Source organism: Triturus cristatus, chromosome 8, assembly GCF_964204655.1.
Source record: "Triturus cristatus chromosome 8, aTriCri1.1, whole genome shotgun sequence".
Lineage (NCBI taxonomy): Eukaryota > Metazoa > Chordata > Amphibia > Caudata > Salamandridae > Triturus > Triturus cristatus.
Genome location: NC_140591.1, coordinates 1,363,830,107 through 1,364,118,464, shown reverse-complemented (window position 1 = coordinate 1,364,118,464; position 288,358 = coordinate 1,363,830,107).

The following is a 288,358-nucleotide window of genomic DNA, read 5'->3' as shown; positions in this document are numbered from 1 at the left end:
GTAGAGGTTTTAGGCTGTAGTAAATTGCAAAGTTAAAAGATGTGAAGTATGTCTGCCTTGCATGATCTCACCCCAGGTGCAAGGACAGTTGCTCGTTAGTAGAGAAGCTCTTTGTTCATGAATTGACTTATGTAGTAAAAGCCAGACATTGGAGTGCATTGGAATGTGCCAATCGTAACTCCTAGTGCGGACGGTGTCTGGGACTCAAGGCCAAGCGATGGACGATGGAACTGGACAGCGCTCTGTGGAAAATTACTGAAAGACGACCCCGCTGAAGAGGAGGTGCGAAAGGGCGTGTTCTGGGACTTGGGGTTCTGTATTAGGGAAAGCGCCCCGAGGGTGGACGCAGAGCAGAGCAGCCCAGAGCAGAGAAAGGCTAGGCGAAGAGCTAGAGGGGGCAAGCTCTCTAAGTGAAGACTTCTTAGGAAGTTTCACTCTGACACCTTTGGATTGAGGGTCTCAAGGGATTGCTAAGTAGGGATGTCATCTAGTACAGAGTAGGGACAGAGATGGTATGGTCCAGTGTCCCTAATATCGACATTGGCTTGGTAGTTTTCTACCTCATGCTTTTAGAAGTTGTGCTTTTAGTTATTTTTAGCCGTATGCGGATTCTTCGTAGAGTAGCATTTGTGTTAGTGCCTATGTATTTGTTGTGCCTCGTATTGAGGAGTTTGTATCTTCAAATCTTTATGCTGATAATAAAAGCCAGAGAGCCAAGAGATTAAGTCTCGAGTCCTTGATTATGACAAATTGCGGACAGCACTTTCTGATAGTTGTGTTTATTCCCTCCACGCTATTGGGCAAGTAAAAAGTTCCATCCGACCAGAGTGGGTTCTAGTAAATAATTGTCCGATACTAAAATGGGCCGGAGCAAGTGACTGCATTGCTATTCAGTGCGCCAAACTTTCATGCGCACTGAAGTTTTCCCCAACCTGAGCTACGTTGCCGGATTGGAGAGGGCAGGCACAGGCTCCCAGTCTAACTGGGAGTGCAAATTCTCGGGGCTCAGGCCAATCCTCACAGTTCTTTCAGCCGCATGAAAGCAGCGTCAGGATAGGCCGCAGTGGACACCGGGAGCCTGTGCATGCATTGGAGAGGGGCCTTATGCGGCAGGAGAATATTTTTTTTTATTTTTTATTTGTCTCGTCATCCGTCTGTCCCCACCCCGCCACGCCACTCTAATGACACACCGGCCGCTACTGAGGATGGCCCACTTTGATAGAGGACTTGAAGGTAAAGCGTCGGGGTGCTGGAGAGCATACAGTATGCAAAGAAGATTGACAGCAGTTCATCTGATAAGGTACTGTTGTTGAGCAGGCAAAGATGTCACTGAGGCAAAGAAATGATTGGATGGGAACCTGGCGCTGCTCACATAGAAGCCAACAGGTCACCTCGGGAATAACAAGCAAGGATAGCCTTAAACAATTTAATTATGGTGATCAATACAAGAGGAGGAAACCAAGTGTAGATCAGATTTTTTCCCTGCTCCATGTGACTAATGAGTCTACAGGTATCTGCCTGAGACAGCGAGAGGGCCGGCATTCTAACCACAGTAAGGTGTGTGGGTGACATGAAGTAGAGCAACTTATCTAGAAGATTCTCTTGTTCGATGTGCACTGAATGACAAGTCACAGCAAGCATCTTCTGATTGGGAGGAACATGGCATCCATCACACCACAGATGCTCCTGAGATGCGTGTCACACCCCTGGTGACACGGCACAAACGGGCGCAGGTTGTGAAGGAGGAATGCACCGGTCTGATACCCTGGTTGCTCCTTGAACACAGTTCTATTTTATCAAATCTGCCTCTTCATAATTGTTGTCCCTTCATTTTGTATGTCGCATCTTTTTATAATGAGAAGAGCTCCCGCTGATATTTGACAATATAATGCGCCTTGGTATCGTTGTATGACATTACCAACTGTTCCTTTACCACTCACGCATACCACTACCACACATTTATATTCAGTCTCATCTGAAATTCCATTAGCAGGCAGTCCACTACCATGCATACTTTTACCACACTTACTGTTACAGAAAAATCCAGTCACAGAATAACATTGCCACCTACTGTTAAAAAATGATAAGGTAAATCTAATATGGTATTGTAAACGATATATATATATTTTTTATTACATTTATGTTGATTATGGGTCTACTATATGCGGGGACCCTACAACCCCCCCCTTTCTAAATACCCTTAAAAATATACTACTTACCACATACTTACCAATGCAAACATATGCTTTGTAAAGACTTGCGTGGTAAAAGTAATTCTGATGTAAAAAATCAATGTGTTGTAATTGCATTTCATGGTAAAAACTTTGTGGTAAAGGCTGTCCCCCCTTGTCATCCGAATGAGGCTTATTCTCAGTTAATGGCGCATGGGCATTGCAGTTTACAGATATATGGCCCATTGGGTAATTCACTGATACATAAAAATTGGAGTTTGGGAGTTCATAACGTATTGATGCGCTCACTGCTACACATTGGCAGTTCGCGCTCAGGCTGGACTGTTCCGAATAGTGCAGGATCAAGGCTGATTTGCATATGGATGGGTCTACTCTGAGGTGACATTGTGGGCAATAAAACAACGGACAGCTGCGGCCCAGAGTAAAGTAATTGCCCGTGGCTGAGATTCATTCACGCATCTCACACATCACTTTTTTTTTGCATTCGGTGAGGCATGTTAAGTGTGAAATGTGTGCCCAGATGTGGGCCCCGTGCTCACAGTGCCACTGAAACCAAGGCGTGACCGACTGAAGAACCCACCAAGGGCACAATTGGCCTTGGGTTGCTTGTGTTCCCCTTCAGAGAGGACCTGGCTTGGCTGTGCGGGCTGGACTGTTCCTGCTGGAGCAGGATCAAGGCTGATTTGGAAATGGCTGTTTCTAATATGAGCTGACATTGTGGGCAAAAGAACAATGAACTGGGATGCAGCCCAGAGTAGTTACCAGTGGATAAAATTAATTTATGCACTCCACCCATCACTTTTTTATTTACTTCAGTCTGACACTCTAAGAGCGACGGGTATGTACAGATGTGGGACCCATGCTCACTTTGGCACTGGAACAAAACTGCTCATGACTGAAGAGGCCTAACCAAGGTGAAACCGGTCTTGGGTTGCTTGTGATCCGGTTCAGAGAGGACCTGACTTGGCAGTTCAGGCTGGACTGGTCCTATTGGAAGAGGATTCAGGTTGATTTACATATGGCTGGGGACAGTCTGAGGAGGCATTGTGGGCAAAATAACGATAGACTGGTATGTGGCCCAGAGTAATTTCCAGTGACTGAGATTAATTCAAGCATTCCACTCATTTTTTGTTACTTCACTGCTATGCCGTAACTGTGACAGGTATGCCCAGACATAGGTCCCGCGCTCACTGTGCCACTGGAACCTAGCTACACCCGACTGAAGAGCCCTAACTAGTGCAAAACTAGTCTTGGGTTGCTTATCTTTTGATTCAGAGAGTACCTGGGTTTGCAGTCCGGGTTGGACTGTGCCTATTGGCGCAGATACAAAGCCGATTTTCATATGGCTGCATTGTGGGTAAAAGAACGATGGACTGGGATGTGACCCAGAGTATCAGTGGAGGAGATTTCTTCAAGCATCTCCCATCACTCTTTTGTTAACTTCCGTGCATCTGACATTTACATGGTCATTGACATTCAGAACACTTCATGGCATGGGCCATAGCCATGTTATCTGTGTTTTCATTTCTGAAAGAAACCTTTGGATAATTTAGGGGCATATTATCAAGGACGGCGTTAAAATTATCGGCGCTTTAGCGGCAGAAAACTGCAGCTAAAGCGGCGATAATGGGCTTGATAATATGCCCTTGAGAATTCCAATAGAAGTCCATGTTCTGGTGTGAACCTGGGCTTCTATGGGAATTCTCTGCAGCATATTATCAAGCCCATTATCACCGCTTTAGTGGCAGTTTTCTGCCGCTAAACCGGCGATAATTTTAACGCCGTCCTTGATAATATGCCCCTTAATTCGTTCTGGAAGGAATGCGCCTTGCAATCTGTGAATAGAATTCCAAAACATCTTCAGCCTCGGTTCGGTCCTTCTCCATTCTTTTTGTTTTACCCATTAAATATTTCTTTATACAATCCCTTTTTCGGCTAAGTCAGTAGCATCCTTTATTGCTTGTCTTCTGAGACTTCATTTTGGGATTTGGTGCGTTTGTTGATTAGACTCCCCGACTTAAGCCCTATATATTAACATCCTTTAATTCATCATCTGCCTCAATCGAACATTGCTATTGTGTTTATTTTCTGCTGCATTTCATTCGAATATTTCTTCTTGCTTGACTGCTTTCCTGTGGATGGAATCCTAGATCTCACTTCCTGCTCTTCCGCCATCACTTGTGGCCACAGAGGGGCATTATACACACCCCCTGCGCTCGCCGACATTCATTGGAAATAGCTCTCACTCGTTACTCCTGGAGGTGAAACAATGTGGCGTCATCCTGTCCTCTGCTATATGTGCATTTCAAGTACAGTGATGTACCGAGGTATAAAGGAATCTGCAAATAATTACTGCACCATAGTCAATTATAGGTCCACGAGTGAAAAACTGTGTTTTTGTATAAAATGAGACATATTTGCACTAAGAGCTGGCACAGCAATCAAGACCTCTCCGTGGGAGGCTGGGAGTATATTTATTTATCCCATTACCCATGCCATTTTCAAGTACTCCAAGGTATATCTTCTGAGCCTAGATCTGGCAGTGAAGTGGTCCTTCAAGGAGGTCCTATGAGTTTATATGCCACGTATACTATATTCATTAATTCCCTGATATATATTAGTCCCAACTGCAACCACAACCCTTTGTAACTTCTATCCCCTAGGATTTACTGTGCTCGCTCATTAAGTAAGACAGTTTGGCCGGCCTTTATTCCAGACCCGCAGGATTCTGCTTCCCTCATTCCCAAGCCCTCCTCTCCAGGCATCTGTGTGTATTCACACCTGTCAGAATTCGCTGGAATGAGAGTTGTCTTCCTCATTTATTTCTGGAAGGAAGATTACATCATTTTATTTTTATTTCTTTTAATTGAGTTATAGCGTGCTTGTGAACCCAGAGTGTTGATGGCCCATCATACCACCCTTTTGTCTTTTTAATGTACACTACAGGCAATAGTTTGATGCAAGGCGCGATCAATGATTCAGTGATGATTTACACACATTTATTGTTGTATCACTAACCAAAATGTCACAATATTGTGGCAAACCGTAATATAATATTTTTTGTGTGCCTACTTGATATTCAGACCGACAGTGCATGATTCTTTTTCAAACATAGGCATATGTAGAGTTCTCGTAATAACATGCTTATTTTATGTGGTTGGTGTTTGTTGCATCTTGTGTTGGTACATAGATTTTTTGTAACCGTGATTCTGCATGAAGTGCGGTTGCTGTAGGTCAGGGGTCTCCAAACTTAATCTGTGAAAATGATTGTGAGCTACTAAAGGCCAAGCAACTCGCCTATTGTTACCAGGCAACCTCACGGCCAGCTCCGTTGACTTTAAGCCTAATGTCCATAGGGCCAGATACTATGGTTTGAACAAAATACTTTGACTAGGGGCATTATGACAGGACTGTCGAGTGTCAGTGAATGTGCGGTCCTTGTAGTGTATGAACTTGTGTGCACATGAATGGGATAAATCTTTATTGGTGACTAAGAGCCTATGTCATATGTACGTCTGGCACTGGAATACCTTTTGCCATGTGTGGCACTGTTACATGTATAATACAACATATACCAATTTTTTTAAATGGAAGAAATTTAAAGTGCAGAAAATGTTCCGCAAAAATGTTCATGATATGGAACACTTCTTTGCATTTTAAATTTCTCCCACTTAAAATAATGGCAGTATTTTTCAGTTATAAATATGGCACCATGTCTACCAGCCACTGGAAGCAAGATGCCTTCTGTGTGTGAATGCGGAAAGGTAAATATGCCAACAAGGGGTTTTGTTTTAGAGTGATCTATTATTTATAAATTTCAATGATTTGAATCAATAAACATGTTAAGATGAAATAACACCACTGTGAAATCAATCCACTGATCTGAACATCATAAATATATAATAACAACAACACACACGGGGGTTCTTTTTGTGATTTAAACACAATGATTTTTATAATTTCATCCAAAGTAAAAAGAGTACAAAAGAGACATAAATTAGAGCAATATATCATGAAAACAGGGGACGAGATTAAGTCCTCATTTCATCTGAATAAACACATCTATTCCTGATTAGTTTGAACAGAGATAAAACTCTTTTTGAGCATATAATCTACTGTACATAACAGAAAAACTGGAATTAGATGGTAAAGTCGACGTTTCGGTCTTGGGTGGTGTCAATCCGTCAGACCATCTTCAGGACAATAATTGCATAAAAGAAGACTCTTAGAGGTCTCAATAGCGTTCTCACGTAACTTTGATTAAAATCGTGAAGATATTTACACATGAAGTACTTGGCACCTGCAACTGCCAGTTCGTACTAATACGGGAGTCAATCCTGCCGTAGTTTTATTGTTTTCTGACGTTAGTCTTCAGAATACAGATGGGGGTCCGCCTGAATCGAAACAGCCTAATTTTGCACTACGCTGTCATGTGCTTTTAAAGGCTGGCTGTGGCTGCAATTCGACACAGCTGAGAGTTTTCTGACGTTAGTCTTCAGAATACAGATGGGGGTCCGCCTGAATCGAAACAGCCTGTGTGTGAAAGCAACACTTTGAAATGAGAGAAAATTCAACTGAAGAGTTAATTTTATGTTGATATGGATTCCAAAAAGCTCATCATTTAAATTGAATTCCATTTCCAAGTGTCACATTTATAAACACCAGTCATCTTGCTCCCAGTGGCCTGTGGACAAGATGCCATATTTATAACAGATAACTACAACCATTTATTTAAATGGACGGAATTAAAAGTGAATGAACATGCTTCATAAAACATTAAGATATAATTGGCTTAATTGAAAGTGGAGAAAAACATTAAGACTTAATTTTTCTTCAAAATATTTTTCTTCACTTAAAATTTCTCCCATTTAATAAAGAAGACTATATTTTTCAGTTATAAATATGGCATGGTGTCTGCTGGCTAATGGGAGCAAGAGGCCTGCTGTTTGTAAATGTGACACTTTAAAATGGGAGAAAATTAAAATGAAGAGTTAACTTAATCATTAAGAGAACTTTTCATTTTAATTTTTTACCATTTAAAAGCATTCAGAAACATCATTGTGCTCTCACACGCCAATATTGAGTCGACAAGGACTTATTTCAGAGTTAAATACCTCAGTGCTTCAGTTCTTCGCCTCTATGCCCTGGCCCATACATCTGGCCCCAGCCCTGCTATCTACACCATGAAGAAAATAATGTAAAATGAACACAGCCTCCCCTTAACTTTGAAAGAAAAATGTGACCCTCTGCTTTAATAAAATATTAAATTAAGGCTTTGAGCTACGCTGAAGGTGTCAATGAGCTACTGGTAGCTTGTGATCGACTAGTTAGAGACAGCTGCTGTAGGTGATGCTGTGGAATAGATGCCTGTGAGTGTTCTATATAGAAGGGAGAGAGTGTTGCTTGGCCAAGGATGCTGTAAAATAGAGTTGCTTATGTAAATAAGATCCTTTATGCTGTGTTATTTACAGATTTTTCACTCATGGCCCGGAAGGGCGAGTTTTATGATGCCTGCCCAGGGGAGGTCCCGGGGCCTGGTTAGCAGGCTCCAGTGCACTGTCAGAGTCGAAAACCAGTATCTAGCTGTTCAATTGTGGGCAAACAGTGCAGGGACATCTGCAAAAAGCCCTGTAATCTTACATGTATGATGACGGTTGTTGGAGAATCAAAAGTGCATGCAAGCCTGTTTGGAGAGAAGCCGACAGGTGAAAAGGACAAAGACAACCTATGCGCCTGCTAGGGACAAGAATACGCCAGCTAGAGTATAAAGCAAGGGCAGCTATCTACCTGAGAATGAGAAGAAACAACTGGGGTGCACAGACAAGCCTCCCTGTGGGAAATGTCAAGTAATCTGCTATGGTGACTAGCAGAAGCCAGCTGAGTGGCAAGAAATGTATGCATGGGAGTAAGAAGAATCTTACCTCAAAGTGAGAAGAGTTTACTGAATGCCCAGTGCTTAATTTGAGCAGGTGCTTTCCGGTGCTCAGCACCGGCACCTAATCCTCAGCACCAGAGCTTATATCACCAATTAAGGACACACTCATTTGGAAGAAACACGATTTTCCCCAGAATCACAGCATGTTGAGTCACGCCGAGACTCAAACCCAGTTCCCCAGCTCTGAAATTGGCAGCTCAAGCCATTAGGCTAAGCTCTCTCCAGAATAATAAGTGCCGGGGCTTTGGCTAGGAGGCAGTTTGCACCAGCACATTTCTCCTGTTAGCGCTGCCTCCTGAGGAGAGCCTTGGCACTTTTTATTTTACAAATTAACCACCGCGAATGCCTACAAATGAGGAGCATACTGTGGGCTAGAGGAGCCTGCTAAGGGCAGCCAGGTGTTCAATGTGGTGACAACATGAGTCACTGTATGATCAGGAGCCATCAGAGGTTGTTGTGATGACAGGAGTATGAGGGCAAGTGTGTGTGTAGTATTGGTGTCTGTTACTGGGCTTGGGAAATGAATAGTTAAATAGGCACCTTCTGTCGTTCCTTGGACCATGTTAAAAAATTATTCTTGATGTTTAGTCACTAAATCATCACTGTTTGGAAACATTGCAAAGGCTAAAGGCATTTTAAGTTTTCCCATTACCTTCTTGATCAGCATTGTTTTTGGGTGTTCAGACACACACCAGAGGCATTCCGGTATGGTATATGTTCCAGTGTTTGCCATTCTAGCAAGTTTTTAGCATATTATTTCTATATGTGAGTGGCTTCAATTAGCACAAGACACTGGTTGAAGGTGGTAGATGGTGCATGTCTAACCGATCAATGGATTCAATTACATTTCCAGCAAATTGGCAGTGGAATTCTTTTTTATGAGTACGGGGGTACAATCCTGCGGAGTTGATAACTCCTTGGTTATGGTCTGAGTGGATGGGGTGCAACACTTACTGAGGGCCTGGGCTTTTTTGTCTTTGCCGAGTACAGAGCACACATCGAGAAGGGACAGACAATTCATGAGGTTCATTCTAATTGGGTGGGATGTAGGGACATTGCAAGACATGTTGGTCGGGGATAATTACATATTTCTTTTAAAATGGAAATAAAATACTGCAGTTATGGAAATGACTGTATGGTAGAAGATCAACCTCAACTGAAAAAACTTTGAGAGAAGTGAGTAAATACTCTTGACACAGCTTTCACTGACAAAAGGTAGAGTAGGATCTTGGTGCACACACAAAGACGCCAGGAATGTGAGATTTAAAAATACCTATTTTAATGATCTGAAAAGACTTGCATGTTCCATGGGTGGCTGAATCTGATCCGAGGATCTGCTGACATACACTGCCCCAAATGCAATCAACCTGAGGCAGATTCTTTCAGCAGGGTGTGGTTTTGTACAGAAGCACAGGCGCACTGGAGAGAAGTGACGAGACAGCGAGAGAGTCTACCAAGTGGTGAGGGGTTACTCACCCTTGATGTCTTGGGTGAAAACCTGAGGCTTATACTTAAGAGAGATGGGAATAAATGTATAGATCTGGCCTTAGGTACATAACTATGCACTAGAGATCTACCCACACTCTCACCCCATTTGATAAATGGCAACTCAGTGTGAGCCAATGGGCTAGATGCAATAGTATTACATTACGTGTGGAGGAGAAGAAGAATCACAGTAGTTGACCAATAGCTCCACTCTGGGTCAAAATTATTTTTGCTTGTGATAACCCTGGGAAGGGACAAGAGGAAGAACTGTCCAGCGAGAATGAGGGTTAGGCCTACACAACTGTTTTCCCTATGTTACACAGAACTATGTAATGTCTAAAAGATGAAGATGTATTCTTAAGTTGTGTACTACACTGACCCTCTATCAATGGAATCAGTGAAGATTTTTTGGTTACTTGTTGTTCTTACTATATTATTACATACATTATTTAAGGATGTATGTCACTACATCGCATACTAATACCACGCGTGCCATTACAACGCGGGTATTACTACGCGATGTCAATGACAACTAAATGCCATTACATCGCAAACTTTTACCACGACTATGCCTTTACCACGCATGCCATTACAACGCAAAGGCATGCGTGGTAAAGCTATACTCGTGGTTAACGTTTTCAAGGTAAGTGACTCTGCACTATCCCTGCACAACCCTCCACCGACCCCCAGCCCTCTCCCTACAATTACACTACACTATCCTGCACAACCCCCGACACTACCCTAAAACACTACACAAACACTACAACACTACCCTAAACCCTGAAACACTACACTACACAAACACTAAAACACTACCCCAAACCCTAAAACACTACACTACACAATCACTACACTACCCTAAAACCTAAAACACTACTCATACACTACAACACTACCTTAAATCCTAAAACACTACACTACACAAACACTACAACACTACCCTAAACCCTAAAATACTACACTACACAAACACTACAACACTACCCTAAACCCTAAAACACTCCACTACAAAAAAACACTACAACACTACCCTAAACCCTACAACACTACACTACACAAACACTACAACACTACCCTAAAACACTAAACAAACACTACAACACTACCCTAAACCCTAAAACACTACACAAACAAACACTACAACACTACCCTAAACCCTAAAACACTACACAAACAAACACTACAACACTACCCTGAACACTAAAACACTACACACACTACAACACTACCCTAAATATTACACTACACAAACACTACAACATTACACTAAACCCTACAGCACTACACTACAAAAACACTACAACACTACCCAAACACCACTACACTACCCTAAACCCTAAAACACTACAACACTACCCTAAACCACTACCTACACTACTCCCACCCCAAGCACAATCACCCTTACCTCTCTTTCATTGTGGTTCCTATCCAGCGTCGCCGTCTCTGGTTCCTGCTTCACGTCGTGGGGCATTACATCGCATGCGTTGTAACAGCGCATGCGATGTAAAAACACGCGTAGTAATGGCTACGCGTTGTTACATCGCATGCATTGTTACGCTTGCGATGTAATGGCATTGCGGGGAAACAGCCGCGTTGTAATGGCGTTTTCCCTTATTTAACATTCTGGTTTGAGTTTTAGGATCGATTCCTCCCAGTATGGTCTTGCACATGCAGACAGATGTTGATGCTTCCTTACTAACTAAATAAATGATCGAATACGATATTAAGTACAATCTATCAGTATAGATAAACAAACTTAATAAACACATTTTATAAGGTAGATTTAAACATTATTAAAAATTGTTTTGTAAAGTGTAATATTTGTGTATTGATCAAGGGCACAAGAACGTCTGCTCAAGCCTGTTCTTGACTTCATTGGAGTGATGGCTAGTATTTTGGATGGGTTGTGAGGTGGAATATTAGAATTCCAGTGACATTTACTCAGCAGTGACAGTAAGAATTTCATAAATTAGTGTAACGCTGTCAACTAGATCAAACCAGGAAAGTCATGATATATTTCAAATACAGCAGCCTGCATAGCATGTCTCAAAGGTACTTTACATACAGGCATTGTCCCAGATATTTACAAGGAATCCCTTGACTGAAATATGGGAAACTGTCCAATAAATGTGAAACGATTAGCAATATGAGACCACTCAAGTGGTACTGGTCTTTCACTTGACAATGTTAAGAAAAATATAGTTTGTTTGCACCTATATTGTATTCATTTATTTATTTTTTAAAGTGTCACATGGAATCAATTACACACTTCAAGTACTACGCACCCATCTGCAAGGAGGATTAGCTGAGAAGAACAAGGCCCATCTGAAAGTGGCAACGCTGTCCTGGTGGGGTCTTCCCATGATTCAACCCCAGTCATGGACAGCATTAACATTTTTCAGAGGAAAAGAAATGTTGCATTTTCGATCATTCACCTGTGAGTAGGCGGTAAAAAATTTGATATAACAGGAATTTCCGTCTGGAAATTCTAAAAGAAGGACAACATTTTTACCAAAAAAGGAATGCAAACAACACAAGGAAACACATTTTTAAACAGAGGCATTGAAACGCAACCAATAACTTTTAAGAAACATTAGTATAGGGAGTTCAGCAGATACCCCCTACCAGAATGTATGGTATAAAGCAACATGTTCATAGTCTCCGCTACAAAATTTGCAACAGGAGTCCTATAATGTCCCTTATGTGGTCACAGCAGAGGTATGCGTGGATTTTGGGGACAGTGAGAGTGTGAGGTGGGCTGAGGAGCTGATGGGAAACCCTATACCCCCATGGGGCTACTTTATGCCCCTGCCCTGAATAGCTCATTTGCTAAATATGGCATCAAATTACATGCCCTCCTTCCTTGTCATTCAAGCCCAAGTGTCTTTATAGTCACATCCAGGGCGCCCTTCAAATTATTACCAGCTCCTGTCTGCCTCTACCCCAGCCATTCCTGGCTTTAGAATACCCTGACAGTACATAAGGGGACGGTCAGCAAGGACCGTAGTATGCTGGGCGGGTTGCCAAATTCCCTCTCTTGCGCCCTGTCCTTTAGTTTCATAAATATGCCATGTGAATTAAATCCTACTGTGTGCATTTACAGGGGATGCGTGTGTGTGATGCTGAAACTGACCCGCGGATCTGTGTCAGTAAAACACTCCCTTTAGATTTCTATTTTGAAGCATTTTAGGGGGTTTACATTGCACGTGTACATTCACCGAGCTCATCTTTTTGTCACGTCATTCCCCACATGCCCTGCCCCATCAGCACTTCACATGGATTGCTTTCTCTCTACACCCTGCCTCGACAAGAATAACTGGGACACGTATTTATTAATTGAAAACTGCTAAACACAAATTATGCTCTCAATGTGTAACCTTGTTACGTTTTTCTTCATTTACAGGATGGGGGCATGATTATACGATTAGTTTAATAATCTAAACAGTAGTTGTTATGAATCCACCACATTGTGTAACTGTGTATAGTTTGAAATCATACCCGAGCATCAGTGGCAGGAATCAATTCAGGAAGGACTCCAAAACCTGTCTCTTCGACTAAACTGCAGCCCCCCCCCCCCCCCCCCCCACACACCAACACCTTGAGACACTTATGGGTGAATAGCCAATACAAGAACATGATTGATTGATCAATACGTCAGTCCTTGGGACAGCGCGAGTGCTGCCCTGTCCAACCCTAAATACTTATGCAAGTTTCAGGCATGTGCCGCATGGTCGGCCATACCCGTGTGGGCTCCTTGCACCCGTATCTGTGCAGAAAGTGAGTTTCAGGGGGCGAACCTTAAAATGTTTCATTTCTACCCTTAACAAGGACATTGCGGTTTAGAATAGGGCCTCCAGAGGGCATCGTTCACAAAAGTGTTTTGTTTCACGTGGTTTCCCACAAAATTATACTGTCACCTATGTACCTGTTTCAGCCAAACGCAATTGCGCATTTTAGACCTGGCAGGCGGCTTCCGCCTGTTCCAGGCGCCTATGGCTGCTTGAAACGAGCTTTCGGCAGGCACTGGCCAATACCAGAATATCCCGCCACTGCCCATCTGCACGTCACGGCATGTATTACGAGTATCATGTCGTGGGGTGTGTTCTGTGGACTTGGAGCCGTTTACAATGACTGCTGTGTAGGAATTGGTTAATCAAAGCACATGGTTTAATGTTTTATTAGGGGTGGGCCCTGCCTGAGGAAGCAGCGAAGCGATGTACAGGGATAAGCAAAGGCCGATGTTTGCAAGTAATGGACACTAATAACGGAGCACGGTTATTGGACCATTACTGGAGGAAATATCATATGTTCATGAGCGTTTTACTATATATGTCTCTATATGGAGCTATTCCTTGAAGGAAAAAAGAGGATTCTGGTAGGTTTATTTTAAGGAGTTGCACCTATCCGATCTGAAGTTGTATGTCAGAATGTTGTCTGCAAAAATATCGTCTGACAAAACTATTATGTCCAAAATACGGTTTACAAAGATAGAGTTTCAGTGAGTGTTTATTTTCTATTATTACATTCAATCAGGTGATGTTTTTGTGAAAAAAATGAAGACAGTATATTTCTGTCAGACAATATTTTGTTTAGGATATTTTGGTAAACAGCTGATGTGATATTAGCAGTGTACCTGCTGAAACACTTACCTATCTGGCGTCGCTCGTCAGGTAACCAACAGTGCAGGGGTTGCGGGGCCCCGGTGGAATCTATGGAGCATGTTGCATGCCTCTGTCCCGCTCTCCTGACTCAGCGTAGACTATAATTGAGGCCAGAATGGAACAGACAGGGAGTTCGGACCTGCTGGCAGGCAATTATTGCGGCTTTGAACCCAGAGAACACAGTTTTAAACATAAGTTTTACTATTTTTATTTATCATGTATATCGTAAATTTAACCAGCAAATTGCAGGCCCGGTAACAATTCTTAAGAGTGTCACAGGTGTCTAAAACAAAACTGTAGACCTACAAGATTTCATTCTGGTCCCCCCTGTGCTCTCGATGCCTGCAATATCAGGGTATGCGATTCCGAGGATTTTTTTTATTGATACTGCCATTTGACGGCTGTTTTAATGAAATGTTTACACTCTCTGGGTCCCCTTATAATTCTGGGCCTTCTTCTTAGATTCTGACAGTAACACTCATTTATTTGCTATATCATCAAGATTTTTGCTGCTACCTAGTTTTAAAATTCGAATTTTTATATAATTCTTGGCCATTTTAATTATCTTTTTTGTATATGTTTGGTGTGTATGTCCTGCTTTTATGATTATATTTTTAATCAAATAAAGTTATCCACTACGGTGTCTGTTGATATTAGCAGTGTATGCGAGGTAAGGTTTTATTAGAGCTAAGATCACTGAACTTTTTTGCAGAGTGTGGTGTAAATGAGAGGTGGCTGTTAGTATAAAATCCAATGGATTTGGCAAAGATGGAAGGAGAAGTATTCTAGTGCTCTGTCTGTGAGCTAAATTTATATCTAGGAGAGTTTTTTGCTGTTTTTGACAAAGGCAAATTCACTTGAAATAGGCAATAGTTGTGAGTCTGAAGCTTGTTCCAAGACAGAAATATTGTTTGTAGATAGAGTTGAGTGTTACCAACATGTTGATGCTTTGTTTTGCGATGAAGGGCCCAGGGGTGCCATGTATGAACTAGAAATAATACAGAATTTAGATGCTCCTGAAGGACTCTGTGTGACCATGATGGGTGATATGAAGAATTCCCTCAGGGCATAAAAACATCTGTTGAATAGGAATGGTGCCGACAACTCAGAGACCTTGACATCTGTCATTTTTTCAACAGTTAAAACATTTCTTCTTGTGGAGAACGTCTTTTTCCCACTCTTTGAGATACATTTACTACTTTGTGTCTTTTACCATAGTGTTTTTGCATGCCTTTTCTAGATAGCACATTAGGTGTAAGTAGATCAAAATAGCCACAATGTGAGCAGTACAATGGAACTAGCAGTGTCCCCACCCAGCGCCGCAATGCCACAAAGTTTACTCATGCTTCTGCAATTGTGGATGCAGAACATTCCCTAGACTGCCACATTTCAATGATTTCTTACTGCCATACAATTTTATGAAGTCTGAGTCTGTGAATAAGGCGGTGTGATTTACTCTCTCAAATTGCTGTTTTTGTGCAACTGGGTGGAAATTGCTCTACTCAAGCTCACACAAAGGAGAGGTCGGTTATTTTTGTTTTTCTCTATTAGTTTTTAGCAAAGGCAGAACAATTGCTTACTTGAAATTGTCTGGGATTGAATACAGGAGGAGTGATGATAGAAAAGTTGAATGTGGACTGGATAGTTTGGTTGATTGTAGGAGGGGAATCGGTTCTGTAGGGGAAGGTGTAAATTATTACTTATAGTGGGGAAAGGCGGCTGGAGTTGAAGAGTGTGGCGTGGTAGCTATGAGGACTGGACCAACAACATTTCTGTATACCTAAAAAAGAAAGCAGAAAAGACACTGAGACTGAGCATTGGTTTTGGGTTGGACTTTGAGTTAATAGTGTGGGACAGCTGTGGATGGTAAGGGTGGAGTGAGAAAACAAGGTCACTTTTGTACTCAGATTTAGTAGGGTCAAGAACCGCTGCTAAAGCATGAAAAACGTCAGGTTTGTCTGTAGGTGCTTAGGAATACTAGATTTCCTCCTCTTTAGGAAGTGTGTCCATATTTTCATTTTGAGGGCATTGGTGTTACTGAAGACCAAAATATGGAGAAAGTGTGTGAATGTGCAAATGGAGTGATAGAAGTTTAGTACATTTCGGAGCATGCTCTTAAGTAATACAAGGAGGTGCTGTGGAGAAGTGAAGAAAGATCATGTGGTTGAGGTGTCATGGAAAGAGTTAGAAATGATCTTGCATTTAGCAACAGAAATGGTGGTGGTAGGGAACGAGCTGATAGGTAAGGACGTTATCTTCTGTGTGCATCAAAAAGTGGATGAAGGGATGATGTTCATTGTGGGTTGGAGGAGGACAATGATTAATTTAGTATGACATTTTGGGAATTGCCATGATAGTTGGTTGGGTGCTGCCCACTTTGATGTTGCAATTTCTTGTCTACCGTGAGGTCTAGAGTAGATTGGCAGGACTGACACCAGTTATATATACTTGTATAACTTTGTAGTTGGAGAGTGGCTGCTTCGCTTGTATATTTCCAAGGAATGTGATGCAGGTGATGGCAGAGGTTGCTCAGGTCATCCGTGCCAAGTTACTCAGATCATTCGTATTAACTGGAGGACCCCTGGCCCAAACACTGTAACCTATGTGGAGCATCAGTACAGGACTTTATACATCTAATATGCATTTGCCCGGTGTTAGGATGCCGCCGCCGGGATTTGCTTAGGAGGAACTTCAATGAAAGAGGTATCCGCACCTGCAGATCAGCAATACTAAAAAGTCTGGACTCAAAGGACCCACAATTAATTTGTCAACTAATTACATTTTTTTCCTATTTTGAGAATTTAACAAAAGAATAATATAGGTTACAACCATAATTCAGCAATTCCAGCTTGTTTTAAAACATTTTTTTTAAAAAGTCACATATCTTGTAAATTGAAATAAAATTTTAAATGTGGTACTAATTGTTTATATTTATTCTATTATAGCATGTGAAGGAAATATGTTTTGGAATATTGTAATGGTTTTAATTAACTATACAATAAAGAATTTCTTGACTAGTCTTGACATTCGTATTAAGATTCTTATTTTTTTGAGGGCGGCAAGAATTTTGTTCGTTTTGCAGCAAAGAGATGGGTGCATTGGGAAAGAAGGTGGCATTGATGTTGAGGATGCAATTGAGGACTTTGGAAGGAATACTTTTACTGATGGCTAAGAAGGGTATATCACTTCTTCAGTGTATAGCTTCGATGGATGTCAGGATATTAGTGAAGTCGGTGAGCATCAGCATGAAAGAAACTTCCTGTGGGAAAGCATCAGGAAAGAGGATTCTATGACAATCGCATGTTCAGGGCTTTCGGTCTCATTGTATGAAACTTGGCAATATAAGTTCTCTATAGTTGCAATTTTTGTTTCTTGGTATAGCTAAATAAAAGCTAGATACCATGGTAAACAGCAACGAGTGTGGTGAGATGGTGTGGATTTGACTGTTCTGAGATTTTAAATTGTGGATAATGAAGGGGGGCGAGGTGGAAAGGCTCTTAAGGTTGTAAGTGGAGTGAGTGATGATAACGTCATCAAGAGAGCTCCCCTTGAAGTCTGTTTTCTGCAGTGTTGAGTGGAAACAAGTATGTTTGTCAGGCCAGGGGTGGCATCTTCCATGTTTTCGGTTCTACAGTCGTCTGCAAAGATAAGGTCTCTCAAAAATATGATGTTGAGGTAAGAGGGGATTAAAGGGTGTAAGTGATATTGATAATGTTATCGTAGTCCCTTTTTAAATTTTCGACCACTCACAATTCTTCTCCAGAACAAACATAGCTACCCATCATTTCCTGGTTAAATGTGGAAATATTTGAAACGACATTCTTCTTAGCCTGTTTGTGGCAATCCTAGCTATTACCTTGCGTATTCAGGAATATGTTAACAACATTACAAAGTTGAATATTCCTCCTTTCTAATTTGATTTTCTTTGGTTTTTCTATCATTCCCAGGGGATTCTCATGGACTTTTGGTGATAAGAATACAACTGTTACATTCTGCTCTGGCTTTTACAATAACCCAAACCTCTTCTGACTCTTTGACTGTAGGAAGAGTGAGATGAATTAGGTATGGACACATTCCCAGGTACTGACTCTAACTAAATAAGTAAAACAATCAGGATTGACATGGCTTTTAGGATTCACAATTTAAGAAACCCCAAACTCTAAAGAAAGTATCTTGTATTCTCCCATTGGGCACCACAGACTTGTGCCCAGGAAGGGCCGTGGCCAGGAGTATCTCATGCTCTAGGAGTGGTAGGCCTGCAGTTTTGCCAGACTTGAATTCAAAGCCAGATTACTAATACACTTCATATTTTAAGAGAAAAGAAGCCGTTTGAGCCACGGAAATAACAGTCCTACCTGGATTTGGGAACGAGCAGAGATCTGAAAATGTCCCAGTTGCTGGTTAAGATATAAGAGCTTCTTTGAAAAACTGATTTATGCCGTGTGGAACCCGGGGTGATTAAGCTAGAGGCACTTCAAAGGGAAATCCAAATGTGAATGAAATGAAGGTAGAGAATTTTTAATAATTAATTTTTTTGTTTACCCTGAAAGAACCCCCTTAAAGTTACTGCTGCTTGTTCGAAATATAAGACCAGGACTCAGTACATTTGTGTGTGATTATCAGCTCCACTCCAGTGCACAGTCTGAGCCTCAACAAAATGTTTTCCATCTCAATCACTAAAAATATTTTAAAGGACACGCTGGGCCAAATTCACAAAGGTAAAATGAGACGAAAGTCTAACTTTACCACTTTTGGTATTCACAAAGGACATTTAAGAGTTGTAAATACCTTTTGTGAATACCAAAAGTCGTAAAAGTAGACTTACGTTTTAGTTTACTTTTGTGAATCGGGCCCGTTGCTTTTAACATGAAGAGGCTCATTACTGACACCTTTTCTCCTAAAAGAAAAAAGGCAACTACCTCAGGAGAACACATTACTTCATCTGTCTAAGCATGCATGCATTAAACCATCAGCATCGCTATTTTGCAGACATTTCAAGATCACAGACTCTGATTTGCTAATCGTTTCCTGTGAGTAGTTGTGTCGTACTCACAGTGTCATTTATTCCGACATTTCTATCAGTAGACATAATGTCTCAAAAAAGCTTTGTGAATAAGGCCACTCGGCGTGGCAGCGGTGAGCTGTTACTTTGGCATTTCTGACTCCAGCAGGTCATTACCCTTGCACAATACTTACAATGTACGTAACTCTGAAGGCAAGTTTGCTACCCTGTTAAGAAAATATTATTTTTTTCACTGAAAGCGTAATAGTCTGTGATGGTGAGTTTCATGTAGCAAACATTCGGTAAAGTCAAATTATTATGTAATGGCGTAACAATATGCTCGGCTCAGTGTGCCAAAGTATTCAGTCACAAAGCAAAATACCACAGCGTCAAATGTATTCAGTTTCAAAATTCCCGTCTGAGTCTCACCACACAGGTCAGACGTACAGAGCTATTCTCGTGAAACATATCTACCACAGTCCTGCTTTTGAGAGTGGCTTTCGGATGACGTTGGCAGGCGGCCAGAGGCTCCACACGGCAAGGGAAATGAAGCCATGTGTGTCCGATGATAGGCCCCTGGCACGCGGATGAAAGCTTTCCCAGCAGCGTGACTCACGCGCACGGCGTGCGTGGGCCTCCCACGGCAGACATTTGTTCCATGCGAGTGCTGGTAAGTGGCTTGCACAGCGCTAATGCTAACATGTAGGAGTCAGGCAGAGCTCAAAAACCCCTATCACGATTAGCATTAACATCACACAGCCCACGGGTGACCTCCGCTGCTCTGCGGGGCGGCAGGAGGTCGCTGCGGGTGGGGCTTCCTCCCATTAGGGACAGCACCTAACAGAGGAAGAGAGAAGAAATGTGTTCAGCACTGTGTCATAGTTCACAGAAACCTCAGCATGCGCATCAGATTCAAGACTGCCTTTCTTGTGGAAAGTTCGATGCCACATTTGTGACAGCAGAATAACAGCACACATTTAAAAACAATTTTAATTACTGTGGTTAAATAAAATATGAAGAGACATAGTAGGAAGTGAAGAATCCAAGGTTTTAAAAACCTTGATAAAATCCCCCCCGTTAACCCTCTCTTGCCCCAAAACAATCTTCAAGACAATTAACAGAAGACCAGAAAATAGCACAATATTAGATTCCTTGGTTGCAATACGGTATTTATTTTGTTTAGTAATATATAACTTTTTTCAAAGTGCTACACATTAAAAAAAAAAAACCAAAAAAACAACACTGTAAATGAATGTTGAAATCAGTCACACTACAGTGCCGGGAAAGCAGTAGGCACAGGATCCGACCCATACCTCACTGACAACGCGGAACAAGCCAAAGGGTCGCTTGTGATCCCACCAAGAGGGGACCTCGCTTTGCAGTTCTGGATGGCGAGCTCCTATGAGGAGCAGGCTCAGTGCTGATTTGTATAAGGAGGATCCCTATCTAGAAAGACACAGTGAGCAAAATATGATGGTCTGGAATGCTACCCAGAGCAACCGCCAGTGTTTTTTTTTAGACTAATTGCAAGCATTCCTCTCATCGCCTTTTGTGCGTTTGAAGCACTAGGCTCTTGATCATATAATTTAAAACGAAATAAGACTCTTTTACTGCAGTTTAATTCAATTCAATTCAATTCAGTTTAATGTAAACATCAGTTTTATGTCAGATCTCCAATTTGTAGACAAAATTAAATTTAACACACCCGCTTTACGTATGACGGGTTGATGACATCTAGATCTGGCTGTATGGGCGCAGTGCTAGTGGCTGAAAGAATACATCTCAAAACATCACCCTGGGCCGATGATCTTAGTAGAGTACTAGGATGTAGCCTTGTAGCGGGGCGGTCTCGAGGCATAGGTGAAAGGGTGGCCTCTGATGTGCTACTTGCTTTAGCCTACAGTTGTCTACTCTTCCTGCTTCAATATTTCTCAAGTGCCCAGAAAGTCATTTTATCTTATCACAAGGTAGCTCCTGAACCAGAGCAATGGTGGATTTTAAGTGTAGCATCACAATAATGTGTTCGAGTTTTAACTATTCTTTAATCTTTTAGTAATTGATATTATTGCCAGACCTCATGCCCCTGACCTCGTAGTCCCACTCTAATGCTAAGTTACGTTGGTTTATCATGGGTTTTCAGTACTTTGCAAGTTAGTATATAATTAGTCAGTCAAATCGCGTTTTTATTTATTTGGATAACCTCCTTTACCCAATATGAAGAACATTAACATTATTAAAATAAAAATACAGTGTTAAAAATGGCATAAGTAAGCTTTTGCACTTGACACAAAAAAGCCAAAGTTTCCATTTTCCACAGAGAATATTTTATAATTATAAAATATATTAATTTTGTGCAATCAGCTACAGGAGAGCTTCATATTCATTTGCAATACAACTGATTTTTTTTAACTTTTAAGATGACATGAACGCGCAAAACATTGTACAGATGCATAAAGTATGAGATATGACCCATTATTTCAAATGTAAATGCTAGAGCTCAGGAAACCTCGTCTGAAAGCCCAGATTACCCACCATTTGACCAAATTGTGTGATCCTCGGCAAATAAACAATTTAACTGCAACGTACCTGCACTTTGCTTTTTGCACTCAATGGCTTCTTTCAAGTGTCACAAAACAAGAAATAAAACTGCCAGCCACATTCAACACATTGGGCCAGGCAGCGCTTAATTTGCAAAAAAATAAGTGCCAGGGCCCTCGTCAGGAGGCAACTGCAGCTTGCGACACCTATTGCCCCTTCCAGCGCTGCCAGTGACAGTCCCAACACAACTACAAACCATCACACTCCTACAAGTGTGACAAATCATACTATTCTATGCATCTAATGCAATAAGAATGGTTTGGGTTGCAGGTATTAGTTTTTCTTTACTGTATATTGACGGAGTAAACAACTGTTGTCCTCATTCCTAAATTAGTTATACAGCGCCACCATGTGACAGACTGTCATAAATCCCGGTGTTGACAATAAAGTGCCAGGGCTGAACACCTAAAACCACTGACTCAAATTAAGCACTGGGCCAGGTCTTTCTTAGAACCCAAATCGACAGACTGTACCTAGGCATCCTTTACCAACAGCCAGTCACGTGACTCAGCTGCTTAAGCAAATGCTGCTCACATGATCTCAAGTCCAAAAACCAAGTTATGCATTTAATACAATTTAATTGGATAATTATGCCACTTTCTGAATAGAACACTTAGAAATCGTAAAGCTCCGGTTTAAGTGCTACATAAAAAGCAAGTTACTATTTTTATTCTGCCTACCTCAGATATTAACCAAATACTCATAGATCAGGCGCTATTTGTTCTTCGTTCGGCTTGATTTTAACTTGAATAATTTCCCGATACCCAACTCTCGATGTGTTCATTCTAATTCTTAATTTTAACCACTGTATACAAACCTGTTCCCCGACCAGGTATCTGCTCTATATCCTGCCCATTTTTCATGGCAAAAGTGGTAATACTTTTATGAAGTCACTTTGATTGGCATGTGGAAGCAGCTACATTTCTGGAGCTTGGAAACAAGATACATCTGGTGCCTTACTAAAGAGATTCCGCACAACTCGTTTCAACTTCGCCGGTGAAATGCTATTAAGATATTAAAAACTCACCCTAATAGGCAACGATACGACATGGCCATTTTTTGCTAATGGGACACCGGCATTTATGACAATGAATTAAATAAGACTTATTGTAAGATTTAATTGATTTTACTTGGGGGATTTGTAAAGCACCTTAGAGTGGCCCTAGTGATTTGGAAATATATATGGGATCTTCATTATAGTACATTTGCAAAAACCAAGTGGTGGAAAACCAGTCGATGGAGAATGACTATAGACATCTTTCGTGCAATGTTACCACAAATGATGCCAAATACCTGAAGAGCAAGGGTCCTAAAAGCCTTGTTGAAGAAGGCAGTGGTGGGCTTAGCCGTCTGGCTGGCAATTGATAGGAACATAACAAGTTAGTTCCACTGCATAACGGGAAAAGAATGCACATGACAAATAAATGGTACAACTTTGATCCATTCAGAATCCCCTCCCCATGATTTACATTCAAGTAACGAAGGCTCGCCCTCCACGCTCACCTACAGAGATTTCAGACTTCATCCTAGATTCATCTCTCTGAACAGCGACAGGATGGGGGGAACCAAAAGCAGCCGTGGTAAAAATACTTAAATCAGCCCCGGTCCCTTCGTCTCCTAGGTTAATCTGTCTCTTTCCATGCATCCATCCATTCTTTCTCTCTCTTCTCTTTCTGATCGCTCTCTACCTTCCCCATCCCTCCCTCTCTCTTGTGAAGCCTCACTATGCCTGCTGCAATTAACCTGAGGGAGCTGGAGAAGGTGGCAGAGGCACCAGGAGAGGCCCTGGGCTTTCAAATCCGGCTTCCGATGGCTCTAGGCCACCGGGGAGATGCCCAGTCAAAATAAAAGGCTGCCTGGCCCTGTGTCCGAGGGAACTGAAGCACACAGTCAATTTGCAAACACCAATGAAGACTTCTGTAGCATGACTCATAAATTCTGTTCTGCGAATGAGCGTACCCTCTGTGATCTAGTTTCAAGGGCAGAGAGGGAAAATACCTTCAGCACGAGTGAATGAGTGGGACCAGTTCAGGGCCTGTGAAAAGACCAGAAGGGGTCTCAGCAAGGGCTGAAAGTCCTGGGCAGAAAGCTGTGGTTAGGAAATTCCAGTGGCAGTGCCGCGATACAGTCAAGTTTCTGATTCTGAAGTGTTGGTTCTCAACAAAAATGCAAAGCATGGATTCATGGGAAAACCCCAAATCTCACATATGCCTTTTAATTATAGTAGACTGCAGTAGTGAGAGGGCCCTGGAGCACGATTTAGATACATTTTCCTGCTGAGCATCCACAGCCAGTAGAAGAATCTTCTCTCTCACCAGAGTTTGTTAAATGAGTGCATGCGATTGGTGGACACCAACAAGGCCCATAACGTCAGTAGTGGAACATTAGCCCCGCAGACCCTGCAGTGCGGGAGGAGGGGGTGCGAGCTCCAGGGGGCCCCTTCTGGCACTGTGCATGGGTGGCAGACCCCTGGCCTGACTGGGTCCGGGGGCCCCCCTCCATGTATTTTGCAGGAGGGCCCCTCAAGTTTCGTTACACCACTGCATATCACGTATACTTTTAAAAAAAAGAACTGAGTCATAAGGGGAATGTTTAATGAAAGATCAAGGTGACTGCATTGGGCATTTTCAATGATCTACCCATTAAATGTCTACAGCAGGCTCTCTGGTTTCTTGATATGCAAGTGGTAATTTTATATGATGATGCTCAGGAGGATGCTCTGGCCATTGGGCACATGACTGTGGTGAAAGCTGCATGGCACATGAGCATACGACTAAAGGCTTGGATCATAGACTGTGTCAGTTTACCCCACAAAGCACAAGACATGTGCAGTAAGATAGGAGATTATGTGGAATTCAAATACTGACTGACAACATGGGCTACAGATCATTCACATGCATACAGGCCCCCGCCAACAGCTCTTCGCAAATGTTGGTTAAAGTAGCACAGAACATGTCACAGCTGTGCCTTCTGGACACCAACAACATCCAACCCTCAAGCACTCAGACGAAGAAACTGATTGACGACATATTATAAAAACAAAAGACTACCACTGATCTGTGGGGCAAGCAATGATGCATCACATAATCTGTTTTACCAGCTATGCAAACTGATATACCCAGTCTATGCATCCAGATGCAAAAATGCAAGGTAGTTGAACACAATAAACGCAGAGAGTATTTTTTACTTAGACTGGAATAGGGGATTTCAAGCCCCCTTGCTGTGGCACATCACTCACACAAACAAATGCAAGCATTAATTAACCCACAACTACTGTATCAACAACATATGATTCATAGCTGTGTGTGACTTCTATTGTATTGTAATTGCATTTATAACCCTGACGAGGCGTCAAAGTTCTTTTTCGGCGAGTAGCACACTACTCCGGAACCCATAAAGGATTAGTGGTGAATTAGTATAGTGAAATATGAAAGTAATTTGAGTGGTGGATATGTTAGTCAGTTATTTGGATTGATTGAGAAGGATAGCAGAGGGACAGAAGAGGGAAAAAGGCTTGCATTTATAAAGCACTTCCTACCCCTGATGAGGTGTTGAAGTTCTTTTTTGGCGAATAGCATGCTACTCCGGAACCCATAAAGGATTAGTGGTGAATTAGTATAGTTAAATATGAAATTAATTTGAGAGGTGGACATGTTAGTCTGTTATTTTTATTGAAAAGGATAGTGGAGGGATAGAAGAGGAAAGGTTTTAGACATTTTGTTTTTGGAGGTCATAGCAGTAGGAGGCTTGGGATGAGTAAAAGGGGTGTGGAGGGGTAAGAGACAGAGGGAAGGGTTTAGAAAGTGTTGTTTGGGGTGGATTGGAATAGTAAATGAGGTATGAGATGGTGCAAGAAGGGGTAGAGTAGGGAAGAGTTTAGAAGGGGTCACCTTGGCATCAAGAAAGATGGAGCATAGCTCTCCAAGTTAGTGTTTCCTCTCTGCTCTGATGATCTGAAAGAGGGAGAGAAGCAGTAAAATGCGCTGCGGCGACAGTGCCAGGAGGACAGGTGATTCAATATTAGAGTGGGGGAATTGGTATGAATTAAAGTGAGGGTAGTGCGGGTGGCAGCCTGTGAAGTTTGGCCATTCTTTTGAAGTGGATCTGGTTTTGATTGCCATTCATACACAGCCAATTTTCCTGCATCCGGCAGTGAACGAGGGAGAGCAATACAGGTACCTGGAATGGCGCCGGACTTGCCATCTAGCTTGAGGTGGGGTTGCATGACGTCCGCGTACACGTGGTCGCCTACATCATAAGATTCAGGAATCTTTGTGAGAGGGAACGTGTAGCTGTCAAGTAGTTTTGCTTGCCAAGATTTGTTTCTTTTCATGCTCTCTGAAATTGTTGCCTTATGTTACATCTGACAGTTGTTGTGTTGTAAAAGGTTGGATTATAAACAATAAATTACTTCCTGTCACTCAATATGCATAACATACACTGTACGCGTACAAGCACTTGCTACTGTGTTTAGAACTTTCGGTACAACGAAGGACGGAAGTTTTTACAAAGAAAGCATATAAATAGTCATTTCTCTGTCATAAGACCGGAAGTGGTGGCAAGAGATACACTTCCGTTTTCGCTGAACTTCCTCAACTGACGCTGTCAGATAGTTGTTATTGTTGCTTTCCGACCTGAACTTGCAAACCTCAGCAAACCTCAAGTGCAGAGAATGCAAGAGGAGAGGTCAGAGAAATCAGGAGCTCCCATCTTACTCCAGGCCCATAAAGCAGAAATATATTTATAATGCTGGACTGCAGCTAAGGCACAATATTTGAGATGGTGAACATGTGTATGAGTGCCAGGCAATCAGGACATGCAGAGAATGGGTTAATTCCATCACACATGACGCAATGAAGGTTTACTGAGTTAAGCTGTTAAAGTCTGTGTGCAAACTGCGGGTCACAGGTCCAAAGACCAACCACATTCATTCAGCATTTCATCCTTCTAATCATGATAACATCTGTAGCACTAATTTGTTAATGATATGTTTTTACGGTGCGAAGACATGACTGTGGGTTCAGCTGCTGTATATTATGTTATGTATTACGCTGCAAGGTTGGCTCTCTGAGTTTTACGCTCATGACATATCCAGTGATCTGTAGGTCACGAGATGGTGTCACGGCACGTGTTACATGATTAGACACGACGGAAGTAAGGTCCCACACTACAGAAGAAATAGGTTATTACTACTGTTATCCAATAATAATTAACACTCCTTTTCTGGGTGTTATAACCAAACATAACATAACATAACAAGTGTATTTGTAAAGCGCACGTTCACCACTACGGGTATCTTGGCGCTGAATAACAGATGTTTGTTGTTACCGAACTCAATGGTACTCATTTTATCAACCTCAGATGGATGAAAGGCTGAGTGGACCCGCCGGGATTTGAACCTGTGACCATGAGGTTGAACACAGGCGCCTGCAGTAGATACATTAGTCCATTGAGCCACCAGACCCAGCCAAAGGAACACTTCTTGCATTTCACACAAAATAACTAGTTCCTATAAGAAGCTCCTTACAAGCTGAACACTTGTGTTTGATTAGAACTGGTAGAGCTTGGTTCCATGCTTTCATGCTTGCATGCTTCAGCCTTCATGCTTCCATGATTGCATGCTTCATGCTTCCATGCTTGCATGCTTCCATGCTTGCATGCTTCACCTGCACTTCATGCAGACGACCTTAGTGCCACGGACAGACTGGGCTGGTGAGGGCCAGCTGCTTAGACTGAATCTGGGGAGAGAACAACATATCCGATTTGTTAGTTCATTCCATGTCTACTGCACCTGATATTTATTCACCCCTGAAGAGGGCATCTTTCCTCTGGGACCCTAACTAGCGCCTAAACTGTGTGAAAAAGGCGTGAAATGAAGGAAGGGGTGCACTTGCACAGTGGATAATATGTGTAATGTGTATCTGTTATCAGAGGGTGGCAGCAGCCTGTGGAGGCACAGGCCTTCACTGGCTGTAAGAATGTGCTGTGCTTTGGTGCATGTCACAAAATGTAACTGTCAGGAAGTAGTGGACAGCATGGGGACAACAATGGTAGGAAACAAAATGCAATAAGTGCAGCACACATACTGAACAAGACACCCATAAGATTCTACAGCTTAATTTACAAACAAACTGCCTAATGATTTTCTTAGCATTAGTTAAAAGCAAAGGAGAAACTTGGGGCTAAGCTATTTGAAAACTATTGCTTAGTCTCCCACAATTTGAACAATTCCGTAGTGTGCTTGAAAGCAGCTTTGGCAAGTCTAAGAAGTTGAGAATCTCAGACTACTTAATTTATATATTTATTTGAGAGTGTATTAGTGCACTGCTTGTAACCTTTTAGTTAATTTCAGAGCACAAGATGAGGGTTGAAACAATGTTCGAGCAGAAGAAAGATACTTTGGAAGAGAAAAACCTGTTCAATCAGGAAGAGCAGAAACCTGTGATATTCTGTGGTGCGGCTCTTCCTAGTGTGGGAAAGCCATTATCGTAGCAAGAAAGTTCAATTTCTCCCATTCAGATCTTCTCAGTCTTGGTTCCATCTATTCAGAGGATGCTGTCCTTCATCCATTCAGTGGAGCACATGGTCCAGCATAAGATGATGCTGGTGGTGTTGTTAGTATTGTTGACTACCTTTAAATGGATCGACGACTGCGCCAACACTCTCGCCCCGATCAAGAAACCCTCTAACAGACGCACCAACAGAAAGGCCACCTGGTTCACCACCGACCTCCAGTCATCCAAGCTAGCCTGCCCCAAGCTCGAGAAGAAGTGGCACCACGAACAGACACCGGACAGCAGTGCAGCCTACAAGAGCGCCATCCGCAGACACCACCAACTCGTCAGAACCACCAAAAGGACCATCGACAACAATGCACACAACAGCAAAGAGCTCTTCAGCATCGTGAAGGAACTCTCCAACCCCAGCGCCAACTCCAACGACATCCCGCCATTGCAAGACCTCTGCGACTCCCTAGCCACCTTCTTCGACAGCAAGATCGCAGACATCTACGACAGCTTCGACCACCAGGCCCTCCCGACAGATACCGACAACCCAAAGTCACCGCCCCCAGCCACACCGACCCCCTGCTCTCCTGGACCCACGTCAACGACCTCCAGTCATCCAAGCAGGCCTGCCGCAAGCTCGAGAAGAAGTGGCACCACGAACAGACGCCGGACAGCAGTGCAGCCTACAAGAGCGCCATCCGCAGACACCACCAACTCGTCAGAACCACCAAAAGGACCATCAACAACAATGCACACAACAGCAAAGAGCTCTTCAGCATCGTGAAGGAACTCTCCAACCCCAGCGCCAACTCCAACTCCAACGACATCCCGCCATCGCAAGACCTCTGCGACTCCCTAGCCACCTTCTTCCACAGCAAGATCGCAGACATCTACGACAGCTTCGACCACCAGGCCCTCCCGACAGATACCGACAACCCAAAGTCACCGCCCCCAGCCACACGACCCCCTGCTCTCCTGGACCCACGTCAACGACGAAGACACCATCAAAATCATGAACATCCACTCTGGCTCACCATCAGACCCCTGCCCGCACCACATCTTCAACAAAGCAAGCTCCACCATCGCACCTCATCTCCGCAAGATCATCAACAACTCCTTCGAGACCACCACCTTCCCGGAGAGCTGAAAGCACGCCGAGATCAACGTCCTACTCAAGAAACCCAAGGCGGACCCCAAGGACCTCAAGAACTTCCGGCCCATCTCCCTACTCCCGTTCCCGGTGAAAGTTATCGAGAAAATCATCAACAGGCAACTGACCTCCTTCCTCGAAGAGAACAACATCCTGGACCCATCCCAATCCGGATTCCGCAGCAACCACAGCACCGAAACAGCCCTCATCGCCGCCACCGACGACATCAGAGCCCTGCTGGACAATGGAGAAACTGAGGCCCTCATCCTCCCAGACCTCTCGGCCGCCTTCGACACCGTCTGCCACCACACCCTACGCATACGCCTCCACAATGCAGGGATCCGCGACAAAGCCCTGGACTGGACTGCCTCCTTCCTCACCGGCAGAACCTAGAATGTCCGCCTCCCTCCATTCCGATCTAAAGACACCAAGATCATCTGCGGTGTACCCCAAGGATCCTCCCTCAGTCCGACACTCTTCAACATCTACATGGCACCGCTCGCCAAGATCGTCCAATCGCATGACCTCAACATCATCTCATACGCCGACGACACTCAACTCATCCTCTCCCTCACCAAGGCCCACACGACCGCCAAAAATCAACCTCCACGAAGGGATGAAGGCCATCGCCGAGTGGATGAAGAACAGCCGCTTGAAACTGAACTCAGAAAGACGGGAGGTCCTCATCATCGGATCCACCCCCTCCGCCTGGGACGACTCATGATGGCCAGCCGCACTGGGAGCTGCACCGACGCCCACCGACCACGTACGCAACCTGGGAGTCATCCTGGACTCGTCACTGTCCATGACCCAGCAAGTCAACGCCGTCTCCTCCTCCTGCTTCAAGACCCTCTGCATGCTTTGCAAGATCTACAGATGGATCCCAACCCGAAACAAGAAGGACGTCAGCAGCAGGCTGGACTATGGCAACGCCCTCTACACAGGAACCACAGCAAAGCTCCAGAAACGACTACAACGCATACAGAATGCCTCTGCACGCCTCATCCTCGACATCCCCCTTCACAGCCACATCACAGCCCACCTGAAAGGCCTGCACTGGCTCCCTGTCAACAAGAGGATCACCTTCAAACATCTCACCCATGATTACAAAGCACTCCACAACGCTGGACCAGCGTACCTCAATGAACTACTCACCTACTACACCCCGAACCGCCAGCTTCGCTCCGCTGACCTCGCCCTTCGCCACCATCCCCCGCATCCGACGAGTGACCGCCGGTGGCAGACCTTTTTCCCACCTCGCCGCCAAGACTTGGAACACCCTCCCCCTCCGCCTACGACAGACCCAGGACCTGCTGACCTTCAGGAGACTTCTCAAGACCTGGCTGTTCGAGCAGTAGCAGCACCCCCCCACCCCCAGCGCCTTGAGATCCTCACGAGTGAGTAGTGCACTTTACAAATGGATTGATTGATTGATTGACTTTCTCCCATTCAGATCTTCTCAGTCTTGGTTCCATCTATTCAGAGGATGCTGTCTATCATCCATCCAGTGGAGCACATGGTCCCAGCATAAGATGATGCTGGTGGTGTTGTTAGTATTGTTGACTACCTTTAAATGGATATGCAAGTCATATGCAAACATTTGGAAGTTTACCCAATACTGCGCAAGGGCCTGTACCAGTGAGGTTACACAGATGATGAACAAGAGCAAAGAGAGGCATGATCAGTAGAAAACACAGAAGGGTTCTGGAAATGAGGTGAATTTGACCGGTCTGATCATGAATTTTTGACTGCATTTGCGGAAGAATGATTCAACCGAAGACCAGCTAGTTCCAATCAATATTTCAGCCTGTTCAACGATATTGTGTGGTCAATAGAGGCACATGCCATGAACAGTTCAAGGTGTGCAAGAGTTGTTTTCTTGTATTTGTCCAGTGCGTTGAGGCAGTTATCCCGTATATCGGATAGGGCTGCTTCCATGTTACATGAGAATGCAAAGTGTTGACGGTCGTAGAGAAGATAGTTTAGTTCCACATACTCTTCGAGCTGTATCATCCTCCTCTTTTCCAGGACCTTAGTGAGAAAAGGAAGGTTGAACCTGGACCTGTAATTTCGAAGGATCTTGCGGTCTGCCTTTTTCTTCAGAAGAGAGGTATGATAGTATGCTTTAGAGGGGGAGGCACAACTGATGTTTGCAATAAAGCATTTTAAATGCTTGTTGTATCAAAGTCAAAGGAAGGGAAGAGGCACTCAGCGGACCGTGGCTCCATGGGTGAATTGGATGCTTTTATTTTGACAGGCAGGCTTAGCATCTCATAGGTCTCTGAAGATTCGAAGGGGGTGAATGAGAATAGTAGTAGGGACGGTTGTAGGTTCTGGTGGGCTGGATAAAATGTACTGAACTTATTTTGAAAATGGAATGCCAGGTCCAGGAGTTCCTACAGTAATTTGGGAATGCTGCTGTGTGAGGTAGACTACTGAGGCAATGAGAGAGAAAATGGGGTTGTTGGACACAAGATACTATGTATTCAAACAGTGAATCGGTTGTTTCTGCCATGATAGTGCTGTTCAGGTTAGAGGCATGGCTTAGGGCAATTCCTCTTCCTCACTTACCCTATCAGATCTATTAAATGGTTTTGTAGTCTGAGGAGAGGAGATCATCAAGAGAAGTAGAGAAGCTGACTCACATGAGATGTTGTCTGCATCAAGGGAGAGGGAGTGTTATTGAGGTAAGTTTTTATAAAAGGGCTGGGATCATCAGTTGTATTATTGTCAGCTGCACTGCTAGGAGGTGGCAGGCCTTCCCCTTGAGTTTAGGTGGTTTGAGCGGCTTGAGGGAAAGCAATAGGACAGGGTGGGCGTCACCTGGGGGTGGCAGCTGTTTATGGGATGAGGGGACTTTCACTGTGGTTAGTATTCATTTTTTTAGTTTTTTAGTTTCTGAAAAATGTCATTGAAAGTCAGCAGATAGTGACCATTGCTCAGAATCATCATGATTGTGGAAGTAGATAGTGACATTTCTGAGTTTAATGACGAGATCGTGTCTGCAGCCCCCTTGGATATTTATAGTCTATCTCATGGTGAGATCTAATTGGAATGCATTATTCCTTGCTTAAAGGTTATCTTTGAAGATTTTATGCTTTCATTTTCAAGCCTGTAAGGAAGCACTTTATCACCATTTCAGGGTTTCCTTGCAAGAGGACATATTTCAGTCATGTTCTAGTGCTTTTAGAAACAGAAGTTGATGGGTATTTAATAGCTCTCTGGACCAGTGCATAAATGCTATGGTTGAGACCTACAGTGTTTGTGTATGGGACTATCATGTTTTCTGGGTGGATTTGAGCCAGTGTGCACTAACCTGTGCCAATAATGTAGTGCTTTTGAACAAAGTTAATCTGCATGTGCACTAGTGTTTCTTTATTGGGTAGTCATGGTGGCCTGGATGACTTGCACTGTTGTGTGTTACAAGTGAGAGTGTGGGTGCTGCAGCAGTGACTCTGTGGGTACTGCAACACTTACAGTGAACCCGGCAACCCGCATTTCATTCAACTATTCAGTTCTTTATGAGGTAAATGTGCGTAGTGCTTTAAATTGGGGAACAAGAAGTGCAGGGACTCACCGAAATGAGTTAGCGGTGGGTTGAAGGAGCAAATCCTGGTATTAGCAAGTGAGCGTTTAATAGATATGGCATAGTGGCAGAGCATTTACTGAAATTTCCAGAGTTACTACGCCTGCATGACAATTTCTGCTCCCTATGCATGCATGTGCACTTGTCTTCTTACCTGTAAAATGATCAATACAGTATTGTTTTTTCTTCTGCCCAAGGGCTCTCACGACGGGCAACCCTCACAAACCCCTGTTTGCCACACCTCTCCATCTTCAGCATAGGAAATACTTGTCTGCTACCCATGCCAAGGCCGTATTTCCCCAATCCTACCAAAATAGCTCAATGTCAGCCTTTAGAGACTCATTTGCATTCGTGTTTCCTTCAAAAGCCCCATTATGCAAAGTGAAACTGAGGACTTGATGGGCTATTCCCTCCTAAAAAGGGGCGACTTGTATACTGAGAAATGCACAGAGGATATTCATTCTTCTCTCTGCAGTTCTCCTCAGATGGTTGCACTCCCAGCTAAGTTGTCTCACGTGTGAGGAGTAACTCGTGTAGACCTCATTTGGTAACTCACGTAGACCTCATTTTCGTTTTCTTGCATTCTGGTCCTTTTAGTCTTATATTTTTCATGGTTACAACAAGCTTCAAGTACCACAATACATTGGTAAATCCTGGACTGGATCCAGGTTTTCAACCTTTCACACTGCCCATACACCAGTGCTGAGATGTGCACAGAGCACCAACACTATTCTTCATTTGTCTTGTGCACTGATCTGAAAGTATCAAGACATCTACAGTTGTTATAAAGCATAACATCCTGACTCACAACATGCTTTTGTAAAACATTATTGAGACATCCACAGTGCAAATCTACTCAGATATTCTACCTTCTATCACAGTGCTGAGGCATCCACAACACTCTTGCAATGTGCATTTAGTCTGGCCTGCAGTAGGCAATTGTAAAACTGGGCGAAGTCACTCACAGAGCTCCCACAGTGCACCATTACCCAGACTTTCAAAGCATCCTAGTTTCACAATACTGAAGCTTCTACAGCGCTGATGAAAATGCACCCCTCTCATCCAGTGGCGTAAGGAAACAGGAAGGGGCCACCCCTGCAAAGTACATGGAGAGGGCCCCCTCCGACCACACTAAGGAGCTCTCAGACCAGGGTACTGTGTTGAGGGGACTCTCTGCACCGCAGGGGCTGAAGGGGCCTTTGTTACGACACTGCTGCCATCATTCTATAGCAAGCGCAAGTCCGCCAAGCCATGGCGGACCTACTGTTACTTATATTGTTTACAAAGACAGATCCTCCATTGCAAATAATATGATTAATGCCCCCTGCGTACCGGGAGGTTTTTCTCAGTGCATGTGTGCTAGACTGGGATTTGTTTTGCCGGAGATCTCCACAGTTGCCACGGTGGACCCTGGCAGATCAGACATTGGTGAGAGTGGTGTTAGGGGAGCTGCCCTAAGTAGGGTGACCTCACTGACACCATTTCTACTGCCACTGAGATGTCTTTATGGGAGCTCTCTTTAAGTAGAGCTGTCAACGTCTCTATCAGGTGAAACACATTCCCACAACTCTGAATGAGGCAGGAGTACCAGGAGGTGGTGCATGGGACATTGCCATTTTTTGTGCAGTTTTTCCATATTGCCTTCCTGTCAATATGACTCTGAATAGCCTAAAATATTCACCCAGATGCTGAACGTTTAAAAAACTGGATGAAGTGTTGAATCAGCTAACCAGATATGCTTGGCTATGGAAGGTTACACTTGCGCACCAACATGTTTCTACTCTGCGGCACTTCTGTATCAAATATATGCCCTTCTTCAGCTTCATCAACATTACCATGTACGATTCAAAAGGAAACAAGAATGCATCGCAACGCAGGAAGGCAAATCATGAGGGCGATGACTAGGCTAGCAGGTGCCCATTTCGATCCTTGGTAGTCTTGTGATCTGGAGCAGTATAACGTGACCCTTGAAAGTCATGTGGGTACGGGTGGCACCGATTGGGCGACAGCTTTTTCATTGAGCTTCACGTAAACAAGAAAACATCATTTGTGTTGTGGATAATTATTCTTATCACAATATATGAAACAAGCACCTCTTGAAATAAGGACATTTTACAATGCCTCTAAAAAATAAGGACAGATGGATGTGGAAATAGGGCTGAGGAAACTGCATTTTAATTCTACTTTGTGGAGCATACTCTGTGCAGGGTACCCCACCATTTGCCAGCATCTCCATATTTCCTCCTGAAAAGACACCAATAAAATTTTCCAATGCACCATGGTTTGGTTCTGTGCCCATAAGCAGATGCCAACCTGCGACCAGTGGCAGAACATGACAAAACGCAGCCCGCTTTCAAACATTTGGTAAGAGGTCTTTATAAATTCAGTCAGTCAGGCCATGTCTCTGCTCAGTCTGTGCATCAAAAGGGGAGCATTGAAAAGAGTACCCCAGGAGCCTACATTGTTCCCATGACATTACTAAGGGCATTATTTCTCTTAAACAGGGAATCATGTATGTATATTACCTTATGAAAATGGTGTGCAGCTCTCTCAGGGCAACTTCAAAAGCTATAGAGCTGTATCTGCTTATGGACGTTTTGTCTGCATCCCCACATGGCCAATGCAGTCTAAAGTGTTACAACTAAGAGGGTAGAAGTGGCAAGGTGCAATTGCTCTCTGACTTGTAGCAGCGACCTCTTAACTCTTGATTTTGGACATGTGGGAGAATCCCGACATTGATTAGTCAGGGGGTGTCGAACACAGGCTCAGGAGGGCCACATTCATGCAATATTTTCAGGATTGCCCCTGATTATTTAAAAATATCACATTTACATTCCCTAAATATACATTTATGATCTGGATATCCTGAAAATCCATCAAGGATCTGGCCTTTTGGGCCTATGTTGGACGCTCCAGTACCTTCTCTTTTTTATGCCTTTTGTGGCTTGTTGTGTTTGATGACTAAATCTTTGGCTTTTCATGTGGTTATTGATATACCTTACTTTTCTGCTCACAAAGGCTTGTACCATTCTTGGTTTGTGAGTGGAAGGTGTGCTTTCACAGCTGATTTCTCCTGATGCAATTATCATTTTCTCTCAGTTGCTCACTAAGTCCACTTTCTAGAAAAACATATCCAGTTTATTTAACTGGGAAGTAGGCACACCAGGAACGTTGTATTTGCTCAGACTATGACTGGAAAGTCAATTTCTAATAGTTCCAGTAAAGGTTACCAAAACACCAATTGATGAAGGCTGTGGCATTTCCCTTCGGAAGCTGTGGTTGTGTATTACAACTTTGTGCAGCACTGAGCGGTGTTATAAACTCCCTGCTGAAGGGGTTTGCTCACTTCTATATAAAGAATGTTTTCAGCTCAGCCTGTGCTGCAAACACGTCGGCGCGCGAGCTGCTGACTAACATTAGTCATGTTTGCATCTGGTTCCGCCCACCTCCAGCATCAGACACCTCGTGCTTCTTCCCGGCTCTGCTCCCTACGCCGGCCTCGCCATCCCTCTCTGGGTCTGTTTATTGGCTGTCTGCTCCTGCTCCTAAGACGAGGTTGCAGAAGAAAAACATACGTTTCGTTTCATAAACACAGAAATTTATTTTGCTTTCACTAGTAATCTGTCGAGCTTTGTTTCCCTGTAGATACCGTATATTACTGATTAAATGTTTCTATTGTTTTGTGATATCCACAGTCTTTAAATAATTCATGTTTGTGAGATTGGTTTTAGGGAGCACAACCCCATAATGGTGGGGCCAGCGTTATGACACGTGAAGATTTACCTAGTATACAGGTGCTGGGAATAGGGTTGTGGGGGGGGGGGACGGGAGGGGGTTGCAGCACCCCCCAAAATAAACATGCTATAATTCAGAAGGACAAGGAGGATTAAAAATGCCTTTAAATTTTGTTTTAGCTTTTTACATTTTCTGTTTCTTCCTTTTTCTTCATCTCTCATGTTAGGACTCAGTTGGGTTCCAATTCACACCCAGATCATCAGAAGGTGGGCTTGGAGAAGACGCAAGTGCTCTTTCTTCTCCTTGACGGAGATCGTGATGCTGATGTGTCCAGTGGAAGAGCAGTCTAACAACATCCTCAGCAACAAGGGCTACCATTTTCTATGGGATTAGGTTTCGAATAAATGCTTCAGGAAGCTTGAGGTTTTTATTACATGTAACTAAAATATAAATATGGGGCACACAATTTAGGGTATCTGATTTGGGGAGGTACTGATGAGGGGAGTGCATTTTTGGATCACAGGCTTTGGCTTCAAAGAACCCAAGCATGTGGCAAATGCTGTGGAAAACTCCAGCATTGAACACATGCCAGGGGTGGAGGATTGGGCCACAGGCTTCAGGATGCCCCCGTTTTGGGACAGGCTACCGGAGTTGATGTTTGTGGTGGTAATATGATATAATATGACTGAACACTCCCTTCCCTGGTAAATATAATGAGAGCCACCTAAGATTTCTTCATCTCGTGCCTTAGTGTCTTTAGGGTCACCATTAAGTCTAACCCGACCTTTGCCACTGGGGATGCAGAGGTCTATGTAACCACCTTTATTCAGGGAGCTATGCTTATGAGCATCTTCAGGCATGTACTTCGGAGAGTCCATATTTGGAAAACAGACTTCAAATGGTTGAAGTGTAGCACAGATTACATGGACAGCCTTCAGTGGGCCTATGTTTAGAGTTCAGTCTTCAGGGACATATACGCAAGTAAACTTTACATTTGAGAAAAGATTTTTTTCAGCCCTCCACGGATCATGGACACAAAGGTTGTCAAATTCACGGCACAGGAATCAGAGAGAGCTATTATGGGTCATGGGCTTCAGCGAGGTACATTTTGGGGCAAATGCAAGAGTAGGAAGATTGAGGGACAGACTGTGACCAAGAGGGTACAAGACTCTACCTTAATCATATAGATTTCAGGGAGGTGAGAAATCTGGCCCAGACCTAAGGGAGAAATAACTGAGCATGGGGGTCGTAGTTTTTATGGAGTCCATGGCTCAGACATCTTAGATGTATTTTGGGGTACGGTACTGCTCAAATCCACATTTGGGGTGCATTCATAGAGGAGCACAATTTTGAGCATAGGCTTACAAGCATGTTTGTTCCCGGTCTCATGTGCTTTTGTAATTCATCCCAGAATGCAACACTCTGAGTCTTTCCTATGGGATTTTCCAGATATCATTTTATTTTTTAAAACATGTGACTTAGGTCAGTGGTTTCTAACTTGCAGTTCCTGGACACCTGGGTGTCCACGACACCTATTCAGGGATCCACTACTGTCTAGAAAATTGAATAATATTAGCAGATTAATAATGTATTTAAAGAAGGAAAATTGAAGATGTTAAAATATAGTGTAAAGTTGAAAGACTTTGAAATTGCAGGTTAAAAATTAAGTTGGTATCACTGGCTTGATTTGTTAAAGCAGCTCAAATATAGCAAACAGAATATAGTATGGATGATAGGTGTCTGCAATTGATGCACCAACAAACAATCCAGCTTGAACTACGTGTGATATGTCAGAATTTAACATATAACTTCGTTTTTAGGAATTACAAAACAAATCTAGAAAGTTCGATTTTTCTATATTTGTATGTGAATTTAAATATTTCACCATTTATGTAATTGTTGGATGTACTCTGAAATATCCTAGTTATGTATTTTTGTTTTGATGTTCAAGTCATAGACATTGCTTTGCTTATGCTGGGGTTCCTGGCTTCCAGTGGTAACTCAGTGGGGGGGGGGGATATCCTGAATTCCAGTATTAATCATTCTGTGGGATTCCACAGAAGTCAAAAGGTTAAGAACCACTGACTTAGGGAATTAATTAATACAATTCACGAGGAAGATTCTCTTTTGCTGGAATCTTCAGCACCCATTAAAAATTGGAGATTTCTATGAATTAGTGTTTCGAATTGTACACAGCGCAGTCTCATTCTAGTAATGGCAACATATTGGTTTCATCTTGTGGTTTTGTAGCAGTTAAAAAAACAGGAGGTGTTGTCACCAGTGCGGGTTGAAAGTGTTGGTCAATGTATTTAACGTGGTTAGAGGATAGTCTGTGATCTAGGCACATCTCCCCTGGAAGCACATTAACAAACTGAGCGGCTTTGCTTTACAGTTCTTAGCTCAGGAACACTTACAAGACAATGTTGGAATCAAAGACTTATAAGTAGTTGACGACTGTCCTGTGTGTTAATTGTGATTTGCGCTGTCTGGGTACACATGCTTGACACAGTAGTATGTGGGCAGGAAATGCTGTGTGTACAGCTATCAGCTTTAATGGGTAAGGTTTCCTAGAAATACATCAGTAGTGTGTATACCATGCAAGACTTTTTTCATGTAGGAGGTTTAGATTAACTATATCACCTGCCAAATGTATATGGGTGTTAATCACTGTGTTGACAGCGACTGCGCAACACCCCTCTGGTTCCCTGCAACATTTAAGTGGGAAGCCCAGAATACCTGTGAAGGTTAGAGGGACTCTACGCCTGCCACCTCCTATTTGTAAACCAAGTCTAGTGGTACTTGGACTATGACATGCACAGTGTCTCCTCTCAGAACACCTAGAAGATATGGCTATTTAGTTTTAGATTGGTAAATGAAATCTTTCCAGTTTTCTACAATTTCATGATCTTGTTCTCAGTGTCAGTTCAAATAAACCCTTCCCACTTCTATCCCTCCACTATCCTTTTCAATCCAAATAACATACTGACATGTACACCGCTCAAATTAATTTCAGATTTCACTAAATAATTCACCACTAAACCTTTTTGGTGTCTGGAGTAGCGTGCTTCTCAGGGGTAGTAAGCACTACATAAATGCAATTACAATTACAAATCTTTGCTGTATCATCCCTGTTAGAGCAAATTTGAAGTGTGAGCTACAGAATATAGATCTTGGCCTTGTACGCCGGGGCATTCGAGCAAGGCCCTTACCCAGGATGTAAATCTGGATTTGTGTTGGGTTAGGAAATTATATATAATTGAGACAGAGTGTTGGGCTATTAAACATACTTTCACAAATATTGTAAACGTAGATATAGACATGAGAATACAGTCAATGGATCCCAAAGTAGATTCTGTATTTATTGTCAGTTTAGAGCCTTTGTCCCCCCTCAGTGAGTTAAATGGTCGCAGTTGACGTCACAGTGATCTGAAAGCTACAACTTTGAATTCTAGCAAGTCCAGCTCAGCCTTCCATTCTTCTGAGGCTGGGGAATTGCGTGCCATTAAATTGGTTAATTGTAACACAAGGTTTTTAAAGTGCTTACAAATGGTGTAAGTGCGAGGTGAAGAGCTGTTTAAACAAAAAGTTGTTACCAGAGTTCTCTTACGTAGTAAGAAAAACAGTATCTAAATATACACATATTTTATTATTTTCTTAATAAAAAAAAACTAAATTAATAAAGGAAAGCAGCTTCACTTTCGAGTTCTTCATAGTAACACTTCTAAAGGTAATGTAATGTTAGAATCCAAAAAAACACTTTTAAAGTATTTTCTATTTCCTTGGAGGCTAAGTGGATGTGCAGCAATGTTAGCTAAATATAAACCAGCCTACATTGTCTAACGTCTCCACTTTTTAATGCAGGGATTACAAACATAGGACAGGATGCTTTACGCAGGGGCAGAAATACTACATAACATAAGCAGTGCTTAATTTGAGCTGGTGGTTGCAGGTGGAGCCCACCGGTGCTCCCTTCTGGGTACAAGAGCTTATTTTTCCTCATCAGACTTTGACCCAGAGCGAGAGAGAGAAATACACAACAGGGTGAAGGAAGGAGGAATAGAAAGATGGTAAAACTGTAAAAAAAAAAAGAAGGGAGAGAGCAGGGGTGAAGAATAACCTATACGAGTGAGACAAAGAGGGAAGGAGTGTCTCATAGAGGATTAAAGGGTGGAATCAGACTATGCAGCCTTAGTATTCAGCACCCAGACCTTCAATTGTGCAGGCCGCAGGCTTCTCAGCAAAATCATGGGCCCTGGCATTTATTCTTCTATAAATTAAGCACTGTACATAAAAATAGTAGTGAGAGGGTGTTTATGCAATGTTAATGTTGAATAGTGGGACATTCTACAAGATAATACAGTGCATTTAAGGCAAGCTAACACAATTTCCTACCGGGAGTAGATCAGTGGGAGCAGCGAAGCCAGTCATAATGCAGTGGCATAACGAAACTTGAGGGGACCCCCCTGCAAAGTACTTGCAGGTGGCCTCCCCATGCTCCGAACCCAGTCTGAAGCTCTCTGGTCAGGGACCACCCAGTGCTGGCGGGGGCCCCCGGAGTTCAGCCCCACACACTGCGGGGGCTTTTGTTACACCACTGTCATGATGGTTTCTTTGTGTGCTATAACTACTGTTAAAGGACTGCTCATAGACCATACTGTAGCTGATAGATCCCCGTCTTTCTGGTGTACCACCCCCGCCTACCTGCAACTCACTCCCAGCATAAGCGAAGAGTCCATACAAAAGAGTTCCACTGTGATGCAGCACAGCTCCAGCTTTGTCTCTACAGAAGCAGCTGTTGGACGCAAACACAGCTGTCCCGGCTCCACAACTCCCTTTGCTTTGGGGGAATGCAAGACCGATAGTCGAAAAGCAGTTTATTCCTTCTACGTTTCTGTAGTTGATTGGCTTCCCCTTGCAGTGAAGGAAGGGGTGGAGCCAAGAAAGCCCTGTTTCTGGCAACATCTTTTGTGGAGAGGAAGCTGAAGCTGTGTGATGGAGCAGAGGAACCATTTTTCCCTAAACCGTCTGATGCAGGGCTCAGAGCGTTAAAGTTTCCAAGGTCCATGCCATAGTACCACATCAACACCAGGATTTTTCTTTGCATTTTGTGATTTAAAGTCTTACTTGCTTCCTTAAAAAGAACTATAGATCATAGAACACAAAGAAAGAAAAAGCACTGATGAGGAAAAGCATGGAACCGGGAAACTTGAGAGCTTTTGGCGTTCCTGGTGAAGGCCACATCTCTTACTTATGCACTGCCTGTTTTGGGTGAGGGTGGTGATGGCAATACTGCCCATGCAAGCGGGCAATTATGACTATTTATGACTCCCTGTATACAAATTAAGGGGTGTTCCTTATGCTTGGGACCTTAATTGGTGATGGGGAGAGATGTAAATAACAGCAGTTATTTCCTACTGGTGTAAACAATAACTCTTACAAGGGATGAATATGTATAACAAATTGTGAGGGAGGCAAGGCAGGATCAGCAGACAGCATAAGGGAGACTTAACAATGGTTTTAGAGATTGTTTGAACTTCAGAGCAAGATAACCTATTCATTTAAAAGTGGGTATGTGTGAAAATTGTGAAATACATTCCAATACTGGCACTACTCTCTCTTTCAGGGTGACCCTGAGTCATATGTATCCTCCCTTTTATGGCATGACAATGTAAACTCTTGTCCGTTGCTCCAATGTGCTTGAATGGTACTGTTAGACACAAATATTCCAAATTTGGAAAATGAACTGCAAACGCATGTAGCCAAAAGTTATATAGTAAGTATACGTTTCATTTTCAAGGTGAGTACGTTGGAGGACCTTCCAGTCCATTCAGGTGTTTCAAAGGGGATTAGTTACAATGTATGCCAGGGGGGTTGGGCCCCCCTTGCCTTGATCAGTGATACATGTATGCAACCGGGTCTTTTTTTGTGCCCCCAAGGCGCTATCCATTGAAGCCATGATGCATGTGATACCTTAAGCCAGGTCTGGCATTTTAGGTCTAGCATTAGCCAAGACCTTTTGATTTTGCTAAAAGTATATGTATAATATACATACTTATAGGGGCTTTCAGTCAGCCCTACTCATCCATTGGTCTGTTAAAGTGTCATTCACATTTGTCTTCCACACACTAAGTCATGTGGCAGTTGGTTGGCAAACTTCATTCATTGGCTAACTTCACTATGAGTGATGGCATTCTGACTTTTTACAAGGAGCATATTATTTTGGGTAATTAAGATTTTTCCAAAGGATTTAGAAGCAAAGTGTTATGCATTAAATAAGTCCTGGCTGTATAACCAACAGCCTTCGGTATGCGGGGACACGTAAGCTCCTATTTACCACCTTAACAGCAGCTGTTTGTCGTGTCGTTTACAGCCCGTACACGTTTTATTGAGCATAAAAAATCTTAGACCCACTCCTACAAAGTTAAGGAGAACCCAGGCATAGATGACTAACTATGGAATGTGCCTAGTCCCAATTTGTGCCATCAGTTTTTATTATTTTGGATGTGGAGAAAATAATCAACATAGTTTGAGTAGGGTCACTAATTGGTCTAGTTGTATGTATCAATCACAGAGGCTCAACAATCTAGCACACCCAATGCCATTTTAACAGTCTACAAGGCAACAGGGGTAAAATAACTTGCTATTTATTAAGGGGGACCTAAGCTGTTATATGGGCTTTTGACAGTCTGTTGGACCTGTAATCTGATAAAGTTGCAATTGAAGTTGCTCTGTTTTTTTTGCTTGCATGAAGATTTGACTACACTTACACCAAAGTCAATGTCCGACCAAGTTGTGTTTTTTAATGTATTATCTTTTTAAGGTATCACTCTTTCCTCTGTTTTATTAATTTTAAATGGATGCACGAATATACTGTGTAATTTTATATTAATTGATTTATAGAGTTTTATATAGTGCGAACATGACCCAAGAGGATAGCAGAGCACTTTACAAATGGTCAGGGAGAGGGAACAAGTAGGGCAAAACAACAACATGCATGCAACTGGGACCAGCAGTCCACAAAATATTCCAAGCAAGCACATATACAAGCAAACACAGACTCCCATTTCCCCATATATAATAGAAGGTGTGCTTTGGTATTGTTTGTCTTTGTTGACAGATATGTTTAAATAAACACATTTATTATTATGTCAACAGCAAAACTATGTTCTATAATTGAATGAGCTGTTCAACCTTTCAGTTAATCCCTATTTACATGTTATAAAGTGCCAAACAACTACATTTGTCAAGAACTCAAAAGCCTCATTTGATTGTGTGGTCCTTATTGTTGAACTTCCTGCTTTATAGCCCTAAAATAATGAATAATTAGCTGCCAGGCATCCTTTTTTGTATTCGACATATCCACATGTTCCCGGAGCTGTCACTTTTCTCAGGTCTACACTTGATTAGCTCAGCCAGACTATGGCTCTCATCTACAACACACTTTTGCTATCACAGATCCTGCAAATCAAATAATCACAGGGTGTGTAAAAGAGTGTTTTTCAATTAACCAAACCCTTCTGTGAGTCAGAAAAGTCTTTCCGGATCACAAAAGGATTTCTGTGGCTCATTATGAATACCAATTGGGGGAGTCATGGAGGGGTCTTCCCTTCCTTATTGTGAGTTGCAATTGTAACTGATAAGCAAATGGGAAGCAGTCCTGCCAAGTTTCTCAGGTCCACGCGTGACCAGCTGCTGGAGTCCAGGTTCTTCCGAGCATTCTGGGACTTGTAGTCTTCTTTACCCCAGTAGAAAGCCAGGATTTCAAGTTCCAGAATGTAAACAAAATGTAAAGACTACAGCAGCTAGCCACATATCGACGTTAACACTTGACAACTATGGGGATCCTGTCTCCGTGGTGTAAAGTCCACTTTGGGAACAACCTTGGGGGGTGCAGGCAGACAGTGGACCAGGAGACCGCGGCATGCCCCCATGTCTCCCCTGTAAGACATTAAAAAAAATGTAGTATCTATCCCTTTAAGTGGCATAGGCTACCTAAAAACATATTGACACCCAGGGAATATGAATCAGGGAGAGAGGTTTGCTGTCCTTTTCAGGCCTCCATCCTTGCTTCCACAGCCTTTTGGAGACGAACACAAACTGCAACTTGCAACCTGTCTTGTTAATAATATGCATGAGGCTGGAGTTTTTGTGCTTCTCCTTAAATATCCATTTTGTAAATCGAGTGATTAGTACATTAGTCACATAGCAGAAGGCCTGGTGAGTCACAAAATGTAGGTGTACAATTTGCACCCACTATTTCACACCAGTCATATGATACATCAGGACCTTGTAGTCCAGTTTATTCCATTATAAACTCAGGACTTTATGTTGCAGAATGCAAGAAAAGTAGTTGACTGGATAGATACTCGTATATGGATAACATGAGAATTCTGTGTCCCTGCCTTTCTTACCTCTTCTAAGACCGAGTCTCATTGAGAGCTCTGCTTTTTGTGTTGCCTCAGAATCAAACATTAGACAGGAGTTTATCCAACCTAGGTTTTTCATGTGCATGCTTATACCTATATCCATAATTGTGTAACATAAACTGCAGAGGCGGCCACCATAAACAAAAGGTGGTAGGGCAGGTGGGGTCGTGTGGGGGTGTTAGAAAACACATATGCTCACTTAGGAAGTGGAGTACATGTAGCACTCCTCCTCCCCCTGCCATGCCTAGGCCCTGCCCCTCTCAACACCGCTGGCTAAGAGCTGGCAAATGCAAAATAAAACAATGCACTGAGCCAGGCAGTGGGGCGACGCTCCTCCGCCATTGCGGAGGAGCCACCACTGATAAACTGAACACATGGCCTGTACTGAACCATTACATTTGCTTCCAAATCTGTAATGACTTCACCTCCCAATTATTAACTGAGGTTTTTGTGCTGTTGGCTAAAAATCCTGGAAGAACTGAAGGTGTTGCACATCTCACTGGGCCTCCTGAGCTAATGCTATGTTTTAGGAGTCCTTCTTGTGTCCTTTTAAAAATAGCATTGGCAAATCCAACAGGTCTCACCTGTGAGCCTGTGAGTGCTACTGGCTTTGTAGCCATGCTGTACAGCAGCACAAAAGTTTTGCAGTGTTGCTAAAACAAATTGAAAAAGTGCTGTGACGCATCTGGGGCCAATGCACTTTTTTTTCTGTGCATTAACTCTGAAAGCATCACAGCCCTTTTTTATTACAAATTTTAGCCATTCTGCACAGCAACCATGCTACTATGTGACATGGCTACAAATCATTGCCAAAGTCGGAAATGCCAATGCTGTACAGCATGAACAAATGCAATGGCACAGCCAATAGTCTCAAAGGCCGAACTTTTAGCTTTGCCAATGCTTTTTAAGTCTTGGCACAACACCCCTGTGATTCTGAGCAAATTGGTTAATCTCCCCATGCATGAAAAAGAAAACAGGCAAATGAAATTTGGCAAACAATAAGATCATATAAAGAAAGCAATTGCTCCCATGTCCATGTCTTAGTGAAAATACATTTGGCAGCAGATAACACCTATTGTCACAAGAAGCATCCATTTCAAAGGAGAAAAGGGCTTCTTTGAAATGCGATTTGAATAGTAACACATAGCTACAAATGGCAAGAGGTTGAACAAGGACACCAGGGAAGAAACAAAATACAAAGCAGTACTTCAATTAAAGGTGGATCAGCAGAAGGACAGCAATCAAGCTGAAGCAATCAGTAGTAGGTCCATGCTCCAGCCAAAAGAAGAGGAAGTGAAGCCAGCACTTGCTGGCCCATTACAAGGCAGCAAATAAGAATGAGAATGAAGCCAACAAATGTTAAGCAATAGACGGGCTCCGAGTCCCTAGTTGCATACAATATCTCCCGCAAGCAGAGTGCATGCAGTGCATATGCTGTCGCAGGCAAGACCTAAAAATTAATGACCTCGACCTTCTAGGGGTGAGAGAAATTACAATTTGTTTCCTACACCATGTGTGTGATTTCCACAAAAATTATGTGAAGTGCACTTGCCAGGATCCCATGCAAAAACTGCATGCTGGGGAAAGGATGTAGTGTTGCGGCCAGAGCTGCGGACCTTGGAACTAGGGAACCAGGTTCAAGTCTGGGTGTTGGCACTATATCCTGTGATTCTGGGCAAATAACTTAATCTTCTCGCGCCTCAGAGAAAAAAATAATGTGTCCTTGTGTAAGGTAACTGGTACTCTTGTAAAGCGATCCAAAACTTTTGGGTCAAATTTGAGCTATATAAAACTGCAAAAAAAGGTATGTATAGAAGTCAGGCTGTATATCGGTGGAAGTGTCTTGTCGAAGACAGACTGTCTTGTGGTTGTGGCACACTATTCCCCAAAGACATTCCCTACTCACACCAGTATTTCACAGGTGAAAATGATATGAAACAGCGTTAACCAAGGAAAAAACTAATTGAGAGTTAAGCAACACCCAACAATCATGACTTATCTCCAAACCCAAGGCAGCTTGCTAACTGTTTTTGTTGTTAAGTTGTGCATTCTAGCATCACAATGTATGTATAGGGCAATGATGTGACTCTCAATTTGTTTTTTTAACCTGCTAAATGTAAAGTGCTGTGACATCAGCTTGCAGAGGCATTTAGAGTCCTAAAGTACGACACTCATGCGCCCATTGTCTTTGCTGTATCTTGTTTTTTAACCTCAATGTGGTGTCAACGTTGGACTTTTTTAAACCAGCCTTTACCGCCTTAGAAACTTGTATTGTCTGTATTCTTTTATCACTTTTATACTTATTCCTTCCTTTTTAAAGTTTTAATGATAATATCTTTTGATGAAATAAGTTTTTAACCCCTGATTATACTGTACTACGCAAGCTTTTGTTTTCAGGGGACTCCCATGCAGTTTGATTTGGAGGAGTTGAGATATGACTTGCCTAGGCTTATCCCCTGGAAAAATTCTAAAATACACTTTATTATCGCCAAATTTGTCAAACTGCACAGTTATGTATTGGGACACTTTCTAGCCTACTCTTTTTTATGCAAACTAATTTTACTGTTAGGCATTATCTATGGTTCACTTCGAGAGGAAATTTTTCGACTAAGTACTTTTATGGTCCTTGGGACCGAAATAAAGTTATGGAATGGGATGGTAAAGTGCTCTGACATCAGCTTGCCCCATGCTATATAAATCCCTACTAATACATCCTCATAGTAATTTCATCATTTGACAGCATTACTTCTTCTCTGCTCAAAAAGTTTTTGGACTTTAAATACTCCCCCCCCCCCTCCCACCCTCCCTCTCTCACAGCCATGCGTGACCAGCTCATCCAGTGCACAGCTTTCTTTACATGTGGTATTGAAACACAGGAGGACTACAAGTACCATAATTCAAGGGGGAAATGGAGCGGATAAACAACACACGCATAGCGTCGGCAAACTTGAGAGCATACATACTCTCCCTGCGTAGAGTCTGTGAGTTTCTGTAGTCCGGAAGGAGCAGATGGGCTCCCCCTCCCTCCGACCTTAAGTTCACTACCCGTCTCTTCCTGCCGGAGGAACCCATTAAATATATTTTTTACGTAAATTATAAAACAGGCGGAAAAGCTCAAGTACCTGCTGACGTTAAAGATGCTGAAGCGAAGGGCGTCCGGGAGCCCCTCCGCGTACGCGGGGCACGCAGCCGGTTCGATGCGAGTCGAGCAGCCTCGGGGTTCAGGGAAGCCCCGAGGCTCCTGACCGCCACCGCGGTGGGGTGCACCCTCTAGCGATGCCGAGTTCCGCTGCTGTCGGGCGCAAGTGGAGTAGAAGCGAGCTTCAGACATCCAAAGACCTTTTTATAAGTCAGATGAAGGTGACTCATATACCAAAAAACGGCTGCTAGACTTTCAGTAATTCCCCTGCCCTATTTTTTTTTCTCGGAAGAGCCCCGGGCCTCTGAACAAAAAAATCCAGGAAAACGTAAAAAATCCCAAGCAAAGATTTGCTTTTCGATTTGGGGTTTCTTTTCCCCTAGTCTGCCAGCTCACCCGCCTACTCTCCTCACGGCTGTACTTTTTCACAGACTCGCAGCGCAGGCACCTCGATCCACGTCTTGTAAACAGAGCACGATGGTGCGCGCGAAGAGTCAACACGAAACTCCTCCGTATATAGAATTGCGGATGCTGCAGTTGGATCAATACGAGGCAAGACTCAGCCTATAGTATGTGATGGACAACCCCATGTCACCCCAGAGTGGTCAGAATTCCGAATGGAAAATATTACTTTCACCTTCATGCACAAACTTAAGAAGATGCAAGGGTACACGTGGTGATGATACACTGAGCCTATCACCGAGAGAAGTCCAAAAATGGCGCCAACTGTTCTGGTGTTTAGTTTTCTACTTTGCTTCACTGCAGGATATATACAAGTTCATGTCTGATTTTTGCTTTGGCAATTTACCCCATGTTCTACCAATTTCTGTGACACAAATCATTGTGTGGTGCAAGTAAAGTCGTGCGCAACAACAGTAACAAGACTTTTTTCACACATTATTCTGAATTGCATGCTGTGCTGTGAGTCACTGTTTTATATCTGTATCACTCTACCAGGGCCGCAAGAGACACTTAAGGACGTGAGCATATCGTGTGTATTAGCCAGTGCTTCATGTGTAAATAAACTCGTCCCAGCGCCCTTCTCAGGAGCACATGCAGCACACACCACCCAAAGCCCCTGCCAGCTCTGCCGATGCCATTAGCAACACAGCTACTAAGCATCACACACAATTTAGGCTATTCCAGGCCACCCGCACCTATAACAATAGGCTGTGTGGCTTATATTTTAATGTCTGTTGGAGTGGTTCTTAACCTGTGGTCTGGGGACACCTGGGGGTCCGCACCTGCTTAGAAAATTTAATAATATTAACAGCATAATAAAGCATATAGACATAAAGAAGCAAAATGTAAAATTGAACATTTTAAAATGTTCTCTATATGTTTAGGAATTTGAAATTAGAAACTAAAAATTAAGCCGGTTATCCCTAGATTGATTCGTGGAAACCGGGGAAATGCAGCAAACGGAACCTGGTGCCTGATTAGGATGACGGTCGGACTTACATCCAACTGCCATCCTGGTGGGAAACGGGAACGCCCGACAAGCTGTCGGCGATTCCGCACCCTAAATCACGATGTGACTGCCTTCAAGGCGGTCGCAAAGTGTATACTTTGTATTTGCAGCGGGTGCTGCGGGCTGCAGCACACGCCGCAGTACAAAATATGCATCCATGCATATCCCTGCTCTATGTGGCAGGCACCAGTGCCTGCCAAATGGTGCAGGAATATGTTGGGGGGCACCATAGGTACCCCTGGAGGCCATGTCGGAGGGCCAGGGAGGAAGGGAGGCCCGCTACAGGCCCCCCAACCTCTTTCCAGCTGCCAGTTCATGGCGGGTAAACCGCCAGAAAACGGCTGGCGGGAAGGGACATTGTAATCCCGACAGTGGTGCCTGGCAGACACTGCCACTGTTGAGGGATACAAGTCCCTCCAATGGACCTGTCGGATCCGTTGTGGTCAGTCTCTCTGACTGCCAAACATCCGCCCGCCATCCTAATGTGGCGGGCAGTAATCAGTATTATGATGGCTGTGGGACCGCCACCGACGAGCTGTCGGTGGCAGGCCCACCGTCATCGTAATCCGGCCCATAGTATGGATATTGAGTGTCATCAATTGAATTTAGAAAAACTCCAACCTTCTCATTACATTTGAAGTATAGCTTTTTATCTGTATGTGTGTGGATCATAGAAATGTTAGTAAAAACATCTGGGTCAATACACATTCCTTGGCAAACCGTTCTGTGAGATTAGTTATGTTTGAAAACAAACTTGTCTTTAGTGTAATGGATCTGTAATTGGACTAAGCTGCAGGAAGTGTCAGAACATATTCCTTCATTCATTACTCCATTGAGTGTTTTTAGTTAAATTCAGCTGCCTTTGGGATTTGCCTCTGCAGCTGCGATTTTCCATCAGATAAGGAAGAATTAGCAGGAGGTAATAGACAATGTCATGTTTTGTTCCAGGATGATATGCTATTTTATGGTGGTAATGTGGATGGACATGGTGTGATTCTCAAATTGGATGCAGAAGAGACTGGAAGAGAAGGGTTTGGCAGTGAAAAATGATAAATGCCACTTCTGTGTGAGTTGTATGGAGTATCTGTGTCCTACAATCTCAGGTGAAGGGATTAATTCTAACCTTGGTTAGGAGTGGTGAAAGTGCCAGTACCTAAGTATTGCAATTAATTATTCTGTTTTCTAGCTCTTTGTGGATAGTATTCACAATATGTCAATGGACTTGCAAATATATTATGTCAACTTCTAGTATTGGTGAAGAAAGGTGTTTTTGAGAGGTCAGGAGGCATTTGAGATGGTCAGTAGAGAGACTAGGAAATGCACTGTGCTAAGTCAGCTTAATTTCACTAAAACATGAATGTCACCACAAATGCCACCTTGGCGGTTCTTGGAGCAGTCCTTTTAAAGGTGATGGGTGAGAAGGAGGTATTGGTTGGTGAGAAGGAGGTATTGGTTACCTTTACCTCTATGGCCCTCAAGTGAGTAGCAATTATTATTTTGTCAGTGTGAGAGAAGCTCTAGAATGCTCAGGGCTGTGGCACATTTTTTTTAAGGCGTTTCATATTTTTAGTCGGACAGATTACAAACCTTTAGCACAAGTTTTCTCTTGTAAGGAGTTAGTGAGAGCCACCTTGAGAATTTTGATTTGCGTTGAAGGCTGTTCGGAAAGAAGAGTCCTTTACATGGTAATAGACATGTACCCCTGCCCTGAGTGCCCAACTGTACTGCTGTCTGTATCCCTAATGTAGATTAATTTTGTCATAGGTTGAACTCGGATGATGCTTGTGAGCCATGACATAGGCCTGTCTCACGGACTGCAGTCTTGTTGGACTGAGAGGGGTGCCCAAAGCACTGCCCTCATGTTAAATGGTAGCGGCAGTTTCAGTCGATAACCCTTCAAGTATTGCCCGGCGGTAATCGCCTCTCATACCACTCGATAATTTACCAATGAAAGAGGCAGGCGCCGGAGACTGGAAGGCAGGAAGCAAAGTTTTATTCCGTCGGAGCAGAACACATCAGATCAGACAGCAAGGTATCGTCACGAGGTGCTCTAACTGCATCTCTGAGGCCTGGCCTCTTATACACAGGTTTATGACTTTATTGCAGGTTTATTGTACATGGCACATTCTTGAGATTACTTTGATGTATAAAAGAATGTCTTCGGAATCCCCACTTCGAACTTGTTCCCACACATATCTACAGTGGAAGTCCCCACCCCATCTACAGTAGGAGATGGCTATCACGCAGCTGGACATTCCACCAATTCCCGGGGATGTGTGCAACCGGCCGGGTCTCAGGGGGTAGGGGCTTTGATCCACTGTAATCCCTTTGATGTGGGGTGTTTCCTTTACAGTAGGGGCAATAAACTGCATCCGCAGGGCTAGGTGATGGCCTGGGATCGGTTCGGACAATGGGCGCAGAGGAAGGGGGTTATCAAAGAGAGGCATGACCATGTATGGGATGTCGGTCAGGCGTGGGATGTGGTTCCATGACAGGGTCGCGCAGAAGGAGAGGGTTTATGGCCCGTGTATGAGAGAGCGGGGGTGGCCGGCGCGCGGGGGATGCTTGCAGCGCCAGGGGAACGCGCTGGCGATCGACAATGAGCGGGGGAGAGAGTGGGGTGCCTAAAATGGCGGCCGTGCGTTCGCTGTGTGTGGCGCTGAGGAGAGGCAAGATGGCGCAGATAATGTTCAGTTTACAAGCTAAATTTCCACACTCATAGTGGTGGAAAGCTACTGCCTTCACGAGTTATGCAGCACAAACCCGGTGGTGGCAGCATAGCATGTAGTGATCACTAGTAGTTAACCTGAGTCACTGGACTGAGGCCTACAGGCCTACAGTTAGTGTAGGAGAGTAGGATCTGCTTCACATGGGTACCCCCACTTTTTGCTGGTGTTTCACTGTTTTTTTTACCTTAGTCTGGCTGTGGCCCTGCTAATCAGGACCCCAGCCTAGCTGCTTCCTCTCTAAAATGGTTTCCATGTACATTAGGTACATCTCTAATTGGATTCTGGAGTGCCTTATAAGTCCCTAGTATATGGTATACTATGTACCTAGGGCATAGGTACTTCAGAGGCCTACCAGGGTCTGCAGCATGTATTATGCCACCCCTGGGAAGCACTCCAAAATGACACCACAGGTTTGCTACTACAGCCTGGGTAAGGTGGTGCCTGCACCCCTTACCGTGGTCTAGGCTACCTATATCACTACCATTGCACACACATTTAAAACCTATAAGTCACTCCTATGGCAGGCCTTAACAATCCTGAAGGCAGAGTGCTTGGTTTTTATGTGAGAGGGTGCCCCTGCATGAGCAGAGCCCCTCTGCAGCGTTCGGAGTACCTCCTCTGATGCTTGTCGTGTTTGGTGTCTCAAACTTTGGAATACTACCACCCTTCTGGAGGGAGAGACATGTACACACTGGTCTAACCGGTAAAGACTTTCTAAAGCCCTGGCATCACAAAATGGATGCCACTGCCACAGGGAAGGGTCTGGCCTCCTGCTGCTAACCGAAACTCTGGCAGGGGAGGCCGGGACAATAGGTTTCCTGTCACAGGGAGGTGTAACCACCTCCCCAGACAGGCAGATGTGTATTGGGGCTGGGCGGGAGCACTCTCTGGTGCTTTGAAGTCCTGCACTGGGGGCACACTTGATGTCCCTGTGCATAGTCCAGTTCAAACCGGTTGCAGGGGCTACCGGCCCCTGCTCTGGCGCGAAACTGGACAAAGAAAATGGGTGTAACCACCCCTCTTTCCAAACCCTCCCATAGGTGGGTCCCCAGAGTATGTCCAACCCCCTATCTGTCAGGGCTCACCTTCAGCTTCTCGCTGGTTGCCATTGTCTTGCACAGGAACAGAAGCTGCTAGCTTCCCGACTCCCACTACTAATCACTCAGCCCCAAGGAATGTCTTTGGCTCTAACTGATCAGCAAGGGGGAAGGGGGAATTGGATAAAATAACAAACGAGAGAAGAGACTGGTTCTGGACCTTCTGGTTTTCCTATCTGGAATTCTTCTTCAGCTATCTCTCTGCTACTGAAGATTCCTGAGGTAACTAAGCACACAACATATATTATTATTATTCCTCCTCTCCTCTATTCTGTCTCTTTTCCTCTCTTCTCTAATGATGTTTCCTACCTACCCAGTATCCTGAACTCTGTGCCTCTCTTCTTGTTCAACTCTGCCTTTTTCTTCTTTCTTGTTATTGATGTCTCTAATTATCTGTAAAACATATATTCGTTTATTATACCTATTTATCTTGAAATCTTAATATCTTCTAACTTTCTCTTTTGACCTACCATCAATCTTTCTTCTCGTGGTTTCTCTTCTTTCTTGTCTTGCTTCTAGCTATACTATTAACTGTTGTCTTCTAGATGATTCTTTGTGCCTTAACTTCTCCAGTTCCTTCCTGTCCTATGGCTTCTGCGAATTGTTATGGCTCAGGTAAGTCTTACTCCTTACTTTCTAGTTGACAGTTCTTATTGTCTTTAATATTTTCTCCCTTAGTAACCTCTTCAGTAAATACTACAATATACTTCAATATTCTTCTTTTCTTTTCAGGACTCGGTATGCTTATCTCTGGTGTTCCTGGTAAGTCTTTACTTATTGCGTCACCCAACACTACTTATCATCTCTATGTGGCCTTAGATAATCTATCTATAATTCACTTAGCTTTCTGCTGTCTTCTCTTCAGGTGCTGCAGAAGTCGTATCTTGTTTCCTGGAGCGACGAGGAAAACTCAAAACTCTACTCTCAGTAAGTTGCCTCTACGGACTCTGCGGCTTTTTTGTTCTCTTCGGTAAGTATCGACACAACTCTCTTGCATCCCTCTGGAAAACTTCTTAGGCAAGGTATTCTCTTCAGAACTGGGAACTCTCTCGAACACGTCTTCTCTGAGGAAAAATCTTGGTGAAGTGCGCACTACCTCAGGCGCGCGCACGTCACATCGTCTCCCTCTAGATCTGCCAGCAACTAGACCGCCGACCCCAGCGTCTGCGCGGCCATCTTGGAAATGCGGGCATGCCACAAACTCGACCATTGAAACCCATTCAAGACTGAAGCGCCCATAGAACTCAATTCCTTGCGCTTCGCTTTGGAACTCACATGAGGGATCCTGACAGTACCCCCCACCAAGGATGGTCCTTCCACTCTGGGTTTGGTTGGATTGCGCTGATAAAAAAGTCTTATTAGCCTAGGAGCATGAACATCTGAATCTGATTCCCAAGACCGCTCCTCTGGACCGTAGCCTTTCCAATCTACCAAATAGTACAGTTTACCTCTGACTAATTTTGAGTCCAGAATTTCTTTCACCTCAAATTCTACTCCTGTATCTAGCTGAACTGGTTTTGGAATTGGTTCTTTTCTTAAATCAGAAACTGCCTTCTTCAAAAGGGAAACGTGAAACACTGGGTGAATTTTGAATTGCGAGGGTAAGGTCAATTTATAGGTCACTGGACCAATCTGCTCTGCAATTGGGTAAGGGCCGATAAATCGTGGCTGAAATTTTTGGTTCCCTTTTAACCTTAAATTTTTTGTATTCAACCAGACTTTATCTCCAATTCCTAGTGGAGGGGGTTTCTTTCTTTTCTTATCTGCGTATTTCTTATACTTTTCCTTAGCCTGCACTAGATTCTTTGATGCTTCTTCATGCACTGACTTTAAATGAGCTACCAAATCCTTGGCTGCTGGGACTGTGAGCTCCACATCTTGTACTGCGGAATTTGGATGTCTGCCATAGTTTAAGTAGAACGGGTAAAATCCAGTGGACACATTCTTCGCGTTATTATGAGCGAATTCTGCTGTCCACAAGTAGTCCGGCCATTCTCCCTCCTGTTTCAGCAAGAACAATCGTAAATATTGTTCCAATTCCTGGTTCACCCTTTCCGTTTGTCCATCCGTCTCCGGATGGAAACTGGTGGAAAAACGAGTTTCTACTCCTAACCCTTTCATAAAAGCCTTCCAGAAATGTGAAACAAATTGGGTTCCCCGGTCTGATATTACGATCTTGGGTATTCCATGTAATCTGACAATCTGTGTACTAAAATGTTTTGCTAACTGTTTTGCTGTAGGGATTCCCTTTAAGGCCAAGAAGTGTGTCATTTTCGTGTATGCATCTACTATTACTAGTATTGTATTTGTCCCTTGACAGGATGGTAAGTCTGTAATTAAGTCTAGGGTGATTGTATGCCAAGGATGAGGAGGAATGGGAAGGGGTTGCAACAGCCCTTGTGGAGCGTGCCGTTCTGATTTTCCCTGAGCGCATATCTCACAAGTCTTTACATATTGTTCTATGTCTTTACTCATCTGTGGCCACCAATATTTTCTTTTAATTAGATCGGCTGTCTTGAACTCTCCCTTGTGGCCAGCCAACAGATGATCATGGCATTCCTGCAAGGCTTGCTTCTGCAATGCTGTAGTCGGCAAGTACAATGCACCTTCTTTAAATGGTAATTCATCGCAAACTTCTCTTCCAGGTTCTACTTGCGCCCATCTCTGCATTTCTTCTGGGGTTAGAGCTTGGATTACCTTTTCCTTAAAGTTCAATATATCAGTGGCGCCTATAATCTTGGTTTCAGGTATGATCACTTGAGCGCTTAGTGGGCTTTTTTCTTCTCCGGTTCCCAACCTAGACAAAGCATCCGCCTTTCCATTCTGTGCCCCCGGCCGATAGGTTATCACAAAATCGTAATCGGCAAAGTACAGAGACCAACGGAGTTGGCGAGGTGTCAAGGTTCTGGCTGACTTCAGGAATTTTAAGTTCCGATGGTCCGTGTAGACTGTTACCACGTGGTGGGCCTCCATTAGATAATGTCTCCACTCCTTGAAGGCGTCTTTTATCGCCAGCAACTCTTTTTCCGTAATCGTATAATTGATTTCTGCTGGTGTCAACTTCCTGGACCGATAAGCCACCGGGTGTAACTGGCCCGTTTCCTTATTCCTTTGAGATAGAACACACCAATCACAAGGTCCGAAGCATCTGTCTCGACATAAAAGGGCTCCATCGGATCGGCATGAAGGAGGATTGGCGCAGTGGTGAACTTTATCTTCAAATCTTTAAAGGCTTGCTCTGCTTCCTCCGACCATTCGAATCGTGTTCCTTTCTTCAGTAGTCGCGTCAAAGGTAGTATTCGTCGGGAAAATTCTCCAATAAATCTCCGATAGAAATTTGCGAACCCAATAAACGCTTGGACTTCTTTCACACAAGTGGGCGACTTCCATTCTTGTACGGCCTGAATCTTTCGTTTGTCCATATGAATGCCTGCTGGCGAGATTACAAAGCCCAAGAACTCTACCTGTGGAACTCCAAAAGCACATTTCTCCAACTTGACAAATAACTTGTTCTCTCGCAGTTTCTGCAAAACTCCTCGAACCTGTGTTTGATGCTCCTGCGTATTCGTTGAGTAGATTAGTATATCGTCAATATACACAATTACACATTGATCAATGAATTCACTGAGCACATCATTTATGAAGTGTTGGAACGCTGCAGGCGCATTACACAACCCATAGGGCATCACCTGGTATTCAAATAGCCCCAAGCGTGTTCTGAAGGCCGTCTTCCACTCGTCTCCCTCTCTAACTCGAATAAGGTGATAAGCTCCCCTTAAATCCAACTTCGTGAACATCTGTGCTCCTTTGATCTGGTCCAACAGGACGGAGATAAGGGGAAGAGGATACCTGTTCTTCTTTGTTATTCGATTTATGGCTCTATAATCAATGCACGTTCTCAACTCGCCCTGCTCCTTCTTAGGCACAAAAAATAGTGGCGAGGACACCGGCGATTGGGAAGGACGTATAAATCCATTGGCCAGATACTTCTCGATATACTCCTTTAGGTGATGATTCTCTTGTTCCGTCAAGGCGTACACTCGACTGCAAGGCAAATTTGCCCCTGGCTCCAAGTCTATTTTGCAGTCGTAAACACGATGAGGCGGCAGTTGCTCTGCTTCCTGTTCGTTGAAAACGTCCTGGAAATCTTTATATTCTTGTGGAATTGTTTGAGTATTTATTACGCACACAGAGACTTCCGCTGAACATAAGGCATGAGCCGGGTTCTGTTTACTTGTTGCCTCGTAGGCCCCAAAACAGTTCTCTCTACAATATGCCGAGTTCATTTCAATTGTTCTGTTGCTCCAATTGATTGAAGGATTGTGCTCTGTGAGCCAAGGAAGCCCCAATATAAGTTGAAATTGGGGGGCATCAATTAAGTTAAAGTGCATAGCTTCTCTATGCCCATCTTCTTGAATCAGCTCTATCAACTCTGTGTGACTCGTGATTGGCCCTGAGGATAGATTGGTACCATCGATTGCTCGAACTGGTTCACTTTTAGCCTTGGCAATTGCTTGCAGCCCAATCTTAGTCGCGAATTTCTGATCGCAGAAATTACCCGTGGCTCCTGAGTCCACCATCACAGTCACCCCTTTCATTATTTTTTCACGAAAACGGATTGTCAAAGATAAAATCAAATGAGGCAAAGATGACTGTAATGTATTCGCCAGCCGATGTTCCTGAGGAGTTGATTTCTGATTCGCATCCACCTGCACAACTCCTTCTACAGGTGGTGCTGCGAGTTTTCCTTCGGCTTAAATGAACCCTTTGGCTTTTTTGGACAATTTCGCACAAAATGTCGACTAGATCCACAATACATGCATAAGTTGTTGGCTCGTCTCTTCTCCTTCTCCTCCTTTGTGAGCGGTCCTCGAATAGTTCCTATTTGCATAGGTTCAGATCCTGAGGTTCCTTCCGTACTTCTTCCTGTTTCAGCCTTAGCTCGGTCGAATTGCGGAACTGTACTTCTGTACTCTCGTCTTCTCTCCCCTCTTCTCTCTCCCTGCCGGAAATCCAGTTCTAGCACTAGGTCTATCAGGGCGGAAATTTCAGTTGGACGATTCGGTATATGAGCCAAGCCATCTTTTAATTCATCTCGCAGCCCTCGATAAAATATTGCTGTCCTCTTGTTCTCCGGGCAATCAGTCTCCATTACAAGTTTGTTGAATTGAGCTAGATAAGCCACAGGGGGCCATATGTAGGTAGCCCAATACCGGTCGGTAACGGCCGATTTTCGGTAAAAATCACGTTACCGACCGGTATTCAGGCTTTCTGTATGTAGGGGGGACATTTCAGGATTCGGTAATTTACCGAATCGGTAAAAATACCGAATCGGTAATTTTACCGATTCGGTAAATACCGAATCCTGAAATGGGATGTAGGGGGAGTGTGTGGGTGTCGTGTGGATTCGTTATTTACCACCAACTGAAAGTTGGTGGTAAATGACGAATGTCTTAGTTAATGCATTATTTGGCCCTTAGATGTGTGCAATGTGGCAGACACACATGCCCTTAGGGCATGTATGTGTGCCACATGTGCACACATGCAGGAATCAGGGGTGCAACAGGGTGTCACAGTGACACCCTGCCACCCTTGATTGTGCACCCTCCATTACCGAATCGGTATTTACCGATTCGGTAATGGTAACTGGCTTCCCATTGATTCCTATGGGCCTCCTGGCCCATAGGAATCAATGGGATACAAGTTACCATTACCGAATCGGTAAATACCGATTCTAAAATACCGACACTTACCGAATCGGTATTTTTTTACCTACATTACATTTACTGATTCATAAATACCGAATCGGTAAAATTCGGTATTTAAGAATCGGTAAATGTAATTTACCTACATATGGCCCTAAGTCTCTATTTCCCTGCTTTAATTCCAAGAGCTCGTTATCTGCTGCTTGAGAGATCCATCTTCGGTCAAAGATTCTCAAAAATTCATTCTTGAACTCATCAAAATTCTGCAATAATGGATCATCTCGTGAGACTATCGGCATCGACCATGCTGCTGCATCTCCACTTAAATATGACAAAATGAAGGCTACTTTCGACTGCGCATCAGGAAAGATAGAAGGGCGACACAAGAAATGTAGTGAACATTGTGTAATAAACACCTGCGCTTTTTGTGGGTCCCCACTAAATCTCTCTGGCGCTGCCAACGGTATTACTGGTGACACGGGAATGTTTTACTTGCGTTGTTAGCTTATTTGTCTCTCCCATTGAAGTGGTGGGACCCTCCCTTCCAGTTGAATACGGCTGTCTTATCCTCTGTGCTAATTCTGCCGTCTCTTTCCTAGAATTCATGACCTCCTGCCTTAGACTTTGATTCTCTTCCTTAACTCCTACCAATTCCTTTTGTATCGCCTCTAGGACTGACCCTAAGGTCTGTAAATTTATTCCCTCAACCATTTCTTTTCTGTTCGGGTGCAAGATTAATACGTGGGCACTTCACTCTGTCAGGGCTCACCTTCAGCTTCTCGCTGGTTGCCGTTGTCTTGCACAGGAACAGAAGCTGCTAGCTTCCCGACTCCCACTACTAATCACTCAGCCCCAAGGAATGTCTTTGGCTCTAACTGATCAGCAAGGGGGAAGGGGGAATTGGATAAAATAACAAACGAGAGAAGAGACTGGATCTGGACCTTCTGGTTTTCCTATCTGGAATTCATCTTCAGCTATCTCTCTGCTACTGAAGATTCCTGAGGTAACTAAGCACACAACATATATTATTATTATTCCTCCTCTACTCTATTCTGTCTCTTTTCCTCTCTTCTCTAATGATGTTTCCTACCTACCCAGTATCCTGAACTCTGTGCCTCTCTTCTTGTTCAACTCTGCCTTTTTCTTCTTTCTTGTTATTGATGTCTCTAATTATCTGTAAAACATATATTCGTTTATTATACCTATTTATCTTGAAATCTTAATATCTTCTAACTTTCTCTTTTGACCTACCATCAATCTTTCTTCTCGTGGTTTCTCTTCTTTCTTGTCTTGCTTCTAGCTATACTATTAACTGTTGTCTTCTAGATGATTCTTTGTGCCTTAACTTCTCCAGTTCCTTCCTCTCCTATGGCTTCTGCGAATTGTTATGGCTCAGGTAAGTCTTACTCCTTACTTTCTAGTTGACTGTTCTTATTGTCTTTAATATTTTCTCCCTTCGTAACCTCTTCAGTAAATACTACAATATACTTCAATATTCTTCTTTTCTTTTCAGGACTCGGTATGCTTATCTCTGGTGTTCCTGGTAAGTCTTTACTTATTGCGTCACCCAACACTACTTATCATCTCTATGTGGCCTTAGATAATCTATCTATAATTCACTTAGCTTTCTGCTGTCTTCTCTTCAGGTGCTGCAGAAGTCGTATCTTGTTTCCTGGAGCGACGAGGAAAACTCAAAACTCTACTCTCAGTAAGTTGCCTCTACGGACTCTGCGGCTTTTTTGTTCTCTTCGGTAAGTATCGACACAACTCTCTTGCGTCCCTCTGGAAAACTTCTTAGGCAAGGTATTCTCTTCAGAACTGGGAACTCTCTCGAACACGTCTTCTCTGAGGAAAAATCTTGGTGAAGTGCGCACTACCTCAGGCGCGCGCGCGTCACATCGTCTCCCTCTAGATCTGCCAGCAACTAGACCGCCGACCCCAGCGTCTGCGCGGCCATCTTGGAAATGCGGGCATGCCACAAACTCGACCATTGAAACCCATTCAAGACTGAAGCGCCCATAGAACTCAATTCCTTGCGCTTCGCTTTGGAACTCACATTAGGGATCCTGACACTATCTTAGTATAAGTATAGGAACCCAGTCCTTGAGACTTTAGATTACCCTGGACGAAACCTATATCCTGGACCTTTGACTTTCCATATCGACTTGAAGACTGAAGAAATCTCCCTTGGGGTCAAGGAGTGACTCCCCTGCTTGGCAGGCACCAAAGAAGCAACTGTCCGGTCTGCAACTCTGAAGCTCCCGCCGGACACCGAAGTTTTTGCATCACCAGACGTGGATTTCCAGACTTCCCCGAGGCTACCCTGAGTCCACAGCAAAGCTGAGGCCCGTGGCTATCGTGGGTGACGTGGAACCGTGACCCCTGGACACCGTGAACTGTTGCCGTTACATCATCTTCCTGGTCTTCCTCTAAATTGTGCTTTGGGCTCCGAGTAGCCCCAGCCTCGAGCACCGACTGCACCGAAGATCTCTGGCCTCCACTCCACGAGTGACCTGTGGGACAGTTTCCAGTGCGACTGCTCGAGGCTCCTTCGCGATCGCTAGCCCGTTGTCTAGTGGGTCACCACCAAGGTGACTCCTTTTCTGCTTGGGCTTCCCTGGTTGCTCCAGACGTGCCCTGACTTACCCTCGCTGGGTGAGTTCCCCAGACCTTGCTGGTCTGCACCAACGTCTTTCTTCTATTTCCACTTGACTTGCCGTTGCCAAGGCTTGTTGGGTCCATTCTGGTCGCCGACACCGCAGCACTCGACAGACTTCGTGGGACAGCTCGAATCCAGCTCCTGGACCTCGTGGCTGAAGAGTCAAGACACCCGTCAACTTACCTGAAACGTCCGACATCTGTGGGCATTGGACTAACGTGCCCCTGGTCACTGGTAAGTGACACAGACTCTGTCCCCTCTGCTTTCAGGTTCCTTCCATCTTCGATCCAGGCTCGGATCTCTTCGGACACTTCTTTGCTTCACGGCAGCAGCACTTCTTTGCCAGCTTCCATTGAAAACGACGCTGCGACCTGACATCAAAAGACACCTATGCACCCGGCTTCCCTGGGTAAGGTAACTCGAGTACTCCGGTGCTTCCATGGGTGTTGGCCCTAGACACCTCTAAGTCCAAAAGGGTTTGCTTGTAGTCGTCCTCTAAGTGTCCTTAAATTGTAATTTTCCAACCGCGACATTCCCCATAGAAGTTAACGGCGATTCGCGCCTGTGTTTTAACACTGCACACGTCCCCCGTGGGTCCCCTACGTCACTACCTTGGGTGGTTCCTCGGGGCCCAAGCACTTCTAAAGGCTCTAGGCCTTGTGTCTAGCTCAGTCGTGGTTCTTATACCACTTTATTGGTATATGGTTTGGTATGTCCCTAGGGCCCAAACGTGTATTTGTGCTTTTACTGTTGAATACTGACTTGTAACTTAAGCACTTCGAACTCTAGCCTCATAAAGAGACTAGAGGGGTGTGTTTTATCTTAAATACATATATTTTGAATATATACCTGGTGTGATTGTCCTTTCATTTGGTCATTCAAGAGATTATAGACTGGTAAAACAAGCTGCTTTATATTCCTTCAAGACTTAGCCTGAAAGCTGCTCTCCATAGCTACCACTAGGATAGCTTTCAATAAAGGTTGTCTTTAACCTATCACCATAAGGGGATGTTTGGACTGGTACAAGGTGCCCACTTTAATTAGTGGACAGCATATACCAGGCCAACATCTCACAGTTAGCCTGCTGTGTGCTTAACTTAACCCTGTTCTACATCATGTTGATGTGAAAGTGCGTGTGTGATGGAAACGTGCTGAGTGTGTGTGCTCTCAAGAAGTACATTACACGAGGGGTGAAGTGTGGTACAGTGCGCAAATGGTAAATGTGTGCATGCTGGCAGTGTTTGTTTCTAAAATAACACGCTCTGGTACAATGCAGAAAGACTGCAGTTCTGAAAAGTGTGCGCAGACTGAATGCATTTGCTGCATGTCTTTTTGCTTGTAGTGGCATAATACAAGAGGATAACAGTCCTGTGCAGTAAGTGTGCTGCGGATGTATGCTGAGTGCAAGTGTTCCTGCACTGGTACATTACATAGAGAACCTTGGGATACTGATGACCATCCAGTGCAAGTTATGGCTTTAACCTTTTTGTTAACACGGCTCAATCAACTGACACAAACTTCTGAGAACATCACAAATTGCAAATCTGGACTGCTAATACTCCTAAAAGCTTAACTAATAGAATGAGTACATCATCAGCTTCTCAAGTAGACGCACGCCTAGTAAATGCAGCTCTGAACGGGCTCCACTAGATAAATTTGCAGGAGAACCATATTGATTTCAGACATTTTTAGGTTAGTGTAACTTACATTTTGTAGCTTAAGCTAAAGGTTTCTTAACGTTGCCTCTCAAGTGGTGTTTTTCTAATCTTATCGCACAAAAATTCCCCTTGTCATGGGCTAAACCTCTTATTTTATATCAGAATCTTTGGCTTAATAACTACAAACAGTTTTTCCAACAATTTCAATCAGTGTTTGGCAGAAGGCAGTATAAACAAGTGCCGTACATAGGATTATTAAAACTTCAACATGGAGACCAGTATCTAATTATTTATGTGTCATTTCTAACAACTATATTGTAGAAGCTCTACAGATAGATGAAGCTACAGCCGTGGCATCATTGCAACGATTAAAGGAAGAAATGAAGGATGCTTTTTCTTATGTCATGAACCACCCTGTTACAATAGCCACATTGTTTGACTTAACTTTACATCATAAGAAAGAAACATGTAAAAGGTCTTGAACATCAGAACTGAGGAGGTTTATGTAGGGATCTGATAATCCTCAACCTAAACACCTCCTGAAGAAGTGTGACAGAAACTAGTTAGTTTGATGCACAGATGGCATCTGGGCATGAACCTCACTAAAGTTACAGTAAGAGAAGTGTACTGGTGGACAAATATGGATGTGCTGGTGAAGATGCAAGTTAATCAGTGTTTCCAATGTGCTTCCAGTAATGGGGTCAGGGTGATGCGAGAGGCCCCTTTATGCCCAGTTCCTGTAATAAAGACTCCCTAGTGCAATTTGGGACCAAACATCATGAGTTTGGTTTGAGCTGTTACCTGAGAGTTAATAGGTTTTCTTGGTGCCAGTGGTATATTTCTCTAAATGAGTGATTACGAAGCGACAGTCATTGATTATTCTTGGAAGAATTTGCTAGAGAGGGGATGCTACATACAATTGGGACTTTTAATGGGGTGCAATTTGTGTCTGAGGCATTGATGGAGTTTTTGATGAGTGTGGGCACGAGTCATTGTTGGACTTGGCCAAAACATTTTGCCTTCACCTCTCCTGTTTTCTGAACCCGTTAATGTTAGCTTTTAGGACTCTGCACTTTAACACTGTTAACCATTGCCAAATTGCTTGTGCTCACTCCCAAAGACATGGTACCATTGGCATACACAAGATTGGCATCTTTAATTTCCTTATAAGTCCCTGGTAACATGCTATAACATATACCCTGGGCCAGTAAATTAAATGCTACTGTGGGCCTGCAGTACCTATTGTGCTACCCACTTAAGTAGCTCTTTAAAACATACCCCAGGCTTGCCATTGGAGCCGGTGAGCAGTTTTACACTGCCAATTAAATTTGGTAAAATAAACCTGTTGGCAGGTGTAAAAATCAATTTTTAATACATATACATTACATCACCCCTACACAGCCCATAAGACAGGGTGCATTGTATTTAGAAAGTGGGACATTTACTTTTAAGTTTTACATGTCCTGGTAGTGAAAATATCACAAATTCTTTTTTCACTGCAGTGAGGCCTACCTCTCCAATAGGATATCAATGGGTTACCTTATTACATTTAAAAAGTAATAACTACTTTTGTTTGGGAGCAGGTAGAAATGTCATGTGAGATGTCTAAGGAATTGTAATTTAAATTCCTCCTTAATGGTTAAGACAGATTTTAAGTCACAATTCTGAAAATGTCACTTTTAGAAAGTTGGAAGTTTCTTGTCCTAACCGTTTGATACCTGTAGCCTGTGTTTCGAGTCACGTCATTAGGTGCAGTTTGCAGTTGGCCTTTGTTTATTCCTCCCAGACAGCCGCATTGTAGTGGGATTGGATGTTGGAAGGATGGGCCATCCTAGCAGGATGAGGAGGCGGTGCTGTGCACAGCTCCATTTGCACTTCAAAGACACTGTATCCGTTCACACACAAAGAACTTCATACTAGCCAGTTGTGACCACGGACAGCCTGGGACCAGGGAAGGGAGGCAGGAAATCCCAGACACTTCTGCGGAGGGAGGGGGAGGACTCCAGAAGGTTCTTCCAACTCAAACCTAGCACCAGGTATAACAAGCATTTGCAATGCAATAGGTCTCGCATTTGCAAGAGTTTAAGCTATTGGCATTGTAAATGACAATGCCTTTTATTTATCTGTTTTGATAATTAACACATAAATAAAAGGCATTGTCATTTACAATGCCAATAGCTCAAACTCTAGTAAATGCGAGACCTATTGCATTTCAAAGAAGCAGCTGCAATTGTGCCTGGCTGCTTGGAAAGTGAAAGCACGCATGGCGCGCCAAATGTTGCTGGAAAGCATGTTGTGCTTTTAATAGGAGAAACTCATTAAAGAAAATAGTGCTTACAGACTAAAGAAGACATACAGTGTAACAACAGAAGTGAAAGGGCCAGTCCTCATGGGAGGTTACAAATGAAGACAAGGCTGTACTAAGGAGGGACTAACAGGCCTATTAACGAACCAGAGGCCTGCATTTACGAAGGACAATGACACAAACAATGACAAATATGGGCGGAGAGTGGGTGGGGCTTCAAGTACATACTTCAATACAGCATGGCTTGCAGAGCAGCGCATGCGCTGCCCAGGCTCGACCTAAAAACTAGGACCATCAGACCCACTCTTCAGTTCTCTTCTGGAGCTGCAGATGTACTCTGTCAACTGAGCTGCTGCCCATGGCCTGCTGCGTACTTCAGAGAACTGTCCTGGTGCACTAAGAGGACTGCCCTGCTTTCTGAAGACTGCCTTGTGTCCTCAGAGAACTGCCTTGCTTATTGATGCCTGCTTTCCTGCTTGAACCCAAGACTTCAAGATTGACTCCATGGTCTAGTTGGCACACTTCCCAATCAGAGCCCCAGGGACAGAAAAGACTGCAACCATCTTGAACCCATACCTGAACCCATTCTGAATGAGTCCTGGCCCTTCAAGTGGTGAGCCTCCAGCCATGGACTTTTTGAAGTGGTATTAAAGGTGCCCAGATAGCCCAAATCCAAAACATGGGACTTAAAAAATTGTCTGCCTAAAAGTGCTCTGAGAACTGAGAGGAGACCAGGATCTACCTGCTCACCGAGCCGCCCAATGTGCACCGCCAGTAGGCCTGACTTAACAGCAGCTGGCACTATGTTCTGTTCGCAGCTGAAAATCCTGTTGAGTTGCTCCTCGCAGAAAGGGTATCCCTCATTGGCTACAACCATCGTCCCACTGGAGATTTTTGACTTCCATGAAAGAGACTAAGTCCAAACATAGAAGTTTTCACCACAATCTCGTCCAGCAACTCCCAGACAATGATGCCTCCTCCTTGGACACTGCTGGCTGCCTTGACCCGCTGAACATTACATTTTCGCATATTTTCCTTCAAAAATACTACTAATTCCATAGGTTAGCGTAGACCGGACCCACTCCAGTTCTGCAGCCTTCACTGAGTTAGGCACTAAGCACGTTGTCGAGACCCTCTCTCCTTTTATAATTCTAGATCTCTTGGTCTCCTGTGATTCACTCATTAAAAAACCTTGATTAAATCATATTCTGTCCTTTTGGCATTTTTTCCTATACAGTTCTTCTCTCACTAATTGAGCATGAAAATGTAAACTATTGTTAATTAGCATTATTTCAGGACCACTTCATGTATTTTGAACCTTGCACTGTCTTTACCTTATAGATACTACATGCTCACAACTCTGTCCTGATGAAGATCTCTAATTATTGAGATCAAAATGCTGTTGATCCTTCTTACAACCATACTCCTTTATTTCTTGTAAAAAAAATTGTACGCAGTTTTTGGTCTTGTTGTCTATGCGATGTTTACATTTTCCTTCACTCACCACATCACGTTCCTTTTCATTATTTTGGGACCACTGGATCAATAATCCGCCTGTAATGATAAAGTGAATATTGTTAAAGAGATGAACCGCCTTACAATGTTCACATGTGTCCCATTCTATACTTGTCTAAAAAAGTGCCTTATGCCATAGGATATTTGATTGAATTGTCTTTTTTCCTGAGATGATCTATCACTACCAGGACCGATTGGCCTTGTATGAACCATTGTTTTTTACAGAACTATCTAATACCCCAGATTTGATCATTGGGGTCCCCTTGTTATGTAATATGCATAAAATACTTTACACAGGGTCTCTAAGTTAAACCTGGCTGCTTTTGTGCTAGGCTACCAGAGGGTTAAGCACAGGTTAACCTATTGACTTTTTGTGACTCAATGACAAGCATTGTGGCTGCTGCTTGAGTAAGATTTCATCCCCTTCATCTAACAACCCTAATTTCTCACAGCCCCAAAGAACAGAGTCATATTCTCCCCAAGTTATTGGCATAGTGGAGAGGCATAGTTTAGTCCTGTGTACAGATTCCACTGAATGAGAAAGTTTCTGTGTAAACTGCTCTCCAAGAAATGGTTTGGGCTCATCGCACTGCGCCTAGTGCATTGACTGGTATGTTTCCATTTATGTATTTGAGGGGAGGTTTCTGGGGTCGAAATTGTCACCTCTTTGGTTGAGAGCTGAGGAGAAGTTTTTGAATGTCTTGTGAACTATATTAATGAAATGAATTGTCTTCACCAGTGGAGCTATAAAAGAGATGTGAGGATAAGTGGTAAGTGGTGTTTAAAGGAAAGATTGTGGAATTGTGTCAAAGTTGTAAATTCTAAGAAAGTCAAATGTGGCCTGAAATGCCAAATTGCATTCTCTGAACTATTGCTGATGTGGAAGTGAGGTGGAATGTGGTTGTTCATGAGAAATGTGGAGCATGTCCAAGGTGTGTAAAAAAAATAAAAAAATAAAATAGCTGGAGCCTTTAAGAGGGACACTAATGTGAACTTGACAGTGGAAGGAGGAGTACGGATGGAGCAACTTTAGCAGAGCAAAGAAAGTTCCTCTGAGAGCATACACTACTTTTTGTATCTAGATTTAGGTTGCATGTACATCAGTTCAACTCGTCACTGTTGTTTTGTCCTCATTAATCTTTACCTTCCATCTCCTTTTGCTTTTTTCTTGTGAATATAAGTTGCACATTTAATTTTTCTTTTAAATATCCCATGAAATGTTAGGTCCTGTTGTTGTTGTGTGTGGATGCCTGTGCTATGTGTTCATCTGTCACTTTTCATGTCTTCAGAACTGAGCTTCTTGTATGTTACCAGAATAGTTTTAGAACTGGAGTTGGTGGACATTCTTCACTTTATATGTGTGAGTCAGTTGCCTCGTGGATGCCAGTGTAACAAGACTCTTGGTGACGTTACTGCACCTTATCTTTTGTTATTAAAAAACCCTATCCATAATAAAGGAGTTTGGATCATCAGTCTTAAGGCTATTACTATGCCACTTATAGGGATCTAACCCAAACTTTGCTGAGTTTATAAAAACTCTGCATACCCATGTAAAATAGTGCAGTAAAAGGTGTATGTGGCGGAGAATACTATGGAAGCTTTCCCACTATGAGGTTTCTTAGGAGTATATTAAGGCTCATGTAAATGAATTAGGGAGCAATTGAGTACATGGGTGAATGAATGGTTAATTGCTTTGTGGCGGTTGCGGCGTACAGTCAGAGGGGAAGAAGTAGGCAGGAGTACCTGTAGGAGGGAGCACAGAACTTTTCATGGTAAAAACCTATGACTACTGCACAACATGTTACCCGACTCACCGAATCCAAATAAGCATTGGCAAAGAATGTATGTCTCGCTTTTAAATTGCGAGAGCTAAGCTATTAGTTTTGTCAGAGCTTGTTTATAACGCATAGTGAAATATAAAAATAAAAAAATCTAAATGGCTGGCATTGCATCACATGTAGACACACTGTGGGGCCCGTGTGCCATAATTTGGCTTTATATTAGTTTTCTAAATGAAACAACATTTGTAATATAGTCCCTGTGTGTAATATTGACACAAAGATTTTGGCGAAAAGCTTGGCTATGCGCTTCCAACCTTTGATGACCTGTCTGGTGCTTCCAGATCAATCCGGCTTTATACCGGAACGGTCTACATCACACAATCTGTGAACGCTTTTTGCTATGTACCATATTTTGAACCCAGATTTGCCGGCTGCTGCAGTAATGCTAGATGCAGCTAAGGCATTTGATTCTATTGAATGGGGTTACATGTTTTATGTGCTGAAGCGAATGGGATTTCCACCAATCTTTATGCGGTGGGTGCAGCTTTTATACACTGAACCATCGGCAAGGGTTAGAGTGGGGGGTCTCGTGTCCGCGCCCCTATCCATCAAAAGAGGCACTTGTCAGGGTTGCCCCCTGTCGTCACTTTTATTCGCTCTCACACTTGAACCCCTCGCTTGCGCTATTCGTCAACGCCATAGGAACTCGGCCCTTAATTTTAATCATCGTACTGTCGGCATATCTTTATATGCTGACGATATGGTGCTATTCATACGTGAGCCACATAAAAACTTAAACCCCATCCTACGGGAATATATACGATTTGGTTTGTTGTCCGGACTAACAATAAATTGGGAAAAATCTGTCATCGTTCCTTTGACGATGATTACCACTCCTCCGCAAATGGAATACCCACTGATCTGGTCAACGGATCCTGTAAAATATTTGGGGGTATGGGTACATCGTGATCCAGAGATAGTAATCAGGGACAACTATGGCACAGCCTGTGCGGATTTAGAATCTCAGGTCGATAGGTGGTCCTCGCTGCCTCTCTCCTTGGCTGATCGCATAGCCATTATCAAAATGATTGTATTACCGCGCTTTCTCTACCTCTTTAATAATATTCCGATTACATTACCACAACAGCTCTTTCGCAACCTGCGTGCCCAACTGCTACGGCTAATATGGAATGGAAAACAAGCCAGGGCCAGCTGGCACACACTTACTCTGGACTATGCACAGGGGGGTTTCTGTGCCCCTGACTTCTATATATACTATTTATGCGCGCAGGCGCAATATGCTTACTATTGGCATAACCCGCATGCCTTCACGCCCCACGTGTCGGTCGAAGACGGGGAAGCTCACCCTATACCACTGAACGGAATTCTCACACACACGCGCAGGGGCACACCTCGAGCTGAAATAAACACAGTTGATGCCACCATAGCAGCCTGGCAAGCCATCGGTAAATTAACAGATAAATTACCATTGTACGCTCCAGCGCTCCCACTCGCACACCATGCTTCCCTCTCAGTGATGCAGGAAACTGGAGTTATTCGATCCTTGAAAATGGTGGGCATTCAATGTATGCAGGATGTCTTCATAGGAGGTAGGTTTCTTACGGCTGAAGACCTCCACTATATTGCTAATCAATCACTGCTGTTCCAATTCACTGTTCATCGATTGAAGCTAGCGCTCAAAGGACACTATAGCTCCTTTCCGGAGGAGCCACCCACATTACAACCACTACAACTGTTACTAGTGGCCCCTTCCAAACGTAAGTTGGTGACTAAACTGTATAAGGCAGTGCGCTCTGAGCTGGTAAGGAAGGGGGATGCCAGCTTAGATAAGTGGAATAGCAAACAGGATCCCCCACTGGACCTGAAGGCTTGGGAACATATATGTGCATTAACGGGTAAGCTGACGCCAAACGGCAATCTCAGAATCATTCATTTTAAATTTGTACACCAGGTTTACCATACACCCCTGAAACTGTACAAGATTGGTCTGCGGGAAAACAGTGATGGTAAACGGTGTAGCCAACCTGATGCAGATTTCTGGCACCTGGCGTGGCACTGTGCTGCGGTCGCAAAGTTCTGGGTGGAGGTTACACAGAGTTTGCAAAATATATCTGGGCAACAATTGCAATGTATACCTGTGGTGTGCTTATTGAGTTATGTACCTCATGTTAAAGGCACGATGGGTAAATTCTTAAGGATCGCGTTATTGTTGGCAAAGCGGCGGTTGGCAATGACTTGGGGAAGCTCATTGATCCCACAATGTGAACGCTGGCTAACAGATATGGTCTATTGTAAAGAGACTCTCAAGCTGTATGCAGAAGAATTGCCATCCTCCTCTAAGCCTAAAGACATTTGGGAACCGCTGCGACGCTATCTAATGATGACCTCTCAGCAAGACTCATCGGTCATTTCTTCCAGTAATATTGATGTATAATATGCTCTTTCTATGCAATATCAGATATGCAATGTATACTAGCTCATCTACTGACTATCTGTGCAATGATATACCTGATCACTTCTAGTTGGTTGTGTTGTTTGTTGTGGTCGATAATATACCGCCACATGGTAGATTTCTGCACGAACTCTGTTCGAAACTCAATAAACAGAAATTTAAAAAAAAAGTTTCATTTAACTGACAAAGTACCGAATACTGTTGTGCACCAGTAAATTAAATTACTAAAAAGTAGGCATGAGAGTGCAAAAATAAAACAACGATTGGCCCAGTAGCAGTGTGCAGCTGCTGGACCATCGTAAAACAAATATCTTTTAAGACTAAAATAAAATCAGTATTGGCAGGGTCTTGAGGGATGAAAACTAATTGAGCAGTGGGGAATGGTGGCAAAGCGTTGGAGAAACTTGTGTTGGGGGTACAAAAAGCAATGTTGGGGTGGGGAGGGCTTGTAGAGCAAGGGAAGAACTGCTGAGGGATGAAAACAAACAAAGGGTGAGAGAAGGTCATGGTGGAAATGGGGATAATACACACACACAGGAAGCAATGGCAAAGAGCTGAGGAATGTGGGCCAAAAAGCAACAGAGGAGTGGGGACGGGTGGCGTAAAGAATGGAACTTGGGTGTGGGTGAAAAGCAAAGAAAAAGTGTGGAGGGATGAAAGATCAAAGGAAGAACCGGTGACGGATGAAAACCAGAGAAGAGCGGTTAAAGTGGAAGAGCAGCAGAGGAAGTTCGGGTGGGGAAGCAACATGCACAACAGAAAGGGATACAAAATGTAACGAAATAGGCACACAAGAGATTGAGAAAAAAAATACACGCCCTCTAATGGAATGATGTAAGTAGTTCCATCATTGTAAGCAGTCGAAGTGTACAACTGTTCTAATCAGACACCCTATGCTCCAGGAAAGGGACAAAACCAAGAAGACCATTCACTATGAAGTAAATTAAAGAAATTGACCAGAAAGTCAACTGATGATAAGCAATGGGATGACACAAAGTCCACTGTAATGGTATTGTACACAATAGATCTTTTAACAATAGATATGGCTTACTGTAGGTAAGACCTAAAAACAACTATGCTTTCTTACCTGTTCGTTTTTGAAGATTGAGAGATCAGACAATTGCAGTTTAGAGTTCTGAAAAGGGACTAGGCAAAATAAGTCTTGGTAAAGTATTGTCACCCCTTTCTCCTTTCGCCCCTTCAGAGCATTGTAATATCTGTAAGTTAAAAAGTGTATGATGCACAGAAAATTCGCACTCCTTAGTTTATTCATCAGAAAACTCCATCTCCTTCAAGCACTATTGTTGATCTCATTGAAAATATGAACAATTAAAGACCAAGCTGTCAGGATGTTAGGGCACCTAGTCTGGCATTGTTGGCATCTTACGCCAGTGGCCTAGCTGACGTGGGCCAATGGCTGGCTTGATTTTTAACAATTTTAAGTTTTTGCTTGGTACAGCTATATCAAATCAGTGATTTATCTATACATATTTGGATGTGGGGGACATAATTCTACGGTTCATTCAAATGAGTATATATCAGGTCAGCTGCTTTGTTAGCCATATGTATATAATAAATCAGAGATTGCCCTCAACAGCTCCTTTAACATATAGCAAATTGTTTCCATATTGTCTCAAACTTCTCAACTCTGTTCCTAATAATACTGGTCGTCTAATTTCTGATTGCATGCATATTGAATATTTGTACCCACTCCTGCTAAGAGGAGCTGTGAGATCAGTTAGACCACAATGGAGGTTAGAAAATACACATTATCTTTGTTTACATCTCCCAGTAAAAATTACAACTGGACCACAAAGTAGTTGAATGCATGTGATGTATTTGAATCTACTAAGATTTCCTTTCCACAATGATTTCATGACTTTACTGGACCACAGAATATGGAGTATGATACAAAGTTGTTAGGACCTATCCCAGCAATTTCATAATGTTGCAGGGATAGCTTTCAGTCCTTCAGTGGTGATATAATAATGAAAACATTTTTTGTATGATTTCTCTGTACTGAGAGCATATTAAGGAGGTTATTGCCTAGCCTAAATGTTGTTCTAAGATTCTTCATGGATTTGTATGCTAAATTGTGTTTACCATCTGTTGACTTTACTATTGTATTGTATTGTAATTGTATTTATATAGCGCTTACTACCTCTGACGAGGTGTCAAAGTGCTTTTTCGGCGAGTAGCACACTACACCGGAACCCATAATGGATTAGTGGTGAATTAGTATAGTGAAATATGGAAGTGATTTGAGTGATGGATATGTTAGTTAGTTATTTGTATTGAGAAGGATAGTGGAGGGATAGAAAAAGGAAAAAGGTTTGCATTTATATAGCGCTTCCTACCCTTGATGGGGTGTTGAAGTGCTTTTTTGGCGAATAGCACGTATGTGTCTATAAAGTCACTCTCTAGAGCGGCATTATCTGAAGGGCAACAGTCTCTTTCTTGGCTTCACGCCGAAAACCCATAATCAGTATCACCAGTCATGGGCTGTGCACAGGGGTTTGAGGGAGCCATCTCCTTGAGACTACAGGCTGAAGAGACATATGGAGGGTCTCCATCTGAAGGCACACCAAATTGTGTCATTAAGGAGCAGAAGATCTGCAGTTTAGAGAAGGCCCTAACAAACACTACCCTTTTTGTCAAAATTAAGAATCACAAGGGGAACCTTGGGATAAACATTTAAAATGCCAGATGGGGCAGCTCCTTGGATGGTGTTGGACTTGCCTCCTTATACGTATTCTCCAGAACCCAAATTGAGAGCCAATTACCCAAGAAACTGAACATTCCTAAGGATTGTACTAATGTTGTGCAATATATGACTGAAAATGTAAATTACTCACATTGTGGATGGAAACGAAAACTAGTTAGTCCTCCAAAACCATCATTAAGTCTACACCCTTTATTATTATTTGTGGAAGAATCATAACCCTCTGCCTGGTACTCAGTGAGAATGATGGTAGTTGGTTATAATGTTGCACAGAAACCCGCCTTTCCAAGTTAATTATTAACTCTCACTTAGCACCACTTTCCAAACCCCCCAGCCACTCATTGGATGTATCTTACCCTTGACATAATCCTGAATTTCCGTGAGTAACCTAAAGCTACGCATGGAAGAAAACTTTGTGAATCTGGTCCATATGTTTTACTATTATCTCTGTTTCCACGTCCAAATCTCTTTTCATTTTGCCACCTTCGGTGCATCAATAATTTTACAGTAGCCTTACACAACAGGTCACCACAGTTAAGCACCTTTCTGGATCCCTCTTCCTGCTTGGAGTAGGGAGGTTACCAACGATGCATTCTTCCACTTTTCAGCTCAAAGATTCTAAATCCCATTCTCCCTCTTCACAAAGTTTTGTTTGCCCGATCAAGGCTTGAAACTGCATCTGAACATTTAGTTGCACCCCAGACTCCACACGCTTAAACATGTTATCAGAATTCCACCAGCTTTTAGCAGGGGTTGAGGCCTGCTGCCATTTACAGTACAAGGAAAGGTATGCTATCAACAACCCCCTTATCTTCCTTGTAACCTTGGCTTTCCCATCCTAACTTTTAGGACTTAGTACATATGTATGTCCTAAAATCAAAAGAAAAGCATTGTCTGATCGAAATATTATGTCATAAGTATAGGTTACCTCCCATTGGGTGTATATTTTCTAAAATTAACTGCAGTAAGGTGATGTTTTTGTAAATGATACTCGGGCCGGACTGGGAAACCAAAGCAGCCCTGGCTATGTTTTGGATTACTCCCCCGGGGCTTTCGTTACTGGGGGCTGATATTCCAGCCCCGCTGCAAAACTGGCCCCGAGTAACAACACTGGTCCCCGCTGCTGCAAAAGCACCCCCTCCCCCACCCTTCCAGCCTCCTGGGGAAATGCACGATGCCCGCTACAGCCAGTCTGGCCCTGATGATACTTAAAGCACGATATTTCCTTTAGTCACCTTTTTGGTGGTGATATTGTGGTACATACCCTTAGCACAGTGAGCATTAATGTATTCGATTGTTACCTAAAATGTTGCACTGGAGCAAAAAAAGGTAGTGCAAGTACAGTTTGCAGGACATTTGCTGCTTGCGCAACAGAAAATCGGTTTAAGACCAGGTCCTCCAAACTTGAATTTTAAATAGGGACAACAAATGGGGTTAAATGCAATCACACTATCTGTTCGGTGCTTACTTTAAAAGAACTGGCACACTTACATGCTATCCACTTTTCAATTGTGAGAGGACATGGCCTGAAAAAAACCAGTTTATTAACTGCTTTGATTATGGTACTAAAGCAGCAATTTCGCTGCAAAAAGAGTTTGGTTAGTGTTTTCAACAGGTGTTAATAATGAGCTTATGATTCAATGCTTTTCCCTAATTACACACGTAAAATGTAATCTGTGTCAGCGGTTCTTGTCCTTTGACTTCTGTCGACCCCCACTAAATCATTACTGGAATCCGGGGACCCCCACTGAGTCAATACTGGAAGCCGGGGAATTCCAGCCTAAGCAATTTTCATAGTTTGAACCTCAAAACAATACACACAAATACAGAATCATCTATACACCAATCAGACACACAAACAATGAAATATTTATTTAATTCACAAATAAAACTAGATAATTCAAATTTTGGTTAGAGCTTTTTAAATCTAAAAGACAATGTGATATATTAGTCTTTAACATATCACTTATTATCTTTTCCTCCTGATACATGTTCTCTATTTATCAGGGCTTTAATTGAAGTCTCCCATCATCCACATTATATTCTGTTGCTTTACTTGCAATGTTTCCACGAATCAAGCTAAGGATACAAACTTACATTTTAGCTTCTCCAAATGCCTCGATTTTTATAGAACATTTTTAAATAGTCAGTTATGCATTTTGCTTCTTCATTTGTATGTACTTTATTAACCTGCTAATATCATTTAATATTCTAAACCAGGGTCTCCGAACTTTGCTACAGTGGGAGCTACGTCTGATCATCGAAAACCATCATGAGCTACTACTTATGTAGGGAATTGATAAATGTACATAGAGTCCAAATAAGATAAACGCTGGCCCTAGAGACCCCCATTTCTACTGCAGGGAGCATACAGTATTAATGGCAAAGGAGCTGTACCGTAAACGGTTTACATTTGAGGTCCCTGTGGATCAGTTTTGTCCCTTTGGTTTTGAGGCAGATAAAGAGAGAAAAAAATAGAGAGGGAGGACATAAGAGTAAAAGGAGAGGAGAGAGAAGAGAAAGAGACAGGAAAGAATGACAGAAAGAGGGAAAAGGCAAGTGAGAAAGGAAGGAAAATAACAAAGAAGCAGAGAAAAATTGGGAAGAAATCTAACAAAGTAAACAAGTAATTATGAGGAAAAATAAAAAATTGTGACAGGAGCAAAGGAAAAGCAATGAAAAAAATGTAAGAAGAAAATGAGAGGAAGAACACATAGAAACAGTGAAAGGAATGAATAAAAGGAGCGGAAAAAAGAATGTTGGAGAAATTGACATTAGTGGAGGAAGAAAGGCGAACGCGGAATAAAAAGTACAAAAACTAAATACCAGAAAAACAGAAAACAGAAAAAATAACAGGTGGAAAGATGAAGACAGAGAAAGAAGATACAACTGAAAGAAAGGATGGAAAGAAGAAGAGAACAAAACAGAGAAAGAAAAAGGAGAAAGGCAGTAGCAGTGTAAAAATGACAAGAAGAAAAATGAAAAAAAGAAACTGAAGAAAGAATGCACGGCAAAGGAGGAGGAGTATATTCTCAAGCCCGCTTGCAGGCAGCTATGTGTGAGCTACTCAGTGGCAGCCTGCGAGCTACTGGTAGCTTGCAATCGACTTGTTGGAGACCTCTGTTCTAAATAGTTGTGGATAGTGGCCTCACTCCACTGCTATTTCAGCAGTGCAAAAAAGAAAATTATAATACCATGACATTATTATCATTATCCTTTTCTATGCGGGAGTCGGGCGGGGCCGGCTCCATGACGGCAGAGCAGGGGAGGAGTGGTTTGCACTCCTCTAAGTGCACATGACGGTTTGGCCGACCCTCTTAGGCTAGCCAGACCGTCTTGCACACTTGGCATGTTCCTCATTGGGCTGTGTTACACAGCCCTGTGGAGAACATGCAGAGCCTCCCCAGGATGCTCAGACCATTCACACCTCTGCTCCTGCAGTGCCGTGATTGGCAAGGAGAGTCCTGCAAACAGAAGAGAGGCGTGCGGCGGCGGGTGAGGCGTGCATCGGCATGGCGGACAAGGTAAGTTCATTTTTGTAATCGCCCACCACCCTGGTTCCGAGTGAGCCACCACTGGTTATGGACCCCCTGATTAGTTGTTGTGGACCCTCAGGGGTACATAGACAGCAGGTTAAGAAGTTCTGTTTTCTTCATTCCCCACTACAGATGGAGATAATATTGTGCCTAATCGGATCTCCTCTGTCCCGTGTAACTTTTAAGTAATAGGGCATTAGGATTGTCTCTCTGACTCCTTGAGAGTGGTGATTTACGTCTTTGAGCCGACAGAAAACAGTTTTATCACTGTCTGATTCCCAATTCTGTTTAGTATTGAATTCTACATAAAAGATGGACTTTCAATAATCTCTCCAACACAAAGCATGAATTTGAAACCATCCACCTTCTTGCAAAGGGCAGAGAGTCTGCGAAGGGCATGGTTTCCAGAACACCGTGGGCGGGGGGTTTCGACTCGAGGTGCCCTGCTGCTCGCTCAGGGTGACTTTGGCATTTCACTATGAATGGTTATAATACTCCTGTTCACTCTACATCGGGGCTGGTGAAACTACCCGTTTTTTACTGGAAATTCTGCACTTTTACAAAGCTCTCTAAGTAAATTTAATAAAGTTAAAAATAACTGTAGCGAACAGAAAACAATACATTGTTTTAGATCGAAAGCCCATGTATCTCGCGAACGCAACCTAATTATATGTTCATGTTTATGAAGGTAAACAGTATTTTTGTGTTTTCTCATTTATCACTTCGGATGCAATAGTTTGTGTGGGATTTTTGCAGAGTGCTGTTTGACTTTTTAGAAGACGCTCAGGGTGCAGAGGTACTTAAGGGAGTAGAAAACCAGCAGCTGTTGCAAGGAATGGGTAAGGAACAAAATATATTAGTGCAGCAGGATAAGGTGAAAATCAATATCCAGCCTTCTTCAGGCGCCACCCAGGAGAAACGGCTTAAGAAAATTAATGTTTGAAAAGTTCCATAGGTTAGGGCCCAGCATCCCCATGGAATGGTTACAATGTTTCTGCTGAGAAAGGGTGTTGCGGAATTGGATTCAGAGATACAAACCAAAGGTTTCTAGTATGGATGTAGTTTGGGACCAAATTTTGTAGGCATGCTGTGTCTTTGTTCCAGCATGCCTTGTGGCTAAGAAAAAGAGCCTTGAATGTATTCCTGCAGGCGGGCATGCTAAGTCTATCTAATGTTTGTAGGGGCCCTGCTACATTTTGGTGTCTCCATTTTTGTGTCTCAGAAGTCTTTGTATAGGAATCTTTGGGAGGCCTGTGTAAATCACAATGTAGTGGTCTTAGGGTTCATGATGAGTCAACATATTTTCAGTGATTAGGAGATTAGCAGTGGTGGGAGGAGTTTCCAAAGCAAGAAAATGTGCACACTAGTGCCTTTAATTCAGAGGTCGAAGTGAGTGGGATCAGAGGGGCATGCACTGTCCATACTTTTTTGATTTATGAAAAACCGTTCCCCTACATTTTGTAGAAAGACAACCATCCTGGGACAGTTAATTCCAATTGTTTAAATGTTTCTGCTGAATCATCATTCAGTGAGTCTCCTGTGCTGTGAAAAAGAAGCCAGACAGAGAGCTAAGCAAGCCTTACTGCCAGGGTGCCTGCATGCCTAAAAGAAATGCAAATGTCCACAATGAGTTAATTCTACAAATGTAAAAGGGTAATATGCAAATATAAAGGATGTTTGGGAGCCGTAACTGACTTTAATTGATCAAGTCACTCGAAGCTTTGTGATGACAAAGATTTAGGGCCTTATTAGAAGTTTGGCAGTCCGACTGCCCGAACACCGCAGCGTCAAGGAGCCCACAGCACCAGCAATCTACCGACAGCCATATTACATGTTTACCGCAGTGTGGCTGCGGAGATTTTGCAGCTGTGGTGACTACTTTTCGAGATGTATCGATGCCTGTGTGAGCATTTTGACTGCATATGTGTTGACTGCACACATGCATGATATATGTGGAAAAATACCACCTACCCATTCCTGTAGTCTGCCCATGTGTGGGCAGGCCCGACAATGGGTATATGGTATAAAAAGGACTCACTTGTACATCACCAAAAACAGGGTCGTAATCCTTGGGGTGAAGATGCAGCTATTAAGGGGGGACATGGAGAAAGGGACCCAAGTCGAGCTCTGATAAACAGAATAAGGAAGGGGTGAGTACACCCGCAAATCCTTCGTTACTGCCGATTTGAAGCTGGCAGTCTCACCGCCATGGTCTTCTCATGGAAAAGCCAACTCGTAATACGGCCGGCAGTGAAATTCCCCTGTACCACCCTACGCCAGTTGCTTTACCCCTACCGCGACCCTGGCTGTCTGCGGTGTGCTGGTCGTGTCAGCCGCGGTCTTTGCAATAACAATCCACCACATCTCATAATTTGGCAGTCGGACCACGAAGCTGACAGTGTTTGTCCACAACCGCAGGTACGGCGGTTTATGGACCACCAAACTCGTAATAAGGCCCATATTCTTTTGGAGTGGTAGTGCAAAGAGTTAGCAACTGATGTGTGAAGTGTGTGCTTTTAATTGTAATTGTATTTATATGGCACTTACTACACCTGATGAGGTGTTGAAGAGACAGTTATGTAAAAAACATTGCATTAGGTGCAGACTGCATATTACTAAAATCTGTATTTTGTAAGCACCATTTTATCCTTAACCTTTTTGGACATTTTGCAGCAGTCTATCTTATACTGTGTGTAGTGCAAGTTGAAAATAAGGGCTTACATATTCACACTGCTTTCTGTCACAGTCTTAGACCTCGTAGCACTAAAAATACACAAGTCACTATTCTCCACTGCAACAACCAAGGTTTAATTCTGTGGCTCTCTGGTTACACACAGACCTCTGCAGTGCATTAACTAATAGAGGTTTGAACATTTACTATAGTACATTTCCCACTGAGTAGCATCTTTTTTATTTATTTTTCATTTAAGCTGCACTGTAGCTACCTGACAGTGAAAGACCATAACAATTTACAGAATATTGTTTTTTAGCCACACATTTGACCCAGCCCCCAAGTTCACAGACCATGCCCCATTGCATGTAGCATCAGAGTTCCCATACTTTTGTAATGCACTTTGACCACAGCCTTAATTACAGCATCAATTTGAGGTTCAAATGAAAGATTCAAGTGAAAAATAACACTCAAATGCTTAGCTTTCTGAATGGTGGAAGGAGTGGGTCGTGAATTAAATATTTTGCATCCAGTGTTAGACGTGATACAGGGAATTAGTTATGTTTAATTGGCTCTCTGAATAGTTTTTTTTTTGCCAGATGTAGATTGTATGTCATTAGTGTATGCCTGGAAGTATCAGTAGTAGTGATTTCTATTGACATCTACTTAAACCATATCGAAAGTATATTAAAAACGTTACTCAGCAGTAATGTTAGGCTCCCAGCAAATCTAAAATGAATTGAGCACATCACCACATAATTACAAATACCCCCATAAGCCTAGGGGGATGAAATGCATTTACAATATATATCAATTTGGACAACTCCATTAACCAGTCAATCAGTTTTGTAAAGCGCTAATCCTCACCCCTGAGGGTATCCGGGCACTGAGGTATTGCTGGTATCAGTTGAAGAGCCAGGTCATGAGTTCTCTTCTGAATTCTGCCAGGGAGGGTGATGTCCGTAGTTGGAGGGACAGATCGTTCCAGGCCTTCGTGGTGAGGTAGAAGAAGGCGCAACCTCCTCTGTGGCAAATCGGGTGGTGCGAGTGAGGGCCTGAGAGGTAGATCGCAGGTGTTTAGCAGGTAGGTGGAAGTTCACACGATGTTTGATGTATGCTGGTCCCTGGTCATGTAGGGCTCTTTAGGCTGTGTAAGAAGTTTGAACTGGCATCTCTTCTGGACGGGGAGCCAGTGAAGGTTCTTAAAGTGGGGGTAATGTGGGTACATTTAGGGGGGGTTGAGGATGAGTCTAGCTGCTGCGTTCTGTATGGTCTGGAGTTTCTTGACGAGTTCAGTGGTAATGCCAGAGTAGAGAGCGTTCAAGTAGTGGAGCTGGCTGTTGACGAGGGCCTGGATGATGGTTTTCCTGGTGTGGACTGGGATCCAGCTTAAGATTTTTTGGACCATGAGGAGGGATATTATCTTTGGCCCAGCAGCAATGCTCCTTCATGAATCAGTTTGGGAAGTTGGTCCAGGTCCTCCAGAGTTCTTGGAAGGCAAAAGGTTTCTAAGTCCCACATTTCAGGAAATGTTAGGAAGAGTACACTTTGACATCAGCCAAACGTCCAAGACCTTGGTGACATCGCTTGAAGGGGTCAAGACTTACAAACAACACAAAAGAGATCTTTGGGTCTGTGGAATATGGAAAAGTGCTAAGGGAATGTCCTTTTTAAAGGACGGTTTTCCTCACCCACCCGAAGGTGGCATGCTTCATCATTGGGTAACCTCCTCGCAACTTGGGTATAATGCGTGCTACAACCCCCTCTCTGAAAGGGAGGAGGGCAGAGATGTTTCTTTTTGATAGAGAGAGGTATACTAAACCTTTATGTGAGCAGGGTGTGATGAGGAGTGAACAAAGAAAAGAACAAGTGGCCCAGGATTAAAACCAGGCTATGACAGGATCAGATTCAACCTATCCTAGAATTGGTTGACATGTTTCAGCCTTATACCCTCCAAAGAGGTGTGGCGGCTTTCTTCAGGACCTTGTGAATAGTGTAATAAAGTATGTGTAACAAAGACACCATGGTCCAAAATAAACAAAAACCTTCCTGGGTGCAATCCGCACCTCCAACCATCAAGCGAGACAGGACATAATGCCACCTTGAGTTTGCGCAAGGTAAAGCTGAGGTTTGTTACCTGACATATACGGGTAAATACCAACCAATGAGCTCCTGATTGAGTGGTCTCTCCACTCCAACCACTGGTTCTGAATACCTACCATAATGTTTTTTTTTTCGCACCACACCCTGCTCACATAAAGGTTTAGTATACCTCTTTCTCTCAAAGAAAACAGCCATAGGCTCCTCCCTCTCAGAGAGGGGGTTGTAGCCCACATTATAACCAGGTTTATAATGCGAAGAGGTTACCCTATGATGAAGCATACCACCTTCGGGTGAGTGAGGGAAACTGTCCTTTAAAAGGGCCATCCCCTTTGCACTCTTCCATATTTTGTAGACCCAGGGGTCTCTTTTGTGTTGTTGGATTCTAAGTATGGAAGTCAACCCCTGCAAGTCTCTAATTCTCCTCTGACCCTCATTTGTGTTCGGGGGTCAAGACTCACTCCAGCAGAGGCCAGCAGCAGAGTCCACGGCAGCTACAGTTGGGACTGGTCAGCAGGGCATTTTCAGAAAAGGCCTCTTGTAGCTTGTTGTGTCACTGTAGCTTGAACAGATGAACAGTCTTTTGACTATTGGAGTCTACATCTTTCTTCTGGGTGCAAGAGGGAGACCAGGTCCAGTTAGGCTCTTGTCAGGTCACAGGCAGGCCTGTATCCATTCCAGAAGTATGGCCAGGGAAAATATCAACCCCTCCTCTGTGGTCGATCTAAACCAGCTCTCGGGGCAGCTCCTCTTCCAGTGGAATTGATGCCTGCCTGACTGGGGGATTAAAGAAGGTCCCTACCCAGGTGTCAGCTAACATGTCCCTGCGACAGGGTAGGCCTATTTGAAGTTAATCAATTTCCTGGGCACAGCCTAGATGGTCATCCTGCCAGAGGCCTTTGACTTAGCTCTGTTAGCAAGTTCATATCTCATCAAGGGGCTAGTCATCTCCTGGGTGACTCAAGTAGCTCATACAAATGGGACTCCAGAGGCTTTAAGAAGGGAAAAGGTAACTCTAAAAGTACAGTTTTCCAAAATATTTGTCAAAAATCCAACTTCACTGGTGAAATGGGCTTGTTATAAATATTTTTAAAAGTCCAAGACTTAAACTTGTAGGTGTTTCTAAGCTGGTTATAAATTTAATACAATTAATATTGTATCCCAATGCCCTCCTGTGGAACAGCCAACCATGCTAAATGAAAATAGGTTTTGGGGCATTTTCACTGTTGGGACATGTTTAACATTAAACTTTTACATGTCCTACTTTTAAATACCATGCACCCTGCCTTAGTGGCAGCATAGCCTATACACGGGTTCCTTATTAATATTTAAAAGGGACATTCAGGACTGTAAAAAGGGTTCTTTTGACAGGTTGAATTTGCAGTTTTCTTTAAATCTCTTTTAATAAGCTTGATAACAAAGAGACAACATTAACACCAGGCAATACACAGGATTAAGCTGGCAAGAGTACAGTGTATACAGGGTTGGTCGACATCCCTAAGGTACATAATACACAACACAGCACTTAGTCACCCAATACAAGGAAATAAGCACTTGGTTAACCATGAGTGAGAGGGGGAAACGCCTGCTGACTCATAAATGTCAGCACTAGCTAATCAAGAGCGGGCAGACCTGCAGTCATGTTTGCACTGTGACTGCAGTGGGTGGCACAATGGGTGCTGATGCCCACAATAAACTCACTGGCCCTGGGTATGCACTTGTATCATATACTGCGGGCTCATAGGTAAGTTAAATATATCCATCAGGGGTATGCCAATTTCATCATGTTGAAAGGTGGGGCACCGGCCCTTTACTACAGGTTAACATTCTCAGAGTTCGGCAGGCAGCCACAATAGTTAGGACAAAAATCTGTTGGTACACCCTGCAATAGATGGTCATTTCTGACAAAGGTTACCTTTGTGTATATGCTTGGCTTGATAGGCTAAAAATGACAATGCAACCATGCCGTCAGGTGTACTGCATTGAGGGCAAAAGCCCATTTGAGAGAACGGAAGAATTTGTGACTTATTCTCCCAGTCTATAAAAACAAATGCCTGGAAAGTGGTTGAGTTGTAAAGAAGATTCATCCTGGTTACATTATAAGAAGAGGAATTAAAAATGGCCAGACCTTTGGGTCTACAATACACAGGAGCATTTTGTGTTAGTACAAAATAGTCAATGTTATTAGAGTTTTGTTATAGATATCTTGGAAACAACAGATGTCTCACATAGTCAGACGAGACAGTCCCTCATCATTTTAGAGTAATTTTGCCTTTCCTGCCATATTTCAAGATAACAAAGAAAACTTAATCGATCTCTCAATATTAGCACCCACTTGTTAACTAAATTTTGAGAAGAACAAGGAATGTGGATCATGTATGGATGCAAATACATTTGCTAGCCAGGCCAAGTCTGGGTCTGTTTCTGGTTGCTGCACATGTGTGCAGCCCTCCACTATGTCACCCGCGCTCACCTGATCCAATATATTCAGGAACTATTACCCCAAATGACTCTGAAGGTCATTATGATGAGCAAGTTTCTTATTGCTGGAATTTGGTAATACATGACATTGTGGAGGGCTGCACACAGGCGCAGCAATTGATGGTAGAGGCACAATAGACAGCCCTGAGTGGGGGGCTTGACTATCAAATTATATATGCATAGAGCAATGTATACTAATTGTGGGAAGTACATGGATCTATTAGGCGCACTGACGCAGCAAAGGAGTGCGTAGGAACATTGCGCACAACAGCGCTGTTGTGTTCATGCCCGGGAAATAGTAAAGCTATACCGGGGGTTGAATTGAAAACTTTATCAAATCGACAAACCATGTGGAGTTGGCTTTTAATCTGATTTAATGTGTGTAATTGCCACACTCGCCCGATTATTGAAAGCTGGTATTATTATGGCAGCAATATTGATTTTGTAAATGCATTATGAGTTATAATTTTGGTGAATTGGGAAGTTTGTTGACACTGTTTATTTCACCGATATATCATGTGACGTTTATGTAAACTGCAGCACGCATGTGTAAACAGCGGTATGGGCGGGTGAGTGTGTGTATGGGTGTGTTGGTGAGAAATTGGATGTGTCAGTGTACGTGTCCAAGTAACTACATATGTAAAAGGCAATGTATGTCAGAGTTGGAGTATATAAATGACTATACATGAGAGTCAGTGATTGTGAGAGTGGCTGTATGGATGAGTGTGTACTTGTATCAGTGATTGTATAAGAGAGTAAGTATGTGTTAGTATATGTTTGAATAAGTGAGGTGGTGTGTGTATAACCGTATAGGTGAGGAAATGGGAGTGTGATTGATTCTTTGCATGACTGACTAGGTGTGTGAGTAACTCCATGGATGAGTGGCGGTGTGTGAGTGTCTGTATAGGTGTATGAGTGCATATGATAGTGTTGTATTGATGAGTGACTGTATGTATGAGTGATTGTATGGGTGAATGAGTGGATGTGTGTGTAGACCTAGGAATCAGTGAGTGTGTATGTAGTAACTGGTATTTGTGTGTCGATGGTTTCGAGAATGGTAGTCTGTATTTTTCAGTGGGTGTATCAGAGGTTATATTAGAGTGTGAGGAGGTGCATCAGATTTTGACATGGATGATGTCATCAGTGATGTCATCAGTGATGTCATTTGAGATGTCATCAGTGATGTCATCAGTGATGTCACTGACCATGTCATGAATGATGTAATATGTGACGTAATCAGCAGTGCATTGCGGGGGCGCAAGATATAGTTAGCTGAACTAACTATAACGGGGGAATTTCTATGGTTTTGTACGAGTGAAATGTCCAACTAACTGTAAAGTCCCTGAAACCTATGTATTTTTCAGTGAATTTCTAAGGTTTTTTAATTGCTAATTTCTAACTATAACGTGCCTGAAACCTATGGTTTTTTCAGTGAATTTCAATGTTTTTTTAAATGCTTACTTCTAACTATAATGTGCCTGAAACCTATGGTTTTTTCAGTGAATTTCAATGGTTTTTAAATGCTAATCTCTAACTATGCCTACCAAGTTAGGACATGTGAAGAAAGAGGAAGAAAAGCGCAGAAAGAAGCAAGACAAATGCAGAAAGAGGCAACAGAAGTCCAGAAAGACGAAGACAAGTGCATGAAGAGGCAAGAGATGTGTAGAAAGAACCAACAGAGGAGCAGAAAGTCCTCCTGTGCCCGCAACTTTTTACTGACGGGTACTGGTGGTAACTGACTTGGAATAACCAGGACCGGAGCCAGTGCTATGCTAAAAGACACTTAGAATACAGTGAAAACACCTACATACACTAGGGAACACTATGCGTTGGGGTACCCCTGTAATTAGCATGACCTCCTCTGTATTTGCCATGAGTTAGTGCCTGGGTCATTGCATGAGTACATGAGTAGTGACTGGATGATTAGAGTACTGCAAGGACAGTGCATGGTGAATTTATAAGTGCCCGGGTTTTGGCGGAGTGATTGGATAAGTACATGGTGCGCGCTGGGTGATTGGAGGAGTGACTTGGGTAGTGACAGAGCGATGGCTGGACTGCATGGGTACTGCTCAGGGTATTGTAACAGTGCATGAGTTAGTGCATGGGTCATTGCATGAGTGCATGGGTAGTGACTGGATGATTTGAGTGCTGCAAGGAGAGTGCATGGTGAATTTATAAGTGCTTGGGTTTTAGCGGAGTGATTGCATAAGTACACACATGTCACATCAGCCCCACCTCCTCCCTTCACCACTGTGCAAACGCGCCCCCTGGTGGGTTTTAAGTTGGGGGATTAATTCCCCTTGAATCCTGAGGGTCCCTGGGGACCAACTAGCCCACCAGGTACCTCCAGTAAGCACCACAGAGCTGCGTTGCAGAGAGGTGGTCAGAGGCCACGCCCCTTTTTACACCTCTCTGCAACGCAGCTCCCTGGTGCTTACTGGAGGTTCCTGGTGGGCTAGCTTGCCCCCAGGGACCCTCAGGATTGAAGGGGACTTAATCCCCCAATTTACAATGTGCCAGGGGGTGAGTTTGCACACTTGCTATGTCAGGCCCGCCACCTCCCTGCACCACTGTGCAAACGCGCCCCCTGGCGCATTGTAAATTGGGGGATTAATTCCCCTTGAGTCCTGAGGGTCCCTGAGGGCCAACTAGCCCACCAGTTACCTCCAGTAAGTGCCACAGAGCTGCGTTGCAGAGAGGTGTAAAAAGGGGTGTGGCCTCTGAACACCTCTCTGCAACGCAGCTCCCTGGTGCATACTGGAGGTTCCTGGTGGGCTAGTTTTCCCCCAGGGACCCTCAGGATTGAAGGGGACTTAATTCCCCAATTTACAATGTGCCAGAGGGTGCGTTTGCACACTTGCTATGTCTGGCCCGCCCCCTCCCTGCACCACTGTGCAAACGCGCCCCCTGGTGTGTTGTAAATTTGGGGATTAATTCCCATTGAGTCTTGAGGGTCCCTGAGGGCCAACTAGCCCACCAGGTACCTTCAGTAAGCACCACAGAGCTGCATTGCAGAGAGTTGTAAAAAGAGGCATGGCCTCTGAACACCTCTCTGCAACGCAGCTCCCTGGTGCATACTGGAGGTTCCTGGTGGGCTAGTTGGCCCACAGGGACCATCAGTATTCAAGGGGAATTAATTCCCCAACTTACAACGCACCAGGTGGCGCATCTGCTGAGTGCTGCAGGGAGAGGACGGGGCCTAGCCGCGATGCCGGCTTAATTTCTTTTGTTTTTCAAGAAGGGGTGCTGTGTGGCCCCCCTTCTCTTGCCTTTTTTGGGCCCTGGGGATCCCATCCCCCAGGGCCTGGCCCCCTTATTATTTAAAAAAAAAATGTAAACGGGAGGGGGGCCGCGATGGTCCCCCTCCCGTGGCCAATTCCGGCCCCGGGGACCCCATCCCCGGGGCATTGCCACATATATTTTTTATAGGAAGGGGCTGCGTGGCCCTCCTCCAGAGGCCTCTATTGGCCCCGGGGACCCCATCCCCGGGACCGGCTTTTATTTATAATTTTTTTTATTTGGGGAGGGGGGCCACATGACCCCCCTCCAGGGCCCATTCTGGCCCCAGAGACCCCATCCCCTGGGGCCAGGCCATCCTTTTTTCATTTATTTTTTTGGGAGGGGGGGCCTGGCCTCTCCGTTTAAAAAAATATATATATCATACACAGGGGAGGGGAGCCACGTGGCCCCCCTCCCGGGCCACTTCTGGCATCGGGGACCCCATCCCACGGGGCCTGGCCTCTTCGTTGGGGACCGTGGGGGGAGCCGGCTTCCCGCCTCCTGCGGGAGCTGGCATTGCTTTCCAACAAGGCATGCAGCTCCCCTTGTGGAAAAGCAATGTGGTTTGAATTTTGTAAGCGAGAGCAGGAAACCTGCTCTCACTTACAAAATCCAAACCACAGTTTGCTATGACAGGGCGGGAGCTGCACAGCTCCCACCCTGCCATAGCAAACAGCAGTGTCCCGGGGTGGGCACCCTGAGACACTGCATGAGCCAGCCCTGGGGGGTGGCGGTCCCCAGGGCCATGGAGGGCTCCAGGAGGGCAGCCACATGGCCCCCCTCCTAACGTTTGCAAAGCCCCCGGGGGTGGTGGTTCCCGGGGCTCGGGCATGTGGGGGGGGCTTGAGCCCCTAACCAGGTTCAATTTTTGCTTAAAAAAGCCCCGGGGGTGGCATTCCCCAGGGCAGCGGGGGGCCGTGAGCCCCCCGCAAATAATTAATAAAAGCCCCGGGGGCTGGCGGTCCCTGGGGCTTAGGGGGGCCTTGGAGGCCCCACACACATTTAAAAATTAGCCCCGGGGGGTGGCGGTCCCCGGGGCTGTGGGCGGCTGCATGCACCCCGCAACTCTTACATCAAGCCCCGGGGAGGTGGCGGTCCCCAGGGCAGTGTTGGGGAATTGGGGCCCCATACATTTTTTCAGTGCCCCTGGGACCTGGCCCTCCCGGGGGCTTCTATACAACGAAGCACGGGAGCCTGTGCTTCATTTTTAAAAAAAAATTCTCGGCCTGCTTCATATACCCAGTGCAAATTCGCCCGATTTAATTTTAAAAATTTGCTTTTTTGGGCCCTGGGGGTCCTTGTGGGACCCCCTGAGCAGGCCTAGGGGGTCAGGGTGTTTCTACCCTGCCCCCTGCCAACTCTTCCTGGTTTGGAGTGTTTACTGCCAATTAGAATAAAGCTCGTGGTGGGAAGGGTGCGCTGATCCACCGCGCCTCTAGATATCGATATTTTGTCTCAGCAACCACTGAACGGATTTACACCATTTAAAAAAAAAGGTTGCTTTCTGATCCAAACACTATCTTTTTGGCAAATTTGCTGTAATTCCATTCAGCAGTTTCGGCTGTAGCCTAGCCCAAAGTTTCCTATGGGAAATTGAGTATTTGACTCATATATATATTTTTTTAATAATTGTTTTTATTCGTCAATAAACACATACATTGCCGGCCCCTGAAGTCCGAGAGGTACCGGCCCAAGCATTGCACCAATCATGACATTGACATTTTTATCGTAATAGGATACTTGAAATGCATTTCAGATGAAAACAAACCCCCCAACTCTCCCCCCCCACCTCCCGGATCCGTCCCCCCCGACCGCACCATACAGTATCCAACAAACGACAACTTGAATGAGCATAAGCCGGACAGATCCAGCCCCAGTCCCTGCGCGCACCCCCCCTCCCCGGTGGAACTAGATGGACACCTCCTCCTGCTCCTCCGGAACCGGCTCCAGGGGGAGACCCCTATAGTCTGCCCGACGCTTCCATATCTTGTAATGTTTACGGGGGCACCCCCTAGCTGCAAATATGGGGAGCTCCAGGCCCATACTAAAGTCCAAACCCGTCTTCCACACATTCAGCAAGGGAGCCACCGGAGCCTTCCATGCCCGGGCGATATCCCTCTTGGCCAGTGTAAGGCCCAGCAGCAGTAAATGTCTCTTGTATATGTTGCCACCAATATCCTCCATAACATGCAGGAGTGTCAGCTTGGGGTCTGCGGGAAGATCCCAACCCAGCACCTCGGATAAACAAGCCAACACCCCTCTCCAAAACCGGGACAACGACCCACAGAGCCACACTGTGTGGAAGAAGGAGCCCTCCTCCCGTCCACAGCGGAGACACTGCGGAGAGATAATCAGGCCCGCCCGCCACAGCCTCCTCTGGGTAAAATAAGCCCTATGCAGGTATTTAAATTGTATGAGTTGTAGTCGGATAGCTATGGCCGCCCCCGAGGCGAGGCCAGCGCATCCGTCCAGTCCGTCTAGTCGAGGGGCCCAACATCGTCCTCCCATTTCCCCTTGAGCTGCAGGAGCGAAGGGGCACTGTGGATAACGAGCGTTCGATATATCTTGGAGATTTTCTTCTCTTGGAGGTCACCCATAAAGAGCTTCGCCTCCACTGGGCTAAAGTCAACTATGGAGTCTAAGCCCGCCAGGCTGGGGGAGAGTGCGTGACGAAACTGTAGGTACCTATATAACTGCGTCCGTGGCATGCTGAATTCTTGTTGAAGATCCTGGAAGGACTTCAGAGCGCACCCCGGCACCACATCGCCTATGGTGGAGATGCCTATCCGATCCTACCCCTCAAACCCTGACAGGGCCACCATTTGTGGTAGTCGCCCATTGTGCCACAGAGGGGTCTCCCGCCTGATCACGTTCCACCACCCAATGCGCGACAGCGCCTGGCGCCAAATCTGAAAGACTACCTGCGTCTCCGGTGGCAAACGCGCCCGATGCACGGCGGAGTAAAGCAGAGTATGAAGTGTGTGTGGGGCCATGAGCCGCCACTCCACAGCGTATGCCGGGTCCCCCCCTTCCCCATACCACCACTCGTTCAGAACCAGCAGGTGGGAAGCATGATAATATGAGAGCAGATCCGACGTTACCAGACCCCCAGCATATGTTGAGAGGAAGCACGTCCACAGGACCACTCGCGCCACCCCACCCTCCCACAGGAACTGACCCAGGGTCGAGTTCACCCGACGGAACCAGTACGGTGGAATCACATACGGATGATTCTGCAGCTGGTACAGAAGGCGAGGAAGAGCCACCATCTTGAAAATCGCAGACCGGCCAAAGATAGTGAACGGCATGCGAGTCCACAATTTAATGTCACGACAAACACGCTCCCACACGGGCACCACGTTTCGCCCCCAAGAAACCAAGAAAGGTGATAAGATGACTCATATTTTTTGAATTTCTCAAAAACTACTGAACGGATTTACACCATTTAAAAAAAAAAGGTCCCTTTTTGAACCAAGCTCTACCTTTTTGCTAAATTTGGGGTAAACCCGTTCAGCAGTTCGGGCTGTAGCCCGTCTCAAAATTTCCCATGGAAATTAACATGTGGAAAACCTGTTTTGGGACCCCCCTTTTTTCTCAGCCCCCACTTGACTAATCACCCCCAAACTTTCAGGATAGGAGCTGACCTGGATAGACTTTGGAGAATTTCACAAAGATTTGTCGAACAACGCCAAAATTATTAGCAAATCAAAAAATGCTTTTCCTATGGGTACTAGGTTCTAACTATAACTACCTACTGGCGACCGCCAGTAGGTAATATATATATATATATATTCACTGGAAAAAACATAGGTTTTTTGGACGTTATAGTTAGGAATAAGCATTTAAAAAACCCTAGAAATTCACTGAAAAAACCATAGGTTTCAGGGACATTATAGTTAGTTGGACATTTGACTCCAACCAGAGAAATTTGCCCGTTATAGTTAGTTGAGCTAACTATAACTCGTGCGCCCGCAATGCACTGGTGATGACATCACATATTACATCACTCATGACATGGTCAGTAACATTACTGATGACATCACTGATGACATCTCAAATGAATTTCAAAGGGTTTTTAAATGCTAATTCCTGAATATAACGTCTGTAAAACCTATGGTTTTTTAGAGAATTTCAAAGGTTTTTTAAATGCTAATTCCTAACTATAAGGTCTGTAAAACCTATGTTTTTTTCAGTGAATTTCAAAGGTTTTTTAAATGGTAATTTCATATTTTAATATTTATAAAACCTATATTTTTTCTATTTTTTTGTAATATTTTGGAACTCTATTATCCTTTTTTTTAAATTTGAAAAATTATGTAATTTTTTATATCTTCAAAATAAAGTATGTATATATATATTTTGTTTTAGAAAACTAGACTCCCGCACCGGTTGTGTACTAAGCACCATCACCACGCGAATCCTCTCCGCCATATTGCGAAACTTGTTAAGGATGCGCATTTTGTATCCGAAGGCTTTGTAGCACCGTGTCCCACCTAAAATCACATACGTATATGGTCGCGCCAGCTCCTAGTTTGGTATGCGACGGGTGCGCGGTACCAATACGCGTGTTACGCCATATACGTATAGGGTCGTGCCAGCTGCGCATTTCGTATGCGACGAGTGCACGCTGCCAGGCCCTGTGTTACATCATAGACGTAAGATATCGTGCTGGGTACGTCATTCCCTCATTTATTTTTTTATGTCTCAAAACTATATCTAAATAATTTTAAAGTGTATATGAGAGCAAGTGATAATCTAAACTATTTTCCACATTTATATATTTCTAACTATAATAAACATATATTATGGTAAATATATTTTCTCGAAATCACGTCGGGTGTGGCCTCCTTGCGCGCTCGGTGCGCGATTGCCATGTAACCTTAAAAAAATAGCTTTTGATTGGTTCATAACATTTCCCATTGTAACAGTTGGAGAACCCCACCCATTTTAGTCATTCTCTCTACACCGTTTGATGAGAGACACCTCTTCTGCTTACAGAGCTTTTTTGAAAAGTTGTTTGCTGTGTACACATATCTTATAGTACACACAACATGCAACGATCATCTTGATCAATAATCATGCTCTGTACAGTATCCTTCCACGTGTGATAGCCATGCATCTGAAACGTTACATCAAAGAAACAAATGTGTGTTACATGATGCCCCTGGTGTGTGTGTGTGCGCGCATTATTGTGCTGCATTTCGGTCTGGGTATTGGTGGCTCGAAAGGGTATCATCAGCCACGGGCAGAGTGCACATCCTAGATCACATGTGACAAACAGTAAAGAGTAATGTGTAGATTTGTGTTGCAGTATGCTCTGTTGTCAGTCTTTACCAGTATAGTAGTGTGTCATATGTGAGACTTTCAGCTTCATGTTTGACATGCATTGCCTGACTGTAATGAGCGTTATCACTGTGTATGAAGTAAACTCACTGCTGATTCTCCCTACATCCGAGAACATTCACATGTGTGCGCTTCGCGATAGCTGCAAAAACAACAGTTGATGGACAGAATGCAGAGCAATGTCATACATTCACCCCAGTACAGAGATCTGGGCCTAAGTCCATCGTTATTTTGCTCACCATACCGTTCCAGTTTGAACCCAGCCATATGCAAATCAGTCTTGACCCTGTGCCTCATGGGAACAGTCCAGCCCGAACTGCCAAGCCAGGTCCTCCCTGGACTGGAAACAAGCATCCTAGGACTGGTTTCGGGGTTTCACCCCTCTTCAGCCAGAATAGCTTTGTGATAGCAACACTTTCAATAATACCGCACACCACTGACATGCGTGTCTGCGTATATCCACCAGCTTGACAACGACATTTGATGTTGTCCATTCAATGTTTTCGGACAGCATCTCACTAGCAATAGTTGCCGGCCTCCCGGTACATGCTACATGCGGATTGTGTGACGTCAAAACTGCAACAGGGACACACACATAAGTACACTTCCTGCCCAGGCAGGAACTGAACAACGCCCAGGTCCCCAGAATAATTATTCGCACCCCTATGCTGGTCTGGCATACGCAAGCCCAGCCCACTTTGCGTACGTATAAATAGGATAACGACGATGTCACATGTCCCAGTTCTTCTACACTGCTTCAGGTGATATGGCCGCATTCACCTCGCACATCACAATGCATAATAAAAAAAAGGGATCCATGAGGTGTACACCATCCTGGCAATCAAAACTCGATTTTGAATTGTGAACCCTGCTGGCCGTCGTGTTTGGACACACAACAATGACAGCAGGTGAGCAGTGGGTCTGGGTGCACAGGGACTGCAATTGAGCGCGGTGCGGCGGGAGGGGTGGGGTGCATCAGCCTGGGTGCGCAGGTGCCAACTAGCGATGTTGCCGTGCGTAATGATGTGATCTCTGACCTCACTCACTCAGTCACATCTCTGTCTCATCTAAGGAACTGCTGGACCGTACTGTAGGCCTGAGCTAGTGGGCAGCGCTGCCCTACAGACATGTGGCGTTGGCTCTTGGGGCACTGTAGTGAGCTGACTACTAAGTGTACATGCACACAGGCTTGCGCCACTGCATTGCACGCACACATTATGCTTCTAGCACGCGCTCTGCTCCTTTGTATGTGAACGTTGGCATAACATATTATTTACCCTTGTGTATTCTCGTGCACTCCAATGCTTCTTTGAACCACGATTACCACTAACAGTTGGTATATCGTACTTCAAGAAGGAAGGATGCACTCAACTGGTGTTCTCTCTTAAGCTTGAAATAAACCTTCATTTACCTGAAGACGTTTCCACCATTATATTATTTCTCCCTTTTCAGACACTGAGTTAGTTGCACGAAAAAGCACGCAGCAGGTACTCAACCGGTGATAATGCTCTGGCCTTTCTGACGCCTTCCATCGTGGTATCAAGACACCGTCCCACATCGGAGACCTGCTGTGCCACCCTGAGAGGCACCCTGGAGTCGGAGCTCACACCGGTACGTCGTTGGACACACCGGTTGTGGCAGGTGAGCAGTGAAGCCTTGGTGCGCAGGAGCTACATTTGAGCACAGTGCGGGGGAAGGAGCTGTTGTGCAGCAGCCTGGGTGCACAGGTGCAGGCAAGCGATGTTGCCGTAGTTAATAATATAATTTCTGGCCTCATTCATATCTCTGTTTCATTTTAAAGACTTGCTGGACCACACTGTTTCTCGCGGACCCCAGCATCCCAGACACACGGGTGACGGGAGGTGAACAGTGAGGGCTGGGTGCAGTAGGCCGATGCTCTGTCTCCTCCTCCCTCTGTTCTTTTGACTCTCCCTCCCCTTCTCCCTTTCACCCAAAGCTCTCTGTCCCATTCTCACTTTCTTCCTTTCATTCTGACTACCTTTCTTTTTCTCTTGGACATGGCACACATACTTATGTTTCTTTTTTCTCTTGCAGGTTTTGTATGCTGCTTCTGGAGTAGTCCAACCCACTTCTTTCATGTTTTACTGTTGTTTGTTCGAATAAAGTTACGTTTCCATTTATTTGTGTTGTTTTAATAAAAGTTCTTTTTTTTACCAATAAATAAGTGAGAGTATGGGTCTTCTTTTTCTGACAACACTTGTCTGTGGGTTATTGTGAAAATCGGCGGTTGATAGTGCACCTACCAAATATAAACAGACTATTACATAAATGAAGCCTGGGTAATTGTACAACGGCAAGGGTTCTATGAGTGTATCACTTTATAACACCATGAGTACTGCCCGTGTGATTACAGAACCAATAAGGCACTGCCTAGGGCCACCGATGCTTCAAGGACTGGCGAGGCCCACCCTGCATATTTAAGTAAAGCCCCGGAGGTTGCCGATCCCTGGTCTTGAGTTGGCCTCGAAGCTAGGGCTGGGCGGAATTTGCAGAATGCCTCTTAGCGGAATTTTGAAAGAAATTGTGGAAAACGAGCACACAACCTGAGGGACCGTGAGCCCGGGACTGGGGTCCCTCGTGCTTGGGCAGGCTCCCCGATCTCCCCAGCCTGGCTGCGTTGAGAAGCAGGGACCGGCCCCGGGCCTCCTGATTTTTGGTCAGGGCCTGGGATCCCACGTCCTGCGGCCTGCCACGTGTTCATCTGCCCGGGACAAGAGTCCCTGGTGCAGATCCCCGGAGCCCTGCAAGTGCAGGCGGGAGCCCTACCGCTATGGCTCGGTGTGGTCAGCTGGGAGTCCTTTCAGTCCCGGCCTTCTGGTCGCACCTTTCCCTCGGCCATCTGGTCACACGCAATGCTTTCCAATGGGGCAACCAGATGGCCGGGCTGCCCTGGAAGTCCCGATGGGGGCTCATTCGCCTCCCTGAGCCCAGGCAGGGCTCCAGGAGGTCGGGTGCATCTGGGCCTAGGGTCCCCTCCGTCACTCGGTGCGCACGGTTTACCAGAAAGGGGGGTAGCCTTCCTCCAGATTACTAGGGGCAGGGTATGCCGGGACACCCCTCCTGGGGATGGTGGTTCTCAGGCGGGGACCAGATGGGCTAAGCCCGGACGACACTTCCCCGGGGCATCCGGTGCTCCCTCCTCCAGACCGCGGCGAGGCAAAGTGCACGGGACGGGCTCCATGGGTCCCCCAGGCGTCCGGGCCCCGGGAGCTCCGCCGGGCCTCCCATGCCTGATGCTCAGCGTGGGGTCTACGAGCCCCCCCGAGCCCTGCAGCCCAAAGCCCAGCAGCCCTGGAGCCCTTCAGCCCAGAGCCCTGCAAGCCCGGAGCCCAGCAGGCCCGGAGCCCTGCAGCCCTGGAGCCCTGGAGCCCCGGAGCCCTGCAACCACGGAGCCCTGCGTGGGCAGGCGGGAACCCTAACGCGAAGGCTCGGGGTTGGACAGATGGGAGTCCTTTCAGTCCCGGCCATCTGGTTGCACCTCTCCCCTCGGCCATCTGGTCGCACGCAATGCTTTCCAATGGGGCGACCAGATGGCCGGGCCAGCCTGGAAATCCCGATGAGGGCTCATTTGACTCCCGGATCCCAGTCAGGGCTCCAGGAGGTCAGGCGCATCCGCGCCTAGGATCCCCTCCGTCACTCGGAGCGCGAGGGTTACAAGAAAGGTGGGTAGCCTTCCTCCGGATTAGTAGGGGCAGGGTATGCCGGAACACCCCTCCAGGGCTGGTGGTTCTTTGCTGGGGACCAGATGGGCTATGCCCGGGCAACATCCTCCCACGCGCCCGGGGCTTCCTCCTCCGGCCCGCGGCATGGGAAAGTGCCCAGGACGGGCTCCATGGTGCCCCGGGCAGTCCTTCCCCGGGCCCGAGAGCTCCGGTGGTCCTCCAAGTGCCTGAGGCCCAGCTGGGGTCACCGAGCCCCCGGGAAGCAGAGCCCCCGGAGCCCTGCGAGGGGACCCCGGCTCCTCTCGGTGGGAGGCGTGCGGGATGGGGAGCCACCTGGCTCTTCCCTTCCGGTGCCTCCGACCCAGACGAGGGTGGTGGCGGGCTGTTTGGATTCTGATACTGAGCCCGTACCTCCCCTTGAGCCTCAGTACAATTACCTAATTGTAAACAAGCACTATGCAACATACTCTAGGGCAATGGGGAAAAAGGCATGGAAAGGAGAAACAATGGAGCAGGCCAGCAGACTTTGAAGGACACCACTATTGTCTCTGTACTCATCCACCACATCTAGTGAGACACAGTAGATTTTAGACAAATGTTATCAGGAGTGCAACAGTATATGATATATTGTACTGCTTGTTTTACTCACCACTGTAGGTTGTGGGTGAACCATCACCCGCAGCATGAGAAAACTCATGTGGCAGGCTCAGAGAAGATAGTAAGGAAAGCACACCAATGACTCGTAAGCAGGATTGGTAGAGGTAGGTTGCTGGATCGAGGTTGCAGGAAGACAAGCAGGTAGATACCAAAAAACTGAAAGCTAGTGTCAGGGTCAAGATGACGTATCCTGAAGTGCTTGCACAGGAACAGAGATGCTAGTTCCCAACACCCTCTACACGGCAGCCAGAGTTCCAGGAACGTTCACCTGGACTCCGAAACTACCCCGCAGGGGGGAAGGGGAAGTGGATAAAATAATAAACAAAGAAGAGACTGGTCCTGAAACTCCGGTTCTTCACTATTCTCCTCGGCTTCTTCTTATTTCTGTTGTCAGCTCTGGTTTATGAGAACCTTGAAACAAACACGACACTATTACTTTCTACTCCCTTCGACTTCTAACACTCTCTATGTGTTTAACACCTACCCTGGGTTTCAAGCACTGTGCCCCTCTTCTGTATGTCTGTCTTGTTGTGTGGTGTTTTCTTTTTTCTTTTCAATTCTTTTCTGTGGGTCTGGTCACTTCTTGCCGACTCTCTTTCCTACAAGACATCTTTCTATTAATTCTTTCTTATTCCCTTGCCTTTTCTATTTGTTTCTTTCTTAACTTAAAAAATAATTATTTTTTGGGCTTACTTCTGGAGTGGGAATATTCTTGCTTGTCCTCTTCTCCTGTGTTTTGTCTAGCAGAGTTGTGCTTTCTCTCTATTCGGTTCTAGTACTAAACTTGTCTTTACTTTACCTTTCCTTATTTCTAGGTATCTTGTACTAGTGAACGGTGTTGAGTGTATTTTGTATTATTTTCTTCATCTCTATTTGACTGCACATAAATCTTTCTACTAACGGGGTGAATTTCTGATTACTTGAGTTATCAGATACGTTTTCTATGCAATCTTTCCTGTCAAATACTTTTCTCATTCATCTCTCATGTTTCTCAAAGTACTTAGCTTCGGTCTTCTTTTTTCTGTCACAGGATGGCGCCAAAAGACCTCCGACTATCTGCTCGGAATGCTCGAAGATGCTTTGAATGTCTTCTCGAGGGTTGAAGAGAATTTCGTCGTCTTAACTGTCTCTGTAAATCTTCCTGAAAATTCTCTTCAGGGGGTTTCTTGGAGTGTGAAAAGGTTTCTGACTTGGAAATCTATTCTGTAAAACCTGGCGCTAACTAACTAACTCTAATTCTATTCTCTCTGACCTTTTCCTCAGGAACTCTAATGTCAAGATGCTACTCTCTGAATCTCCTCAGTGAAGTGCGTCGTCCTCTAGGAGCGCGCGCCTCTCCAAACCTCGGAACACCTGTGGGGAGAAAGACTAGACTGCCGCTTCTGCTTCCAGAGCGGCCGCCATCTTGGAATTCCTCTTTCTTTGTAGTTCAGTCCATGAATTGTTCTTTGCCCTTCTGTTCAGTTCTGGGCAGCAGAAAGACCCCAACGTTGCCCCCATTACTGCCTCTTCGTCCTCTGGAGGCCTGACAGTACCCCCCAACAAAGGAGGTCCTCTCATTCCTGGTTTGGTAGGGAATCTTTGATGGAATGATTTCACCAATCTAGGAGCATGAACATCTGACTCTAGTTCCCAAGATCGTTCCTCGGGCCCATAGCCCTTCCAATCTATCAAGTAATAAAGCCTTCCTTTAACTACTTTGGAATCCAGAACTTCTTTCACTTCGTACTCTACCCCTGATTCTAACTGAATGGGTTTTGGAGTCAATTCCCTGCGTAAGCCTGCTGATGCCTTTTTTAACAGGGAAACATGAAAAACAGGATGAATTTTCAATTTAGGAGGTAATTTTAACTGGTAGTTAACTGGTGAGGTTTTCTCTTCTACCAGATATGGTCCTATGTATCTGGGCTGAAATTTCCTGTTTCCTTTTAGTCTAAGATTCTTTGTGCTTAACCAGACTCTATCTCCTTTTTCTAGGGAAGGACCCTCTCGTCTCTTTTTATCTGCATATTGCTTGTATTTCTGTTTTGCCTGTTCTAAATTTTGTTTAGCAGTTTGATGAACTCTACCCAGATGGGTCACCAGATCTTTCACTGCTGGAACGGAAATATCCGTTTGTCTAATAGTTGCATTTGGGTGTCTCCCATAATTTAAATAAAATGGGGAATAACCTGTCGAGACATTTTGGGCGTTGTTATGTGCGAATTCTGCCGCCCATAACAACTCTGACCACTCTCCTTCTTGCTTCAGAAGGAACAACCTCAAATACTGCTCTAACTCCTGATTCGCTCTCTCAGTTTGCCCGTCTGTCTCCGGATGATAGCTAGTCGAATACTTGGCTTCGATTCCCAATCCACCCACAAAGGCCTTCCAAAAATGAGATACAAATTGTGTTCCCCTATCAGAAATAATGACCTTGGGGACCCCATGTATCTTTACAATTTGTGTAGTGAAGTGGTGGGCTAACTGTTTGGCTGTTGGAATTTCTTTTAGGGCCATAAAGTGCGCCATCTTAGAAAATGCATCTACGAACACTAGAATTGTATTATAACCTAAACTTGAAGGTAAATCCACTATTAGATCTAGTGTAACTGTATGCCATGGGTATGGTGGAGTGGGTAGAGGTTGCAACAACCCCTTGGGGGCCTGCCGTTCCGATTTTCCCTGTGCGCAGATCTCACAAGTTCTGACGTACTCCTCTATGTCTCTGGTCATATGCGGCCACCAATAATGTCTCTTGATCAGCTCTTCTGTTTTCGTTTCTCCTTTGTGCCCTGCCAAAAGATTGTCGTGACATTCAGCCATCACCTGATTCCGTAACTCCGGGGTTGGCAAGTAGAGAGCTTCCTTAAAGTAAGGCAACTGTTGCTGAATGTTTCTTTCCTTGTCTTCCTCTACCCATTCCTGTATTTCCTCTGGGCTCATTCGTTTGAGGATCTGCTCCTTTAAGTCAGAAGATATTGTAGCTCCAATTATTTTGTCTTCCGGAATTATTGTTTGATCTTTGATTTGATTCTTCTGGTCATTTGTTCCCAATCTGGATAGAGCGTCCGCCTTGCCATTCTGGGCTCCTGGTCTATAGGTAATGACAAAATCATAGTCCGCGAAGTACAATGACCAACGGAGTTGTCTTGGTGTTAGCGTCCGGGCAGACTTCAAAAATTTCAAATTTCTGTGGTCGGTGAAGACTGTCACTTGATGCTGAGCCCCCATGAGATAGTGTCGCCACTCTTTAAATGCGTCCTTAATTGCCAGTAACTCTTTTTCTGTTATGGTGTAATTTATCTCTGCAGGTGTTAGTTTTCGTGATCTATAGGCGACTGGATGTAGTTGGCCGGTTACCTTATGCCGTTGGGATAATACCCCTCCCACTGCCAGATCTGAGGCGTCCGTTTCCACGTAAAAAGGTTCAGTAGGGTCAGCATGCAGGAGTATCGGTGCGGTCGTGAAGTCTCTTTTTAGGAGTTGAAAGGCTCTCTCTGTTTCTTCCGTCCATTCGAAACGCACTCCTTTTCTCAGTAGACGCGTCAAGGGTAATATTTTCCGTGAAAATTCGCTTATGAATCTTCGATAGAAGTTCGCGAACCCGATGAAGCTCTGAACCTCCTTGACACACTCTGGGGATTTCCAATCTACCACAGCCTTGACCTTCTGCTCGTCCATTTTCATTCCAGCCGGGGATAAAACAAACCCCAAAAATTCCACTTGGGAGACCCCGAATGCACATTTCTCCAATTTTGCAAATAATTTGTTTTCTCTAAGCTTCTGTAGCACTTTCCTTACGTGTTCCTGATGTTGACTTGTGTCAGACGAATAGATTAAGATGTCGTCGATGTACACTATTGCGCATTGGTCTATGTACTCACTGAGAACATCGTTGATGAAATGCTGGAAGGCAGCCGGGGCGTTGCACAGACCGTAAGGCATAACTTGATATTCGAACAGCCCAAATCGAGTCCTGAAGGCTGTCTTCCATTCATCCCCCTCGCGTATTCTCACAAGATGGTAGGCTCCTCTAAGATCTAGTTTTGTATAGATCTGCGCTCCCTTCAACTGATCCAATAAAACAGAAATCAGAGGAAGCGGGTATCTGTTCTTTTTGGTGATCTTATTGATTGCGCGATAGTCTATACAAGTTCTGAGATCTCCCTCCTGCTTTTTGGGCACAAAGAAAAGCGGCGAAGATACGGGTGACTGGGATGGACGAATGAATCCATTCGCTAGATATTTATCCAAGTATTCCTTCAAGTGGTGATGTTCCTTTTCTGTCAACGCGTATACCCGACTGCAGGGGAGATTGCAACCTGGCTCTAGATCTATTTTACAATCATAAACCCGGTGGGGTGGCAATTGTTCCGCTTCTGTTTCGTCAAAAACATCGGCAAAATCTTCATATTCCGACGGAATCTTCTGGGAGTCTATCGCACAGACAGACATCTCCGCTGTGCACAAGGCCTGAGCAGGATTACACTCTTTGGTTCCTTCTTTTGTTTCAAAACAATTCTTTTGACAATATTCTGAATCCATCACTATGGTTCTTGCGCTCCAGTTTATTGTTGGGTTATGCTCCGTGAGCCATGGAAGGCCCAAAATAAGTTGAAACTGTGGTGCGTCAATTAGATTGAATTGAATCCGTTCTTCGTGTCCATCGCAGTAAATCAATTGTACCTGTTCAGTATGACTCACTATCGGTCCAGATGAGAGATTCGTCCCATCTACTGCCCGAACCGGTTCACTCTTGGGTTTCAAGATGGCTCGTAACCCCACCTTGGCAGCAAATTTTATATCACAGAAGTTTCCGGTGGCTCCGGAATCTATCATCACTGAAACTTCTGTCAACGTTTCTTGCCGGAACTTGAGTACCATGGATAGAATTAGATGTGGAGCTGACGACTGTAGAGTGTTAGCCACTTGATGTTCTGTTGGAGTTGACTTCTGATTAGCATCCACCGGTCCAACTCCCGCTACTGGTGGTGCTGCGAGTTTTCCTTCGGCTTAAAGGGGGTCTTCGGTTTTCTTGGACAACCCTTAACAAAATGCCCACTGGAGCCACAATACATACAAAGATTTCCTGCCCTTCTTTTCTCTTTCTCTTCTTTGGTTAGAGGACCTCTTATCGTTCCAATTTGCATGGGCTCCGAACCTTGTTGTCCGTCCACAGCCTTATTCCCTTCTGGCCGAACCCGATCAAATCTCGGAGCTACTGGCCTGAATTCTTTCCTTTTTTCTCCTCTCCTCTCTCCTTGACGAAAGTCTATTTCTAAGACCAGGTCCACTAATTCTGAGATCTCTGTGGGTCTATTAGGTATCTGTGCCAACACATCTTTAAGTTCATCTCTTAAACCTCTATAAAAAACTGCAGCTCTCTTGCTTTCTGGCCAGTCCGTTTCTACGACTAATTTATTGAATTGGGCCAAATATGCTACTAGATCTCGGTTTCCCTGTCTCAGGTCCAATAATTCATTGTCTACTGCTTGAGATATTCTCCGCCTGTCGAAAATTCGAAGAAATTCTTGTTTGAAGTCTTCATAGTTTTGTAACAGTGGATCATCCCGGGAAACCAGAGGCATTGACCAGGACGCTGCATCTCCGCTCAAGTACGACAGAACAAAGGCCACCCTAGACTGCGCATCTGGGAAAATGGAAGGGCGACACATAAAGTGCAAAGAACACTGTGTGATGAATAGCTGTGCCTTTTGTGGGTCCCCACTAAAGCGCTCCGGAGGAGCCAACGGAATAACTGGGGACAGTGAATGGATCACTTGTGTAGTTATTCTATTTGGGTCTTCAGTGGATGAGTCTAAGGCGTTCCTCCCTGAGCCGAATGGCTGCTTAACCCGTTGAACTAACTCTGCTGTCTCTTTTCTCGAGTTAATTACCTCCTGCCTCAGGTTTTGGTTGTCTTCTCTCACTGCCACCAACTCCTTTTGAATGGTCTCTAGCACTACTCCCAAGGTCTGTAAGTTTATTCCCTCTGCCATCTCTGTCCGGGTGCAAGTTTACCACTTGGGCACTTCACTCTGTCAGGGTCAAGATGACGTATCCTGAAGTGCTTGCACAGGAACAGAGATGCTAGTTCCCAACACCCTCTACACGGCAGCCAGAGTTCCAGGAACGTTCACCTGGACTCCGAAACTACCCCGCAGGGGGGAAGGGGAAGTGGATAAAATAATAAACAAAGAAGAGACTGGTCCTGAAACTCCGGTTCTTCACTATTCTCCTCGGCTTCTTCTTATTTCTGTTGTCAGCTCTGGTTTATGAGAACCTTGAAACAAACACGACACTATTACTTTCTACTCCCTTCGACTTCTAACACTCTCTATGTGTTTAACACCTACCCTGGGTTTCAAGCACTGTGCCCCTCTTCTGTATGTCTGTCTTGTTGTGTGGTGTTTTCTTTTTTCTTTTCAATTCTTTTCTGTGGGTCTGGTCACTTCTTGCCGACTCTCTTTCCTACAAGACATCTTTCTATTAATTCTTTCTTATTCCCTTGCCTTTTCTATTTGTTTCTTTCTTAACTTAAAAAATAATTATTTTTTGGGCTTACTTCTGGAGTGGGAATATTCTTGCTTGTCCTCTTCTCCTGTGTTTTGTCTAGCAGAGTTGTGCTTTCTCTCTATTCGGTTCTAGTACTAAACTTGTCTTTACTTTACCTTTCCTTATTTCTAGGTATCTTGTACTAGTGAACGGTGTTGAGTGTATTTTGTATTATTTTCTTCATCTCTATTTGACTGCACATAAATCTTTCTACTAACGGGGTGAATTTCTGATTACTTGAGTTATCAGATACGTTTTCTATGCAATCTTTCCTGTCAAATACTTTTCTCATTCATCTCTCATGTTTCTCAAAGTACTTAGCTTCGGTCTTCTTTTTTCTGTCACAGGATGGCGCCAAAAGACCTCCGACTATCTGCTCGGAATGCTCGAAGATGCTTTGAATGTCTTCTCGAGGGTTGAAGAGAATTTCGTCGTCTTAACTGTCTCTGTAAATCTTCCTGAAAATTCTCTTCAGGGGGTTTCTTGGAGTGTGAAAAGGTTTCTGACTTGGAAATCTATTTTGTAAAACCTGGCGCTAACTAACTAACTCTAATTCTATTCTCTCTGACCTTTTCCTCAGGAACTCTAATGTCAAGATGCTACTCTCTGAATCTCCTCAGTGAAGTGCGTCGTCCTCTAGGAGCGCGCGCCTCTCCAAACCTCGGAACACCTGTGGGGAGAAAGACTAGACTGCCGCTTCTGCTTCCAGAGCGGCCGCCATCTTGGAATTCCTCTTTCTTTGTAGTTCAGTCCATGAATTGTTCTTTGCCCTTCTGTTCAGTTCTGGGCAGCAGAAAGACCCCAACGTTGCCCCCATTACCGCCTCTTCGTCCTCTGGAGGCCTGACAGCTAGCGACAAAACAATAATGGTGCATACAGAGGAGAAGTTGGTGTCAACAGGTACTACAGTGGAGGATCCCAACAGAATGCACAGTTGCCAGACAGAGAGTCTTTGGTAGCACAGGGTAATAGTCTGTCCCTTCCCACTTTATCTTGCAATTGCTACCATCCACCATCTTGGATTGGGGATCAATACATTCTCAAGGTTAGGCACAGGTACCATGACAAAATGGAAATGATGCTAACTCTGGGCTGACTCGTTTCAATGTCTTTTGTAAAGCAGTATGATCCTCCATAGTTTCCACAACCTTTCCATGTATCGTCTGTATTTTGGTGACTCAGTGTTTCTTCGGTGATGAAGACGGTGAATCTCCTTTACAACCCTGACAGTACCCCCCACTCTAGAAAATCCCCCGGAAGTGTTGATGGAATTGCTTGAAAACTCATGAAGCATTTACATTGATGCAGGTTTTTAAGAACGATCAACGCATCCATATTTCTTCCAGTCAATCATACATTGTAGTTGACCTAGGGTTATCCTGGAGTCAATAGTTGCTTTCACTTCATATTCTGACTTTTCCTCTTGGAATACAGGAGGTGCAGGAGTAACTGTGCGTAATGAAATCTTGGACAAGGGTTTTCATAAGGCATCATAAAAACCAAAGTGGATAAGCCAACTGGAGAGTGTTGCAGCTGTACGGTTTCTGGATTCATTATGGAAATGGACTTACAAAATGGGGCTTGAACTTTCCATAATATTCAGTCATGCACATATATTGTGTGGCAGACCATACATAATCTCCTTGTTTATAGCAAGGAGCATGTGAGCAACGTATATCTGCAAACTTCTCGTCAGTTGCCTTTGCTTTTTAGAGATGTTTCACAGTGTGTCTATAGATCTGTCTTATATTTTGGAATATGGCATTAGCCCGGGGAACTGATACCTAGGGTAGTTGTAAAGAAAGCATTTGTGCATTAAATCTGTAAGTACAGAAAAATTGTAACATTTTTAAAGAACTGAGTAAAAAAGTTATTACACATGCATTTGGCCTGCGAAATACAACAGACCCAATCATCTTGAAAAAAGCAACTAAGATATTGTTCAATGGTCTGATTCATTCTCTCTGTCTGTCCATTAGAGTATGGTTGTACCTGCTAGACATATAGGTTTTGATATCTAAAAGCTGTCCAGAATGTTGATGTAAACTGAGATTCTTGATCTGAAATTATGTTACTAGGCAGGTCATGTAAATGGACTCTCTCTTTCATGAAATGTTTTGCCAGCTGTTGGGTCACGGGGAGTGTGTGTCATGGAAAGAAATTCACTAATTTTGGTAAACAAATCCACTACTACCCACAGAACCGTGCATAACTCAGAAACTGGCATATCAGCAATGAAGTCCATTTATATAATATTTCAACATTGTAACATTCCTATAGGGATATATAATGGCTGTCTGTTTTTGTCTTGTGCATAGATGTTGCAAGTAGATACAATTATACTGATGCCTGAATCCCTAATGATGATTTTTGTTGTCATAGGCAAACAAGGATCATGTGTGTGGGCTTTGACATAGGCCTGTCTCACGAATTGCGGTCTTGATGGACCTGGAGGGGCACCAAAGTGCTACCTCATAGTGGTGGAATGTTACTGGTTTCACTAGGAGTGAAGTAGCATGAGCACGGTGGTGGCAGCACACCGTGTAGTGATCAGTAGGAGTGGACATGTCCTTTTTAACCTGTTTCACTGGAGTGAGTCCTACAGGCTCACTCACCTTTTTAAAGTTCTGCTGTTGTGTGCTCAACTTGCCCATTGGCCTACATCAGTTAGATGTAAAGTGCTGCGTGGGGCAAGAGTTGTGACTTTGCACTAGTATGAAAAAAACAGGTTTAAGCAGTATCATAAAACTTTAGTGTCAGTTACAGAATAGCTAGGTTTTAAGCAGCTTCTTGAAAACGTCGCGGTCCGTCACATTTCTGGGATAGCGGAAGAAGATTCCAGGATAGGGTGCCCAGAAACCTAAAACAACTACCTCCAGTCCTGGTACGTTGTATTCTAGCGACGGAGGCACAGCCTGTTGAGGCTGACATCAAGGTTCTCAATGGCGCGTATTTGGAAACTCTACTTCTGAGATATCCCACGCCACTACCATGCAGGGCCTTGAAAAATAACACCAGCGTCTTAAACTTGATCCTCTTTTTTATGTGGGCCTGAGAATGGGACAGTACAAGGATAAAGCAGTGCTGCACAGTTGGTGCTTGGTGTCTACTGATTATATGTAAGCCTGCGAGGAGTACATCACATTACAATCTTTTTACATTGTAATATAAAATGCCCCCTCCCTGAGCCTTTAATGACCTGGTGACCCCATCCAGTAGGCTGGCTCACTTACTATGTCCTGGGAACCCCACCCCCGGAACACAGTAGTTTTCATGCTGCACTACCGTGGGCAGGGAAACATGTGTTTGCTCCCATCTAGCAGGAGCATTTTTAAATCTCCCGCCATATGGGAGCAAACATCAAGCGCCTAATTATGAGTCTGGCAGTCTGAGGACACTGGCGGTCTAGCCATGTCACACCGGCGGTCCGCCCACCCGATTATGACTCAGGCAGTTGGACCGTCCAAGGACTGACTGCTCCACCAGTGAATCACCATTCCCTGGTGTAGGAGCAGCGGTCAGAGGCCACAATATACTTAGCATACAGCGAGTTTTCTCTCAGCCAGGGTTTTCATGGCAGTCCCACCACCATAAAAACCCTGGCAGAGAATAAAAAAAGGGGGCCCTACTGGGCTCCCCTGTGCCTCAAACATATGCAGATACACATAGGGGAGCATAACATTATCCCCATTTTGTGAATGCACATAGGTCCCTGCACGGCATGGACATTCGAGTCCATGCTGTGCTGGAACCTTGTAGTGCAGTCCCATTGAGTTGCCTTTTTTAATGGCACCGCCACCTTTAAAGAGGCACCATCATGAGACCGCCAATCTGCCTGCCTGCCAGACTACTCAGAAGTTGTAATCTGGCGGGCAGGCGGCACGAGCTGTGGCGGAGCGTTGGCATGGCGGTTTGCACCGCTGCGCCACTGCTCTGCCAAACTCTAGTAATTAGGCCCTAAGTCTGCTCCCAGCCAATGAGAGATTTAAAAATGCTCCCGCCAGCTGGTAGCAGACTTGTGTTCTGCTTGCCTGCCTGCGAACAGAACACGTATGCTGCAAAAAGCCGCTGCTCCCTCAGGGTGGAAGCAGTGTTGGCTCCCGCACGATGCGGAGAGCAAGCTGGGGCCCGCAGCTCCAGCATTGTGCTTGGTGAGTGCCAATACCTAAAAATAATGGAGGACCCAGATGATATGGTCCCCGAGCCTGAAAAGGGTCAGGGAGGAGGGCCACAAGACTCCCCTTCACTTTTAAATAAGGCACAGCTCCAGGGATGGGGTCCCTAGGGCCTATGAAGGCTTGCAGGCCGTGCAGACCCCCTCCCCTTTTTAATAGAAGGACACAGCCCTGCAGTGTGCAGTATTCTGTGCTGCATTTCTCATGGGACCTCTCTGAGCCCGACCTTGTTCAACACGTATATGGCCCCTCTGGCCACCCTGTGATGTATGACCATCACATCATACGCTGACAACACTCAGATCATCGTCTCCCTATCACTAGACCCCACAAACACATAAACCAACTTCCACAGGTGCATGACCAGTGTCAGCAGCTGGATGCAGAACAGCTGTCTCAAACTCAACAAAGACAAAATAGAGATACTCATCTAAGGGAGCAGCACCTTTCCTTGGGATGACTCCTGGTGGCCAGTTAAACATGGCCCCTCATCCATACCCACAGATCATGCAAGGAACCTCAGCATCATACTCAACAGTAAACTCACCATGAAGAAGCAGATAATCTCTGTTTCATCTTCCTGCTTCCTCACTCTCCGCATGCTCCAGAAAATCTCCAAGTGGCTTCCCATCAGCACCAATTGCACCGTCACCAAGGCCTAATCACCAGCCGCCTGGACTGTGGCAATTCCTTTATGTGGGGATCACCTCACTACTACTAAATTCAGGCGCCAGGCTCTTCCTTGACCTACAGAGGAGGGTACAATGCACTAACTGGCTCCCCAGCAGCAAACAGTGCCAGTTCAAGCTGCTAATTCACGCCTACAGGGTCCTGCACAATAAAAGACCGGCCTACCTTAATCACAGGGTGAATTTCCACCAACCTGCCAGATGGCGTTCCGCCTCTCTGTTCCTATCCCACCCGCCCCACATCCACAGAAGCAGGAGCGGAGGCTGCACCTTCTCTTACCTGGCTGCAAAAACCTGGAATGGCCTCCCCCTCCACCTCTGAACAGCCCCCACCCTACAGGAATTCAGGAAAGGCTTAAAAATCTGGCCGTTATACTATCTGACCTACAGCAGCAGCACGTCCCCCGCACCTGGATACCCTGATGGGTGATAAGCCGTGCTATACAATTCTTGTTTGATTGATTAATTCTTTTGTCTTTTCAAAAAGAAAATCCCAAATTGAAATTTTCTTTTTGAAAAGAAAAAAAGTAATGCTCTCCTCACCATGGAAGGCTTATCCCATGGTGAGGGGAGCATTAGAATGGTTTTACTGTTCCTTACCAGCAGGTTTTACTTTGCGGTAAAGGATAGTAACATATGGCTACATGTCTGCCCATCTACATTGGGTTGGTACTCATGTAGCCATTTCTCTGATGACCCTTACTGCTCAACTTAATATTTGACTTCAAATAAATTTGGTGGGTGGGCCATTATATTGGCGCGGGGGGAGTACACTCTCCACCAATAAATAAATCAGGCCCTTAGTCCCCTGTTCTGAGTTTGATTAAAAAAAAGATATAAAGGGGTATAAGTATACCTTGCCCCCCAGCCCTTGTTGGGAGTTCCCAAAATGTTTTTTTATGCTGTGCTCCTGCCAGACTCGTGGCATAAAAAAATAAAATCTCTAACAACAAAGGGGGACTCAAGGGCTTGATAACAGGTTCCAGCATACGTGCCCAAACAATGCTCAACAACAAAGGATATGCTGTTCCCCAATCGGACAACGTGATAAAGGGAAGGAAGGAGGGAAGGCACCCATAAAGGGGCACTTTAGCGAAGATCTCCGCTAAAGTGCCCCTTTATGGGTGCCCGTCGGGTATTGCAGCACCGACCCGAGGAGGAGCAAGTCCATATGATGAAGCATGACATCTAACTTGCTGGGTGTGTGAGGACTCTGGCTCCGACAAGGAGGACTTCCATCCTTCCTTCCCTTTATCACATTTTCCGATTGGGGAACAGCATATCCTTTGTTGTCGAGCATAAAATAATTAAATATCTGCAGGCATTTTTAGTTTTATTATGTTGACTGCTGGGTGGGCCGGTGCCCAGGGTCACTTCAAGAAAACATTTGTGGAGGGGGGCATGAGGTGGTCCCCTCCCTGCGACACTATTGAGCCCCTGTGACCCATCCCCTGGGTCAACTGCCAATCAAAGGGGGAGCATGCTGCTTCAATACCTGAGCTGTTTTAAGCTCTGAGGACCCCATCCCTGGGACCCGGCACCATTTAAAATGGGAGAGATGTGCATCCCTTGGCAGAGTAGTGAAAAATAGCAAATCCCACCGGGCGGGAGCAAAGTGGGTTCCCGATGCACCTGGGATGGGTGCATGCTGGGATTTGGCCGGCCTGAGGAGGACTCTGATGCTCCCCTTGCAGCCCCCAATGGTGTGTGCTATGAGTGCCCCGGGTGAGCAACTGGCTACCCATCTAAGGACCCGGGCATTGGAGTCCCTGGGGCCACTAGTTGCTCATGGAGGGGAGTCTGCATGCTCCCTCCCTTTAATAGAATACAAAAGTCCGGCGGGGCATCCGGCAAGATGCCGGCTTGTTTAAAAAAAAAATCCCGATGCAAATTTCGGCCCCGGGCACCCCATCCCCCGGGGCATGGCCAGAAACACTTTTTTTTATGAAGGGGGACCGCGTGGCCCCCCCTCCTGAGGCTTTTATCTGCCCGGGGACCCCATCCCCCGGGGCATTGCCTCTTTTTTTTTAATTTATTTTTTCAATCAATCAATCAATCAATCAATCAATCAATCAATCAATCAATCAGTTCAGTAGTTCTTTATTCAGTGATTAAAAACACCATACAAGTCATATAGATACAGACAGTTTAGTTTTTCCTAAAAAAACAATTCAATCATCTTAGGAGCCCTGACTGGAATTACAATTCATCAAGGAAAACACAGTTAACTCACCCTCGAACCGTTGTCTAAAATCATATTACATTAGAACCACAGGGAAAAGCAGACCACACATATCCATAATAATGACATTAAAACCTCCCCTCTAGTTGCTCTTAATCTCAGCGCAACTTTAATAAAATTCATCATACAACATAATGTCAACGGCTCGTTAGCTTTTTGTAAAAAGAGCAAAGCAGATTTAGCTTGTGTCAGTTTTGCCCTTTTTAAAATTTCTATTAAAAACTTCCGCCGTGGCATTAAATAAAAAGGACAAAAAAATACAAAATGAAGGGTGTCCTGCGGAGACCTATTGTCGCAGCCGCAGGCACCCTTCTGCTTAATTGACACTGTAAAACCTGGCGGATCTGCCAGTAGATGTGGTAAAAGATTGAGCCTAAAACGACACATTAAAAACCTCTCTTGGGCGTTGTGCATGAGATAGAGGTAGGGTTCCATCCCCTCGGTGGTCTTAACCATGTTATGGCCAATCACCGCACCTTTGGACCCTTCCCCTAGTGTTCTCCTTGTGTCTCTTTGGGCCATGAAGGATCTCTTTAGTGACATTTTATCTTGAGTGGTGATTGCTTCTGGGTTTACAAACAAATCTTTACAGCCTAGGCTATCCAAGTTAGACTCGACATATTTTAGCCATGGGATATTCATACTTTTATCTCTTGTCAAGCAGTCTTTTAAAATGAGCCTACTCAGTGCGGCTTCTGGGTTTGTCCAGATTTTAAGCCAGGTTAAAATGGGTCTAAACTTGACCATATCTTCGATATAGGGCCTCCCCAATTCTCTGTGAGCGATAACAGCTGGAGTACTCTGTGGTAATTTTAAGACTGACCTAAAAAATGTATTTTCCATCGCGCTGCAGCTGATCCGTATTTACATATCCCCACACTTCCGCACCGTACATAGCTTTTGAGCAGCAGATAGAACTGTAGAGATTCATGGTTTGTTCCGGGGACCATCTGCCCAATCTCCTCCCATAACTCGCTATTGCTCCATTCGAAGCAATTAATTTTCCGCATCGTTCCTCCACTAGAGGGGAGAATTTTAATGTCTCATCAAATCGTAGACCCAAATAGGAGAAGGACTTCACTTTTTCCAATACGTGTCCCCCAATCCTGTGCACAAGGTTGGGGCGTGATTTATTGCCTACTGTCATCACATAGGATTTACCAAGATTAACCCACAGGTCTAAGGCTTCCATAAACTTAACAAAGCCATCAATCAGTGTCTGTAGACCTTTCGGGGTGCGGGCTAGCAACACCGCGTCATCGGCATATAACAAAACCGGAATATGGCGCGATCCTACTTTTGGGCAGTCAGTGTTTAGGTTAAGTAAACACTGCTCTAGGTTGTTGATGTAGAGGAAAAATAAAAAGGGGGCAAGGATACACCCCTGCCTCACTCCACTGGTACATGCAAAGGCTTCTGTTAACCCCCGTCAGTGTTGTAACGTACCCTGGCTGTAGTGTCTCGGTGTAGTGCTCTCAGTATGTTAATCAGCCCTGGGTCTATTCCCAACTTGCTCAATATTGACCAAAGTTTGCTCCTGTTTACGTGATCAAATGCGGCCGCAAGATCCATGAACCCTAGATAAATAGTTTAATTGCTCGTTTTGGAATACTTTGCGGCCAGCATGTACAGGTTAAGACATTGGTCACTAGTAGATCTACCAGATCTGAAACCGTATTGTATGTCTGAGACAATATTATTGTCTTCAGACCATTCAATAAGTCTGTTCAAAATGCCCCTTCCTAAAATTTTGGCTGTTACATCAATCAGCGAAATTGGCCTATAACATTGGGGGTTGTCCCTATTACCCTTTTTAAAAATAGGTACTATAACTGCCGTAGACCAGGACCGGGGTAAACCACATATAACTGCTGTATTTATAACCCTTGTAATAATTGGAGCCCATAGGTCTACATTACTCAAAAATAGATCCGGGGGGTCCCATCTGGGCCCGGAGCTTTATTTTTGGTCAAGCCCTCAATGCCCACCCTAATTTCGGTTAAGGTCAATCAATCAATCAATCAGGGAATCGTAAGCGCGCTACTCCCCCGCAAGGGTCTCAAGGTGCTGAGGGAGGGGTCAGCAGATCTGCTTAGGCGAATAGCCAAGTCTTGAGGGTCTTCCTGAAGGTGTTCAGGGAGGAGGCGCGTCTGATGTCTGCCGGTAGCTCATTCCATGTCTTGGCTTCAATTTAGAAGAAGGATCTTCCGCCTGTTCTGGCTCTGTGGATGTGCGGGGTTTCGGCCAGTGCGAGGTTGGCAGATCAGAGGTTTCTTTTGGGTACGTGGAAGTTGATCCTGTCGTTAAGGTATTTGGGTCCGTTGTTGTGTAGGCCTTTGTGGGCGTGAGTGAGGATCTTGAAGGTGACTCTTTTCTCCACGGGGAGCCAGTGGAGTCCACATAGGTGTTGGCTGGTGTGTTCATGTCGCAGGAGGCCGAGGATGAGTCTGACGGCGGTGTTCTGTATGGGCTGGTGTTTGCAAAGTAGGGACCTGTTGATGCCGGCATAGAGTGCGTTCCCGTTGTCCAGTCTGCTGGTGATGAGTGCGTGGGTGACTGTCTTCCTTGATTCCTGGCGGATCCACTTGAAGGTCTTATGGAAGATGCGGAGTGTGTTGAAGCAGCTGGAGGTGACAGCGTTGATCTGTCGATTCATGGTGAGTGATGAGTCGAGTACAATGCCTAGGTTTTTGGCGTGGTCCGAGGGGGTAGGCGAGTTTCCAAGGGCACTTGGCCACCAGGTGCTGTCCCATACGGAGGGGGTGGTTTTGAGGACAAGGACCTCTGTTTTCTCTGCGTTCAGCTTCAGGTAGCTGTTGGTCATCCAGACTGCAACGTCCTGCATTGCTTTCTGGAAGTTGAGTTTGGCGGTGGTGGGATCTTTGGTGAGGGAGAGGATGAGCTGGGTGTCATCAGCGTAGGATACGATGTTGGGGCCATGTTGTCGAACGATGGCAGCAAGGGGGGCCATGTAGATGTTGAAGAGGGTCGGGCTCAGGGATGACCCTTGTGGAACTCCTCAGGTGATTTTCGTGGGATCGGAAAGGAAGCGTGGCAGTCTGATCCTCTGGCTTCTTCCATTGAGAAAAGATCAGATCCAGTCCAGGGCTGTTCCTTTTATGCCGGCGTCGTGTAGTCTTGTGAGTAGTGTGCGGTGGGAGACGGTCTCAAAGGCTGCTGATAGGTCGAGTAGGATGAGGGCTGCGGATTGGCCTTGTTCCAGGAGGGTACGGATGTCGTCTGTGGCGGCGAGTAGGGTGGTCTCGGTGCTGTGGTTGCTTCGGAATCCAGATTGGAACAGGTCAAGAATGGAGTTCTCTTCAATGTATCGTGTAATTTCCCTGTTGACCGTCTTCTCTGTGACTTTGGCTGCAAAGGGGAGTAGTGAGGTGGGATTATAGTTCTTGAGGTTGGTGGGGTCGGCTGTGGGCTTCTTGAGGAGGGACCTGACTTCTTCACATTTCCAGTCGTTGGGGAAGGTGCCTGTTTTGAAGGTGGTGTTGATGGTGTGCTGTAGTTTGGGTGCGATGGTGGCTGCGGCTCTGTGGTAGATGTGCGGAGGGCAGGGGTCAGTGGGGGCCCCCAGAGTGGATGCCTTTCATAGTCGAGAGAATGTCTTTGGATGTGGCCGGTGTCCAGTTTCGATGGTGGGATGGCTGGTGTCTCTAGGGGGCGGGGGTACATCTGGGGTGTCTGGAGGGTGGTCTGTGAAGTTGTCGTAGAGGTTTTTGATTTTCAGGTGGAAGTAGGTTTCGAGTTGTCACAGATGTCCTGGGATGGGGTGATGTCTGTGGTTCCGCTGTGAGGATTGGTGAATTCCTGGATGATATTGCAGAGTTCCTTGGAGTTGGTCCGGATTTTGTTGTGGGTGAAATTCTTCTTTGCTTGTGGTAGTCTGTCATGGTGTCCTTGTAGGTGTAGTAGTTTTCGGGTGTCTTGGTGTTTCTCCAGTTCTTCTCCAGGCATCTGCAGGTTTGTCTGGTTATTTGGAGGTCGGATGTGAACCAGGCGGCTTTCCTGGGGTGCTGTTTTGCCGGGGATGTGTAGCGGTGCAAGCTCGTCTGCGCAGTTGGAGATCCAGGTGTGGAGTCCTCTGGCTGCTCTGTTTGCGTCAGATGTCCTGGTGTGGGTCTCACGGGTGAGGGTGGATCTGAGTTGCTCGTCTGTGACTTTGCTCCAGTTTCTTCATGGCGGACGTGGGGTGGATTTGGGTGCTTGCGGTTTGTCAACGGTGAAGTGAATGCAGTGGTGGTTGGTCCATGGTGGTTGTGTTGTGTGGTTGAAGTGGACGTTGTTTCCTACGGTGAAGATGGGGTCGAGGGTGTGCCCTGCTCTGTGGGGTGGCGTGTGTTGACGAGTTGTTTGAGTCCGATGTCAGCGAGGTTGTTCTGGGGGGCGTTGGAGTACTGGTCGCTGGGGTTTTCGAGGTGGAAGTTCAGATCATCGATGAGTATGTTGTTCATTGAGACGATGGCGTGGGGTGTGATGAAATCGGTGATGGTGGTGGCAAAGGGTGTTCGGGGGCCAGGTGGCCTGTAGACGAGGGTCCCTCTGAGAGTGGTGTTGGGGCTGGTCTGGATCTGGAAATGCAGGTGTTCGGTGGCAAGGAATGTATCGCTGGAGGTGGTGAGTCGTAGGGTGCTCTTGTGAGCAATGGCGAGCCCCCTCCTGGGTGGTTTGGGGGGTCTTTCCTCTGGATTTTATATTCATCCGGGATGGCGTTGTTGATGTCGGGGGCGGAAGAGGCGTTGGGCCAAGTTTCCGTGAAGAAGGCGATGTCGGGAGAGAGTGAGTCTAGGAGGTTCCTGATTTCCACGGCGTGTCTGTGTACGGAGCGTACATTGAGGAGGATGCACTTTATGGTGCCGCTGGTGCTGGCGTTGGGGATGTTGGGGGCAAGGGTGGAGGTGAAGGTCTTGCGGCAGTGGAGGCAGGAAACTGGCTGTGGGTCATGTTCGGCGAGGGCTGTTGGCAGTCTCTGAGTCTTCCAGGGTTGAGTGCGAGGAGGGTAGTGGCATCGTAGAGGCAGATGGTCGGAGATCCTGGGTAGATGGCGCTGGTCGCGGTCGGGTCGCGGACGGGCACAGACAGGCTTGCCTTTGGCGTGCCGGTAGTGCGCCCGCTGCACGCGTTCACTGCACGCGTTCACTGCACGCGTTCACTGCACGCATTCGCTGCACGACCGTGCAGCGGTCGCCATTAAGTAGGAGAGGGGGAGGGATGTGAAGCTGGGTGGCGGGAGCGGGGGCGGGAACAGCGGGAAAAAAGGAGCTGTGACTACGAGCAACAAAACAAGTACTGAGGGCTACAATACAGTAAAATGAAAACAATTAAACAAGTGGCAGAAAATAATTAACAAGTGGCAGAAAAAAGTGAGTAACGCATGATTCAGGGTACAATGAGGAAAAAGTGAAAAGCAGAGACACTAGATAGGATGTGCCGACACACAGCGGTCTCGAACCCTACCATGGTGGGGCTCGTGATCAGAGCGCAGCACAGTAGGGCAAGGTGGAGCTGCAGAGCACTGCGGAGCTGCTGGGGAGAAAAGCCAGCCTCAGGCCGTTGGTCAGAGGTTCGGCTCGCGCTCCCCCGCAGCGGTCACCATTAGGTAGGGGAGGGGGAGGGATTTGAAGCTGGGAGGCGGGAGCAGGGGCGGGAACAGCGGGAAAAAAGGAGCAGTGACTACGGGCAACAAAACAAGTACTGAGCGGTACAATACAGTAAAAGGAAAACAACTAAACAAGTTCGCAGAAAATAATTAACAATTAGCGAGAGGGGGGCCGCGTGGCCCCACTCCCAGGCCACTTCTGGCCCCCAGGACCCCACCCCTGGGGCCTGGCCTCACTGTTGGGGACCTTGGGGGGAGCCGCAATGCCCCCCTAGTCCCGCCAGCTCCCCGCCTCCTGCGGGAGCCGGCATTGCTCTTACACAAGGGGAGCTGCTGACATGCGGCAAAAGCAATCTGCTTTGGTTTTTGGAAGCGAGAGCAGGTTTTCCTGCTCTCATGTCCAAAAACCAAAGCAGAGTTTGCTATGACAGGGCGGGAGCCGTGCTCTTGCCCTGTCATAGCAAATGGCAATGTCCCTGGGTGGGCAACCCGGGACATTGCAGGAGCCGGCCCTGGGGGGTGGCTGTCCCCAGGGCCATCAAGGGCTCCTGGAGGGGGCCGCACATACCCCTCCCTTAATTTGCATAGCCCTGGCATGTGGTGGTCCCTGGGGCTTGTGGGGCCCACAAAGCCCCCCTAATAAACATTGAAGCCCCGGGGAGGTGGTGGTCCCCAGGGCTTGGGGGGCCTGCGAGGCCCCCCTTATAATTATTATGAGCCCTGGGGAGGTGACAGTCCCAGGGTCTTGGGGGGGCCAGTGAGGCCCCCACCCAGGGAGGTGGCAGTGCCCAGGGCAGCGTGGGCATTTACTAATGAAGCCCTGGGAATGTGGCAGTCCCCAGGGCTGCAGGGGGCTGTAACCTGTTTCAAAATTCCTATGGAAATTAACATGGAGAAAATGTGTTTTGGGACCCCTGTTTTTTCTCGGCCCTCACTTGATGAATTACCTGAAACTTTCAAGACAGGAGCTGACCGGAGTGTCCCATTAGTTTTGAAAATTTCACGAAGATTCATCAAACGTCACCAAAGATATTGGCAAATCAACAAACGCTTTTCCTATGGAAAATACATTCTAACTATAACTACCTATATATATATATTTCTGTCTGGGCTGACCCTCCTGCTCTCTGCCAGGACAAGCCTACCTCTTACCAGCAAACACTGCAGCCACAGAGCACAACACCTCAGTCTTACAGTATGTAGCATAGGTTTGGCCTTTATCTTCCTTTTTTGCACTTTGAATTGCTATTTGATGTGTCTTTCTAAAGTTTCTACCCAGGGCTGCCTGTTGTGAAGTGCACTTGTGTCATTGTGCACTATGTAAAACTGCCTAAAAATAAAACAAGGTTTCAGTCTGTCACCTGAGCTATAAATTGATCCTTCGATAGTTAAGAAACAAACATTGTCGTTAATGTCAGTAAGAGGTGTGCATCTAGTGGCTGAATTGTGCAGTCTAAAACTCGAAACTTGACTTCCACGCTAGACGAAATTGTGTGACCCTAGGCAATACTTTATTTCACTGTGGTAGACCTCGAAGCTGGGGAATCGGGTTCGAGTCTCGGCAACGACGCTCAACATCCTGTGATTCTGGGCAAATCACTTAATCTCCCCGTGCTTAACAAAAAGTGAATGTGTCCTTCTGTAACGAAACTTGTGCTCATGAAAAGCACTCTGAGACCTGATGTCCCGGGTCTAGTTCGCGCTATATAAAACTCTAAAAAAAAACTGTCTCCTTTATGTTCATTATCACACATGAGGACACCTTCAAATACATTAGTTCAGGATGTGCACTGTACAAAAAGCCTCCTTGTGTTCGCCTTAATTGCCTGCTATAATGTTGCTCCATGTATAATATGTATCTAGACCACAACTTAGTATAGAGACAACTGACTTGTCTCTTAGTTCATTATTAGCAGTGCCGTCGGGGTTGGAAGGTTTATTTTTCAGTTCATGTTAAAAATTCTCACTTAAAAAAAATATTTCTCATTCAAGATACATGATCTGATGTACTAAGGTGAAACACTTCAGTGCGCTAAAGAAATATCAGAGCCAACCTTTGTATCAGCTCTCACTATTAATATATTGGCTCACCCACCTCTCATTAGACAAGGATTAGCAAAGCCAATAGGTCTTGCCTATGTGAGATCTATTGGCTTTAGCAATGTTGTATTTTTTTAGTTATGTTGCATGGTGTTAGTTCTTCATTCCCAACTTTTTGCCTGCCTCTCCCATTTTTCTCACTTTGTTTTTGCATGTCTTGGTAGTAAAAAACTCCCAAATTAATTGTTTACTACTGTAAGGCCTATCTCTTCCAGAGACTAACATTGGTATTACCTTATTACATGTTTTAAGTGTAATTCCCAACTGTGAAGAGAGTGACTTTTCAAGTTTGGCGTTGCTGGCCTCAAAATTTAAAATCACACCTTATGGTAAAGTCAGATTTTAAATTGCAGTTCTGAAAAGTCCACTTTTAGGATGTTTCCATTTTATTACTTTGGCCATTTGGTGACTGCTGCCTGTCTCTGTTCAGTCTGGGTTGGGTGACAGCTGAGCTTTGTGTAGTCCCTCAAGAAAGCCACATACAAACGGAGCTGAGGTGTAACTTGATGGGCCATCCTGGGAAATGGGAGAGCTGGGCACAGCCTCGAAGTTACTTCTGAATGGGCTGTGTCCTGTCCATGCTCAAAGGTAAGCTTATCCCCTGTGGCGAGTCTGGTGTCAGGGCAGGTAGGGAGGACCTCTATGTGCTTCAAAGTCTTCTTTGAAGTCTCCCCCACTTCAAAGGCACAGCTCGGTATAAGTACTGGACCTCTGACACCATGACTTCAGTACACTTCTGGTCCTGTGAGGACTCTGCCATGAAGAGGGACTGCTGTGCTGCTGAAAGGACAACCACTCTGCTGGACTGCTGCTTTGCCGGGCTCCCACCTTGCTGTGCTCCCATGCTGTTCCCCTGCCTGGATGAGAAGGACTGGACCTGCCTCACTTGAACCCAGAATTACTTCAATGATTTGCTGACTTGCCTCCTGATCTGAAATCTCAGGGACATAAAAGACTTCCAACTCTTCTGCTGTTGCACCTGGACTCTGCCATCTGTGAGTCTGCCCTGCCAAGTAATGCCAAGCCAGTCCTGGACCCTTGGAAGTGAGGCCTAAGGTGCTGCTTCAATGAAAGCCACACATTCTCCCCAGAACCGTTGCATCAGCGCCGTTGCATTGGTCAGAACCAGCACATATCCCCTGTTGGCCAACCAGAACTGGCTCATTGCCTCTGCTGTAAGGATCAACGTCAACTCATCGCCTTCGGAACCAGCACTGCGCAACGCTCACTTCGGCTTCAGGTCTTCACATTTCCGATGATGACATTCTTGATGACAATGCTGAAAACTCTGCATTGTAGCCCCTGAGCTCATCAAAACCGATACATTGCCACTGTTGCACGGACCAGGAACAGTGCATCGCGCTACTTCGAGGATCGCCAATGATACGTCGTTTTAGCTGCTCCACGCATTTTCTTCGATGTCGACAGAGCCTTGCTCAAGATACTTTAGTTCATCAGGCCAAAGTGAGTCCATGTATCCGGCCGGTGCGCCATTATGGTCAGCCTGAACTTTTGACTTTGTCCCAGTTCGGTGCGACCATATACCCACTAAGCGCTTATTGTTTCTAAGTGCTATAGTTCAGTTTATTCTTTATAAATTCATATTTTAACTTTTACTAATTGGATTTTGTCATTGTGGTCTTGTTTAATTTATAAAATTATTCTTTATTTTTCTAACCTGTGTGGGTCTTTTGTGGAGTTTTCACTGTGTTACTCTTTGAAGTGATGCACAAATACTTTACACATTGCCTCTTAAGTTAAACCTGACTGCTTAGTGCCAAACTACCAGAGAGTGAGCACAGATAATTTAGTATTGTGACTTACCTAGACTGGGTTTGTGGTTCCTGCTTGTACCTTTGCCAACCAGAAACCCAATTTCTAGCACATGGTATGGTATGGCCTGTCATTGTATAGTATGGTATTGTATGGCATAGCCTGACGCATAGTTTGATATGGTATGATATCGTACAACCTGTCATTGTATGTTGTATGTATTGTATATGGTTGATGATGCTGTTCCCATGCAGGTTTAAGAAGAGGAAGGAGCCGGACAGTTTGGGCTCACTCGCTATGCTCATTCATTAAACTCTGGTCCCAAATTTTTGCCCAACCACTTTTAAAATCCACATGTCACCACTGTATTTATACATCTATAAAAATACTATCTATCTATCTATCTATCTATCTATCTATCTATCTATCTATCTATCTATCTATCTATCTATCTATCTATCTATCTATCTATCGATCTATCGATCTATCGATCTATCGATCTATCTATCTATCGATCTATCTAGATGTTTTCACTGAAAAAACAAAGGTTAAAGTGATGTTATAGTTAGTTAGTTAGTTAGTTATGGTAATAAGAGCTTACCTTAAGTTTGGAAAACCCTATAAATTCCCTTAAAAAAACAAAAGTTAAAGTGATATTATAGTTAGATGTTGAAATAACACAAAAGCCTATGTTTAAAAACCAAACCAAAACTGAAATTTACCATTCATATTTTATTGAGCAAACTATAACTTGCACTCTGGTCAGTCACTGCATATGACCTCACATATTACATCATTCATGACATATTAAGTGAAATCATTGATGACATCACTGATGACATAATTCAACTTACTGCTCCTCAAATAGCTCTATACTTTGCTCGATCATTTGAAAAAAAGTAGGTAGCATAGGGCCCACAAACAGATCTAGCTTAGATTGCTAGATTGACACAGAAGGAAAGAGAGGAGGAATAAAGTGTACAGCAAGAAGAGAGAAAAAGGACAAATATTGGGGTAATGATAGCCCAAACCAAGAAGGAGGAGAAAAGGAACTAAATACCTGTACTTAAATTTCAAGTAGAGACCTGACATTAGATGATCTTAGTTTGCGTAATAGAGGTCTACATTTTTCACCTACTAGACATCTGAAAGATTAAAAATCGAACACAGATCTGTTGAGGTTTGTTCACAAGCTTTAATTGAGAAAGTTTTTTGCAATGAACTGAAATCATAAAAACATATTACTTTGAGAACAGAAACTTCATGACTATTCCAGATTTTATCCACATGATGATTCTAGAAAGCTATATAAATCAGGATATAGAAGATGTAGAATATATTTTGGGTGTTGATGTAACTTTACCAAAGGACAGTGGTTTAAAACCAAAGCCAATCTTTACTCCTCAATTGAATTCTGAGGAGTTATTGATACATTCTTCAACCTTTTTTTGAAATGGCCCACAATGTTATCATGTATCAAATATAAATAAAAGGGAATTTGAAGCAGTTAAAAGTCTTAAATAAGATATATCTATTGTGATTAGATTGGCAGATAAGGGTTGTATTTTTGTAATGGACTACAACGATTATCATTGAGAAGTAGTAAGTCAATCAAGTGATGTCAACATTATCAAATTGTAGAACAGAATATGCTTACCCATTTAAAAGGGTTTTGAAAGTAATTTTGATATAATTCTTTGAAATAAATCTGATAGGTGAAGATGAATTTAAATATTTAAATGTGGCCCTTCCGATGTATAATTGCTAAAATCAATTTTCAAAAGGCAGATAACCTCCCACCTGGCAGACAAATCATTTCTGGGATAGGCTTGCATACTGAAACGTTTGCTGAATTTGTTGATGTCTATGTATCTCCAATTGTTGCCATACTACCTTTTTATATTAGAGACATACAAGTAGATGGGATTCCACTGAATAATAATTACTTACTGATCAGCATGGATATAGCAATTGTATATATTAATATAGAGTGCAGCAAAGGTTTGGAGACCCTCAAGACTTTTATTCATTAAATCAGCCAGTTTGCTAAACCATTATTTGATCCTACTTTCTTTGACTAAATTTGTGCTTGAGAATAATTGTTTCCTTTACCAAAGCACTTTATATTGACAAAAGCACTGTTGTCACTGTCGTTAATACTAGATATATCACTAAATAATCTCTAATTTGGATATATTTGAAATACATCTTATCCGGGAGATTATAAACAAGCTGCAAGTTCTCAAATGTCCTCAGGCCATTACAGTTGTACAGTTCGCCCAAATGTTGGACCCCATCGCCTACTGACAGTGTCATGGAACACCTCCGGTAACATGGGATTATCCCATAATGGTAGTTTATCATGAAAAAATGACAGATTGAATTTAACAGACAAGGTTCACCATATATTCACAATGTCTCTAATAGTCTTAAACCTGACCCTTTTAAAATAATTGGGGTAATTAGTTTTATATAAAAACATTCGACTTTCAGGTCCAAATATCAATTGGTGAAAAAAATCTTGGTTATCAGAATCCAAAAGGCTGCGAAGACTACTTGCAAATGCGGCCCAGAAATACATTTTAAAATCTGGGAACCCCAGCCCACCTTGATTTTACATATGTTTCAATAAATCAATTGCGCTTCTTGCTTTTTTGTAACCCCAAATAAAACTACCCAATACACCTTCTAATTTCCTAAGAAAAACATTAGAAACAAGGAGAGGAATCAATCAAAACAGGTATAAAAACTTAGGGAGTACCTCCATTTTAATGATATTACACCTCCCTATTACACCAAAGGGGAGCTTACGCAAGCTTTTCAATCTTTAAGTCGTCTTTTCTAACAGGGGCTCATAATTCAAGACGTGTATACGCTCAATCTGCGCTGAGATACGCACCCCCAGATATGTGGCTACTGAGCACACTCCTGCTATATGGTCTAGCAGGTAAAAAATTAAGAATCACTAGCGTTTTTTGAATATTCAGCTTATAGCCTGACAAAAGACAACATTTTCTTGTTTCCTCCTCTACACAGCTAATCGCTGTTTCTGGGTCAGTAGTGAAAACCGCGATAGCGTCCGCATAAGCGGTTACCTTTAAATTACTTTCTCCTGATTCCGGTGGTGCAATTTGTGTGTTAAAATGTAATGCCCGAATGAATGGCTCAACATATAGAGCAAACAACAGGGGGGTAAAAAGGGCATCCCTGTATAGTGCCGCAATATATAAAGAAAGGTGCAGATTGTAAGCCTAAATAAAGCAGTTTTGCCTGAGGTGTACCCATTGACAAAATTTCCCTACAAAACCAAAGGCTATAAATGTGGCCCACAGATACCTCCAGACCACTCTATCAAAGTCCTTTTCGGCGTCTAAAAGCAGCATACTCAGGTTTTTTGCTGACTTCTTAGCTAGATCAAGGCTCTGACTGCAGTATTGATATGAGCAGTAGTGTCCCTTCTCTGTATAAAGCCGTGTTGTTGCTTAGATACTAATCCGGGCATTAATGGGGCCAAACGAGTAGCCAGGATTTTAGAGAAAACGTTTGCATCTGCGTTGATGAGTGAAATTGGTCGGTAAGAGTCCCGCTCCTCTGGAGGATTATCTTTCTTTAAAAAGTAGACTACATTTGTCATGTTCCAAGTCTCTGGTATCTTACCATGGACGCCGATGTTTTGTATAACCGCCCCCATGGGCAAAGCCATAAGATTTTTTAAAGTTTTATAGAACTCCGCTGGTATACAATCCTCCCCTGCAGCTTTCCCAGAAGGGAGTGAAGATATTGCTTCGATTATTTCATCCTGCGAGATTTCTTTCTCCAAAGACACTGAGTCTTCCTCTCTCAAAGTGGGTAAGCTACTACCCCATAGGTATTGTTGTAAGTCTGCCTCATCTGGTACTATAGATTGAGCGTGTAATTTTTGATAGAACCTGGAGAACTGATCCACTATTGTCTGCGGTGATGGTTGGTTTGTGACAGGGAAACGGACATAGAAGAGGAGCAAGCCGTACCCTGGCACATACTTCACTTACCTGCACCGTCTCCTTCATCCCTTGAGCCTGCCGCTAGAAACAAAATCGAAGAACTTCACAGACAACCAGAGAAACGGGGCACATCTAGTTCCGGTGTCAGGAGCAAGGACGCTTCCCACATGACTCCTACGCCGCCAGCGCAACCAATCAATGATGAGGGAGGGTTTTTTCTATTCAGGAAGGATGCGGAGGCGAATTAGCTGAGAAGCCCAGGCGAAGAAGCGGTGAAGGAGGTGGAAGCAGAGTCGGGAACCCTAGAGGACGAACCCAGGCCCACATATTTTTTAAGTCACAGCTGGCGGGCCAAGCACTCTCGAGGCTTCAACCATTGCGGGGAAGAGAGGCGCACCTTACCGGCAAAAGGAGGAAACCCAGAGGACACCGCACCCAGTTGGAGGTCCCGACTAACCAGGAGCCTGCAGAGTCGCAGGAGGTCCGAAGCTGCTAGAGGGAGTTCTACAACTGCGACACCGCCACGTTTTGGGAGAAACGTGGTTAAGCCAGGTACGGAGCATATCTTTAGTAGAAGGGAAGGGGGTAAACAGGGTGGAAAAGGGAGCACTTTCTGACTGACCTAAGCGCATCTTGTCTACCACTCCCACCACACATTTGTTTCTCTTCTTTTAGTCAGGAGGCCTGACTAGTATTCTTTTTTTCCCTTTTTCTCGATATTCTGAGATGTGTGTGAGTTATCACACGAGGCGGGTTGCAAGTGTTGTCCTACCTCTAAGAGACACGTTTACCTATTGACTCAGTTGTTTTTTTTCCCTCTCCTTTCTTCCACACTGGTTGTTTTTTCCCTCCAGCACAGGTGATCTGGGCACACTGTGTTTTTCTTTACTTCTCCCATATAAAGGGGGACAAGCACATTCTTTACCTGGTTTTCTCTGTCTTTATCCGAGGGGCATTGTGAAGAGGCGTCAGGGACTCCCTTCCGGACCTGTAAAAAGAAAGACAACAACAGTTGAAGGAGAACTAACCCCGGGGGAACACTGAACAAAGCTTGATTACAATTCCACGACAAGAAACTTTTTATGACAGATCTTTATTTCGACTTAACTAAAGAGACATTTAGAAAAAGGAGAGAGACCTGAGTGGTTGAACATTTTGTTTTTCCTTTGTCTGCGAAAAACCAACGCACCTACAAGTTATGTTCTAATAAACACCAACCAGTTCAAGCATACAGAAGGCTTGTATGGTTTTGTGTCCCACTAGGTTACAGGGTTATAGTAAGAGAAACTGATGAAATGGAGAAAGCATTAGCTCGAGTGAGAGGAACTCGCTCTATGGTAAACCTGGATAATATATCTGGACCCTTGGAATTAGATATATAAAGTGAAGAGATTAGATTGAGAGAATCGGTTTGTAATATGTAATATCTAATTTGAAGGGAAGGTTCCCGGAAGAAGAAAGGTGGATATGTCAAGAACACGATTGGTATTGTACTGTACAGTTTTTATGTTATATATTTTGATGTACTCTTAATAATGAAGATTTCTTTGTCTTATCTCTGTAATGAGGTTTACTTGCTGACAATTAAAAAATATTTAAAAAATAAAAATAAAATATATATATATTGACAAAAGCATGAGCCCGCAACACATTCCAAACCGACCCCTTCATACACAAATATTTCATAGGACTGTGCAAGAGAGAACTTACTTCTACAGGTCTACTATATGCTCCTGATTAGATGCATATTGAGGCGGATACTCTTTTGATATGTTTTTGACTGGGAATGCACCTCTAGCTGAAGTTTAGCCTTATCATGAATATCTAAATAAAATGATTTCAATGTACAACAATATTTCAAATATGATCACAATCAATCTTTGTTTCTAGATGTAGAACTATAACATACTGGCAAACTTCTCTCTCTATATTGGATCGTAAACCCACAGTTGTTAAGTGTATCCTTAATGACCAATTGAGCCATCTAAAATAACAAATTAACAACATACCTTATGGAGTTCTACTAAGGGCTAAAACAACTTGCAGTACACAAAAAGAATCAAATAAAGACAAAGTTCTTACAATGGATATATTCTTGGAAAGAGGTTATCAAGAAAAAACTATGCGAACTGAGAGAAAAGCAAAATCACTAGAACAAAACTGTTGAAAGGAAACATAAAACGTCTAATAAACAAGTCAATTTAATCTGGTTCATTAGCACATGCAGAAAAGATAATGATGTCTTATATAGTTGTTTTAACATTGGACTGTCTTAGTAGTAGTAGTAGCAGTAATCTTTATTGTTCAGTTAATAAAATCGTACAATCATTAGAATATCACAAATTTTTAAAAAAACATCACTTGAATAAAATCTGACACTTTTTTCTGTAGATCTATGCAATCAACCTTCATTCAAATACTCAATAAAATCATAAAACTGATCTATATAATTAACACAATTATTTAAAAAAGGAAGATTAGATTCTTTGGGCCCGATTCACAAAGGTAAACTTAGACCAAAAGTTTAAGGTTAAACCTGAAGTCTAAGTTTAGAACTAAAGTTTACCTTTATTAGTAGTAAAGTTAGACTTTTGGTCAAAACTTTGATTTCAGGTCTAAACTTAGACCAAAAGTCTAACTTTACTACTTGTAAATTTAGACTTTAGGTCTAAACTTAGGCTACAGGTTTAAATGTAGACTTTTGGTCTAAGTTTACCTTTGTGCATTGGGCCCTCTGAATTGGTGTCAGGGACATCACTCACAAGTTGCTTCCAAAAGTGTGTTATAAAGATACAAATATTGCTAATCAGAAGAACACAGAGTAAAAGTGCTTAGTGCATTATAATAATTACAGTTCCTCACAGAGGAAGGAAGAAAAGGCAGGGACTTAAGCATACTATTTTTAAAAGTGGAAAAGTGCTTAGTACTTTGATTCAGTTTCATTTCCATATACAAGGAATACAAGACAAGAGTTCATAGGAGCTTTAGTGGTACAAACATTATGGAGAAAAGTGTTTTAAAGCACTGGCTTAATATCATTTCCTCCTGATGTTTATACTAAGTCAGGCATAGTAAACTGCAAAACATAACCATTATTATCAAGCTCTCCTTTATAGTTCTATGTTAGCCAATTTAGCGTCACCTATACATACAAATTAAAGACATTCTCTACAGAGCATCGCATCCCCTCCTTGAGTAAGGCTATTATCGTTTGCAGACAAATGTGCTTGGTATTCCTGTTACAGAACTGTCTCAGCAGAACTTTTCCTTCCATCTTTAGAGCAGGATAAGTACAAACAATATGACAAATGTCCCCCTTTGTATAATTGCAAATCTGGCAATTAATCTCAGTGGTGGATTGCCTTCAGGCGGGAGAATTATAACAGGTTTGGAGTGCTCCCAATCCCAGGTTCTGCAGTCTGAGCTTAGGTAAAACCTCACCAGGTCCCTAAATATGGTTGAGGCTTTCAGAGACCATATCAGCCTATTACCATCCAAGCATGAGCTCTTTTAGATAGTACAGCTTTATCTTCTAGAGATGAGGGACCAGATGAAAAACCCTATTTGCATGCGCGAATGGGTTTGCGACCTGTTTGCAAAATCTAATACGGCCATGTACAATCTCTATTTAGCGAGTCACATTTTTTTTTCCGATTCCCTAAATAGGAATTGCAAGTCGCTTTTAGGAAGGGGCGTTCCAAGGGAGTCCCTTCCTAATAGCGAGTCAGAGGCCTATGTAAGAATGTTTTGCGAATGCAATTGCGGTCACAAAACACTCGCAATTTACCACCCTGTTCAAGAGGGTGGTAAAGCACTCGCAAATGGGAAGAGGACCCCTTCCCCTTTGTGAATGCAGGGGAAAATATTTTTTAGGGGCAGACAGTGGTCCCAGGGACCACTACCTGCCCTTAAAATATGAAACGAAAACGTTTCATTTTTCTTTTTTAAGATGCATCCCGTTTTCCTTTAAGGAAAACGGGCTACATTAAAAGAAAATGTTTTATTTAAAAGCAGTCCCCAGACGGGGAGGTCTCCTGAGCCCAGCAGGCCACCATACCTGGGAGGGCCAGCAATTCCTAATGGGGTCGCAAATTGCGAGCGGCTCATTAATATGCATGAGGCATGCAATATGTGACCCCATTGGGAATCATTAACAGTGTCTCAGACACTGTTGTACATGGCACGTAGCAACTCACAAATTGCGACTTGCAATTGAGCACAATTTACGAGTCGCTAAATGACATGGTCATACATCTCTCTCGAGATCTTTTTCACAGTTGAGTTTATAATTCTATTAAAGGCTTGATGTGAAAAGGTTAAGGCCAAAAGTTCATCTACCTTAAAGGTGGTTAATGCCAGATTTAAGTAGCCATGAGACTCAATGTTTTTGGATCCTTTATAGCCTTCCCCACCATACCACTTAAGGTAGGTCTAAATTCATTCTTTAACTTGGAGAGGCGTGAGGGGGAAGATTAAACATGCGATGATTTGTCCCTCTTATAGCTTTATCAATTAATTTATCAGCACTTCCTCTGAGTGCCTCTATTCCATACTTAAGAGAGGATGCATGTTTAGCTGCCATAACTGGTAAAAGTGATTTTAGAGAAATTCCTTTTATAGAGTTCCTTAGGGAGCAGAAGGCAGAGGTTAAAGTATTATTTCTCCTTAGTACTGCACTGTGCTGCTTGATGAAAGTACCCCTTGAATCAAAAATGACACCTAGGTATTTGTATTCTGACACAAACTCCATGGCTGAGCTATCTAGAGAGAATATTGGTGCCAGACGTCTTCTCGAGGTTAATAACATTGTTTTTGTTTTTGAGAGATTGACTCGTAGCTCATGGTTTCCTGCATACTGGGCCATTGCAGTAATTAGACGCTGTAGGCAGACTTTGGTCTAACTAATCAAAACGATGTTGTCTGCATACAGCATGTGAGAAGTACAAAGTCCAGACACCGTAGGAGAATGAGGATTGATACTGTTGAGCACCATTGTCAGTTCCGCCAGATGCAAGTTGAAAAGAAATGGAGCCAAAACGCATCCTTGTTTAAGGCCGTTACTCATGGGAATTTTCTTCGAGATCAATGAACCTTTGCCCTGCCTTACCCTTTTCCACATATCCATGTACAACAGTTGAATATCTCTTTAAAAAGAGGAAGAATGCTCCAGCTTTGCAGTTTGGACCATAAGATGTTACATTGTACTGCATCAAAGGCAGAGCGAAAGTCAACATAGCACAGATGTAGATTAGAGGAGTGGCGCCTAGCTTGGTCAATTAGCAGGCCAAGCATAAAGATGTTCATGGTAGTGCCCGTTTCTTAATAAACCAAATCTGGTTTGCTGGCACCAATGAACCTAATTAAGCCCAAGCTATCAAATCAGTAAGTAGGCATTTGGGGAAATATTTTGCCTCCCCATCCATTAAAGCAATCAACCGATAGTTGGAGGGTAACACAGTCTTTCCTGCTTTATGAATTGGGGACAAAATTGATCCTCTCCAGCTGTCTGGGATTACCTAGTTAGTAAGTACGTGATTGTATAAAGTGGACAGGTATTTGGCCCAATAATGTGGGTTTTGGTTGAAGATTGCTTGCGGTAAGCCATTAGGGCCGGAAGCCCCATCGCAGTGACTAGAAGCATTTAGTTTCTCTGTTTCACTTGTTGAGATAGAACTAATTAAGCTTACCGCCTCCTGATTTGAAGGACCTTCTTCATGATACCCCTGTGGCAATCTCTGACCCCCATACATACCCTGAAGATAAACAGACCAGGTATCTTCCGTAATATTTGAAGTTGAGGTGGGACATGTTTCGAAGTAGCTGTAGAGCACGGTTAAGCTTATTTTTGGACTGTCTTGAAACTTAATATCAATTAGAAAAATTTCATTTCAGAGAAAACTTTAATTACTAATAAAAGGGCACATAGAGTAAAATAAACACTCATCTCTATTGATATCATACAGTATGAAACTAGTAATAATGCTCTAATTAGAGAAAACACATTGTTGCCATCTCCATCACAAGAAACGTTAAGTGTAATAACTATATGTGCTGTAAGAATGTTATGGAGAAAACTATAGATTTTGAGGGCTCTATTAAAATAATATGAACTACAAGATTGATTCTTTTATTAATTGTAACAGAATGCTGCAATTATTTAATTATTTGGCCCAATGGAATTTAATATAGTGGCTTGACCATGTGCATATTTAAACAAAATGCAAGTGTCACTTAAGAGCGTTGAGAAACATTAATAGCAAATATCCAATGGTTAGCCACAGATTGCATAAATATTCGTATGGAGAAATAGAAAAAAACATATTTATTGGCATTAAGCATAGACATTCTAATGAAAGAGGAGGGAATTTGGAATTCAAATTAAGATCAAAAGGGTCATTTTGGATTAACAAATTTAACACTGATAATCACAGACTAGATTCAGATACAAAGATACACACTGCCTTCTGACGCTTGAATATCAGTAAACTGTTGATAGCTTATTTTTTTAAATTACTGAATTTACTCATTGCAATCAAACGTCTTGCTGTAACTGTAAATGTCCCCCTTGTTCTTTATTTGGTCTTCTATAGTTATATTTATCTGAAAAGTCTCGAGTGGTACCATTGACCTTCTTATGGACCCTTCATGATGAGATATGAGGGTTCAACTCTGCATCACACAGAATCAATTTGAGTACATTTAATATAAAAATGAATGCATTCATTCATTACATTCTATGTGAATTGTATGATAGGACTGTTTGGTTTTGTATGCAAGCTAATTCCGTTTGTAATAGAGTTCACCTTTATATGTCTTATTTTCAAATTAGAAATGATCCTTCAAGAAATTATTTAAAGTTCTGTTTAGAAATTATTTAACCCGTATTCCGAATAGCTCACTCTTTACATTGGCTTTAAAAATGAAAAATTGTGGTTCACATCTGATTGTGAGTTATAAATATCACTTGATACCAAAAATATCGTTAAATGTTCTATTTTTTGCCACTATTTGTTTTTATTACTCAAGAAAGTTTTTTAATGGAATAACCTTATGCAATCCAATTTAGGGGATTTGAAATCTATGACTCGGTTTACCTCATAAGTGAATAATTGCTGCCTATTCATCTTCAAACTAAATTATTCAGTTTCCTCTGCAAGCCTACGTTGAGTAACATACAGTTTCCTCTTCTGAGTTAAACTGCATGGTCTCTTGAAGGTGAATAAACTAAGCTCTATAAATAGCCTTAAAGAATGGCTTAGAGTGTGCCTTCTAACAGCGGGTAAGAAGGGCTCAAACATCTAAGAACATATTAGGTAAAATAATTAATGGAAATTCTGGATATCAGTTTTTAGGATGCTTATTATGGGGTTTGTTAACCAATTGTTGAGTACCTAAATTATAACTTTGAACAAGTGCTACCTAGAACTTTCTAAAACCTCTGAATCAAACATTTTCTAGGTAAGGGAAACCGTTTAATCATCATTTGCTGTTTGTAGGGATGCCTTAGAATATATTTGTCAAATTGTAGTTATTATTTTGTTCCTTAAAACACTCTCTTGAAACATTTTTTGAAATTAAAAGATCATGTTAGTTGTATAAGATTTTAGGGTACGTTTTCATGCCACAATAAGATGAAGTTATCCTCTATATTCATTTGGAGAAATTAAATAAGAATAATAACATAATAACAACAAAGCAGGGCATGACGCATCCCTGCAGCACAGAGTAAAATGCATTGACAGGAACTGCTGTGACAAAGGTTTCTATCAATGCTTTCATAAATTTATGCCTTCTTGACGATAAATTATAAGTTAGGCAGGTGCACCCTCCCTCATGTGGATGGCGTATTTTACTCTGTCTCAATGGTGGAACTGCGGGCCTTAGTCACCTGTCCTGATGATGAATAGATAATGTATTAAAAAAAAACAATATAAGGGGCAAAAGTGTGGTATTTTTGCCGCAAACCGCGACAGTAAAAATAAATTGCAGCCACCACACATTTTTTTATTAAAATGACTCTGGGGCCAATCAAAACACATATTAGGGAGAGTTGCGGGGCAATGGGGTTCCTCCCATAGCCCCCAATGTTGTGTGTTGTGGAGGCCGTGTGTAGTTCTTTGGGAACCCATATTAGGCCGAGGATTGAGTACCTGGGGCCCGTAAAGGCTTGGGGAGGAGGGCCCCATGCCCCTCCCCTTAAATGAAGGTTACAGCCTGGGAGGATGGGTTCTCCAGGGCCCTTGAAGGTTTGAAAGGGGGGCCACATTCTCTCTCCACTTAAAAAGAAAATACAGTCTCGGCAATGGGGTCCACGGGCCAATAAAGAATCAGACAGAGGGACAGCATGCCCCACCCCATAAAATTGAATAAAGCTCGGGGGACGGAGTAGCCAGGACTTGTAAATATTATTAAAATGAGAACAAATTGAATTGCTGGATTCTGCCGGCACCAAGGATGGGTGTTGACAGGGGAACTGTCTGTGCCGCAGGGCTCCCCTGTAGCTCCCAACAATAAATAAACATATGGGTGTCCCAAGGTAACTATAATTCACACCCTCGTCGCTCCCTCGCCATACACTGCTAATTACCCCACATATTACATCACTAATTACATGATCTATGACATCATTGATACATGACTGCAACTTCTGAAATTACATCATCGATGACAAGACTGTGTATGGCAGGGGCCCAAGTTATAGTTACATTAGGGTATGAGTACTAGTTACTAGAGTAACTATAACTGGTGAATTTTCAGTGGTTTTGTTATTTTAAAATAGGTTTTAACTGACATTTTCACCAAAGTATATTTATATATATATATATATTTATTACCTACTGGCAGTCGCCAGTAGGTAGTTATAGTTAGGACCCAATTTACATAGGAAATCCGCAACATTCTATTTGGAACAACGTTGGCGCCGATTGACGAATCTTCGCGAAATTTCCCAAACTTTTGGCCAGCTCCGGTCCGCTGACGGTGATTCGTCAAGCGGGAGCCGAGAAAAAAGGGGGGTCCCAAAACGCATTTTCCCCATGTTTTTTCCCATAGGACCTGTTGACAGCCCGAACTGCATAACGGAATTACACCATATTTGGCAAGGAGGTAGTCCTCAGTTCAGACTCGTGCCTTTTGCTTAAATGGTGTAAATCCGTTCAGTAGTTCCTGAGAAAATTAAAGTTAAAAAGATAGATATATCTGGGTGGAGCCTAACCACATATCTCATCGTGAGATCTGATTGGCTGTCAGTACTTCATCCAAGAAGTGTTGGCAGCCATCTTGGGACCAATATACATGATATCACCTCATTAAAAAGCATTGCAGTTAATAGAATGTTTTAAGACTTTAGTTACATTATAAATCATTTGTTGATGGTACCATACTCATTTTAGGAATTGTGGTGTGTTCTAAGGTGAGTTTACCATGTGAAAAAGCCTTCTGCTGTGATATCATGAATCATGTTTGAGAGAAAACTCTTTTCTCATGCTTTTCCCACCGAGGTTTGGAAGGTGATCTATAAGCTAAACTGAGAGCATATTTTCTGTAAATTCACATTATCTTTCTCAGTCATGTGAGAATAAAGTCTGACATTCTCAGTAAAACATATACATCCAACAAGGGCAGAGACTGTCAGTTGATTCCTTTGTGTTCTACTGCAGCTTCCCAGAGTGTTCTAAAAAACAACTAGAGCGCTAACAGTCCTACTTATGACAAACGTATTGCACACCTGAAGCCATCTTGATTGGAATAAAGTGGTAACTCTTAAAACATTTAATTTAAAAAGGAACAAAATGAGGGGGTTCATTTTGCCATAGAAAGTATGATTAGTGCTGCAGAAAGAAAAATTAGGGCACATTTAGAGTGAATTCTCAAATCCTCTTCTATTTCATTGAAAAATTCTGACATGCAGACTGAAACATGCACTTTCAATACCAGCAGCAGACTTCCCTGGTGAACAGTAGCTTTACTACAGTGATCTAATGAGCAACTAGAGTGCTCACATTCTAAATTTATGGCAAATGTGTGACACATCTGAATGCCTTCTTGATGGAATCAAAGTAAAAAATGAAAGTATTTCCTACTGAGGAGACTGTAGTAAATGAGGAAATTAGGAAACTTCATAACAAATAAGTCTCCCAAAATGGCCACCAGAGACAAAAGAGCCCAAATGTAGCACAAATATCACCCAGATGTAGCCCAAGTATAGCCCAATGCCAGAATGTCCCAGAGTGTTCTAACGAACAACTAGCGTGCTAACAGTCTTACTTATTGCAAAAGTATGGCACACCTGAAGATATCTTGATTGGAATAAAGTGGTAACACTTAAAACATTTAATTTACAAAGGAACAAAATTAGGGGGTTCATTTTGCCATAGAAATTATGATTAGTGCTGCAGAAAGAAAAATTAGGGCACATTTTGACTCCTCAAATCCTCTTCTATTTCACACAAAAATTCTGACATGCAGACTGAAACATGCACTTTGAATACCAGCAGCAGACTTCCCTGGTGAGCAGTAGCTTTACTACAGTGATCTAATGAGCAACTACAGTGCTAACATTCAGAATTTATGGCAAATGTGTGACACATCGTAATTCCTTCTTGATGGAACCAAAGTAAAAAACTGAAAGTATTTCCTACTGAGGAGACTGCAGTAAATGAGGAAATTAGGAAACTTCATAACAAATAAATCTCCCAAGACGTCCACCAGAGACAAAAGAGCCCAAATGTAGCCTGAATTTCACCCAGATGTAGCCCAAGTGTAGCCCAGTGACAGAATGTCTCAGAGTGTTCTAATGAACAACTAGAGCGCTAACAGTCTTACTTATGACAAAAGTATGGCACACCTGAAGCCATCTTGATTGGAATAAAGTGGTAACGCTTAAAACATTTAATTTACAAAGGAACACAATGAGGGGGTTCATTTTGCCATAGAAATTATGATTAGTGCTGAAGAAAGAAAAATGAGGGCACATTCTGAGTGACTTCTCAAATCCTCTTCTATTTCATTAAAAAATTCTGATATGCAGACTGAAGCATGCACTTTTAATACCAGCAGCAGACTTTCGTGGTGAGCAGTAGCTTTACTACAGTGATCTAATGAGCAACTAGAGTGCTAACATTCAGAATTTATGGCAAATGTGTGACATATCTGATTACCTTCTTGATGGAATCAAAGTAAAAAACTGAAAGCATTTCCTACTGAGGAGACTGCAGTAAATGAGGAAATAAGGAAACTTCATAACAAATAAATCTCCCAAGATGGCCACCAGAGACAAAAGAGCCCAAATGCAGCACAAATATCACCCAGAGGTAGCCCACATGTAGCCCAATGACAGAAGTGTGCAAAACACTTATTTTATGTGTATTTGCAGTTTTATATAGTGCAGACTTGTCAGGTATTGGAGTGCTTTACATGAGCATTGGTTACATCACACAAGATCAAATTCATTTTGGTTGTAGACATGGGGAGATTAAGTGATTTGACCAGAATCACAGAATGTTGAGCTGAAGCAGAAACTCCAACCTGGTTCCCCAGTTGCAAAGTCTGCAGCTCTGGAAGTAACACCACATCCTCTCCCCTAAGTGCAACATTTAATTAAGTGGTCAACTGGATAAAAAAACATAGGGCCCGATTCACAGAACTAACTTAAGACAAAATCCTAAACTTACTACCATTTTGGTATTCACAGAAGGCACTTACTCATTTCGGTATTCACAGAAGTTAGGAGTCCTAACTTTAGGACTCCTAAATGCCTTCTGTGAATACCAAAAGTCTTAAAATTTGGATTTTTCGCAGTTTAGTAGTAGTATAGATAGGACTCCTAACTTTAGGACTCCTAAATGCCTTCTGTGAATACCGAAAGTCTTAAAATTAGGATTTTTCTCAATTTAGTAGTACTAAACTTAGGACTCCTAACTTTAGGACTCCTAAATGCCTTCTGTGAATACCGAAAGCCTTAAAATTAGGATTTTTTGCAGCTTAGTAGTAGCAAAGTTAGGAGTCCTAACTTTAGGACTCCTAAAATGAGAAAAATCCTAACTTTAAGACTTTCGGTATTCACAGAAGGCATTTAAGAATCCTAAAGTTAAGACTCCTCACTTCTGTGAATACCGAAGTGAGTAAGTGTCTTCTGTGAATACGAAAATGGTAGTAAGTTTAGGATTTTGTCTTAAGTGAGTTCTGTGAATCGGGCCCATAAAGATTACAAATAATTTAAAAGTTCTTTGTCGCTATTTGAAAACTCAGAAAATATGTCCTCATTTTAGTTTGTTAGAGCACTAACCATACGTTTGATGCAAATAAGACCCTCTCATATCTGTAATGTTTAAAGGAAGTGCTCTAGGTATTACAGTTTTGATTACATCAAGATGACGTCAGGCGTTCCACACTTTTGTAATAAATATAGAATGTTAGCAAACTAGTTGTTCATTGGGATACTGTTGAGAGGCAGAGGCCAGGGGCACGGACTTTGAAAATTGAAGGCAGGTAGGAGAGTGCAGAGGCAACATTTTGACCACACTGGGCAGGCAGGAAGGGCAGTGGCAGCACAACAGACTGTGGAGGGCAGTGGAAAGGGGGGCAGGGGCAAAAAACCAACAATACAGGACAGACAAGAGAGGCTGTGGCAATATAATAGACCATTGTGGGCAGAAGGAAGAGGCAGTGGTAGTACAACCATACATGCCAACAGACCCGTTTCAGTCAGGAAACGTACAATGTTTTTAAGCTCAAATGGGCTTTATTTGATCTGTCTCCTGTCTACAATCTCCTCTTTTTCAATGTAACTCAAAGGGGAAAATCAATACCCCAGTTTTTTTTCAAACTCTCCCTCTTACCAAGTTCAAAATGTTTGCAAGTATGATACATTGGATCATGGTAGGCAGGAGGAATTGGGGTAGGGACATGGACTCGGATAACAGAGGACAGGAGGGACATGGAGAGGTGCACCACACTGACCCTACAGGGCAGGCATCAGGGTTTGCAGCAGCACAATACACCACACAGGGCATGCGGGATGGGAGTGCAGCACAACAATCCATAGAAAGCAATAGGGAGGGGACAGGACCATGCACATGGACAACAGAGAACAGAGGGGAAAGAGGCAATGGTAGCTAGCTGACCATAATGGACAGACAGGAGAGAAAGCTGCAGCATAACAGACCATAAAGGGCAGGAGGGACGGATCAGGGCATTACAATGGAACAGAAAAGCCAGGAGGGAGGGAATAGGGATCTGCACATGGAAACAGAGGGCTGGGGGCAAGGGGGCAGGTCAGGCGCAGCAAGATGACCATGGAGGACAGGCAGGATGGGCACTAGAAACAAGACACACTATGGAGAGCAACAGTGAGACTATGATGGCATACACACAGACCGGATCACTGACTAAATACCGAAGGACAAAATATCTACCTACAAAAATATCGGAACAAAATTATCGATGTCAAAATTATCGACATCCTATCTACAACATGGTAAGTACAAAAATAGCGATAATTAAATATCGATGTCTGAAATATCGTTAGTAAAATATATCGTTTTTTTTAGTTTAAAAATATATGTAAAATAAACCAAATAATACTTATAAATAAAATAAACATAATTAAATCTATTTTATAATATTTAAAATTAATAATTAATATATATGATTTAATAAAACATTAATTAATCATATACATATAATATATAATATATATACTTACTTAATAATTAGTTTTAATAATTATTTTAGTAACGTATAAATTATTAAATGTTTTTAAAAATTACCAATACATCTATACACATAAACAATAACATTAATAAATATTAAATAATTACATATAGCAAATAAAAATAAATAAATTTAATTTGAATATTTTTTATTATTAATGGTATATTACATTAGCTAAAATAATACAAAACATATTAAATATCAGAGAGAATAAAACTACTAGTCCAACTCCAACAAAAACAACAGTAAGTAAAATGTTGGATAGCGTAGGGCTAAAAATTACTATTTCCACTACAGGGAGTGTAACAGTAGGGAAAGTGTTGGATAGCGTAGGGATAAAAAATAACTATTCCAACTCCAGAGAGTGCAACAGTAGGGAAAGCGTTGGATAGCGTAGGGGTAAAAATTACTATTCCAACTCCAAAGAGTGCAACAGTAGGGAAAGCGTTGGATAGCGTAGGGGTAAAAATTACTATTCCAACTCCAGAGAGTGCAACAGTAGGGAAAGTGTTGGATAGCGTAAGGGAAAAAATAACTATTCCAACTCCAGAGAGTGCAACAGTAGGGAAAGTGTTGGATAGCGTAAGGGAAAAAAATAACTATTCCAACTCCAGAGAGTGCAACAGTAGGGAAAGTGTTGGATAGCGTAAGGGAAAAAATAACTATTCCAACTCCAGAGAGTGCAACAGTAGGGAAAGAGCTGGATAGCTTAGGAGTAAAAATTACTATTCCCATTCCAGTGAGTGCAACAGTAGGGAAAGCATTGCATAGCGTAGGGGTAAAAATTACTATTCCCACTCTAGAGAGTGCAACAGTAGGGAAAGCGCTGGATAGCGTAGGGGTACAAATTACTATTCCCACTCCAGTAAGTGAAACAGTAGGGAAAGCGCTGGATAGCGTAGGGGTAAAAATTACTAATCCAACTCCAGAGAATGCAACAGTAGGGAAAGCACTGGATAACGTAGGGGTAAAAATTACAATTCCCACTCCAGATAGTAAAACAGTTGGGAAAGCACTGGATAGCATAGGGGTTCTATGAACATAATACCCAATTAAATAATTTGTTATTAAAAAATAGCATATTAATAATTAATTTACAAAATAATTATTATTAAATACCAATAATTTAAACAAAATATTTAAATAAATAACATTAGATTACATCCCACACAATCCCCCCTTTAACACACAACACACTACACATACTAAAAACACAATAAATTTAACAATCAATGTATCTATTATTCACAATTAATAATGCATTCTTTATAATTAATATAGTTATTAATTTACTAGTTAATACATATTAACTAGCAAATTACAATTAATCACCAATTAATTATTAATTGACAATACATTAATTAGCAATAAAAACAAATAAAATGAATAAATAAATTATTTATATTTACTATATTTAACTAACGAATAACAATTAATTACCAATTAATAATTAATTAACAATTAATTAATAATAAATCCAAATAAAAAAACAATATCATTAATTATTTTAATTTAATTACATCCCACCCTATTCCCCTATAATCCCACAACCCACTACACATAAAAATTCACATAATTAATTTAATTATCAATTAATCACTTAATAAAAATAAATCACCAATTAATTATTAATTAACAATTAATTGATTAACAATGACAATAAATACATATTAATAATAAAGTAATTATAACTAATATAATTAACCAATTAATAAAATTAATTTACAATTAATAATTAATTAACAATTTATTAATCATAAATACCAATTAAACAATACATATTAATTCATTAATTATAATTAAATTACTTCCCACCCTATTCCCCTATAAACGCACAACCCGCTCTGATACTAAAACGCTAAATTTACTTTAAAATAATTATTAATCTCTAAACATTTATTTTTACATTTATTAAAATACATTACAATAATCTTTAACATACAAATAAAATACATATTAAAATACATAACACTCAAAAAATAACGATATTATTGACATCGATATTTTTGCTTACGATTTTACTTACATCAATATTAATTACTTTGATATTATTTACTTCAATATTACTTACCTTGGGGTCGATATTCTGTCCATCGATATTCTTGACTTCGATATTCTGTCCCTACGATATTAATAACTCGATATTATTGTAGGTCGATATCAAAAACTCGATATTTTGACTGACCACCACACAGACCATGGAGGGAAGGTCGGAGGGGGTCAGGGGCAGCTAGCTGACCACACAGGGAAGGTGGGAGGGGCCATGACAGCAGGGAAGACCATGCATGGCAAGCAGGAGGGTTAGTGGCAGCACAATGGCTATGATGGGCAAGATGGAGGGTGCAGGGGCATGCACAAAGGACCATGGAGGATAGAAGGGAGGGTCAGGACATGGGCACAGACAAGCGAGTTCAGGGGAAGGGGCCTCACAACAGACCGCGCGGGGCAGGCAGGAGGAGCAGTTGCAGCACAACAGACCAGGGAGGGCAGAAGGGTGTGGCAGTAAAATGGACCATGGAGGACAGGAGGAAGGGGATAGGGGCATGGCATGTGGACAGGCAGGGTGGAGGTGGCAGGGACAGGTTACAGTCATCTGATAATGCTAGGCAGGTGGGAGGGGAGTGGCAGCTCAACAGAACACTCAGAGTAGATAGGAGTGGCAGTTCCATGGAACATGGTGGGCAAAAAGGATGGAGCAGGGGCATGCACAAAGACATCGGAGGGCAGGGGGAAGGAGAATAGGGGCAGCAAGCTAAGCACAGAGGCTAAGCAGGAGGTTAATGATGGGCCATTGAATTGGGCAATGGAGGGCAGGAGGAGTGGACTGGTACATCATGCTAAATGGAGGGCAGTGGCAGCACATCAGACCATGCATGGCAGGAGGGAGGAGGCTAGTCCATGGATTCAGACAACAGAGGATAGGGAGGAGGTGGATGGGGCAGCAAGCTAACTGTTCAGATAAGGTGGGTATTAGGAACTTTATTGTTTTTAAAATGTGTGTCTGTGCGAACTACTTAAAATATGAACAAGTATGCAGCATAATCTCACTTTTATTCAGGAATAAGAGGACGTTTGTGACTGTGACTCCGGGCTCACGTGGCAGAAACACCCCCTGACCCTCTACCCCCATATGTAATGCCTGTGAAAAGGGTAGGTGGACGCAGTGTTATATAGAACATAGTCCTGAGAGCACGATTGAAAATGAAAACTAGATAGTATATGGTATAAACTATGCACCAAAAAGTGTGATATAAGATGAACTGGGGCGTGAAATATAATATGCAATACATTGTGCGCAATGACAGATTCATTGGAGAGTGCGAGATAGCACAGGCACTAGCGCATGCTATGCGATATGCGGCTTGGAGTGTATTATGCACAGGGCAGTGTTATGTAACCTAACTAGTCTCTAAAGTTGTAATATAAAATATGTGCTGGGGAGTGTAACGTTGCCTATGCACTGTGACAAAGATATGGATCCCAGATTGTAATATGTATGGCATAGCGCTGTGCGTTATAACATAGGCATTGAGGAAGGCACGTTAGATGGGGCAATATAACCCATGCGAAGGCAAGTGTGGCATGACATATTCACGGGGTGGTGTTACAGTGCACATGGGCTAGAGAGTGTCATAGCATACGCACTAGCTGGTGGAATACAACACAGAGGTGTGTGGCACTTGGCGGGCACTGGTGAGTGTAACACAGCATTGGGCCGGTCAGGAGCTTGCTGTGACTCTCAAGTGAGGTTCGTCTCCTTTCCAGAGAGTAAAATAAAAAGTATTACACATCCGGCGGTGGATGTGTGTTTTATTAATCGTGAGGGGGGTTTCTTGCATAGTTTGGTCGAATTTTTGTCTAATCCCCTTTGAATGGGTTGGTGTGCGTGTGTATTAAACGTGCCTGTCAATAGCTACCCATGTTTGTATAAATAAACGACAAGGGTGTCTACTTGGAGAGTACCCACCGGCGGGGGCGCCGGGATTAGGCACGGTATGGCGTCACACACGTCAGGGGTTCACTAGCGGTGTAAATACATTCTACGTGGATTCATTGTATGCATAGTCGCCTTTTAATGAATATCACGCAAATCGTCATGGTGATAGGTACATTCGGTTTGTCCAGCATGTCCCAGGTGTTTCTATAAATATATATTTTTTAAAAATAATAAAAAACAAATGCCGGCCCGGGGGGATGGGGTCCTTGGGGCCATAAGTGGCCTGAGGGGGGGGGGCAACGCAGCCCCCCTCCTAAAGAATAAAAAAAAAAAAAAAGGCCATGCCCCGGGGGTTGGGGCCCCCGGGGCCGATTAAGGCCTTGGGAGGGGGGCCACGTGGCCCCCATCTAAATTTATTTTTTTCAACAAAAAAAATTAGGGTGCAGGCCCTGGGGGATGGGGTCCCCAGGGCCAATAAATTAGAAAAAGAAGGGGGCCACACAGCCCTCCTTCTTAAAAAAATAAAATAAATAAAAGACCGGCATCGTGCCGGAGGCCACGCCCCCTCCATTGCAGCACTCTGCAAACACGCCCCCTGGCCAGTTGTAAGTTGGGGAATTAATTCCCCTTCAATACTGAGGGTCCCTGAGGGCCAATTAGCCCAACAGGTATCTCCAGTATGCGCCAGGGAGCTGCGTTGCAGACAGGCGTTCTGAGGCCACGCCCCTTTTTACACCTCTATGCAACGCAGCTCTGTGGCGCTTACTGGAGGTACCTAGTGGGCTAGTTTGACCCTAGGGACCCTTAGGATTCAAGGGGACTTAGGTGCCGATCACGATCCTGTAAAAACCGGGTACGAACCGTCGGACGGAGCATATTCTGCGTCCGACGCGTACCCGGTCGTCAAAACTTACAAACATGGAATTACGATTCGCACGGAAACTCCATTTCCGTACGATTCGTACAAAACCCCGACCGACGAAAATAAACATACAAATGCGATCAAGGAAAGCGCCGACGTGACGTCGGGACGCACGCAGCCTGCCATTCACGAACCAGGAATTACGATTCGCACCGACGTCATCCCGCACGGTGAATATTTTCCGACTGCCAAAAACTGCCGGGAAATCAGGACGACGCGAACAAGGAGTACCTGCACGCGACGGACAGACATGGACCCGAACCTACGTGTCATCCCGGCCCTCATAGCAGTCGACCTCCTCTACAGGTTCGGACGCAGACGCCGCAGAAGGTCAGAACAACAAAGGGAGGGGGGAGAGGGGGGGGGGCAGGACCAGGGGCAGGCCACAAAACCCCCACCAAAGTCACACCGCACACATGCCCTGGACATACCTGACCCCCAGGCCCTGGTCACTACGAGGGGGTGGGGGCGTGTCCAGCAAAGCCAGCGTCCGCCACAACGGAAGTGCTGGACGACGCGAACCGGCAACACAACAATACAGGTACGTCCCGTACCCACGCCTTAAGAGCGTGGGTACGAGTCGTACCCCGCCCACACCTACGTCACCCCAACAATGGCGGGAAGGCTGTACCCACGTGGCAAAGGCCTGGGTACGGCCCGCACAAGCATCACATACCGTGGGGATGGATATGTACGGACCCTACCCCCACCCCCCTATGCATGGAGCGTACCCCCACCCCAATATTGTAAGTACGACCCGTACCCTCACCCGCGGACGTATGGTGCGTACCCCCACCCCAACAGTGTAAGTACGACCCGTACCCTCACCCGCGGACGTATGGTGCGTACCCCCACCCCAACAGTGTAAGTACGACCCGTATCCTCACCCGCGGACGTATGGAGCGTACCCCCACCCCAACAGTGTAAGTACGACCCGTACCCTCACCCGCGGACATATAGAGCGTACCCCCCACCCCAACAGTGTAAGTACGACCCGTACCCTCACCCGCGTATGCATGGAGCGTACCCCCACCCCAACAGTGTAAGTATGACCCGTACCCTCACCCGCGTATGCATGGAGCGTACCCCCCACCCCAACAGTGTAAGTACGACCCGTACCCTCACCCGCGTATGCATGGAGCATACCCCCACCCCAACAGTGTAAGTACGACCCGTACCCTCACACGCGTACGTATGGAGCGTACCCCCCACCCCAACAGTGTAATACGACCCGTACCCTCACACGCGTACGTATGGAGCGTACCCCCCACCCCAACAGTGTAAGTACGACCCGTACCCTCACACGCGTACATATGGAGCGTACCCCCCACCCCAACAGTGTAAGTACGACCCGTACCCCCACCTCGTATGCATGGAGCAAACCCACACACGTGTATGTTCTAAGCGTACATATTGTTAAATAGGAGGGGTGTGTGCAGAGTCCTCCCAGCAGTGCCCAGACACAGGAGGGGTGTGTGCCTATCACTCCCAGCAGTGCCCAGAGACAGGAGGGGTGTGTGCCTATCACTCCCAGCAGTGCCCAGAGACAGGAGGGGTGTGTGCAGAGTCCTCCCAGCAGTGCCCAGAGACAGGAGGGGTGGGTGCCTATCACTCCCAGCAGTGCCCAGAGACAGGAGGGGTGTGTGCCTATCACTCCCAGCAGTGCCCAGAGACAGGAGGGGTGTGTGCAGAGTCCTCCCAGCAGTGCCCAGAGACAGGAGGGGTGTGTGCCTATCACTCCCAGCAGTGCCCAGAGACAGGAGGGGTGTGTGCAGAGTCCTCCAAGCAGTGCCCAGAGAGAGGGGGTGTGTGTGCAGAGTCCTCCCAGCAGTGCCCAGAGACAAGAGGGGTGGGTGCAGAGTCCTCCCAGCAGTGCCCAGAGTCAGGAGGGGTGTGTGCAGAGTCCTCCCAGCAGTGCCCAGAGACAGGAGGGGTGTGTGCCTATCACTCCCAGCAGTGCCCAGAGACAGGAGGGGTGTGTGCCTATCACTCCCAGCAGTGCCCAGAGACAGGAGGGGTGTGTGCAGAGTCCTCCCAGCAGTGCCCAGAGACAGGAGGGGTGTGTGCCTATCACTCCCAGCGGTGCCCAGAGACAGGAGGGGTGTGTGCCTATCACTCCCAGCAGTGCCCAGAGACAGGAGGGGTGTGTGCAGAGTCCTCCCAGCAGTGCCCAGAGACAGGAGGGGTGTGTGCCTATCACTCCCAGCAGTGCCCAGAGACAGGAGGGGTGTGTGCAGAGTCCTCCCAGCAGTGCCCAGAGACAGGAGGGGTGTGTGCCTATCACTCCCAGCAGTGCCCAGAGACAGGAGGGGTGTGTGCAGAGTCCTCCCAGCAGTGCCCAGAGACAGGAGGGGTGTGTGCCTATCACTCCCAGCAGTGCCCAGAGACAGGAGGGGTGTGTGCAGAGTCCTCCCAGCAGTGCCCAGAGACAGGAGGGGTGGGTGCAGAGTCCTCCCAGCAGTGCCCAGAGACAGGAGGGGTGTGTGCCTATCACTCCCAGCAGTGCCCAGAGACAGGAGGGGTGTGTGCAGAGTCCTCCCAGCAGTGCCCAGAGACAGGAGGGGTGGGTGCAGAGTCCTCCCAGCAGTGCCCAGAGACAGGAGGGGTGTGTGCCTATCACTCCCAGCAGTGCCCAGAGACAGGAGGGGTGTGTGCAGAGTCCTCCCAGCAGTGCCCAGAGACAGGAGGGGTGGGCGCAGAGTCCTCCCAGCAGTGCCCAGAGACAGGAGGGGTGTGTGCCTAACACTCCCAGCAGTGCCCATGGAACGCAAAGGGTGGAGTAGCCACAGATACCATGCCCACAAATGTCAGTCAGGTGCACAAAGACCCTGCAGTACATGTACCACATGTGTGCGAGGCTGGGAGTATATGCATGCATAGCGCCGAAAAGAAAACATGTCCACATGAAGTCATGTCAATAGTCCACATACACAAGTACAATGACTACCAAGGATGCCACGAATGATGCAGGTGGAGACATCGCTCAGCATGCATGTGCAAAGTTGAAGGAGTCCGTCACACACCCAGCTAATGTACACACAGCTCAGCGCTCAATATTGGGAACACCCTGCAGGGAAGATGTCAGGGTACACAGAGGAAGGAATACACCTTGGGACAATTTCACCATGCAGTAACTGCTTACATGAACAGAGAAACCTAGCCAACACCGTGTGATGGCACACAGATACCAGGGTCCCCCTATGACCAGCACACTACTACATTTCCCACACACCCAACACATGATTAACACCCAAAATCATGTAGCAGCCCCACCAACAGCAACATCAGAAAAGCAGTAGTGTTCAAAGGAAACAAAAATGACTTTAATCAGCATGATCTTAAATAGTGTGTTCGTAGAAAGTTCAATATTTGCAAAGCCCATAGGGCAGTCCATGAGTCACAGCTGGACGGGGGACACAATGGGACGCGTGTCCCCTAGCTTGCCTGCACAGTCAGACTCCTTCGTCTTCCACAGCGGGGAGGGCATCATGTTGGGGGGAAGGACCAGGCACCGCAGGGACAGGAGGGCGAAGGGTAGGCGTCATGGGTGCAGGGATGGAGGACTCCACCACAGGGGGTGGGGCAGGGCCAAAGGCGGAGGCCAGGATCTCGCGGCACACCTTAGCAAGGTCCTCCAGCGTCTCCCCTGCACCCGAAGGAACCACAGGCCCCAAGGAGGGGGGGGGGCGGAGGGATGGGTCGCAGCGCCACTGGGGGAGGGTGTGGACGGGGGGGGACTCAACCACCCTGACCGGGGACTCCCTTGACCGCTTGCGGGGTGGTGTCACAGTGGGGCTCAGGGACAGAGCGGCCATGAAGGAGTCCTTGCCTGATATGTGGCCAGGAGAGCTGAGGGGAGGGGATTTGGAGGGAGTGGATTGGGTGGAATGTGGACTCCCACTCTGGCTGCGTGTCTTACGTTTGCCCCCCGACCCAGTGGGTGTGCCTACCTCACCCTGTGTGTGCGTGCCAGGAGGTGTGCGTATGACCTTCCCTGCTGGTGTGGTGCCTGTGTCTGTTGTGGTGTGTGCATGCGTACGTCTGGGTGTACGTGGGACAGGCATGGGAGTGGGAAGTGTGGATGGGGCAGGGGTAGGGGGTGGGACGTAGCGCTGCAGGAGACCCACTGCTGCAGTCAGTGTCGAGTCTATGGACCTCAGCAACTGGCGTTGGTCAGCCTGCGACGAAAAAATGCCCTCCAAGTATGCCTCCATGTTGTGCAGCACTTGGCTGTGGCCATGGAGGACATTAAGGATCGCAGCCTGACCAACCTGCAACTGCCGCTGGATGTCCACAGACTCGGCATTGGTGGCAGCAGTGGAGACAGGGGCAGGGGGTGCGGTGCTTGGCAGGAAGGAGACATGTGGTGACCGTGGACGTTGGGAAGGGACACGAGCAAGTGGGAGGCGGCTGATGGCAATGGAGGGGGCGGGGTGCGATGTTGTTCCACTGTCAGCTGCTAGTGCAGCCTCCGCCCACTCGGAGAGATCATCCTCGGACCCGTCGGCTTCATATTCGGTGGTGCCAGTGGACAGGTCCTCGGCCTCACTCTCCTCCGCCTCTGTACCACTCAATGTGCCAGCCACGATGTCAACGCTGGCACTGGTGCTCGGTCCCTCCGCTCCGTCTGTGCTCATGTCTCCCTCCGTGTCCCCCGACGATGCTGTGGGCACGGTGAACAGACAGGAATTAATCACACACCTGTATACATATGTCACATGAGTCCAATCTACATAGGTCACAGTGCATAGCCTGCAAAGAAAGATCAGTAACATCTACAAAACAAGGTACAGATGTAGGGCATGCAACACACAGTTGGTTGACCCACCATGCCACAGAAAATCCATGGAGAGCATGACACAATAGCAAATGACATGAAATGGAGTATGACATAGGAGCCAGGCCCTGGGGACAATCCAGCACTGCATCTGCACCACACAGCGTTGCCGACAATAGGGATGAGGAGGGACCAAATCCATGAGCTTGAGGCACATACTGCATAGGTAATACTGAAAACATGCCCAACATGACTGGCTCACTGCACCTTGAGTGTATGTCCAGACAAACATCACACACTGGCAAGACCTAGCAAGGAGAATTCTGGTTTTGACATATAGGCTTGGCCCGCACCAACCACCCCCTACATGAGACAATTTGTTGAGACACAGGTGGCACTTACATCTCTTAGTCTGGGTGAAATACACAGGGGATGCATAAATGCAAGATTGAACGCCAAATACCCAAGGTGCGCCTGTCCACATAATCATGTACAAATGGCCATCATCAGATGATTGTAACAAGACACACAGGCACTGGCCACTGTCGTACTTTAGAATTTGGGACCACGTAGGAGGCAGGGCCCTACCCCTGTCTATCTCGGTAATAGTGAACCGCGAATGGTTAATGCGGTATGTATAAGTGCTTTGTGTAACGTTTTAGCTATGAATGCACTGTGTATACGCTATTATACATCACTACGCGGGTTCCATTTTGTATCAGTGGCCAATCTTATGGTTGCCTTCACATAGACTATACAGCACGAAGCGAATACGGGCCTTTTTGAGCACATGTGCCTTTCCTTGACTTTTCTGTGACCTGGGCAGCTCGGCTCTGCTGCCCCAGGTCAAACTGGTCTCACGAGTTCCCCGTCCTTCGGCCACCTGTGATTAGCATCAGGGCTTGACACACCATAAAACCTTTTCATCCTACACAAGCCTCCAGCTAATCTCTTTCACACCTGACTGTTCCTGTTTTATGGTTTGCTTTCCCAAACAGGAGATGCTCATGTTTATTGGGGCCTATCGATATCTGATGTGGGATCTGAGCCTTGCTGGGTAAATAATTGCGGGCTGGCTTAACTGGAATGTGGGATGGTCATCATGACTCTGCTCTTTCGTTTGTAATATATACTTTTGAATGACCATACCATAAACTGAAGAATGTGTGCCTGAAGCACAAGAATCTGTATATAAGGGAAGACTGTTTTTTGTTCTGGAGACTGCCTCATTCAGTTGCTAAGGCTTCTGTGCGACGTAGTCTCACTCATTTGAGTTTAATAAAGATGTCTTTTCATATTTCAGCTTCTGTTGCCAAGTTCTTTGTTATATTATCAAGATATGCAGACTTTTATAATACCACATCAGGAAGTACTCGAAGTCATAGGGTGCTACCCCTAGCACCTCTGGGGTCTCAAAAATTGGAGTACTTCAGTTTGGCGCCCACCAGCGCGGCCTCATCAGAGAAGTGACTTTCTGTGGGAGTGATCTTGTCAGGAGACTGAAATCTACTGAGGAGGACAGAACGGGATTCTACCAAAAAGGTATTCTGTGCACAGGGATTTTGGAGATTCTTTGATTATGTAACCCGGTATATTTCTGCTCTTCCTGATTTTGATCCTCCACATGATGTCACTCAAAAGGTGAGAAAAAGAACCCTTTTGGTGTGAGTATTATAAAAAGAAGTTTGGTTATGTAGAACTTGACAATTAGAATTTGGATAACCTTTTGATTATTAAGAATAAGTATTAAGTATAAGTGGGTCGCTCCCAGTCCTTTGGTTCTTTGGGTCTTAATTTGGTTTTCGCAATTACCAAAGCCGAGAGGTTGGTTTCTTGGTTTCTGATTTGGTCATTGCAATTACCAAAACCGAGGGTCTTGCATATTTGCGAGTTTATTTTTAGAGATAAACCCTTGAAGTTTGAAGCTAGATTAGTGAGCTATAAGATGCCTGATCTTAGCAAATTTGGAAATGTAGCTTTTGGTTTGTATAGGTTTGGATATGCGAATTGCAATTTGTGTAGGCAGGTAATGAGGAGATATTTCTCCATTTGGTTTTGATTATAATACTTGCGTTTTCCGCAGTATTTTTGGCATGCCTGTTTGTAAGCTCACATGGAAAAATGTGTTGCTTTTTGTTTTGAAAGGTACCATAGTTTGGGAAATATCTAAATAGGTTAGATTTAAAAACATATTTCTTCCTTGGTGATTTTGTATCCCCAGGGAATTAAAATATGACATAATACAAAACAAGGATCCTTCGTTCTGCGCAGTTTCACGAATGAAGATATGCACAACGATTTTGTGTGGTGTTCTGCTAGGCAGAGCTAGTGAATTGAGCGCATTCACTACTTCTTGGACATGCATCTGTCTGTGGGGCTGTTTATGCAGCCTTTTGGAACACTATTAAAAAGCGTTGCTTGTAAATATGACCTACAACCAGTATTTGCAAATGGTTTGTTTCAAGTATAGTCTGTGAGCTGTTATTTCTTTCTGTCATGCGTATTGATTTGTAAGTCAACTGTGTGTTTAAATGTCTGTGTTTTTTTTATCATTAGTGCAACTTCTGTAAGTAAATTGCGACGGCGCTATTTATGAAAAATGGCTAAAGCGCGCTGTATTGTCTGTTTAACCCCTTTCTGTTTATGTCTGAAATGAGCTCAATACGTGTTTGTGGGTCTTCTGATGTTTCCAGTCTGTTAAGTAGATTGCTGGTTAATTAATATCAAGTAGAAACTTAAAACAAAAATCCAGAAATGAACAATGTGATGTGCTACAATAGCTATGTGTTGCTCTTTAATTTATAGAATGAGCAATTGTGCACATATACAAAACTGCCGTTAAATGCTTAAAGGATAAAATTAGAAACACATTCAATAGATATAAATCAGGCCCCAAAAACGAAATTATCTATTTTTGCAAAAGTAAATAAATTTACAGCATTTTCCTTAGATGCATTATATTAGATGTTCACAGGCAAACTTTTCAGCTGCAGTATATTTGATAGAAATGTTCATTCAGCCAGCACCTTCCCAGTTGAACACGGGTGGAATTTGGCAGGACCGTCCTTTTAAATGAAAGTGGCGCAAAAATGTGACGCGTTTCAAGTTGGGCTTATGCGCTTAGGCATGTGAGTTAATGTGTCCAAAATGATAGGCAAGGGATGCAGCTTGTTTTTTATACATGGAATTATCACAAAAACGAATAATTGGGATTTTTTAAAAGAAAATTATTAATCATGGGAAAAATTATTTTAAAAAAATAAGTGCTTTTCAAAATCGCTTTTTGATATTTATAAAGCTTAATACTCATACTATGACCTCCTAGCATTAAAATTTGATTTAAGTTGTGTTGCATCACTAAAATGACAAGCATTCGCGCGTACAATTTTCCCTTGGCGCAGGCGCAAACAAGCTCATTTTTATAAAGTATAAGTTATTATTTCCAATGCCTGACTCATGGGTTATGTAATAGACATTCTGGTAATGCATATTATGCAAGAAAATTGTAGGATATTCATTTTTTAATGCTTAAAATATCAAAGTCGAATTTGGGTAAAAAGACTGTTTCAATTGTATTTTCTTTCTTTCAGAGTACTGTTTAAAGTGTCTCAGGCTTCAGTAAATGCATACGTTTAGGTTTTGATATATATTTAAAGGTTGTGCCTTCTTATGATTCAATGAGTCAATGTGCCAGTACAAAGGCTTGTTTTAATATCAGGGTTGAAGGTTCTAACTTTAGCTGTGTCTGTCACAATACTACTGAACACGCTATGAAAAACAGGACCTTTTTAAAACTTGGAGAAATTAAATAAAATATGGTGTCGCAACCCGCAACTATTTGATGTTAATAAAAAACGGCCTTAATGAAGTTAGCACCCACACAGAGAAAGAGAAATGGAGAATTGTTTTTTGATGAAGGAAAAAGAGGATGTTTGTGAGCAGGTACGTGATGAAGTCAGTAAGGATAGAGGGGTGGAGAAACGTAGAATCACGGTTATAGGAACTAGGTAATGCGTAGGAAGGAGAGGAACAATTGGGAAAATAGAATGCCGTGGAGGGAAGAGGGATGATGAAGGGGAGTAATAAAGACATGAAGAGTAGCGTGAGGAAGGTTGTATTGAAGAGGGGAATAAAAAGGAATGTGGTATCGGTTTGAGTAAGTAGGAGGGGAAAGATGAGATTGCAGGTTCTAGCAGTAGGGGTGAAAATATTGTAATTACCTAACGGGAGGCACTGAGTTTCATATGCTGATATGAAAGGGACGAACGGAGCTTGAATAAAGGCAAGTGACTAAATGATGAAGAAAATATCAAAACTCATTGCAAATGCAATTCGCAGTGCCAGTGGACTGGGGCAGAAAGCGGTCCCAATTGCTGGAGTTCAGTCTAACTTTAGCTGGGCCTACTGAGAAGGTTATTCATTTAAGGTTGATGAAATGTGTACCATAGCATAGGATTGCAACAAGCATTTATTCTAAAAACTGGTATGCGTGTCATTAAGTTTTGTGAATTATTCACAGTACATGTAGTTTAACAATCTGGGAATAGGGATAATTTTTTTAGCGCCTAAAAAAGAGAAATTATTTTTCAAAATAGAGTAAATTATTGCGAATTAGGAGGAATTAGGAAGGCCTTCTGGCTTTGACGAATTCAGAGTGTCAGAAGCTGGGGGTTGGGAGAGCTGCAGAGGCTGGCTCGGTCACGCTGCTGAGATGCTATCTTTCCCGTAAACAATGGAGTTGACATTTATGACCTTTTAAATTAGGGCCTTGCCTCTGTGGAATGCAGAATGCCCTTGCTACACGGGCCTCTAAAGGTGGGGTTTCTGGTTTCTCCATAGCATCACTAAAACTAAAGAACTTAATTCCAAAGGGAAAATATAGCAAAGGGGTTTTCTTTGAAAGTCCAAACATCATGTTAAATGCTTTGCTGATACATTGGTGCTCTAAAAAAGAAAATAGAATGATGCCTGCTATAGTTGCTCTTCTTTAACAGAAAACGAAGTGTTGCATTAAGTCTTAGACAGACAAAAAGATTCTAAATTTTTTTTTAAGGCTACATGCCTAAATGTGAACGAATTGCTATCATGAATTGTTCTTGCTGGTCCTGTATGTTAGAAGAGAAACAGTAGAGTTATGTTTGACAGCAGATTTCCATTGCCTGGTGATCTACTGTCAAAAAGGAGGGTAAGTATTTTAAACCTGACAAATTAAACAGGCCCAAATATTGGGTTTTGGGCTGCAGTTTTACAGTGCATAAAGTACATGACATGGTGTTGTGTGTCACCGCTTTTTACATATGCTATTGTTTTGTCTATGCTTTTTGTGCTTGATATACAGCAAGTATATCTGATGGCTTGACGTTTTGTGCGTTTTTTATTATTTTTTGCATGTTTTCGTTGTTTTTGTTGCTGCTTTTGATACTATTACAAGTTTACCTGTGTGTGAGGGGATGGACATGACGATGCCCATCGCTACGCAACAGTTGGTTGAACTTGTCCTGGTTACTAAATTCCACAGCTAATGATATTTCATGCTGTGAACATGAGAGGCAGCACTTTACCAGTGCATGTCTAAATTGGCTATAATGGTATTACAGAAAACTAAAAGAGATCAGTTAGTCACGTTACTGCCCTTTTCATTAAAGGAACAGGCAGCCTTACATTTATGTATCCTTGATTGGACCTAAGGATGAAATTATAGATCTGTGACTAAAGGTGGCCTAATTTCTATATTACATTAGTTAATGGTGTCCTGTTTCCTAAGTAGCATATGGCCTTTGCTCCTTAAAAGAAAACTAGGTTTTCATTTTTTCCTGCAGAAGGAACTGGAACATTAGCTAAGATTACCGTATATGGTGTAGTCGCCAGCGGTAGAGTTAAAATGTATGTAACTTTGGCCTTTTGTGTATCACCCGTACTCTTGGTGTAGTTCCAATTCCCTTTCCCGTATTTCTTTCACCAGTCAGCCCATTTATTATTGTAGGTGTATTGTTCAGGTACACACTTCCAGACTGTAGTGATGCACCAGGGACCCCTCATATTATGTATAATTCCCTTTTGCATGACCAGACTGATCTTCAAGAATTTTCCTTAAGCATGCTTCAATGTTTTCCAGCCTGACTGTCAGAGTAGCGATAGACTGGTTAGCTGACTCAAGTATATTATATTATAGTAAGACAAGTTTTCCATATCAATAGGAGATATTTTACGTTTACCCTTTTGAACATGACGAATTTTCAATGTTTATTCTTAATGTGGTTTTTGCCCTTTTGCTCCTGCTGCTTTAATTTTTGGTGGGATCAGATGTGTTCTAATCATGCAAATATCAGGATTTTTGTCTTTTGTTTTCATATCTGACTATTAGCCTGTGTATTGCCTAGTGCACCTGATGTGAAAGGTTTCTACATGCCTATGATAATCTGTACCATGTGATTTCTCTATTGAAATGTCCTAGATAGGGAATTTAGAAACACTTATATGTAATCATTGAAAAAAAAAATGTGTTTGCCCTATTAGACAATGCCACCATATGTGAAGACATCCATTTAGTTAGAATTCTCGTGTAGTTATCTACCCTTAGATGATGGAGGCTCTCACACGGAAACCAAATTGAAAAGATTAGAGGCACTGTTTTGCCTACTGCCTTTTTATTTGTATTGCTTCCTGAGAAAGACAGTGTATTCTAGACGAAAATTGTCCCATGGTGTGTGGCCACTCATTTGAAAATCACAGGCCACCTGTTTACAGTCCCCTTGTTACACAACGAACTGGTTAAAGCATCACACTTGCTTCGTCAGAAGGCGTTCAACATCAGAAAAGATGGAGGAGCTGGTTTTTCCACAGAACCAGAATTTCAGTACACAAGAGCGCCTGTCATGTGCTGGTAACCTCTGACAGTGTGCAGTCCCTTGAGCCCCTTGGCCTGAGTTTTTGGCCACACATACCCCCTCTTTTCCCTTGCTCCAATGGAAGTGCAGTGCACCGGCGGATCCAAGATTGACAGAAGGCACTACATTCCAGTGCCCATGAAAGAGCAGCCTGAGCGTCCTCTGACACCGAATGATGAGTGTTGGATCCTGAGAATGGTCCCGGGTCTGCACAAGATGATCTGTGCCCATGACCAATGAAGAGCATATTATTTGTAGTGTCTGCAGCAGAGGAAAGACACAGGTGCACTGCCATGAAACATTGAGACCCTCGAGTGAGCTGTGAGTGTTTGCCAGGAGGGCACTCCAACTGAGCAGTACTTTCTTTTCTCATGAAAGGCTTGAATGAAGAGGCCCATGCAAAAGAAAACAACAGAAGAAGATTTGATGGACAATAGAAGCCTGCCAGAGAGGCTTTTTGAACGGACTCTGGGCATAGGTGGTTTCACAAGAGGTTGCCGTGTGATTGTATAGACTAGGTGTTAGAAGACTGTTTGTTTTGCTGGCATTGTCTAGTATAAGCAGAATAAAATCCATTCTCTGTGGAAGGGTACCCCCTTTTCACCTCAGAGCATTGATGAGGGTCACCACTGTTTCACCTGAACATAAAAATTATTGTTTCATTTGTAATAGTGGTTACTACTTTCTCCCGTTGTCTCTATGTTTTTAATAACGAGTTTTCTAGTGTTTTTTAAACATGACGTTGTCATTTATGGGTGGGATTGTTTTTCTCTACCCAATTGACTTCTGCACCCGCTTCTCAACCTATGTCTTTTCCCACTACTGTTTCTTTGCACTCTTTTCACCCTTTTCGTGAACATGAGCAGGTTAGAAGATCAGAATTTGCAAGCAATTCTTCTATACAGCTTCTGTATCGACACTAGTTAGTAGTGAACATCACTAATTGTTGAGAGTGTCATCTTATGCCACCTAGATAGAGGTATTCCTTATTTTGTCCTGCCATATGTGGCCTTTGTGCTACTACATGTGTAAGAAGACGTGTCCCGTGAGAGTCGCTAAGTAATAGGATGATGCTACAGCAACATCTCCATGACTTCGTGAATATTGACCTAGACTCGGATTGAAATGAGTATAGTTATTGCCTATGTAAGGGCAAAAGGAGGGTCTGTCGTACTTTAGAATTTGGGACCATGTAGGAGGCAGGGCCCTACCCCTGTCTATCTCGGTAATAGTGAACCGCGAATGGTTAATGCGGTATGTACAAGTGCTTTGTGTAACGTTTTAGCTATGAATGCACTGTGTATACGCTATTATACATCACTACGCGGGTTCCATTTTGTATCAGTGGCCAATCTTATGGTTGCCCTCACATAGACTATACAGCACGAAGCGAATACGGGCCTTTTTGAGCACATGTGCCTTTCCTTGACTTTTCTGTGACCTGGGCAGCTCGGCTCTGCTGCCCCAGGTCAAACTGGTCTCACGAGTTCCCCGTCCTTCGGCCACCTGTGATTAGCATCAGGGCTTGACACACCATAAAACCTTTTCATCCTACACAAGCCTCCAGCTAATCTCTTTCACACCTGACTGTTCCTGTTTTATGGCTTGCTTTCCCAAACAGGAGATGCTCATGTTTATTGGGGCCTATCGATATCTGATGTGGGATCTGAGCCTTGCTGGGTAAATAATTGCGGGCTGGCTTAACTGGAATGTGGGATGGTCATCATGACTCTGCTCTTTCGTTTGTAATATATACTTTTGAATGACCATACCATAAACTGAAGAATGTGTGCCTGAAGCACAAGAATCTGTATATAAGGGAAGACTGTTTTTTGTTCTGGAGACTGCCTCATTCAGTTGCTAAGGCTTCTGTGCGACGTAGTCTCACTCATTTGAGTTTAATAAAGATGTCTTTTCATATTTCAGCTTCTGTTGCCAAGTTCTTTGTTATATTATCAAGATATGCAGACTTTTATAATACCACATCAGGAAGTACTCAAAGTCATAGGGTGCTACCCCTAGCACCTCTGGGGTCTCAAAAATTGGAGTACTTCACCACTGTGACTATGAACAAGGAAAATCAGGTCAGGCCGTACAGTGGACACTTGTACTACATTTCACGTCAATATACATGGTGCCAGGGGACAATGGCACAGAGCACAACCTATGCTGTAGACACTGAGAGTGTCCACGTTTTGTGATGACACACATGACACCTAGGAAAATATGCCCCAGGGGACAGTAGTGGCAACACAACTCCATGGTCCTGAATGGGAATGACTGCAACACACGCCACCATCCCTGCACTATGCGTATCGCACACTCATGCACATCATGTCACAGGCCACAACATAGGACATGCGTGCTGTAAGGCATGACACTTGAGAGACTAACTCCCATGTCTGGACTCAGCATCAGTGCCAACTGACATGGAACCCACAAGTACTGAACTGGACAGGGCACAGCCAAGGCCCCAAAACCTGTTACACACCACCCCCACACATGATGCTACAGGCATAGTTCACGTGGAGAAAGCGCCAGCCTACATTACCTTGTGAAGGAGTGACTACACACAGACCAAGGGAACACATTGCAAGGAGGGGAAGGGAGGCAGGAGAGCACAGCTATACTGTGGGTAACTGGATCTGCACAGCACCTTTAAACCCTGGCAGTGTATCCATGCAACTGTGCACTTACAAATGCTGGTGAAACACAACCCTTCCTGCTGCTGCTTCTCCTGTAAGTGCCTCTCCAAGTCTGGAAATACCACCGGCAGCACACGCTTGTGGATGTGGGTCAGTCGGCGGCGCCCGCGGTTCTTATGGCTCTCAGGTGAGTCCCCCAGCAGGACCCGTGCGATCCTCCGCGTCCAGCACCGGATATCCTGCCAGCATTTCCTCACCTGGGACAGGCGCCGCTTCCGACCATCCACGCTCCTCACGGCGCTGACGGCGGTCAGCCATATCTGCTCCTTGGCAGAGGCGCCAACCTGTGAGGATGAACAAGTGACACTACATCAATACACCTGGCACATGTCACAGGGACACATATTAGAACACATCTGCTGTTTACAACAAGGCATAGTATGCATCCAACGCATTGCACCTTTGTCATAGGGACATGATCCTCTGTGGTAGGGCAAAAGCAGTACGTGCCATTGAAAGGACACAGGTGGAATGAGGGCAACTACACAATCAATGATCCAGGCTCACACTGTGCATCACAAGCTACACCAGTATAATGTGCAGCACCTCTAAGCAGTCACATGCCACAGGCCACTGACGCTACCGCAGCAGAGTACACAGACAGACACAGGCACAGGACATTCACCTGCCATTGCCAAATGCAGCGACATACCTCACTCTGCACATGTGCCACTAGACTGGGGGGGGCTCACAGGTGTGGGGCTGGCTCTGCACATCAGACACACAGCACTGCTCCCTGCTCACATCACATGGCCAGGGTATATCCATCCCTCATGCAGCTGGGGTGCTCCACTCCACATATGCACCCACCCACATGACAGGGGACTTACACACACACCGATGTCCAGGGTACGAACATATCATGTGGACACTCTCAGCACAGGTACACAGAACTAACACACATCTGTGGGTACAGTCACCTGTCACACTGATGTGAGCACAGAGTCACATGAGGACTGTAGAGGCTACATTCCCAGGAGGACGAGGCAGGCAGAATGTGGCATGCACCATGCAGTGATTGTCACAGTAAACACAATGCAAGTGAGGACGGCAGACATGCACCACAGCATGCACTGGCTGGGAGACATCAGGCATTCCCCCCCCCCGGGACCCCCTCTACAGTACATAGCATGTGTGCCACACCTGGACACAATGCCAGAAGTCACACTCACAAAATAGGGACACAGTCTGTGCTGGTAGACTCTGCACTCACCTGATACCCTGCTCGCCCATACAGCATGGGGTACTGTGGGAGGATCACATCCAGCAAAGCCAGGTTCTCCTCCAGGGTGAAGGGCTGTGACCTCTCCACAGACCTTGACATGGTTCCAGGGAATCAGTAGCAGCAGCTGGGTCGTGGAATACAAAGATGTGCAGGCAAGTGCTCCCTCATGGGACCTGGCTGCCTTATATCTGCCTTGCTGGCCTGTTTCATGCACAGGAGTACAGAGTGATTGGTCACTCACATTTGCATCCTATGTTTCCTCCAATCCCTTCAAACCTAGCACAGTCAGTGGGTTCTTATTGTGTTTTTTACTTCAGCATGATGTCAACCCCACCAACACATTGCAACAAAGTAGATTCATTCCAACTGACTTCTGCTGTGCACCTTCCAGAACAAATTCAAACTTTAAACTTGGTCTCCATGACAACGAGCATGCATGTAGGCCTTTATACTTGTCCCTCATGTGTCCCCTATGTAATTTTGAGCTTCACACACAGGTACGGTGCGTTCCGGGGCCCTGGGGCACCCCAAATGCATAACAACGGCCCGTATAGGCGTGTGTACGCTCCGTACCACTATGGGTGTGCTCGCGCATGCGTACCCATAGTGATAGTGAGCGTACAGGCGTGTGTACGGTCCATACCACCATGAGTACGCATACGCGAGAACACCCATAGTGATAGTGAACGTACGCACGCGTGTATGCTCTGTACCACTATGGGTGTTCTCGCGTATGCGTACCCCTGGTGGTACGGAGCGTACACACGCCTGTACGCTCACTATCACTATGAGTACGCATATGCGAGAACACCCATAGTGATAGTGAACGTACGCACGCGTGTACGCTCACCATCACTATGGGTACGCATACGGCAGCACTCCCATAGTGATAGTGAACGTACGCACGCGTGTACAGTCCGTACCACTATGGGTGTTCTCGCGTATGCGTACTCATGGTGGTACGGAGCGTACACACGCCTGTACGCTCACTATCACTATGAGTACACATACGCGAGAACACCCATAGTGATAGTGAACGTACGCACGCGTGTACGGTCCGTACCACTATGGGTGTTCTCGCGTATGCGTACTCATGGTGGTACGGAGCGTACACACGCCTGTACGCTCACTATCACTATGAGTACGCATACGCGAGAACACCCATAGTGATAGTGAACGTACGCACGCGTGTACGGTCCGTACCACTATGGGTGTTCTCGCGTATGCGTACTCATGGTGGTACGGACCGTACACACGCCTGTACGCTCACTATCACTATGGGTACGCATACGCGAGCACACCCATAGTGGTACGGAGCGTACACGCGTGCGTACGTTCACTATCACTATGGGTGTTCTCGCGTATGCGTACTCATAGTGATAGTGAGCATACGCACGCGTGTACGGTCCGTACCACTATGGGTGTGCTCGCGTATGCGTACCCATAGTGATAGTGAGCGTACACACGCCTGTACGCTCACCATCACTATGGGTACACATACGGCAGCACTCCCATAGTGATACGGGAACGTACACAGGCCCTCTTAGCGAAAGTACGGTGGTTTTCACACATCACAGTGGTGACAGGCAGCACACAGGAAGGAATAGGGCTGACATACTTGTCCATGGATGGACATCAAGGCATTGTCTGGGCAGTACTACATGTGTGGGGCACAGGTGTGAAAGGCTGTGATGTGGCACATTACTCCTGAGTCGAGAAGGCACCAGATGTATGATGAGATGTGTACACATGTAATGTGTGACGGTGCAATGTGTGCCAGGCATGCCCTTGACTCCTTTGACATGTGTGCATGTCGTACTGCACACTTGGGATGAGCGTCACTGGCATGGCACGGACACCAACACACGGAAGTGTCCCCTGAGGCCCGGTACAGGGGTTACCACACCTGACATGTCACTACCCACGGTGCACGATGTGACTATGTCATGTATGTGTGGGGGATTCGCATTAGCTTGATGTTGGAGCTCCCTCAAAAGCTGCAGCTGTTGCAGCAACCAACATGTGTCTGTGTGTAGATTGACATTGCACACTGTTCCGCACACCATGCCACATGTGGTATCGAATGTGAGGTGCGTATGTATGCATGGGACACGGAGTAGCGTAACAAGGACATGTCTGCATCCTCTCTATGAATGTGTAGTGAGTCATCACATGTACACCTTCATGGCAAGGTGTGTGGGCTGTCCTAGTGTAATGTCATGTGACCTGTGGCTCTAGTGTTCCGCTACCAGTCTCTGCAATCGACATCCTACTTCTGCTGATGTGTGGATGTATGTCACTCCTGTCTTGCGTCTGGCTGTTCACTTACACTGGGACACAGCTAATCCCATGCCATGGCATGTGGAGGTTCACAATCTCCGTGTGTAGCTGGGTCTTGGTAGGAGTGTCACCTGGCAGCCATACGTGTCCAGGGCATGTGGCACATACCTGACTCCGTATGTAGCATATGTGTATTGACAGATTAACATGTGCTCAGTACAAATAAATTGTTGTTGTGGTGCACTCACTCTTCCTTGTCACTTCCAAATTACTGCAGAGCGCCGCCTCTTCCCCGACCAATTCCGGACTTGGCTGCCATGCGGGAGAATGACTGTATCTGGTGCTACCGCTTCCCCCAACGGTTGATTCTGGAGTTGACGGCGAGACTGGCACCACACCTGCAACCGCTGCACATGTATCCTACGACACTGACACCCAAGCTGAAGGTAATGGCAGCCCTACATTTTCTTGCCACGGGTACCTTTCAAAATACCATAGCTCATGTTGGTGGCATGTCCCAGAGCATGTTCTGCCGTGTGCTGCATGATTTCTTAGAGGCCATGTTGATTCACCTGGATGACTTCATCCATTTCCCAACCCCTGAAATGTTGACTGGGGTCAAGCGTGGATTCTATGCCCTGGGAGGGATGTCCCATGTCATTGGGTCCATAGATGGGACACATGTGGCTTTGGTACCTCCACAGGCACAGGAGGTAGCGTACAGAAATCGCAAGCACTACCACTCCATCAATGCCCTTGTGGTGATTTCACATGTCTGTGCTCGTTTTCCAGGATCAGCACACGATGCCTACATCATGAGGCGTAGCAGGGTGCCTGAAATGATGACGCAGCTGCGCAACGAACGAGCATGTGTTGTTGGTGGGTACAGTCTGTCTGTCCTGTATTTTGCGTAGACTTCCAGCACGACCGCTTCTCCTGTCCTACTTATGTCCATGTGCTTTCCATGTAGGGGACGCTGGCTATCCCAACATGCCATGGCTGATCACACCTCTCCGCAACCCAATCACGCCGGCCCAGCTCCGCTACAACACCGCCCATGGCCGGACAAGGCGAGTGATAGAGAGGACGTTTGGCCTCCTGAAGAGCCGATTCCGATGCCTCCACAAGACCGGCGGCGCCCTCCCATATGCCCCGGCGAAGGTCTGCAAAATCTTCATGGTCTGCTGCATGCTGCACAACATGGCAGTTGAGAAAGCTGTGCCACTCATCCTGGATCAAGATGATCAGGACCATCCACCCGTGGAGGACGAAGGGCTTGGCAATGGGGCTAGTGATGTGGAGGATGTGGAGCCGCAAGAGGACATCCGGACTCGGCTCATACGCGACTTCTTTGCTTAGTGGTGAGTACCAGTGTCTGAGTGTGCACGCATTGGTCCCCGTGTGGCATGTGTTGCGATGTGTGTGTCCATCTGCATGTATGCCACGTGAGTCAGAGGTGTGTGTGGATGTGTCACTGGAGTGATGGTGCCAGTGATGAGTGTATTTCCCCAGTCATAATTGTGACCTAGCATGTTGTCATCCATACATGTGTCGAGTACATGCACATGCAAGTGGCTGTGCTTTTTGTGGCTGACTTCTTGTGTGTCTCTCTTCCCCAGGTACTTGCGCATGCCGTCTGCTGCTTGCATTGTTGTGGCACTGCTATTCCTCATGGACACGTCATCGTGTGCTGACTCAGCGTTACACGCACGGACAAGTTTGGAAGTCTCCTTAGGGTAAGGGATGCATCAGGGGTGTATTGGGTGTGGCAGTAGTTCACGATGTATGCACACTGCCCCTGTCGATGTTTGGTTCCTCTGCAGACATGTTGCATCACCATGGTACACATGACATGCAGATGGGTACACCTGAATAGATGGTCAGACTTGTTGACAGTCATCAGTGATGGGATTGTGGAATGTGATGATGGCATCAATGTGTGTAACACTGCCCTCGGACACATACAGTTTGCATTGGCTTGACATGGTGTGGGACTTCCACATCAGCGGATCAATGGTGTATGGCAGGCTCTCCGTGAGCAGCAGGGGGTGTTTAGCTGTTAGCCGACACTTGTGTGCCAGTTCCATGGATATCACGCATTTGTGGTGCAGAAGGGGGGTGCCAGTGTTGGACCCACATGTTACTCCACATGACCCGTTCATGTGTACTCCGACTTGCCTCTGCAATCCCAAATACATGACTAATAAAGGTGTCCCTATGCCTCCAAGGTGCCTCTTCTCTGTCAATGCTGGTGTGTTGCCACGGTGCATCCGGCATGTCTGGCATGGTTTTCCGTGATAGTGGCTATGTGTCTATGTGTAGAGTAGCAAGATGCAAGCTGTTTGTGTGGGATTAGACTGTGTATTGTGCATGATGTCCATGACTGTGTGGGTATTGTGACATGTGCCATCCCCATGCATCCAACGTTGGCCAGGCCACCATTCTCTGCATCCACCTGACTCAAGCTTGCAAGACATGGTTCTGCCACCTGTCTACACATACCTGGGTGCCCCCCAGGACACTCGACATGATCCCTGACCTCTGCGCATGACTGTTGCTGTACTCGATATGTCTGTCGGCACGGTTGTGCGGCCACCCCCTCAGCTGGTTGGGCCCATCACGGGTGTGTATGGTGCTCCATGTCTGTCTTGCCTAATACACTGTGACCCGTGTGTCCTGTGCCAGACTCAGGCCCCAGGGTGTGGATGGTTGAAGTCAAATGAGAACTCAGGCATGTTTAGACTTTACAAGACACATGTAAGGTAATAATGCAACCAGCAGGCATCTTCTCTTCATGGTGTGACTTTTTATTTTCGTGGGGGGGGGGGTTGACATGAGGGGCTTTCCGGGTGTGTGGAATCCAAAGTTCACTAGGGGAGTTGGTGTCCTTGCCATTTGAAATCCTCAGAGTCCATGCCACAGTCTTTGTCAACATTGGTCAGACAGTGACCAGCGAGGCCATGTGGCAGAGAATGTCTTTTGATGCTGTGCTGCTGTTGCTCCAGTGGGCCAGGTGCCAGGCCAGGTGTCCTGGGAGATGGTGCTGTAGCGCCGACCCTCACGGTCTTTTACGTGGACGACCCACCCTCCTGCGGGGACCCTCAGAAGCAGGCCATGACAATGTTTGTGATGCTCCATCGGATGTTTCCTCCTCCTCCTCCTGATCCCTCCCTGTGGGTGGTGATGTTCTACGCCTGCTGGCACAGGGAGGGTTGCCCATGTTGTCAGCCATCCGACGGAGTGTACTGTGAATTCCCGTGAACACCGTCACGAGCTCAGCCTGTCTGTCCTCCATCCGCCGTTGGTGTTGCTGTAGAGAGGCATGTTGCTCCGCATGTTGCTGGGCCTGCTGGGTCTTGATCCCCTCAAGGATGGACACAACCTGGGCCATGCCCGTGGTGTCCTGCCGGTATGTGTCCAGGATGTTTCGGACATGGGAATATACCGGTTCCCCAACCAACTGGTCAGGCTGGCGCCTCCGCCGTCCTCCACTCCCACCACCCCTGCCCACTTGCACCTGGCCTGCCCTTGTGGGCACATCGGGTCTCCGGGACCCCTGAGGGGTGGCATTGGCGTTGTCGCCTGCCTCCTCCTGGGTGCCTGAGACACCGTGTCCCTCCTGGCCAGCCTGGCTGCTTTGTGGTGGTGGAGCAGGGATCCTGGGTGTCTCCTGGGATGTGGCAGGAGTGGGGGTGGTGGTTGGCCCCGTTGTACCTGACGCAGGTGCTGCAGGTCGTTGGACACCAGAGGGGCCAGGTTGGTCGGGGTCGGGTTGGTCCACAGAGTGGTGAGAGTCGTCGCTGCCGGTGGCTCCTTCATCCCGCCGAGCCGGGTCCTGTGAGTCTTCCCCCCCAGTGTTGGGGGGTGATCCACGACGTTGACCTGTGTGTGAGAGAGACAATGTTAATTTTGTTCCATGCAACATCCATGTTTCATTCGTTTCAAAGTTGGAACATTTCCTCTGGGAATTTGGTTATGTCTTGCATTCCACTCACAGTGCACTTGTGCATGGGTATGTCCCTTGGGCACAGCTTTGGCGACTTTACCTATGTGTGGCACAGTCTTACTTGCTGCGTCAAGTGTGACTGCAGTCAGCAGTGGAGTGGGCAGGTGTGGCGAGCCGTGCATTGGCGCCTTCCCTGTAGCACTGTACGTGGGCACATGAAGTTGTTCCACACACTTATATGATGCAGGTAGCTGTTGTTGTGCTCGTGCACAGGTTGTGACATGGCCCTGTGTTTTGCCATGGAGGAGAGGGGGGGTGCTGGCACTGGCCACCCTTGTCTACATGCACGCAGTCCACCTGCTGACGAGCAGACATTCCCACACACCACAAGGCTGATTTGCTCTCCCTGTGTCTCTCTCCCTCTCTGTCCCCTCTCCCTCCCTCTGTGTGTCGGCCTCCTCCCTCTGTCCGTCTCCCTGTGTCTCCCTCCCTCTCTGTCCCCCTCTCCCTCCCTCTGTGTGTCAGCCTCCTCCCTCTGTCCGTCTCCCTGTGTCTCCCTCCCTCTCTGTCCTCCTCTCCCTCCCTGTGTGTGTCAGCCTCCTCCCTCTGTCCGTCTCCCTGTGTCTCCCTCCCTCTCTGTCCCCCTCTCCCTCCCTCTGTGTGTCACCCTCTGTCACCTCAGCCCAGCTTACTGTGCACACACTGTTAGCAGATCTTTGAATGGCCCTTGGATTGTTGATGTGAGTTTGTATCTGATCTCCAGGCACCCATTGGGTGTAGTGTCTGTGTCTGCACTGCTGCTGTGGTGGTGTGTGCTGCCACTCTTTCACAGTGTTGGCTGTTCATTAGCTGCTGTCATGTGCAAGAACGTGCCGTCACCCCCATGTGTTGATGCAAGGCATCCGCCATTTGCTGGCAAGTCATTCCTGTGTTGGGACACACTGTTTGTCTGGCTGTGACCTAGGCCATATGGGCAGGGGGCATTGTTGTCTGCTTCTGAGTTGCACTATGTGATTTTTGGGGCCCACCCTCCCGCCATCCGGCTTACCGTGTCATGTGTTGGTGTCTTCTGTGGCCTGTGACTTGACATTGTACAGCTGGGTGCATGGGGCATGGTGGCGCCAGTGGCATGTGCGTGTTCATGGAGTGTGGTTGAGTCATGCGATAGCTTGGGGTGGTTGCGTGCCTGTTTGTGAGTTTGGTTGTGGATGACGTTCCCCCCATGTGAGGTGAGTTGTTTGTGTACTCACCCGGGTCTCGGAGTCCTTCTAATCTGTCCACTGCCTCCACCGGCAGTATGGCCATCACCCTCTCCTTCCAGGGATGGTAGTGTACGGGTCTGCGGGATGGCCCTCCTCCAGTGACGTTGGCCTGGTTGTGTTCATCCGTCATCTTGGCTCGGACCCTCCTCCGCAGATCGTACCACCTGGCTTGGCATTCCTGCCTGTTCCTTCTGGTGTCCGCAACAGCATTCACAGCATCGACGATGGTCTGCCACATGGCTGTTTTTGCTGAAGTGCTGGTCTGTCTGACCAATGTTCCAAAGAGGTGTGGCTCGACTCTGAGGATTTCATCGACAAGGACCTCCAACTCTCGGCTAGTGAACTTTGAATTCTTGTTAGTGGGCATGGTGAGGGGTGTGGATGGTGGGGGGGTGTGTGTGGATGGTTGTGGGTGTGTGGGTGTGGTTGTGCAGGTGTGTGTGTGAATGTGATGAGGGGGTGTTTGTGAAGGTGTGTGTGTGAAGGTGTGCAAGTGTAAGGTGTGGTAAAGCTTCTAGTATGGTGCTGTAGGTTGTCTGTGGGGTCTGGCAGCAGTGAGTCTGTTGCAAAGGCTCATGGTTTGTGTGTGTGGGCCCTTTTTATTGGTCCATTGGTGGGTGTGGCTGTGTTTGAACTTTGGGTGGGTGTGTTATAAGGAGTGGTTGTGTTTTGGGCCTCTGTTTGTTTTTGGCAGTTGCAGGTCAGTGAATGTGTTGTTTTAGTGGTTGTTGGACATGTTTTGTGGCTTTGTGCCATTCGAATGGTGTATTCTTGTGTCGTTTTGGTTTGTCCTGGTTGTGTACATGCGTTTTTTGCGTGTGTACGGTGTGTACATGGGCCATTTTGTTGTACAGTGCTGTCCTTGTGTGTGGCTTGGTACGACATGCAGTGGTGATGTTGGGGCCTGGGGTGCGCTCCGTACTTAGAATGTAGTGGTGGGGGTATGCTCCATGCATATGCGGGTGGGGGTACGACTCTAACGTACATGGGTGTAGATACACGGGGCTACGACACGAACGTAGAGGGGGGGTACGACACGTACATGGGTGTACATACATGGGGGTACGACACGTACACGGGTGTACATACATGGGGGCACGACACGTACACGGGTGTACATACACGGGGGGTACGACACGTACACGGGTGTACATACACGGGGGTACGACACGTACACGGGTGTACATACACGGGGGGTACGACACGTACATGGGTGTACATACACGGGTGTACATACACAGGGGGGGTACGACACCATACATGGGTGTACATACACGGGGGGGGTACGACACGTACACGGGTGTACATACACGGGGGGTACGACACGTACACGGGTGTACATACACTGGGGGGTACGACACGTACACAGGTGTACATACACGGGGGGTACGACACGTACACGGGTGTACATACACGGGGGGTACGACACATACACGGGTGTACATACACGGGGGGTACGACACGTACACGGGTGTACATACACGGGGGGGTACGACATGTACACGGGTATACATACATGGGGGTACGACACGTACACGGGTGTACATACACTGGGGGTACGACACGTACACGGGTGTACATGCACGGGGGGTACGACACGTACACGGCTGTCCATACCCGGGGGGACGACACGAACGTACACGGGTGTAAATACGGGGGGGGTACGACACGAACGTACACGGGGGTACGACACGTACACGGGTGTACATACACGGGTGGGGGTGTACATTCACGGGGGTACGACTCGAACGTACGGGGGCTGGGGGGAGTGTTGGGCGCGTATGCGGGCACATGTCTCCATGGTTGCTATGGGAGTTCGGTGCGGACTGTGTTTTTTCCATACGGTTGTAACATCAGACGCACGGGATGGATCGTGATTCCGCGGTCAGACTTCACTTTTCACATTTGTACGGTAAATCGTCCGAGGACGTGTCGGACACATTTTCCGACCCGAGGACGTGTGGGGAATAATTCCCAATGCGATTTGTATGGTCTTTTTCCCATGCGAATCGTAATTGGCAGTTTGTACGGCACTTGTACGATTCGTACGGTAAAAAGACCGGATACGAGTCGTACGGGGAACATTTTTACCGGATCGTAATCGGCACCTTAATGTCTCAACTTAGAACGGCCACAGGGCGCGTTTACACAGTGGTGAAGGGAGGGGACGGGGCCTGAGGGGACGTGTGCAAACAAGCCCTGTGGCACGTTTTTAGTTGGGGAAATAATTCCCTTTCAATCCTGAGGGACCCTGGGGGCCAGCTAGCCCACCAGGTGCTTCCAGTAAGCGCCACTGCTCTGCGTTGCAGAGAGGTGGTGCAGGCCGTGCCCCTTTTTACACCTCTCTGCAATGGCGCTTACTGGACATACCTAGTGGGTTATTTTGCCCCTAGGAACCCTCAGGATTCAAGGGGACTTAATCTCCCAACTTAAAACGGCCACAGGGCATGTTTACACAGTGGGGAAGGGAGGGGACGGCACCTGAGGTGACATATGCAAACACGCCCTATGGCGCGTTTTAAGTTGGGGAAATAATTCCCCTTCAATCCTGAGGGCCCTAGGGGGCTAACTAGCCCACCAGGTGCTTCCAGTAAGTGCCACTGAGCTGCGTTGCAGAGAGGTGGTCCAGGCCGTGCCACTTTTTACACCTCTCTGCAACACAGCTCTGTGATGCTCACTAGAGGTACCTAGTGGGCTAGTTGAACCCTAGGGACCCTCAGGCTTCAAATGAACTTAATCTCCCAACTAAAAACGGCCACAGGGTGTGTTTACACAGTGGTGGAGGGAGGGGACGGGGCCTGAGTTAACATATGTAAACACGCCCTGTGGCGCGTTTTAAGTTGGGGAAATAATTCCCCTTCAATCCTGAGGGACCCTGGGGGCCAACTAGCCCACCAGGTGCTTCCAGTAAGTGCCACTGCGCTGCGTTGCAGAGAGGTGGTCTAGGCCGTGCCCCTTTTTACATCTCTCTGTAACGCAGCTCTGTGGCGCTTACTGGAGGTACCTAGTGGTCTAGTTGGACCCTAGGGACCCTCAGGATTCAAGGGGACTTAATCTCCCAACTTAAAACGGCCACAGGGCGTGTTTACACAGTGGGGAAGGGAGGGGACGGGGCCTGAGGTGACATATGCAAACACGCCCTGTGGCGGGTTTTAAGAGGTAGTTTTAATCCCCTGCCCTATTATATACTAGGGGCTTACAGAGGAGGTCATGCTAATCACAGGGGGACCCCAACGCATAGTGTTCCCTAGTGTATGTAGGTGTTTTCACTGTATTCTGAGTGTCTTTTAACATAGCACTGGCTCTAGGACTGGTTAGTCAGACTCAGTTACCACCAGTATCTGTCTGAAAAAGTTAAGGGTACAGGATGATTTTGCAACAAGGCTTCTTTCTGCTCTTCTGTTTGTTCTTTCTGCACATTATCCTTCTTCCTGCACTTTTCTTCGTCTTTGAGGACTTCTGTTGCTTCTTTCTGCATTTCTTTTTTTTCTTTCTGTGCGTTTTTTCTTCTTTCTTCACATGTCCTATCTCTGTAGGCATAGTTAGAAATTAGCATTTAAAAAACCTTTGAAATTCACTGAAAAAACCATAGGTTTCAGGCACGTTATAGTTAGGAATTAGCATTTAAAAAACCTTAGAAATTCACTGAAAAAACCATAGGTTTCAGGGGAGTTATAGTTAGCTGGACTTTTCACTCGTACAAAACCATTGAAATTCCCCTGTTATAGTTAGTTCAGCTAACTATAACTCGCGCGCCTGCAATGGACTGCTGATGATGTCACATATTACATCACTCATGACATGGTCAGTGAGATCACTCATGACATCACTGATGCGGTACTTTTATCATTTGTAGTTTTGGATGCAGTAGGACCACAGATGAGAGGTGGTGATAGAGGGCTCCAACTCAGGGTTTTAGAATCTAAATATATCATTGATTTCGAGACACTATTTCCTGTGGGCTTAAATTCTAGTGAAGAACTAGCTATACACCTTGGATAACTTGGGATAAGAGAATTACGATATTAGTAGAAGATAAGCTGGTTAAGATTCACAAACATAGATTAAATTATATAATACATTGACTGTGATATTGATGGATCGATACGACAATGAAGGAAAAAAAAATTTGGGGAGGGATTTAATATTTTAAAGTGTATATAGGATTGTATTTACTGTTGCTTTTTGATTTTTTGTTTTCCGTTTTTTGTAAATAGGTCTTTGTAGATAATGGAGAAAACTGCATAAATTAACAACATGGCTCATGGAAAATTCTCAAACTATGAGGAATACAAGTGACTTTCATTTGACAAATTCGTCGCATGAGGGAGTATTGATCATATATGGTGGATGCCACAAGCCCACATGGGTGGGATGAAGTGCAGTAAAACAGCATGATAATACTCTACAAGGCCCACTTGGGCAGGACTGTGTTGCATTTGCAGTTGACAAACTGTTAGTTATGGATTATGCTTAGTAAAACAGAAAGAGAATAGACATTACAAGGCCCACTTGGGCAGGATTGCTTTGTATTTGTAGTTGACGAATTGTCATCTAGGGTTATGCTTGATTATATACATGACCATATGTTCGCTTGCACTTGATATAGAGTGTGTGATAGGGAATATGACTATTTGTGTCTTACCCTAAAAGCGGATAGAGCTTTAAAAGAAATTATCAAAAGATGTATTTCCATCTTTGAACCAAGGCTCGTTTTCATGAAATCACACTTGATTCCTTACATGTATTTTAATTTGGTACGAATCATGATATACAAATTGCTCAGATTCAAATATATAAACTAAAAAGGGAATGTGAATTGATTGCAAGTGAACTTTATAATCCGTACTTGAGCTTTGAAATTAAATGTACCATTACAATATGGCGCCTCTCAGTTTTCTGCTGGTTCTGCACAAGTCCCCTTTCTATGTTTATCACTAATTGAATTTATACAGAAGTGAAACAATGCTTGCCTCACCGTGACCAAGCCGTAAAGGCGAAACGCGTTGGCAGGAGGCTATCTGTAATGAAATAAAGAACATTTAGCACCTTGGATTGTCCTGACTTCTCTTTCTGTATCAGAAGAACAAGCTGGTGACATATATATATATATATATATATATATATATATATATATATATTACCTACTGGCGGTCGCCAGTAGGTAGTTATAGTTAGGACCACGTTTCCATAGGAAAACCTCAACATTCTATTTTGAATAACTTTGGCGCCGGTCGACGAATCCTCGCGAATTTCTCAAAATAGGTGGGGCGCTACGCTCCGCTCCTACCCTGAAAGTCTCGGGGGTATCCGTCAAGCGGGGGCTGAGATAAAAGGGGGGTCCCAAAACGCGTTTTTCCCATGCATTTTTCCATAGGACCTTTAGAACGAGCTACAGCCCGAACGGCTGAACAGAATTACTCAAAATTTGGCAGAGAGGTAGTCCCTAGGTCAAGGAAGTGCCTTTTGTAGGTTTGGTGTAAATCTGTTCAGTAGATTCTGAGAAAATAGCCTTTAAATCAATATATATATCTGAGCCCGCTTACGGTACGCTTACCGTACGCTTACGGTAAGCGTACGGTGGCGTGCGCGAGCGCGATTCTGATTGGCTCTTAGATCTTAGTAAACATTCGAATCGGCCGAAACCAGGAAGCGGCGGCCGCCATTTTGTGTATTTCACTCTGAAAAAAAAGAGTGAAAACAAGGAAAGGGGGCAATGAGGAGAGTTACAGACCCCCTAACAATTGTAAGGGGGTCAAAGAAGGACAGAAAAGTACAAAAAAAACATTTATTGATTTTAAAAAAAATCACGGGGTACGCGTACGGTAAGCTTACGGTAAGCGTACGGTAAAAAATAAATAAAAAAAATAAATGAAAAGCAGATTTAAGAGTTTAGAAATTAGGGAGCTCTAAAAAGAGCTGTTGTGTTTATGGAGTCATTTTTTTAGTGGTACCTACAAGTAAGTACCGATGCAGAGTCTAAGGTTCAAGAGGAAGACTCTGTTCCCTTCATCATTGAAGTGCACACCATCTCCTCTATAAATGTCTTGCATGTCGTAACGCAAGTTGTTGTGGTAAATGGCACCCATACCATAGTCACGGAGGAAAGCAGAAACAGATTTGTTGACGTGCTTTCTTGCTTTGTCAATCTGAGGACAGAAATGATTGGACCAGTTCCATTTTTGCCTTTGGCATATGTTGGAAAACACAAAGGCAGTTTTAGGGAAAAGTGTAAACAGTTGTGCAAAGGTGTCCTTCATAAGCATTTCCAGACCTACCCCAGTCAAAGTGCCTAGGTCATTGCCACCACAGTGCACTATTATGAGGTCAGGGTGTTGGATTTGAATGAAGGATTTCACCAATGGCATCAATTGGTGCCACTTTAACCCTCTCTGACCAATCCATTTAATGTCTACATTTGGCAAAGCAAGGTCTCTCACCATATCTGTTTTCTCTGCAAACTTTTCACTCCAGAAGACATAGCTGTGCCCTACAATCCACACTGTGAACATCTTCAAAGGAGAACTGGATGCACTCAGGAGGTGTCTTTCAGTAGAATGGCAATATGAAAAGAAAGACAGTTTGGAAATGGAGGCATACATATTTTTTACAAAACAAAAAGAACTGATTGGCTGTTTCATACCATTCTAGAAAAAAAACTAGGCTGTATGTGAAAATTAAAAGAAGCATGTTTTGTATTGGTACAAAAAAATGTGTAACCAAAGAACAGTACTATGGATTTGCTGTTAGGTTTGAAAAGTCAAGCACTCTTGCTCTGTGGAATTGAAACATTGTGTGTCGAACTTCTGACCTAACTGCACACAGCAGTGTTCCATGAGCTGTTGCTATGGTAGCAGGCAGAAGTCAAGTTGGGGGAAGGGTACTAGGCAGAAGTCAAGTTGGGGGCAGGGTACTTTTGGAAAAGGGTTGGTTTTCAACCAATAGAAATGTGTCATTACATTTGAAAAAAAGGGGGAAGCACTGAGATTTGAAACTTACATGTATATGTGTGGAAAAATAGAGGGAAAGTTTGCCATTATCTGGTTCTGCTGAGAGGAGAGAGGTGTAGAGAACAGAGATCCTGGCTCTGATAATCTGCTGTTTGAGTGTCACATTTCTTTCACAACTAACTAATTTTAAAGGTGAGTTTACAGTTTGAGAGGGGATGTATGTGGTAAATTAAGAAATGAATAATAGAAATGGGAATTGTTTTTGTTGTAGTTACACATGGTGGTTTCATAATGTGTCAGTCTGTAAAAGTGATTTTCACTTGGCCCGAAAAAAAAAGAGCAGTAAGTGTGCTTTCAAATTGGCAAAGAAATTTCGTTTTGGCACTAATGTGAAAACATGACTCTGTGTGCATAGAAGAATTATAGGCAGAGATTTATTGCGTCTTGCTCTGGTGATTTCACAGTTGCAGTAGATGGAAAGGGGGAGCGAATTTTTGGGGGAAGAAGCAGAGGCTTAGCACACACCCATGTGCTTGCCATGTATAGTCATGCACAGTAATTAGAAGCGAGTGGGGTTTTCAGGTTTAAGTCTGTAATGCAAATACATTCAGCATCACTAAGGCTGGTTGCCCCTGCTGGAGTGTAGGCAGTCACAGAGAATACACACGGTGGTGGTCTGAAAAAAAAACAGCTTGGACATGTGCATTTAAATAAATTTAAAAAAAAGGTTTCAGAATGTGTCAGTCTGTAAAAGTGATTTCAAATTGTAAAAAGAGATTTTCACTTGGCCCGAAAAAAAAAGAGCAGTAAGTGTGCTTTCAAATTGGCAAAAAAATTTCGTTTTGGCACTAATGTGAAAACATGACTCTGTGTGCATAGAAGAATTATAGGCAGAGATTTATTGCGTCTTGCTCTGGTGATTTCACAGTTGCAGTAGATGGAAAAGAGGAGCGAATTTTTGGGGGAAGAAGCAGAGGCTTAGCACACACCCATGTGCTTGCCATGTATAGTCATGCACAGTAATTAGAAGCGAGTGGGGTTTTCAGGTTTAAGTCTGTAATGCAAATACATTCAGCATCACTAAGGCTGGTTGCCCCTGCTGGAGTGTAGGCAGTCACAGAGAATACACACGGTGGTGGTCTGAAAAAAAAACAGCTTGGACATGTGCATTTAAATAAATTTAAAAAAAAGGTTTCAGAATGTGTCAGTCTGTAAAAGTGATTTCAAATTGTAAAAAGAGATTTTCACTTGGCCCGAAAAAAAAAGAGCAGTAAGTGTGCTTTCAAATTGGCAAAGAAATTTCGTTTTGGCACTAATGTGAAAACATGACTCTGTGTGCATAAAAGAATTATAGGCAGAGATTTATTGCGTCTTGCTCTGGTGATTTCACATTTGCAGTAGATGGAAAGGGGGAGCGAATTTTTGGGGGAAGAAGCAGAGGCTTAGCACACACCCATGTGCTTGCCATGTATAGTCATGCACAGTAATTAGAAGCGAGTGGGGTTTTCAGGTTTAAGTCTGTAATGCAAATACATTCAGCATCACTAAGGCTGGTTGCCCCTGCTGGAGTGTAGACAGTCACAGAGAATACACACGGTGGTGGTCTGAAAAAAAAACAGCTTGGACATGTGCATTTAAATAAATTTAAAAAAAAGGTTTCAGAATGTGTCAGTCTGTAAAAGTGATTTCAAATTGTAAAAAGAGATTTTCATGTGGCCCATCCAGCGTAACGTGGGCACGCGGTGCGCGTAGCGCACCGCGTGCCCACCGTGCGTGCACGGCACTAACTGCGTAAAGTGGGCGCGCGGTGCGCGAAGCGCACCGCGTGCTCACTGTGCGCGTACGGTGCGCGAAGCGCACCGTGCGCGCACGGAACGAACTGCGTGAAGTGGGCGCGCACGCCACGAACGGCGTAAAGTAACTTAGCATTTAAAAAAACGTACAAATTCACTGAAAAAACCATAGGTTTCACACACGTTATAGTTAGGAATTAGCATTTAAAAAACCTTAGAAATTCAGTGAAAAAACCATAGGTTTCACACATGTTATAGTTAGCTGGACATTTCACTCGTAAAAAACCAATGAAATTGCCCCGTTATAGTTAGTTCAGCTAACTATAACTCGCGCGCCCGCAATGCACTGCTGATGACGTCACATATTACATCACTCATGACATGGTCAGTGACATCACTCATGACATCACTGATGACATCTCAAATGACATCACTGATGACATCACTGATGACATCATCCAGTGAATGTGTGTTTTTCTGAAAATTAAATATGTTTTATATATGTGTATCTCAAGGTCGATGGAAGAATAAATGGGTATATAAGTGTCTAAATGGATGATTTGTTTTTGAAAAATTGATTGTGTTACTGACTGATTAAGTGTATCTCTCACTTTGTGTATAAGTGGCTGCATGGGTTGGTGAGTAGCTACATGGGTGTCTATATAGGTTATTAGTTGTTTTTTTGAGTATCAGTCTGAGTGTCTGTATGGTACGGTGGGGGGTATTACGTAGTGCATAGATGCATGAATGAGTGACTCACTGTTTGTATGTGTTGAAGACAGCATGTGTGCAGGACTGTATGGGTGGATGAGTGTGTGTATGGGTGTGTTAGTGAGTGAATGACTGTCTCAATAGTGTCTTCAGGAGTAACTACATATGTTTTTAACTAGTATATGTGACTATTGGTGTATATATGTGAGTATATGTGAGAGGGAGAGATTGAAAGAGTTCCTGTATGAATAAGTATGTGTTTCTATAAGTGATTGTTTAAAAGACTAAGTATGTGTAAGTTTCCGTAGAAGTAAGTATGGTGGTGTGTGTATTACTGTATATGCAAGTAAATGTATGTTTTATTCTTTATTAGCATGAGTGACTATGTGTGTGAGTAACTCTATGGATGAGTGGCATTGTGTAACAGGATGTATAGATGTATGAGTACATATGATGAGTGAGTACATGTATGAGTGACTGTATAGGACTGTTGGTGAATGAGTGGATGTGTATGTGGATCTTAGAATTACTGAAGAGGTTGTTGTAACTGGTATTGGTATGTCCATTGTTTTGAAATTTTTAGTCTCTATTTTTGAATGTGTGTATCAAAGCTTATATTAAGGTGAGAGGAGGTCTGCCACTCTATCACAAGGATGATGTCATCAGTGATGTCATCAGTGATGTCATTTGAGATGTCATCAGTGATGTCATGAGTGATGTCACTGACCATGTCATGAGTGATGTAATATGTGACGTCATCAGCAGTGCATTGCGGGCGCGCGAGTTATAGTTAGCTGAACTAACTATAACGGGGCAATTTCATTGGTTTTTTACGAGTGAAATGTCCAGCTAACTATAACATGTGTGAAACCTATGGTTTTTTCACTGAATTTCTAAGGTTTTTTAAATGCTAATTCCTAACTATAACGTGTGTGAAACCTATGGTTTTTTCAGTGAATATATATATATATATATATAAATATATATATATATATATATATTCACTTAAAAAACCATAGGTTTGACACATGTTATAGTTAGCTAGACATTTCCCTCGTAAAAAACCAATGAAATTCCCCCGCTATAGTTAGTGCAGGCAACTATAACTCACACGACCGCAATCCTCTGCTGATGACGTCAGATATTACATCACTGTATTTTGACACCTATTTACCCATGTCTTCTTCCATTAATCTTTAGCTATACATATATTACAAATATTTATTTTTCAGAAAGACACATATTTAATCAGTAATGTAATATCTGACGTCATCAGCAAAGGATTGTGGTCGCGTGAGTTATAGTTGCCTGCACTAACTATAACGGGGGAATTTCATTGGTTTTTTACGAGGGAAATGTCTAGCTAACTATAACATGTGTGAAACCTATGGTTTTTTAAGTGAATTTGCAAGGTTTTTTAAATGCTAATTCCTAACTATAACGTGTGTGAAACCTATGGTTTTTTAAGTGAATTTGTACGTTTTTTAAAATGCTAAGTTATGTATTTATTAATATTTTTATTTTCAGGTTCTTCACCGTGCGCGCACCGTGCGCGTGCTGTGGGTGCTCGGTGCGCTTCGCGCACCGAGCGCCCACGATGCGTTGTCCGTGCCGTGCACGCACCCCGCGTTATTTCGAAAAAAAATAAATATATTTTTTCATGCTTGGGGGTCCTTCAGTGACCCCCTGACAAAGGCTAGGGGGTCAGGAACTGTCCACCCTGCCCCCTTTTCACATTCTCCACCTTTGTTTTTCACTGCCTCAGACTGCGAGAGACAAAATGGCGGCCGACACTTCCTTCTTTCGACCGACTGGAATGTTTACTGTCATGTAACCGCCAATCAGAATTACGCTCGCGCACGTACGTTATGCTTACCGTACGCGCACGGTACTCTATGTACTTTTAACTGAAATTTTCTCAGAAACTACTGAACAGATTGACTCCAGATAGTCAAAAGGCACATCCCTGACCTGAGGACTTTCTCTTTGCCAAATTTCAAATAATTCTGTTCAGCCGTTCGGGCTGTACCTTGGACTAAAGGTCCCTATGGAAAAATGCATGGGGAAAACGCGTTTTGGGACCCCCCTTTTTTCTCGGCCCCCGCTTGACTACTCACCCCAAGACTTTCAGGGTAGGAGCGGAGCAGAGCACCCCACCTATTTTGAAAAATTCGCGAGGATTCGTCAACCGGCGCCAAAGTTATTCAAAATAGAATTTTCAGATTTCCAATGGAAACACGGTCCTAACTATAACTATCTACTGGCGACCGCCAGTAGATAATATATATATATATATAAATATATATATATATATATATTCACTGAAAAAAACATAGGTTTCAGGCATGTTATAGTTACGAATTAGCATTTAAAAAACCTTAGAAATTCACTGAAAAAACCATAGGTTTCAGGGGCGTTATAGTTAGTTGAACATTTCGCTTGTACAAAACCATTGAAATTCCCCCGTTATAGTTAGTTCAGCTAACTTTTACTCGCGCGCCCGCAATGCACTGCTGATGACGTCACATATTACATCACTCATGACATGGTCAGTGACATCACTCATGACATCACTGATAACATCTCAAATGACGTCACTGATGACATCACTGATGACATCATCCAGTGAATGCGTGTTTTTCTGAAAATTAAATATGTTTTATATATGTATATCTCAAGGTCAATGGAAGAATAAATGGGTATATAAGTGTCTAAAGGGATGATTTTTTTAATGAAAAATAGATTGTATAACTGACTGATTAAGTGTATCTTAGTGAATACATGGGTTAGTGAGTAATGTTTAAATATATAAATATCTGTATCAGTCTCTCACTTTGTGACAGTATGTGTGCAGGACTGTATGGGTGGATGAGTGTGTTTATGGGTGTGTTAGTGAGTGAATGACTGTCTCAGTAGTGTCTTTATAAGCAACTACATATATTTTAAACTAGTATACGTGAGTTTTGGTGTATATAAGTGAGTATATGTGAGAGTGAGAGATTGGAAGAGTTTCTGTATGAATAAGTATGTGTTTCTATAAGTGATTGTTCAAAAGAGTAAGTATGAGTAAGTTTCTGTAGAAGTAAGTGTGGTGGTGTGTGTTTAACTGTATATGCAAGTAAATGGATGTTTGATTCTTTATTAGCATGAGTGACTATGTGTGTGAGTAACTCTATGGATGAGTGGCATTGTGTAACAGGATGTATAGGTGTATGAGTACATATGATGAGTGAGTACATGTATGAGTGACTGTATAGGACTGTTGGTGAATGAGTGGATGTGGATGTGGATCTTAGAATTATTGAATAGGTTGTTGTAACTGGTATTGGTATGTTCATTGTTTTGAAATTTTTAGTTTCTATTTTTGAATGTGTGTATCAAAGGTTATATTAGGGGGAGAGGAGGTCTGACACTCTATCACAAGGATGATGGGAACCTTTGAGCTGTTTGAGCTAGAAACAAAGGTTTTTTTTGTTCAAATCTGCAGATTAGGCAGCAGATGATGGAATATTTGGCAAATGCAGAAAATGTTTAATTATGTGAAAATTGGTGCAGCCGAAAAGTCACATAATTCCAGTGGCCCTGCTCATACCTCTGACTAGGTCCAGAAGTGCTCCTCAGTGGTTCCTTCCTTTTTTATGTCTCATTGAGTTTATAGTTTAGCTTCTATGGAAACGAGGAAGACGAAACCTGAGGTTACCACTCCACAACACAGACTACAATACCACATAATTACTCTCCAAAACACAGAATCCCACTTCACATAATTCCTATACACTAAATATCGCATACTTTCTATTCACATAATTTCACTGCACAGCATACCACATAATTCTACTACACACAATGTACATCCACTCTACACCAAAAAACATTAGTAAAAAAGTTTTACATTTAAAACGCCAACAGCTCTAACTCTCGCAAATGCAAAACCTATTACATTGCAAATGGGGAGAGGAGTTGGCCTAACGGTTAGGGCGCTCAACCTCGGACCTGGGGGAACTGGGTTCAAGTCTCGGTAATGACGCTAAACCTCCTGTGATTCTGGGCAAATCACTTAATCTCCCCGTGCCTAACAAAAAAATGAATGTGTGTCATGTAACGTAACTGGTGCTATGTAAAGCGCTCTGATATCTGATTGGATTCGGGTCAAGTTCTCGCTATATAAAACTCTGCTAAAAAAAAATTTAAAAAAATGCTTCTTTAACTAGTTGTCGCATTTTCAGAGTGGTGGAGAAAGGGTGATGAGCCTCTGACCAGAGCTCAGTAATTCCGCTACGTAGGACTTACAGGAGGTACCAGGAGGACTTCTTGGCCCCAAAGGTCCCTCAGGAGTAAAGTGGACTTCATCCCCCATCCCGTAGTCTGCCAAGAGGCGCATTTGCAGAGTGGAGAAAGGGGGCGTGGTGCCTGTAGACATCTTTGCAATCCCACTGTATGGGTCTTACTGGAGGTAACAAGAGGGGTATTTGGCCCCCAAGGACATCCTTGGGGGCCAACTAGCCCTACCTATTACCTCCAGTAAGTCCAACACAGCAGGATTGATAAATTCTCATAGCAGGCCACGCACCTTTGCCCACCACTCTGCAAACGCGCTCCCTCACACGCTCTTGGATGGGGATTGAAGTCACCTTTGCAGCTGGGGCTCCTTTGGGGCCAACTAGCCTACCTCTTACCTCCAGTAAGCCCCACACACAGTGGGATTGCTGAGAGGTGGACACAGGCAATGCCCCCTTTCTCCACCACTCTGCAAACATGCCTTCTGGCATGTTCTTTGTTGGGGCATGAAGTCCCCTTGCCTCATGAGGGTCCCTGGGAGCTAACTAGCCCACCAGGTGCCACCAGTAAGCCCCACACAGCTGGATTGCTGAGAGTGGCCTGAGGTCATGCCCCCTTTTTACATCACTCTGTAAATGCGCCGCCTGGTGCACTGCTGCTCGGGGATGAACTCCACTTATGTCCTGAGGTCCTTCGGACACAAGAGGACCTCATCGCCCCACCAGCAATGCGCCAAGAGGCGCGTTAGCAGAGGGGTGTAAAAAAAGGGTGTGGCCTAGGACTACCTCCAAGCAATCCCACTGTGTGGGGCTTACTGGAGGTACCTGGTAGGCTAGTTGGCCCCTAAGGACCCTTAAGATGTGAGGAGACCCAATACACCAACCCAAAACATGCCAAGAGGTGCGCTTGTACAGTGGTACAGGGAGGGGATGGGTCCTTCAGCGAGATGCTGGTTTTTCTTCACTTTTCCTATTTTTAGAAGGGGTGTTACTATTTTTTGGGCCCTGGGGAACACATCCACCAGTGCCTTAACCCTTATTTTACTTAAAAAAAAAATAGGAAAGGGGCCATGTGGCCCCCCTTCCCTGGGCCTCTTTTGGCCTCGGGGACCCCATCCCCCGAGGCCATGCCCATGTTTTTTTAAGCATTATTATTGAGGAGGGCTGCATGGGCCCCCTTCTGTGGCAAATTTTGGCCCCTGGGACCCCATACCCCGGGGCCCGGCCTTATTTAAAAACATATATATATATATATTCGGAAGGTGGGCTGCGTGGCCTCCCTTCCCTGGCCCACTTTGGCCCCAGTGACCCCATCCCCCTGGGCATGGCCAATGCTTAATGTGTTTTTTTAAGGGAGGGGGTCATGTGGCTCCCCTTCCCCGGGCCACTATTGGCCCCTGGGACCCCATCCCCTGGGGCTTGGCCAATGCTTTTTTTTACTAATTAGGGGATGGGGCCCTGTGGCCCCCCTCCCGGGCCACTTCTGGCCCTGGGGACCCCATCCTGTGAGGCCAGGCCTCAAGTTGGGGACCGTTGGGGGAGCCCCAATGCCCCCACTGTCCCAACCTGTGGAACAGATTAATTTTAATCTGTTTGGTGCAGGGTCACCACTCTTGCCACGGGCCCTTATCAAGTAAGGAGGAATCAACAGTGGAGCGAAATACAAACCATAGGTAATTTATTAAGCATTCAGAATGGGGCTCCATCCAACGAGCACCATGGAGTTACTCAAGGAAGGAGCACACTTGAACAATGGCCACATGGGTTTTCATAGGGAAGATCACAAACAAGGAACGCTCAGAGGTAAATAGAACTTTGCAGAGAACACACAAATGAGCTAAGGCAAGAATCTGACAGCCTCGGTGTCTTGTGCAATTTCTACGTTTTAAGACTGAACAACAAAATGTGATATTCTGAGTAGACTTTACTTAAGGATTAACTATTGCCTTAAAACCTTCGAGCAAGCTGGCTCTGCATGTTTACACAGCCTACAATGTCCCAACCTGCAATTCTTTACCTAATGTTTATACAGATGCGGTGTCAAAAAGAGAAACAGACTGAATGTAGGGCAGGGGTGAAGAATGGATGAAGCATAGCTTAATCAAAAAATGAAAGAATCAGATTTTAGATTTTAACAGCCCCTCCTTTTCAGCGGTGCTGAATCCATTCTAAGAGGTACACGTATTAATCGTGTACATTAATATTCATCAATTCATCAATTTCAGTATGCATCATCATTTCTCTACTTAATTCATGAACATTAATTGGGGAAGGCTTGATACTGTTACAAGTAGCTAACATATCACAGGGAGATGCTGAATGCAGCAACAGCAAGTGAGAAAGATGGATCCGATAATCACTATTTCCATTAATAATTTCCAGCCGCAAGCAGAAACAATACCTCAAACCCTTTCTGACCAAATCCATGATCCTTTTTCCTGGTGTATTTCTGCAGTTATTTTGGTGAATCTTTTGTGTGGCTCAATTAACATTAAGGGCGTTTAATGTATTTGACAGTGTGAATCCTCAAGGTGAAGTGATAATGTTCAGATGCGGTAGAAGTAGGGGGCACTAGGCTATGAACAGGGTAATATGTTTCAAGTCTCCAAAATAGACCCAAAATCCCAATACTAACAATAGAAAATATACAGATATCCCTATTTTTCTCTTTCTAATCCCAAATGGTCAGCTTTTAGCGGGGACATTCGGGGCAAGTACTTCTATTTCTCTTAATAGGTCAAAAACACCTTCCCAAAGGGCCTTAATGACAGATCGACAACTCTGCCCATTTCAACCTAATCTATATACAAATACCTATTTCAGAAGAACACCTAACACTATTCCCTATGCTGATCTTTTATATCCAACCTGTATGTTTCTTAACCTTCCTTCCTTTTACTGTAGTATTTGTTGTTTGTTTGCCACGGTAACAAGAGTAGCGTAACGATCAGCCAGAAACAGAGCAATGTAATCTCAATTCTCCTAAAATTCCCTCACTACACTATCAAAGAGCATTAAGTACCAAGTGTCTTTTGCTTCAAAGCCTCACTTGCAAGCTTATGTACTGGTCTGGACGTTGACCACCGACATGGGTTGCCACCTCTCCAGAGATAGTTTCTTCAATCAAAGTCTATAGTTCTTTTGGCTCTTGGCTGCATTTAATATCAGGGCTGAACAATGTCAGGATGTTCAAACAGAATCTGTTCATCTGGGTCAGGCATGATGGCAGCAAGTTATTGTTCCAATGACACCACTTCACCGTGTTTCAAAAATCACCATTCAGGTATTCCTCTTGTTATCCAGTGATCATATGGCAAAGGGAGTGGCGCATGCTTTCTCCACATCATTGGCATGGACCCAGTGTCTGGGCCCTGTGTACTTGACAGCAGTTTGGGTGGTGAAGAAAACTTGCACTGGCCTGTGAAACTGCTGGGTAAAGACACCATCTAAAGGCCTCAGCTTGTGACCTGGACCTTTAAGACTGGGAGAGAGACTGGCCTTCACCTGTGAATGGATCAAATGCAAATCTTTTAGTCAACACAGTAATCAACTAGAATGGTAAATTCAATGTCAGATTGTCCTTGATCTTGGTACACCCTATACATTTGCTGGCCTCCCCATACCATCTCAACTGTTTGCAAGACCTTCAAAGGGCAGACCAGGGGGTGGAAAATATCCTGTTGAAATGGGGTACCTTTTCCTGTGCTATAAGTATGGCACATCATGCACCTCTTGACATAGAACTCCGCCACCCTGGGAATCAGATTATTGAACCATACATGATCTGACGTGGCCACAATTCCTTTAGCACTCATATGGGCTGAACTGTGGGCCATGGTAACAATAACATTCACCTAACAATTTGGAAGCATTCATCTTTGCTTTCCTGACAGATCTATCCAACATCCTGTCGCATCCTGACACCCATATCTTTTACACTGTTCCTTCTGTTCCTCCGTAGCTTCTTCCTGTACTTCCCTAATGAAATCTAGAGTCTGAATAAACATAGTTACTTCTGGTGTCCATCTAACTGTCCCTACAATATACATTAAACTATACTCTAAATAGGCTGTATTTTTAACTGGTTCATTTGCAAAAGTATTTCCCTGTATTACCTCATCTATAGCAACAATAGCAACTTTTTTTGTTAACATCAAGGTATCCAGTATCTTTACTATTCATTCCCCATACAGTATCTTATCACTATGCAAAATAAAAAATCCGAATGAGGGGGCAACTCCAAAGGTATATATATTGATATTTACAGTCAAATATTTACTTAATTTACAGGCTCTAGTCAAAGCTGTCAGCTCCACAGATTGCTCTGACATTTGTTGTATTTTACATAACTCAACCACAGATTTCAAGGGAGTAACTATATAGGCTGCTGTACTAGAGCCATTAGGTAGTTTGTAACATGCACCATCTGAGGACAGTTCCCCTAGTGGGTCAGATATAGGGGTATCTGTCAGGTCTACCCGTCCATCAGTCTCCTTCGCAGTAATAAATATGCAATCATGCTTCTCATCTTGTTGGGACTCAGAAAGGGGTAGTACAGTGGCTGGATTCAAAATGTTGCAGCATTTCAGAGTGATGTTTTGGAGCACAAAGTGTCAATGCTCTGATTGATTGATTGAACTTATACCCTGTTAATATTGCACTGGTGAGGTGCTGGGTCTGAATTATTATAATTTTTTTTAGATATCCACTAAATATGGTACCATAACTGTCAAATTGGGACCTTAAATATACATTTCAGATTGCTTTATTGCAGTGGGGTTCAATGTGGAGGAGAAATATGCACATGACCTATTCCTTCCTACATGGGACCGTGCCAAGCTGCAACCATATTTTACATGCAAAAAAGTGTAATAATCAGGTTTTACCTGAAGCAGGAGCATTACATAAAGCATTTTTTTCAATTACAAAAAGACAGCTTCACACTGATTAGTCCAAGTAAGCAGTGCTTTAATGTTAAAGCAAGCAGAGGTTTTGTAATTAGTGAAAAATTTGGTAATAAATGTACAGATATTAGATTGAGTCAGTGGTTTCTGCAAATTCTGCACCAATTATATCCTATGTAGGTGTAGCGTCTTACCTCCTTCGACAGGAGGAGACCTAAATAGGTAACCTTCCGTTGACAATACTGTAATTAGAAAAGAGATACTTTATGTCCCAAGGATACTAAGTGATGCAATAATTTCACTGTAACTTATTTCAAACCTTTTGTTGTATTGCTATGTCTCCAACGAGTAGCTTATAAACTACCAGCAGCTCACCAGTGTACGGTACAACCTGTATTTAAAAAAATAAAACTCAGGCATTCAAGACAACATTTCTTTTGTATTTTCACAATTCATATACTGATGCCTACAGAGAAAATAGGTGACATTTTGAAAACGTGTTTAAAGCTATTATTTCAGTTGGAGATATGTATTACTCATTTTAAGCCTTGCTTTTTTTTTTCATTACTTCTGAAAACCCTGCCTAATGCACCAATGTGATCACTGCTGATACTCTTGGATGGGGTGCTCATTTAACATTATTAGTAACTTTTGTTACAGAAAATGTTGGAGACCCTTGTACTAACATTCAGTTGTTGTGAAATGGGGCTTTGAACGGGGATGCCAGAAAATCCCACAGGTGTATTAACTTTACCTGAGAAACAACAAGATATTGAGGGACTACTATCTTGTTACTTTTCTCTCAAATCAATCACAAATTGATAAACTGTTATCCTGTATTCCATCCCCCCTTTTAAGGACAGGAAGAATAGGGCTATTACATACATTAGAGGAAACTTCCTCAAAGCGAGTAAAGAAAACAGGGACGGCCTCTCCCTGTTTTTGTTTCCAAGCAGTAAGGAGTGCCCAATCTATTTTCCTAGCTGGAACCATTGTTTTCATATAAGTAAGTATGTTATCAGGAAGATCAAGTATAAGCTGACTAGGTTTCTGACCAGGTTTCCTATCCCTATCAGCTGTTATTATGGCAGCCCAATCTCCTCCCAAATCAACAGGATGATCCTGTTTCCGGGTAAGTCGCCACATATATGGTTGCAGGATCATACCAAAAAAACCATATCAATATCTGCTAAGGTCATGATACAGGAATCAATGGCTGTCTGTACATCATCATAAAATCCGCTAGGATTTTTCCTTATGTCTGGTAAGGAGTCTTTTAAAGTAAGTACATCCATCCTTTTCCAGGGCGTATATATTCAATCGTATAAAAAATGAGCTCTAGCATTGGGACCATTAGGGTCATCATTATCTGCATTCCCTCTTTCAGGAATGAACTGTGGCGCAGCTTCCCTCATAGATCTTATTCAGGGAGAGGAAGAGAGTTCATTCCGGAATCCAATTATTGTTGCTTTTGCAGCATTAACTCTACTTACAGAGAAGTCCCCTATCTGAAATTGTCAATTAATAGCTCTAAAATCTTCTGGGCCATTCTGTCCTGTAATCATCTCCCATTGAACCATAAATTGATGAGAAAGCTTATTTATAAGACAAAGAAGCTCACCCTCAGAGAAATCCTGTATTTGATCTATCATTTCTCCTACCTCCATTTCTAGATTACTCAACCAATTTAATACCATCAATCTTATTGCATCCTGATGAAACTGAGGTACAGTAGAGTGAAGAACTCGAGGGGTCTGGACAGATGCAGGAAGCACAGAATTATTAGTCATTTCAAATGCAGTGGCCTGAGGTGGAGGCGCAGAGGCTTGGGATGGGTGTGCAGTAGCCTGGGTTGGAGGGGGTAAGGAATGTACCGGTACTGGTTGGAAAATAGGGAGCTGGACAACCGCGGCAAAGGAGGGGAGCCGGGAGTACAAGGGGGGCGAAATTTAGGGGTCCAGGGGGAAGAGTGTTAAAGGTACATATGTGGGTGGGGTCGTTCTATCAACAACCCATCAATATCTGAATCCACATCTTCTTGGTGGACCTGAACTGCTACAGTTGGTCTAACTATATATTCCTTAGATATTAATAAACAATGCTCTCTATCTAAACATTCCTTTTTCTCCTGAACTTCCTTATCCTTCAATTCCTTATACTTCTGATACTCTGTTTTCCTTTCCTGTTTCCTTTGTACCTTCTCTGCCTTGAGCTGCCGCTCCTTCACTTCTTTCCTCCACATACGCAAACTGTCAAACATAGCTGGCCTAACTTTCTTTAAAAACAATCGTTTCTCTAAATACTCAAGTTTGTAAAGGTCCATGGTTCCCTCTAATGGCCATTCTAACTGGGGATCCCCTTTTGTATATTTGTTCCACAATGCATTATACATGATGGGACAAATACCATATTTGATGTACATCTCAAAATTCGGCGTCCCTTCTGGTGGCGCCGGCTAACTTGGTTCCAAAATGCTCTGCTTATCGCAGCAGCAACAACAAAACTTCCAAAGGGTACTAATCACAGGCATGTTATGTAAGATTTAAAAAAACTTATAAACAGACAGAATATATTCTCACATTTACCTGTCAGAAAAAATGTTAGCAAAAACAAATAGCAAGTTCCAAAACAGAGTCTAAGTTTCAAAATACCAAACAGATCCTACGTTTCAAAATTCCAAACAGATTTCGAACGGATTACCAAGTCGAATACAAAGTCAAGACGAATATCAAGTCAAGCAAATACCAAACAAATCCTAACAAATGAACCGGTTCAATACAGATTTACCTCATGCGTAGTCTTAGACTCCCACCTGTCGATCCTCCCTGATCCAACAAGCATTTGCAATGCAATAGGTCTCGCATTTGCTCAAGTTTAAGCGATCAGCATTGTAAATGATACTGCGTTTTATTTATGTTTTCAAAAACCAAAACAAAATTAAAGGCATTGTCATTTACAATGCCAATAGCTCAAACTCGTGTAAATGCGAGACCTATTGCAGTTATGTTAGGGTAGCCAATTTCAATCTCTTTATCCACACTCATACATGTCATTCCCATTAAGAAAACTGCTAGCTATGTAGTGGCATTACAAAGTTCTAAACTCAATATTTAGCATAATGCACATGGCTGCCTCACATACAAAACACTGGCAAGATTAATTTCAATTTGCAATCATCCACTCTAAACATGAATTTGCCTCATATCAGTGTACGCTAAATCGGTTTGCTGGGGTAGTGTCATTAGATCTTCCTCCCTTACTGCCTGCCACAACACCACTTCTCTCCTTTCAAGTTAGCTAAGAAATCAGACACGATGATGATTTGACCCCACAACTGACCATTTCCTTCCATTTACTTTCTCTGGCAATCAATCATGCTCATTTTGCTCATCAGAGATTAAGCAGTATACAAGTATGTCATTTGCATAACACAGCTGTTATATGTATGCCTTGTTGTTACAATCGCCGAGGCACATTTAGATAAACTACTACAAAGGCAACCACCCAAACTGTTCACGTGGCAGTGTATTGAATGTCAAGGCGTGAAGCATTTCTGTTAGCATATGTATTCAATAAAACTCAAATGTACCCGGTGTTCCCACAAGGATGCTGAGCTTGTTCTTGTATGCTCCGCTTTCTTAATAGAGGGGTGGGTATGCTATGTGACTTAATACATTGTTATATAGTCAATATGGCAAGACTTGCCATGCCAATGAAGTGTATTGTGTTGGCCACCATGACACACACTCAATACTGTCATAGGGGTGATATACCTTCCAGCAGGCATTCCCCATGCTCCCAGCATTTACTCTCACCCGTGAGATACTTACACATGAGGGTGCTGAAGGCCACCACGGCCAGAAGCCCCTGCAGGAATATACCGAAGTCGTCCATCAGGGCTCCGTTGCTGCATTCTCCGTTGGCAGGGGCGCCTTGGGTCGTGGCGCTCAGGATGCTTGTGCTGCTGTTGCGACTGGTCAGCCCAGTTACTAGGCTGTGGATCATGGCTGTGACAGAGCCCGGGGAGCAAGCCCGGCGGTCGCCCCTCCACCGCTCACATAGGGCAGGCAGACGGCCTGGCTGCCAGCAACAGTGCTAAGAGAGAGGGACGGGCAGGACCGGTGACGCAGCAGCCACCACCCCGGCCGCCTCCGAGAAGGAGGAATAAAACGATCCCGACGCCTGGAGCTCAGAACTGAAGCGATCAGGACTAGGAGGGGAAAGTTAAAAGGACAGCACACCACATCGTGTCACTGGAGCTCCGACAGCCACGCGAAGAGCACACTATCTCTTTAAGAGAACTGATCATTCCAGCTGTTACGGGGTGTGATTACATCACAAGGAGAACATGTGACCCGACGGCTAACTGCTAGAATGCAAAACAAGAGCTCCAAACTCAGGTATCATCCATGTTAGGTTGGTTGTACTCGTATCAACAGAACTGCGAATACATTATCAGTGCGTGGATAGAGAATTGTAGAGAAGTAACCACACGCCGCTTGCTAAAAAAAAAAAAACCCGAGCAGGAGCACACATAACAACCAGTAGTGCGCTTGCACCACAGAGGAGCGGGGGCGAGGGAGCGCAGCAGCAAAGTGAACGCGCGCTAATTAGAAACACATGTTTAGTATTAGGTCTCAGATGCCGCTGCTGTGCTTAAAAGACAACACTGGGAAATGGGCGGTTACATTTCTAAAGAAGCTGGGACATGCACACGCCTTTCACCAATCGCGTGCAGAGTTTTTTACAAAGACGCACGCAAAAGCCAATAGCTGCTGACGGAAACAAAAGCACACGCACGAGTGTGTGGTCAGCTTTCAGAACCCCCTACATGAGGTCTCTCACCGCGCGAGCAGTTCTGCGCACTGCAACGCAAGGCGCGAGACCGAAAAATGACCGTCCGAAGTCCCAGTCAAGGCTAGCAGCCGCCAGGAAGATCAAAGTCGGAGAGCTGAAAAATCACCTTGGCCCACGAGCAACACTAATCTCATCAGGTGGTGCCCTCCTCAGCGAAGTTCGTCTTACCGACCTGATTTCCTCCCCCTGGTCCAACTGCAGGCATTTGATGGGTCCCCGCGTTCGGGCACCAATTTGTAGAACAGGCCGTGTGGGGAGGCTCGAGCCCACCCACACAAATAGTTTTCTTTTAAATTAGAGCCCCGGGGAGGTGGTGTTCCCCGGGGCAGTGTGGGGGGGCAGGAACCCTCACCCAAGGATTTGTTTTAAATAAATAAACCCCGGGAAGGTGGCGGTACCCGGGAATGCCGGGGGGCTGCTAGCCTCCCCATATTTCAATAAGGATCACCTAAGGCAGGTGGTGGTCCCCGGGGCTGTGAGGGCCCCACAGGCCCCGGAACATTATCTACCTGGGGGCTTTAAGAAAACTAAGTGCGGGAGACCGGATTTGTGCACCCAGCACGACTCCAGCTGAATTATTTTTAAAAAAAATGCTTTTTTTGGACCTGGGGGTCCTGTGAGACTCCCTGAGCAGGCCTAGGGGGTGAGGGTGTTTCTACCCTGCCCCTTTTCTTGCTTAATCTTTTTTACCCTTTTTCTTGTGACTTGGTTACCGAGTCACAAGATGGCTGCCAACGCATTCTGGTTTGGAGTGTTGGCAGCCAATCAGAGTGAAGCTCGTGCCCGGGAGGGTTCTCGAATCCTTCTCGGGTGCACAAATATTGATATTTTTATTTTTTGAATTTCTCAGCCACCACAGATTTACACCATTTAAAAAAAAAAAACACACTTTCTAGACCAAGACCTACCTTTTTGCCAAATTTGGTATAATTCCGTTTATCAGTTCGGGCTGTAGCTTTGTCTAAAGTTTCCCATGTAAATTACAATGGAGAAAAAGTGTTTTGGGACCCCCTTTTTTCTCTGCCCCTGCTTGACGAATCACCCCGAAACTTATAAGACAGGAGCTGACCCATGCGCTCCAGTAGTTTCGAAAAGTTTGCGAAGATTCGTCAAACGGCGCCAAAGATATTGGCAAAAGAAATAAACGCTTTTTGAGTAGAAACAAGATCATGACTATAACTATCGACTGGCGACAAACATTAAATAAACATAATAAATATTAAACAAATTAAAAGGTAACAGCTAAAATATTCAAAAAAGCTATCTCGAACAATAAATTTAAACAACACCAACACAAACTAATAGAAAACTCTGACTAATTAAATAAACACTATAAAAACAATCAATTAACACAAAATATACTGTATAACAGACAAACACAGAGGAAGAGCAAACCTTTGTGAGAGTGAACACAGAATGAAAAACAACTACACAAACAACTATTTCAAAAATCCCTCAATTAAGGTAAGAACAACTAAATACATTAAATTGTCTTTAAAATGTTTTTCATTAAATCTATAACATGTTTTCCTTTACATATTACAGATTAAACTTCACTAAAAACCTACCTAGAAAAGTCAACACAAAGATTTACATACAAAACAACAATACAATCAACATTATATAAAATATATCACAAAGTAAGTATATAACTTAGCCAACAAATAAAGTAAAGTATTTTAAAGGAATGCATTTAATAAAATTTCAAAACATATCTCGCAAATACTTTTCTATTTACAAGCAAAGTAATCTTTATTTCGGTCGTAGACCATAAAAGATAATCAGTCCTTACAAACATACATATTTAAAAAAAATAAAAATATATATATATAGATGTTACAATTCATAAGAAATATGTGCAATAAAGATTACATTAGTTCATAAGCAATTCATTAGAGGAATAAAACAATAAAAAGTTAAAATATACATAAAAACAGTGAGCATTAAATCAGTAACTGTTTGAATAAGCCTAAGAATTAGACAAAAGAAGGGAACATCTCCTTCGCCACACAGCATGCCAATAGCGTGATACCGAGAAGACTATAGGTAATGATGTATCTGTCTTCAGGATTCTGTAGGCAACCTTACATTGTGTAGTCCCCAGATTCCTACAGAGTTGGAGGAGCCAACGTTTTCTGATTAGTTTATATGTGGGGTAGAAAAAAAGAACATGTAAATCAGTTTCACTTGTAGCTCCACAAGTTGGGCAATCAGAAGGGTTATCTATCGACCACTTTCCCGAGAAAGCTCTCAAGGGCAGTGTACCATATCTGAATTGCATGTACAGCTTTCTAGAAACACTTGGCTCAATCAAGTCTAAAACAGGTTCTATTTTAAACTCCTCCTTGATATTAAAAAAATCCGTAGTCAGTGGGCCTAATTTGTTATTGGTTAGCATCATATTTTTGCTGTTTAACCAAAATGCATTAACCAGTTCAGCTCTAGAGAATTTAAGGGCAGTTATCTCGGGGTGGTGCCATAGAGCAGCAATTCCCAATCTAGTAAGTTCCCTTTTAATGTATACTAGCCACGGTATATGGGCTAAACCAGAAAGGGTCATTAGTGATTTAAGATCGTTTTGGTAATTCACTAGCTCCGATGTTACCCACAGCCTCCGCCAATACAGTAGTGGCCTTAATGCAATTTCTTCTTGAATAGACCTAACTCCCAAGTCCATTCTAAGTGGGTTAAGAGGTGTGCTGGGTGGGAAGGTCAATAAAGACCTTAAAAACGAGTTCTCAAATCTGCCGATGTCTCCAGTTGGGTAATGTCCCCAAAGTTCAACCCCATAAAAAGTCGAACCCCGTGCTTGTGCTTTGTATATCTCGATGGTGGGTGCTATGGGTTTGGAGGTAGATGCTCTGTGCATTTTGAGGATCCCGCTGCAGGTCTGAGTCGTAGTTTGGCTTTTGCTAACTGAGGACCCCATTCCATCCTATCCGAAAGCGTGACTCCAAGATATTCAAACACTGTAACCCTGTGCAATGTAACACCATTAAGAGAAGGGTGTACTATTCGATCTTCCTCTAGTGATGGAGAAGCGTAGGACTATTCTCCATCACTAGAGTAAGATCGAGGATCAGAGCATTATGATCGCTATCGTGGCGGGGGTGAATCACAAAATCCGTAATCCTGGACCATGTTTTGGCCTCTACCATGATATAGTCAATGCGTGAGGTCTGTCCAGGTCGATTAAAAGTGTGGTTCCCCTCAAGATCCGACAAAGAACGCCCATTGCAGGCTCTAAGTGAATTAGCGAGGGTTAAGGAGTTAATTTGCAAGGCTAGAGGTGTCCAAGCCTTGATGGGTGGAATTTGAAGGGCCGGTATAGACCACTGTTCGTCCTCCTCTCTAGTAATGGGATCAATGAGCCCCGGTAAGGGCTCAAACTGGCAATTAAAATCGCCAGCAACAATCAAAATACCCTTGTCTGCTACTGTTTGGATAAGTTTATCCAAGGTTTCTAAAGTGGGTGACTCACTACCTGACTTGGTAGGGCGGGAATAAACGTTAACCAAGATAAGAGAAGACCCAGAGGGGAATATAAGTTGTAAACATTGCAAGTCAATACTTTGCGTAGCAATTTCAGAGATTACACATCCCAAATGTGACCCTATAAAAATAGACAGCCCACCAAATAGGCTTCCCCTGGGACCCGCAAGAGCTAGACTATTGACTGTGAGAAAGCCCTTTTTTGTAAATTCTTCTTTTGCCCAAATCTCCTGGAGCAGACAAATGTCATGCTGATTAATGAAAAAATCCCAGTCCGGGCAAAGAAGTTTATGTACAATGCCCGCAACATTCCAGGATAATATTTTTTTTTTTTTGAAAATTTTATTGAACAATAAATCAATTACAAGCATGGGCCTACAACCACCAGGGCCGGCCGCTAGATTCAGAAAGGATCATACAGTACTTAAGGCAGTAGTCGACTCCCGGGGCCCAGTCCCGTACACGGCTCCGGATAGTACTAGGGAAGCAGGATACATAGGTTTAACATAAATAACAAATAAAAACAAAAGGCGAGGCATAAGGACAAAAAGTGTGGGTCAGGCTACCTCCGGGGGACTCTACTTCAGACCTTCAAATAGCTATCAAGAGGAAGGAGTACTGATAGGTCGGGGGGGGGGTCACGGGAGAGGAACGTCTATATTCGGTTATTCCAAAAGTCGCAAGGAACCATCAAGGGTCAGGGGGACAAAGCAATATCGGTGTCCACTAGGGGGGGAGTACAGATACCCCCACGATACGCGTTCCATTGCCCCCAGATTCTACCCCATGCCCCCGGTTTACCACGAGCCACATACACAGTCTTCTCCCTGAACATGCACCAGTCCATGTTCTCCTTCCATACGGACACGGTGGGAGGCCGCTGGGAACCCCATAGCTGCGCTATATCTCTCTTGGCAATCATGTTCCCCAGGGCCGCCCACCGAGTCTGAGCCGCGTTATAATCATTGGGCTCCCACACATTCAGGACACAGCGACGCACCTCTGGCAACAGCGCAACCCCGGTGACTTGTCCCATGACCACATGAACCCGGCGCCAGTATTCAGCCACCTCACGGCACTCCCAAAGGATATGGAGAAAGGTGGCACTGAGCCCACATCCCCGCTTACAGAGCCCGTCTTCAGAAAATCCCATCGAGACCAAACGGGGACCCGTCACATACACCCGGTGGAGAATCTTAAGCTGGACCAGGTGGAGACGGGCTGGAATGGCCACTTCCTTGGGGGACGACAGTGCGGACTGCCAGTCCTCGTCGTCCAGTTCCACCCCATCCCCCGTCCACGCCTCCCGGAGGCGCACCAAGAGGTCAGCCCGATTATTGATAAGTTTTTTATAAATTAAAGAGATAGTACTGTCGGGGACATGACCATCGAGTATGCGGTCCTCGAGGGGCGAAGAAGCCGGGATCTTGGTCCCCTCCCCAAAAACAGAGAGCAGGGCATGCCGAACCTGGGCGTAGCGAAAGAACTCCCTTTCCGTAAGTTCGTATTCGCTCTGGAGCGCCGCGAATGTTTTAACCGCACCCTTAATCCATAAGTCTCCCACTCTACTAATACCAATCGTGTCCCAACGTTCAAACCCCTTCGTTGTCCAGAGGCTTCCCAGTCGGTCGGAGGCAAACAGGGGAGTAGCACATGTTAATCGCTCACTCCAGCCCATGGCTACATTGGCCGCCCTCCAGATCCGTACCGCAATCTTAGTAGGGCCCGTAAGGGTCCGTCCAGCCGAGCTGGAGTAAAGTGCCCTGTTATAATTTCCGCCGGGAAGCAGGAATTTATCCATCTCATACGCCGGATTCAAGCCAGGCGCATACGTGGCATGGTTAATGGCCGATAGCTGTGAGGCCCAATAATACCTGCGAATGTCGGGAAGCGCGATGCCCCCGTCATACCAGGGGAGAGTAAGCTTTGCCAGAGCGATACGAGCCCGTCCGTCCCACACCAGTCTCCTCTGCAGGCTCTCCACCTCCCGAAAGTAGGACACAGGAATGACATCGAAGGAGTTCTGAAGTGCATAGAGGAATCTGGGAAGGGACATCATTTTAAACAGCGCTGCCCGACCCAGCGGGGACAAGGGCAGCCTACACCACCGAGCCGTGTCCTCCCTCAAACGCCGAAGTGGAAGCAGGAGATTCCGCTCATAGCGAGCCACCGGGTCCATCGAGACGTATATTCCCAGGTATTTAAAGCCGGACAGAGATAATTGGATCGGAAGCCGAGGCGGCAAGAGAGGAGGGTCGCCGGAGATAGGATAGACACAGGATTTAGACCAGTTGATCGTTAGACCCGAATTTCTCCCAAAGGAAGTCAGAACATCAAAGAGAACATTAAGCGACTGCCGCGGCGAGGTGAGATACAGGAGAATATCGTCCGCATACAATGAGACCCGATCCTCGAAGCCCGGGGCCCACCGGATCCCTCTGAGCGAGGGCTCCCAGCGGAGCCAAGCAGCGAGCGGCTCCAGGGCAAGAGCAAAGAGCAGAGGGGACAACGGGCACCCCTGCCTCGTACCCCTACCGAGAGCGAAGGGCCGAGAGACCCGACCATTAACCACCACCTGAGCCATGGGTCCCGTGTAAAGAAGCTTCACCCAGCCAAGAAATCCTTCCCCAAAGCCGAATTTGGTCAAGACAGCCCAGAGGAATGACCACTCGATGGTGTCAAAGGCCATCGTGGCGTCTAAAGAAACCAGCACGGCCGGTTCGGAGAGGTACGCCGCCCTGGCGAGGGCGCCATGAAGACGCCGCAAGTTAAGAGCGGTGTTACGGTGAGGGATGAAGCCGCATTGATCAGGATGAATCAGATCGCAGATGACGCTCAACAAACGATTGGCAAGGACTTTGGCCAGGATTTTAGGTTCTGCGTTTAGCAGTGAAATAGGCCTATAGGAGGCACAGCGGTCTCGTGGCTTACCGTCCTTGGGGATCACGACTATCGTAGCCAGACGCTGGTCGTCAGGAAGGGAGCCTGCCTCAAGGGACTCCTGAAACATACGACGGAGGAAGGGCGCGAGTTTATCCGGGCGCAACTTATATAATTCAATAGGCAGACCGTTGGGACCCATCGCCTTGCCCGAACGAAGGGACCGAATCGCAGATGCAATTTCATCTACAGACAAGGGGGCATCCAGCTGCTCACGGTCTTCGACGGACAGGCAGGGCAAAGCAATATCCCTCAGCAGAAGGCAAGAGTCTTCCTCGTCCCTATCAGTCACCGGGGAGTACACGGCCCGGAGGTGGTCAGCAAAACATTCCACAATCTCGCCAGGCTCAGTCAGACACACTCCATCCGAGACACGCAGCTCCGGGACCACACGATTCACTCTCTCCTTCTTATCCAGCCACGCAATCAACTTTCCCGCCTTGTCCCCGGCATCATACAATCGACCCTGCTGCTCCCTATACATCGTTTTGGCAGCGTCAGTGACAAGAGACCTGTATTCAAACTGTTTCAGGCTGAGGGCATGGAGCCCGTCCGGAGTGACACCCGTCTCCAAGGCCGACTCCAGCCCCGAGATGTCAGTCTCCAGCTTCACCACTGCCTCACTCTTATGCTTCTTAGCCACCACTATCTGGGAGAGGGCGTGTCCGCGGATTATGGTTTTAAAAGCTTCCCACAGGGACCTTGCGGACGACACCGACCCCTCGTTTTCAAGGAAGTATTGGTCCATAGCCTTAACCAGACTGTCGCGAGTCGTAGGGTCTCGCAGGTACCACGGGTTGATGGGAGCGATCCGCCCTGCAGACCGCGACTCGGTGTCAAAGAGCAACCACAGCGGGGAATGATCGGAGATACCCCGCGCCAGGTGCCTAATCTCTCGTATCCGACCAGTCTGTGCCGCGGGCATAAGGAAATAGTCTAACCTAGAAAGACTCCCATGCGCCCCAGAGTGAAAGGTGTACTGACATTGGGTCGGATGCATTAATCTCCAACTATCTACCAGACCGAAGGTCTCCAGCAGTCCACCAAGCCACGCCTGGGCAGCGGGGAGGGCCCTGGGTGGGTGACGATCCAGGTCACCCGAAACCACCGAATTAAAGTCCCCGCCCATAAGCAAAAGACTATCCGGAAGTTCAAGCAGCATTCGACCCAAGTCCGCAAAGGTGGAGTTCTGGAGGCCCGGGGGGACGTAAACTGAGACCAAGGAAAGGGGCTGCCCCTCCCACCTTCCAGTCAGACACACATAGCGCCCTCTGTCGTCCGAGATTACCCCAGTGATATCCAACGGAAGTGAGGATCGCAGGAGAATGCCCACCCCCCTGGAACCAGTTGTAAAACCAGAATGGGCCACGAGGCGGTATCCCCCCCTGTTCATTGCATGACAAACATTACCAACCAGATGCGTCTCCTGGATAAACACCACATCAGGAGTCAGACGGCGCAAATACTGCAGTACTACACCCCGTTTGATACGGTCCCCCAACCCATTGACGTTCCACGACATCAGCCTCAACCCGTCCCCCCCCATCCCCTCCAATAGATCAAAGGCCCCCCATTCAGTAGCACAGTTCCCGAATCTGGACAAAAATCAGTACCTCGCCCTGCAAACGAAAAACACACAGCAAAACAACCCCTCCCTCCCCCCAACCCCCCCCCAAAAACAACTCCCCCCACCCTGCACCCCTGCGGGCCAGAAAACCCCCCCAACTTGCAGTGTGCCTGTCGCCCTCCTAACCCCATTCTACGAAAAGACCCCGGAGGAGGAAAGGGACCCGTCCCCGCCCGCCCCCCACACAGGTCCTAGCGAGACAAAATGAACAAAAGAAGTAAAACCCATCTGAACAGTGCAAAATGGCAGAATCAAGGACCAAAAGTCACTCCAAAGGGGACCCGTCACCTTCGGCGCCCGCAGAGGGCCCAGGACGGCCACCTCTGTCTGGCAGCGAGTCCAGCCAGTCACTCACGGCCACAGGAGAGTCAAAAAAGGCAGTCCGATCCTCATGTTCCACTCGGAGTTTTGCAGGGTAGAGCATAGAGTACTTTAGGCCCAGTTCACGGAGACGACGCTTCACCCCCTGGAATCCCATCCGCTGTTTCTGGACAAGTTGGGTAAAGTCCGGATAAAAGTTAATGGATGAGTTCTCATGACGAACCGGGCCGTGGACCCGTGAGGCCTGCAGAATCGCATCTCGGTCTCTATAGTGGAACAGTTTGGCCACGATAGGCCTCGGGGGGGCCCCCGGCCGCGGCCGACCGCCCGGAACTCGATGTGCCCGCTCCACGGCAAAGAACTTGCTTAGGCCTGCAGGGGCCAACTGTTGGAGGATGAGTTCCTCGACCAGGAGGTCAACCGGGCGGTTGTCAGAGGACTCCGGTACGCCTATGACACGGATGTTGTTGCGTCGGGCCCGTCCCTCGAAGTCCTCCAGCCGCCGAGCCATCTGATCGTTGACCGCCTTAATGTCACCCAGCGCGGCCTGCAGGTCCGACACATCCGCACCAAGGGCGGAGGTCCGCGCATCGAGAGCCTGAACCCTCTCGTTAGTTTTAGAGAGGTCTGCCCGAATTAAGGTGACATCGATTGCCACCGTGTCGATTTTATGGGCCAGGGCCTCGTATTGCGTGGCGATGGTTTCCCTGATGCCATCAATGGCGCCCATGATGTCCTGCAGGGAAAGCTCCGGAGAAACGGTCGTGCCACCGCCGGCGGCATCCGGGGGGGGCCGGTCGCTCCAGGGGACCCTCTGCCCTGAGTGTAGCGGTCCATGCTGTTGGCCTGGACCGGTCCCCCGCGGAGGGAGGCCTTAGTCTTACGCCCCTCGGGGTCCCCCTTGCCCCCCATGTGGTCACGGATACCGAAGGGGACCGCCGATCAAGAGTCGTAGGGGCACCGGCACCGCAGACCAGCGCCTCACCAAGGACCACAAGATAGCGGTGCGGGGGGACCCAAGGCGATGGGCACACTAGTGGCGGGTGGAGACAAGGCCTCGTGCAGAGGCCAAGGAAACACCTCGCCACATCAGGTGCGTTCGCAGGCCAGCCCCCTGAAGTCCAAAAGTGAAACCGAAAGTGGTAGAGCGGCCACTGGCACCGCACTGCAGCCGCTGTTGTTCAATTACGACACGGCTCCACGGTTCACCCTCGCCCCGGGCACCTCCGTCGGGTGGGTCCCAAAAGTTCGAACAACGACAAATCAGGATTCCCAGGTCCGATTCGAGTTCTGAAAAGAGATACGTGCTCAGCCGGTCTTCATCTGCCAGATTCCATAAACCACATCAGGATATTCTCAGGATAAATTCCGAGGAGCAGCAAGGGTCCGGGGAGCCCTGTGCTCACGCGACCATCTTGGATGCGCGCTAGGCTCCTCCTCCCAGGATAATATTTTTAATTGATTATTTGGTCGAATATTCTTTCTTACTGATCGCGAGGCAGAAGGCGAGGGAGGAGGAGAATAGCAGGTCACCTTAGTGGGTATGGGTCTGGGAGGGAAGGAATCAGTGGGGGTAGGAATATTTTGGGGAACGGTATGTACAGGAGAGGAGATAGAATTAATGATGGAGATGGGCAAAATGTTAGCGTCAATTAACGGCGGGTACATCAAAACCCTTTTATCCAATATTAGATTGGTCGGGTCTTCCAGTCAATCAACCTCCTCTAACGGAGCAAATTGATTGTACACGGGAATTCTAAAGGGTGGGATGTTCAGGTTAGGTCTCTGTGGTATATTTTGGGATAGACCAATATCTGTAGGTATAGAACCAGTTCGATGGGGAACAGGGACCCAAGGTAACTGGGGATAAAAGAATTCGAGGGGGGACGCATTGATTAAAGTTTGTTGACCTAGAGGTAGTGTGGAGTGAGCAAGGATTTTTTGATTAATCTGCGAGTATCTGAAATTAATGACCACACAATCCCCCCTAGAGCTTTTTTCCATTGGTCCTATCCATGCAACCCTTCTCACCATCAGGATCTCATTGGCCATCTCATAAGGGAATTGTTTGTGTCTTGCCAGCCAAAAAAGAACTTTATTTCGCAGGTCAAGGTGATTTTCTTTAATACCTTCCTTCAGTTCAGGGACACCAGTCAATATGGTCACATACGGGGATGCAGCTGGGGGAAGATTGATCGTTGGTAAGTTTGTAACGGTAATCTCAGTATTATTTTCTGAAGGATTTCTACGAACCAGAGTAGAAGTAGCTGTAGACTCACAAATGTTAGTATTCTGCGCTGGAGGCATTTGATTATTGGGACATGGATCTTGTGCGTGGGGAACATAGGAAGGGGACCTTCTAGTACCATTATTTGTAAGGGGTCCCTCTGTCGATGTGCAGGGCTTAGTTGGTTTAGTTTGCCCAGCTTTACGTTGAGCGGGCACTAAAGCTAACGATGGGGTCTGAGGTGTAAGCAACCCATCGTTTTGAGCATTAGATGTACTGGATATAAGATTACAGGGAGGGTCAGTAGGTACTTTCATGAAGCTTTGGACTAATTTTAGGATAGGGGCTACCTCCTCTTTTATAATAGACCTACATTGCTCAACAATATTAGTCACTGCTGTATGCAACCAAGCAGGGAATGGTGTATCCTGGGAAAGTATTGGTGGTGGAGTGGTGTCAGATGTTTGAATACTAGAATGTATGGTTCCCTTTGCCGGGCTCCCCTTAGTCTTCCTACTCTTTTTGCTAGCCCTTGTAACTTTCCTTTTTCCCTTAGTTTTGAGGGGTATAGGAATAGAACCCTCAATGACCATAGGTGTTATTATAGGATCTTGGGTGATTACAACCGAGGGAGAACAAGTCTGGCTAGTATGCATTTCGTTAGAATCTAACTCAATAAGGTGGACAGGTGACCCCAAAGATGGAAAATCGGGGGTTAAGGAAAGACGGCGCTCAGTCAGTTCGATTTCCGAGGTAACCACGCCAATAGCTTTTTGGAGCATTAAGTCAATTGCAGTCGGGAGTTTGCCCTCAGATGCTCTTGGTTTCACTTGTTGTTTGGTTGCACAAGCACGAACCCCTTGGACACGCCTAGGAAGGGTAGGTTTAGGCATGATATACCTGATAACAAACTAACCAATAAATTAACCCCCGGAACACTTGAACAGCACAATGTCAAATCACAACAGTACCTTAAGACCCTCGTAGGAAATGTTTGGTGCCGGATGAAAAGGATATGGCCCAGCCCTGCCTCCTCCTGCCCCGGACGGCCACAGCCGGCCCGCCCTTTGCCCGGCCTTAGCCCGGCGCACTCCCGTGCGCGTCCCGCGAAGCGTGAGGCGCGAGGCGCTGAAGAAGGTTCAGGGGTCAAGGGGGCGGGGCCTCTGCTGCTCTCACTGCCGCCGCAGCTCCTGGTGTCTCCCGTTGGCGTCAGAGACTCTGTGCCTGCAGGTGAGTGTCCCCCAAAGCGATGCGCGTCCCGTGAAGCGGGAGGCGCGAGGCGCTGAAGAAGGTTCAGGGGTCAAGGGGGCGGGGCCTCCGCTGCTCTCACTGCCACCGCAGCTCCTGATGTCTCCCGTTGGCGTCAGAGACTCTGTACCTGCAGGTGAGTGTCCCCCAAAGCGATGCGCGTCCCGCAAAGTGGGAGGCGTGAGGCGCTGAAGAAGGTTCAGGGGTCAAGGGGCGGGGCCTCCGCTGCTCTCACTGGCGCCGCAGCTCCTGGTGTCTCCCGTTTGCGTCAGAGACTCTGTGCCTGCAGGTGAGTGTCCCCCAAAGCGATGCGCGTCCCGCGAAGCGGGAGGCGCGAGGCGCTGAAGAAGGTTCAGGGGTCAAGGGGGCGGGGCCTCCGCATCTCTCACTGCCGCCGCAGCTCCTGGTGTCTCCCGTTGGCGTCAGAGACTCTGTGCCTGCAGGTGAGTGTCCCCCAAAGCGATGCGCGTCCCGCGAAGCGGGAGGCACGAGGCGCTGAAGAAGGTTCAGGGGTGAAGGGGGCGGGGCCTCCGCTGCTCTCACTGCCGCCGCAGCTCCTGGTGTCTCCCGTTGGCATCAGAGACTCTGTGCCTGCAGGTGAGTGTCCCCCAAAGCGATGCACGTCCAGTTTCTACAGATGTCAACAAAACCATAACATCAACGAAAAAAACTTCATCAACTAAAAAGAGTAAGTATATTTTTTTTACAAATAAATAAAAATAGACTAAATAATCAAAGTAATCAAATTAACTAAAACTATAACGTTTTCTTTTATGTTTCACAGATTACACTTCACTATAACTCCACCAAAAAAACTTAAAACCAACATTAACTTCGAAAATAAGAGCAAAATCAACATTAAAGAAAAATATAAAACTAAAGGCCAGATGTTCGACCCTATTTTGCATGCACAAACGGGTTTGCGACCCGTTTGCGCATGAAAAATACGAAAGGGTCATGTGCTAACCCTATTTATCAAGTTGCAATTTATTTGTGAATCGCTAAATAGGATTAGCGACTTGCTATTAGGAAGGGGCGTCCCGAGGGTGTCCCTTTTTAATAGCGAGTCTGAGCCCTATGCATGAGTTCTGCGACTGAAATTGCGGTTGCAAAACAGTCGCAGTTTACCACCCTTTTCAGAAGGGTGGTGAAGCACTTGCAAACGGGAAGGGGTCCCCAGTCTGGGGACCCCTTTGTGAATGCAGGGGAGAAGCAGGCCACCATCCCTGGGAGGGCCAGCCATCCCCAATGGGGTCGCAAATTGCGAGTCCCATTGGGAATCGCAAACAGTGTCTCAGCCACTGTTATAAATGACATTTTGTGACTTGCAAATTGCGCCTCTCAATTGAGCGCAATTTGCGACTAGCAAATTGTCATAGTCATACATCGGGCCCTAAGTAAGTATATAAAATAACTAACAAATAGAGCAAACTGATAAAAAATGATAAATTAAATAAAAAAGAAATATAACTATCAAATACTTTTTTCTTTACCGCTTCTACAAACTTCATCATACATCAACGAAATAAACGTAATCAAATACAATTACTAAATATTTTTCTTTTAAACTAAATAAAAATAGAGACTAAAAAATCATATATATATATATATAACCCACTGGCGATCGCCAGCAGGTAGTTATAGTTAGGACCTATTATCCATAGGAAATCCGCAACATTCTATTTGGAACAACTTTGGCGCCGGTTGACGAATCTTCGTGAAATTTTCAAAACTGGTGGGGCGCTCCGGTCCGCTCCGTTCCTGAAAGTCTTGGGGTGATTCGTCAAGCGGGGGCCTGAGAAAAGAGGGGGGTCCAAAAACTTGTTTTCCCCATGCAATTTTCCATAGGAACTGTTAATCGCAGCTGCAGTCCGAACTGCTGAACGGAATTACATGAAATTTGCAAAGAGGTAGCCCTTGGATCACACTTGTGCATTTGGTTAAATGGTGTAAATCCGTTCAAGAGTTGCTGAGAAAATCAAAGATAAAATCATAGATATATCTGGGCGGAGCCTAACCACACATCTCATTGTGAGATCTGATTGGCTGTCAGCACTTCATCCAAGAAGTGTTGGCAGCCATCTTGGGACCAATATACATGAGAGCACCTCATTAAAAAGCATTGCAGTTAATAGGTTTTAAGACTTTAGTTACATTATAAATCATTTGTTGATGGTACCATACTCATTTTAGGAATTGTGGTGTGTTCTAAGGTGATTTTACCATGTGAAAAAGACTTCTGCTGGGATATCATGAATCATGTTTGAGAGAAAACTATTTTCTCATGCTTTTCCCACAGAGGTTTGGAAGGTGATCTATAAGCTAAACTGAGACCATATTTACTGTAAATTCACATTATCTTTCTCAGTCATGTGAGAATGAAGTCTGACATTCTCAGTAAAACATGTATATCCAACAAGGGCAGAGACTGTCAGTTGATTCCTTTGTGTTCTACTGCAGCTTCCCAGAGTGTTCTAAAGAACAACTAGAGCACTAACAGTCGTACTTATGACAAACGTATGGCACACCTGAAGCCATCTTGATTGGAATAAAGTGGTAACTCTTAAAACATTTAATTTAAAAATGAACAAAATGAGGGGGTTCATTTTGCCATAGAAAGTATGATTAGTGCTGCAGAAAGAAAACTTAGGGCACATTTTGAGTGACTTCTCAAATCCTCTTCTATTTCATTAAAAAATTCTGACATGCAGACTGAAACATGCACTTTCAATACCAGCAGCAGACTTCCCTGGTGAGCAGTAGCTTTACTACAGTGATCTAATGAGCAACTACAGTGCTAACATTCTGAATTTATGGAAAATGTGTGACACATCTGAATGCCTTCTTGATGGAACCAAAGTAAACAAGCATTGAAAATGCATATAGGTCTCGCCCTCGTTTAAGTTAAAGCAATTCTGTTTGTAATTAGGTGGCTTTTTAGCTTTGCTTGTGTTAGTGTTTTTCAAACTTTCATGTACATAACATGCATATGTATGCATACATGTATATGTTATGTATGCATGCATTTATATTTGTATTTATATAGATATGCAGATTATATATATGTATGTATATATATACACATACATATATATAAATGCATGTGCATATATATGTGAATAGGTGTGTGTGTAGAGAGAGGCAGAGAGAGGTAGAGGTGTAGAGGTAGAGGTGAAGAGGTAGAGTGGTAGCGGTAGAGAGGTAGAGGTGTAGAGAGGTAGAGGTGTAGAAAGGTAGAGAGTAGTAGAGATAGTAGCAGAGAGTGAGTAGTAGTGAGTAGTAGAGAGTGAGTAGTAGAGAGTGAGTAGTAGAGAGTGAGTAGTACAGAGTAGTAGAGAGTGAGTAGTAGAGTGAGTAGTAGAGAGTAGTAGAGAGTGAGTAGTAGAGAGTGAATAGTACAGAGTGAGTAGTAGAGAGTGAGTAGCAGAGAGAGAGTAGTAGAGAGTGAGAAGTAGAATGAGTAGTAGAGAGTAGTAGAGAGAGAGCTGTAGAGAGTAGTGGAGAGTGAGTAGTAGAGAGTGAGTAGTAGAGTGAGTAGTAGAGAGTTGTAGAGAGTAAGTTGTAGATAGTGAGTAGTAGAGAGAGAGTAGTAGAACATGAGTAGTAGAGAGTAGTAGAGAGTGAGCAGTAGAGAGTGAGTAGTAGAGAGAGAGTAGTAGAGTAGTAGAGAAGTAGAGAGTGAGTAGTAGAGAGTAGTGCAGTAGTAGAGAGTGAGTAGTAGAGAGTAGTAGAGAGTAAGTAGTAGAGAGAGTAGTAGAGAGTGAGAAGTAGAGAGAGTAGTAGAGAGTAGTAGAGTAGTAGAGAGTGAGTAGTAGAGTGAGTAGTAGAGAGTAGTTGAGAGCGAGTAGTAGAGAGTGAGTAGTGGAGAGTGAGTAGTAGAGAGTAGTAGAGAGCGAGGAGTAGAGAGTGAGTAGTAGAGAGAGAGTAGCAGAGAGTGAGTAGTAGAGAGTGAGTAGTAGAGACTAGTAGAGTGAGTAGTAGAGAGTGAGTAGTAGAGAGAGTAGTTGAGAGTGAGTAGTAGAGTAGTAGAGAGTGAGTGGTAGAGAAAAGTAGAGAGTAGTAGAGTGAGTGGTAGAGAGTAGTAGAGAGTGAGTAATAGAGAGAGTAGTAGAGAGTAGTAGAGTAGTAGAGAGTGAGTAGTAGAGAGTGAGTAGTAGAGAGTGAGTAGTAGAGTGAGTAGTAGAGAGTAGTAGAGAGCGAGTAGTAGAGTGCAAGTAGTAGAGAGTGTGTAGTAGAGAGTGAGTAGTAGAGAGTAGTAGAGAGTGAGTAGTAGAGAGAGTAGTAGAGAGTGAGAAGTAGAGAGAGTAGTAGAGAGTAGTAGAGTAGTAGAGAGTGAGTAGTAGAGTGAGTAGTAGAGAGTAGTTGAGAGCGAGTAGTAGAGAGTGAGTAGTGGAGAGTGAGTAGTATAGAGTAGTAGAGAGCGAGGAGTAGAGAGTGTGTAGTAGAGAGAGAGTAGCAGAGAGTGAGTAGTAGAGACTAGTAGAGTGAGTAGTAGAGAGTGAGTAGTAGAGAGAGAGTAGTTGAGAGTGAGTAGTAGAATAGTAGAGAGTGAGTGGTAGAGAAAAGTAGAGAGTAGTAGAGTGAGTGGTAGAGAGTAGTAGAGAGTGAGTAATAGAGAGAGTAGTAGAGAGTAGTAGAGTAGTAGAGAGTGAGTAGTAGAGAGAGTAGTAGAGAGTAGTAGAGTAGTAGAGCGTGAGTAGTAGATAGTGAGTAGTAGAGAGTGAGTGGTAGAGAGTGAGTAGTGGAGAGTGAGTAGTAGAGAACAAGTAGTAGAGAGTTAGTAGTAGAGAGTGAGTAGTAGAGAGTGAATAGTAGGGAGTGAGTAGTAGAGAGAGAGTAGTAGAGAGTGAGTAGTAGAGTAGTAGAGAGTGAGTAGTAGAGAGTAGTAGAGAGTGAGTAGTAGAGTGAGTAGTAGAGAGTATTAGAGAGTGAGTAGTAGAGTGCAAGTAGTAGAGAGTGTGTAGTAGAGAGTGAGTAGTAGAGAGTAGTAGAGAGTGAGTAGTAGAGAGAGTAGTAGAGAGTGAGAAGTAGAGAGAGTAGTAGGGAGTAGTAGAGTAGTAGAGAGTGAGTAGTAGAGTGAGTAGTTGAGAGCGAGTAGTAGAGAGTGAGTAGTGGAGAGTGAGTAGTAGAGAGTAGTAGAGAGTGAGAAGTAGAGAGAGTAGTAGAGAGTAGTAGAGTAGTAGAGAGTGAGTAGTAGAGTGAGTAGTAGAGAGTAGTTGAGAGCGAGTAGTAGAGAGTGAGTAGTGGAGAGTGAGTAGTAGAGAGTAGTAGAGAGCGAGGAGTAGAGAGTGAGTAGTAGAGAGAGAGTAGCAGAGAGTGAGTAGTAGAGAGTGAGTAGTAGAGACTAGTAGAGTGAGTAGTAGAGAGTGAGTAGTAGAGAGAGAGTAGTTGAGAGTGAGTAGTAGAGTAGTAGAGAGTGAGTGGTAGAGAAAAGTAGAGAGTAGTAGAGTGAGTGGTAGAGAGTAGTAGAGAGTGAGTAATAGAGAGAGTAGTAGAGAGTAGTAGAGTAGTAGAGAGTGAGTAGTAGAGAGTGAGTAGTAGAGAGTGAGTAGTAGAGTGAGTAGTAGAGAGTAGTAGAGAGCGAGTAGTAGAGTGCAAGTAGTAGAGAGTGTGTAGTAGAGAGTGAGTAGTAGAGAGTAGTAGAGAGTGAGTAGTAGAGAGAGTAGTAGAGAGTGAGAAGTAGAGAGAGTAGTAGAGAGTAGTAGAGTAGTAGAGAGTGAGTAGTAGAGTGAGTAGTAGAGAGTAGTTGAGAGCGAGTAGTAGAGAGTGAGTAGTGGAGAGTGAGTAGTATAGAGTAGTAGAGAGCGAGGAGTAGAGAGTGTGTAGTAGAGAGAGAGTAGCAGAGAGTGAGTAGTAGAGACTAGTAGAGTGAGTAGTAGAGAGTGAGTAGTAGAGAGAGAGTAGTTGAGAGTGAGTAGTAGAATAGTAGAGAGTGAGTGGTAGAGAAAAGTAGAGAGTAGTAGAGTGAGTGGTAGAGAGTAGTAGAGAGTGAGTAATAGAGAGAGTAGTAGAGAGTAGTAGAGAGTGAGTAGTAGAGAGAGTAGTAGAGAGTAGTAGAGTAGTAGAGCGTGAGTAGTAGATAGTGAGTAGTAGAGAGTGAGTGGTAGAGAGTGAGTAGTGGAGAGTGAGTAGTAGAGAACAAGTAGTAGAGAGTTAGTAGTAGAGAGTGAGTAGTAGAGAGTGAATAGTAGGGAGTGAGTAGTAGAGAGAGAGTAGTAGAGAGTGAGTAGTAGAGAGTAGTAGAGTGAGTAGCAGAGATTGAGTAGTAGAGAGAGAGTAGTAGAGAGTGAGTAGTAGAGTAGTAGAGAGTGAGTAGTAGAGAGTAGTAGAGAGTGAGTAGTAGAGTGAGTAGTAGAGAGTAGTAGAGAGTGAGTAGTAGAGTGCAAGTAGTAGAGAGTGTGTAGTAGAGAGTGAGTAGTAGAGAGTAGTAGAGAGTGAGTAGTAGAGAGAGTAGTAGAGAGTGAGAAGTAGAGAGAGTAGTAGGGAGTAGTAGAGTAGTAGAGAGTGAGTAGTAGAGTGAGTAGTTGAGAGCGAGTAGTAGAGAGTGAGTAGTGGAGAGTGAGTAGTAGAGAGTAGTAGAGAGCGAGGAGTAGAGAGTGAGTAGTAGAGAGAGAGTAGTAGAGAGTGAGTAGTAGAGAGTGAGTAGTAGAGACTAGTAGAGTGAGTAGTAGAGAGTGAGTAGTAGAGAGAGAGTAGTTGAGAGTGAGTAGTAGAGTAGTAGAGAGTGAGTGGTAGAGAAAAGTAGAGAGTAGTAGAGTGAGTGGTAGAGAGTAGTAGAGTAGTAGAGAGTGAGTAGTAGAGAGTGAGTAGTAGAGAGAGTAGTAGAGAGTAGTAGAGTAGTAGAGAGTGAGTAGTAGAGAGTGAGAAGTAGAGAGTAGTAGAGAGCGAGTAGTAGAGAGTGAGTAGTGGAGAGTGAGTAGTAGAGAGTAGTAGAGAGCAAGTAGTAGAGAGTGAGTAGTAGAGAGTGAGTAGTAGGGAGTGAATAGTAGGGAGTGAGTAGTAGAGAGAGAGTAGTAGAGAGTGAGTAGTAGAGAGTAGTAGAGTGAGTAGCAGAGATTGAGTAGTAGAGAGAGAGTAGTAGAGAGTAGTAGAGAGTGAGTAGTAGAGTAGTAGAGAGTGAGTGGTAGAGAGTAGTAGAGAGTAGTAGAGTGAGTCGTAGAGAGTAGTAGAGAGTGAGTAGTAGTGAGTGAGTAGTAGAGAGAATAGTAGAGAGTGAGTAGTAGAGAGAGTAGTAGAGAGTAGTAGAGTAGTAGAGAGTGAGTAGTAGAGAGAGAGTAGTAGAGAGTAGTAGAGAGTGAGTAGTAGAGAGTGAATAGTAGAGAGTAGTAGAGAGTGAGTAGTAGAGAGTAGTAGAATGAGAGTAGTAGAGAGTGAGTAGAAAGTGAGTAGTAGAGAGTAGTAGAATGAGAGTAGTAGAGAGTGAGTAGTAGAGAGTAGTAGAGAGTGAGTAGAGGAGAGTGAGTAGCAGAGAGTAGTAGAGTAGTAGAGAGTGAGTAGTAGAGAGTAGTAGAGAGTGAGTAGTGGAGAGTGAGTAGCAGAGAGTAGTAGAGTAGTAGAGAGTGAGTAGTAGAGAGTAGTAGAGAGTGAGTAGTAGAGAGTGAGTAGTAGAGAGAGAGTAGTAGAGTAGTAGAGAGTGAGTAGTAGAGTAGTAGAGAGTAGTCAGTCAGTGTCAGTCTGTGTCAGTCAGTGTCAGTCAGTCAGTCAGTGTGAGTCAGTCAGTGTCAGTCAATCAGTGTCAGTCAGTGTGAGTCAGTCAGTGTCAGTCAATCAGTGTCAGTCAGTGTCAGTCAGTCAGTCAGTCAGTGTCAATCAGTGTCAGTCAGTCAGTGTCAGTCAATCAGTGTCAGTCAGTGTCAGTGCCAGTCAGTGTCAGTGTCAGTCAGTGTCAATCAGTCAGTGTCAGTCAGTAACTGTCAGTCAGTCAGTGTCAGCTAGAGCAGCTCTGCTGACCTGGTTCTCTGGCTCTACAGCAGGTCTGCTGACCTGGTTCTCAGGCTCTAGAGCTGCTCTGCTGACCTAGTTCTTAGGCTACAGAGCAGCTCTGCTGATCTGGTTCTCTGGCTCTACAACAGATCTGCTGACCTGGTTCTCTGGCTCTAAAGCAGCTCTGCTGTCCCGGTTCTATGGCTCTAAAGCAGTTCTGCTGACATGGTTCTCTGGCTCTAGAGCAGCTCTGCTGACCTGGTTCTCTCCCTCTAAAGCAGCTCCACTGGCCTGGTTTCTCTGGCTCTACAGCAGCTCTGCTGACCTGGTTCTCCGGCTCTAGAGCAGCTCTGCTGACCTGGTTCTATGGCTCTAAAGCAGCTCTGCTGACTTGGTTCTTTGGCTCTAGAGCAGCTCTGGTGATCTGGTTCTCTGGTTCTAATGCAGCTCTGCTGACCTGGTTCTCTGTCTCTAGAGTAGCTCTGCTGACCTAGTTCTTAGGCTCAAGTGCAGCTCTGCTGACCTGGTTTTCTGGCTCTACAACAGCTCTGCTGACCTGGTTCTCTGGCTCTAAAGCAGCTCTGCTGACCCGGTTCTATGGCTCTAAAGCAGTTCTGCTGACCTGGTTTTCTGGCTCTAGAGCAGCTCTGGTGACTGGTCCCTTGGCTCTAAAGCAGCTCTGCTGACCTGGTTCTCTCCCTCTAAAGCAGCTCTGCTGACCTGGTTCTCTCGCTCTAAAGCAGCTCTACTGACCTGGTTTTTCTGGCTCTACAGCAGCTCTGCTGACCTGGTTCTCTGGCTCTAGAACTGCTCTGCTGACCTGGTTCTTAGGCTCTAGAGCAGCTCTGCTGACCTGGTTCTCTGGCTGTAAAGCAGGTCTGGTGACTTGGTTCTATGGCTCTAAAGCAGTTCTGCTGACCTGGTTCTCTGGCTCTAGAGCAGCTCTGCTGACCTGGTGGTTCTCTGGCTCTAAAGCAGCTCTGCTGACCTGATTCTCTCGCTCTAAAGCAGCTCTACTGACCTGGTTTCTCTGGCTCTACAGCAGCTCTGCTGACCTGGTTCTCTGGCTCTAAAGCAGCTCTGCTGACTTGGTTCTCTCCCTCTAAAGCAGCTCTACTGACCTGGTTTCTCTGGCTCTACAGCAGCTCTGCTGACCTGGTTCTCTGGCTTTAGAGCAGCTCTGCTGACCTAGTTGTTAGGCTCTAGAGCAGCTCTGCTGACCTGGTTCTCTGGCTCTAAAGCGGCTCTGCTGACCTGGTTCTATGGCTCTAAAGCAGCTCTGCTGACTTGGTTCTCTGGCTCTAGAGCAGCTCTGCTGACCTGGTTCTCTGGTTGTAATGCACCTCTGCTGACCTGGTTCTCTGTCTCTAGAGCAGCTCTGCTGACCTAGTTCATAGGCTACAGAGCAGCTCTGCTGATCTGGTTCTCTGGCTCTACAACAGCTCTGCTGACCTGGTTCTCTGGCTCTAACGCAGCTCTGCTGTCCTGGTTCTATGGCTCTAAAGCAGTTCTGCTGACATGGTTCTCTGGCTCTAGAGCAGCTCTGCTGACCTGGTTCTCTCCCTCTAAAGCAGCTCTACTGACCTGGTTTCTCTGGCTCTACAGCAGCTCTGCTGACCTGGTACTCTGGCTCCAGAGCAGCTCTGCTGACCTGGTGTCAAGTTCCTCATCGGAGTTCTTAATCCACAGGAGCAGACGCTGGTTCTCCACTCCCCCACTCCGCTACCGCGAACTCTAAGGCTCACGAGCAGCAGTGAGGGGGAAAGGGGAATTGGACAGACAAGAGAGACTGCACTGTACGTTCTTCCTGGACTGGCCTCGAAACCTCTTCGTCAAGGATCCTGCAAAGAAAACTCATTAACAACTGCACTACTCCTACTAACTCACAAAGTTCTAATTACCACCTTCTACACTATACCTGTCCAGATACAGTGGGTAGCTGCTCTCTATACAACTTCAGCGAGATTCTCTTCTGTGGAAGTTGGTGTGGGTGGATGGCATGCAACTATTCCTGTAATAGAAATTCACATGTGAGAACCTAAACTACCCAAGACCTTCCCCACCCTTTACCCTTTCTAGTAACTATCTTTACCGGTCTACCATCTGAGAGAGTTGAATCTATCGCTGAATTTGAAGGTGGAGCTGAAGTAATAATGAATCTTCTTTCAGAGTTTGGTACTCCACAATAGGTTACTGAACTAAAGTATACCCTATATATATATATATATATATATATATATATATCAATATACTACTAGGAAGCTCTTTGTGGCCTGTAGGTAGGTCTCTACTTGATGAAAGTTCTCCTCACAAGTCTCTTTATTTTTTCAGGTACTCTGGAGTCAATGTTTAGACGACTGAAAATGCCTCCCTACTAGTAAATCGAACTACTGAAGGACTTGGCTGGAACTCGTAGTTGATTCTGAATGACTGAATTCAATATACAACTGTCTCTGGATATAGGCACTGGAAAGATGTGGCAACAGCAAATTGAATGAGAGGCTTCACTTACTTCTCAAGAGTCATGGCCTCCCTCTTGCCACCTTGCCTCCTTACTTTCAGAAGAACGAAGTCACAGAAAATGCAGACAGCAGAATTCTCCGCTTCTCGCAGACAAAACTTCTCAGGATACGCTGTGGAGATTTCCCTCGAAAAATACGCTCCGCTAATAGAGCCAAATGGAAGTCACCCAAACAGGGAAACACTTGCTGAACTTCCCAAGAATCCGACTGAAAATAACCTGAGGGGAAGAGTCGGATCTCCAGACGAAAACCGCCTCTTCACCGAGTTTGACGGTTGAAGTGCGCCGCGTATTGGCCACGCGCGCACTAAATCAAAAATGAAACACTGCAACGCAGCCACAGCGGGAGTAACTGGGAAGTGATGTACCAACCAGCGGCCATCTTAGGGAGGGGACAGGGATGGAAACTAAGCGACTACCTAAACTAATAGTAAACGAAGGAAAGCGGAAAGTGATCTAGCAGACACACATCTCCGCTTCCTTCTCCCCAATCTGGTCTGACTACCGTGTAGTAGTTGTAATCGGGGGAATCTGACTCTCTCAACTCCAAACCTGACAGTACCTCCCACCAAAGCCCCTCTCCTCCCCTCCTTGGGTTTAGCGGGATAAGTGCGATGGAACTCTTGAAGCAAACGTGGTGCATGAATATTGGATGATGGTTCCCATGATCTCTCTTCAGGACCATAACCCTTCCAATCCACTAAGTAGAAAATCTTCCCTCTCTGTAGCCTAGAATCTAAGATTCTCTTCACCTCAAACTCCTCACTACCCTGCACTTGAATTGACAAAGGAGACTTCCTTAGCCTACAACCCTCGGGACTACGCTGGAGCAGTGAGGCATGAAAGACTGGATGAATCTTTAACCTAGGTGGGAGTCTAACCTTGACACTGACGGGATTCACCATTCGGTCTACACGAAAGGGACCCACGAACCTTGGTTGAAACTTCCGGTTCCCCTTCATACGTAGATTTCTAGTAGAAACCCAAACCAGATCTCCCTTTTTATAAACTGGATTTGGACGCCTCTTCTTATCTGCCTGCTTCTTAAAAGAACTTTTTGCCTTAGATAGATTTCTGGAAGCTGACTGATAGGCCAAGTGTAACTCCTGTACTACCGTTTCTACTGCTGGAACATCACTGATTTCCTTACCAACTAGGGTGTTTGGATGCCTACCTTGATTCAAATAAAATGGGGAGTAACCGGTAGAAGCATGCTGAGCATTATTGTAGGCAAACTCAGCTGCCCAAACCAAATCTGGCCATTCTCCCTCTTGATCCATCAAGAACAGGCGCAGGTATTGTTCCAATTCCTGATTTACTCTTTCTGTCTGTCCATCAGTCTCTGGATGGAAACTGGTGGACAGACGAGAATCCACACCCAATCTCTTCAAAAAGGATCTCCAAAAACGAGAGACAAACTGCGGGCCCCTGTCGGAAATAACTGTCTTCGGAATTCCATGTGCCCTTACAATGTGTTGTGTGAACAATTTGGACAGTAGTGTGGCATTGGGGAGAGCTTTCAATGGGACGAAATGGCTCATCTTAGAAAAATGATCCACCACCACCCAGATGACAGAAAGACCTCCACTGGACGGAAGATCAACTATGAAGTCCATAGAAATGGTATGCCAAGGGTATGGGGCTATAGGCAACGGCTGTACAAGACCTTGTGGAGCCCTTCTAGGTGTCTTTCCCTTGATACATAACACACAAGTGGCTACATACTGCCGCACCTGAGCTTCCATTGCCGGCCACCAAAATTCTCTCCGAATCAGCTCCAATGTCTTCTTCACTCCTTTATGTCCTGCCAGTGGATCGTCGTGGAAATGTTCTATGATCTGCTTTCGCAAATCCAAATTTAACACCAACACCTTGTCAAGATAATGGAGTTTCCCTTCTTTGACTTGGAATTCTTTTCCCTTGGCGGTCCAAGTCTTCACCTCTTCGGGGGACTGCGAATCACTTAACTTCTTTTCAATGTCAGCATAGGAGAGTGTTCCAATGATTCGTTCTACAGGGATAATTACCCCTTTGTCACTGGTGTGGACTTCTTCACCCACATTCAAACGGGAAAGAGCGTCCGCCTTTCCATTAGCTGTTCCAGGTTTGTAAGTTAAAACAAAATCATAATCTGCAAAAAATAAAGACCATCTCAATTGACGTGGAGTTAGGGTGCGAGCGGATTTTAGGAACTGCAGATTTCGATGGTCCGTAAAGACAGTTGCAACATGCTTGGCACCCAACAAGTAATGTCTCCACTCTAAAAACGCATCCTTGACTGCCAACAGCTCCTTATCAGCGATGGGATAGTTGATTTCCGCAGCTGATAATTTCCTTGAACGATAGGCTACTGGATGCAGCTGACCTGTCTGTTTATGGCGCTGAGACAAGATACCCCCAATGGCCAGATTGGAGGCATCTGCTTCCACAAAAAATGGGTCTTCAGGATTTGGATGGAGCAGCACTGGGGAGGATACAAAAATTCTCTTAAGTTCATTGAACGCTGATTCAGTTTCTGCATTCCACTCAAACTTGGTCTTCTTCTTGAGTAGTCTCGTGAGAGGACATACTCGCTCAGAGAAGTTGACGATGAAACGCCTGTAGAAATTGGCGAAGCCGAGGAAACTTTGAACTTCCTTCACTGAGCTCGGAGAGGGCCACTCCTTGATGGCTCTAACCTTGGATTCATCCATGGACACACCATTAGGTGACAGCACAAATCCTAAAAACTCAACTTGGGTGGAATGAAATACACACTTCTCCAATTTGACAAAAAGTTGGTTCTCAAGCAACTTCTTCAAGATGGATCGAACATGCTGGACATGTTCCTTTAAACTGGCTGAAAAAATTAGGATGTCGTCAATATACACCACTGCACATCGATCCAAAAATTCACGTAGCACATCGTTCACGAAGTGCTGAAACGCAGCTGGGGCGTTACATAATCCAAAGGGCATGACTTGGTATTCGTACAACCCAAACCGAGTACGAAAAGCCGTCTTCCACTCCTCTCCTTCTGCCATACGTACCAGATGATAGGCACCTCTCAGATCCAATTTAGTATATAACTTCGCTCCCTTAACCTGGTCCAAGAGCTCAGAAATCAAAGGTAGTGGATAACGATTCTTCTTGGTCACCAAGTTGAGGGCACGATAATCAATGCAAGTGCGCAGTTGGCCATCCTTTTTCGGAATGAAGAAGAGGGGAGACGAAACCGGAGACTGAGAAGGGCGTATGAAGCCATTGGCCAAGTATCTACTCAGATATTCCTTCAGATGGACATTTTCTGCTTCGGTCAGTGCATATATTCGGCTACAGGGCAGTGAGGCACCAGGCTCCAGCTCAATTCGACAGTCGTACTCTCGATGGGGGGGCAAACGTTCCGCTTCTCTTTCATCGAACACTGGGGCGAGATCTTCATAGTCTTGGGGAATTTCTTGTGTATCTACTGCACAAATAGTCTGAGTTATACTGGCTAAACATTGGGACTGAGAAACTAGTGTTGCCACTGTTGTATCTGGATTTGAATGGAAACAATGTTGCAAACAGTAGTCTGAATTCATGCGAATGGATCGTTGAGCCCAGTCTATTTGAGGGTTATGTTCAGTGAGCCAGGGCAGACCCAAGATAAATTGGAATTGCGGAGCATCAATCAAATTGAATTGGACAGAGCTTAAATGTTTTCCTGGACCATACAACAAAATTTCCTCAGAATCATAGACTATGGGTCCAGAGGACAAACTCGTTCCATCTACTGCTCGTACCGGCTCTGGCCGTTCTTTTCTCACAAATGCGATTCCAAGAGCCTTAGCAAAACCAATGTCACAAAAATTTCCTGTGGCCCCCTGAATCGATCATGACAGAAATCCCCTCCTTGACTTGCCCACCAAACCTTATCCGTACCAATAAAATCAAATGTGGGGCCGAAGATTGCAAGGTGTTTGCCGCTAATTTCAAATCTGGAGTTGGCTGTTCCTTCGCTTCCACCAGGGCAACCCCTTCTACTGGTGGAGCCGATCTTTTACCCAAGAATTGTTCTTTGGTTTCTTTTGGCATTCCTTCACAAAATGACCTGGATTCCCACAGTACATGCACAGCTTACCCAGACGTCTCTTCTCTCTTTCTTCCTTTGACAAGGGTCCTCGCACTGAACCAATCTGCATAGGCTCATCTTCAGAAGTCGTTTCCTTTGACTTAGCACCTTCTGCCTTCATTCTGTCGAAACGAGGAGGGATAAACCTAGTTTCCCTTCTCCTCTCATTCTTCCTCTCATTCTGACGCTGATCAATCTGAAGGACTAGGTCAATCAATTCGGAAACCTCTGTGGGACGTCTTGGGATCTGAGATAGGCCATCCTTGATCTCATCCTTGAGACCTCGATAAAAGATTGCAGCACGTTTTGCTTCTGGCCAGTTAGTTTCAACAATTAATTTATTAAATTGCGCCAAATATGCAACTAATTCTCGATTCCCCTGCTTCAGATCTAATAATTCATTATCTGTAGATTGGGAGATGGACCGTCTGTCAAAAATCCGTAGAAACTCTTTCTTGAATTCTTCAAAACCATATAAAATGGGATCATTGTTATTTACCAAAGGCATGGACCAAGCGGCGGCATCTCCACTCAGGTACGACAGCATGAACGCCACCTTTGACTGATCTTCCTTAAAAATTATGGGCCGACAGAGATAGTGTAAAGAGCATTGTGTGAGGAAAATTTGGGCCTTATTCGGGTCCCCACTATATCTCTCAGGGGCTGCCAAAGGGATAGTAGGCGAGATTGCGTGGATCACCTGTGTAGTGAGTTCCGCCGCAGATGGGGCGGGAGCGAAAGAGGGGGACTTATCTTCCTTGACAGGTAAACGAATTCCCCCAGAAAACTCCTCAAACTGTTGGCGCAAATGACTAGCATCTGAGACTGACTTCCTAACTTCTTCTCTCAGGGACCTATTCTCTTCCATAGTATCTGTTAACTGTTTTTGGATACTATCTAATACTGTGGCTAGGGCCTTGACGTCAATTCCCTCAGCCATCGTGCTCAGGTGGAAAATTCAGTTTTAAGGCACTTCAATCTGTCAAGTTCCTCAGCTGAGTTCTTAATCCACAGGAGCAGACGCTGGTTCTCCACTCCCCCACTCCGCTACCGCGAACTCTAAGGCTCACGAGCAGCAGTGAGGGGGAAAGGGGAATTGGACAGACAAGAGAGACTGCACTGTACGTTCTTCCTGGACTGGCCTCGAAACCTCTTCGTCAAGGATCCTGCAAAGAAAACTCATTAACAACTGCACTACTCCTACTAACTCACAAAGTTCTAATTACCACCTTCTACACTATACCTGTCCAGATACAGTGGGTAGCTGCTCTCTATACAACTTCAGCGAGATTCTCTTCTGTGGAAGTTGGTGTGGGTGGATGGCATGCAACTATTCCTGTAATAGAAATTCACATGTGAGAACCTAAACTACCCAAGACCTTCCCCACCCTTTACCCTTTCTAGTAACTATCTTTACCGGTCTACCATCTGAGAGAGTTGAATCTATCGCTGAATTTGAAGGTGGAGCTGAAGTAATAATGAATCTTCTTTCAGAGTTTGGTACTCCACAATAGGTTACTGAACTAAAGTATACCCTATATATATATATATATATATATATCAATATACTACTAGGAAGCTCTTTGTGGCCTGTAGGTAGGTCTCTACTTGATGAAAGTTCTCCTCACAAGTCTCTTTATTTTTTCAGGTACTCTGGAGTCAATGTTTAGACGACTGAAAATGCCTCCCTACTAGTAAATCGAACTACTGAAGGACTTGGCTGGAACTCGTAGTTGATTCTGAATGACTGAATTCAATATACAACTGTCTCTGGATATAGGCACTGGAAAGATGTGGCAACAGCAAATTGAATGAGAGGCTTCACTTACTTCTCAAGAGTCATGGCCTCCCTCTTGCCACCTTGCCTCCTTACTTTCAGAAGAACGAAGTCACAGAAAATGCAGACAGCAGAATTCTCCGCTTCTCGCAGACAAAACTTCTCAGGATACGCTGTGGAGATTTCCCTCGAAAAATACGCTCCGCTAATAGAGCCAAATGGAAGTCACCCAAACAGGGAAACACTTGCTGAACTTCCCAAGAATCCGACTGAAAATAACCTGAGGGGAAGAGTCGGATCTCCAGACGAAAACCGCCTCTTCACCGAGTTTGACGGTTGAAGTGCGCCGCGCATTGGCCACGCGCGCACTAAATCAAAAATGAAACACTGCAACGCAGCCACAGCGGGAGTAACTGGGAAGTGATGTACCAACCAGCGGCCATCTTAGGGAGGGGACAGGGATGGAAACTAAGCGACTACCTAAACTAATAGTAAACGAAGGAAAGCGGAAAGTGATCTAGCAGACACACATCTCCGCTTCCTTCTCCCCAATCTGGTCTGACTACCGTGTAGTAGTTGTAATCAGGGGAATCTGACTCTCTCAACTCCAAACCTGACACCTGGTTGTTAGGCTCTAGAGCAGCTCTGCTGACCTGGTTCTCTGGCTCTAAAGCAGCTCTGCTGACCTGGTTCTATGGCTCTAAAGCAACTCTGCTGACTTGGTTCTCTGGCTCTAGAGCAGCTCTGATGACCTGGTTCTCTGGTTCTAATGCAGCTCTGCTGACCTGGTTCTCTGTCTCTAGAGCAGCTCTGCTGACCTAGTTCTTAGGCTCTAGTGCAGCTCTGCTGACCTGGTTCTCTCCCTCTAAAGCAGCTCTGCTGACCTGGTTCTCTCGCTCTAAAGCAGCTCTACTGACCTGGTTTCTCTGGCTCTACAGCAGCTCTGCTGACCTGGTTCTCTGGCTCTAGAACCGCTCTGCTGACCTGGTTCTTAGGCTCTACATCAGCTCTGCTGACCTGGTTCTCTGGCTCTAAAGAAGGTCTGCTGACTTTGTTCTATAGCTCTAAAGCAGTTCTGCTGACCTGGTTCTCTGGCTCTAGAGCAGCTCTGCTGACCTGGTGTTTCTCTGGCTCTAAAGCAGCTCTGCTGACCTGGTTCTATCGCTCTAAAGCAGCTCTACTGACCTGGTTTTCTGGCTCTACAGCAGCTCTGCTGACCTGGTTCTCTGGCTCTAAAGCAGCTCTGCTGACTTGGTTCTATGGCTCTAAAGCAGTTCTGCTGACCTGGTTCTCTGGCTCTAGAGCAGCTCTGCTGACCTGGTTCTCTGGCTCTAAAGCAGCTCTGCTGACCTGGTTCTCTCCCTCTAAATCTGCTCTGCTGACCAGGTTCTCTCCCTCTAGAGCAGCTCTGCTGACCTGGTTCTATGTCTCTAGAGCAGCTCTGCTGACCTAGTTCATAGGCTACAGAGCAGCTCTGCTGATCTGGTTCTCTGGCTCTACAACAGCTCTGCTGACCTGGTTCTCTGGCTCTAACGCAGCTCTGCTGTCCTGGTTCTATGGCTCTAAAGCAGTTCTGCTGACATGGTTCTCTGGCTCTAGAGCAGCTCTGCTGACCTGGTTCTCTCCCTCTAAAGCAGCTCTACTGACCTGGTTTCTCTGGCTCTACAGCAGCTCTGCTGACCTGGTTCTCTGGCTCCAGAGCAGCCCTGCTGACCTGGTTGTTAGGCTCTAGAGCAGCTCTGCTGACCTGGTTCTCTGGCTCTAAAGCAGCTCTGCTGACCTGGTTCTATGGCTCTAAAGCAACTCTGCTGACTTGGTTCTCTGGCTCTAGAGCAGCTCTGATGACCTGGTTCTCTGGTTCTAATGCAGCTCTGCTGACCTGGTTCTCTGTCTCTAGAGCAGCTCTGCTGACCTAGTTCTTAGGCTCTAGTGCAGCTCTGCTGACCTGGTTCTCTCACTCTAAAGCAGCTCTGCTGACCTGGTTCTCTCGCTCTAAAGCAGCTCTACTGACCGGTTTCTCTGGCTCTACAGCAGCTCTGCTGACCTGGTTCTCTGGCTCTAGAACCGCTCTGCTGACCTGGTTCTTAGGCTCTACATCAGCTCTGCTGACCTGGTTCTCTGGCTCTAAAGAAGGTCTGCTGACTTTGTTCTATAGCTCTAAAGCAGTTCTGCTGACCTGGTTCTCTGGCTCTAGAGCAGCTCTGCTGACCTGGTGTTTCTCTGGCTCTAAAGCAGCTCTGCTGACCTGGTTCTATCGCTCTAAAGCAGCTCTACTGACCTGGTTTTCTGGCTCTACAGCAGCTCTGCTGACCTGGTTCTCTGGCTCTAAAGCAGCTCTGCTGACTTGGTTCTATGGCTCTAAAGCAGTTCTGCTGACCTGGTTCTCTGGCTCTAGAGCAGCTCTGCTGACCTGGTTCTCTGGCTCTAAAGCAGCTCTGCTGACCTGGTTCTCTCCCTCTAAATCTGCTCTGCTGACCAGGTTCTCTCCCTCTAGAGCAGCTCTGCTGACCTGGTTCTATGGCTCTAAAGCAGCTCTGCTGACCTGGTTCTCTGGCTCTAGAGCAGCTCTGCTGGCCTAGTTCTTAGGCTACAGAGCAGCTCTGCTGACCTGGTTCTCTGGCTCTACAACAGCTCTGCTGACCTGGTTCTCTGGCTCTATAGCAGCTCTGCTGACCCGGTTCTATGGCTCTAAAGCATTTCTGCTGACCTGGTTCTCTGGCTCTAGAGCAGCTCTGCTGACCTGGTCCCTTGGCTCTAAAGCAGCTCTGCTGACCTGGTTCTCTTCCTCTAAAACAGCTCTGCTGACCTGGTTCTCTCCCTCTAAAGCAGCTCTACTGACCTGGTTTCTCTGGCTCTACAGCAGATCTGCTGACCTGGTTCTCCGGCTCTAGAACAGCTCTGCTGACCTAGTTCTTAGGTTCTAGAGCAGCTCTGCTGACCTGGTTCTCTGGCTCTAAAGCAGCTCTGCTGACCTGGTTCTCTCCCTCTAAAGCAGCTCTGCTGACCTGGTTCTCTCCCTCTAAAGCAGCTCTACTGACCTGGTTTCTCTGGCTCTACAGCAGATCTGCTGACCTGTTTCTCTGGCTCTAGAACAGCTCTGCTGACCTGGTTCTCTGGCTCTAAAGTAGCTCTGGTGACCTGGTTCTCGCCCTCGAAATCAGCTCTGCTGACCTGGTTCTTTGCCTCTAGAGCAGCTCTGCTGACCTGGTTCTCTGGCTCTATAGCAGCTCTGCTGACCCGGTTCTATGGCTCTAAAGCATTTCTGCTGACCTGGTTCTCTGGCTCTAGAGCAGCTCTGCTGACCTGGTCCCTTGGCTCTAAAGCAGCTCTGCTGACCTGGTTCTCTTCCTCTAAAACAGCTCTGCTGACCTGGTTCTCTCCCTCTAAAGCAGCTCTACTGACCTGGTTTCTCTGGCTCTACAGCAGATCTGCTGACCTGGTTCTCCGGCTCTAGAACAGCTCTGCTGACCTAGTTCTTAGGTTCTAGAGCAGCTCTGCTGACCTGGTTCTCTGGCTCTAAAGCAGCTCTGCTGACCTGGTTCTCTCCCTCTAAAGCAGCTCTGCTGACCTGGTTCTCTCCCTCTAAAGCAGCTCTACTGACCTGGTTTCTCTGGCTCTACAGCAGATCTGCTGACCTGTTTCTCTGGCTCTAGAACAGCTCTGCTGACCTGGTTCTCTGGCTCTAAAGTAGCTCTGCTGACCTGGTTCTCGCCCTCTAAATCAGCTCTGCTGACCTGGTTCTCTGCCTCTAGAGCAGCTCTGCTGACCTGGTTCTATGGCTCTAAAGCAGCTCTGCTGACCTTGTTCTCTGGCTCTAGAGCAGCTCTGCTGACCTGGTTCTCTGGCTCTAAAGCAGCTCTGCTGACCTGGTTCTCTCCCTCTAAAGCAGCTCTGCTGACCTGGTTTCTCTGGCTCCAGAGCAGCTCTGCTGACCTGGTTCTCTGGCTCTAAAGCAGCTCTGTTGACCTGGTTCTCTCCCTCTAAAGCAGTTCTGCTGACCTGGTTCTATGCCTCTAGAACAGCTCTGCTGACCTGGTTCTCTGGCTCTAAAGCAGCTCTGCTGCCCTGGTTCTATGGCTCTAAAGCAGCTCTGCTGACCTGGTTCTCTGGCTCTAAAGCAGCTCTGCTGACCTGGTTCTCTGGCTCTAAAGCAGGTCTGTTGACCTGGTTCTCTCCCTCTAAAGAGCTCTGCTGACCTGGTTCTCTGGCTCTAAAGCAGTTCTGCTGACCTGGTTCTATAGCTCTAAAGCAGCTCTGCTGACCTGGTTCTCTGGCTCTAGAGCAGCTCTGTTGACCTGGTTCTCTGGCTCTAAAGCAGTTCTGCTGACCTGGTTCTCTTCATCTAAAGCAGCTCTAATGACCAGGTTTCTCTGGCTCTACAGCAGCTCTGCTGACCTGGTTCTCGGCCTCTAGAGCTGCTCTGCTGACCTGGGTCTTTGGCTCTAGAGCAGCTCTGCTGACCTCGGTCTGTGGTTCTAGAGCAGCTCTGCTGACCTGCTTCTTAGTCTCTAGAGCAGCTCTGCTGACCTGGTACTCTGGCTCTACAACGGCTCTGCTGACCTGGTTTCTCTGGCTCTACAGCAGCTCTGCTGATCTGGTTCTCTGCATTCACGATGCACGCACCCGACTTCACGAAAAAATATTTAAAAATATTATAAGTTTATTATAAGTACAAATATATTATTTTTATGTATATCTTAGATAATCTCTTGCCCTAATATGTATATTAAAGACACATACATATAATTTTAGAACATAATTTTTTTTTGCAAGAGTCGCGCACCCAGCGCGCCCCAGCATGTATATGACGTCACGCGGGACCCGCCACCGCGCAAACATCTTATACAGTAATGCACATGTGTTGCGAATGCGTGGGAGCAGGAGTCGCGGACTTGTCGCATACCAATCACGCACATCACGTAATATTAAATGTATATGATGTAACTGAAAAACACGCAGCCATTGCACACCGTACGCGGATCCTTCACAACTTTTCTAAAATGGCGGCTATAATCCGCGGATCGACCGTGATGTGTACGCTTTGAGTTTGGAAAACATTTTTTTTAAAGAAAATAATATAAATATATTAAAATAAAAAAGAAAAGGAAAACAATTAATAAATATTTCAGTTTGAATGCTTTTAAAAAAAAATTTGTGCAATTTTCAGAAACCTACATAATGTTATTTAATTTATAAAATATTATATATATATTTATAAATAAACAGTTAATAAACTGTAGAAAATCAGTACAAAAAATAGGTATAACTACTATTACACTTAAAAATTTGCATTTAAAAAACCTTTGAAATTCACTGAAAAAACCATAGGTTTCAGAGACGTTATAGTTAGAAATTAGCATTTAAAAAAACGTTAGAAATTCACAGAAAAAAACATAGGTTTCAGAGGTGTTATACTAAGCTGGCCATTTCACTCGTACAAAACCATAGAAATTCCTCCGTTATAGTTAGTTCTGCTAACTATAACTCGCGCGCCCGCAATGCACTGCTGATGATGTCCCATATTGCATCATTCATGACATGATCTGTGAAATCACTGATGACATCTCAAATAACATCACTGATGACATCACTGATGACATCATCCACGTGACAATCTGATACACTTCCTCTTACACTAGTATAACCTTTCATCACTCACTGTAAAATACAGAGTACCATATTTGAAGCCATTGAACCACCAATACCAGTTACTACATACCCACTCACTGATTCCTAAGTCTACACATACAACTCCCCATTCAATAACAGAATCATTTATACATGCAGTCACTAATTAATAGAACACTATCAAATGCACTTATACACATATATAGACATTGACACATCAGCAGTCATCTTAGTCAGTTATGCAGTCATCCTACTCACGCATGAAAAAAATTAATCACACTTACATTTACTCACTTACACAATTATCCAACAACACCTCATTTATTCAAACACATAGTAACTCATAGTTAATATGTTAAAAAATCACCATTACAATTATACACTCATTCATATAGTTACTCTCACAATCACTGACTCTTACACATACTTATTTATATACACCAACTCTCACATACAATGCTTTTTATTTTTTTACTTTGTTGAAGATGTACAACCAAAACATATATTGGCTCAAAAACACACAAATAAATACACTCAAACAACTGTTTCCACATGCACTCTTAAACCTATACACCTAGTCAATCAACCATTCACACATCTATGCATAGAGTTACACACACCCCATCTAACCACACACAAACTCAGTGTCCCATACAAATACTCACCCAACTAATCAATAAATAGTATACACACTCATGTAGTTAGTGACCAACTGATGCAGCATGTTATACAACAACAGAGACAGTGATGAACACATTCACATAGTTTAGTTAGTAATCTATGTATTAAGTGAGACACTTTAAATTACTCACTTAAACAGACAGTCAGACAGCTACTAAATCCTCCATTCAGACAGTTATATATCCACTCAGTCTTCAATACAGATTGGTATATATATATATATATATATTCACTTAAAAAACCATAGGTTTCATACATGTTATAGTTAGGTGGATAACTATAACTCGCGCGCCCGCAATCCAGTGCTCATGACGTCACATATTTCATCACTCATGACATGGTAAGTGGCATCACTCATGACATCACTGATGACATCATCCTTGTGATAGAGTGGCGGTCGCGCGAGTTATAGTTATCTGAACTAACTATAACAGGGGAATTTCATTGGTTTTTTACGAGTGAAATATCCACCTAATTATAACATGTGTGAAACCTATGGTTTTTTAAGTGAATTTGCAAGGTTTTTTAAATGCTAATTCCTAACTATAACGTGTGTGAAACCTATGGTTTTTCCAGTGAATTTGTACGGTTTTTTAAATGCTAATTTATTTATGTATTATTATTTTTTTTATATATTTATTTTACAATAAACTACGTATTTTTTTTGGTTTTTCACCGTGCGCGCACAGTGCGCGCACCCCCGCGATTTTTTTTTTAAAAAAAAGTTTAAAACAAATGTTCTGCCTTCGGGGTCCTTCAGGGACCCCCTGACAAAGGCTAGGGGGTCAGGAACTCTCTACCCTGCCCCCTTTTCACGTTCGCCACCTTCCTTTTTCACTCTCGCACTGAAAACAAACAAAATGGCGGCCGACACTTCCTGATTTCGACCAATTCGAACGTTGACTAACATTTAACCACCAATCAGAATTACGCTCGCGCACGTTAGGGTGCTCGTACGGTGCGCGCACGGTGTGCTCGTACGGTGCGCGCTTATAGATATTTATATGCTTTTAAATGCTATTTTCTCAGGAACTACTGAACAGATTGACACCAGACCTGCAAAAGGCACTTCCCTGACCTGAGGACTACCTCTCTGCCAAATTTCAAGTAATTCTGTTCAGCCGTTCGGGCTGTACCTTCGACTAAAGGTCCTATGGAAAAATGCATGGGGAAAACGTGTTTTGGGACCCCCCTTTTTTCTCGGCTCCCACTTGATGAATCACCCCGAGACTTTCAGGGTAGGAGCTGAACGGAGTGCCCCATTAGTTTTGAAAATTTCGCGAAGATTCGTCAACCGGCGCCAAAGTTATTAAAAATAGAATTTTCAGATTTCCTATCGAAACTCGGTCCTAACTATAACTATCTAGATATATATATATATATATATATATATATATATATATATATATATATATATATATATATATATATATATATATTCACTGAAAAAACCATAGGTTTCAGGGGTGTTATAGTTAGCTGGACTTTTCACTTGTACAAAACCATTGAAATTCCCCCGTTATAGTTAGTTCAGCTAACTATAACTCGCGCGCCCGCAATGCACTGCTGATGACGTCACATATTACATCACTCATGACATGGTCAGTGACATCACTCATGACATCACTGATGACATCTCAAATGACATCACTGATGACATCATCCAGTGAATGTGTGTTTTTCTGAAAATTAAATATGTTTTATATATGTATATCTCAAGGTCGATGGAAGAATAAATGGCTATATAAGTGTCTAAATGGATGATTTGTTTTTGAAAAATTGATTGTGTAACTGACTGATTAAGTGTATCATAGTGAATACATGGCTTAGTGAGTACTGTTTAAATATGTAAATATCTGTATCAGTCTCTCACTTTGTGTATAAGTGGCTGCATGGGTTGGTGAGTAGCTACATGGGTGTCTATATAGGTTATTAGTTGGTTTTTTGAGTATCAGTCTGAGTGTCTGCATGGTTCGGTGGGGGGTATTACGTAGTGCATAGGTGCATGAATGAGTGACTCACTCTTTGTATGTGTTGAAGACAGCATGTGTGCAGGACTGTATGGGTGGATGAGTGTGTGTATGGGTGTGTTAGTGAGTGAATGACTGTCTCAATAGTGTCTTTATGAGTAACTACATATGTTTTAAACTAGTATATGTGACAATTGGTGTATATAAGTGAGTATATGTGAGAGTGAGAGATTGAAAGAGTTCCTGTATGAATAAGTATGTGTTTCTATAAGTGATTGTTTAAAAGACTAAGTATGTGTAAGTTTCTGTAGAAGTAAGTGTGGTGGTGAGTGTATAACTGTATATGCAAATAAATGTATGTTTGATTCTTTATTAGCATGAGTGACTATGTGTGTGAGTAACTCTATGGATGAGTGGCATTGTGTAACAGGATGTATAGGTGTATGAGTACATATGATGAGTGAATACATGCATGAGTGACTGTATAGGACTGTTGGTGAATGAGTGGATGTGTATGTGGATCTTAGAATTACTGAAGAGGTTGTTGTAACTGGTATTGGTATGTCCATTGTTTTGAAAAGGTTAGTCTCTATTTTTGAATGTGTGTATCAAAGGTTATATTAGGGTGAGAGGAGGTCTGCCACTCTATCACAAGGATGATGTCATCAGTGATGTCATCAGTGATGTCATTTGGGATGTCATCAGTGATGTCATGAGTGATGTCACTGACCATGTCATGAGTGATGTAATATGTGATGTCATCAGCAGTGCATTGCGGGCGCGCGAGTTATAGTTAGCTGAACTAACTAGAACGGGGGAATTTCAATGGTTTTGTACAAGTGAAAAGTCCAGCTAACTATAACACCCCTGAAACCTATGGTTTTTTCAGTGAATTTCTGAGGTTTTTTAAATGTTAATTCCTAACTATAACGTGCCTGAAACCTATGTTTTTTTCTGTGAATTTGAAAGGTTTTTTAAATGCTAATTTCTAACTATGCCTACAGAGATAGGACATGTGAAGAAAGAAGAAAAAATGCACAGAAAGAAAAAAAGGAGTGCAGAAAGAAGCAACAGAAGTCCTCAAAGACGAAGAAAAGTGCAGGAAGAAGGATAACGTGCAGAAAGAACAAAAAGAAGAGCAGAAAGAAGCCTTGTTGCAAAATCATCCTGTACCCTCAACTTTTTCAGACGGATACTGGTGGTAACTGAGTCTGACTAACCAGTCCTAGAGCCAGTGCTATGTTAAAAGACACTTAGAATACAGTGAAAACACCTACATACACTAGGGAACATTATGCGTTGGGGGCCCCCTGTGATTAGCATGACCTCCTCTGTAAGCCCCTAGTATATAATAGGGCAGGGGGATTAAAACTACCTCTTAAAACAGGCCACAGGGCGTTTTTGCACACGTTAACTCAGGCCCCGTCCCCTCCCTTCACCACTGTGTAAACACGCCCTGTGTCCGTTTTTAGTTGGGAGATTAAGTTCATTTGAATCCTGAGGGTCCCTAGGGTCCAACTAGCCCACTAGGTACCTCCAGTAAGTGCCACAGAGCTGCGTTGCAGAGAGGTGTAAAAAGTGGCACAGCCTGGACCACCTCTCTGCAATGCAGCTCAGTGGCGCTTACTGGAAGCACTTGGTGGGCTAGTTAGCCCCCAGGGGCCCTCAGTATTGAAGGAAAATTATATACCCAATTTAAAACGTGCCGTAGTGCGTGTTTGCACACGTCACCTCAGGCCCCGTCCCCTCCCTTCACCACTGTGTAAACGCGCCCTGTGGCTGTTCTAAGTTGAGAGATTAAGTCCCCTTGAATCCTAAGGGTCCCTAGGGTCAAACTAGACCACTAGGTACCTCCAGTAAGCGCCACAGAGCTGCGTTGCAGAGAGGTGTAAAAAGGGGCTTGGCCTCAGAACACCTGTCTGCAGTGCAGCTCCCTGGTGCATACTGGAGATGCCTGTTGGGCTAGTTGGCCCTCAGGGACCCTCAGTATTGAAGAGGAATTAATTCCCCAACTTACAATTCGCCAGGGGGCGTGTTTGCAGAGTGCTGCAAGGAGGGGGCGTGGCCTCTGGCACGATGCCAGTCTTTTATTTATTTTAATTTTTTAAGAAGGGGGGCTGTGTGGTTCCCCTTCTTATTCTAATTTATTGGCCCTGATGACCCCATCCCCCAGGGCCTGTCTCCTAATTATATTTTTTTGACCCCAATCCCCAGGGCCGGCCACTGTTTTTTATTATTTAAAAAAATATATATATTTATAGACACACCTAGGACATGCTGGACAAACTGTACGTACCTATCACCATGACGATTTGCGTGATATTCATTAAAAGGCGACTATGCATACGATGAATCCACGTGGAATGTATTTACACCACTAGTGAAGCTCTGACATGTCTGATGCCCTACCGTGGCTAATCCCGGTAGACACCCTTGTCGTTTATTTATACAAACATGGGTAGCTATTGACGGGCACATTTAATACACATGCACACCAAGCCTTTCAAAGGGGATTCGACAAAAATTCGACCAAAACTATGCAAGGAACCCCCCTCACGGTTAATAAAACACACATCCACTGCCGGATGTGTAATACTTTTTATTTTACTCTGTGAAAAGGGGACGAACATCACTTGAGAGTCACAGCGCGCTCCTGGCAGAGCCCAATGCTGTGTTACACCCACCATTGCCTGCTGAGTGCCACACACCTCTGTGTTGTATTCCACTAGTTAGTGCATATGCTATGACACTCTCTAGCCCATGTGCACTGTAACACCACCCCGTGAATATGTCATGCCACACTTGTCTTCGCACGGGTTATATTGCCCCATCTAACATGCCTTCCTCGATGCCTATGTTATAACGCACAGTGCTATGCCATACATATTACAATCTGGGATCCATATCTTTGTCACAGTGCATATGCAACGTTACACTCCCCAGCACATATTTTATATTACAACTTTAGAGACTAGTTAGGTTACACAACACTGCCCTGTGCATATTACGCTGCAAGGCGCATATCGCATAGCATGCGCTAGTGCCTGTGCTATCTCGCGCTCTCCAATGAATCTGTCATTGCGCACAATGTATTGCATATTATATTTCACGCCCGGTTCATCTTATATCACACTTTTTGGTGCATAGTTTATACCATACACTATATCTAGTTTTCATTTTCAATTGTGCTCTCAGGACTATGTTCTATTCTCCTTCCCCCTGCCCTCCGATGTCTTTGTGCATGCCCCTGCTCCATCCTTTTTGCCCACCATGTTCCATGGACCTGCCACTCCTATCTACTCTGAGTGTTCTGTTGAGCTGCCACTCCCCTCCCACCTGCCTAGCATTATCAGATGACTGTAACCTGTCCCTGCCACCTCCACCCTGCCTGTCCACATGCCATGCCCCTATCCTCTTCCTCCTGTCCTACATGGTCCATTGTACTGCCACACCCTTCTACCCTCCCTGGTCTGTAGTGCTGCAACTGCTCCCCCTGCCTGCCCCGTGCGGTCTGTTGTGAGGCCCCTTCCCCTGAACTTTCTTGTCTGTGCACAGGTCCTGACCCTCCCTTCTATCCTCCATCGTCCTTTGTGCATGCCCCTGCACCCTCCTTCTTGCCCATCATAGCCATTGTACTACCACTAACCCTCCCACTTGCCATGCATGGTCTTCTGTGCTGCCATGGCCCCTCCCACCTTCCCTGTGTGGTCAGTTAGCTGCCCCTGAACCCCTCCCACCTTCCCTCCATGGTCTGTGTGTATGCCATCACAGTCTCACTGTTGCTCTTCATGGTGTGTCTTGCTTCTAGTGCCCATCCTGGCTGACCTCCATGGCTATCTTGCTGCTCCTGCCCTGCCCCCTTGCCCCCAGCCCTCTGTTTACATGTGCAGACCCCTACTCCCTCCCTCCTGGCTTGTCTGTTCCATTGTAATGCCCCTGATCCATCCCTCCTGCCCTTTATGGTCTGTTATGCTGCAGCTTTCTCTCCTGTCTGTCCATTATGGTCCTGCCTCTTGCCCCTCTGTTCTCTGTTGTCCATGTGCATGGTCCTGTCCCCTCCCTCTTGTTTTCTATGGATTGTTGTGCTGCACTCCCATCCCGCATACCCTGTGTGGTGTATTGTGCTGCTGCAAACCCTGATGCCTGCCCTGCAGGGTCAGTTTGGTGCACCTCTCCATGTCCCTCCTGTCCTCTGTTATCCAAGTCCATGACCCTACCCCATTTCCTTCCATGATCCAATGTACCATACTTGCGAACATTTTGAACTTGGTAAGAGGGAGATTTTGAAAAAAAACTGGGGTATTGATTTTCCCCTTTGAGTTACATTGAAAAAGAGGAGATTGTAGACAGGAGACAGATAAAATAAAGCCCATTTGAGCTTAAAAACATTGGACGTTTCCTGGCTGAATCGGGTCTGTTGGCATGTATGGTTGTACTTCCATTGCCTCTTCCTTCTGCCCACAATGGTCTATTACATTGCCACAGCCTCTCTTGCAAGTCCTGTATTGTTGGTTTGTTGCCCCTGCCCCCCTTTCCACTGCCCTCCATAGTCTGTTGTGCTGCCACGGCCCTTCCTGCCTGCTCAGTGTGGTTAAATTGTTGCCTTTGCACCCTTCTACCTGCCTTCAATTTTCAGAGTCCGTGCCCCTGGCCTCTGCCTCTCAACAGTATCCTAATGAACAACTAGATTGCTAACATTCTATATTTATTACAAAAGTGTGGAACGCCTGACGTCATCTTGATGTAATCAAAACTGTAATACCTAGAGCATTTCCTTTAGAAATTAAATATATGAGAGGGTCTTATTGGCATCAAAATTATGGTTAGTGCTCTAAAAGACTAAAATAAGGACATATTTTCTGAGTTTTCAAATAGCGAGAAAGCACTTTAAAATTATTTGTTACCTTTATGTTTTTTTATCCAGTTGACCACTTAATTAAATGTTGCACTTAGGGGAGAGGATGTGGTGTTACTTCCAGAACTGCAGACTTTGCAACTGGGGAACCAGGTTGGAGTTTCTGCTTCAGCTCGACATTCTGTGATTCTGGTCAAATCACTTAGTCTCCCCATGTCTACAACCAAAATGAATTTGTTCTTGTGTGATGTAACCAATGCTCATATAAAGCACTCCAATACCTGACTAGTCTGCACTATATAACACTGCAAAAACACAAAATAATAAGTGTTTTGCACACTTCTGTCATTGGGCTATATTTGGGCTACATCTGGGTGATTGTGGGCTACATTTGGGCTCTTTTGTCTCCGGTGGCCATCTTGGGAGATTTATTTGTTATGAAGTTTCCTAATTTCCTCATGTACTGTAGTCTCCTCAGTAGGAGATGCTTTCAGTTTTTTACTTTGATTCCATCATGAAGGTATTCAGATATGTCACACATTTGCCATAAATTCTGAATGTTAGCACTCTAGTTGCTCATTAGCTCACTGTAGTAAAACTACTGTTCACCATGGAAGTCTGCTCCTGGTATTAAAAGTGCATGTTTCAGTCTGCATGTCAGAATTTTTTAATGAAATAGAAGAGGATTTGAGAAGTCACTCAAAATGTGCCCTCATTTTCTTTCTTCAGCATTAATCATAATTTCTATGGCAAAATGAACCCCCTCATTGTGTTCCTTTTTAAATTAAATGTTTTAAGTGTTACCAGTTCATTCCAATCAAGTTGGCTTCAGGTGTGCCATACTTTTGTCATAATGAAGACAGTAAGCGCTCTAGTTGTTTTTAAGAACACTCTGGGACATTCTGTCATTGGGCTATACTTGGGCTACATCTGGGTGATATTTGGGCTACATTTGGGCTCTTTTGTCTCTGGTGGCCATCTTGGCAGACTTATTTGTTATGAAGTTTCCTAATTTCCTCATTTACTGCAGTCTCCTCAGTAGGAAATACTTTCAGTTTTTTACTTTGATTCCATCAAGAAGGCATTCAGATGTGTCACACATTTGCCATAAATTCAGAATGTTAGCACTCTTTTTGCTCATTAGATCACTGTAGTAAAGCTACTGCTCACCAGGGAAAACTGCTGCTGGTATTGAAAGTGCATGTTTCAGTCTGCATGTCAGAATTTTTTAATGAAATAGAAGAGGATTTGAGAAGTCACTCAAAATGTGCCCTAATTTTTCTTTCTGCAGCACTAATACTTTTTATGGGAAAATGAACCCCCTCATTTTGTTCCTTTTTAAATTAAATGTTTTAAGAGTTACCACTTTAATCCAAGCAAGATGGCTTCAGGTGTGCCATACGTTTATCATAAGTAGGACTGTTAGCGCTCTAGTTGTTCTTTGGAACACTGTGGGAAGCTGCAGTAGAACACAAAGGAATCAACTGACAGTCTCTGCCCTTGTTGGATGTACATGTTTTACTGAGAATGTCAGACTTCATTCTCACATGACTGAGAAAGATAATGTGAATTTACAGAAAATAAGCTCTCAGTTTAGCTTATAGATCACCTTCCAAACCTCTGTGGGAAAAGCATGAGAAAATATTTTTCTCTCAATCATGATATCACAGCAGACGGCTTTTTCCCATGGTGAAATCACCTTAGAACATACCACAATTCCTAAAATGAGTATGGTACCATCAACAAATGATTTATAATGTAACTAAAGTCTTAAAACCTTCTATTAACTGCAATGCTTTTTAATGAGGTGCTATCATGTATATTGGTCCCAAGATGGCTGCCAACACTTCTTGGATGAAGTGCTGACAGCCAATCAGATCTCAGGATGAGATGTGTGGTTAGGCTCCGCCCACATATGGATATGATTTTACTTTTGATTTTCTCAGGAACTACTGAACAGATTGACACCAGACCTGCAAAAGGCACATCCCTGACCTGAGGACTACCTCTCTGCCAAATTTCAAGTAATTCTGTTCAGCCGTTCGGGCTGTACCTTGGACTAAAGGTCCCTATGGAAAAATGCATGGGGAAAACGTGTTTTGGGACCCCCCTTTTTTCTCAACCCCCGCTTGACGAATCCCCCCGAGAATTTCAGGGTAGGAGCGGAGCGGAGCACCCCACCTATTTTGGAAATTTCGTGAGGATTCGTCAACTGGCGCCAAAGTTATTCCAAATAGAATGTTGCGGATTTCCTATGGAAACACGGTCCTAACTATAACTATCTACTGGCGACCGCCAGTAGATAATTATCTACTGGCGGTCGCCAGTAAATAGTTATAGTTAGGACCGTGTTTCCATAGGAAATCTGAAAATTCTATTTTGAATAACTTTGGCGCCGGTTGACGAATCCTCGCGAATTTTTAAAAATAGGTGGGGCGCTCCACTCCGCTCATACCCTGAAAGTGTCGGGGTGATTAGTCAAGCGGGGGCCGAGAAAAAAGGGGGTCCCAAAACACGTTTTCCCCATGCATTTTTCCATAGGGACCTTTAGTCCAAGGTACAGCCCGAACGGCTGAACAGAATTATTTGAAATTTGGCAAAGAGAAAGTCCTCAGGTCAGGGATGTGCCTTTTGAATATCTGGAGTCAATCTGTTCAGTAGTTCCTGAGAAAATTTCAGTTAAAAGTACAAATATATCTATAAGCGCGCACTGTGCGCGTACGGTAAGCATACCGTACGCGCATGCTGACGTGCGCGAGCGTAATTCTGATTGGTGGTTACATGACAGTAAACATTCCAGTCGGTCGAAATCAGGAAGTGTCGGCCGCCATTTTGTCTCTCGCAGTCTGAGGCAGTGAAAAACAAAGGTGGAGAATGTGAAAAGGGGGCAGGGTGGACAGTTCCTGACCCCTTAGCCTTTGTCAGGGGGTCACTGAAGGGCCCCCAAGGAAAAAAATGTTTTTCTTTTTTTTAAAAAGCGCGGGCTGCGCGCACTGTGCATGCACGGCACGGACAACGCATCGTGGGTGCTCGGTGCGCGATGCGCACCGAGTGCCCCCTGCGCGCGCATTGTGCGCGCACGGTGAAGAACCTGAAAAAAAATATATTAATAAATACATAACTTAGCATTTAAAAAAACGTACAAATTCACTTAAAAAACCATAGGTTTCACACACGTTATAGTTAGGAATTAGCATTTAAAATACCTTGCAAATTCACTTAAAAAACCATAGGTTTCACACATGTTATAGTTAGCTGGACATTTTCCTCGTAAAAAACCAATGAAATTCCCCCGTTATAGTTAGTGCAGGCAACTATAACTCACGCGACCGCAATCCTCTGCTGATGACGTCAGATATTACATCACTGATTAAATATGTGTCTTTCTGAAAAAAAACATATTTGTAATATATGTATAGCTAAAGATTAATGGATGAAGACATGGGTAAATAGGTGTCTAAATACAGTGTTGTAATAGCTGACGTCATCAGCAGAGGATTGCGGTCGCGTGAGTTATAGTTGCCTGCACTAACTATAACGGGGGAATTTCATTGGTTTTTTACGAGGGAAATGTCCAGCTAACTATAACATGTGTGAAACCTATGGTTTTTTAAGTGAATATATATATATATATATTCAGTGAAAAAACCATAGGTTTCACACACGTTATAGTTAGCTGGACATTTCACTCGTAAAAAACCAATGAAATTTCCCCGTTATAGTTAGTTAAGCTAACTATAACTCGCGCGCCCGCAATGCACTGCTGATGACGTCACATATTACATCACTCATGACATGGTCAGTGACATCACTCATGACATCACTGATGACATCTCAAATGACATCACTGATGACATCACTGATGACATCATCCAGTGAATGTGTGTTTTTCTGAAAATTAAATATGTTTTATATATCTCAAGGTCGATGGAAGAATAAATGAGTATATAAGTGTCTAAATGGATGATTTGTTTTTGAAAAATTGATTGTATTACTGACTGATTAAGTGTATCTTATTGAATACATGGCTAAGTGAGTAATGTTTAAATGTGTAAATACCTGTATCAGTCTCTCACTTTGTGTATAAGTGGCTGCATGGGTTGGTGAGCAGCAACATGAGTGTCTATATAGGTTATTAGTTGGTTTTTTGAGTATCAGTATGAGTGTCTGAGTGTCTGTATGGTTCAGTGGGGGGTATTACGTAGTGCATAAGTGCATGAATGAGTGACTCACTGTTTGTGTGTGTTGAAGACAGCATATGTGCAGGACTGTATGGGTGGAAGAGTGTGTGTATGGGTGTGTTAGTGAGTGAATGGCTGTCTCAATAGTGTCTTTATGAGTAACTACATATGTTTTAAACTAGTATATGTGACTATTGGTGTATATAAGTGAGTGTATGTGAGAGTGAGAGATTGAAAGAGTTCCTGTATGAATAAGTATGTGTTTCTATAAGTGATTGTTTAAAAGACTAAGTGTGTGTAAGTTTCCGTAGAAGTAAGTGTGGTGGTGTGTGTATAACTGTATATGCAAATAAATGTATGTTTGATTCTTTATTAGCATGAGTAACTATGTGTGTGAGTAACTCTATGGATGAGAGGCATTGTGTTACAGGATGTATAGGTGTATGAGTACATATGATGTGTGAGTACACGAATGAGTGACTGTACAGGACTGTTGGTGAATAAGTGGATGTTTATGTGGATCTTAGAATTATTGAAGAGGTTGTTGTAATTGGTATTGGTACGTCCATTTTTTTGAAAATTTCAGTCTCTATTTTTGAATGTGTGTATCAAAGGTTATATTAGGGTGAGAGGAGGTCTGCCACTCTATCACATGGATGATGTCATCAGTGATGTCATCAGTGATGTCATTTGAGATGTCATCAGTGATGTCATGAGTGATGTCACTGACCATGTCATGAGTGATGTAATATGTGACGTCATCAGCAGTGCATTGCGGGCGCGCGAGTTATAGTTAGCTTAACTAACTATAACGGGGAAATTTCATTGGTTTTTTACGAGTGAAATGTCCAGCTAACTATAACGTGTGTGAAACCTATGGTTTTTTCACTGAATTTGCAAGGTTTTTTAAATGCTAATTCCTAACTATAACGTGTGTGAAACCTATCGTTTTTTCACTGAATTTGCAAGGTTTTTTAAATGCTAATTCCTAACTATAACATGTGTGAAACCTATGGTTTTTTCAGTGAATTTGCAAGGTTTTTTAAATGCTAATTTCTAACTATAACGTGTGTGAAACCCATGGTTTTTTCAGTGAATTTGTATGGTTTTTTAAATGCTAATTCTTAGCTATAACATATGTGATTCCCATATTTTTTTTTATTGATTTTTTATGATTTTTTTATTATAAATTCTTATATTAAATGTGTTTTTTTTAAAAAAAAACAAGTTTTTTAAAAAACTTTTTATTCTCTTAAAACACTATGTTTTTTTTCTAAAAAATCTGCAATATTTCAAGTTTTCTCTTTTTTTTTTTACCAAACAGGTAAGATATATTAGTATAACTTTGAAAATATATATATATATATATTTTTTTTTAGTGCGCGTACGGTAAGCGTACGGTAAGCGTACGGTTTACGCAATGTCCGTAATTTATCTACTCTGTTTGCGTATAGTTACGCAATTTGCGTAGCCGGGCGTACTGCGCGTGGGGCGCGTAGGCGTGTACGCTACACGCGCACGTTACGCGGAAGTGTTGGGGCGTGTCTTTTTTACGCGCATGCGTACTTTTGCCGTAAGCGCACCGTAAGCGCACCGTAAGCGTAACGTACGCGCACGGTGGGTCATGTGATCATGAAACACAACTTTTGATTGGTTGAAACTACTTTCAGTTCTAGAACTCTCCTACACCACACCCATTCCCCTCATTTCTGCTTGTGATCCCTTAGGAGAAGGAGCTGGGTTGTCTTTGTGATACGATGGCAGAACAGCAGAGCTCTTCTGAGAGTGAGGCTAGCAGCACTACCTTGAGGCAGAGAAGGAGGAAACAAAAGACCTCTTTCATATGGGAGTATTTTACTTTTCCAGAGGACAAGAAAAAGGTAAATGCACCCTTAGTGACTTGTAAGCTGTGTGGCCGTGTACTTTCAAGAGGGAATCCCAACAAGAAGTATTCCTTCGGGAATCACACCATGTTGAGACACCTTAAAGATGTACACAGAAGGACACATGCTCGACATACTGAAGGTAACCCTTCAGTAAGTCAACCAAGCACATCCACAGCAGCTCAGCCTGGTCCATCATCTGCAGGGCCGAGTCCATCTTCGGCAGGTCAGGTGAGCCCTTCATCTGTGGTGGGAGCATCTCCTTTTTCTACTCCTCTGGAAACAAACCATCGGTTTGTGAGGGTTGAAATACGGTGCGCCACTTGTCATGATCTAATTTGTCATAGGGAGACCAGTGTTTCCCTAGTGAACAATAAAATAGATCAGCACATTTGTCGTACCGACTAATATTCCCATTCTTTCTTTCCTCTGTCCCTGCATGAACACAATGGCTCTCGTAAGAGCCAACCTTACCTTTCAACTATTTTTTATATATGTTTTTAAAACTTTTTTTTGATTTTTTTTTACCGTACGCGTACGGTACGCGTAATTATTATTTTTTTTTTTTAAAAAACACTAAAAATCAATTATCACATTACAAGGTCCTTGAGAGACTACAATGAAAAACTGAAAATGTGATTGTGGAGAAGTGGAAAAAAGGGACCATGAAATTTTTGACTTACCATACCCACTCAAAAAAATATTTATTAATTTAAATTTAATTTTAATTGCTTTAAAAATGGTTCTAGTTTTCGAAAATTTTCTATCTCAATCTGAAAAAAAAGAAAAAAGTATTAATATTTAATAAAACATTTTATAATACAGTACACATATTCACATTTTTTTCAAAAAAATGTTTTGCCTTTTTTTTGCTGTTTTCAGAATATATTGCATTTCACTATAAATTGTGAAAGCAATTGCATTCATCATTTAACAGCGGGCAAAAAAAATAATTAACAATCTCAAAGATTGTTTTAAAAAAGCCCACAATCTCTTTTTGCATAAACATAACTTTATAGAAATGCATAATATTCTTAAAAAATATCATCTAATATCAATACTTATTTCTTTAAAATACCGTCTGACATTTTTGTTTCAGAAGTATAATCACAAAAATATATCTCAAATAACTCCACAATACATCTGGTTCCATTTCCTTTAGGCCAAATAGTAATTTTAAAATTCTTTTTTGATTAAATTTCCAATGGTAATCCAATAAAAATCTAAAGTTTAAATTGTACAGATCTCACCGATTGTCTGTAACATTTTGGTTTCCGAAAGATTAATTAACAATTAAATAAGTCCACAATAGAATTGTTTACCTTTCCGCATGGCCAAATAGTAATTTTAAAAATCTTTTTTGAATAAATTTCCAATGGCAATCCAATAACATTCCAAAATTTAAATTGTGCAGATGTTACCGATTTTGTCTAAATTTTTGGTTTTCCAAAGTTTCATTAAAAATTGAAAAAGTCCACATTACAATTGGTTACCTTTCCATTAGGCCAAATGATAATTTGTAAAATCATTTTTTTTGAAAATTCCAATAGTAATCCAATAAAATGGTAAAATTGTTTTGTACAGATGTTGCCAAATCTCTCTAAAATTTAGGTTTCAGGAAGATTAGATAGGAATTTGCTAAATCAAAAGGCAAACGTTGCTTAAAAATCAATTGGGAATCATTACACAGTGTCCAGCCTTTTTCACATTTAAGATAAACTGTGTAATGTCCAGAAGTTACAGTAGGTCCTTCATGGAAAATTATTGCAACTGTTACAAAAGTTTTTCCTGAAATCGATAATTGCTGTCCTGTAAACTTCTTTATTAAAGTATCTAATTTTGAACCATCATCTTTACAGCGTTGCATCATTAAAATTACATATTGTCCGTATTCCTTTAAAATTAACGTTGAAAACATATCAGATTGACACTCACTGCATTCCATGCTATGATTAGCATCTTTAACTAATTTAGCAAAAGTGACTGTTTTACTTTCTGGCAATGTTAAATAAATAAACCTTTCAGAATCAACATTAGAGCCACATATATTGTAACAGTTTTCACAACTATGTTCCCATTTATAAGAGAGACCAAATAAATTTTCAATTGGAACCCCTTCTTCTTCCAGTACCTGAAGAAAAAACATCAAGAATTCCTGTGCGTCTTGCTGTACATTTTGAGAAAACTGTGTTCGTCCTGAACATACATCTAAAAGTTTTCTAATTTCAGTAGCACTTTCTATTTGAGTTTTATCATTACTCAGCTTTTGAAAAAGGAGACTCAACTCAGAACAGAATCTTTTTCCCTGATTTACTATTATCTGCTCTTGCACACTTTCCAGATAAAATGCAACATTCAGCACTACATTAGCGTAGCAGTTGACACCAGAGCTATTTTCAAAATGACATCCTACAACCTGTTCTTCATTTTCCTTTTTCTTTTTGCTTGCAATTACATCACTCCTCTTTTTTTTCCTCCTCTTTACATCTTCATTACAGATATTCTCATTTCTCCTTTTACGAGAAACTACACGTTTCTCCAACACAGGATACTGACCCAATTGAGGAGCATAGCTTCTTCTTAATCTATTATACTCCTTTACACAATTTGTATCAGCACTAACTTTTGAGTCATCAAAGTCTATCATGAATAAACCTGATAATGTTTTCACTTGTGACAAAGCAACATATGCCATACCTTCTTTGAACACAGTTGAACCAATGTTCACAAATGCACAATCTACAGTCAATCCTTGAGACTTGTGAATAGTTACAGCATATGCTAGAGAAAACGGAAACTGCTTCCTACGTACATATAAGTCTTTCACAAGCATGAAACGAACTGAACAACGACAAATGTCTTTAACTTCTTCTATCTGATCAAATTTTATTTTTAAACATTCAATTCCATCTTTTTTCTGATAATTAATAAAACCCACAACTCTTCCCATAGCTCCATTAACTAAACCTTTTTCAACATCCAAATTTCTCCTTAAAAATACTCTACAGTTCATGCAAACATATAGATTTTTTTCTAATCCAGCTGTTTTGGAAATGTTCTTCTCTAGTGAATCCAATTTATTTTTCAGTGTGCCTGTTAATGTGATAGTAATTCTTCCATCCTCAATTTTGTCCACTGCTTCCAATTTCCTGATATCTTCCTTTTCCAATTTCAAAAGCTCCTCATTGAATATTGAGCATTCACGTAGAGTTGGCATTAAGCAGATGACACTTTTCTTTTCTGCAATGTTCTTGTATATCTTCTCTGCAACTATTTCTTCCTTTGGAAATAAATTATGTAGCAACCGACTCTGTAATGCTTTTGTGCCTGCTTCAGTGAGTAGTCCAATCCTGATATCTTTCAGAATACTTCCATATTCTTCATCGTTTGCTTGACTCATATTAGTAGTAAGTTCCTTGTACTCAAAGAAGGACCAAATATTTGCATTACCAATGCTTCCCAATGACTTCTTTGTGTCTTCATGTGTCACAGTATTACACACTGGTTGTCCTTCAACTGGAGTAAGCTGTAGAAGATCCCCAAAAACTATGACATGTTTTCCACCAAATAACACGTCATAGTCTGTCCTTAGAATTTGCTGCATTCTTAAATGCACAAAGGCAAGCATTAAGTTTGATACCATGCTCACCTCATCAATAATGAGAACTTGCATCTTCTTCAATACTCTTGAAACTTCCAAGCATGCTTCTCCAGTTAGCTTGTTGTATTGTATTTTGTTCTCATGCTCCACTGGTAACATTAGCAAACGATGTAAGGTGATTCCTTTTATGTTATAGGCTGCTAACCCAGTTGGAGCAGTAACCACACAAGACAAAGTAGAATCCGTTTTTTGCTGTAGGTAGCTTCTGATGACTTTTATTAAGAAACTTTTTCCAGTTCCAGCTTGTCCGCTTACATACATCCTGATTGGATGAAATGATGTGCATGAGCACTCTTTTTTTTCATGTTGAAATCCGTGATCAATTTTGCTTCTGATCTCTTCATAAATTTGTTGCTGCTCTTCATTCAGTTGTCTTTCCAAATTTTGTAAGTCTATAAATTCTTCTTGAGCTTATTCATAGCCGTTTCCACTTCATTCATGGCTATTGATGCTTCATTTTCAACGATTGGTTGTCCTAGGAGATCTTGACTGAGTGTTCCTGAACTTTGGCTGTCCTGAGAACTGTCTCTAGCTACTTCTGCTGCAATTGTAGTTTCCTGTTCAATTTCTTCATTTAACATTTGCAGATAAGTTGAGAATGTACTGCATTGTATGCTGTCTTTGCAAGCATTAAAATAATCTTCATAGCTTTGAAATTCTCCCAGTAGTTCATCCTCTGTACGCCATGGTTTAAACAGCTGTAAAAGAGCCAAGTAGTAAAATTCCTTTTTGTCAGTAGTGTCGCAACTCAGCTTCCTGTGATTTATCAAACTTCCTTTTGTTTGCTTCACCAAACATCCTTCCTCACCAATGACTTTATATTTTCCATTGTTGATGTCTTCTGCGGCTTTCCGTGAATAAATGTAGTTCTGCAGCACTTCATAGAGACACATGTTCTCCAGATGATGACTTCTCTTGGGATAATATGTGTCAAACATGTTTGATTTCAAAATATCTGTACTTTCTGGGTCATTCTCGGCCAAATATTCAATTTCTCCAACAGATTTCAGTACCCGATTTCTCATTGCTGCAAGGCCTAAACTTGCCCAAATTATTCTTCTTGATTTCGAGTAGAGACTTGCAGAAGATAACCTATCTGAACATTCGTAGGATCCAATTTCTCAATGCGATAACATCTTTAAACTGAAACTGTACAGCTTCTTACTGACAGTCTTCTCGTGAGAAATCTCTTCCCACATTTCTTTCAATTCAGTTTTTTCTGATTTAGTAATGCAAGACGTTACATATCGAGCAACAGCAATGGAATTGTCAGCTACATACTGTATATCCATGTTAGCATTCCATATGGATAAAATGACTGGGTTGTAGTCATTTATATTTTTTGATTCTTCTTTTCTTTTAAGGTTGTAGGTATTCTTAGGTGATTTTCTTGTGATAGTATGTCTCACAGATGACATAAAACTGTTTACTCTTCCATTTGAAAGAACAGGTCTAGGAAATCCAAATCGACATTTAGTGTAGTATTTATCTTTGCTCTTGTATTTCCATTGACAGTATTTTCCACACCGATGACTTTGGAAACGTAAAACTTGCTCCTTTAACTTTTTCTCTTCTGTGCTTTTTGGTATAGCACATGTTGCATATTCTTCAATGTAAGATAACACTGCTTCATCAGCATCTGTTCCAAACTTTGGGGCATCCTTGATCCACAACAGCATATGAATATGAGGAGCACCTCTTGCCTGGTACTCTTTTCTCCAAAAGAAATCCACTACTTCTCCTAGAGGTGGATTTTTTTTATTGCAGATGAAGGACATCATAGCCTCAAATCTATGATTGAAATATCTGCAAACAGTAACCCGATCCAATGAGCACAGTTCTCCTGCTGTTTTGTATTTGATGTTTTTAATGTTTGAATTTGCCTCTCGTAGAAAATCCAGTAAATCATCCCAAGCGTACTCAGCACAGCTTAGGGTAAGGAACCATGTTGGTGTTCCTAAATTCCGTAACATGCATTTTAATTCACCATGGCATCGGTACCAATATTCATTTGTCCCACGCTGACAAGCCATCAGATTGATCAGTTGTGTTTCCAAATGATCATCTCGGTGCTGCACTTTCTCCATAAAATCCTTAGCAGACACATTTGGTAAATGTACTCCACTTTTTAAAATGTGATTTACTGCATAAGACAGTGCAGACAAGTCGCTTTTAAATAAAAGATGGAACAAATAAGGAATACTTTGTCGAAATCTGGGATCTTCAGCATATAGTCTTGTAGTCCGATACTCAGAAGCTGGAATCTGTTCTGGACGTTCATCGTATCGTCCTCCTTTTCCTTTAGGAAACAGCTGGGGAAAACATCGAGCTTCCAAGCTCTCCTCCCATACACTCACGGGAGTTCCTTTTGCTTTCTTCATCTGAAACAGATCAATATTGTCTCCCATAACTTCTTTTGAATGAAGAGGATGTATGCTAAAATGTTCATAAATTTCTTCTTCCTTTGACTTGTCCACTTTTTCAATTTGTCCAGTTGGTGTTTCTGTGTCTTCTTGTAAATCTTCTTCTTCTTCTTCTTCTATATAAATTGATTCATACCATTTGTTATTCCTTTTCAAATACAAATTTGCTCTTTGTACTTTCCGTACATCTACCAGCTCCTGCCAAATCTTCTTATTCTTTGTAGGTACACCATTAACCAGAATAACTAATGGTTCAGTTTCCAAAGTATCTGCATCAATAGTTTCCATATTTTTTTTCAAATCCAAGGGCAAATACACCACTCTACCTTTTAAACCTCTCAGTAAATCTGAAGGAGGTAATTTACCAGTTTTGGGCTCCATACGTACTATGGTCTGGAACGGATGAACACATTGAATAAGTATAGACTCATAAGTATTTAATTCAGAAAGTTCGGCAGGAATAACATCCAATTCTAAATTATTATGTACAGCTCTGGTCGGCATTCTATTTTCTTCTAATTTGTTGTAACAGTATTTATAAATACGCTGAACTTCACCCAATTCAAAACAATTTTCAAGAAATATATATGTGGCAAAATCCTTCCACTTATAATTATCTTCATTTTCACTTTTTCTATAGAGATCAACATACCTGGTTTATTTCTATAATGAGTTCTGCGGCAACAAATACAAGTAATATTTGGTCTTTCATTAGAGATTTTTTCAAATTTTGTTATGTGATCATTAAATGTCTTACTTACAAATGGTTCTACATTCTCTTCCACTTCTTCCTCATTTACTGTGTCCTTTTCTGCACTGTTTTGTTCAGGACCAAAGTAACAAAACTGAATTTCATCAACAACCTTCTCTACATCTGATACTGACCCACGGAACAGAGCCCTATTCAATTCATCTAACTTTAGTGCTGGACTTTTAGCAAAATACAACCGTCTCACAAACTTTCTCATTTCAGTATGATGAACAGCCAGCATCCTAAAATGATGGAAAACACTATTACACACTTTTCTAGATAGACAAGCCAGAGAATGACCCTGCAAACCAGTATTCTCTCTCACTCTGCATGGATCTAGACTTTGAAGCACCTTAATCTTCTGTTTTACACTTTTTTTACTATATTCTCTTAGAAACTCACGAAATTTATCAATAGATTCCTGACGCACAGTGCAAATACTACTACAATTCCATGTGTACACTGGGGCTTTAGGACGTCTCCCCATAGCCTCATCCCCCATCACTTGTACCTCATCTCTTGGAACCATTATCTCCTTCTCCATTATGCAACCATTTTTTACTTCGTAAGCACGACCTCTGGTGTCAACTGCATGCAGCAAACTATTACTTTGAAAATAGCTCTCTTCATTAAAAAAAGGTTCACTACTTGAACTATGCATCCATTTTCCTAAAAACACTTTACAAAAGTTTGTTCTGTTCACTACTCTTTTCCTTTTGCTTTGTGATTTCAGTACATTAACCATTTTATCTAATGTACGCATCCTATTCAAAATTAAAATGAATAGTTTTCTTTTTAATTCTAATGCCTTTGCTGCAATGGCTTCAATTTCTTTTTTTCTCTTGTAAAATTTTGCCTTTTGCTTATATTTCTTCACATCCTTTATCAAATTGGACATAACTCTTCTCTGAAACATTTTTCTACGTATCTCTTTAAACGCTGTTTTTCTGTTTAAGTTAATCTTCATAGTTACAGAAGGTATATTTGCATTAACTAAATTCTCAATTTTTTCCTGTCCTTTTCTATTGAAAACATTCTTTCCAGTACAGACATTTTGTACATTTTTCCTTTTTTTGAATATGTTCTTTAAAAAATCTTTTGTCTGCTTACCAGAAGATTTTTTCTTTTTCCCAACATGAGCATCTCCAACTAACTTAGGTCCTCCAGTTGTCTTCAAATATAGGTTTTTTTTGTGGTCTTTCTTTAGTCTGGATTTTGTAGGCATCTTAAATTTTGTTCACTGCTCTTCAGCAATACCTGAAAAAAACTAAAAAAAAATTCCTTTATTTTATTTAAATATATTACTAAATTTTTTATGTTCTTTAGAAATCTTAAAATACTATAAACCCCTTTCCTATAAATGAAAATCACAATAACACCTTCACAAATTAAATATCTAAAAATAATTCCTGTGTGCACACAAAGTCATGCTTTGAAATTAGACAGAAAACGAAATTTCTTTGCCAATTGCAAAGCATACTTTCTACTCTTTTTTTTGGCAAGTGATAAGTACTTTTACAGACTGACACATTTTGAATCCACTTTTCAGATTCTTAAAAAAGCACATGTCCAAACTGCTTTTTCAGACCAGCACCATGTGTAACCTGGGTGACTGACTACACTCCAGCAAGGGCAACCAGCCTTAGTGATGCTGAATGTATTTGCATTACTGACTGAAACCTCAAACCCCACTCGGTTGTGAATACTATGCATGATTCCAGAGGATAAGCAGCTGGGTGTGTGCTAAGAGTCTGCTTCTACACAAAAAAAATGGCTCACCCTTTCCATCTAATGCAAATGTGAAATCTCCAGAGCAATACGCAATAAATCTCTGCCTGTAATTCCTCTTTGCACACAGAGTCATGTTTTCATATTAGTCACAAAAAGAAATTTCTTTGCCAATTTGAAAGCACACTTACTTTTCTTTTTTTTGGCAAGTGATAAACACTTTTACAGACTGACACATCTTGAATCCACTTTTCAGATTCTGAAAACAGCACATGTCCAAACTGCTTTTTCAGACCAGCACCATGTGTAACCTGGGTGACTGCCTACACTCCAGCAAGGGCAACCAGCCTTACTGATGCTGTATGTATTTGCATTACTGACTGAAACCTCAAACCCCACTCGGTTGTGAATACTGTGCATGATTCCAGAGGATAAGCAGCTGGGTGTGTGCCAAGAGTCTGCTTCTACACAAAAAAATGGCTCCCCCTTTCCATCTAATGCAACTGTGAAATCACCAGAGCAATACGCAATAAATCTCTGCCTGTAATTCCTCTTTGCACACAGAGTCATGTTTTCACATTAGTCACAAAACGAAATTTCTTTGCCAATTTGAAAGCACACTTACTAGTCTTTTTTTTGGCAAGTGATAAGTACTTTTACAGACTGACACATTTTGAATCCACTTTTCAGATTCTTAAAAAAGCACATGTCCAAACTGCTTTTTCAGACCAGCACCATGTGTAACCTGGGTGACTCACTACACTCCAGCAAGGGCAACCAGCCTTAGTGATGCTGAATGTATTTGCATTACTGACTGAAACCTCAAACCCCACTCGGTTGTGAATACTGTGCATGATTCCACAGGATAAGCAGCTGGGTGTGTGCTAAGAGTCTGCTTCTGCACAAAAAAATGGCTCCCCCTTTCCATCTAATGCAACTGTGAAATCACCAGAGCAATACGCAATAAATCTCTGCCTGTAATTCCTCTTTGCACACAGAGTCATGTTTTCATATTAGTCACAAAACGAAATTTCTTTGCCAATTTGAAAGCACACTTACTACTCTTTTTTTTGGCAAGTGATAAACACTTTTACAGACTGACACATTTTGAATCCACTTTTTAGATTCTTAAAAAAGCACATGTCCAAACTGCTTTTTCAGACCAGCACCATGTGTAACCTGGGTGACTGACTACACTCCAGCAAGGGCAACCAGCCTTAGTGATGCTGAATGTATTTGCATTACTGACTGAAACCTCAAACCCCACTCGGTTGTGAATACTATGCATGATTCCAGAGGATAAGCAGCTGGGTGTGTGCTAAGAGTCTGCTTCTACACAAAAAAAATGGCTCACCCTTTCCATCTAATGCAAATGTGAAATCTCCAGAGCAATACGCAATAAATCTCTGCCTGTAATTCCTATTTGCACACAGAGTCATGTTTTCACATTAGTCACAAAACGAAATTTCTTTGCCAATTTGAAAGCACACTTACTTTTCTTTTTTTTGGCAAATGATAAACACTTTTACAGACTGACACATTTTGAATCCACTTTTCAGATTCTTAAAAAAGCACATGTCCAAACTGCTTTTTCAGACCAGCACCATGTGTAACCTGGGTGACTGACTACACTCCAGCAAGGGCAACCAGCCTTAGTGATGCTGAATGTATTTGCATTACTGACTGAAACCTCAAACCCCACTCGGTTGTGAATACTGTGCATGATTCCACAGGATAAGCAGCTGGGTGTGTGCTAAGAGTCTGCTTCTGCACAAAAAAATGGCTCCCCCTTTCCATCTAATGCAACTGTGAAATCACCAGAGCAATACGCAATAAATCTCTGCCTGTAATTCCTCTTTGCACACAGAGTCATGTTTTCATATTAGTCACAAAACGAAATTTCTTTGCCAATTTGAAAGCACACTTACTACTCTTTTTCTTGGCAAGTGATAAACACTTTTACAGACTGACACATTTTGAATCCACTTTTTAGATTCTTAAAAAAGCACATGTCCAAACTGCTTTTTCAGACCAGCACCATGTGTAACCTGGGTGACTGACTACACTCCAGCAAGGGCAACCAGCCTTAGTGATGCTAAATGTATTTGCATTACTGACTGAAACCTCAAACCCCACTCGGTTGTGAATACTGTGCATGATTCCAGAGGATAAGCAGCTGGGTGTGTGCTAAGAGTCTGCTTCTACACAAAAAAAATGGCTCACCCTTTCCATCTAATGCAACTGTGAAATCACCAGAGCAATACGCAATAAATCTCTGCCTGTAATTCCTCTTTGCACACAGAGTCATGTTTTCATATTAGTCACAAAACGAAATTTCTTTGCCAATTTGAAAGCACACTTACTACTCTTTTTTTTGGCAAGTGATAAACACTTTTACAGACTGACACATTTTGAATCCACTTTTTAGATTCTTAAAAAAGCACATGTCCAAACTGCTTTTTCAGACCAGCACCATGTGTAACCTGGGTGACTCACTACACTCCAGCAAGGGCAACCAGCCTTACTTATGCTGTATGTATTTGCATTACTGACTGAAACCTCAAACCCCACTCGGTTGTGAATACTGTGCATGATTCCAGAGGATAAGCAGCTGGGTGTGTGCTAAGAGTCTGCTTCTACACAAAAAAAATGGCTCACCCTTTCCATCTAATGCAACTGTGAAATCACCAGAGCAATACGCAATAAATCTCTGCCTGTAATTCCTCTTTGCACACAGAGTCATGTTTTCACATTAGTCACAAAACGAAATTTCTTTGCCAATTTGAAAGCACACTTACTTTTCTTTTTTTTGGCAAGTGATAAACAGTTTTACAGACTGACACATCTTGAATCCACTTTTCAGATTCTGAAAACAGCACATGTCCAAACTGCTTTTTCAAACCAGCACCATTTGTAACCTGGGTGACTGCCTACACTCCAGCAAGGGCAACCAGCCTTACTGATGCTGTATGTATTTGCATTACTGAGTGCAACCTCAAACCCTTAAAGTATTCCTTATTTTTACCAGTACACCTTAATTTATCGTGAAAACATAGTCCATATTATTTTACATGTTCCTCACATTTAAATTTCTCCCAAAACAGAAAATGATAAACACAACTTCAACAAAAGGAATTCCATTTCTATTATTCATTTCTTAATTTACCATATACATCCCCTCTCAAACTCTAAACTCACCTTTAAAATTAGTTAGTTGTGAAAGAAATGTGGCACTCAAACAGCAGATTATCAGAGCCAGGATCTCTGTTCTTTACACCTCTCTCCTCTCAGCAGAACCAGATAATGGCAAACTTTCCCTCTCTTTTTCCACACATATACATGTTAATTTCAAATCTCAGTGCTTCCCCCTTTTTTTCAAATGTAATCACACATTTCTATTGGTTGAAAACCAACCCTTTTCCAAAAGTACCCTTCCCCCAACTTGACTTCTGCCTAGTACCCTTCCCCCAACTTGACTTCTGCCTGCTACCATAGCAACAGCTCATGGAACACTGCTGTGTGGAGTTAGGTCAGAAGTTCACCAAACAATGTTTCAATTCCACAGAGCAAGAGTGCTTGACTTTTCAAACCTAACAGCAAATCCATAGTACTGTTCTTTGGTAACACATTTTTCTGTACCAATACAAAACATGCTTCTATTAATTTACACATACAGCCTAGTTTTTATTCTAGAATGGTATGAAACAGCCAATCAGTTCTTTTTTTTATAAAAAAAATATGTATGCCTCCATTTCCAAACTGTCTTTCATTTCTTTTTACCATTCTACTGAATTTCACCTCCTGAGTGCATCCAGTTCTCCTTTGAAGATGTTCACAGTGTGGATTGTAGGGCACAGCTATGTCTTCTGGAGTGAAAAGTATGCAGAGAAAACAGATATGGTGAGAGACCTTGCTCTGCCAAATGTAGACATTAAATGGATTGGTCAGAGAGGGTTAAAGTGGCACCAATTGATGCCATTGGTGAAATCCTTCATGCAAATCCAACACCCTGACCTCATAATAGTGCACTGTGGTGGCAATGACCTAGGCACTTTGACTGGGGTAGGTCTGGAAATGCTTATGAAGGACACCTTTGCACAACTGTTTTCACTTTTCCCTAAAACTGCCTTTGTCTTTTCTAACATATGCCAAAGGCAAAAATGGAACTGGTCCAATCATTTTTGTCCGCAGATTGACAAAGCAAGAAAGCACGTCAACAAATCTGTTTCTGCTTTCCTCAGAGACTATGGTATGGGTTCCATTTACCACAACAACTTGCGTTACGACATGCAAGACATTTATAGAGGAGATGGTGTGCACTTCAATGATGAAGGGAACAGAGTCTTCCTCTTGAACCTTAGACTCTGCATCGGTACTTACTTGTAGGTACCACTAAAAAATCAAATCACTTCATAAACACAACGGCTCTTTTTAGAGCCCCCTAATATCTAAACTCTTAAATCTGAATTTCATTTCTTTTTTTTTATTTTTCTTTCTACCGTACGCGTACGTTGAGCTTACCGTACGTGTACCCCTCGATTTTTTTAAAAATCAATAAATGTTTTCTTTGTACTTTTCTGTCCTTCTTTGACCCCTTTACAAATGTTAGGGGGTCTGTAACTCTCTCCCTTGCCCCCTTTTCAAGATATCACCCTTTTTTTTCTGAGTGAAACACACGAAATGGCGGCCGCCGCTTCCTGGTTTCGACCGATTCGAATGTTTACTAAGATCTAACAGCCAATCAGAATCGCGCTCGCGCACGCCACCGTACGCGTACGGTAAGCGCACCGTAAGCGCACCGTAAGCTGGCTCAGATATATATATTGATTTAAAGGCTATTTTCTCTGAATCTACTGAACAGATTTACACCAAACCTACAAAAGGCACTTCCTTGACCTGAGGACTACCTCTCTGCCAAATTTCAAGTAATTCTGTTCAGCCGTTCGGGCTGTAGCTGTGTCTAAAGGTCCTATGGAAAAATGCATGGGAAAAACGCGTTTTGGGACCCCCCTTTTATCTCAGCCCCCGCTTGACGAATCCCCCCGAGACTTTCAGGGTAGGAGCGGAGCGTAGCGCCCCACCTATTTTGAAAAATTCGCGAGGATTCGTCGACCGGCGCCAAAGTTATTCCAAATAGAATGTTGCGGATTTCCTATGGAAACGTGGTCCTAACTATAACTACCTACTGGCGACCGCCAGTAGGTAATATATATGTATATATATGTGTATATTCCTTATTAGGTTGCTTAATGCAGACATTTCACGTGTCTTTTGATAGGAGCACTAGACTTCATGAATAATAATCAATGACACATTACCAGTACCATGACCATTATTCTGGTCGAGAATGAATGCGCACTATTTGTGTTATATTTTCTGTTGGATTTATATGTCTACCGAACAACTCTGGACAAAGTATAACTATGAACCATGGCAGGTTTCAAATCTTTACACTGTATTTAGACATATAGCAATGGCCGCCATGGTTACTGTCATTACTTGCCAATTTACTTGTGTCTGTCGTCTGTTTCAACAGCCAGATAAATACTTCCTGTTTCTGTTTGCACTTCGTGTGATCAAGTCAGTTTCACTGACGAAACGCGTTACGAGTGTTAATTAAAACTTCATGTGTATCCTTCCGAGTGCGAGTCCTTCTATCAGAAGAATCTGTGTGTATATATATATATATATATATTACCTACTGGCGGTCGCCAGTAGGTAGTTATAGTTAGGACCACGTTTCCATAGGAAAACCTCAACATTCTATTTTGAATAACTTTGGCGCCGGTCGACGAATCCTCGCGAATTTCTCAAAATAGGTGGGGCGCTACGCTCCGCTCCTACCCTGAAAGTCTCGGGGGGATTCGTCAAGCGGGGGCTGAGATAAAAGGGGGGTCCCAAAACGCGTTTTTCCCATGCATTTTTCCATAGGACCTTTAGAACGAACTACAGCCCGAACGGCTGAACAGAATTACTTGAAATTTGGCAGAGAGGTAGTCCTCAGGTCAAGGAAGTGCCTTTTGTAGGTTTGGTGTAAATCTGTTCAGTAGATTCTGAGAAAATAGCCTTTAAATCAATATATATATCTGAGCCCGCTTACGGTACGCTTACCGTACGCTTACGGTAAGCGTACGGCGGCGTGCGCGACCGCGATTCTGATTGGCTCTTAGATCTTAGTAAACATTCGAATCGGTCGAAACCAGGAAGCGGCGGCCGCCATTTTGTGTATTTCACTCTGAAAAAAAAGAGTGAAAACAAGGAAAGGGGGCAATGAGGAGAGTTACAGACCCCCTAACATTTGTAAGGGGGTCAAAGAAGGACAGAAAAGTACAAAAAAAACATTTATTGATTTAAAAAAAAATCACGGGGTACGCGTACGGTAAGCTTACGGTAAGCGTACGGTAAAAAAAAAAAAAAAAGATAAATGAAAAGCAGATTTAAGAGTTTAGAAATTAGGGAGCTCTAAAAAGAGCTGTTGTGTTTATGAAGTCATTTTTTTAGTGGTACCTACAAGTAAGTACCGATGCAGAGTCTAAGGTTCAAGAGGAAGACTCTGTTCCCTTCATCATTGAAGTGCACACCATCTCCTCTATAAATGTCTTGCATGTCATAACGCAAGTTGTTGTGGTAAATGGCACCCATACCATAGTCACGGAGGAAAGCAGAAACAGATTTGTTGACGTGCTTTCTTGCTTTGTCAATCTGTGGACAGAAATGATTGGACCAGTTCCATTTTTGCCTTTGGCATATGTTGGAAAACACAAAGGCAGTTTTAGGGAAAAGTGTAAACAGTTGTGCAAAGGTGTCCTTCATAAGCATTTCCAGACCTACCCCAGTCAAAGTGCCTAGGTCATTGCCACCACAGTGCACTATTATGAGGTCAGGGTGTTGGATTTGAATGAAGGATTTCACCAATGGCATCAATTGGTGCCACTTTAACCCTCTCTGACCAATCCATTTAATGTCTACATTTGGCAAAGCAAGGTCTCTCACCATATCTGTTTTCTCTGCAAACTTTTCACTCCAGAAGACATAGCTGTGCCCTACAATCCACACTGTGAACATCTTCAAAGGAGATCTGGATGCACTCAGGAGGTGTCTTTCAGTAGAATGGCGATAAGAAAAGAAAGACAGTTTGGAAATGGAGGCATACATATTTTTTTAAAACAAAAAGAACTGATTGGCTGTTTCATACCATTCTAGAATAAAAACTAGGCTGTATGTGAAAATTAATAGAAGCATGTTTTGTATTGGTACAAAAAAATGTGTAACCAAAGAACAGTACTATGGATTTGCTGTAAGGTTTGAAAAGTCAAGCACTCTTGCTCTGTGGAATTCAAACATTGTGTGTCGAACTTCTGACCTAACTGCACACAGCAGTGTTCCATGAGCTGTTGCTATGGTAGCAGGCAGAAGTCAAGTTGGGGGAAGGGTACTAGGCAGAAGTCAAGTTGGGGGCAGGGTACTTTTGGAAAAGGGTTGGTTTTCAACCAATAGAAATGTGTGAATACATTTGAAAAAAAGGGGGAAGCACTGAGATTTGAAACTTACATGTATATGTGTGGAAAAATAGAGGGAAAGTTTGCCATTATCTGGTTCTGCTGAGAGGAGAGAGGTGAACAGAACAGAGATCCTGGCTCTGATAATCTGCTGTTTGAGTGTCACATTTCTTTCACAACTAACTAATTTTAAAGGTGAGTTTACAGTTTGAGAGGGGATGTATGTGGTAACTTAAGAAATGAATAATAGAAATGGGAATTGTTTTTGTTGTAGTTACACATGGTGGTTTCATAATGTGTCAGTGTGTAAAAGTGATTTACACTTGCCCCGAAAAAAAAAAGAGCAGTAAGTGTGCTTTCAAATTGGCAAAGAAATTTCGTTTTGGCACTAATGTGAAAACATGACTCTGTGTGCATAGAAGAATTATAGGCAGAGATTTATTGCGTCTTGCTCTGGTGATTTCACAGTTGCATTAGATGGAAAGGGGGAGCGAATTTTTGGGGGAAGAAGCAGAGGCTTAGCACACACCCATGTCCTTGCCGTGTATAGTCATGCACAGTATTTACAAGCGAGTGGGGTTTTCAGGTTTCAGTCTGTAATGCAAATACATTCAGCATCACTAAGGCTGGTTGCCCTTGGTGGAGTGTAAGCAGTCACAGAGAATGCACATGGTGGTGGTCTGAAAAAAAAACAGCTTGGACACGTGCAATTAAATAAATCAAAAATAGTGGTTTCATAATGTGTCAGTCTGTAAAAGTGATTTCAAATTGTAAAAAGAGATTTTCACTTGGCCCGAAAAAAAAAGAGCAGTAAGTGTGCTTTCAAATTGGCAAAGAAATTTCGTTTTGGCACTAATGTGAAAACATGACTCTGTGTGCATAGAAGAATTATAGGCAGAGATTTATTGCGTCTTGCTCTGGTGATTTCACAGTTGCATTAGATGGAAAGGGGGAGCGAATTTTTGGGGGAAGAAGCAGAGTCTTAGCACACACCCATGTGCTTGCCGTGTATAGTCATGCACAGTATTTAGAAGCCAGTGGGGTTTTCAGGTTTAAGTCTGTAATGCAAATACATTCAGCATCACTAAGGCTGGTTGCCCTTGCTGGAGTGTAGGCAGTCACAGAGAATGCACATGGTGTTGGTCTGAAAAAAAAACAGCTTGGACACGTCCAATTAAATAAATCAAAAATAGTGGTTTCATAATGTGTCAGTCTGTAAAAGTGATTTCCAATTGTAAAAAGTGATTTTCACTTGCCCCGAAAAAAAAAAGAGCAGTAAGTGTGCTTTAAAAATGGCAAAGAAATTTCGTTTTGGCACTAATGTGAAAACATGACTCTGTGTGCATAGAAGAATTATAGGCAGAGATTTACTGCGTCTTGCTCTGGTGATTTCACAGTTGCATTAGATGGAAAGGGGGAGCGAATTTTTGGGGGAAGAAGCAGAGGCTTAGCACACACCCATGTCCTTGCCGTGTATAGTCATGCACAGTATTTACAAGCCAGTGGGGTTTTCAGGTTTAAGTCTGTAATGCAAATACATTCAGCATCACTAAGGCTGGTTGCCCTTGGTGGAGTGTAGGCAGTCACAGAGAATGCACATGGTGGTGGTCTGAAAAAAAAACAGCTTGGACACGTGCAATTAAATAAATCAAAAATAGTGGTTTCATAATGTGTCAGTCTGTAAAAGTGATTTCAAATTGTAAAAAGAGATTTTCACTTGGCCCGAAAAAAAAAAGAGCAGTAAGTGTGCTTTCAAATTGGCAAAGAAATTTTGTTGTGGGACTAATGTGAAAACATGACTCTGTGTGCATAGAAGAATTATAGGCAGAGATTTATTGCGTCTTGCTCTGGTGATTTCACAGTTGCATTAGATGGAAAGGGGGAGCGAATTATTGGGGGAAGAAGCAGAGGCTTAGCACACACCCATGTCCTTGCCGTGTATAGTCATGCACAGTATTTACAAGGCAGTGGGGTTTTCAGGTTTAAGTCTGTAATGCAAATACATTCAGCATCACTAAGGCTGGTTGCCCTTGCTGGAGTGTAGGCAGTCACAGAGAATGCACATGGTGGTGGTCTGAAAAAAAAGCAGCTTGGACACGTGCAATTAAATAAATCAAAAATAGTGGTTTCATAATGTGTCAGTCTGTAAAAGTGATTTCAAATTGTAAAAAGAGATTTTCACTTGGCCCAAAAAAAAAAGAGCAGTAAGTGTGCTTTCAAATTGGCAAAGAAATTTCGTTTTGGCACTAATGTGAAAACATGACTCTGTGTGCATAGAAGAATTATAGGCAGAGATTTATTGCGTCTTGCTCTGGTGATTTCACAGTTGCATTAGATGGAAAGGGGGAGCGAATTTTTGGGGGAAGAAGCAGAGGCTTAGCACACACCCATGTCCTTGCCGTGTATAGTCATGCACAGTATTTACAAGCCAGTGGGGTTTTCAGGTTTAAGTCTGTAATGCAAATACATTCAGCATCACTAAGGCTGGTTGCCCTTGGTGGAGTGTAGGCAGTCACAGAGAATGCACATGGTGGTGGTCTGAAAAAAAAACAGCTTGGACACGTGCAATTAAATAAATCAAAAATAGTGGTTTCATAATGTGTCAGTCTGTAAAAGTGATTTCAAATTGTAAAAAGAGATTTTCACTTGGCCCGAAAAAAAAAGAGCAGTAAGTGTGCTTTCAAATTGGCAAAGAAATTTCGTTTTGGCACTAATGTGAAAACATGACTCTGTGTGCATAGAAGAATTATAGGCAGAGATTTATTGCGTCTTGCTCTGGTGATTTCACAGTTGCATTAGATGGAAAGGGGGAGCGAATTTTTGGGGGAAGAAGCAGAGTCTTAGCACACACCCATGTGCTTGCCGTGTATAGTCATGCACAGTATTTAGAAGCCAGTGGGGTTTTCAGGTTTAAGTCTGTAATGCAAATACATTCAGCATCACTAAGGCTGGTTGCCCTTGCTGGAGTGTAGGCAGTCACAGAGAATGCACATGGTGGTGGTCTGAAAAAAAAACAGCTTGGACACGTGCAATTAAATAAATCAAAAATAGTGGTTTCATAATGTGTCAGTCTGTAAAAGTGATTTCAAATTGTAAAAAGAGATTTTCACTTGGCCCGAAAAAAAAAGAGCAGTAAGTGTGCTTTGAAATTGGCAAAGAAATTTCGTTTTGGCACTAATGTGAAAACATGACTCTGTGTGCATAGAAGAATTATAGGCAGAGATTTATTGCGTCTTGCTCTGGTGATTTCACAGTTGCATTAGATGGAAAGGGGGAGCGAATTATTGGGGGAAGAAGCAGAGGCTTAGCACACACCCATGTCCTTGCCGTGTGTAGTCATGCACAGTATTTACAAGCCAGTGGGGTTTTCAGGTTTAAGTCTGTAATGCAAATACATTCAGCATCACTAAGGCTGGTTGCCCTTGGTGGAGTGTAGGCAGTCACAGAGAATGCACATGGTGGTGGTCTGAAAAAAAAACAGCTTGGACACGTGCAATTAAATAAATCAAAAATAGTGGTTTCATAATGTGTCAGTCTGTAAAAGTGATTTCAAATTGTAAAAAGATATTTTCACTTGGCCCGAAAAAAAAAGAGCAGTAAGTGTGCTTTCAAATTGGCAAAGAAATTTCGTTTTGGCACTAATGTGAAAACATGACTCTGTGTGCATAGAAGAATTATAGGCAGAGATTTATTGCGTCTTGCTCTGGTGATTTCACAGTTGCATTAGATGGAAAGGGGGAGCGAATTTTTGGGGGAAGAAGCAGAGGCTTAGCACACACCCATGTCCTTGCCGTGTATAGTCATGCACAGTATTTACAAGCCAGTGGGGTTTTCAGGTTTAAGTCTGTAATGCAAATACATTCAGCATCACTAAGGCTGGTTGCCCTTGGTGGAGTGTAGGCAGTCACAGAGAATGCACATGGTGGTGGTCTGAAAAAAAAACAGCTTGGACACGTGCAATTAAATAAATCAAAAATAGTGGTTTCATAATGTGTCAGTCTGTAAAAGTGATTTCAAATTGTAAAAAGAGATTTTCACTTGGCCCGAAAAAAAAAGAGCAGTAAGTGTGCTTTCAAATTGGCAAAGAAATTTCGTTTTGGCACTAATGTGAAAACATGACTCTGTGTGCATAGAAGAATTATAGGCAGAGATTTATTGCGTCTTGCTCTGGTGATTTCACAGTTGCATTAGATGGAAAGGGGGAGCGAATTTTTGGGGGAAGAAGCAGAGGCTTAGCACACACCCATGTCCTTGCCGTGTATAGTCATGCACAGTATTTACAAGCCAGTGGGGTTTTCAGGTTTAAGTCTGTAATGCAAATACATTCAGCATCACTAAGGCTGGTTGCCCTTGGTGGAGTGTAGGCAGTCACAGAGAATGCACATGGTGTTGGTCTGAAAAAAAAACAGCTTGGACACGTCCAATTAAATAAATCAAAAATAGTGGTTTCATAATGTGTCAGTCTGTAAAAGTGATTTCAAATTGTAAAAAGAGATTTTCACTTGGCCCGAAAAAAAAATAGCAGTAAGTGTGCTTTGAAATTGGCAAAGAAATTTCGTTTTGGCACTAATGTGAAAACATGACTCTGTGTGCATAGAAGAATTATAGGCAGAGATTTATTGCGTCTTGCTCTGGTGATTTCACAGTTGCATTAGATGGAAAGGGGGAGCGAATTTTTGGGGGAAGAAGCAGAGGCTTAGCACACACCCATGTCCTTGCCGTGTATAGTCATGCACAGTATTTACAAGCCAGTGGGGTTTTCAGGTTTAAGTCTGTAATGCAAATACATTCAGCATCACTAAGGCTGGTTGCCCTTGGTGGAGTGTAGCACTGTGGACATGGGCTTTTTAAAAAATCTGAAAAGTGGTTTCATAATGTGACAGTTTGTAAAAGAGATTTTCACTTGCCCAAAAAAAAGAGCAGTTTGTGTGCATTCAAATTGGCAAAGAAATTTCGTTTTGTGACTATTGTGAAAAGAAATGTAGTAATATATTTAAATACAATAACAGATTTTTTTTTTAGTTTTTTTCAGGTATTGCTGAAGAACAGTGAACAAAATTTAAGATGCCTACAAAATCTCGAGTTCAAAAAACGCTAAAAAAAAAACTATATTTGAAGACAACTGGAGGACCAAAGTTAGTAGAAGATGCTGATGTTGGGAAAAAGAAAAAATCTTCTGGTAAGCAAAAAAAACAATTCCTAAACAAAATATTTAAAACAAAGAAAAATGTACAAAATGTCTGTTCTCGGAAAAATGTAACAAAACATAGAGAACAGCAAAAAATTGAGAATTTAGTTAATGCAAATATACCTTCTGCAATTGAAAAGTTTAACATAAACAGAAAAACAGCATTTAAAGAGATACGTAGAAAAATGTTTCAGAGAAGAGTTATGTCCAATTTGATAAAGGATATAAAGAAATATAAGCAAAAGGCTAAATATTACAAGAGAAAAAAAGAAATTGAAGCCATTGCAGCAAAAGCATTAGAATTAAAAAGGAAACTATTCATATTAATTTTGAATAGGATGCGTACATTAGACAAAATGGTTAATGTACTGAAATCACATAGCAAAAGGAAAAGAGTAGTGAACAGAACAAACTTTTGTAAAGTGTTTTTAGGCAAGTGGATGCATAGTTCAAGTAGTGAACCTTTTTTTAATGAAGAAAGCTATTTTCAAAGTAATAGTTTGCTGCATGCAGTTGACACCAGAGGTCGTTCATACGAAGTAAAAAATGGTTGCATAATGGAGAAGGAGATAATGGTTCCAAGAGATGAGGTACAAGTGATGGCAGATGAGGCAATGGGGAGACGTCCTAAAGCCCCAGTGTACACTTGGAATTGTAGTAGTATTTGCACTGTGCGTCAGGAATCTATTGACAGATTTCGAGAGTTTCTAAGAGAATATAGTAAAAAAAGTGTAAAACAAAAGATTAAGGTGCTTCAAAGTCTGGATCCATGCAGAGTGAGAGAGAATACTGGTTTGCAGGGTCATTCTCTTGCTTGTCTATCTAGAAAAGTGTGCAATAGTGTTTTCCATCATTTTAGGATGCTGGCTGTTCATCATACTGAAATGAGAAAGTTTGTGAGACGGTTGTATTTTGCCAAAAGTCCAGCAATAAAGTTAAATGAATTGAATAGGGCTCTGTTCCGAGGAACGGTATCAGATGTAGAGAAGGTTGTTGATGAAATTCAGTTTTGTTACTTTGGTCCTGAACAAAACAGTGCAGAGAAGGACACAGTAAATGAGGAAGAAGTGGAAGAGAATGTAGAACCCTCTGTAAGTAACACATTTAATGATCACATAACAAAATTTGCAATAGTCTCTAATGAAAGACCAAATTTTACTTGTATTTGTTGCCGCAGAACTCATTATAGAAAACAAACTAGGAATGTTGATCTCTACAGAAAGAGTGAAAATGAAGATAATTATAAGTGGAAGGATTTTGCCACATATATATTTCTAGAAAATTGTTTTGAATTGGGTGAAGATCAGCGTATTTGTAAATACTGTTATAACAAGTTAGAGGAAAATAGAATGCCGACCAGAGCTGTACATAATAATTTAGAATTGGATGCTATTCCTGCTGAACTTTCTGAATTAAATACATATGAGTCTATACTCATTCAATGTGTTCATCCGTTCCAGACCATAGTACGTATGGAGCCCAAAACTGGTAAATTACCTCCTTCAGATTTACTGAGAGGTTTAAAAGGTAGAGTGGTGTATTTGCCCTTGGATTTGAAAAAAAATATGGAAACTATTGATGCGGATACTTTGGAAACTGAACCATTAATTATTCTGGTTAATGGTGTACCTACAAAGAATAAGAAGATTTGGCAGGAGCTGGTAGATGTGCGGAAAGTACAAAGAGCAAATTTGTATTTGAAAAAAAATAACAAATGGTATGAATCAATTTATATAGAAGAAGAAGAAGAAGAAGAAGATTTACAAGGAGACACAGAAACACCAACTGGACAAATTGAAAAAGTGGACAAGTCAAAGGAAGAAGAAATTTATGAACATTTTAGCATACATCCTCTCCATTCGAAAGAAGTTATGGGAGACAATATTGATCTCTTTCAGATGAAGAAAGCAAAAGGAAATCCCGTGAGTGTATGGGAGGAGAGCTTGGAAGCTCGATGTTTTCCCCAGCTGTTTCCTAAAGGAAAAGGAGGACGATACGATGAACGTCCAGAACAGATTCCAGCTTCAGAGTATCGAACTACAAGACTATATGCTGAAGATCCCAGATTTCGACAAAGTATTCCTTATTTGTTCCATCTTTTATTTGAAAGCGACTTGTCTGCACTGTCTTATGCAGTAAATCACATTTTAAAAAGTGGAGTACATTTACAAAATGTGTCTGCTAAGGATTTTATGGAGAAAGTGCAGCACCGAGATGATCATTTGGAAACACAACTGATCAATCTGATGGCTTGTCAGCGTGGGACAAATGAATATTGGTACCGACGCCATGGTGAACTAAAATGCATGTTACGCAATTTAGGAACACCAACATGGTTCCTTACCCTAAGCTGTGCCGAGTACGCTTGGGATGATTTACTGGATTTTCTACGAGAGGCCAATTCAAACATTAAAAACATCGAATACAAGACAGCAGGAGAACTGTGCTCATTGGATCCGGTTAATGTTTGCAGATATTTCAATCATAGATTTGAGGCTATGATGTCCTTCATCTGCAATAAAAAAAATCCACCCCTTGGAGAAGTAGTGGATTTCTTTTGGAGAAAAGAGTACCAGGCAAGAGGTGCTCCTCATATTCATATGCTGCTGTGGATCAAGGATGCCCCAAAGTTTGGAACAGATACTGATGAAGCAGTGTTATCTTACATTGAAGAATATGCAACATGTGCTATACCAAAAAGCACAGAAGAGAACAAGTTAAAGGAGCAAGTTCTACGTTTCCAAAGTCATCGGTGTGGAAAATACTGTCGACGGAAATACAAGAGCAAAGAAAAATACTACACTAAATGTCGATTTGGATTTCCTAGACCTGTTCTTTCAAATGGAAGAGTCAACAGTTTTATGTCAGCTGTGAGACATACTATCACAAGAAAATCACCTAAGAATACCTACAACCTTAAAAGAAAAGAAGAATCTAAAAATATAAATGACTACAACCCAGTCATTTTATCCATGTGGAACGCTAACATGGATATACAGTATGTTGCTGACAATTCCATTGCTGTTGCTCGATATGTAACGTCTTACATTACGAAATCAGAAAAAACAGAATTGAAGGAAATGTGGGAAGAGATTTCTCACGAGAAGACTGTCAGTAAGAAGCTGTACAGTTTCAGTTTGAAGATGTTATCGCATCGAGAAATTGGATCCTACGAATGTTCAGATAGGTTATCTTCTGCAAGTCTCTACTCGAAGTCAAGAAGAATAATTTGGGCAAGTTTAGGCCTTGCAGCAATGAGAAATCGGGTACTGAAATCTGTTGGAGAAATTGAATATTTGGCTGAGAATGACCCAGAAAGTACAGATATATTGAAAACAAACATGTTGGACACATATTATCCCAAGAGAAGTCATCATCTGGAGAACATGTGTCTCTATGAAGTGTTACAGAACTACATTTATTCACGGAAAGCTGCAGAAGACATCAACAGTGGAAAATATAAAGTTGTTGGTGAAGAAGGATGTTTGGTGAAGCAAACCAAAGGAAGTTTGATAAATCACCGGAAGCTGAGTTGCGACACTACCGACAAGAAAGAATTTTACTACTTGGCTCTTTTACAGTTGTTTAAACCATGGCGTACAGAGGATGAACTTCTGGGAGAATTCCAGAGCTATGAAGATTCTTTTAATGCTTGTAAAGACAGCATACAATGCAGTACATTCTCAACTTATCTGCAAATGTTAAATGAAGAAATTGAACAGGAAACTACAATTGCAGCAGAAATAGCTAGAGACAGTTCTCAGGACAGCCAAAGTTCAGGAACATACAGTCAAGATCCCCTAGGACAACCAATCGTTGAAAATGAAGCATCAATAGCCATGAATGAAGTGGAAACGGCTATGAATCAAGGTCAAGAAGAATTTATAGACTTAGAAAATTTGGAAAGACAACTGAATCAAGAGCAGCAACAAATTTATGAAGAGATCAAAAACAAAATTGATCACGGATTTCTACATATCAAAAAAGAGTGCTCATGCACATCATTTCATCCAATCAGGATGTATGTAAGCGGACAAGCTGGCACTGGAAAAAGTTTCCTAATTAAAGTCATCAGAAGCTACCTAAAGCAAAAAACGGATTCTACTTTGTCTTGTGTGGTTACTGCTCCAACTGGGTTAGCAGCATATAACATAAAAGGAATCACCTTACATCGTTTGCTAATGTTACCAGTGGAGCATGAGAACAAAATACAATTCAACAAGCTAACTGGAGAAGCATCCTTGGAAGTTTCAAGAGTATTGAAGAAGATGCAAGTTCTCATTATTGATGAGGTGAGCATGGTATCGAACTTAATGCTTGCCTTTGTGCATTTAAGAATGCAGCAAATTTTGAAGACAGACTATGACGTGTTATTTGGTGGAAAACACGTCATAGTTTTTGGGGATCTTTTGCAACTTACTCCAGTTAAAGGACAACCAGTGTTTAATACTGTGACACATGAAGACACGAAGAAGTCATTGGGAAGCATTGGAAATACAAATATTTGGTCCTTCTTTGAGTACAAGGAACTTACAACTAATATGAGGCAAGCAAACGATGAAGAATATGGAAGTATTCTGAAAGATATCAGGATTGGAATACTCACAGAAGTTGGGAAAAAAGCATTACAGAGTCGGCTGCTACATAATTTATTTCCAAAGGAAGAAATAGTTGCAGAGAAAATATACAAGAATATTGCAGAAAACAAAAGTGTCATCTGCTTAATGCCAACTCTACGTGAATGCTCAATATTTAATGAGGAGCTTTTGAAATTGGAAAAGGAAGACATCAGGAAATTGGAAGCAGTGGACAAAATTGAGGATGGAAGAATTACTGTCACAGTAACAGGCAAACTGAAAAATAAATTGGACTCACTAGAGAAGAACATCTCCAAAACAGCAGGATTAGAAAAAAATCTATATGTTTGCATGAACTGTAGAGTGTTTTTAAGGAGAAATTTGGATGTTGAGAAAGGCTTAGTGAATGGAGCAATGGGAAGAGTTGTGGGTTTTATTAATTATCAGAAAAAAGAAGGAATTGAATGTTTAAAAATAAAATTTGATCAGATAGAAGAAGTTAAAGATATTTGTCGTTGTACAGTTCGTTTTATGCTTGTGAAAGACTTATATGTACGTAGGAAGCAGTTTCCGTTTTCTCTAGCATATGCTGTAACTATTCATAAGTCTCAAGGATTGACTGTAGATTGTGCATTTGTGAACATTGGTTCAACTGTGTTCAAAGAAGGTATGGCATATGTAGCTTTGTCACGAGTCAAAACATTATCAGGTTTATTCATGATAGACTTTGATGACTCAAAAGTTAGTGCTGATACAAACTGTGTAAAGGAGTATAATAGATTAAGAAGAAGCTATGCTCCTCATTTAGGTCAGTATCCTGTGTTGGAGAAACGTGTAGTTTCTCGTAAAAGGAGAAATGAGAATATCTGTAATGAAGATATAGAGAAGAGGAAAAAAAAGAGGAGTGATGTAATTGCAAGCAAAAAGAAAAAGGAAAATGAAGAACAGGTTGTAGGATGTCATTTTGAAAATAGCTCTGGTGTCAACTGCTATGCAAATGTAGTGCTGAATGTTGCATTTTATCTGGAAAGTTTGCAAGAGCAGATAATAGTAAATCAGGGAAAAAGATTCTGTTCAGAGCTGAGTCTCCTTTTTCAAAAGCTGAGTAAAGATAAAACTCAAATAGAAAGTGCTACTGACATTAGAAAACTTTTAGATGTATGTTCAGGACGAACACAGTTTTCTCAAAATGAACAGCAAGATGCACACGAATTTTTGATGTATTTTCTTCAGGTAGTGGAAGAAGAAGGAGTTCCCATTGACATTTTTTTTGGTCTCTCTTATAAATGGGAACATAGTTGTGATAATTGTTATAATATATGTGGCTCTATTGTTGATAATGAAAGGTTTATTTATTTGACATTGCCAGAGAGTAAAACAGTCACTTTTGCAAAATTAGTTAAAGATGCTAATCATAGCATGAAATGTGGTGAGTGTAATTCTGACATGTTATCAACATTAATTTTAAGGGAATACGGACAGTATGTAATTTTAATGATGCAACGATGTAGAGCTGATGGATCAAAATTGGATACTTTAATAAAGAAGTTTACAGGACAGCAATTATCAATTTCAGGAAAAACTGTTGTAACTGTTGCAATAATTTTCCATGATGGACCTACTGTTACTTCTGGACATTACACAGTTTATCTAAAATGTGAAAAAGGCTGGACACTGTGTAATGATTCCCAATTGATTTTCAAACAACGTTTGCCTTTTGATTTAGCAAATTCCTATCTAATCTTCCTGAAACCTAAATTTTAGAGAGACTTGGCAAGATCTGGACAAAATAATTTTACCATTTTACTGGATTACCATTGCAATTTTGTAGAAAAAATATTTTTAAAATTATCATTTGGCCTAAAGGAAAGATAACCAATTGTAATGTGGACTTTTTTAATTTTTAATGCAATTTTGAAAAACCAATAATTTAGAGATAATCGGTAACTTCTGCACATTTTAAATTTTGGAATGCTATTGAACTGCCATTGGAAATTTTTTTCAAAAATGATTTAAAAAATTACTATTTGGCCATGTGGAAAAGTAAGCAATTCTATTGTGGACTAAATAAATTATTCAAAAAATTTTCGTGAACCAAAATGTTACAGAGAATCTGGACAGATTAAACTTTAGAATTTTAATGGATTTCCCTTGGAAATTTATTCCAGGGAAAAAAAAAATACTATTTGGCCTAAAGGAAATAAAATCAGATGTATTTTGGAGTTATTTGAGATATAATATTGTAGTGCATAGGTGCATGAATGAGTGACTCACTGTTTGTATGTGTTGAACAGAGCATGTGTGCAGGACTGCATGGGTGGATGCGTGTGTGTATTGGTGTGTTAGTGAGTGAATGACTGTCTCAATAGTGTCTTTATGAGTAACTACATATGTTTTAAACTAGTATATGTGACTATTGGTGTATATAAGTGAGTATATGTGAGAGTGAGAGATTGAAAGAGTTCCTGTATGAATAAGTATGTGTTTCTATAAGTGATTGTTTAAAAGACTAAGTATGTGTAAGTTTCCGTAGAAGTAAGTGTGGTGGTGTGTGTATAACTGTATATGCAAGTAAATGTATGTTTGATTCTTTATTAGCATGAGTGACTATGTGTGTGAGTAACTCTATGGATGAGTGGCATTGTGTAACAGGATGTATAGGTGTATGAGTACATATGATGAGTGAGTACATGTATGAGTGACTGTATAGGACTGTTGGTGAATGAGTGGATGTTTATGTGGATCTTAGAATTACTGAAGAGGTTGTTGTAACTGGTATTGGTATGTCCATTGTTTTGAAAATTTTAGTCTCTATTTTTGAATGTGTGTATCAAAGGTTATATTAGGGTGAGAGGAGGTCTGCCACTCTATCACAAGGATGATGTCATCAGTGATGTCATAAGTGATGTCATTTGAGATGTCATCAGTGATGTCATGAGTGATGCCACTGACCATGTCATGAGTGATGTAATATGTGACGTCATCAGCAGTGCATTGCGGGCACGCGAGTTATAGTTAGCTGAACTAACTATAACGGGGGAATTTCAATGGTTTTGTACAAGTGAAAAGTCCAGCTAACTATAACACCCCTGAAACCTATGGTTTTTTCAGTGAATTCCTGAGGTTTTTTAAATGCTAATTCCTAACTATAACGTGCCTGAAACCTATGGTTTTTTCTGTGAATTTCAAAGGTTTTTTAAATGCTAATTTCTAACTATGCCTACAGAGATAGGACATGTGAAGAAAGAAGAAAAAATACACAGGAAGAAAAAAAAGAAGTGCAGAAAGAAGCAACAGAAGTCCTCAAAGACGAAGAAAAGTGCAGGAAGAAGGATAATGTGCAGAAAGAACAAAAAGAAGAGCAGAAAGAAGCCTTGTTGCAAAATCATCCTGTACCCTCAATTTTTTCAGACGGATACTGGTGGTAACTGAGTCTGACTAACCAGTCCTAGAGCCAGTGCTATGTTAAAAGACACTTAGAATACAGTGAAAACACCTACATACACTAGGGAACATTATGCGTTGGAGTCCCCCTGTGATTAGCATGACCTCCTCTGTAAGCCCCTAGTATATAATAGGGCAGGGGGATTAAAACTACCTCTTAAAACAGGCCACAGGGCTTTTTTGCACACGTTAACTCAGGCCCCGTCCCCTCCCTTCACCACTGTGTAAACACGCCCTGTGTGCGTTTTTAGTTGGGAGATTAAGTTCCATTGAATCCTGAGGGTCCCTAGGGTCCAACTAGCCCACTAGGTACCTCCAGTAAGTGCCACAGAGCTGCGTTGCAGAGAGGTGTAAAAAGTGGCACGGCCTGGACCAACTCTCTGCAATGCAGCTGAGTGGCGCTTACTGGAAGCACTTGGTGGGCTAGTTAGCCCCCAGGGGCACTCAGTATTGAAGGGAAATTATATCCCCAATTTAAAATGTGCCATAGTGCGTGTTTGCACATGTCACCACAGGCCCCGTCCCCTCCCTTCACCACTGTGTAAACGCGCCCTGTGGCTGTTCTAAGTTGAGAGATTAAGTCCCCTTGAATCCTAAGGGTCCCTAGGGTCAAACTAGACCACTAGGTACCTCCAGTAAGCGCCACAGAGCTGCGTTGCAGAGAGGTGTAAAAAGGGGCTTGGCCTCAGAACACCTGTCTGCAGCGCAGCTCCCTGGCGCATACTGGAGATGCCTGTTGGTCTACTTGGCCCTCAGGGACCCTCAGTATTGAAGAGGAATTAATTCCCCAACTTACAATTCGCCAGGGGGTGCGCTTGCAGAGTGCTGCAAGGAGGGGGCGTGGCCTCCGGCACGATGCCAGTCTTTTATTTATTTTAATTTTTTAAGAAAGGAAGCTGTGTGGTTCCCCTACTTATTCTAATTTATTGGCCCTGATGACCCCATCCCCCAGGGCCTGTCTCCTAAATATTTTATTTTGACCCCAATCCCCAGGGCCGGCCACTGTTTTTTATTATTTTTAAAAAATATATATTTATAGACACACCTAGGACATGCTGGACAAACCGTACGTACCTATCACCATGACGATTTGCGTGATATTCATTAAAAGGCTACTATGCATGCATACAATGAATCCATGTGGAATGTATTTACACCACTAGTGAAGCTCTGACATGTCCGATGCCCTACCGTGCCTAATCCCGGTAGACACCCTTGTCGTTTATTTATACAAACATGGGTAGCTATTGACGGGCACATTTAATACACATGCACACCAAGCCATTCAAAGGGGATTCGACAAAAATTCGACCAAAACTATGCAAGAAACCCCCCTCACGGTTAATAAAACACACATCCACTGCCGGATGTGTAATACTTTTTATTTTACTCTCTGGAAAGGGGCCGAACATCACTTGAGAGTCACAGCGCGCTCCTGGCAGAGCCCAATGCTGTGTTACATCCACCATTGCCTGCTGAGTGCCACACACCTCTGTGTTGTATTCCACTAGCTAGTGCATATGCTATGACACTCTCTAGCCCATGTGCACTGTAACACCACCCCGTGAATATGTCATGCCACACTTGTCTTTGCACAGATTATATTGCCCCATCTAACGTGCCTTCCTCGAAGCCTATGTTATAACGCACAGTGCTGTGCCATACATATTACAATCTGGGATCCATATCTTTGTCACAGTGCATATGCAACGTTACACTCCCCAGCACATATTTTATATTACAACTTTAGAGACTAGTTAGGTTACACAACACTGCCCTGTGCATATTACACTCCAAGGCGCATATCGCATAGCACGTGCTAGTGCCTGTGCTATCTCGCGCTCTCCAATGAATCTGTAATTGCGCACAATGTATTGCATATTATATTTCACGCCCGGTTCATCTTATATCACACTTTTTGGTGCATAGTTTATACCATACACTATATCTAGTTTTCATTTTCAATCGTGCTCTCAGGACTATGTTCTATATAACACTGTGTTCACCTACCCTTTTCACGGGCATTACATTTTGCGATAGGGGGTGGAGGGTCAGGGGGTGTTTCTGCCAAGTGAGCCCGGAGTCACAGTCACAAACGTCCTCTTCTTCCTGAATAAAAGTGAGATTATGCTGCATACTTGTTCATATTTTAAGTAGTTCGCACAGACACACGTTTTAAAAACAATAAAGTTCCTAATACCCGCCTTCTCTGAACAGTTAGCTTGCTGCCCCATCCCCCTCCTCCCTATCCTCTGTTGTGTGAATCCATGGACTAGCCTCCTCCCTCCTGCCATGCATGGTCTGATGTGCTGCCACTGCCCTCAATTTAGTATGATGTACCAGTCCACTCCTCCTGCCCTCCATTGCCCAATTCTATGCCCCATCATTGACCTCCGGCTTAAACTCTGTGCTTAGCTTGCTGCCCCTATTCTCCTTCCCCCTGCCCTCCGATGTCTTTGTGCATGCCCCTGCTCCATCCTTTTTGCCCACCATGTTCCATGGACCTGCCACTCCTATCTACTCTGAGTGTTTTGTTGAGCTGCCACTCCCCTCCCACCTGCCTAGCATTGTCAGATGACTGTAACCTGTCCCTGCCACCTCCACCCTGCCTGTCCACATGCCATGCCCCTATCCTCTTCCTCCTGTCCTACATGGTCCATTGTACTGCCACACCCTTCTGCCCTCCCTGGTCTGTTCTGCTGCAACTTCTCCTCCTGCCTGCCCCGTGCGGTCTGTTGTGAGGCCCCTTCCCCTGAACTTTCTTGTCTGTGCACAGGTCCTGACCCTCCCTTCTATCCTCCGTCGTCCTTTGTGCATGCCCCTGCACCCTCCTTCTTGCCCATCATAGCCATTGTGCTGCCACTAACCCTCCCACTTGCCATGCATGGTCTTCTGTGCTGCCATGGACCCTCCCACCTTCCCTGTGTGGTCAGTTAGCTGCCCCTGACCCCCTCCCACCTTCCCTCCATGGTCTGTGTGTATGCCATCACAGTCTCAGTGTTGCTCTTCATGGTGTGTCTTGCTTCTAGTGCCCATCCTGCCTGACCTCCATGGCTATCTTGCTGCTCCTGCCCTGCCCCCTTGCCCCCAGTCCTTTGTTTACATGTGCCGACCCCTACTCCCTCCCTCCTGGCTTGTCTGTTCCATTGCAATGCCCCTGATCCGTCCCTCCTGCCCTTTATGGTCTGTTATGCTGCAGCTTTCTCTCCTGTCTGTCCATTATGGTCAGCTAGCTACCATTGCCTCTTGCCCCTCTGTTCTCTGTTGTCCATGTGCATTGTCCTGTCCCCTCCCTCTTGCTTTCTATGGATTGTTGTGCTGCACTCCCGTCCCGCATGCCCTGTGTGGTGTATTGTGCTGCTGCAAACCCTGATGCCTGCCCTGCAGGGTCAGTTTGGTGGACCTCTCCATGTCCCTCCTGTCCTCTGTTATCCAAGTCCATGTCCCTACCCCATTTCCTTCCATGATCCAATGTACCATACTTGCGAACATTTTGAACTTGGTAAGAGGGAGATTTTGAAAAAAAAACTGGGGTATTGATTTTCCCCTTTGAGTTACATTGAAAAAGAGGAGATTGTAGACAGGAGACAGATCAAATAAAGCCCATTTGAGCTTAAAAACATTGGACGTTTCCTGGCTGAATCAGGTCTGTTGGCATGTATGGTTGTACTACCATTGCCTCTTCCTTCTGCCCACAATGGTCTATTACATTGCCACAGCCTCTCTTGCAAGTCCTGTATTGTTGGTTTGTTGCCCCTGCCCCCCTTTCCACTGCCCTCCATAGTCTGTTGTGCTGCCACGGCCCTTCCTGCCTGCTCAGTGTGGTTAAATTGTTGCCTTTGCACCCTCCTACCTGCCTTCAATTTTCAGAGTCCGTGCCCCTGGCCTCTGCCTCTCAACAGTATCCTAATAAACAACTAGATTGCTAACATTCTATATTTATTACAAAAGTGTGGAACGCCTGACGTCATCTTGATGTAATCAAAACTGTAATACCTAGAGCATTTCCTTTAGAAATTACATATATGAGAGGGTCTTATTGGCATCAAAATTATGGTTAGTGCTCTAAAAGACTAAAATAAGGACATCTTTTCTGAGTTTTCAAATAGCGACAAAGCACTTTTAAATTATTTGTTATCTTTATGTTTTTTTATCCAGTTGACCACTTGATTCAATGTTGGACTTAGGGGAGAGGATGTGGTGTTACTTCCAGAACTGCAGACTTTGCAACTGGGAACCAGGTTGGAGTTTCTGCTTCAGCTCGACATTCTGTGATTCTGGTCAAATCACTTTGTCTCCCAATGTCTACAACCAAAATGAATTTGTTCTTGTGTGATGTAACCAATGCTCATGTAAAACACTCCAATACCTGACAAGTCTGCACTATATAACACTGCAAAAACACAAAATAATAAGTGTTTTGCACACTTCTGTCATTGGGCTATATTTGGGGTACATCTGGGTGATTTTGGGCTACATTTGGGCTCTTTTGTCTCCGGTGGCCATCTTGGGAGATTTATTTGTTATGAAGTTTCCTAATTTCCTCATGTACTGCAGTCTCCTCAGTAGGAAATGCTTTCAGTTTTTTACTTTGATTCCATCATGAAAGTATTCAGATATGTCACACATTTGCCATAAATTCTGAATGTTAGCACTCTAGTTGCTCATTAGATCACTGTAGTAAAACTACTGTTCACCGTGGAAGTCTGCTCCTGGTATTAAAAGTGAATGTTTCAGTCTGCATGTCAGAATTCTTTAATGAAATAGAAGAGGATTTGAGAAGTCACTCAAAATGTGCCCTCATTTTCTTTCTTCAGCATTAATCATAATTTCTATGGCAAAATGAACCCCCTCATTGTGTTCCTTTTTAAATTAAATGTTTTAAGTGTTACCAGTTTATTCCAACCAAGATGGATTCAGGTGTGCCATACTTTTGTCATAATGAAGACAGTAAGCGCTCTAGTTGTTTTTAAGAACACTCTGGGACATTCTGTCATTGGGCTATACTTGGGCTACATCTGGGTGATATTTGCGCTACATTTGGGCTCTTTTGTCTCTGGTGGCCATCTTGGGAGACTTATTTGTTATGAAGTTTCCTAATTTCCTCATTTACTGCAGTCTCCTCAGGAGGAAATACTTTCAGTTTTTTACTTTGATTCCATCAAGAAGGCATTCAGATGTGTCACACATTTGCCATAAATTCAGAATGTTAGCACTCTTTTTGCTCATTAGATCACTGTAGTAAAGCTACTGCTCACCAGGGGAAACTGCTGCTGGTATTGAAAGTGCATGTTTCAGTCTGCATGTCAGAATTTTTTCATGAAATAGAAGAGGATTTGAGAAGTCACTCAAAATGTGCCCTATTTTTCTTTCTGCAGCACTAATCATACTTTTTATGGAAAAATGAACCCCCTCATTTTGTTCCTTTTTAAATTAAATGTTTTAAGAGTTACCACTTTAATCCAAGCAAGATGGCTTCAGGTGTGCCGTATGTTTATCATAAGTAGGACTGTTAGCGCTCTAGTTGTTCTTTGGAACACTCTGGGAAGCTGCAGTAGAACACAAAGGAATCAACTGACAGTCTCTGCCCTTGTTGGATGTACATGTTTTACTGAGAATGTCAAACTTCATTCTCACATGACTGAGAAAGATAATGAGAAAATATTTTTCTCTCAATCATGATATCCCAGCAGAAGGCTTTTTCACATGTTAAAATCACCTTAGAACACACCACAATTCCTAAAATGAGTATGGTACCATCAACAAATGATTTATAATGTAACTAAAGTCTTAAAACCTTCTATTAACTGCAACGCTTTTTAATGAAGTGCTATCATGTATATTGGTCCCAAGATGTCTGCCAACACTTCTTGGATGAAGTACTGACAGCCAATCAGATCTCACGATGAGATGTGTGGTTAGGATCCACCCAGATATATCTATCTTTTTAACTCTAATTTTCTCAGGAACTACTGAACGGATTTACCCCATTTAAGCAAAAGGCACGAGTCTGAACTGAGGACTACCCCTTTGCCAAATTTGGTGTAATTCCGTTAAGCAGTTCGGGCTGTAGCTGCGTCAACAGGTCCTATGGGAAAATGCATGGGTAAAACGCGTTTTGGGACCCCCCTTTTTTCTCGGCCCCCGCTTGACGAATCACCGTGAAATTTTCAGGTTAGGAGCGGACCGGAGCTGGCCAAAAGTTTGGAAAATTTCGCAAAGATTCGTCAATCGGCGCCAACGTTATTCCAAATAGAATGTTGCGGATTTCCTATGGAAAATAGGTCCTAACTATATACATATATATATATATAAGGGAGCCTAAGATATATAAGTACCATCGGGATAAAGCCGATTATGAATGTGGACGTATTTTTACCTTTGCCAAAAAATACGAAAATATGAAAATATCGAAATACAGTGGCAATTCACAGTTGTCTTTGAAGAGTAAAAACAGTTCTAAACAAGCCACTTCATCCACATCAGATTTGAGTTCGGCAATAGAAAGCGAAACCGAAGGGGAATATAGAGATTAAAGAGTTCCAGTTTCCATTTCTCTTGCTGAAGAACTCGATTTTTTAGTCGAGGAGAGAAAACAAACGCTCCGAACGAAGAGACAACAGCAACAACAAACAACAACAAAAAAACAATCAAACGAAGAGAAAGGAGAAGGGCAAAAGAAAGGAGAACAAACCCGACAGTACCAAACACGTCGATGGAATCGCAAATAAAGGAAACACAAGGCAATGCAAACAACATTACAGTAACCAATTTATCAGCGATGACTTTGAACTCAGCAGAACTACAACTGCTCTCATTTGGTCTCTCCTTTTGCCCTGAAAGTTCATTCAATTATGCAGCAACCAGGGTGGATGTGTTCAAAGCAATAAGAAAGTTTAAGCTCCAAAAGTACCATCTTATCAAAGCGGCAAGTACTGGAAAAGATACAGCTATGTCGCCTACCCTCAGTTGTTCCCCTTCAATTTATGGACTAACCAACGAGGATATGCCACTCTTTAGAGATATGCAAGCATTGGCATCTTCTACCACTGAACAAAGTGACCAAGCAATAATCACTAGAAACAGCGCAGATGATACACTTGTGAATACCAGATTTAAACCACGCTCAGTCTATGTTCCAATCATGCCTATCATGCCTATCATGAGCAAATTATAAAGACTTAAATATCAAAGTAAAAAAAATGCAAAAAAATACCCATAGGACGAAAAAGATCAAACAGAGAATCCAATATGAACAACTAATGAAAAAATTGTCAAGTAACAACGACATTATCATAAGGAATGCTGATAAGGGTGGAAACCTGGTAATCTGGGCAAAAGAAGATTACAATAAGAAGGCACTAAGCCAATTTACAGACCAACAATGTTATCGTAGAAGTGACCATCTAATGCTAAAAGCAACATACGATAGCTATTACAGTAAATTGATGGCCTGGAGAAGTTTGGGGTTAATAAATAAGGATGAATATGGCTTTTTAAGGACTAACACACCTACAACCCCAGTAATCTACTTTATACCCAAACTACATAAAAATTCGACTAATCCGCCCAGACGTCCAATTATCTCTGCCATCAATAGCCTGACAGAAAGCACGTCACAATATATAGATTACTTTCTTCAGGAAAACATCCAAGCTCTGCCTTCATATTTGAGAGACACGGGTGACTTTTTAACAAAGATACAGAACTTCCAGTGGCAACAGGGTTACCTATTGATAACCATGGACATCTCTGCTCTATACACGAGGATCATTCATAAAGATGGTCTACGGGCAATGAAATCTTACCTCGGAAAAAGAGACGCCAAGTATGAACCACATAATCGGATGCTCTTAGACGTGATTGACTTTTGCCTCCATAACAATTTCTTTCTGTTTTAGAACACTGTCTACCAACAAATGCGGGGCGTAGCTATGGGGGCCAGTTTCTCCCCCAGCTATGCCCGCCTTCACATGGGCTGATGGGAGGAACTGGTCCTCCATAGAAATTTTGCCGACACCCTACAATAAAAAGTTAAATGTTGGTGGCGATACATTGACGATTTGTTTTTAATATGGAATGGTTCTGAAACTGAGACTAAAGTGTTTATTGATGAACAGAACATTAACGACATCAATCTGAAGTTCACATCTGACATCAGTGCTAACAAAGTGACATTTTTAGATGTAGAAATATACATTGATAAAGGGAAAATTTAAACCAAAATCCATAGAAAACCCACAGGTGCTACATGCAACTAGCCAGCACCCAAAACATCTTATACAGAGTATCCCCTATGGGGAGATGATTCGATTAAAAAGAATTTGTAGTACTGAATCTGAATTAGTTAAGGCTCAACAGATCAGTCGATCTCGATTTCTCCAACGGGGATATACTAAAAAGTGTATAGATGCAGCAATTTTAAAAAGTGGGTCAGTGAATAGAAATTCCCTTTTAAAAGTCAAAACCACAGAAGTGTCTATGATATCATCTGAATCTAAACCAAAACTAGATGATCAATTTCGGATGATAATTGGATATAGCAAACAAAGCAGGGAAATCAACCGTATTATTCTGAAAAATTGGCCTTTGATAAACAATGATCCTATCTTAGGCCCTACACTACCAACTAAACTCTCCATTACCAACAGGAGAGCTCCCAATATGCGGGACAAGTTGGTACAGAATAATCCAACAGGTAATTGGTTAAGCCAAAGAAAGGGCTTCTTCAAATGCAGAATTTGCAAAGCGTGCCAATTTGGCACAAATACATCAACTTACAAAACTGCATTTGGTGAACAGGAACATACTATTGACAAAGCCCTATCATGTAAAACGGAATTTGTTGTGTATGTTCTCTCGTGCCCCTGTGGGCTTAGGTACGTGGGAAGTTCCAAGCTACAGGGGCATAAGAGGATTTTACAACATATAAGAGCCATAACCAATAAAGACCCTGCATATCCAGTGGCCCGGCATTTTATAGAATACCATCAATCAGATCCCAAACATCTCAAATATTTCATTATAGATTGTATTTCATATAGCAGACGTGGCGGTAACAGAGAAAAGATGTTAAGACAACTCGAAACCCGTTACATTTTAGAATTAGATTCAAAAAATCCTAACGGCCCAAACGTCACAGATGATCTGCACACATATTTGTAAAAGACTCACTAAACTGTGCTATTTGACTGTTATTATTACCTTTCACCAGCTCTTGTTCTTTCTTTCTTTCATTTATTATTATTATTATTTTTTCATAGCCAATCTAGTATTTATACCTCTACAAAAAGAATTTGTCTTTTTGGTAGAAAACTAGTGGCATACCGGAGCTATAAATTATTACTGAGCAGCCAAGATAGTCCTCATATCACATAGAAGTTATTACAGGTTATAAGAGATATATTTACATTTTTTTAGACACTTATACGTTTTGACAAAAGCTTTTGTCAATAAGGTTTAAGGTGATTTGCACATATATTGCACTATTTTGCACAAAACTGCTTGTTTTGGTTGTCTGATAGACGATCTAAATACATAACTGTAGAGTGAAAAGATGATTTGGCTAAGAAGACCTCATGTCCCAACAGGGATTGTACATTCATTTTCAATATCCTGTGGTATGGACAGTACCGATCCAAGTTGTGTGATAAGTAAGAACTACATATAAAGGGGAAAAGGAGGTGAATTAGGTATTTATACCATGATTATTGTTTTAAAAACAAATTTAAAAATGTTTTCATGTCTCTATTTATAGATTTTCAAAATACTATAATCTGTATTTTTTTGAGAAAAAATATTATTTATATATATATGCATTTTTGTATGTATTCATGTATATATATGTGTAGGTAATTATTTATATTTATTTATATATTTATGAACTTATTTGCACTACTTTGCACAACTAAATAACAGATCGGAAAAAAGTATGCTAAAAAAAAAAAAAAAACTTTCTTTATTCGGCCTTCCGAAGAAAGGTCATAAAAGATACAGATAGAAATACATGGTAAAACGTCACATAGTAATTCCATCATTTTAAAATTCAACACAGACAAAAATAATCACAGTAATTTCATTCAGGACTTTAAAGTGACAGTGCATGTAAAGTGTTTGGGCAAAGAGCATCAATTTAATTTCAACAGTCAATTTAACAATAAAATCAAATATGTAATAAATATGGGCTAAAAAAAAAGGTCAGATCCCATCATCAACCCAACCTATTCGTTTAAAATCCCATTATAATCAGCCTAAGTTCGGTCTATGTCGCATAATGTACTGTAAAAAGTTGGAAACAATATAGACTTGCCCCGCCCCCTCCAGTGACTGTAAAAAGAGGAGAGCTGGACGACAAGTACGAAAGCCCAAACGTTTTAGTAGAGGGATAAGTAGTTTTTTCCGTTGGTCCATATAATATTTTCAAAAAAGAGTAGTATGGATTGTAGACTGGGTGGAAATCCCGTCACATGGGCAGGGAGGTAGTGTTTTGGCCCAATTATTTCTCAACGGAAAAACAACTAAACGGTGGAAAAGATTCAGCCTAAACCTAACTAGAAGAAACAGTTCATAGGAGGTAATACTATAGGTTAGGTAAGGCTGAATCCCGAATACCGTCTGGACAGTCAAACTATGTCTAGCTGTTTGCTTCATGACCTCTGAGTTAAGTCGTAAGTCTTCGAGGTGGTTAAAACAGAGTTTGTAAAAGACCTTCCTCGGTATCTCCTGAATCAAGGTAGGGTCATAGTAATACTTTACTAGCCCTAGGTCACTTAAAAAACTTTTGACATAGACTAGCCACCTAGATCTGTGTGCATTTTCAAGGGCTTTACAGTCTTGAATAATTTTTTGAGTAAAGACTGTTCTTTCCGACGACCAAATTCGGTGCCACAATAACAGTGGCTGGATTCTCGCCAGATCTGTCACATACGGAAGACCCAGTTCCAGGTGGCAGGAATAATTTGCAGCAGTGGTTGGTAGTGAGAGAAGGTATTTCAGAAAACAGTTCTCTACTGCTTGAATGGGACCCACGGCTACGTGGCCCCATACACCCGCTCCATGCAAAGCCACTGAAATACATTTGGCTTTGTAAATTTTAACCATTTCCGCGGGTGCTTTTTTCCCTAGTTTCCTAGAGAAATTTACAAGAGCGGAAGTGGTTCTCGTGAATTGGAGTTTCCTCACTTCCACTGCCGGTTTCCAGCTAAGTTTTTGGTCAATCATGACACCTAAATAAGGGTATTTTCAGTAGTCGCCAGTTTTTCGTTATTCAAGTAAATAGCCCTGTTTTTGTTTTTTTTACCAACCCCCGCCTTCATGACGAATGTTTTCCCAATATTGACTTTAAGATCCAGATTGGCCATGAAGAGTGCATAGCTGCTTAAGGCCCTCTGAAGTTCGTTTGGGGTGCGGGCCAATATCACCGCGTCGTCTGCATACAGAAGAGCCGGTATGAGACGATTGGCTGCCATAGGAAGGTCCTGGGCTCCCCTCAACATCTCCCTCTCCAGACCATTAGTGTAAAGGGTGAAGAGGAAGGGGGCCAGGACACAACCTTGTCTGACGCCCCTCTCCACTCCAAACGACGCAGTGAGTTCTCCACTGGTGCCAAACCTCACCCTGGCAGTCGCGTCAGCGTAAAGTTCCCTCACAAAGGTAACTACACTCCGATCCATCCCTAGGTCTAATAGGATGGACCAGAGTTTAGAATGGCTAACACAATCGAACGCGGCTGACAGGTCTACGTAGACCATGTAGAGTGCTCCAGCCTTAATGTTTACATATTTGTCAATCAGAAGTGATAAGTTTAAGGCTTGGTCTATGGTCCCCAAACCCTCACGGAACCCATATTGTAGATCGGATAAGATGCTATTTTCCACCGCCCACTCCTGCATACGACCAAGAATTATGCGGCCCATCATTTTTCCTGTGGTGTCCAATAGGGAAATAGGGCGGTAGCAGGAGACTGAGCTTCTGTCCCCTTTCTGAAAGATCGGGACCAGTATAGATTTTTTCCAGGATTCCGGAATACCGATAATGCAGAGTGCATTAAGGACCCTGGTCAAAAGAGGAATCCAAAGGTCAGTATGGGTTTTAAAAAAGTCTATTGGGACCCCATCGGGGCCCGGGGCCTTCCCTTTCTTGCTTGCACTTAAAGCCCGAGTGACCTGATCAAGTGAAATGGTCAGGTCAATAGGGAAAGGCGAAGACTGTTGATGGTAAAACTCATTGTCACTAACATTTGTTGATAATGGGTCAATCATAAAAAAATTTGAGACATGCTCTACCCAGTCCTTTTCATCTATTGCGACCTCTATTTTGGGAAAGCCACCGTTATCGGTCAAGAAAGGTGATTTAACCACTTTCCAGAATGCGGCACTATTTTTACAAAAACAGCTCTCGTGCAGTTGGTCCCAAAGTTGTTTTTTTAACTCCGATTTTCTTTCTTTTATAGCAGAGTTATATGCCCTCCTCAGTTCGGATATCTCAGTGGGGACCCTAACTGTCTTGCGTAAAGCAGATTTTAACTTCGAATACGCTGCTGTGCACATGTGATTGAACCAGCCCTGTCTATTCCTTACATTGTCATTCTTTTTTACCATTAGGGCTTTATTTATGGCCTGAATCACAGTGCCAAAATTGATGGTAACATCGGCATCTGTAGTAGTCAAGTCCAAACATTTCAGGATGGACGAGTATGCGTCGGTTACCACGGTATTAACAGTTTCAATGGGATCGACTAGGGCCCAGTTGAGAGAATAGCCATTAAGTCTGGCTAATACTAAGTTATTTTGGTCCAACAAACTGGGGATATTAGGGTTGGGCCTGTCGGAGAGATAGATGGTGATGCTAAGAGGGTAGTGATCGCTCAATACAATCTGGTGTATGTGAAAAGCAGTGTCCCTTTTTATGGCTCCATTTGAGATCAGAATAAAATCGATGGTGGAGTTGCAACCTCTCCCATGGAAGGTAGGGGCCAGCACCATGTTCGGATTGGCCAAATTATTGGCAATTCCCAGATCTAACTTGAACGTAATTTCATTTAGGGAGCTACCTAGAGTCGAGTGGCTGAAATGAGGAATAGGATTACCTGTCTCATCATTTAAGCCACATAAAAATTGATTAGAAACACAACAGGGGGTCTGGTTGAAATCGCCACCCCATATAATAGTTACCTCCCTGGCTGATTTCCTAATAATAGATGATATTAAGGAACAGATGGTATTAACTACTTCCACTGCTTCTGATTCGGGAAGATTGTTATAATAATTAACCAGCAGAAAGGAGTCCTTCGCATTTATACTAAAGCTAAGAAGCTGGAAATTGGGGTCGAGTTTTAGGACCCTCATCTCGTCCATCTTAATCAAATTTGATATATAGGTAGTTAAGCCACCCTTGGCCCTACCAAACATGGAGGGTTGGGCGGGTGAAAAGTACGTTCTATAGCCATCGACATGAATCGCTGTTGTCAGCCAAGTCTCCTGTAGACACAAAATATAAAAATTTGAGGTAAAATTAATCCAGACATCGTTCCCTAATTTGGAGCGTTGTCCAGCTACATTCCAAAATACAGCCACTATTTTTGATTTGGTAATCTCTCGATGATAAACGGTGGTAGGGTTTAATAAAGGTATCGAGGATACCAGCGCTTCATCCGTCGATTGAGGGACAGGGCTTAGTGCCAGATGTGGTGGCTTCTTATTGCGAACTGCAGTGGGATTTAAACGAGGAGAAAAAAGATCACTATTCGCTCGTACCTTGGATCCAGAATCAAAAGGGACCCGAGTATATTCTCCAATAGGGAGTCAGTCAACGTCCTCTAGTCCTCTAAGAGAAGAGAAGCGATTGGAAATAGGAATGTTAAAATTAAAGCCCCCTAGTTGGGGCCGTGGGTAGGTTCTGGGCTGTGTTATGTTCCTAAGTAGTGTCTGGGGATAAAAGTAGGTCAGGTCATAGGTTCTAATGATGCTCTGGTCTTGGCCTTGAAACCAATTGATTATATGCCTTGTAGCCCTGCGATCTCTAAAATTAATAATAATCACGTCCCCTTGAATTTCCTTCGGCCGTGAACCAACCCAACCAAGTCTGCGAACATTTAAAATTTCGCCCTCGATGTTAGGAGGTAGGGGTCTGTTCTGTCCCAACCAATATATAACCTTATTTTTTAGGTCGTGATAGCCCTCTTTTTTCCCTGTTTCTAGTGTTGGGACTCCTGCCAAGACGACAACGTAAGGGACCGCCTCCGGGGGCAAATCTATGTGATGCCAGTTTGCGCCGTCGGTCTTTCCCGGGGCGGTGGCAGCACATACATTGCGTTAATTTGGGAGCTGACAATTGTCTGACCACATTCTAGCTCAGTGTTATCCTTCCGATTAGGTAATGAATTTTTTAAACTTAATAAAGGTGGTAAGGTTTTATTGGCCACTAGTTTAGACTGTCTATCTTCTGTCGGTAAAGATGATTTAGAATGAATGGGGCTATTTAAAGGTGTCAGTCTATTAGACAATAGCTCTTTTAGTTGGTCAGTGTTATTTGAGATCAGCTTCTCCAATGACCCAAGTTGTTTAGACCTTCCCTTCATTCTTTCAAAGAGTGGGAGAAGAAGTGATCTTACGAGTAACTCCAAGCGGCCCATTAATTCATTTATTAATGGATCAAAGTGATGAAGGTCCAATTGGGTTTCGGGGCCTTGTGATTTTGTAACAACTGGAGGAACAAGGGTCTCAGTATTTTTCGCTGGTTTACACTTGTTGTTACTAAGTGTGTTCATTTTGTTAAGTTTCTTCCCTCCTCTCTTTCTTTTTTTTGGTGGAGGGCCTGCGATGATAGTTCCCCTGCCCTTCTTTAGCTGGGGAGTTACAGCCCTAGGAGACTGTGAGTCTAATATTATAGGTTCAGAGGAAAAATCAGAAGGTGAGTTAAGAACAAGTGGAGTTGAATGGGTGTGGGATTTTGACAGGAGATTAGAGTCTCGCATAGGTGAAGAAATTCTGGCAGCACTCTGAGGGTTATTCATTAAGCAGGGCACGGGTGGTGCTGGCGCCGGTGAAATGGCCATCTGAATTGATCCAATCGAGGAGCTTTTGTTTTGCAAATGTTCAGCCGATAGGCGCCGCTCTACCAGGGCAATCTCCTTCTCGAGGACTGAGGCGGCCCTTGTGATAAAGTTATCCAGTGTACCTCGCACTGACCCTCCTAGCAATGACGATCTACTTTTGGGAGTACGGGACGACATAATAATAGGAGATTAATATAACTCTAAGCAGCACTAGGAGGCGTGAATGTCTATACCCAGTTCATGCAGGTTAAACGGTCACGAAGATGTTAAATGCTTTGCAGGACACAACAGTCACACAAAGGGGCTAACGTGTTTCGTGCCAATGAGCAAGCCTCAGAGAGTGAGCCCAGCCCTGCCTCCTCCTGCCCCGGACGGCCACAGACGGCCCGCCCTTTGCCCGGGCTTAGCCCGGCATCGCCCGCGCGCGTCCCGCGACGCGGGGGGCTCTCCTCCGTCTTAAGGCGCCTCCGGGCGCGGAAGGGGCGTGAGCGGCTTCCTGCCGTAAGGTGCTCTGGGCAGTGTAGTCCTCGGTTCTGCCCGTGCGGTGGCAATGGCGGCAATGGTGGCAATGGCAGGGAGATGGCGCCGGTCAAGCAGGTAGCCCAACAACGCGCTGGAGGTAAGGTGATGTCCAAATCAATCAGCAAAAAGAGCCCCCGCTCCACCGGGGCTCTCCTCCGTCTTAAGGCGCCTCCGGGCGCGGAAGAGGTGTGAGCGGCTTCCTGCCGCAAGGTGCTCTGGGCAGTGTAGTCCTCGGTTCTGCCGGTGCAGTGGCAATGGCGGCAATGGCAGGGAGATGGCGCCGGTCAAGCAGGTAGCCCAACAACGCGAGCCGACAATGAAGGCCTCCACGCTCTTCAGTTCAGCATATATCATGCACAATTTTCATGCTCCACTTGGATCTTCCGCAAGAGTATAAAAGCCAGCCCCTACAAACTGGCCGCCAGCACGCAACTGAATGATCCCTAGGTGGAAATTCCAGTAGGCCAGTTAGTAATGGAACATTGCACCTAGCTTCTGCCCTGTTGGATCTTGGGCATCAGCTGACGATCTACAGAGAAAATCCTGGCTGACGAAAGCAGCATTTTGGATCTGCGTACTGCAGCCTATCTATTTATTGACGTCACGTAGACCGTCGTCTAACAGTCGAAGTGTGTACGTAGCTGTTTAAAAGGAGAAATAAACGCGCTAAATAATATCTTTTTTTTCATAAACAAAATGCAATTGAATGCGGTAATAATGTAACGGTATTTATACCGACAGGTTAACACACTCTACATAGGAGCTACTAAACAATGCAGTTTACTTTGAGCACTGTCACTTTAACACTCATGGTGAAAAAAAGAGAAAAAAAGAAAAAATAACAAAAAAATGGTATTTAAACAGTCATGTGACTTCTAAACGCATCATGTGATCAAGGCTCTACGGAGTTGAAACGCGTTATGGCTGACTTACCTCGGGAACAATACAAATTTGATTAAATGCACAGAGATGTGGTCCGTGCTCCATTCTTCGATACATTGAAGCACCAAGCAGCAGTGGAGTTCCTTTGATATATATATATATATGTATATATGTATGTATATATATATATATTCACAGAAAAAAACATAGGTTTCAGGCACGTTATAGTTAGGAATTAGCATTTAAAAAACCTCAGAAATTCACTGAAAAAACCATAGGTTTCAGGGGTGTTATAGTTAGCTGGACTTTTCACTTGTACAAAACCATTGAAATTCCCCCGTTATAGTTAGTTCAGCTAACTATAACTCGCGCGCCCGCAATGCACTGCTGATGACGTCACATATTACATCACTCATGACATGGTCAGTGACATCACTCATGACATCACTGATGACATCTCAAATGACATCACTGATGACATCACTGATGACATCATCCAGTGAATGTGTGTTTTTCTGAAAATTAAATATGTTTTATATATGTATATCTCAAGGTCGATGGAAGAATAAATGGGTATATAAGTGTCTAAATGGATGATTTGTTTTTGAAAAATTGATTGTGTAACTGACTGATTAAGTGTATCATAGTGAATACATGGCTTAGTGAGTAATGTTTAAATATGTAAATATCTGTATCAGTCTCTCACTTTGTGTATAAGTGGCTGCATGGGTTGGTGAGTAGCTACATGGGTGTCTATATAGGTTATTAGTTGGTTTTTTGAGTATCAGTCTGAGTGTCTGCATGGTTCGGTGGGGGGTATTACGTAGTGCATAGGTGCATGAATGAGTGGCTCACTGTTTGTATGTGTTGAACACAGCATGTGTGCAGGACTGTATGGGTGGATGAGTGTGTGTATGGGTGTTAGTGAGTGAATGACTGTCTCAATAGTGTCTTTATGAGTAACTACATATGTTTTAAACTAGTATATGTGACTATTGGTGTATATATGTGAGTATATGTGAGAGTGAGAGATTGAAAGAGTTCCTGTATGAATAAGTATGTGTTTCTATAAGTGATTGTTTAAAAGACTAAGTATGTGTAAGTTTCCGTAGAAGTAAGTATGGTGGTGTGTGTATAACTGTATATGCAAGTAAATGTATGTTTGATTCTTTATTAGCATGAGTGACTATGTGTGTGAGTAACTCTATGGATGAGTGGCATTGTGTAACAGGATGTATAGGTGTATGAGTACATATGATGAGTGAGTACATGTTTGAGTGACTGTATAGGACTGTTGGTGAATGAGTGGATGTGTATGTGGATCTTAGAATTACTGAAGAGGTTGTTGTAACTGGTATTGGTATGTCCATTGTTTTGAAAATGTTAGCCTCTATTTTTGAATGTGTGTATCAAAGGTTATATTAGGGTGAGAGGAGGTCTGCCACTCTATCACAAGGATGATGTCATCAGTGATGTCATCAGTGATGTCATTTGAGATGTCATCAGTGATGTCATGAGTGATGTCACTGACCATGTCATGAGTGATGTAATATGTGACGTCATCAGCAGTGCATTGCGGGCGCGCGAGTTATAGTTAGCTGAACTAACTATAACGGGGGAATTTCAATGGTTTTGTCCAAGTGAAAAGTCCAGCTAACTATAACACCCCTGAAACCTATGGTTTTTTCAGTGAATTTCTGAGGTTTTTTAAATGCTAATTCCTAACTATAACGTGCCTGAAACCTATGTTTTTTTCTGTGAATTTCTAAGGTTTTTTAAATGCTAATTTCTAACTATGCCTACAGAGATAGGACATGTGAAGAAAGAAGAGAAAATGCACAGAAAGAAACAAAAGAAGTGCAGAAAGAAGCAACAGAAGTCCTCAAATACGAAGATAAGTGCAGGAAGAAGGATAACGTGCAGAAAGAACAAAAAGAAGAGCAGAAAGAAGCCTTGTTGCAAAATCATCCTGTACCCTCAACTTTTTCAGACGGATACTGGTGGTAACTGAGTCTGACTAACCAGTCCTAGAGCCAGTGCTATGTTAAAAGACACTTAGAATACAGTGAAAACACCTACATACACTAGGGAACATTATGCGTTGGGGTCCCCCTGTGATTAGCATGACCTCCTCTGTAAGCCCCTAGTATATAATAAGGCATGGAGATTGAAACTACCTCTTAAAACAGGCCACAGGGCGTTTTTGCACACGTTATCTCAGGCCCCGTCCCCTCCATTCACCACTGTGTAAACACACCCTGTGTCCATTTTTAGTTGGGAGATTAAGTTCATTTGAATCCTGAGGGTCCCTAGGGTCCAACTAGCCCACTAGGTACCTCCACTAAGTGCCACAGAGCTGCGTTGCAGAGAGGTGTAAAAAGTGGCACGGCCTGGACCACCTCTCTGCAATGCAGCTCAGTGGCGCTTACTGGAAGCACTTGGTGGGCTAGTTAGCCCCCAGGGGCCCTCAGTATTGAAGGGAAATTATATCCCCAATTTAAAACGTGCCATAGTGCGTGTTTGCACACGTCACCTCAGGCCCCGTCCCCTCCCTTCACCACTGTGTAAACGCGCCCTGTGGCTGTTCTAAGTTGAGAGATTAAGTCCCCTTGAATCCTAAGGGTCCCTAGGGTCAAACTAGACCACTAGGTACCTCCAGTAAGCGCCACAGAGCTGCGTTGCAGAGAGGTGTAAAAAGGGGCTTGGCCTCAGAACACCTGGCTGCAGCGCAGCTCCCTGACGCATACTGGAGATGCCTGTTGGGGGCGCGTTTGCAGAGTGCTGCACGGAGGGGGCATGGCCTCCGGCACGATGCCAGTCTTTTATTTATTTTAGTTTTTTAAGAAGGGGGGCTGTTTGGTTCCCCTTCTTATTCTAATTTATTGGCCCTGATGACCCCATCCCCCAGGGCCAGTCTCCTAATTATATTTTTTTGACCCCAATCCCCAGGGCCGGCCACTGTTTTTTATTATTTTAAAAAAATATATATTTATAGACACACCTAGGACATGCTGGACAAACCGTACGTACCTATCACCATGACGATTTGCGTGATATTCATTAAAAGGCGACTATGCATGCAATGAATGCACGTGGAATGTATTTACACCACTAGTGAAGCTCTGACATGTCTGATGCCCTACTGTGGAAATTTAGCTTGCAAACTGAACATTATCTGCGCCATCTTGCCTCTCCCCAGCACCACGCACAGCGAATGCACGGCCGCCATTTTAGGCACCCCACTCTCTCCCCACTCATTGTCAATCGCCAGCGCGGTCCCCTTGGCGCTGCAAGCATCCCCCGCGCGCTGGCCACCCCCGCTCTCTCATACAGGCCATAAACCCTCTCTTTCTGCGCGACCCTGCTACGGAACCACTTCCGACCGACATCCCATACATGGTCATGCCTCTCCCTTGATAACCCCCTTCCTCTGCGCCCCATTGTCCGAACTGGTCCCAGGCCATCACCTAGCCCTGCGGATACAGTTTATTGCCCCTACTGTAAGGGAAACACCCCACATCAAAGGGATTACAGTAGATCAAAGCCCCTACTCCCTGAGACCCGACCGGTCGCACACACCCCCAGGAATTGGCGGAATACCCTGCTGCGCAATAGCCATCTCCTACTGTGGGTGGGATGGGAACTTCTACTGTATCTATGAGTGGGAACGGATCTGAACCGGGGCTTCAGGGGATATTCCCCCGCACATCAAGGGAATCTCAAGAATGTACTATGTGTAATAAAACAATAAACCAGTGTATAAGAGACCAGGTCTCAGAGATGCAGTTAGAGCACCTCGTGACGATACCTTGCTGTCTGATCTGATGTGTTCTGCTCCGACGGAATAAAACTTTGTTTCCTGCCTTCCAGTCTCCGGCGCCTGCCTCTTTTATTGGTAAATTATCGAGTGGTATGAGAGGCGATTACCGCCGGGCAATTACTTGAAAGGATACCGACTGAAACTGCCGCTACCATTTAACAATTGGCGTCCCAAACGTGGGGCCCATCAGCGACACGTGGATCCAGTGGGAGCTGTCCCGACGACAGAGTGAACGACTGCAACGATCGGGAGAGCTCCTGCCCAATAGACCCTCGCCTGGCAGCCGATCATCCGAACTTCACTGGTTCCGAGCAGACCTCTCTCGAGTGATCTACGGTCCTGACTGGGAACCATCAGGAGTGCCGCGGCAAATACGGAGAGTAGAGGACGATCGGGCGCTGGAGGCGGAAGACGAGAAACTGTCCACGCGGTCCGGGTAAGGTCGTGATACACGACAAATTGAGAAATAATTGATTGATTGTTTGAAGCTTTGGAATACTAGTATTGCTCATTGATTGTTCTTTTTGAGATATTCGCTGTCTACAAACGGGGAGGAGTAGAAATACACTCTCTCTCCCTTTGCAAATAGTGAAGGGTAGGTAACGCAGACTTTTGTCCCCGTTGAAACCCGTCGTGCCTATCTTTATCTCCCCATTGATTGATTGTCCGAACATTGATTGTTTTGAAGAATAGTGCTTTTTGAGATATTCTCTGTTTGCAAATAACGTAGAATAGGAATATTCTGTCTAGTCTTTGCAAATAGTGAAGGGTAGGTAACGCAGACTTTTGTCCCCGTTGAAACCCGTCGTGCCTATCTTTATCTCCCCATTGATTGATTGATTGATTGTCCGAACACTAGTTGTTCGATATTGGTTCTTTGGAGGTATTCTCTGCTTACAAATAACGAA